The sequence below is a fragment of the Cryptomeria japonica genome, chromosome 4 (genome assembly GCF_030272615.1).
Source record: "Cryptomeria japonica chromosome 4, Sugi_1.0, whole genome shotgun sequence".
NCBI lineage: Eukaryota > Viridiplantae > Streptophyta > Pinopsida > Cupressales > Cupressaceae > Cryptomeria > Cryptomeria japonica.
Window position 1 is genome coordinate 49,112,318 of NC_081408.1, and position 288,358 is coordinate 49,400,675.

A 288,358-nucleotide genomic window follows, 5' to 3' on the forward strand; every position below is an offset into this window, starting at 1 on the left:
TACTTTCGTCTTTCTCCTATCCATTTCTACCTCAATGGTTTAGTCATCTATTTGTCCATTCCTTTTCTTTCTATACATTAGGGAAACCAAATACATCTTTTTTCTAATCTAAAAATTTCAAAAAAATAAAAAATAAAAATCTCAAAAACTAAAAATTAAAAAATCTACAAAATCAAGAACAAAATTGAAAATCAAAGCATGACAACATGGACCATCCATCAAATCATATCTACAATAGGAAAACTCTCAAAGTCTGCAATCAAAGTGATCACATGTCTATTTAATCAATTCATCACTCAAAATCTATCAACATCAACATGTCTTATACAGGGATACGTACACTCGAAACCAGACAGATTGGTCTTACACGGGGTACTCACTCTTTGAATCTAGACATTCTTATCAATCATCAAACAAATCAAAACAATGACATAGATTAGTATGACTGCTGGATTTTGTTCTGGGTAGTCTTATCTTTATCAATTGATGGAAGGACATGTTTCATCTCTCAAAAATAAAAAAAAGCATAAAACAGTGAAAATCAGGAAAGACAAAAATTAAAATATGGAAAAAATGCAATAAATTTAGATGGTGAAAACCTGGAAACAAATGCTATCTAAAAAGTGAGTTCCTCCATCTATGAGATCGCTTTGCGCACCTATCCACTCCATCCTATCGCATCTATCGCTTCCATATATCTTAGCTTATCCATTCCATCTTTCACATCCATTGCTCTGAACCATTAGTAGAAAATATGTAGCTTACCAACAATTATCAAGCTTTGACATACTTGTCGTAGTCACTATCTTAGATTTTATCAGAATCTATTAATCTGCATTTGTATCCCGCCATGGTCTAGATCTTGATCAATTCATACATCCATAATAAATTTTTGTTTCCGCTGGGGGAAAAATCCTAATTCCTTTTTGCTAAGGTGATCTTTTGAATCTTTGAAAATCCAAAACATTCAAAAAACCTAGAAAAACAAAAACACCTAGGGTTTTGAAACAGATAATGAGCAACAAAGCAACAAAAATCAGTGCATTTCATCAACAACTGAATCATGAAACTCAGAAACCGAAGAATCAACCAGAAAGTAATACAAGATTATCAAAGATCATTCATTAAGATGATTATATCAGTTAATGACCATAAGAATGTGTGAATGACATACAAGATTCAATGTTTATATCTTGATTTTATTGTTAATCACGTACTCTGTGCAACTCAAGGATGTCCATGACTAGAGAAGCTATGAAGAGGCATGATTATTTTCTTTGATTGTTGTCTGTGGTTTATCTCTTACTACGATATGAACTTGTCTCAGGATATGATCGACAAAAGATCAAGGGGGACGTTCCAAGTCATACATGAAAGGAGAAAATCCTTGTCTGTTTTGCAAGCAATACTCAGGTCAACTTGATCCATTATATCAAGTTGCTTGTATTAACTTGCTATATCAAAATCCATGAAAGGAATACTCAGGTAATCTTGAATCATTATGTCAACTTGCTTGTATTTTCTTACAACATTTTAAAGCTCAATGATGAAATCAAGCACTATTATAAGATAACATATGAAGAATGGCAGTATCATTTTAGATCATTTTGGATTAGCTCATTATTCATCTGCATTATAAGCATTCATGGTTAGTTGCATTATAAGCATATCATTTCATTAACAACTCAATGGTCATAAATAAAGATTGAGTATACTTGGACAAACAAAAACAATTCGCATTTAACCATTGTAGGTACATTCATTTTTAGAATCATTTTAATCATCATCCATTTCATTTAGTTATATATACATCATTGCATTAGTTTGCATTCAGTTAAGTGCATTTTATTAATCATGTAGTGTATCATCATTATTATTTGCATTATCATTCCATTAACGATCATTTAGTTGCATCTTAACACTTAGATTCATAATCATTATAAACATTACATATAAAAATAAAAAACATTTCATGTAGATCATTTGCATTTACATCATCATAAATCATAAGCATTAAAGCAATCATTAATTTGCATTTCCATATAGATCATTGCATTTGCATCATTTACATATCATTAAATTTAGTAATCATTTTCATTTGCATCCAAGATCATCAAAGTTGAAAATCAACAAAAGCATTTATCATTGCATCATAATATAAGCATCATCATCATAAAAATAGGAGTAATATGCATATAGAACATCATCCATCTAATCATTGCATCCATATAATCAATGCATATAGATCATAAAATAGAGTAACATGCATAATAATGATCATCATCATATAAAGTCCATGTCTGCATATAAATCATCATAAAACAATAAAAGTCCAAGTATATAATGATATCACATCAAAAGTACAAAGTCCCATCAATACAAATCAAGTCAAGAATCATGACTGCCTCTCGAGCCCGTGGGTTGAACACCTGGAACACCTGCGACACCTGCACCAACATCATCATCTAATGAAATCATTCTTCAATTTAATATCTTCATCATTCATTCAAGTATCATCTATCATGTCTTATACAGGATGTATCTTTCCTGAAACCAGATGTTTTGATCATGTATCATGTCTTATATAGGATGTATCTTTCCTGAAACCAGACATTTTGATCATCTTTTGTCTTATATGGGATGCGTCCTTCCTGAAACCAGACTTGATCTAAAATCAAATCAAACTTATCAATCTAATTCATTAGATCAATTTGCAATCTATTGACTCATCTATCTTTCATATAACATTCTTCTTTTATCAAGAGATCATCCATGCATTTAATGCACAAACGATCTCTCGAGGGGGCATCATCATCAAATCAATATCCAAAAATCAGTATCTGGGGCACACAATCAAGATTTTTATCTCCATCAGGCGCATTATCAAGACTTGATTTAATCTATGAAATAATATTGTCTCGACATCATTTCAAAGAGGGGCAAAATGTATACACATAAAAATGGCTATGAGCAATTGAATAAATATTTTATATTTATTTAATAATTCTTCTTCTATTAAATAGTTGATTTAAAAAGATTAATTTATTTAATTCGTTTCGTGTCTTTCTATTAATTAATTTAATTGAAATATTTTATTAATTAATTCATCTATCATATTCTTCTAATTAATTAAATATCTAATATTTAATTATCCTTTTAACCAAGTTAATTAAATATCTAATATTTAATTATCTCCTCCAAACAATTAAATATCTAATATTTAATAGTTATTCTCCTATCCTATAGTCTCAAATATTAAATAATTTCTTCAATTATTTAATCTTTCTTATCCAACTCACCTTCCATCTCCACTTCATCTTCCCTTTGCCAACTCATCAAACATGTGGCTAAGAAAATTAATATTTCTTAAATATTAATTCATCATTTATCTTCAACTTCCAAAATTAATGAAAATTGTGTATGTACACATATTTCATAACCATTTCCTATATTCTTTCCAACACCCCCTACATCTTAGGAAGGACTTGAGTCCACTTGTCCTCTCATGCCTAAATCTTCTCTAACCATCCCTAGATTCTTTTAGTCAGCAACCCAGTCAAGGTGAGATGAGTGACACTTGTCTTCTCCTTCCCCCTTTCTCTCAACATTCACCCTTACTCATAGCCATTCAAATCTGCAGATCTGATCATGACCATTGATCTAAGCCACATCATCTAATCCTCTCAAGGTCTATAGAATCAAGAGCTTCAGTTGAGAGAGAGTTAGTCTTCAAGCTAATCATATGCATATGTGAGTTTTAATCTTGAAGAAAATAGCAAATAGTAATAGCATAATCATATAGTATTTTAGCATAATCATTTTTAGCATAATCATGTAGTATTGCATATCATAGTATCAGTTAACTACAAGTTATCGGTCCATTCTTCATATGCCATCTTGGAAGCCATCAGTGCATTGTCTGAGAGCACACCATCTGCAACCAGGAACAATGGATTAGGACACAATGAGACATAAGACATGAAGGTAATATTAGTATTTTATTTCATATGTATTTCGTGTAGTTTCATTGGTTGAGTTTGGATTTCGTGTAACATTTCCATTTGTATTTTGTGAAACTAACTTGTTGTAGGTAGCATTCCAAGGATGAAATTCAAGTCGACACAGGACCTATTATGACTCAAGACCCCTTAGTAGGACCTATTATGACATAATATAATCGATTATCATATAATAGGACCTATTATGTCATAATAGGTCCTATAATGTCATAAGACCCCTTAAGAGGACATGCCATGTCATAATAACTCCTATTATGTCATACGACCCCTTAAGAGGAAGTATTATGACAGTATATACCCCTTAGGAGAACCTATTGAAGGGTATTATGTCATAATAAGATTAATTATGACATAATAGGACATGACATAATACGTCATATTATGTCATCATAGATCCTATTATGACATCATAGGTCATATTATGTCATAAAAGCCCTTAAGAGGACCTGTTATGACTTTATACCCCTTAGTATGACTTGTTAAGGGGTATTATGTCATAACAAGACCTATTGTGACATAATGGGACCTATATTGTCATAATACGACCTATTATGTCATAATAGGTCTCATTGTGATATAATAGGTCCCTTTGTGTCATAATAGGTCCTTTTGTATCATAATAGGTCCTATTATGTCATAAGAGCCCTTAAGAGGACCTATTATGACATTATACCTCTTACTAGAACATATTATGACATAAGACCCCTTTGTAGGACCTATTATGATATAATAGGATCGATTATCACATAATAGGACCTATTATGTCATATAGGTCCTATAATGTCATATAGGTCCTATAATGTCATAAGACCCCTTAAGAGAACCTGTCATGTCATAATTGGTCCTATTATGTCATAAGACCCCTTAAGAGGACCTATTATAACATTATGCCCCTTAGTAGGACCTGTTAAAGGGTATTATGTCATTAAAGGACCAATTATGACATAATAGGATCTATGATGATGTAATAGGTCTTATTATGTCATCGTAGGTCCTATTATGACATCACAGGTCATATTATGTCATAAAACCCCTTAAGAGGACCTATTATGACTTTATACCCCTTAGTAAGACATGTTAAGGGGTATTATGTCATAATAGGACCTATTGCGACATAATAGGACCTATAATGTCATAATAGGTCCCATTGTGACATAATACGACGTATTATGTCATAATACGACCCATTATGTCATAAGACCCCTTAAGAGGACCTATTATGACATAAGACCCCTTAGTAGGACCTATTATGACATATGTAGAAAAAGATAAGTTGGTTGGAAGAGAGAGATGGTACATTTAGAGAGAGTTGAGGGGTATTATGTCATAACATGACCTATTGTGACATAATGGGACCTATAATATCATAATATGGCCTATTATATAATAATAGGTCCTATTGTGACATAATAGGTCCTATTGTGACATAAGACCCCTTAAGAGGACCTATTATGGCATTATACCTCTTACTAGGACCTATTATGACATAAAACCCCTTAGTAGGACCTATTATGACATAATAGAATCAATTATCACATAATAGGACCTATTATGTCATAATAGGCCCTATTACATCATAATACCCCTTAAGAGGACCTATTATGACATAATAGGATTGATTATCACATAATAGGACCTATTAAGTCATAATAAGTCCTATAATGTCATAAGACCCCTTAAGAGGACATGTCATGTCATAATAGGTCCTATTATGTCATAAGACCCCTTAAGAGGACTTATTATGACATTATACCCCTTAGTAGGACCTGTTAAAGGGTATTATGTCATAATAGGACTAATAATGATATACTAGGATCTATGATGATGTAATAGGTCCTATTATGTCATCATAGGTCCTATTATGACATCATAGGTCTGTTGGCATATGATGAAGCAGTGATAATGTATGTTGTCATTGATGTCAATAAGTGCTCAAACAGGTGAACCGGTATGAAGATCGGAAGCGGTTATGGTCAACCATGATGGAGTGGACCGGTGTCGGGATTCACTAAGTGTGACTACCAGATGGTAGTCTTGATTCAACTCCAGGGTTACCTGTTTGGCTTGTGCGGTGCAACCGATGATGTTTTGTGACCAGTTTGTTAAGGAATAAGGTAATGATCGAGATACCATGTCAGCTATGTGCACGCGAAGGATTTCTTTGTGGTTCTTGCACGTGAAGATTGAATGCATTGAATGCATTGAATGCCTACCTCGAGAATGCATGTTTTTCTTAGCGGTGTGTGAAGAGCGTGTGATGGGTTATTGACTTTCAGATGTAGTGAATATTGGACGATGCAAAATGTCTTGAGATCTATTTTAGATCATTTCATTATATGTAATGTGTTTGGAAAGTTAGGATTGGACCACTTGTAAGTGTAAACTTGAAATATTTAGGGTTTAGGGTTTATGCTACCGACCTAGTTGTTGTATATAAGGTTGATGAGTTTTTTTATTGCAGTTGTTGGAAAAAGTTGTATGTGTGTCCGCATGTTGGAGATTTGATACTTGCCAAACCAGAGTGAGGAATCTGCAAAGTGTGGTTGCAGAAGAGAGGAATTGAAAAGGATCTGCCTTAGCAAGAAGTGCTGTTATTAGATCGGTGTTTTACCTGTTGTCTTCTAACCATTTCAACAAAAGGTAAATCCCTTGATCGGGTAGCTTTAACATGTTTTTTTGTAAATCCTCTAACCAGGTGGCTCAAGGTTATTGAGTTATTTAAATCCTCTAGCGAGGGAACTCCTAATAGGGTTTCAACCTTTAACAGGGTATATAGCCATCCCTTAACCGGGTGATCCCTAACAGGATCGGTTCCTAACATGACCTTTATTGTAAAGTCTTTAACTGGACTAGGCTCCTAACATAGCAGACTTCAAAAGAGTTCACAAACAACTTGTGGGTATTCATTTCCACCATGGTTTTTCCCATTTGGGTTTCCATGTGAAAAATCTGTGTTATGGGTTGTGAGATTTTCATGTGATGATTTTGTGGTTTTGATTACATTAGAATATGCATGCATTGTTAAATGGTTATGGTATTATTGGTATAACTCATGCATGATTATATCAGTGAAGTAGTTACCAAGATTTGAGATCTATTGAATGTTGTTTGAAGGATTTTTGTTTAACTGGTATAACTATGGTTAAGTTCAGTGGTGAAGACAACCGGTCAGTTGTGTTTTGATATGACAAAGTCTTGAAGCATTTTTTTTTGTGTGTATTGATTCATCCCCCCCTCTTAGTACTAGTTAGGACCTTAGTAGTTCATTATTATTCATCAAGGTCATATTATGTCATAAAACCCCTTAAGAGGACATATTATGACTTTATACCCCTTACTAGGACTTGTTAAGGGGTATTATGTTATAATAGGACCTATTGTGACATAATAGGACCTATAATGTCATAATATGATCTATTATGTCCTAATAGGTCCCATTGTGACATAACATGTCCTATTATGACATAATATGACCTATTATGTCATAATACGACCTATTATGTCATAAGACCCCTTAAGAGGACCTATTATGACATTATACCTTTTACTAAGACCTATTATGACATAAGACCCCTTAGTAGGACCTATTATGACATATGTAGAGAAAGATAAGTTGGTTGGGAGAGAGAGATGACACATTTAGAAAGAGTTAAGGGGTATTATGTCACAACAAGACCTATTGTGACATAATAGGACCTATAATGTCATAATACAATTTATTATGTCATAATAGGTCACATTTTGACATAACAGGACCTATTGTGACATAACAGGACCTATTGTGACATAATAGGACCTATTGTGATATAATAGGTCCTATTATGTCATAATAGGTCCTATTGTGACATAATATGACCTATTATGTCATAAGACCCCTTAAGAGGACCTATTATGACATAAGACCCCTTAGTAGGATCTATTATGACATAATAAGATCAATTATCACATAATAGGACCTATTATGTCATAATAGGTCCTATAATGTCATAAGACCCCTTAAGAGGACCTATTATGACATTATACCCCTTAGTAGGACCTATTAAAGGGTATTGTGTCATAATAAGACTAATAATGACATAATAAGATCTATGATGAAGTAATAGGCTCTATTATGTCATCATAGGACCTACGATGACATAATAGGACCTATTATATCATAAAACCCCTTAAGAGGACCTATTATGACTTTCCCCTTACTAGGACTTGTTAAGGGGTATTATGTCATAATAGGACCTATTGTGACATAATAGGACCTATTGTGACATAATAGGACCTATAATGTCATAATGGGACCTATTATGACCTATTATGTCATAATAGGTCCTATTATAACATAATATGACCTATTATGTCATAATAGGTCCTATTTTAACATAATATGACCTATTATGACATAATAGGACCTGTTATGACATAATGGGACATGCTATATCATAATAGGTCCTATTATGTCATTATATGTCATAACATGTCCCATTATGTCATAATAGGTCCTATTATGTCATAATATGACCTGTGTCATAAGACCCTCTAAGAGGACCTATTAAGACATTATACCTCTTACTAGGACTTATTATGACATAAGACCCCTTAGTAGGACCTATTATGACATATGTAGAGAAAGATAAGTTGATTGGGAGAGAGAGATGCTATGTTAAGAGAGAGGTAGAGATGTATATATAGAGAAATATAGGTAGGTAGGGGGTAAGGGGAGGTGTATAGAGAGAGCGAAGATAGAGTAAAGAGTTAAGGATGTGTGAGAGAGGTAGAGACATAGTTTTAGATTTTGGGAGAGGGGACAAAGTGAGATAGAAAGGAAAAAAAAGATAGAGAAATGTGACTTATATATAGTTTTTATATTTCATGTATATATAGCTTGTATTTTTTATTAAAAAAATTAAAAAAAAAATTAAATTTAAAAAAAATTAAAAAATTAAAAAAAAAAAAAGAGATCTCATTTTGTTTTTGAAACGGGAACGGGATCCGGTTTTGTTTTTGAAACGGGATCTCGTTTCTTAGATCTAGGATCGAGATCCCAAAGCAAAACAGGATCCCGTTTCAAATTTTGGCTCGAGATCTCGTTTCATTTCTCATGCGCTCCATGAGATTTTCCATTTTTGTCCAAGTGTAAAACTTCCACACTAAGTGGACACAACTTTGTGCACTTACCCTTAACTTGAGCTTAAAATATTCTAGAAAGGTTACTCCTAACAGGGTAGAGCTCCTAACAGAGCTAAGGCAAATTCCCTTCACCGGGTTACTCCTAACAGGGTCTTCTCTTAACCGGGCATATTGTAAAGCTCCTAACTGGGCTAGGCCTTTAACCAAGCGCATTCCAAAAGAGTGCAAATATTTTGTGGGTGCTAATTCCGACCGTGGTTTTTCCCATTTGGGTTTCCACATGAAAAATCTCTGTGTTCATGTGATGGATGGATTGTTGTTGTGCATTTGATATCTTTACTTTATTGACATAATGATGAACACTTGAATGAATGGTTTGATAAATCAGTTTAGTAGATTGGTTTGAGTAGTTACTGATACTGGTTTTTGAAGTATTGTAGATTTATGTTATTACCAATTCACCTCCCCTCTCAGTAATAACTGGATCCTCATAATAATAATTGGTATCAGAGAATTAGGTCCTCTTTGTGTAGAAGCTTAACCTCTTGAGGTAAAGATCCAAGATGATGAAGAAGGAGGGTCGTAAGTTCACAAAGGATAACTATAGAATATGGAGTTAAAGAATGAAGATATACATCAAAGGAATGGGGGCATAGTTCTAGTTGCATGTTAAAAATAAGTATGCAACTCCTACCGGTACTTTGACTCTCGATTAGCTTAAGGAGAAACATGCGAATGTTCAAGCATTGGAAGCATTGTAAGTACACTTTCTGGTTCTAAGTGTATTTATGTTCATGGTCTTGAAACTACTTATGAAGTTTGGGAAAAGTTGAAGTTAATTTATGGTGGAGATGAGCATGTACAAAAAGCTAAAGAAGAAAGCCTAAGAGGCAAGTTTGATGACTTGAAGATGATGGAAGGTGAAAACATCACCCAGTATAGATAGAGAAAAAAAGTAGTTGGAGGAATCGAAAGTACTGATGGAACCATGATAGAAGACATAGTGGTAAGTAAAATTCTTATAACCTTACTGCCTACTTATGCTATTAGAGTATCTGCTATCCAAGAATTGAGATCAGTCAACAAAGATAAAATTACAATTGATTCTTTGATAGGAAAGCTTACTGCTTTTGAATTGAATAGCTTTGACAATAGTGTACCTAAAGAAGAATATTCTTTCAAAGCATTAGTATCTAATGCACCAGTAAGAAAAGGAAAGGATGTGTATAGGTCAAGTCATCATGGAAGTGGTAATGAAGGAGTGGATGATGAACATAACTTGATGGAATTTGAGGATTATTGGCAAAGAGACTTCCTAGAGGCACCAATAAGTACAAAGGAAAGCCTCCTCTTAAGTGCTTCTCTTGTAATAAAATAGGACATATTGCTGCTAATTGTCCTAACAATGATTAGAAAGAAAAGTTCACAAATCTCAAGGGAAAAGGTAAGAAACAATGTTATGTTGAAGTAGATGAAGGTGTTACCGATGAGGAATCAGAGGATGAAGATAATGAGGAAATTGTTTTTGTAGGAGTTAAGGAAGATCTCTCTGACAAGAAATTTTTTGTCTCATATTGACAACATTGATGAGTGGGTCATTGATAGTGGTTGCTCACATGACATGACCGATGACAAGAACAAGTTCATCTCACTTGAAGAATTTGATGGTGGAGTAGTGAGATTTGGCAAAAATACACCATGCTTGGTAAAAGGTAAAGGTTCAATTTCTTTAAATGGAAAAAGTAATGTTGATGATGTGTATTGGGTTGAAGGATTGAAGCATAACTTGTTGAGTGTTGGTTAGCTAAATGATAAAGGTTATCATCTTGAGTTCAAGAGTGGAGTGTGCAGGATTTTAGAAATCAAAGGAGAACTGATTGCTACTGATAAACAAACAAAATGTAACTTATTCCATTTGAACACTAATGTTAACAGTTGTTTGGTTACAAAAGTTGAGGATAGTTGGTTATGGCATTGAAGGTCTTGTCATGTGAATTTTGATAATTTGGTTAAGGTCAACAAGTCAAATATGGTTAGAGGTATGCCACAACTAGTTAAACCAGACAATGTGATTTGTAAAGAATGTTAGTTGGGTAATATGACTACTTCCTCTTTTAAAAGAAAATCATTTTCTTCTGATAATATTTTAGATTTGCTGCACACTGATTTATGTGGTCCTATGAGGACTAGAAGTTTTCAAGGTGATAAGTATTTTATGATATTTACTGATGATCATTCAAGAATGATGTGGGTTACATTTTTGAACGAGAAGTCTGAATCTTTCAGCAAGTTTAAGGCATTCAAAGCCTTAGTGGAGAAGGAAACTGGTAAGAACCTAAAGTGTCTGAGATTTGAATAGGGTGGAGAATTCACATCAGCTGAATTTATGAAATACTGTGATGATAATGGAATCAAGAGACAACTATCTGCACCAAGGACACCACAATAGAATGGGATTGTAGAAAGGAGGAACCAGACCATAGTTGAAGCAACAAGAACAATGTTGATAGAAGGAGATGTACCTAAAATGTTTTGGAGAGAATCAATCAACACTATAGTATATACAATGAACCGGGTATTGGTCAAGAAAGGTAATGATAAGGCTCTTTATGAATTATGGTATGGTCATACTCCTAATGTTAGTTATTTCAAAGTCTTTGGCAGTAGGTGTTACATAAAGAGAGATGAGTATACAGGTAAGTTTGATCCTAAAAGTGATGAAGGAACTTTCCTTGGCTACTCAACTAAGATCAAAGAATTCAAGTGCTTTAACAAAAGAACCAAGAAGATTGTGGAAAGTGTTAATGTAAAAGTTGATGAGTATTCTGATAAATCTGATGATACCAACAAGTCTGATGTAGTAGATGAAAAAAAGATAGTGATCATTGAATCAGAAATTCACAATGATACTGAGAAAAATAGTGTGGATGATACTGCTCAACTGGTGGATGAACAAGAAGAAGTGGTGGAAGAAGAGACTTCTATACTGGAACTGGTCATACCTAGATATGAAAAGTTGAATCACTCTGCAGATCAGATAATTGGAGACAAGAATGCTGGAGTATAAACAAGAAGAAAGATCAGAGAAAGTGCTTGTCTGATTTCCACAATGGAACATAAGACAGTGAGGGAATCTCTAAAGGATGATGATTGGGTAAAGGCTATGGAAGAGGAACTTGATCAAATAGAGAAGAACAACACTTGGTCAATTGTCCGTAGACTAGTTGATAAGAATGTGATTGGTGCTAAGTGGGTGTTTAGAAACAAGTTGAATGAAGATGGTGAAGTGTTTAGGAACAAGGCTAGACTATTTTGCAAAGGATATGCAAAAGAAGAAGGTGAAGATTACAGAGAAACCTTTGCACTGGTTGTTAGACTTGAAGGAGTTAGGATGCTACTTGCATTTGCAGAATTTAAAGGATTCAAGGTTTTCCAGATGGATGTAAAATTTACATTTTTGAATGGAATTTTAGAAGAAGAGGTTTACATTGAACAACCAGATGGGTTTGCATTGACTGAAGACAAGGATACAATATGCAAAGTGCATAAAGCTTTATATGGGTTAAATTAAGCTCCAAGGGCATGGTTTGAAAGACTCCATTCACACCTGATAAAGATATGATTTCAGATAACTAGTGAGGACAACACCATTTACTTGAAGACAAAAGGAGACAAGATATTGATTGCAAAAGTGTTTGTAGATGATATCATATTTGGAGGAGATGATGACATGTGTTTAAATTTTGCAGAAGAAATGAAAAAGGAATTTGAAATGTCTCTGATAGGTGAAATCAAGTTGTTCATTGGCTTACAGGTACAACAAATGAAAGGAGTAATATTGAGCTGTCAGTCTAAATATGTGAAGGAGGTATTGAAAACCTTTGGAATGGAAGACTGCAAACTGGTTGGAACCCCTATGGTGACTGGTTGCAAATTATCAAAGGAAGATGATTCAGATCTAGTGGATGAATCTGAGTATAGATCTATGATTGGAAAATTACACTATGTTGTTCATAGTAGACCATACATTGCTCATGTAGTTAGTATAGTGGCTAGATTTGAGAAAAGTCCTAAAGAGACTCATTTGGTGGCAGTGAAGAGAATTTTTTGGTATCTTAGAGGAACTATTGATTATGGATTATGGTATCCATACAAAGGAAACTTCTCTTTGAAGGTGTTCACATATGCTGATTGGGAAGGTAATATAGATAACCGGAAGAGAACAACAAGTGGTGCACTCTTTCTAGGAGGAAGATTGGTATCTTGGACCAGTAAGAAACAAAGTTGTATTTCTAAGTCTACAACAAAAGCATAGTATGTGGCTGCATCTATGAACTATACTCAAGCTATATGGATGAGGCATGTATTGGAAGGATTTAAGGAGACTATGACAGAACCAATGGTCATATATTGTGATAATACAAGTGCAATAAACATTTCAAAGAGCTTGGTATTGCATGCTAGAACAAAGAATATTGAACTGAAGTATCATTTTCTAAGAGAGAGAGTGTAAGAAAAGCAAGTCAGGATGGATCATGTGTCAAGCAAGGAGCAGTTGGCTTATATCTTTACTAAGCCATTGCCTAAGGCTACCTTTGAATATCTTAGAGGAAAGCTAGGGGTTATACCCCTACCAAAGGTCAACTAAGATGCTGTTGAAGAATCAATCCAGTGGACTAATTAAAGACATTTCACTATGGATTGATGAGAAGAGGGCTACTCCTTAAAGGGAGCAACAAAGATGAAGAAAACATAGCAACAAAAGATGAATTTGACACTTTGCACCTTTGGCATTGTTGTCAAAGGGAGAGAAGAATAATGATAGTGGGAGAAGTAAAGAAAATAAGGAGAAGTAAAGAAAAGAAGGAGAAGAAAAGCAAAGAAGGAGAAGATCAGTGAAGAATATAAAGAGAAGAACAAGTACAACAGTCATAACAGAAACTCTAATAGTTATGTTTGGTGAGATTTTCTATTTTGCATGATGAGCTTTTGGTGTTGCTATCTTGGTGTTTCCATCAATGCCAAAGGAGGAGATTATTGTCATATTTCATGGCATAACTGATGGAGATGATTATAAGATGAGTTGTTGGCATAACTGATGATGAGAAGATGACCGGTAAAGTATATATGATGTCAAGATGGAGATTGTTGGCTTTATGATGATGCTATGTTGTCTGATGACTTTATTTGTGTTGTCATTGATGGAAACCATGTTTTTTGAGTCATCTAAGTCATCTAGACCTATCGGTATAGCCTAACCGGTAGTGGAACTAGTGGAACTAGTTGACAACAAGGTTAACAGGTAAATAGGAACAAAGCGATGATCAAAATCTACTGGTATGGATGATCGGTGAAAAGTTAGGTGTTGCGGTTTGGAAAATATGTTTATGACATTGGCATGAGTCTATGATTGGAACCACATCATTAGTTTTGATGTATTGAGTGAGTTATGATTGATTGTCATGAAATCTGTGAAGAAGAATGAATACCAGTGACAAATCTTTGACCAGTAATGATTTATGGTTTGGTGGTGGATATTATCATGTTCATAAATTAGTGATCACGTGTCAAATCTGTGTGTAATGATAAGATGATGTTTGAGCACATACAAGGATTGAATTTCTTGGGAAACAATGAAGTGCTTAGTAGAATGTGACAAGGGTTTGATTGCTTATCAAATCGATGTGCGGTGATCATTCAATGGTGGAAATTGTCTAGAAATTTATTGTAATGATATGAGATGTAATCTTGTTGATGTAATTAGTGCTTGTAGCTGCCCTAATTGTAAAATGTATTTAGGGCTAGTTTGAGAAGGGTTTTAGTGTCGGTGGTTTTGAGAAGAGTGTGTTGCCGATCCATATTGAAGTGTCTGCATGTGTGTAGCAGAGTTGGGCTAAAAAGGATCTATACTAGCAAGCAAGGAAGTGCTGTGATCATATCATCTGCCCTGTTGTTTCTTAACAGTTGCAACAGATTGAAATCCCTTAACCGAGTATACTTTAACAAGTCTTATTTTTAAATCCTTTCACCGGGTGGCTTATTAACTTGAGTTTAAAATACCCTAGTGAAGGTTAACAGATTTGTCTCCTTCTTGAAATTTGAACTATTATCTTCTTAAAGCAAAATATGACTCCGTTTTACCGTTTAGAAAGAAACAAATATACCAACAGTTGGCAGAATTAATGAAAATTCAACCTTTGCATTAGAGGGAAGCTGCTCGTATGATTTACAATGAATTTATTATACAATTGATATGCTAACACTTTTAACTAGAAAGCATTGAAAGGCTCCATCATTTATCCATCAACACAAATAAACACCTTCAAAACTGCAACATAGGAAAACGTCTCAAAGAATATTCAAAGGAGAGTTCACAGACTTTGATTTAACATACTTGCTGTATAAATTCAAAACAAAATAGGGACTCAGCAAAAACTAATGGCTCGATCGATACTCTCTCATGCCTCACAGGGCAAGGGGGATCAAGCAAATCAATTCAATGCGAGTTGTCCAACAATCAATAATAAACATGAGTTGAGAAGAAATACAGAGATAACTGATCACCAAGTTATATTGTGCCCATAACTACTTAAGAAAGGTTACAAATCTCAGAACACACAGATTCAAAGATAACACAACATTTCATTGATAGCCAATCATTGTATCATCCAAACAATTCATATCAGAAACCGAAATTTTATCTGCTGCTCCCAAAATCACAGTTTTTGGAACCCATACAAAGACAAGCTCTTTAGCTTAAATAGCCACCAGGCCATAGTTTTTACATGATCAAATAACATTTACTTTCACCCAGGTGAAAGAAACCATTTAAAGCAACGTAAAAGAAAACTAAATTAACAGCCACTAAAAGGCTGACATTTCATTTTTGGATCAGCTAGGCTTCCACTGTGGCAGAGGAGGTTATGGGCTTGTCCTGCTTTGCCACAGAACCACGCCATTCAAGGTGCGATGCTGAGAAGTTTAAGATGACTTGGAAATAGGGCAGACCAATGTGCAGGATCCTCTGCTTCCACACTTCTTTGTCCATATTTACCTGTGTAAATTTCACCTTGTGAACCTCTAAATGGTCCGAATAGACAATGAGCATTGATTCAATCCTTGCCGCTTTTGAAAAGTCATCAGTGGTCAAGGATTTTGTTGTCTAAATGAATTGGATCCTTTCTTGAAAAACCTTCGTCATGTCTGCAGCTTCTTCGATTACCTTGGCGCCCTCCTTCATGAGTTGAATATCAATACACTTGAGGTCCTTCTGCATCGTGTCAATCAAGTTAGTCAATCCTTTGAGAAGCTTGGTGGATTCTTCATGGCCTTGCTTGATGATCGAATTGCGCCATTCCACATTTTTCTTTGACATGTACATCACATTGTCATCCAAGTTCTCCACCGGTTTCTTAGCTAGAAATTTCATCACTCCATACTTCTGAACACCATTCATCTATGCGAGGACTGCTACCCACTTAATCCTTTCTTTTTCCTAGTCGGCCATTTCTAGTTCAAGCTCTTTACTCATGGTTTCAACATCCTTATAAAATTTAAACAGATTACTAATATAATCTGACCCTTGTGGTATTATTAGGTCCAACCATTTATTAAACATCTTCATCACTACCTTGTTCCTTTGAACCTGATCTAGCATTTTCTAGTTTGATGGTGATTTAGGGTCAAATGACACTGGTATCTGCGATAATGGTTGGGGGTCTGGGTTGTGGATAGCATTGATGTACCCAGCCATCTATGTGACAACTTATTTCAGTTCTCTTTTATCCTTTTCATCTTTTTAAGTCCTTGAAATTATCCTCTTCGTGGAGGATTCTAGATGCTTAACATCTACAACCCTTGAAGCAACCCCCAAATCTATCTTCTCCATAGTGAAATCCTCCTCTGTAGCCTTGTTTGCATCTCTTCCAGGAATGGGTTTGGCAACTTTGGCTGTCCAGTGACCTGTTGTGTTATCCACATCAAGCATTGCTTGTGTTTTGAGTTTTTTTGGCTTTGATGTCTTTCCCAAACATCTACTAACCATGTCCTCAATTGGAATTGTGACCGGCACCACACTCCTCTTTTTTCCAATGGCGGCTTCCAACCATCTTGGTGTGATTACAGGTTCCTTAGGTGGCGGAGTGGTCCATGCATCTGGTGAAGTAACAATTACCAAGGTATTCATGTGATCATGTTGAATTTACACTTCTTTATTTCTGTCCATTTCTTGCATCCCGGGCTCGCTTTGATCCTGAGCATCCATTGTTTGTTCAAGATCTTCACTGGGGTCCAAGTCTATAATGACCTGTTTCAGGACAGGCTCCCTACTCTTCTTTTTGCTTCTGGATCAAGTTACTCGAGCAGCTGTAAGACTGGATGGTGACCTTTTTGACCTTCTTGGTTGAATTTTCTCTACAACAGGTTTTGAGACACCTGCAACATCAGCAAATTCATTAGTGGCAGAAACAAGAGATTGAACCACAATGTGTCAATCAATTCTTGATTCATGTGAGGAAATGTGGGGTCCCTCCTTGAACTTCTGATTCCTCAACCATCTCTCTGTTCTCCTGACAACATTGAAGGTTCTTGTTTGGATACTGTCATCTTCCTTTTTGTTCCAGTCAATTTCTGGAATCAATTTTCCTTCAATTTCGGTATCAAACTCAGGATCCAAAACATCCCTCTCTGTATCTTCTGATACGCCAGATATATTAATTGGGAGCCTCATGGTAGTTATCTGCTGCAAAGTGAATCTGGACCACAGTCTCTTTCTCACTTCATACTCATCCTTGTAGTTCTCCCAATAATCCTCTATTTGAGGGTCATGGCAAAAATGACTATCTATATTAAGGTTCTCCCTTGCATAACCCTTGCAGTCAAATTTTTTCCTTGCCACATATGGCTGCAGGTTCATCCTTTTGAACTCTAGTTCCAGGTTCAAGGCATCTGATACAAACTTGCAACTCTAATATCCGAGTTCAATGAGAGATACCATGTCGGACTCGCCCTTTGCTCCTAATCTTTTATTTATGTAGGCCAACTGCCTGCTCACTTTTATAAGCATGTAGCTATCAAAAGCGTACTTGGGTAGTTTGAATGGTTCGCCTTCAAAGCCACCTACCCGCATGTAAGTAAACCGAGGAAATTGAATAAAGAAACTTCCATATATACTCACAAATTCCATAGCTTCAACCGAGATTCTCCTGTTTGCATCACCCTGAAGCTCAAAGGTAAGTCTCCCCGTGAAGACTCCATTCCACCTATCAATCTGCTCAATATGTCTTTGTTGTTGAAATAAAGGGTAAAACCTGTAAACCCTCATTCCATCAATCCAGGGTTCATTAGGTAGTCCAGGCCAATGCCTTGTGCAAGATAAAATGTAGAAAAGGTAGGAAGACATGTAAAACCCTATCATCCCCACAAAATTGCTCAATCCTTTGTGAAGTCTCTCTGCAATTACTTGATACCAATCCAGAAATCTGTCACTAGATAGAATCTCTTGGATGAAAAAATACATCCAATCCTCGCAATAGAAGGAATGTGAATTCCCCTTTACTCTGTTCAAAAGTATAACAATGTCCCGCACCTTTGTGATGAAGTTCTCTCTAGTCAGGGGCTTGGGTAACCATGATCCTCCTTTCTGAATCTTCAAGAGCCAATTTCTAGCAACTACACTCATGTACTTGCTCTTCTTTTCGGATAAATAGGCGTACGAACTCCCAATAGTTCAGTCCTCATACTAATCCTTATGCGAAATCCCCATTGCCGCCATCACCATTTCTCTATTAATACTGACCAACTCCTCACCATCGCTGGTTCTGATACATCTATTCTCAGAGTCATATCTATTCATGCATGCCAACACTAAATTTGGGCACGGTGCGACGAGCGGGAATGCAACAGCTTCCACAAGACCACTCTTAACTATCTTTTCCATTAATGAACCGGTCTGAGGGTTCTTGGTTCTTTCCAAGAAATCTCCTAAATCTACATGAACTAAGGAGGTGTCTTCCAATTCTGGCAAAATACTCACTAGACATGAGGTTTGACCAAGCTTCGACAGTATTGGCCTCATATTAACTATCTACGCCCTTAACCAAGAAATTTTAACAACAAGACATTATCCTACCCCAACAATTTAGAGATTTCCCTTTTCTATACTGATAAAAACCTCAGAAGTCAAAGAAACACAACTTAGGAGAAATCAACTGAACTTACCCATTAACACCATGAAAATTGGAAATTCTTTCGGAGAACAGAGCTGGTTTTACCTTCGACGCCTCCAATTTACTGAAGTATGGCAGCTGTGACCTTCTTCAATATGGAAATAAATTCATACACATTTCCTTCAATAAGACAGATACATATCTTTAGAGTTACACACGCTTCAACATGATTTACCCAAGCATGTGAAGTAATGGTGAAATGACACAAACTGACACCTTCTTAATTATCCATCACTTCTGCACAAGTAATTTGATGTTCTCATGATTACTTTCCGCATTTAGAATTTTAAATTGCTGAATAAGGGAATATTCCTTCTTGTCACACTATTTTTATTTCCACCAAAAAGCTTTAGAGTTAGTTTTGGAATGAACCCATGAACCTTGAACCGTTTGACAAAAAGGTTCATCGGTTCAAGTTCACTTAAGAAATATAACAGTGAGTGGGCAACACACAAAACAACACTAGGAACAAGTGACAAAAGAAAAGGACTATTAAACATGAACCTTGAACCTTTTAAACCGCTTGAAATTTTGTTCAAGGTTCAAGGTCGCATATCAACTCAAAACATAAGGACTCACGCTCGTCATATAATGATACATTGCCGCGACTCATCAAAAGGCATTTTGAACTTTGAACCTTTAACCGCTTGAAATTTGGTTCAACGGATTCAAAACTTCAATGACCACAAACAAAAGCGCACTTGTTCACACGACAAAAAAGACCAAAAATGACTGTTTTAAAATGCGCTTTGAACCTTGAACCATTCAAACTTTTTTTTTAAGAGTTCAACGGTTCAAGTACGAGGAGAACAAATGACACGACGGAGGTAAAGGCACAAAAGGCAACCCGTGAATTTGAATATTTAAAAGGGAAAAAATAATAAATTACGGATGGACTAACATCTAGCAAGGTTACTCGTAATAGGGTAGATCTCCTAACAAATTTGAGGCAAAATCCCTTCATCGGGTGACTCCTAACAAGGTCTGCTCTTAACCGAGCATATTGTAAAGCTCCTAACTGGGCTAGGCCTTTAACTGGGCGCATTCCAAAAGAGTGCAAATATTTTGTGGGTGCTAATTCCCACCGTGGTTTTTCCCATTTGGGTTTCCACGTGAAGTATCTTTGTGTTCATGTGGTGGATGGATTTTTGTTGTGCAATTGATATCTTTACTTTATTAGCATAATGATGAACACTTGAATAAATGGTTTGATAAATCAGTTTAACAGATTGGTTTGAGTAGTTACCAATACTGGTTTCTGAAGTATTGTAGATTTATGTTATTATTGATTCACCCCCCCTCTCAGTAATAATCGGATCCTCATAATAACAAGAACTGCATGCTCACATCACCTCTAGAAACCCAACAAAGGGTAAAAAACCAACACAAGATGCTAACCACCAACTTATGCCACAACACAACTGATAAGGTGAACAACTAAGCCTATCTAGTAAGAGGCAAACACATGCCATCTCCAAAACTTGCCATTGGGATAGGACACGCTCAGACCTATGAGACTAGGTGGATTCGATGTCCGGTACCTACAATCCTGCATCCACCACTAAACACAATACAATGTATATATACGATACATATACATCATAAATGATCAGGCAAGTGATAAAGAATCACAACGTCATATCATGCTTGTAATGAGTGGTATGCCATTGTCTCTAATCACAAATGCACTAGAAGACAATCATGTTCACCGTAGCATCAAATCAATCAACATGATCATAGAATAGGGTTAGCATGACCAAACTATTATCAAAATCCCATAAGAAATACGATCCATATGTTGGCAACAAAACAATAGGAAAATTGATAGGGGGATGAATCAATTTTCACCAAAATCAACCAAATTAGTCTTAACTTCAAATTTGATTATGAACGACAATGATAGAAATAATGACCACATCAACAACACACATAACACACAAATTTTTGACATAGAAAACCTAGTTAAGGGAAAACCAACGGTGGGAACCTACCCACTATAAGATGATACTCTGTAGTAGTATGTGCAAATATTACAATGGGGAACGTACATGCATTCAGGAACACTACCTAGAGCTCACTGCTCAAAACAACAAAGGGCTGCAACCCTGGGAAGGCTCACTACCTTACAAAGATTGAACAACAATCTATATTACATGAACTGAAAGAATAACATCTCCAAATGTCCAATTACAGTTCTGGTTAAGTACACTGTCTGCACAACAACACTTCTCTACTCTTCGACACTTTTTAATGATAGATTTTCTTGTTCACACATACAATACTCTCTCAAATCATAAAAACAACCGCAAACACACAAATTACATAATTACAATTCCTATTTATACAAATCATCAACCTTGACCTCAAGGTCAACTCAACACATAAGCCCTAATTACAAAATTACATCACACAATACACAAATCTATAATAAAACCAATACGATGTTGGCAAGGACATAGCATGGACCCAAATCAAATCCTCGAACATGCAACACCACCAAATAATTTATCAAGATCATCCGCAACATGCTACACCACCTAATATGTAGTATAACACAAAGAATACCACCAGACCAATAAAATTTTGAATAACGTGCAACACGATCAATGTGGACCACCAAAACACATAAGACACGATTAAAGAACATCAACAAGCAACATGAATTCCACCGCAATCACCGCAATAACTTGGATAATAAAAATCATCATTATCATCATCATCGAAGCTCAAGAACACCAATTGACAAACTCAAAGATATGCTTGCGAATTTCTAAAGAATGAACCATATGATCAAAGGACACACATGAACGTCCCAAGCGCTCTCCAAAATATGCAACACAATATAACATCAATCTGGAGCGAACCAATCCAGAAATCATAACTTTGCAACACTGAATACCTTAAAACCAGTCCACATACCAAACCACACAACTTGACCCAATCACCTCATAGCATCATGAAAATAATACTGAATCAACTAGAGATAAGTATCTCAAAACCCAATAAACCAGATCAACACATCTGCAACATATCACCCAAACCAACTCTCCACAACAAACCAATTCTCTGTAACATAGGAATATGTTAACATCAATGACAATACATTCCAACAACTCTAATATCCAACACCATCATGAATAATGAGCACATATAAACAATCAAATATAGATCCATAATCAATATAGTCTAAAAATGTATCAATAATTTATATAAATCATCAAGTACCATATGTCTTTTGTAGTGTCTAACATCATCAATAAGAATAAAAAACATAAATAAAATCATAAGTATTGATTAAAATACCTCCAATAAGTCTAACTAGGTCTATCATAATGCCAAAATAAGAGATGAATCATGGAGGGGTACTACATAAATTATCTATATCAAAAGAATCTTTATTTAGGAATGGGTTGAGTAGCAAAGAAGTTGACAACAATGATAGATGAAAAATGGGTGGTTCTCAATAGGAAGGCACTAGGAGTACTAAGATTTGTGTCTGGCATCATTAATGGATTTCAATATTGAAAAATAAACAACAACATTGGGTATGATGTCAATATTAGACAAACTGTATGAGAAACCCTTGACCTATATTAAGGTATTTCTTACGAAACGTTTATTAATATGAAGATGCCTGAAGGTGGGTCTGTTGCTGATCTTTTGAATGAGTTTAACACAGTCACTTGTTAACTATGTTCTATTATAGTAACCTTTGATGATGAGGTTAGGTCTCTCTTGATTTTGTGCTCATTACCACAAAGTTGGAAAATCTTGGTCATGGTTGTAAGTATTATGTCTTTGGTTCAAATACATTAAAATTTGATTATGTTGGTGTTATCCTTAATGATAAAATGAGATAAAAAAGCACATGTGAGACTTCAGGTAATGCTTTGAGTGTTGAGAATAGGGGTAGACGGAGGGAAAGAGGAAAGAGCCCAACAAACTATGGAAATTCTAGGAAAGGCAAATCCAAATCTAGGGCAAGGCGAGAGTGCTAACATTGTGGGAAGAAAGGACATATAAAGAAATATTGTTGGCCTCGAAAGGGAAAACAAGGGGATGGACAACAATAAAATAATAAGGAAGCAAATGGAGCAGGTGATGTGTTACAAGATGCTTTGATTCTTTCCTTAGATAATATTACTGATTCTTGGGTGTTAGATTTAGGGGATTCATTTCATGCCACACCTCATAAGAAATATTTTTTAGTTTATGTTTAAGGTGATTTTGGACTGGTTTATCTAGGTGATGATGAACTGATAGGGAGTAGTGCAAGGGGGTTGCCCAATAGGCTTGTATGTTTTCTAAGTGATAGGTCCTTACTAGTTTCAAGGTGTAGACACAAAAATAAGAGTGCAAGAGGTTTATAAACAACCTAGCAACTCTCCTTGAACCACCTCCCTAAATCCAACTCTTCTTGTTTGCTCAAGGGCTTCAACTCCATAGTTGTTGGCTTAGTACTCTAACACCTTACTCACTCAATTGGAATTCATTCCTCTGTCTTGAACTATTCTTTGACTTCACAAGGTCTTCTTTTATTTGTTTACAATTTGATGTTAATTTTTGCTCCCAATGGGTGACTTTAGCCTTCTACGTTTAGGGGTGTAGAGGTCCTTCACAAGTGCTACAACTAAGTTTTGGAGTCTACCACACCAAAAGTGTAAAATGAATGTAAGGCCAACTTTTTCCAACTAGTATTGATGATTTTTATTCTTTACAACTTCCCTTTATGCACCCGATTTGACAAAAATCCAAGTTTTAGGCCTAAAACGGGCTACAAGGAATTAGCCCTCCTTTTGGGGTTTTGTGCTCACCCTGCTCCAACGATAGACTTCCAGACTGAAAGGAATTCATATATGGATACCCTTTTGGGATTTCTAGAATATTTTCTAAGTTTTAGGGTCCCTTAAGCCTTCTCCATGACTGTCCCAAAAATGGGTGCAAAAAGGAGGGTTTGGAAGGGTTTTGGTGGCAAATATGGACTAACAAGTTTAAGACCCTCAATATGAACCATGCAAACTTGGTTCTAACATGTTACATGCTAGTTAAACCACAAAAATACAGTTTTACACCTTTCCAAGGTTAGGGAACAAGATTTACAAAAATTGCTCATGAGGGGTATGCAACAATGACAACTTTTCCATTCTTGCTGTCTACAAACACATCAGTTACATGAGTACCCAAATAAATTCAAATAATTTGAACTCATCTATCATTAGGAACAAAGAGAATCACATTAAACCTACACAAAAGCCATTAGGAAATTACAAACAAAGAGTTGTTCACTGTCAAGGAAATTATGACTGCATTTTTTGCCTTCTCACTGTCTTTCACTTTGGACCTGCACTTTACACTGTTAAAACTCTTTCCCAAAGGTCTGGTTTGTACTCTTTAACAATAATCTACCTTTGGTTTCTTTTTGACCTTCATACCTTCCATTTTGAAGAGGATAATTTCATGTACAACTTCAACAAAAATGTAAAAATCAGTCATAGTTGATTGTGACAGCTAGCTGGGCATTACAATTTTGCCTCAAGGATCATTAATTGATCTTGGAAACCTCAAACCCATGGAAAAGACCAAAACCACTCCTTGTTCTTGTTTGAAAGTAATTAGAATGAGGTACAAGGCTTAACAAACTCCAATGCATAGTGGAGAGTAAGCAAGAGAAAGGAAATTAACTCCAAAACAGTGACTCATTGTCTTTTACATCTTTTTCACAAACTAAAAATGAAATCATCCTCATTATGGCTTAGAAAGCCTCTTTGAATTTACATTCAAATTTAAACATCAAAACAGGTCTGATAATCAGATGAGTGCATTTGCTATGGAAGAGCAAAGCATCAAACTTCTTCAAAGACCCTAGCCTAATGGCACACTTGCCTAGGGCTCCATGGCCACAAAACTCCTTACACCTGCACTTTTGAAATCAAAACAAGTATGTACATATCTTACAAGTTGACCAACTTGTTCTTGGGAATCCATGAGCATTTAGGGCCTCAAGAAGCCAAGTTGGTCAAGCATCCTTGCCAATTTCCTAGACAAGGCAGTGAAACTGTCAAAATTAAATATTTTTGCACAAAACTCAAAACTTAATGAAATTAAATGCCACCAAAGGGAAAAGCTTCAAGAAACATAAGAGTACTGAAAAATGAAAAAGCAGTATGGCCACGTACAACAGGTGTACGGACTACTGCTCAAATGGAGTCAAAACATAGTGAAACACAAGGTAAAAATGGTGTAAACTTGCAAAGTGCTTGATAATTCCGAATGATCAACCCTTACAATGGCTAAAACAAGAGATTAAATACCTCTCCAAGTCAGTTATCCTCCTATATGGACAAGTACATGTCCAAGAGCACACAAATTTGACATTTTCATGTCTAAAATGACAACTATTGATGCCTAGATGATGCAAGGTTGGTCTCAAAAACCACCAATCATCTTAGAACATTAATCACACCTAAAAACCAAGCAAAAAACATGCCTAAACACTTTTAAAAAAAAAAACACATTAAAAACTCACTTTTGACAACAATTTGCTAGGCAACTCCCAAACTGGCAACTTTGAGCAAAAAGAAGAAAACAGGAAACCAAGACCACACAATGAGTTCAAAACTCATCCAAACAACCTAGAACAACTTCAAAAACATCTTGGACAACTTTCCAACTTAAAACTAATAAAAACCAAAACTACTATCAAACCTGTGATGAAAATGAGGCCTAGGTGCTCCTGCACCATGAACCATGCAAAATTGTTGGAAAGGGCAAGATACAGATAAATTCCTAAATGGAAATCAATGGTTGTTGAAAGAGGTGAGACATGTTCTTGATTTGAGAAGAAATTTGATTTCAGCAAGACAACTCGGAAGTAAAGGTTTCATAGTCACATTTAGAGACAACTCATAGAAGGTTACTAAAGTCTCTTTGATAATAGACAAAGGGAAAAAGGTAGGTACATTGTGAGAAGGGGATGAAGATTCTCTAGCTAAACAAATAATTATCTATTCTATGTTCATTTTAAAATGCCAAACGAAAGATTCCTATGATAAGCGTATATTAATAATTATTTGTTAAGGTAGGTAAATTATTCTATTTCCCTATCTTCCATAAGAACAAATACTACTTTATGACACAATAGGCTTGGGAACATGAGTGAGAAGGGGATGAATATTATCCATTCCAAAAATTTATTACCAAGTTTGAAACAAGTTGTGTTGGATTTCTTTGAAAAGTATGTTAATGGAAAACAAAAGAGTAAAAATTCAAGGGTTGGGAAGGAAAAGAAGAGTGAAAATTTAGAGCTTGTGTATTTAGATGTACGAGGGCTAGCTCAGGTACCATCTCTTGGTGTCTCTTATTATTATGTGACTTTTATTGATGAGAATGAGACATGAAATAAGTTGAACTGTCTCAGATCAGATAATGAAGGTGAATTTTGCAACAAAGAGTTTGATAGTAATGTTCATACCATGGGATTCATAGACAAAAGACAATTCTAGGAATACCACAAGAAAATGGTGTGTCTGGAAGGATGAACAAAACAATCATGGGGCGTGAAAGAAGTACAAGATTGCATGCAGGATTGCCATTACAGTTTTGGGTAGATGCCATGGATACTTCTATTTACATAATAAACAAAGGGGCTTCAAGTTCTTTAGATGACCTGACATTCTAGAGGAGGCATGGAATAGTAAAAAGGAAAATTATTCATTTCTAAGAACTTTTGGTTGTGAAGCACTTGTCTTTATTGACATAAAAAATAGAACAAAGCTTGAGGCAAAATCCATGAAGTATGATTTTATTGGATATGGAGTTAATGATTTTGCTTATCATTTATGGGACTATGAAAATAAAAAAAATCATTAGGAGTAGAGATGTTATATTAAATGAGAAGGTCATGTGTAAAGATAGGTTGTAGGGAAAGAAACAAGAAAAGGAAAACACAAAATACATGGTGCTTGATGGGATCCTAAAAAATATACTACCATCAACTCCAAAAAATATTGAGCAACTAGAACAACAACAGGTATCTCAAACTCCTGCAAGAAGATCTAAGTTAGGATAAGTTGACCCCTTGAACGATACTCTCCCTCATTATATTATGTATTATTGACTAATTTTGGTGAACCATAAAATTATGTAGAAGTAATGTAGGTTGAAACCAAAAAGAAGTGTGAGAAAGAAATGAAATAAGAGATGGACTCTTTGATGCAAAACCAAACTTGGGACTTGGTTGAATTTCTTGAAGGTAAAATATCATTGCCATACACATGAGTTTATAGGCTAAAGGAAGAACATGGGGGCACGAAAATATATAAGGCCAAAATTTTGGTAAAAGGTTTTGCATAGAAAAAAGGTATTTATTTTGATGAAATATTTTCTTCCTTTGTTAGGATGACTTCAATTAAAACTATTTTACGTCTTGTGGCTACAAAAGACTTGCATCTTGAATAAATAGATGTGAAGACAGCTTTTGTCCATAGATATTTGGAGGAAGATATTTATATGAAATAACCATAGGGACATGAGGTCAAAAGTAAGGAGGACTTAGTGTGTAGGTTTAAAAAAATATTGCATGGCTTAAAGCAAGCACCTCAACAATGGTGTTTAAAATTTGATAGTTTTATGGATGAACAAGGCTACAATAGATGTCATTTTGATCATTGCATTTATTTTAAGAGATTGAATAATGGTAGCTATATCATCTTATTATTATATGTTGATGACATGCTTGTTTCAAGATGAAATATGCAACATATAAATGAGCTTAAGCGTAAATCAACAATGATATTTAAATTTGATAGTTTTATGACTTAACAAGGTTACAATAGATGTCATTTTGATCATTGTGTTTATTTTAAGAAATTGGATAATGGTAGCTATATCATCTTGTTATTATATGTTGATGACATGATTGTTGCTAGATCAAATGTGCAACATATAAATGAGATTAAGAAGAAATTAGCCTAGTCATTTGCTATGAAGGATTTGGGTGCAACAAAACAAATCATTGTGATGAGAATAGCTAGAGACAGGAAAAGTCACACATTAGAATTGTCTCAAAGTGATTACATAGAAAAGGTTTTGAAAAGATTTCAGATGAAGGTTACAAAATCAGTTAGTACACCTTTTCCCAATCATTTTAGATTGACTAAGGGGATGCATCCTAAGACACAAGAAGATATGGAATACATGTTCAGGGTTACATACTCTTGAACAATTGGAAACTTAATGTATGCCATGGTGTGTACAAGGCTAGATATTACACATGCAATGGAAGTTGTGAGAAGGTATATGAACAATCCTGGAAAAGAGCATTAGAATGTAGTAAAGTGGATTCTCAGGTATTTGAAAGGTGCTACTACATATTTGTTATGTTTTGGAGGTTCCAATTCTACTCTTTAGGGATATGTTGACTTAGATCTAGCAAGAGATATTGATAGAAAGAGGAGCACAATAGGGTATGCATTTACTATAGGTGGAACAACAGTTAGTTGGATTTTACAGTTGCAAAAGGTTGTTGCACTCTCTACCATAGAAGAAAAATATGTTGTTTCTACAGAGGCTAGCAAGGAGATGATTTGGTTAGAATGGTTTATGGATGAATATGGAAAGAAACATGAGAACAAAATGTTATATAATGATAGTCAAAGTGCCATTCATCTTGCAAAGAACTCAACCCTTCACTCTAAGATAAAACACATACAAGTCAGGTACCATTTCATACGCTCTATGTTAGAGGATGGAAAGTTGAAGTTGGAGAAGATACACACTAGCAAGAATATTACAAATATGTTGACCAAGGTAGTAACTTGAGAGAAATAGACTTCCTGATCAATTTCTATTGGCCTTCAAGCATGATATCAATGGAGATAAGAAACAAGACAAGTCTAGGTGTACCACTCCAGTGGAAGCTATAGATGCAATAATATTCATAAGGACCAGTATTTAAGCATGAGATTGCTTGGTATGGAGCCTAAGCAGTTTCCAAGTGGGAGATTATTTGGTATGGAGCCCGATCAGTCTCAAAGTTATAGATTGTTGGTATGTGGAGATTGATCATGATGTTGGGCTTAAATTTTGATAACTTTGTCAACCGAGATTCCCCCCTAATTATTTAATGGGGAAGTGTATGGGGGCCATAGTCCCTCCTACGGGGCTCGAGGGGATCATACCATAGATGGGGGTGCTGGGGGTAATGCCCCTAGCTGGGAGTTTCATGGGTAGCGCCTGCAAAGCCAAAAATTGTCCATTATTTCATAAAAGAGCCAGTTGGGGTTTTGGTATGTAAGTCGACCTTTGTAAACTATCGTAAAAAAGATTATAAATAAGTGGATGTGTAATGTAAAATATCATATTATAATTTTCTCTTTGTTGGATAATAGAAAAGAAGTGGATGTCTATTTCTTTGGTGGATGTAGCCCACAATGGGTGAACCATGTTAAATATCCGTGTTATTGTGTTTTGTTATTTTGCCTTTCTTATTCTACATTGTATTTAATATTGCTTATTTCTTTGGTCTACCTTAAAACCCTAACAAAAGAAACAAGGTGAAGGGTTGGTTCAAGCATTAGTCTAGATTTCAACCTATGTTTGTCGATGGGATAGTGTTCACTAATTGGAAGTTACTTATCTATATGGTGTTTAAAGTATTCCCTTAGAGTACTTGTAAAGCTTCGGTAATACCTATAAGACATTATTTATTTTGGTGCATCGCTATTGGGGAGAAAATGCTTACTTTTACCACCATATGTTGAGATAAAATCTACTTTGGGATAGTATTTCAAGGTATGGGGTGTAAGGTAAAACATGACCTTACATTCCATAGCTATCCAAATTATATAGTAGATGGTATTAATGGGACATATATGTTGACCATAATTTTAGTTAAGGTGGAGAACAAAGTGGTCATTGTGATTCCACAAGGATAACACACCCACACAAATAATGTTAGGAAATGTTCTCATGTTCTTGGTGTGTTTTAGTGGAAAACACAAATAATAGAGGTTTTGGATTGTAAGGGACTATCCCATCAGGCAAATATTGTTGGTGTTTCCACCTAACCCAAGAATCCTTTCTATAAACATACTTGCACACATGAAAGAAACAACACAATAGAATACTATTCCACCAAAGAAGAAAATGTATTGAGGTGAGGGATGTTAAAATAAACATTTTAACCTTGATTGTAAAGGAAAGATCTGAGGAGAAGAGAGCACAAGATATTGACAAATGTCTCAATCTTAGAGAAGAGTAGGTAGAGTCAACAACTACTCATCTAGCCAATTAAGTGCTAGTTACATAAATTAAACTTAAGTAAATGTAAATAGTCAAACTATTTACTCCAACACCCCCGTTAAGTGCAACTTAGGGAGGAAAACTATACAATATGAGATGCATTATGGATATTAGAAAAAAAGACATGTTAGGTACCCATGTACAACTACAATGCAATGCAATATCTCACAAGTGGACAAAAGGAGAAAAACCCCATGGGATAAAACTTCTCTTTAAAAGGGAAAAGATGAAGGACTAAGAAACCTCCAATATAATGTTCCAAAATAAGAAAATGAAGAACATCATTGAAACATGAAGAAGCTTTAGACAAATATCAAAGAAGACTGACATGGTCCTATAACTGATGAACCTCCTCTAAAAATGATGATGATCAGGATTAAGAAGATAACAATCCAAACAAGTACCCCAAATAACACTACTCAACCAATGATTAGATGGAAAAAATTACAATAACATGTATCAATCCAATTGAAAATACATATGGTAGATGAATATACTCAAGTGATCTCACCATCACTACTCAACCAATGAAGTTGCATTAGTGATCTCATCATGACTACTCAATCAATAAAGTTGAAAATACCAATGCAATAGTCTAAAGAACCAAGATCAACTGAAGGAAGAAGATTGCCTCCACAAAATATGAATGAAAGAGTGTCTCAACTTACTCAAAGAAACCAAGGAAGCATTAGAACATATAGTATAATTCCCCCATAATACTGACTAGGGAGAGGCTAGGATAGATCCACTAAAAATTGTGTCACCAAGCAATGCATGAAGGAAATGATCCAATGTTTGAAGTGACCAATGTAGTACTTGAAACTAAATAAAGGGTGTGCACCAAGACTACACACACATGGTACAATAATAACTATCATTCATTGTTGTCATGGAGGAATTCTCACTTGACAAAGATATGATAAACAAATAACAAAGGAACTACACAACTCACCATGGTACTTTATAATAGAGTGCAAGTACAATAATATGACACAATGTTTGTGCAAAATCCCAAAATACATGAACAAGATGTGGCACTTTATCTCAAATCTATCTATAAATGAAGTTCTTACAGGATGTTCAAATAATCCACAAGGAAAAAAAATCTATATATACATATGAAGCAACCTAAAATATGCCAAACCATGCAACCAAAATTTTTCCAAATGCATAAAAAACCAATCAATTAACTAGAGTGTCAAAAATAAAAAATCTTTAATTAATTATACCTATGATAAAATCTAAAAAATGTGCATGGATATCTAACAAAATTGATTTGAAAGACCTTTCCAAAACTAAAAGAATTGTGAGAAATGGAGAAACTGGTTAATAAATATGAGCTTAGGAGCCAAAAATGCACTTCTAAACTTGTCAGGCTACAAAATGTGTCAACAACAAGAACTGAAAACTACCTCCACCATTGGAAATTAGATGAAACCTCCTTTTTGATGATATATCAATTGGAAAAAAATGATGTCATACGCCCAAGTAATGGCTAGATGAAAAAAATACCAATTAAGGCCTAAAGGTGAACAAAAATGGCCCAAACCTTCATTAGCACCTAGGGGAAAGGGTTTGGTCATAATGTGACCATTAGCTCAACTAGTAAAAAAAAAAAGCCCATTGGAGTGACATTGAAGGAAAAGGAAGTGATAGGGTGATGGGGTGGTAGAGTTCGATGGGGCTCCATGTGCTACCCCTTATATAACCACAAATCATCTCATCCGTAAGTGCCAATTCAAAACCTTGAGAACACAAGAGAGAGAAAGACTCCAGTCACATGAGCATGTGCTCACAATGCAAGGTCAGGTGAACATGCTATATAAATAACCAAAATACACTCAAGATAATAGATGTGGGTTGAAAGTCCCTTGGTGCTCAACCCAAAGCTATGACTGCAGGCCCACCAACTTATCCTCTTCGCACAAAAAAGGCCTAAATGGGAAAATATTTTACATCAAGACTGATAGCATGTTGGTGTTTCTACCCAACATAGGATTCCAATATGCAAACACACTTGCACACATGAGAGAAGCAACATGATATAATACTAATTATGATCATAGCCTATAGAAAAGATATCTAATGACTATGATCTTAATGAAAAATTTTGTGTCACTCATGGCAAGATCTCACTATAGGACTTGCTTCAGATTGCTCTAGTCTATCAGAGTATGCTTTAGGAAACTCATCAGAATATTTTGTTGCCTTCTTCCACTATGCCTGTGGATGTGAATGTGCTGATGGATCATATTCTTGCAGATATGTCAAATATTACATTGTATCTACATGAACTCCCACCTCTAAAAGTAAGAAATATAGAAACTTCATTGATGATAATTGTTTATGTTAATGGTGTTGTTATTAGGTGGACTCCTATTGATGTTGGTTCAACACTCAATGTTTGTAGTTTAGACTTATTACCTAAAATCAAGGTGGACTAAAAATATCTTACCACATCTTCCTTGTGTTTTTGTGATCTCAATAATACGGGTAAAAATGGTTTGGGTATTGTTATTTTTCCTTTAAAGATTGGAACAATTACTATTCCAACCCTCATGTATGTGACATCGAGATCTTTACCTTATAATCTTCTTTTAGGTAGGCCCTGGCTGCATGCCTTGGGAGTAGTTTCATGTACTCTTCATGGTTCTTTTAAGTTTGTTGCTAACAATTGGGTGGTTACATTCAAGGTTGATCATGATACTATGCACTTATGTTAAATGACAATAGTTGGTCAAGCTTCAGTTACATCTTCCTTTCAAAACTATATTCCATCATTACCTTTTCATGTGTTGACTTCTGCTTCTATGGTATGCCCTAAAAAAGATGCCTTGAAGAAGGAGGTTACCCCCAAAGAAGATTCACCTAACAAATAGTATCCTCCTAAAGAGGATCCTTTGCAGGTAGTTCCTTATAAAATAGAGAGTCCTAAGTCTACCTTTGCCCATCCAGCTTCTACTTCATCTCCAGTTAAATTGTCTTCTCCATCTAAAGTGAATATATGTTTGGGTGATTACTAGGTGTTACCCCATTATTTTGTCGATAGTTAAAGTCTTTGTCTTGAGAAAAATAAAGTGTCACTAATGTTTCCTCCCCTATTCGGCTTGATCCATCCTTGGATATGTACCTTTTTCCTTACTATTCACCTTTTTTTGTCCCAATGAACCCTTATGTTGAACCTGTGTCTTGGTTCAAGGTTCAAGGTTCAACCGGTGCCTTTGTGTGTGTCGTGGCTTTGTTTTGTGTTTAAGCGGGTGAGCATCAATGTGTTAAGTCAGCTTTGAAATTGAACCTTTGAACCATTCTTAAAGCAGTTCAAGGTTCAACGTTCAAGGTCCTCCTTTATGTTTGTCTAAAGTCTTCGCTCGTTCCCAGTTTAGTTGTGTTGAGCTGCAAGGTGGTAGTCCTTTTGTTCTCTCATGTTGAACTTGAACTGTTGAACTTCTTGTTAAATGGTTCACAGTTCAAAAGTTCATTTCAAGTTGGCTTTGAGTACATTAATAAAGCAAAGGTGGCACGACAAAAAGAATATTCTGAGCATATCGTGTTTTAAAATTCTAATTATGGAAAGAAATCATGAAAAATCAAGCCGTTTGTGTGGAGTTGATATGTAATAAAGAAAGTTGTCAGAATCCCATCAAATCATGGGTTATCTCACATGCTTGAATGAATGGTTATGAGGCATGCGTAGGTATTATTCATTTTTTCTGCCTCTTGATATGTAAGTTCTAAAATTGTCAGTAGCTATTATTGTTGGAGAAGCAAAGCGTGCCAAAGGTAATTTTAGCTCCATACTTTTGAGGGTTACACAGATTTGAAGGTAGCAATAGGTGAGTTTTGATAATTTCTTCTCTACTGTGTTACTAGCTCAGAAAGTTAGTATAGTCTTAGTATTTTTTTTGGAAAGAGATAGAAACCCCGAGGCTAACTCAATGATGGAGAGAATTGTTAAAAGTGGCTTGATTGAAGCTGCTGCATTCCCAACTGCCGCCCCTTGCCCAAAATTGGTGATATCATGTATGAACATGTACGATGCCAACAACTGGTGCATTAGGACCAACAATGGTGAATTGTGAGTAAAATTCAACAGGGAAACAGTGATGGCCACAATTGGAATTCCTCATAAGGAGCTGTATGAAAATTGGTCCATTGGTACTTCATACACATTCTTCTCTAAGAAGAAAAGAACCTACAAGAGTGTCATTGCCAGGAATTGACTCCTAAAAGTTCAGAAAGGGGGTTCTCGATTACCCAAACCTCTTACAAGAGAATATTTCATAAAGGAGGTGCAGGATATTGTGATTTTGTTAAACAAACTCAAAGGGAATTCACATGCTTTCTACTGGGAGGATTAGATGTATTTTTACATTCAGGTATTGTTGGCCGGTGAAAAATATCTTGACTAGGCACAGGTTATTGCTGAAAGACTTCATGAGGGTTTGAGTAATTTTGTTGGAATGTCTAGTTTTTACATGTCTTCATATCTATTTTATATTCTGGCTTGTACCAGAGAGTGGCAAGGGTTACATCATGAGCCTTCGGTGGATGGCATGAAGGTTTACGATTATTATCCACACTTACAACAAAAGAGATATGCCAAAAATGTTACAAGATGGAATGATGTTTTCACAGACATACTTGTATTTGAACTGCAGGGAGACACAAACAAAAGAATGCCATTCGAAGCCATGGAGCTAGTCAATATATATGAAAGCTATTTTATTCAATTTCCTAGATTTACCTACATTAGAGTAGGGGGCTTTGAAGGTGAACCATTCAAATCGCCCAGGTGTGCCCTCGATAGCTATATACTTATTGAAGTTTGCAGACAACTTGCCTACATTGATAAAATGTTAGGGGCGAAGAGTAAATCTGGATTAGCTTTTCCAATTGAACTTGGATATTATAGTTGCAAATCTATTTCTATGTTTTGAACCTAGAATTAGAGTTCAAGAAACTGAATTTATAGCCCTACATTGCCTGACGTAAGTTTGATAGTAGAGGCTATGTTGTGGAACATTTAAATGTTCATGCAAATTTATTTCATGAATCCCAATTATAAGACTATTGAGAAAATTGCTGCGATAAATTTGAAGTTAGAAGGAGATTGTGGTCAAGGTTCACTTTGCAGCAGATTGTTACAATGAAATTGTCAATAAATGTGGCAGGAATGCAAGAAGAAGAGGGGGAAGATGTCTTAGACCTTGAATTTAATGTAAAGGTTCAAGGGCAACCCATCCCTGAAATTGATTGGGACAGAAGAGAAGAAGAAAGTATCCAGGCCGAGTCCTTCAATGTTATAAGGATAACGAAGAAGTGGTTGAGGGACCGCAAATTTAGCAAGGAGCCAATCATTACTTCTAAAGAGATAACAATTGGTCCACTTCATGCTGCAACACAAATTCCCATTTCCTCCTCTAATGCAATTGTTGATATTGTAGGTGCCACAAGGCTGAAAGTTGGAAAAGTTCAAACCAAGAGGTCAAAGAAATCCCCATTGAGTTCCTCAGCGGTTCGAGTCACCTATTCTAGGAGCAAAAAGAGAAACAAGGAACCAATAACAAACCGGATTGTTGTGGACCTAGATTCAAGTGAGAAAACCCAGGTGGCCATGGATGAGAAAGTGTTAAATAATCCTTCACTTAAGGATGTAGATACAAAGAAAGAATCTAAAGAAAATATAGACCCAATGAGCACCATGACTATTGTTGATCTACTTGATTACTAGACACCTCCTCCCAAAGAAACTTCTAGTGTTTCTCGATGGCTTGGAGCTTCAATTGGAAAGAAACACAGTGTGGTTCCTATTACCATTCCCATGGAAGATATGGTTAGTAAGTATCTTGGAAAAATATCCAAACCCAAAAAGCTTAAAACAAAGGCTATGATGGAGGCCGATGATGACACATGGTACTGTGTAGAAGAAGTGGCAAATCCTATCTTAGATAAAGACCCAAAAAATGCCACTGAAAAAGATTTTGTTTTTGAGAAAATTGACCTTGGAGTTGCTTTAAGAGCTATGGATGCCAAACATTTGGAATCCTCCACCAAAAGAATGCTATCCAGAACCTGGAAGGACGAGAAGGACAAGCGGGAATTGAAACAGGTTGTTAAATAAATGACATAATATATCAATGCCATACATCACCCGAGTCCTCAGCCTCTATTGCAGATGTCATTTTCTTTTGATCCAAAATCACCTATAAACCATAAGCTATTGGATCAAGTTCAAAGAAGCCGTATTATAGCTGAGTTTTTTGATGAATGGCTTAACTCCATAGTGCAACAAGGCACATATTACATTGCTAGCTTAATCAAGGTGTATGAGAATGCTATAGCCATGAGTAAAGAGTTGGAGTTAGAAGCTACAACATGGGGTAAATAAATAAATAAATGGGTAGCAGTTTTAGCACAAATGAATGATGTACAAAAAATTGGAATCATGAAATTTCTTGTCGAGAATCCTGTGGATAAATTGGATGATAATGTACTACATATATCAAATAAAAATGTTGAATGGATAAATTCAATCATCAAATAGGGTCATGAAGAATCCATCAAATTATTAAAAGCATTGAAAGAGCTCATCAATACGATGCAAAGATATTTGAAATGCATCTATATACAACTCCTGAAAGATGATGGACAAACAATCGAGCATACAAAAGACATGGTCAAAACTTTTAAGGAGAGAGTGCAGCTCGTTAAAGAAATAATGTCTCTAACTACGGATGCCTTCTCCAAGGTGGCTAGGATCAAGTCAATGTTAGCAGTTTGCTTAGATCATCTGGAAGCACATAAAATAAAAGTCATGCAAGTAAACATGTATAAAGAAGTCCAGAAATAACACAGTCTGCATATTGGGCTCCCACATTATTAGGTCATCCTCAACTTCTCAATGAAACACTTAGAGTGGCGGAATGTATGTGGCATTGCGACAAAATAGGATAAACCAACCGTTTCCTCTACCACATTGGAATCTTGATCGGGTTATCAATGAGCTGTCATTCTATCTGTGGCTCTTGGCCATTGAAGTTTTATTTAGTTTTAAACAAGACAGTTTCTTTAACTCTAGGATAGAGTTAAAAAAAAAGAACTCTGGTTATTCAAAAAACTATGAGCCTGGAGGCTATTTATGTAAGTAAGCAAGCTTTTATGTGGGTCAGATTTTTTTTGAATTTGACTAGCAAACTTAGTTTTCTTTTGGAATTTTCAGTGAATACATTTTATCTATGAATAAAATGATATATGTTTGTTTGCAGAATATTTTACTTCTTTGATTATCCGCTTATTATAAGTCTGTGAATTCATTCGATAAATGAAATAAGCTCTTTGTTGTTTGTTTGGATGATTCTGATCCCCCTTGTCTTTTGAGGTATGAGTGAGTCTCGATTAGAATTCATAATACATTGAGCACACTCTGTAAAGTTAGTTTTATAAGAGTGAAACACTTGAAGTTCAAGTCCGTAGGCTTAACATTATGAATAAAGATTTCGTAGCATTCATATTGTGTTGACAAATGGATGTGAAAAGCCTTTCTCACTTTTTGGTTAAAAGTGCATTTCTTTGTGATTACTTTGCATAAAAATTCATTGAATATCATATGGGGAGCTGCACCCTTATGTAGAGGGTAAACCAATAACCGGTTCACCCAATTGTTGGTTTCTTTTTCTTTTCAACAGGGGTATGCATGAGTCATTATAAAAATAAATAGAGAAAGGAAAATCTATTAACCAACACTAGGGAACTTTGGACTTCATTGATTTTGATATCAATGAGTACAAGGTAAACCTTGTCCACTTAAATATTCCTAAGATCCCATTTGACCTAGCTATAAATTATGACTATACATCCATACAATCGGGCCATACTTATCACACCGATCATCTCTTCTAAACCAATCCCCTGACCTATACAAAACTGTATTATATTGATGGGCCATGGTATGCTCTTATTTCTAAATATGGCTATAGAGGTAGGGGTTGTGGACCTGATAAGAAAGGTATTCGGGTTCTTGTAGAGCCTAAAGTTCATCACCATAATATTGGGCTCGAATACCACAACACATCCTGCAAGGCAAAACCATGGTTGAATGTTAATATGATTTATATCAAACCTCTCCCATTTAAGCTTGTTCATCATAAGTATATGGATATCAGTACTAATTCCAACAAAGTTCTTTTGGGTGTTTTCTCTTTGGAGGAAGTTCTAGAAGAATTCTTGGGTGTTTATTATGGTTTGACTTGTTATCAGATGTCATTAAATGTCGATTCCCATATTGTTTGAATAATGAAGCATATTTTGGTGAGTTATTTATGAGTACCAATAAGGAGGAATATTTATCTTATGATGGTGAGAACACATCTATACCTCATCTATAATACTGTAGTCCTCTTCTTAAAAGGGATACTATTGACGTTATCATGGATCCTAAATATTTTGAGAAGGTAATTAAGATTGGAAAATGCCTTTCCTTGGAATGATCTAAATCACATTTTGGTCTCTTGCATTATTATTTTGATATCTTTGCTTGGTTACATGAGGATATGAATATTATTAATGAGTCTATAGTGGTTCACAATATCATTTTATACCTATATAGAGCCTGTTAAGAAAACTATTTGTAAGATGAATCCTAAGGTAGCTTTATTAGTCGGGACTGAGATAGAGAAGCTATTGAAAGTTGGATTTATTCATCCTATTGACTATTCATCTTGGATATTGAACATCGTTGGTATTAGTAAACCCGATGACCACATTTGTGTTTGAATTGATTTTCATGTTATTGATAAGGCTTGTCTTAAAGATGATATTTTACTTCCTAATATGGACATGATTGTTGATTCAACTGCAAGCTATGCCTTACTTTCCTTTATGGATGGCTTCTTGGGTTACAATCAAATTGTTATTAAAATGAAAGATTGGTATAAGATGACCTTTACAACCTGTTGGGGTACTTTTTGTATGTAGTCATTGTTTGGGTTGAAGAATATTGGAGCAACCTATAAACATGAAATGACTCTTATCTTTTATGACTTTATTTATAAGATTCTAGAATATTATGTCGATGGCATCTTGGAGAAATCCATAACTTGTGAACATCATGTTAAGAATCTTCTTCTTAACTTCGAAAGGCTTCAAATCTATTAAATAATATTGAATTCTCTAAGTCTGTCATTAATATTGATTTTGAAAAAATATTAGGATTTATTGTCTCTCATCATGGAATTAAAGTTGATACAAATAAGATCCATGCAATCATTACCATGCATCCACCTAAGAACATCTCACAACTTCGTAGTTTACAAGGCAAGATTTAGGTGATTCATATATTTGTATCTCAATTGGCTAATTGTACCCTTTGAATTACACATCTATTGAAGAAAGATATGTATTTCAAATGGGATAATGAGTATAAAAAGGATTTTGAGTCTATCAAGAGCTATTTGGTCAATCCCTCTATCTTAATACCGACTATTTGAGATAAACACTTTCTCCTTTATATATCAACATCATCTAATGCTTTGTATTCCTTGTTGTTTTAGTATGATGACAATGGTAGATAAAGATTTGTTTATTACATTAGTCATATTCAAGTTATGAAGTGTGATACTCTGTGATCGAAAAGTAGTGCCTAGCTCTCATGTTTACATTATAGGAGTTATGACACTATCTTCTTCATGCAAAAACTTGGATGATTATTAAGAATGATCTCCTTAAAAATCTCTTTTCTAGAGTTCATCTCTTTGGAAGATTAGTGAAATGGGTGCTGTTTCTTTCTAAGTTTGACCTTAAATTCATAACTCATAATTCAATAAGGGTCAAGCTGTTGATGGTTTACTGGTGAAATCTCCCTCACCTAAGTCATTTTCTACCTTAGATTTGTTCTTGAATGAGACTTTGTTTATGATCAATTGTGAACCTATATGGGAAACATACCTCGATGGGTCAAGATATCAAATTGGTTTCAGAGTTGGTATAGTTTTGATTTCACCTAAAGGAAAATCAATGCCTCTCTCCTTTAAAATTGAATTTCATTGTACAAACAACATCACTGAGTTTGAGCCAATGTTTTTTGCACTCATCAACAGTTTGTTGATGACACTATCATCATGGGATATTCATCAGTCAAGGAGGCTGATGCCTTCAAAACAACTCTCAACTCCTATGCTCTGGCAACTGGTCAGCAAGTTAATTGGGACAAATCAGCTATGTACTTTATCAATACTCTAGTCATAAGACAACAAAAAATTGCCAATATTATTGGATGCAAAGTGGAATCGCTGCCTTCCACCTACCTGGGTCTTCCTTTAGGGTTGGATCCCCCAAATTCCTTTTGGAATATGATCATTGAAAAAATTAATAAGAGACTAGCATGATGGAAAGGCTCAATGTTATCTCAGGCTGGGAAAATGCAGCTCCTCCAAGCTACCCTTCAAAATCTCCCTGTTTATGCCCTTAGTCTATTTGGTATTCTGGCTAAAATTGCTGAAGCTATAGAAAGAATTCAAAAGAGATTCTTGTGGTCAGGAGTGGAAGAAAAGAAGAGAATACCTCTAATTTCCTGGGACAAGGTGTGTAGACCAAAGAACAAAGGAGGGTTGGGGATTAAAATTATAAAAACTTTTAACAAAGCTCTTCTTGCCAAGCAGTTATGGAGAGCTTATGACACTAAGAAAGACTGGAACCAAATTTGGTTTGACAAATACATTAAGAATCAGACTATCCAAGGAATCCTTAATTCTGAAGATGTCCCAGCTGGATCCTTCATCTGGGATAGTGTTACCAAATCCATAAAAGTTGCAAAAGCTGGAGCTAGATGGGTCCTTGGAAAAGGTGACAGAATAAGGTTTTGGGAAGACCCCTGGATGAAGAATGAAGCCCTATTTGATCAAAACAATAGTCAAATTATTGAAGAATGTAAAAGGAGGTTTGGGCTGATGGTATGTGACTATTGGAAGGAGAATAATTGGGTTAAACTTGAGGACATACATCCTGGTTTTTCCTCTCTCCAGAAAGAGTTGCTGTCCTTTTCCCCTAACAAAAACTATGATGATGTTTTCCTCTAGAAAAGTGATCCTAAAGGTGAATTCACAGTTGCTTCTGCCTATAAAAACACTTTCTCTCAAACCACCAATCTAATTTGGAGCAAAGTCTGGAACAAAATCTTGATCCCTAAAGTCAACATTTTCTTTTGGCTTGCTTCTCATAATAGTACCCTTACTCTTTATAATTTAATCCGAAGGGGCTTGCAATTCCCTAATAGATGTGAGCTCTGTTAGAAGGAGGGGGAATCAGTTGATCACCTATTTTTTCATTGTTCCTTCACAAGGGAAATCTGGTGCAAAATGTGGGAAAAATGGAAAATTAACTGGGTCATGAAAAAAAGCATTAAGGATATCATATGGCAATGGAATTTTCCTACCAAATGTCAAATCATTAAGAACTTGTGGTCTTTGACCCTCCCCATGATATGCTGGGGCATTTGGAAAGAAAGGAATAACAGGATATTTAGGGAAGATAAGTGTAATACTCAGGTAGTCTTTGAAAAAATATGCAGGGCTATAAAGGAGAACATCAACATCCCTCACAAGAATAATCAGCAATGGGCTATTATTGATATGAATGATATGGAAAAAGACATTCTTGCTGAATGGAACCTAATTCATAAGATCTACAGATCAGACAAGAAGAAGAAGAGAGATAACATTATTTGGAGGTTTCCTTGTTATGACTGGATAAAGGTTAATTTTGATGGGGCTGCTAAAGGGAACCCTGGAAAGGCTGGTGGAGGTGGAGTTATCAGAAATGCTCAAGGAATTTGTATTACTGCTTTTGCTTCCCCTTTTGGAACCCAAAATAACCATGTGGCTAAAGCTATGGCCATGCTAAAGAGCCTCCAGTTAGCTTAGGAATTCAAATTTAAAAGAATCTGGCTTGAAGGGGACTCTTTAAATATTATACAATCCCTTAAAGGTATTGTAGCATCCTAAAATTGTGACACTTGCAATTTCGACCGCATTTGGGTCTTCACGATGGCGACGCAACACTGAACCTGAATGGAGACCCCGAAACTTGTCCATGACATCAAAAACTGCATTTTTCAGCACCCTGGCCTGATCCTCCTTGCACCCTGCTGTCCCTGGAGGTGGGACCATGGTGCCCAGTGCCCTGGTCCCCCAGGACCATGGCGCCCAGCGCCCTGGTCCCTGGCCCTATTTTGGGCCCAGTCTCCTATGGGGCTTCGGGTCTTTAAGTTTGCAAATTGGAAAATAATCTTTCCTGGTCGGCCCAAGGTCGGAAAAATCAGTCTTTCAACCCTAATTGACAAGTATATAAACTACATTTCCTCTCCCATTTTGGAAGATGGAAAAAAGGCGGAAACGATATTCAAGCATTCAAGCATTCAAGCATTCCTTCAAGCAATTGATCATTCTAAGTCTCCATTCAAGGCTAAGTGTTGCATTCAAGACAAGGATTCAACCATTGAAGAGGAGATCACATACCACATACAACATACAACATACAACAACATTTACACCTTCGCATGTAAGAATACAAACATTCTTACAACAAGGTATCAAGTACTTGTTTACATTACAAACATTTACATTTACAACATTCTCATTTCTTGGTTAATTCCAAAATCGGGGTTTGACCTAAGGGCAAACCCCTAATCCCTAACCCCCCAATCGTCTCCGCTTTTCTGTGTGTAGGTTGCAGGTATGCGGTTGTAATTGAAGATCTGGAATCCTTGTGCAGAGACAAACAGATCCCCCTTCATTTCGCGGATTTTTCGAAGGACCGTGTGCACGCCGGGCGCCATCGTCCCGTCAAATTTTGCTCAACTTTGCAGGACAACGCCGTCTCGATATTTTACTGCTAATTCCAGGTCCGCAGCTTCATCCTATATTCCTATCTCTGTTTATAAGCGAATCTTTCTTGCTTCTACATACATTCCTAGTTCAATCTTCTATCTACAATCTTTACAAAAGAGGGTATCCTTGATGTCTCAACCCTTGAAACTCATTTAGAATCCAATCTTGCATTGTGTGGGATTGGATCTTGTGGGCTTCAACCCCTCTTTTGAATGTAAAGTCCCTCCTAAGTGAAAACCGTCAATCCTAGTGACCCCCTTTCTCCTTGGAGTGGGGGAGAACACCTAGGGTTCGATTTTCCGCTTTACATTTTGGTGAACCCAACGTGAACATCCTTTCTGATTATTCATGGTTAGATCTAAAAATTGGATGCTTTGATTACATTTCCATGTTTGATCTTTTGCAAATTTTAGAGGTTAATTGCATAAAAACCCTAAATTTTCTTTTTTGTAATTGAGCTTGTGAAATGTTTAATTGTTAATGCTTGTTTCAGATCTATCCTTCTATTACAAATTATCAAATCATATCTGTGCTTTAATTTTGAAAATTAAGTGGTTAAGTGTCAAAACCCTAATTTTTAAAACCCTCTTGATTCAACCTTTGACTGATAATTTCACTGATCAAAACACCTCCAAATCGGCTGTAACTTTGGATTCCGCAACAAAATCATACTATCTTTCATCCCTGAAAATTTGGAAAAAAGTTGCGAGGACCGTGTGCACCCCGAGCGCCATTGTCCCCGACATTTTTTCCAAAATTTCGGGAGCTAGATCTTATTGTATTTTTCTGCTAAAATCCAGAATTTTGGCTGATTTCATCAATTACAACACTTTCAAAATTAAAGTCAAAGTTGGTCTAGTGATTGCTTGGATTAAGGCTCCTAATCATTCAAAAATTGTTAAAACTGAAATTCATGTCAAAATTGTGTTTCTTACTGTCCTAAATCTGAAAAGTGTGTTGGCATTCATTCGAAATTTCAGTGCTTTACTCAAATTTTTGCAATTTGTGACTTTTGAAATTAGATGTTTAATTACAACAACCTTGATTTCCACTTTCAAAATTGAATTTTGTGTGAAATTGAGTCAATTTTTAAATTTCAAAACCTGCATTGCTTTTAGTATTCCCTCTAAAATCATAAAATTCAAAATTTCAGTTTCCCTCTCTTTTTCAAAATTCAAATTTTGCATTTTTCGACAATCTTGGTAGGGTTCAATTTTGAGATTGCAACTTTAATTTGGCCTATCTACAGATCGTAAAATCACTCAATTTTTTCAAGTTAGCTTTAAAATCATCATAACTTTCATCCCTGAAAATTTTGAAAAAAGTTGCGAGGACCGTGTGCACTCCGTTCGCCACGGTCCTGGACATTTTTTCCAAAATTTCGGGAGATTGTCCTGATTGCATTTAACAGCTTAAATCTAGGAGATTGGCTGATTTTACTGAAATTTGCTACCTCTAAAATTCAAAATTTTCTCTCTTTCCCTAGTGCATGAGTTTTACAACAATAAGCCCTACTTACACTATTCCCGTTAGACGAAGCCTTAGAATTAAGTCTTTCCAATGTTTAATTACTGAGGAGATGGAACCTAATTTGAATGGCCTTTTTAACAAGGACATGGGTAATTCCTCTTATCCTCTTAATGATGAAGAAGCTCTCCATGTGGTTTCTGAAGAACAACTTTCGAAATTGGATAACCAATTTGACGATTTTCGACAATGGATGTCTCAAGAATACCCTGATAGTCAAGCTCTTCCTTTAATTGAGGGTCTAAAACGTATGCTTCAAAGTGATAAGAATGGAATTGATATTTTGCGTGGTATTGCACACATTGTGGATTCAAATGTGATGCCTATGAAGAGTTGTGCTGAAACTTTGGGTTATACACAACCTCCTACTCAAGACAATCATTCTATTCCTTTGACAACTTCTATTGCTAGTATACCTACTTTTACATCAAACATAATGACTACTTCAATACAAGACATTCCACCTATGATCACCGGTCATGGGGGCAATCCCTCTTCTTCAATTAACCCTCTTCCTTCATTCAATCCGACTTCTTCATTCATTCCTTCAATAAGTGTTCCTATTACATCTCCGCAAATGAACCTGGCGCAAGGGGGCAATTCATTTAATCATTCCATTCCTCCTTGTAGTGTTCCTCCTTTCCAATCATCTCCTATGACTAACTATCATAGTGTCCCGCCACCTTACTCTCCACCTTCTTTCAATAACATAACACCTCCATCACAATCTAACTCTTTGACTGAAGCGACCATTAACAATCTTGCACGAACTGTCTCTTCCTTACAGCAACAAATTGCCTCTATGAATCAATCTAAGTTTAGTGTGCCCACATTTGATGTTGCGAGCCCACTTTCTCTTGACATTGTTCGAGCTATTCCCCCTAAACATATTGAAATTCCGCATTTGGAGCTTTATAATGGTAAGGGTGATCCTCTAACACATGTTAAGACTTTTCAAACAATATGTACTGATTTTGCTTATGACCAAAGGTTGCTTGCAAAACTGTTTACTAGAACATTAAGAGACAAATCCCTACAATGGTATTGCTCGTTGCCTTCCTATTTTATTACTTCTTTCGAACAACTTGCAAATGCTTTCATTCAACAATTTCAAAACAATATAAGTCCTAAAGTTACTTTGATTGATTTAATGCATTGTAAACAAGGTGTTAAAGAAAAAGTGACTGATTTCATTGGTAGATATAAGCATTTGTATGCTCAAATTTCTTTTCCAGTGCCTGACAATGATATTCAAAGAATCTTTATTTCTAATTTACAAAAAGATATTAGAGAAAAACTTCTGTTTTCTGAGTTTACTTCTTTCCAACAGTTGTGTGCAACTCTTCACAATTATCAACTGACTGTGAGTCAAATGGAACAATCACATCCTATGGCTCCGAGTGATAAGGGTGATAGTAGTCAACAACCATTTGGGAAGTTTAAACCAAACAGAGAGTCCATTAAATTCAATGAAAACATCATCAACAACAATGTGAATGCAGCATCAGGTGTGCCTCCTATTTCTAAGTTTTTCAAGAAAGAAAGAAAGTTTACTCCTTTGAATGAATCATTGCATAGTATTATGAATAAGTTATTGGAACAAAATGTGCTTACTCTTCCTCCTATAAGGCAAATAGATCCTACAAAGATTAATTCACCCTATTTTGATAACAAATCTTTTTGTCAATTTCATCGTCAACCTGGGTATGATATTGAAAAATGTTTTGCTTTAAAGGGTAAAATTCAAGATTTGATTGATAATAATACTATCTCTGTTTCTGGTGTGAATGATAAAGGCAATACATCTGTAGCTCCTCCTAACCAAAATCTTCAGATTTTTACTGATCCATTACCTTCTCATACCTCTAATGCGATCGATACTAATGATTCCTCTGTCTCACTTGATGATCTTGTGTCTATGACTCCGAATGTGATTAACTTTGTAGAGCAACAGAAAATCCCTAAAGAACCTTCCATCACCTTTGATTCCAGTGAAACTATCAGGGCACCTGATGGTCCTTTATATATAGTTGCAAAAGTCAAGAATACACCTTGCCGTGGAGTGCTTATTGATCCTTCTTGCATGGTTAATATTATTACTGAAGAATTTTTTTTTACTTTGCAATTGAATCAAGTGATCTATGACGAAACAAATGTGGTTGTGAAATTATTTGATGCATTTTCTTCTCCTGCAATTGGTTCTATTACATTACCTATTGAGGTCCATAACAAATCCCTTGATGTGAGCTTTGCTATTATTCCTTCATCCGAACAATTTCGTGTGAAGCTAGGCTATCCTTGGCTATCTTCCATGAAAGCTATTGCTTCTCCTATTCACAAGTGCTTGGAATTTCCCCATAATGGTGAAGTTGTTACTGTCAATCATAGTCTCTTTAAACTAGCTGAAAGAACTTCTAGCATTCCTATTGATTACTTTTGGCCTAAACAATTCCAATCTCTTCCACCGCGAAGTGATCATCTTTCCAAATCTTATCAAAAGTGGAAAAAAGATATGATCCTATCTCTAAGTGAACCTAGAACACCCAAACTTGATATTCCTATCATTCTTGAGAAGGAAGTTCTTCCTTTGAAAGATAAAACTAATGTCTTTCCTCAAGAAGATTCCCAACCCATCCCTATGGATGTGACTATGTCTATGCCTAATAAACTTTCTAAAAGTAGACCTATACCTCCTCGTCATGATGAACTTGGTCTCCTTCCTAAACCAAATATTCTTCCTTTATATGGAGCAGTTCCTCCTCCTTCTTTTTATAGAGAGAAGAGACCTTCTTCTTCTCCTATTATCCAACCTAAGAAACCACAACCCAAACACCCAAGTGATAAGGATGAGACCATTCCTCCTCCTCAATCTTCTCAACTTCCTACTAAGACTAGACGAAACCATTCTACACGTGAACGCCGATGAAAGCGTCGTCTTAGAGCTCAGGCAGCTGCTTCTCAAACTTTGCAATCCCCAAAAACACCTTCAGCTAGCATTATTCCATTTTCTCCTCAGCCAAAAATTGAGCCAAAATCTCCTAAACATAAGATGCATGATGGTCTTGATCCTGTGTGAGTTAAAGATCCTATTTTTATAAATCTTGATGATGATATAGATGAAAATGTTACTTCTCTTGCTTCTGATAGTGAATACGAACTTATTGATGTTGATAACCATTTATCTAACGAATTTTCTAAAGCACTTATCCTAGCTCCTCGACAAGAACAACGTGGCTTGGAACATGAACATAGCCCTTGTTTGGATCTTGTGATAGCTCCATCTGCTGTGTTGGATGTTCCTCCTCTAGCGTGTTCCCTACCTTCCTGAAACATTGATCAGCAAGATCGGGGGGTAGATGACATGCTAGACTAGTTTCATTAGCATAGTAGACTCTCTCCTCCTCTCTTTTGTTAATTCTTCTATGTGTTATTCTCATTCTTCTATTTGTTGTCCTTAGTGTTGTCTACTTGAGGACAATGCAAAGCATTGAGATCTCTTTTGGTCTCTCTCATGTTGACTCAAAAGACACATGTGTTCCCGTCTTCTAGGTGACCTTCCTTGATTGGGGAATGAAGAACAATTATGCATACATACATATGATATACATGAATAATCATACAGCATACTGACCCCAAGGAAAGCGAAAGTCACCTTGTGCTTTGTGTTTTGTGTCTATTATCCTTGGGCTTATCTCACACTTGGGGGCTAAATCCTTGTGATAACGTGCTCCTTTTCCTTCTCATTTCCTATATGTATCACTACCTTAAAGCAATCACCCCCGTTGAGGCGTGTGCGAACGCTTTAACATAGGGGGGCATACACCCCGTCTATCCCTTCAGGATACTTGAAAATTTCTTGGCGAACTTAGCTTTGCCTTGAAAATTTTTGGTATTTCTCTTGCATGACTCATAGTGAGGGAACCTTACTACTGACAGTCATGGTTCTCCCTCGTGATCTTCCCTTTTACTTTGTCAATCGAAGTCGTAAGATCCTTAGTCCACTGGGGGCTTGGTGTATCTTGCCTCCTTGACGTAGTGAAAGTCTTTCAATATTGTTTCCTTGTACTTTACCAGAAGTATGAGCGTACGCTTATACTCCCGCTAAAGTGGGGGCTAAATGTAGCATCCTAAAATTGTGACACTTGCAATTTCAATCGCATTTGGGTCTTCACGATGGCGACGCAACACTGAACCTGAATGGAGACCCCGAAACTTGTCCATGACATCAAAAACTGCATTTTTCAGCACCCTGGCCTGATCCTCCTTGCACCCTGCTGTCCCTGGAGGTGGGACCATGGCACCCAGCGCCCTGGTCCCCCAGGACCATGGGGCCTAGTGCCCTGGTCCCCCAGGACCATGGCGCCCAACGCCCTGGTCCCTGGCCCTATTTTGGGCTCGGTCTCCTATGGGGCTTCGGGTCTTTAAGTTTGCAAATTGGAAAATAATCTTTCCTGGTCGGCCCAAGGTCAAAAAAATCAGTCTTTCAACCCTAATTGACAAGTATATAAACTACATTTCCTCTCCCATTTTGGAAGATGGAAAAAAGTCGGAAACGATATTCAAGCATTCAAGCATTCCTTCAAGCAATTGATCATTCTAAGTCTCCATTCAAGGCTAAGTGTTGCATTCAAGACAAGGATTCAACCATTGAAGAGGAGATCACATACCACATACAACATACAACATACAACAACATTTACACCTTCGCATGTAAGAATACAAACATTCTTACAACAAGGTATCAAGTACTTGTTTACATTACAAACATTTACATTTACAACATTCTCATTTCTTGGTTAATTCCAAAACCGGGGTTTGACCTAAGGGCGAACCCCTAATCCCTAACCCCCCAATCGTCTCCGCTTTTCTGTGTGTAGGTTGCAGGTACGCGGCTGTAATTGAAGATCTGAAATCCTTGTGCAGAGACGAACAGATCCCCCTTCGTTTCGCGGATTTTTCGGAGGACCGTGTGCACGCCGGGCGCCATCGTCCCGTCAACTTTTGCTCAAATTTGCAGGACAGCGCCATCTCGATATTTTACTGCTAATTCCAGGTCCACAGCTTCATCCTATATTCCTATCTCCGTTTATAAGCGAATCTTTCTTGCTTCTACATACATTCCTAGTTCAATCTTCTATCTACAATCTTTACAAAAGAGGGTATCCTTGATGTCTCAACCCTTGAAACTCATTTAGAATCCAATCTTGCATTGTGTGGGATTGGATCTTGTGGGCTTCAACCCCTCTTTTGAATGTATCCCTCCTAAGTGAAAACCGTCAATCCTAGTGACCCCCTTTCTCCTTGGAGTGGGGGAGAACACCTAGGGTTCGATTTTGCGCTTTACAGGTATTAACTCAGTTTCCTGGAATATTGCCAATATTATTAAAAGTGCTAGAGCTATCCTAAATAACTTTGTTAGCATTATTATAACCCACACATGTAGAGAGGGCAACAAGGTAGTGGATATCCTTGCCAATGAAGGGGTTAAATTGGAGAAGGGCGTTAAATATTGTTAGTTGTGTTTAGAGTCGCCATATTAATTCAAGGGTTCCCCTTTAAAAACCACACCTATCTTATTCGAGGTCTCCCCTTCATCATCTAAGTGTCTATCGTCCTTTGAAGAAATTTGGTCAAGTTCGCAAGCTTCCACGGTAATTCCTCCCCTCCCTTTTGAATCGCTTCGAATCATTTCGAACCTCGGTTCGAAGTAGTTCAAAGTGGTTCGACCAAATTTTTCATACTAATACTCTTTCTTTGGCAGGAAGTATCTTTTATCGCGGCAGTCTTCTTTGAAATACTTTGAACCATTTTGAAGCTCGGTTTAAGCCTATTCAAAGTGGTTTTTGGCAAGTATTGACGGCGGGAGTTTATTTTTGGAGTACGATGCACCGCCTTTCTCTCAAAGCAATCAATGGTCCCGTCAGCATGTCAAATCAAAAGATTTTATTTCTTTTTCAAGGAAAAGGGCATCATTGTTATGAGTGTGAGTAGACCTTCATTTTATGAATTAGTATATGGGATTGGAGCTCAAGTATCTTTACCCCTGGAGTTATCAGCTGCTAAATTGCAATCGGTCATCAAAGATAAATTCTTTAAAAATTCATTGGAGAAGAGAGTCATGTATCTGCACAAGTTAGAAAATGAGAGGAGCAAATTAGTTGATCACATCACAGAGCACCAGATGAATGTGAAGCGCATCTTTGACAGGAAAGCTCGACCAAGAAATTTCCTTAAGAATGATGAAGTACTCCTGTGGGATAAGAGGAAAGAACCAAAAGGACCTCACGGAAAATTTGAATCTATTTGGAAATGTCCGTTCTTTATTTCAGAAGTTGTTGGTCCTAACACTTTCCGTTTGAGATACCCAGATGGAACAATTCTGCCTTTTACATATAATGGGCAGGATTTGAAGCTGGTCAAATTCTAAGTTTTGATGTCCCCTGCTGTGTACATAGTATTTTGTTGTGTCTAGTTTTCTCGTTCTTGTTGTTTTCTTTCCTATCTGCTGTGTTGATTCCTATCTCCTGTTTTTGAGTACTTTGTGTATTCTGCATACACAGTCCCCAGTCAGAGCCCCTGTTAGTTGTGTTTAGAGTCGCCATATTAATTCAAGGGTTCCCCTTTAAAAACCACACCTATCTTATTCGAGGTCTCCCCTTCATCATCTAAGTGTCTATCGTCCTTTGAAGAAATTTGGTCAAGTTCGCAAGCTTCCACGGTCATTCCTCCCCTCCCTTTTGAATCGCTTCGAATCATTTCGAACCTCGGTTCAAAGTAGTTCAAAGTGGTTCGACCAAATTTTTCATACTAATACTCTTTCTTTGGCAGGAAGTATCTTTTATCGCGACAGTCTTCTTTGAAATACTTTGAACCATTTTGAAGCTCGGTTTAAGCCTATTCAAAGTGGTTTTTGGCAAGTATTGACGGCGGGAGTTTATTTTTGGAGTACGATGCGCTGCCTTTCTCTCAAAGCAATCAATGGTCCCGTCAGCATGTCAAATCAAAAGATTTTATTTCTTTTTCAAGGAAAAGGGCATCATTGTTATGAGTGTGAGTAGACCTTCATTTTATGAATGACTGGATATCACATGAAATCAATTATTATTAACTCATGCGAAAGGGTAAATCATTAATCGAGACATTTATGCATCGATGCCTCGAGCATGTCAATCCTGATGTGAGGTGATGAACTATCATTATCCGATCTTCCCATGTATAAAGTTCCCCTGTGATAAATTTTCATTCAGTTGCCTGGTAAGTTATCCAAAAAACAAAGAAAAAGGATAAAGGAGAGGAGGTATGATTTCGGAGAGAAGGAGCAGTTAGGGAAGCTAGAGGAGATTATTTGCTTTTCAATGGAAAACAGGTGAGAGTTTAGCAACCTTTGTTCTGTTCTGCAAAACTGTTATTTTCAAAGGTTTGTCTGAAAGAGGTCTTGCTTGTTTAAGTTGAGAATGAAGTCGGTTATGCATTTTCTCGGTAATGTTTCTAGCCTTGAATGTAAAAGACCAGTGATTTGTGATATCAATTTAGAAGGGGTAAATGTGGAAAGTCTTCAGGCAAATTTTCTTGCGAATACGGAAGAGGTTAAGGGATGTATGGAAATATTAACGAGCGGGTTAATTGAAGCTGCTGCGTTTGCCCCCGCCTTCGTAAACCCTGAACTCCTACAACTTTGCATTGACCATTATGATGTAAGAAGCAAGAGCATAGTAAGAAAAAATGGTAATGTCATACTTCCTGTCTCCAGGGAAACCATTTCTTCTGTTTTGAAATTAACAGCAGTACCTTTGCCGCTTTCTCACCCATTCAAGCTGAAGCTGAGTATCGGGAAAACCCTAGTGTGTACCGAAACACCCTTGCCAAGAAATGGACCAAGGTTAACTATGGAGGTGGGTCTGGACTCCCGAAGGTCATTACTAGAAGCCACATGAAACCCCACATACACGACCTGGTGGTATTATTACACAGGGTGAAAGGTTCAGCTGATGTATGTTTGTTCGAAGAATGGATGTATAGGTACATTGAAATTATCTTAAAAGGTGAACAATGGATGGATTGGGCGGAGATTATTGCCACTTCCCTGAGAAGCCAGCTCAAATGCGCCAAAGAGTCTAGAGAAGATTTTCATATGGCCTCATATTTGACTTATTGTATTGCCTGCACATGTGATCTCGCCGCTCTTCCGCATGAGGTATGGAATGAGGAAATGACCATCTTCCAATATTGTCCGTTGTTGCAAAAAGATAGAGTTCTGGAAGATTTCCGTAAGGTGCATGATATATTGTTTGAAAACATTTATTTGGCTCTAGAAGGTGTTCAGATGCCATGACTCTCTTCTGAATCGCTGAGGCTGGTTCAACATTATGGAAGTTCTTTTATTCAGTTTCCTAGGTTCACATATTTGAGAGTCGGAGGGTTTGAGGAAGAACCTGTGAGGTTGCCTCGATATGCCCTTGATTGTTTCATTTTAGCCGAATTGTGCAGGCAACTTTCTACTGTCATTAAGGATAATCTCCCTCAGGAGAAATGGGAGACGACTTTCCCTATTAAGCTGCACTCTTTGGTCTGTAATAACATGAATGACGCTTCCATCATTGGAAGCAATTTGCTGGGATTCAATCTTGGTTTCTACCGCAGCAGGAGAAACTTCGATAGTAAAGGATATGTAGCTCTGACCCTTGGCCTTGAAATCAACTCATCAGTTGCTCCGCAGCTAGAAGATGTATGGGAAGACTATGAAAATGAAGAAGAAGTCTTGAAAAGGGATCATTCTAGACTCACCTTGCAGCAAATTAGCTCTTTCAAATTGAAGTTCAAAACACATGGAATCGTCGAAGATGGTTCATTTTTAGTTGAACCCGGATGGGAAGGATCAAACGAAGCAAAATTCTTGATTGTTGATTGGAGCAAGGAGGAAGATGACGATATTAATTTGAGAGCCAAATCCATATTAACTTATACGGATGATTGGCTGCAAAGGAAAAGAAATGGAAACATCAATGAGTCTTCTCCTAAGGTGATTTCTCTCTCGGAACCGCTTCAATCTGACATTCCACTTTCTCATGTTGCAGGTGATACATTGGCCTCAGATAAGAAAATAAAGTTTCCTTCCCAAGTCACGGCTCCTAGGATGAGATCCCATTCCAGGAACAAAGCTTTGAAGCAGCCTAGTTCCCAGAAGCAGAAAATGACATCACCAGAGCGGGATTCAAGTGATAAGTCCCCTTTTCAAGATGAAGCAGACGATGAAGTCCAATTCATTGAAACACCAAGACAGATCAGCCCAATTTTTTGACTCCGATTAAAGATACTCAGATGATATCAACCACTCCCACTGTTCCTTTATGGTTGTCAAATTCAATCAATAAGAAACGGAGTTTACAACCAGTGGCCTCGCCAGTAAAAGATATTGTCACTAGGTATGCGGCTAGAGGATCTAAAGCAAAGAAAATGAAAACGGATGCTTGTCTCACTAAAGATCCAGTGACGGGAAAAATCATAGCGGAGGTGGCTACTTATAAACAGAAAAGGGAATCAGGGGAAATTGATGAGGAAGGATTCAAAGTCACTTCTATTGAACTAGGTACCCTTAATAGGAGTACTGGTAATAATTTCTTTAAATTTTCTGCTGATCACATGCTCACTCAATCAGAAAAAGATTCTAAAGAGAAGAAAGAATTGAAAGCAATGGTGGTGACGATGGCCACATACATCAATTTGCTGATTAATTTAGGGCCTAACCCAATAATCCAGCTGCCTCAGCCATTCGATCCAAATTCCGCTGAAAGCCAGCAATTGATGAAACAGATGCAGAGGGGAAAATTGCTGTCTGACGCTGTGGTTAGTTGGGTAAATAGCATATTAGAGCAAGGGAATAAGTTTATTTCCGAAATTACTAGTATCTATTCCGAGGGTGAAGCATTGCTCGGGGAGATTCAAACTTTGATACCAGTATGGGAGACAGAATTGTCACGGTGCCAAACCATAGTTTCCCGGGTAACTGAGGTTGAAAAGTTTGGAGTTCTCAAATTCTTAGGTGAAAACCCCATGAAAGTCGTGGACCCGTGCACATTATTTATCCTGAAAAGTAATATGAGCTGGAAGGAGTCCATCTACAAAGAAGCCATCAAAGAGGTCCAAGGCGTCAAGAATCAAATCACAGACATGCATAAGGAACTGGTTAAAGACATGAAGATTGTCAACCCCACAGGCATCTTACAATTGGATGAAGGTAGCATGGACATTGAAGTGTTAACCAAAAGTTTCACCGAAGCAGTTGAACAGATTAGAGATAAAGAAACGCCCAAGGTCGATGATTTCACTTTGTTGGCAGGTATAGAATCCATGTTGCGCCTCAATGAGAAGCTGATGCCATGTCAGAGCCTAAAGATGAAGGAGTACAGGTGGCAGAAGGATGCATGTAGAGCCCGGCTGATGAGTTTAAAGAACCCGCACTCACAGGCCACGCAGGAATTCATGTCTACTTTCCAGAGCTGGAAGCTGGTACGAAAAACCGTTGGAAATGAGGAGGAAGCCGGCGAATATAGTGGGAACTGAATCGTCACCCGCTGGCGTTCTATCTTTTTGATAACTGCTTTCTAGTTTCATAACGGTTTCTTGTATTAACCCGATAGGGCTGGGTTTTAAGGGAGGCCCTTCGGGATTTTAAAAATGACTATAAATGCTGGGGCATAAAACGGTCTTGGGGGATTAGCAATAGAGGAGAAAAGAATAGAAAGTTAAATATAGTTTTAAGATAGATTTTTCTGAAGTACAGTGATCAAGGATAGTATATGCATGTTTTAGCTTCCAAAGACTTTGTGCATTGAAGTTGGATATACATATACGAAAAATTTTGAGTTATGCTTTGAAACTTTGCATTCTGAGTGTTGAATTATTATCACTTTGTGGAGATAATTCGGCGATTCGAAATTTCCTTAATGCTGTTGGTTAGTCGTAAGTTCATCTATTTCCTATTTTGATATATGTTGAAAATCTAGCAGAAAATCCATTCTTTGAGATAGATTTTGTTGATTATATGTATGCGAATCTTTTCATTTGCGATCTGTATTTTGTAATTACCTCACTACCTAAGAGTAGTTGAGAGAACCTTATGCACTTTCAGGAAAAAGTGTAATTATAAAAGTTGAATTCATTGTAAATCAGATAAGGGAGCTGTACCTGTAGAAAAATTCAGAGAGGAAGTTAAAGTAAAATTAATACTTTCTCAACTGTAGTGAATGATTCTGTTCTCTTCATAACATTGGGCATAGAGTAAATTAAAAAAAATTAAGTAAGAGGACAATCTGTTCACCAACAGATTTTTGGCGACTCTGCTGGGAAAATCGAGTCCTTTTGAAGGAACCTTAATTTTTAAATGTAATGTATAACCATGGTTCTTCAACATAATGAGGTCTTTCCTGTATTACAACCCAATCTTCGATTTGAAGATACTCAAGAAGACATAATTTCAGACTTAGCGGAAACTGCTTGGCGAGAACGTAGAAGTGGTGAACACTATCAGGAAATATTAGTGGTTCTGGAAATAGAGGAAGAAAGAGCCGATTTCTTGAGAGGAGTGCCGGAAGTTCAGGAGGCTGCTGTTGTAAATAGACTAGCCCAGGCACCCGCAAGACCTTGAACGCACCAGTAGTTTAGAAACTGGCTACTCGTAGATACACAAGAGGGGAAAGAAAAAAGGGAATTCTTGATGAGAACTTTGAGCCCTTGAAAAACCTAAAACTCTTGCCAGATTTTACCGACCCTAAAAAGAAGCAGATTAAATCCCAAAGCAGGCCTAGCTCACCACCAAAGCCTTCTCCCTTCTCACCTCTGGTTCAATCCTTGCTTCCATTGAGTGCCCTTGTTCCAGCCTATATATCAATTCCACCTTTGCAAGTTGTACCACCCAACATGGCTGCTAATCAACCTTGGGGACAGAACATAGGTCCACTGAATTTAGGCGTGAACCCTGCACCACTTCCTAAAGGAGCTACTGAAGTTTTACCCAAGTTTAGTGGAGATGGCAAGGTCTCAACAGATGACCACTTAAGCACTTTTCATTCTTCCTGTGCTGTTATAAGCGTCCCTACACAGGAGGTTGCTGTGAGATTGTTTGTGCGAACCTTGACTAATGCTGCTGCTGATTGGTTCAATCATTTGCCCCATCTTTCTATTACTAGTTGGGATGATATGAAAAATGCCTTTGAAAATAGATTTAAAACCCCTGAAAATGAATGTTCTCTATTTTCCCAACTCAGTCAAATGAAGAAAGATATGCATGAACCTATGAGAGAGTTTGTGGCCAAATTCAATAGATTGGTTCAAAGAATTCCCACGGCGTCAAGACCTAGTGAAGAAAATCAGAAATCATTTTTTATTAATGCTGTTCCAGCAGATATAAGTTTTCATCTTATTAAAGATGCTTGTGCTGATTTAGGCGCTGCTCAGAGGTTGGCTATTCAACTGGAGGATGCATTCATTAATGCCGGTAAGTGGAAAAGAGAGGTACATACTCCCGGGACCGTTTCATCTGCTACACCCACAGACCCAGTCTTACAAAAGCTGATGAATGACATAGCAATGATGAAGAGGCAACAGAATAAAACACATAATCAGTATCCTTCCCCTTATCAAGACATTCAAAGACGACAGCAGTCTCAAAATTTTGGGAGAACTCCCCTATTAACTGCTCCTCAGCCGAGACTACAAATCGAAGAAGCCCCTAAAGAAACAATGTGTTCTTTCCACATGACTTCGGATCATGATGAACGAGAATGTCCTGACTGGCTAAATTGTATTTAGCTAGCAAAGAGTTCTCTTATGGCAGAAGCGATGATTGAAAAAAAAGATGTAGAAAAAGATGAGTTTGGTAGTTACTTCCTAGAATATGAATCTGATTCAGAGAGAGGAGGTGATGTTTTTACAACACTTCAAGAACCTGCCTGCACAGTCATGACTAGAGGCCAACGGAATCAAAAATTCTATCCTGGAAACACCCCAAATGTATCAAATTCTAAAGGTAAGGAGCATGTTCAGACTGATACTATGGAACCTAAGATTTTGTTCAGGGCTGAAACGAAAGCTAGTGCCTCAGCTTTTGACATTGTGGAATTCTGTAAAACCTCTTCTATATCCATTTCACCAGCTGAATATTTAAAGCTTAATCCTAAGGAGTTAGACAAGTTGGTTCAATACGTGAAGGGAAGTTCAGTCACTAGTGCACATGTTACAGATAATGTTTCTGAGGATGTAAGAGCTGCTGATGAACCCACTTTTGTATCCGAGAGATGTTCAAAGAACATTGAAGCTACTGCTAATTCTGTTAAAAAAGAAATGGACGAGAAAAAGCCCAATCCATTTTATATATCTTTGTTATTAAACGGTCAAAGGCTTAGTAACTGTATTATTGATTCCGGAGCATCAGATAATATTATGCCTCAGCCAGTTGCAAAAGCCCTTGGTTTGGAGCTCACAAAAACTTTTGGGTGTTGCTATGCTATGGATGGGAAGCAGGTACCCCTGGTTGGCCAAGTGAAAGATGTACAAGCTGTCCTTTACGCTTGCCCTGAAAAGAGAGTGAAGCTTACTATTCTGGTAGCTGACATTCCAGCTAGCTATGGGATGCTACTTAGCAGAACTTTCTGCAAGGATATAGGTGGAGAAATTAAAATGGACTGGTCCGAAGCATATATTCCTGTAGGAAAGAAGAAAATAAAGTTAGAACCTGAGCCGAAAAACAAATATACTGTGGTACCTTCTGATAATCCCAAAGCACAGATATTATATGAGGAGTGTCAATTCAGGAATTACATCATCTTACCCGAGAAGTCATGTGAAGAGAACACGGTAAGTGCTGAAGAAACCTTGTGGACTTTAGAATTTGATGGAAGTTGCTCGAACTCAGGCTCAGGTGCTGGTGTAGTACTCATATCACCTTCCGGGGAAATTTTCCCTTTCTCTTTTAAGCTGGATTTCCATAATACAAATAATATAGCAGAATACGAGGCGTTACTTCTAGGTCTACAAGAAGCAAATGGAAAAGGGATAAGGCAGTTAAAAGCAAAAGGGGATGCTGAACTCATTGTTAAGCAGGTGAGAAAACAATTCTCTGTAAAAAATGAGCGACTGAGGCATTATAGAAATCTGGTTTGGGATGAAATTGAGTCATTTGAAGCTTTTTCTATTGAATTCGTCCCTCGTGCTCAAAATACCAAAGCTGATTCTTTAGCTGTCTCTGCATCTTTATTATTACCCCATCCTGAATTCAAAAACAATACTTACAGGATTGAGGTGTTATACAGACCAAGAGTCCCAGATAATATTAATCATTGGCAGGTCTTTAATGATGATGAACAATTAAAAGAATTCATGGCATGCGCAGGAGATTTCGCTGAAATCCTTTTCGAAGGATCTGAACGTGGGGGCAAGCCAATCGGTGAAGAACCAACGGAAACAGGGGAAGTGATCCAACTTCAAGGAAACAGAATTCCCAAAGGCCTGGTTTCTTTGGAACATCTTTTTGGTAGAAAGGATGACAGTACTTTAAAGAAAGATGCTGGTTCTAATGAAAGTAAAGAGGAACATGACAAGATCAACATTGGAAGTGAAGAGGATCCTAAGCTGATCTCTATAGGCAAAACTTGTTCTGCAAGGGAAAAGAGGAACTTATCTGAGCTTTTAATCCAATATCAAGATGTTTTTGCATGGGGTTATGGTGACTTAAAAAATTTCAGAAATGGTGAATTCGTGCATCACATACCATTGAAACCAGGGGCCACCACCTTCAGACAAAAACTTAGAAATTACAACCCCAAAGTTTCAGAAGCCATTTTTAGAGAGGTAGAAAAGATGTTGAAGGCCCGTATAATTTACCCAATACATAATTCAACATGGGTGGCAAATATTGTTCCAGTAAGGAAAAAGAACGGTGAAATAAGGATTTGTGTAGACTTTAGGAATCTGAATCAAGCAAGCCTCAAAGATAACTATGCGCTTCCTGCTATGGATCATGTCTTGCAGTCAGTAGCTGGATCCGAAGTAATGTCGATGCTGGATGGTTACTCAGGATATAATCAGATTAGTGTCGTCCCAGAAGATCAACACAAAACAGCCTTCATCACTCCCTAGGGTACTTTTGCTTACAACCGAATGCCTTTTGGTCTAATTAATGCTGGAGCTACTTTTCAGCGAGCGATGAATTCCTCTTTCAAAGACCTGCGAGATAAGATAATTGTTATATATCTTGATGATTTAATTGTCTATTCTAAAAGAAGGAAACATCATTTGAGGGACTTAGAGAAGGTGCTGGAAAGATGTAGACAACATGGTATATCTTTGAATCCGAAGAAGTCTATTTTCTTCGTTGAAGAAGGTAAATTGCTCGGGCATATTGTTTCTAAAGAAGGTGTAAAAATCGATCCAGAGAGGGTGAAAGCAATACAGAAGCTGGTTCTGCCTACAAATAGAAGTGATTTGAAATCTTTCTTTGGTCAGATCAATTTCCTGAGAAGTTTTGTACCCGAATTTTTTGAAAAGGTGAGATACATGTTGGACATGATGAGCGAGAAACATCCTTTCAGATGGTGAGAAGAGGGTAAGAAAGCTTTTGAAGATATCAAAACAGCTATCGCAAGTGCTCCAATGCTAGTAAGCCCTAATTTTGAGAAAGACTTCATTATTTATTGTTACGCTTCTGAGCATTCTCTATCTAGTATTTTAACCCAACCCAATGATGAAGGAAAAGAAGCTCCAATCGCCTTCATGAGTGTTCCATTGAAGAAGCATGAATTAAATTATAGTCCAACAGAAAAACATGCCTTTGCTGTAGTAAGGGAATTGAAACAATTCAGGTATTACATACTGCACTCTCATTCTGTTGTATTTGTGCCTGGGACCGCAGTCAAAAGCATCTTGACTCAGCAAGAAGTAGGAATGAATAAACGAGCGACTTGGGTAGCTAAAGTGCAAGAATATGATTTAACAATCAAACCTACTTCTCTGGTAAGGGGGCGTGGTTTGTGCAAAATGATAGCTGAGAATAGAGATGTGTCTCCCGGTAAATCCGATGAAGCTCATACGGTTTTACTGGTCAGTCTAACAGATCCTTGGTTCTCTGACATTGCATATTTTCTTTCATACGGTGAATGCCCATCAAACATGAATTATAAAGATAAACGGAATCTCAGGCTGAAAGCTGCCAAATATGTAATTTCAGATGGTGTTCTATATAAGAGGGGAATCGATGGAACATTTTTAAGATGCGTGGATGCAGAGAAACAAGAAAAATTGTTAAAAGCGTACCATTCTGAGGCTTGCGGAGGACACTTTTCATCCACTGTTACTGCCTTTAAAATTCTCAGGAATTGTTTTTACTGGCCAGGTATGTTCAAAGATGCTTATAAATTTGTGAAAAACTGTGAGAAATGTCAACTTTTTACTGGACGTCCTCAATTAGCAGCATTACCTCTCAGACCTGTAGTAATTGATGAACCATTTCAACAATGGGGCATCGACTTTATTGGACCTATAAATCCTCCATCAAGCGCTGGACATATCTACATTCTAACAGCGACATATTATTTCACTAAATGGGTGGAGGAAATTCCAACGAAGAAATCTAACTCTCAAGTGGTATGTGAATTTCTGATGGAGCAAATTTTTGTTAGATTTGGTGTACCTCAGAAAGTGGTTTCAGATAATGCCACTTATTTCTCATCAGAGGAAATATCACTTTTCTGTTACGAGCACAGTGTGTCATTGGCACATTCATCAGGTTATTTCCCACAGGGAAATGGGCAGGCAGAGTCCAGCAATAAGAATCTAGTGGCCATCATAAAAAAATTGGTATCTGACAATTCCCGAGATTGGCACAAAAGGCTCTATGAAGCATTGTGGGCAGACCGGATCACACCAAAAAGAGCTATTGGGATGGCTCCATTTGAATTAGTATATGGGATTGGAGCTCAAGTATCTTTACCCCTGGAGTTATCAGCTGCTAAATTGCAATCGGTCATCAAAGATCAATTCTTTAAAAATTCATTGGAGAAGAGAGTCATGTATCTGCACAAGTTAGAAAATGAGAGGAGCAAATTAGTTGATCACATCACAGAGCACCAGATGAATGTGAAGCGCATCTTTGACAGGAAAGCTCGACCAAGAAATTTCCTTAAGAACGATGAAGTACTCCTGTGGGATAAGAGGAAAGAACCAAAAGGATCTCACGGAAAATTTGAATCTCTTTGGAAATGTCCGTTCTTTATTTCAGAAGTTGTTGGTCCTAACACTTTCCGTTTGAGATACCCAGATGGAACAATTCTGCCTTTTACATATAATGGGCAGGATTTGAAGCTGGTCAAATTCTAAGTTTTGATGTCCCCTGCTGTGTACATAGTATTTTGTTGTGTCTAGTTTTCTCGTTCTTGTTGTTTTCTTTCCTGTCTGCTGTGTTGAGTCCTATCTCCTATTTCTGAGTACTCTGTGTATTCCGCATACACAGTCCCCAGTCAGAGCCCCTGTTAGTTGTGTTTAGAGTCACCATATTAATTCAAGGGTTCCCCTTTAAAAACCACACCTATCTTATTCGAGGTCTCCCCTTCATCATCTAAGTGTCTATCGTCCTTTGAAGAAATTTGGTCAAGTTCGCAAGCTTCCACGGTCATTCCTCCCCTCCCTTTTGAATCGCTTCGAATCATTTCGAACCTCGGTTCGAAGTAGTTCAAAGTGGTTCGACCAAATTTTTCATACTAATACTCTTTCTTTGGCAGGAAGTATCTTTTATCGCGACAGTCTTCTTTGAAATACTTTGAACCATTTTGAAGCTCGGTTTAAGCCTATTCAAAGTGGTTTTTGGCAAGTATTGACGGCGGGAGTTTATTTTTGGAGTACGATGCGCCGCCTTTCTCTCAAAGCAATCAATGGTCCCGTCAGCATGTCAAATCAAAAGATTTTATTTCTTTTTCAAGGAAAAGGGCATCATTGTTATGAGTGTGAGTAGACCTTCGTTTTATGAATGACTGGATATCACATGAAATCAATTATTATTAACTCATGCGAAAGTGTAAATCATTAATCGAGACATTTATGCATCGACGCCTCGAGCATGTCAATCCTAATGTGAGGTGATGAACTATCATTATCCGATCTTCCCATGTATAAAGTTCCCTTGTGATAAATTTTCATTCAGTTGCCTGGTAAGTTATGCAAAAAACAAAGAAAAAGGATAAAGGAGAGGAGGTTTGATTTCGGAGAGAAGGAGCAGTTAGGGAAGCTAGAGGAGATTATTTGCTTTTCAATGGAAAACAGGTGAGAGTTTAGCAACCTTTGTTCTGTTCTGCAAAACTGTTATTTTCAAAGGTTTGTCTGAAAGAGGTCTTGCTTGTTTAAGTTGAGAATGAAGTCGGTTATGCATTTTCTTGGTAATGTTTCTAGCCTTGAATGTAAAAGACCAGTGATTTGTGATATCAATTTAGAAGGGGTAAATGTGGAAAGTCTTCAAGCAAATTTTCTTGCGAATACGGAAGAGGTTAAGGGATGTATGGAAATATTAACGAGCGGGTTAATTGAAGCTGCTGTGTTTCCCCCCGCCTTCGTAAACCCTGAACTCCAACAACTTTGCATTGACCATTATGATGTAAGAAGCAAGAGCATAGTAAGCAAAAATGGTAATGTCATACTTCCTGTCTCCAGGGAAACCATTTCTTCTGTTTTGAAATTAACAGCAAGTACCTTTGCCGCTTTCTCACCCATTCAAGCTGAAGCTGAGTATCGGGAAAACCCTAGTGTGTACTGAAACACCCTTGCCAGGAAATGGACCAAGGTTAACTATGGAGGTGGGTCTAGACTCCCGAAGGTCATTACTAGAAGCCACATGAAACCCCACATACACGACCTGGTGGTATTATTACACAGGGTGAAAGGTTCAGCTGATGTATGTTTGTTCGAAGAATGGATGTATAGGTACATTGAAATTATCTTAAAAGGTGAACAATGGATGGATTGGGCGGAGATTATTGCCACTTCCCTGAGAAGCCAGCTCAAACGCGCCAAAGAGTCTAGAGAAGATTTTCATATGGCCTCATATTTGACTTATTGTATTGCCTGCACATGTGATCTCGCCGCTCTTCCGCATGAGGTATGGAATGAGGAAATGACCATCTTCCAATATTGTCCGTTGTTGCAAAAAGATAGAGTTCTGGAGGATTTCCGTAAGGTGCATGATATATTGTTTGAAAATATTTATTTGGCTCTAGAAGGTGTTCAGATGCCACGAATCTCTTCTGAATCGCTGAGGCTGGTTCAACATTATGGAAGTTCTTTTATTCAGTTTCCTAGGTTCACATATTTGAGAGTCGGAGGGTTTGAGGAAGAACCTGTGAGGTTGCCTCGATATGCCCTTGATTGTTTCATTTTAGCCGAATTGTGCAGCAGGCAACTTTCTGCTGTCATTAAGGATAATCTCCCTCAGGAGAAATGGGAGACGGCTTTCCCTATTAAGCTGCACTCTTTGGTCTGTAATAACATGAATGACGCTTCCATCATCGGAAGCAATTTGCTGGGATTCAATCTTGGTTTCTACCGCAGCAGGAGAAACTTCGATAGTAAAGGATATGCAGCTCTGACCCTCGGCCTTGAAATCAACTCATCAGTTGCTCCTCAGATAGAAGATCTATGGGAAGACTGTGAAAATGAAGAAGAAGTCTTGAAAAGGGATCATTCTAGACTCACCTTGTAGCAAAATAGCTCTTTCAAATTGAAGTTCAAAACACAGGTAATCGTCGAAGATGGTTCATTTTTAGTTGAACCCGGATGGGAAGGATCAAACGAAGCAAAATTCTTGACAGTTGATTGGAGCAAGGAGGAAGATGACGATATTAATTTGAGAGCCAAATCCATATTAACTTATACGGATGACTAGTTGCAAAGGAAAAGAAATGGAAACATCAATGAGTCTTCTCCTAAGGTGATTTCTCTCTCGGAACCGCTTCAATCTGACATTCCACTTTCTCATGTTGCAGGTGATACATTGGCCTCAGATAAGAAAATAAAGTTTCCTTCCCAAATCATGGCTCCTAGGACGAGATCCCATTCCAGGAACAAAGCTTTGAAGTAGCCTAGTTCCCAGAAGCAGAAAATGACATCACCAGAGCGGGATTCAAGTGATAAGTCCCGTTTTCAAGATGAAGCAGACGATGAAGTCCAATTCATTGAAACACCAAAGACAGATCAGCCCAATTTCTTGACTCCGATTAAAGATACTCAGATGATATCAACCACTCCCACTGTTCCTTTATGGTTGTCAAATTCAATCAATAAGAAACGGAGTTTACAACCAGTGGCCTCGCCAGTAAAAGATATTGTCACTAGGTATGCGGCTAGAGGATCTAAAGCAAAGAAAATGAAAACGGATGCTTGTCTCACTAAAGATCCAGTGACGGGGAAAATCATAGCGGAGGTGGCTACTTATAAACAGAAAAGGGAATCAGGGGAAATTGATGAGGAAGGATTCAAAGTCACTTCTATTGAACTAGGTACCCTTAATAGGAGTACTGGTAATAATTTCTTTAAATTTTCTGCTGATCACATGCTCACTCAATCAGAAAAAGATTCTAAAGAGAAGAAAGAATTGAAAGCAATGGTGGTGACGATGGCCACATACATCAATTCGCTGATTAATTTAGGGCCTAACCCAATAATCCAGCTGCCTCAGCCATTCGATCCAAATTCCGCCGAAAGCCAGCAATTGATGAAACAGATGTAGAGGGGAAAATTGCTGTCTGACGCTGTGGTTAGTTGGGTAAATAGCATATTAGAGCAAGGGAATAAGTTTATTTCCGAAATTACTAGTATCTATTCCGAGGGTGAAGCATTGCTCGGGGAGATTCAAACTTTGATACCAGTATGGGAGATAGAATTGTCACGGTGCCAAACCATAGTTTCCCGGGTAACTGAGGTTGAAAAGTTTGGAGTTCTCAAATTCTTAGGTGAAAACCCCATGAAAGCCGTGGACCCGTGCACATTATTTATCCTGAAAAGTAATATGAGCTGGAAGGAGTCCATCTACAAAGAAGCCATCAAAGAGGTCCAAGGCGTCAAGAATCAAATCACAGACATGCATAAGGAACTGGTTAAAGACATGAAGATTGTCAACCCCACAGGCATCTTACAATTGGATGAAGGTAGCATGGACATTGAAGTGTTAACCAAAAGTTTCACCGAAGCAGTTGAACAGATTAGAGATAAAGAAACACCCAAGGTCGATGATTTCACTTCGTTGGCAGGTATAGAATCCATGTTGCGCCTCAATGAGAAGCTGATGCCATGTCAGAGCCTAAAGATGAAGGAGTACAGGTGGCAGAAGGATGCATGTAGAGCCCGGCTGATGAGTTTAAAGAACCCGCACTCACAGGCCACGCAGGAATTCATGTCTACTTTCCAGAGCTGGAAGCTGGTACGACAAACCGTCGGAAACGAGGAGGAAGCCGACGAATACAGTGGGAACTGAATCGTCACCCACTGGCGTTCTATCTTTTTGATAACTGCTTTCTAGTTTCATAACGGTTTCTTGTATTAACCCGATAGGGCTGGGTTTTAAGGGAGGCCCTTCAGGATTTTAAAAACAACTATAAATGCTGGGGCATAAAACGGTCTTGGGGGATTAGCAATAGAGGAGAAAAGAATAGCAAGTTAAATATAGTTTTAAGATAGATTTTTCTGAAGTACAGTGATCAAGGATAGTATATGCATGTTTTAGCTTCCAAAGATTTTGTGCATTGAAGTTGGATATACATATATGAAAAATTTCAAGTTATGCTTTGAAACTTTGCGTTCTGAGTGTTGAATTATTATCACTTTGTGGAGATAATTCGGCGATTCGAAATTTCCTTAATGCTGTTGGTTAGTCGTAAGTTCATCTATTTCCTGTTTTGATATATGTTGAAAATCTAGCAGAAAATCCATTCTTTGAGATAGATTTTGTTGATTATATGTATGTGAATCTTTTCATTTGCGATCTGTATTTTGTAATTACCTCACTACCTAAGAGTAGTTGAGAGAACCTTATGCACTTTCAGGAAAAAGTGTAATTATAAAAGTTGAATTCATTGTAAATCAGATAAGGGAGCTGTACCTGTAGAAAAATTCAGAGAGGAAGTTAAAGTAAAATTAATACTTTCTCAACTGTAGTGAATGATTCTGTTCTCTTCATAACATTGGGCATAGAGTAAATTAAAAGAAATTAAGTAAGAGGACAATCTGTTCACCAACAAATATATAGGGGAAAATCACATCAAGTTGGAAATTAAGGAACAATTATACTTTGATCACCTTAACAGATCAAGCTAATATCATGATTGATTTTTGGGGAACGAGTACCAATGACAGATTTTGGGGACGGATGAACTGCCAGATGATGAGTGTTTCTCAGCATCATAACCAAGATCATAACTGTGTGAAAGGTAATTGTAATAATAGCCGAGTTCGTATGAACATGAGTAGCAATCTCAAAATTGTGAAAGACTCTTTACAAGGGGAAACCAGAAATTCAGAGCTTTACCTGTGGGCTAAGACTTGTAACAGAGGATATCGTTACCTGGAAAGTAGAATGGGAGGCAACCTTAATAGGAATGAACCTTTAGGTTGTGAGCACTGGAAGAGCAAAAGAAAGGTGTGGAGAAGGCTCCATAGACACCGTTTCACTGATTATATGGAGAAGCTCCATGGTAGTAGAAACTCTGTGTCTCACGGGTTCGCTAAAAGCTGGAGCAATAACAGGGCTACCCTGTTTGGGGAAATCTGGCAAATCGATGAAAATTTGAACTCGGAGGTCACGAGACTCAAGATGGAGGGGACAAAATTCTATAGGGATAGAAAGTATGCCACTGAGGCCTTAAAAAATTTCCTAAAGATGGAGGACGAGAAGGGAAACCTGGCGAAGAAGGACAACATATCATACTACACCTCCCAACAGGTAAAACCTTTCTGGCAAAAAGTTCTTAGGGCTTTAATGGAATATTTAACTGTGGATGGCAGGTTTACAAAAATTTACAACTATCATTTCGCCATCCTGAACCACTTCCGCCATGGGGCTAAAATATCTTTGCCCTTCTATTTAGCTTCTTCTCTAAACAAGAGCCTGGCCAACCATGTTAAAAAGCCCAGCTCCTACCCTCTTGCGCACCAGGGGCTCATTCTGCTGATTTATGAATATATTAAGGATAAGACTAGGGCTACTAAGGATGCCCCTTTAATCATCAATGCTCAGATTTCTGAGAAATGCATAGACTCTAATTGGACTGGGGAGCCTAGCACCCCTACCCATAAAAAAAGGAAGGTTGAAATCATGCAGGAAGAAAAGGATGTGCTTGCTGATGAAGAAGAGGGAAATAAGAAGGAAACTATTTCTGAAATGGAGATTAACAAGGAGGAGAATTATGGGGAAGGAGAGGAAGGGGGCAATTCTGAGAATCGTCAACCCAACCTTGAAGGCTCAGAAACTGAGAAAGAGGCTTTGAAGCCTAAGGAAGGTGAAAACCCTAATGTGGAGGAGACGGAACAGAGCAAGGATTCTGCGGATACCATTCTGGATACCGCCTACAATTGCACCCTTGAATTCTTCAATTTTCAGAAGTGGGTGGTGGAAAACATTACCAGCATGTAGGGTAAACAAAGGGAGCTGGAAGTTAAGATCATCACGCTGATCAACATGTCTGACTCTGGGAAACAGCACGAGGAGACGAAGAATAGTGAAGCGGAGAAGGAAATGGAAATGAAAGAATGGCTAGAGAAAGATTTGATAAAAGGTGACCTAAAACATTTGGAGGACGTCATTAAATTAATGAAGGAACAAGTGGAGGAGGATAAGGACAATGTCAATGCCCAGATGGCCCGAAATGAGAAAGCCTTGAAAAGCCTTATGAACCACAGCCTCTAGGTTCTTAAAGTCTCCTCCCAGAGTATGAATGCACTGGTGAATCATCTGGAAAAGAAAAACCAGGAGAAGAACCTGGTAGTTATTGAATATGCTCCTACTTCCAGCCTAAGCCACCAGACCCCTAGGCGCAGAACCAGGCAGACTACGATGGAGAAGGAAATGAAGATGAAAGAAAGTCGGATTGCTCAGGAAAATACTGACTTGAGGGAAGCGGCCAAGGCAATGATGCTCTTGGTGCAGAATGCAGAAGAAACCATGAAGAATGTCTAAATTTATTTTTATGCTGGACTTGGAGCCAATTTCTTGCTGGCCTCTTGCTATCCTTTTCTCTGTTGCTGGTTTTTTTGCTGGTCTTTTGCAGCTGTTGTGTTTTGTTTCTTTCCTAAATATCTTTTGTATGTAACTAGGTTTCGGGTCCCTTAAAACCTGTTTTTAATTAATCAAAAACATCACTGAGTTTGAATCCCTTATCACTGGTTTACATGTTGTGGTTTCTTTTAAAGTTATACTTATTTACATTCACGGTGACTCTATGCTCATTTTAAATTAGATCACAAGAACATATCATACTAATTAGTCTAAGCTATCTCAGTATAAGGATCTCACTTTGAATTATTAGTCATTTCTATTCTTACACTATTGATAATATATCCAAGAGAGAGAATTGTCATGCGGATGTGAAGGCAAGCACAACCTTCCTTGCATGCCCTAACTATAGTGCATATGAATATCTTTGTGGTGCATGTTGTTCGCTTTCCTTCTATCTTTGACAAGCCTAAACTTGATAGCCATATGTGTGATCATATAGACTTGGAGGAATGGTTTTCTCATATCTATAACTATCTGAAGTCTATAATTTTACTTGACGATGCTAGTAAAAATACTCATGCTTGGATTTAAAAGCTTTCAACTCACTATATTATCCCATCTAATATTCTTTATTTTAGGTATTATGATGGTCTTCTTCTTTGTCTTTGATGTCTAACAAAAGACGGATACCCCTTGCCCTTCAAGAAGCTCATTCAAGATTTGGGTGCATATATTTTGCTGGTAAATCTTTGGTTCATAAATTGATTCATATGGGAATTTACTGAAAAATGATGGAATAAGATTCCTTTGCTTTTTCAATAAGTGTCCTCAATGTTAACAACATAGCAATCCCATTCGAGCTCCCACACAGGAACTCCAAATGCAAGCTTCTCCTTGTTTATTTCAAACTTGGGGACTAGATATTATTGGAAATATATCTCCCCCTTCTTCTAAAGGACACGCGTCTACCATAGCATCTACTGATTACTTTAAAAAGTGGGTCAAAGCCATTATGATAAGATCCACTATGACTAAAGAAATTTGTAGATTTATTTAAAAAAATATAACTTCTCACTTTGGATTGTTTTTTGCCATTGTCTTTGATAATGATAATTTATTTGAGAGCATGGAGGTGAAGCAATTTATCGAAAAAATTCATATCTAACATCAAATTTTTACGCTGTACTATCTTGAATCCAATGGTTAGGGTAAAGCTTCAAATGATACCATTGAGTAGATCTTTTGTAATATGGTTATTAAGGATAGTAAGGATTAACATACTTAGTTAACTTATGCATGCTGTTTCTATGACACTTGTATCCATATGGCTACTAGAACTACACCTTATAGCCTTGCGTACAGTGCCATTGCTGTCATGACTCTATAGCTATAAAAACTTCTTTATGGGTTTCTCTTAAGGGGTTAATTAATGATGACATCTATTGTAATCACCATTTTAATCAGGTTGAGTTTCTTTACAAGTGCCAACTAAAGTCTCTTCAAAATTTTCAAGCCTATAAAAAATATTTATCGAAACTGTATAATCAAAATGTTTTCTCTTGTACTTCTAAAATGGGTGAGCTTGTTCTTTATTTAAGAATTAGATGTAATTAATCCTTTTATTGTATACATTAAGCCATTCAGAAGACTCATTTTGATTTTTGTCACGCTAAACCGCACCGCTGGCGAGAACTTTATGTTCCTATTTAAATGCAACGACATTGTTTGTTATAGGGGAGGGGAAGCACAAGAGAGAAGGCACTACCACATCAGGAGAAGACTACAATGATTTTGTTTAAGCCAAGCTACTAAGAAATAATTAAGGGCCTGAGTAGATAGCTGGACATTTCTTAAAGGAAGGGACTCCGTGTGCAAACGAATGCCAAGAAAAGAAGGGGTTACTTCTCAGGAGGATAGGATCAGAAGCTCATTGTTTGGGGTTCAATGTAGGTAGGTAGAGGTAACTGAATGCAAGGATTATCACAAGTGGGTAGAAGGTTAATTTGGACTTAAATCCCTTTGATGCGCCCCTCTATACACTAAAGTCTTGAGGTGTTGGCTTGTTATATCTGCAACAATGTACACTTACCATTGCATCGATGAAACTTTTATGATCTCCGTCCGTAGGTATGAGGCTCCCTTGCCCTACCTAGGCTAATACGAGTATGTTAGGGTTTTTTTCAAGTGGGTACTTACCTTCCTTCCTTTTGTAGGGAGGGGGAAGATAAGTATGAGGGGCTTGGACTAGCCATAAGGATGTATGGTGAGACACCGATTGAAGTCAAGACCACTTTTTATTTGATTCATTCACAGAAAACATGCATGGATAATGAGACTTGTGTCAAAGGTCCTTACCTAAGGGCCTTGTGTCATCCTTAGGGTCTTCTTGACTAAATGATTTACTTTAGTGGAGTTCTTTGGTGGGTGATGAGGTAAATTGCCTACTGACAAGCTTTGAGGGGAAGCCTAAATATAGGGCAATATTAGGGAGAACCCAAAGTATTATATATGAATAATCAGAGACCCTGGTTGGCCAACCCATTTGTTTTGATTGGGATAGAGATGTTTCAAAAAGAGAGATACTAGTAAACCACCTCTATGGAATAACTGATCTAATTGTGGATATAGGGAATTAATACTGATTGGCTAACCAATACTTATTTTCTACCCACACTTATTTCCCCTACCTATGGATCTATCTATCTTTCAATCCATTTGTTGGCCCTAATATGAGTTTAAGACCAACCAATATTGTGTCTCCCTTATTGGTCCTTATACTTATTGGTCATAAAGGTTTTATTCATACTATTTCTTACTATGCCTGCCTCTATTGCACCTGTTTATGTGAATCCCCACTGAGTTGTTGCAGACGATCAAGCTGCTCATAGGGGCTATTGTAGGCCCAACTGTTACTATTGATGCTTTTGATTTCAATTTTGTTAGTTCCAACCTCTATATTGACTTCACCACCCCTATCGAACAAGGGATTTACTAGAGAGTAGAGAGTAGAGAGTGCATACCCTACCTAAACTGAACTAGGCAAGGCATGCTGTAGTTCTAGGATTGGAATAATCAGTATTGTGAGAAAGAGGTTTTATGCCCTAAGATTTATTGGAGGTTGGGTTGGGTTCAATAGCACTTGTTAAAGAAACTGGGCCATAGCCCATTTCTTATTAATAAGCAAAAGCAGTAGTTTCTATTCCTAATCCAGATAGAGCAACATAAGCAACGAATCAAGATGGAGTTCTAGCTTCCTAGCCAACAAATCCACTCATAACATTAGAAACAGGGGTATCTGCTAGAGAAGATTAAGTAGAGGTAGATGTGGCTGTAGAAGAGCACTATTTATGCTATCAAAATTACTAAATTAGCTTCACCTGGGATCGTAACTATGTCCTATCCTTCTCTCTACACCCGGTGGAGCATAAATTGGTTTTTACCAGGTCCCCTACTATTTTAAGGGCACTAGGTGCTTGCTTTGTTGTTGGTAGGGTCCGATTCACTTGATTTGGAATGGGAATAGGCCCTAGAGGTGATGTGATGGTTGTTGAAATGACAGGTATGTTGTTGATTTGAAAATTGTTAGGGGTGCTAGGTTATGGTGGTGGATTTGGAATTGAAGAAAGGGTAGCTACTAGAGAAGTAGCACTTGTATAGTTAGGACCAATAGTAACATCAACTTATCCACCACCTTTTGGTGATTCAGATCTTCTAGCATCGGTTGATCCAATCGCCCCGGGCAGTCGAGCCATCAACATCACTAGTTAGAGTAGCACTAGTAGACTCTGGTTGTCATTCTTGCTATGATGCTATTGATTCTATGGTTATCTCCAAGCTGCCTACCCAAGTTTTCTCACATCCCTACCTATTCTATTCATAACATATCGAGATCAAGACCCATATCTAGCAACCGTAGGAGAAGCAAAGGTCACACTTTATCGTCTTTGTACCTACCACTTTAGAGGCGGCTTTGCTGCACCACTTTATAGGCTATCCACCACTATCTTACCTAGAATCCCTTATAGTTTACCTCGAATTTGAAGGTATACCAGTTTGGATACTAGCCATGTCTAAGCCTTTGTCTTATTTGCATCTGGCTCAATTTATTGGTTATGGGTAAATAATAAGGTAAGTGACCTGGTAAAGAACCAGAATTGTTGCCTCCCCTATGTATATGGGTTTGAGTATGCCTGGTACCAATATGGGATAGTGACCTGGCCGAACATTTGTACCTTTGCACAAAATACTAATATAATAATTGCAACTACTATTGCTAGTATTGGTGCTTCAATGGATTCTATGGGAGATACTTGAATTGAATAGTCCACATATGAATCCGAACGAAGGTAAGCTGGGGACTGATCAAGGAAAGTTGGAGGCTATTGTCCTTGAAAATAAAGGAATGCTGTTGGCAACAACAATGAAGGAAAATTAAGAGGGGGGGTTGAATCAGTTATCACCGGATTAAACTATTTAAGCACAATCTTAGATCTAAACAATTGCATCAAGAAAAAAGATAAAAACAATAACAACAACACACATAACACCAAGATTTTTGACGTGGAAAACCCGATCAAAGGAAAAATCATGGTGGGAACCTACCCACAATGAGATGATACTCTATAGTAGTATATGTAAATATTACAATGGGGAATGCACATGCATTCAAGCACATTGCCTAGAGCTCACTGCTCAAATTACAATGACCCAAAAGGATACAACCCTCAGGGAAGGTTCACTACCTTATAAAGATATTAAGACTACAATCTGGATTACATGAACTGCAAAGATAACACATGCTAATGCTTGATGACAGTTTTAGTTAAGCTCATTTGTCTTCCTTGCAACACTCTCTACTGAATACATCACACCAAAAGATAAATTCACTTATTCACACATACATCTCTCTCTAATAATGCAGACTTAACATCGACACCCAAATTACATGAATATAACACCTATTTATACAAATCATTAACATTGACTACAAGGTCGACCAAACCCTCAACACCTTATTATAAAATTTCATCATATAATACATAAATCAACCGTGAGACCAATACAATGTCATAAACAACATAGCATGGACCCAAATAAACTCCTCAAATGTGCACCACCATTGGAAATCTCACCAAGATCAACCGCAACATGTTACACCACCAAACATACTGCATAACACAAAGAATATCACCAGACTCATAAGATCTTCAATTACATGCACAATGATCAATGTAGACTACCGAAATAAATAGGATATGATTAGAAAACACCAAGAAGAATGCTAGAATCATCTGCAATAGCTGCACCAATACCACTTAATCAAATCTTCATCAATCAACATTGTAACACTCAAGAACACTTATCAACAACAAATCAAACATGAAAGATAGCTTGCAGAGCATCAAAATCATGAACCATTTGAAATAAAGATACACATGAAAATTCCAAATATTCTCCCAAATCTGTAACCAAAGATATAATCATACCGAAGCACAATTGATCAAACACCAGAACACTACAACACTGAACATTGAAAACCAATCTGATTTAGGAGCACCGGTCTAGTTCTTACCAGTTGGAAAGTCTTTAGTGGAATTGATTGAGATCATGTAATTTCTTCATGTGTGAGTGTTTAGCATTATGGTTTTGGGTTTATCCCCTTGTGTTTATGGTCTTTACTGTGTTCGAGTTTCATATCATTTGGCCTTTTTTTTGGTAAGATGTGGATTTCAGTATTGTCTCGGATGTTATGTTCTTACCGGTTAGCCTGACTGTATGTTGAGTGAAGATGATTTTGGGTTGCAGTTGATCTCCATGAATTTCAGATTGTTAGAGGTGTTTCTTTGGGCCTTGGCCGGTAATCATGGAGGTCTGCACATCGCTTTATGTTTTGGATTTGTTCTTAGTGATTTGAGCTGATAGGTTTGTTAGGTCATGGAGACAACTGAGAGGGGGGGGGGGTGAATAAGTTGTCAACTAAATTCAAACCAAAAAAAATTAACCAACTTAATGCTTAATACCGGTAAATGGGTTAATTATGCCGGTAGACAGTGTTAATAGTTAATTCCTATACCGGTAAAGATTAATGCATGAAACATAAACACAAAGTCATCCACAACACATAACACCAAGATTTGTACGTGGAAACCCTGTAAAGGGAAAAACCATGGTGGGAAACCTTACCCACAATCAGATGATACTACTGTAGATAGTAAGTGTACATAAATGGGGTCTGCACATGCAGAAAGGCCAACAGCCTAGGGCTCACTGCTCAATCACAAAATGGGAGTCACACTGACTACAGTTGGATGGTTAAATCTAATAAGAATGTACTGCACAAAATAGCATCTTCATATGCTAGATTCAGTACCAGTGTAATGCTGATATGCTTCCACAAAAACCTAGCTTCACCTTCAAATGATGTCTTCATGTATAAATCTGCTTAATCTCGCATATACCTTCACATAATTCTTTTTCACATTCCACATTCGATCTTACAAATAAGATCTTACATTTATACCATAACCTAAGACCAATTTTAGTAGGTCGGCTCTACAAGATATTACAATAAAAGCATTTTACAAACAATATAATATCTGATGCAATAACTGATTAAACATGTCGGCTTAATGCATTTACAACAATAATTAATCATCTCCATAGCATACCATGTTGATCTGGAAAAGATAAACCTACCGGTGTAACCCTAGGTAACCCTGGACCTATTTGTTGGTAAAAGCAAATATGCAAATATGAATATACCAATGAACAAAAATCTAGGACAAGATGTCCAAATGATGTCTTTGACATTACCAAGTGTCTTCTATATAATTCTGAGTGCCGGTGATCATTATATCCTGCCGGTGAACCATATACCAGTAACTGTGCAATAGTTACTTGCTTGCCGATGAATGTTGCTGGATCTCCAAAGTGCTAGTGTTTTAGTAGGTGTTGACATCAATGACAAAACCATACCAAAATACCAACAATCTCCCCCTTTGGTATTGATTGCAACACAAGATGGAAAAACCATCAAAGTGCCAAAACAGAAATGCCAAATACCAAAAACCAACAATCTCTCCTAAACAAAAATCTCTCCCCCTGGGAGCAATATGTGTTATCCAAAGTTTTTCAATACCAATCTCTCATTAAAAGATAATGTGTTTTTCCATAGATATCTCTCCCCCTTTGACATCAAATGCCAAAGTAAAAAATACCAATCAATTCAATATACCAACTACTCCCCCTGAGAAGTAGCTTCCTCATCAAAGACCAGAGTAAAAGTTTTGTCTTTTAATTCTGCCGGTTGATGACAATCATCAACTATCTAAGTCACTACCGATGGTGGTATGACTCCAAGCTGATCTCTGAGATATTAAAAAGTCTCCTTAGGCAAAGGTTTTGTGAAAATATCTGCAAGCTATTCTTTAGTATTCACATAAACCAGTTTTATCTCTTTTTCTTCAACTTTTTCCCTTAGAAAATTCAGTTTGATAGAAACATGTTTTGTTTTAGAATGTAATACTAGATTCTTAGATATATCAATTGCTGTAGTGTTATCACAATATATAGTAATAGGTTCCTTACATTTTACCTTTATGTCTTTCAACATTTGCTTAAGCCATAGTACCTATGTACAGTTAGTTGCTGCTGCAACATATTTTGATTTTGCTGTTGATAAAGATGTACAACTCTGTTTCTTACTCAACCAAGAAACTAATCTTTTTCCAAGAAAGAATGCTCCGTCGGTGGTTCTTTTTCTATCATCCACATCTCTTGCCCAATTTGCATTTGTGTATGCACATAGATCAAAATTTTCATCTCTAGGATACCATAATCCAAGATTTGCAGTGCCTTGTAAGTACCGGAAAATCCTTTTTACTACTGATTCATGATTTTGTCTAGGATTACTTTGAAATCTTGAAACAATACATACTGCATTCATAATATCAGGTCTGGTTTGTGTCAAATACAGTAAACCTCCTATCATAGATTTGTATCTAGTTGGATTAACATGTGTAGATTCATCCCTTTGAGATAATTTGTCATTTGTAGTCATAGGTGTGCTTACCGGTTTAGAGTTCTCCATCCCAAATTTCTTTAGTAACTCGTTCAAGTATTTGGATTGACTCAAGAATATACCTTTGTCAGTTTGTGAAATCTGCAATCCTAAAAAGAATTTTATTTCTCCAATCACAGACATTTCAAATTCTTGCTACATTTTAATAGAAAATTCTTTACATAATCCATCTTCTCCTCCAAAGATTATATCATCAACAAATACTTCTATAATCAAGATGTCATCATTAGTTATTTTGTAATATAAATTGCTGTCTGCATTTCCTTTAGTAAAACCAATATTTAAAAGATACTTATCCAATCTTGCATACCAAGCTCTTGGGGCTTGTTTCAGTCCATACATAGCTTTTCTTAACCTGCAAACCATATCATTGTCATCTGTCAAAGAAAATCTATCAGGTTGTTCAATATAGACTTCCTCTTCAAGATCTCCATTCAAAAATGCACATTTAATATCCATTTGATAAATTTTGTAGTTCTTGTGAGCTGCAAAAGCCAAGAATAATCTGACTGCCTCAATTCTAGCTATCGGTGCAAAGGTTTCATTGTAATCAACTCCTTCTTTCTGAGAATATCCCTTACATACTAGTCTTGCTTTATTTCTGACAACCTTACCATCTTCATTAAGTTTGTTTCTAAATACCCATTTGGTTCCAATTACATTTTTATCTTTAGGCCGGGGAACTAATGTCCAAGTATTATTTTTCTCAATTTGTTCTAATTCTTCTTCCATATTTTTAATCCAAAATTTATCTTCACATGCCTCATTAATAGATGATGGTTCAATTTGAGAAATAAGACACACCTCTTCATTTGCCAATCTTCCTCTTGTCATAACTCCTTTAAATTTGTTTCCAATTATCTGATCTTCAGAATGATTCAATCTTACATACCATGGTGTCTTAGTTTGCTGTTGTTCTTCAATTAATATGGAATCCTCAGATGGTACCGGGGTAACTGGATCTTCATTCTGTACCGGTGGATTTAGTGTAGGTTCATTTGTCACAATTTCTGTTGCCAGTTCAGAGTCTATATACCTTGAAGTTCCTCTGAATTGTTCATCAATCTTTACATTTGTACTCTCAACAATTTTATGCAATCTCTTGTTAAAACATCTATATACCTTTCTCTTAGATGAATAACCAAGAAATATTCCTTCATCACTTCTAGGATCAAATTTGCCAATATACCTCTTCTAATATAACATTTACTTCCAAAAATTCTGAAATACTTAAGAGTAGGAGTATTACCAAACCATAGTTCATGAGGGGTCTTACTAGTTTCACCTTTGATGTGAACTTTGTTGAATGTATAGACCGCTGTGCTGACTGCTTCTCTCCAATATACATGTGGTAAATTTGCTTCAGATAACATACTTCTTTCTGCATCCAAGATAGTTCTATTTTTCCTTTCAACAACTCCATTCTGCTGTGGTGTCCGAGGTGTTGATAGCTGTCTTCTGATTCCATTCACTTCACAAAATGTAGTAAAGTCCTTAGATGTGAATTCACCTCCTTGATCTGATCTTAAACATTTGATTTTCTTACCAGTTTCATTTTCAACCATTGCTTTGAACAGTTTGAACTTTCCAAGTGCTTTTGATTTTTCTCTAAGAAAAGTAACCCAGCACATTCTAGAATAATTATCAATATTTACCATGAAATATCTATCACCTTGTAAGCTTTTAGTTCTAGCTGGACCACATAAATAAGTGTGAATCAAATCAAGAGCATTATTAGATTTTTCTGGAATACTTTTGAAACTAGCTCTAACTTGTTTTCCAAATTGACATTCCTTACATATTGTATTCTGAGGTTTGACAATTTTAGGTAGATCTCTAACTGCCTTAGAAGTACTGATCTTTACCATGCCATCAAAGTTTACATGACAGAGTCTCTTATGCCATAACCAACTTTCATCTATATGTGCAATCAAGCATGTCTTTTCACTGTTATTCAAATGAAAGATATTGCCTCTAGTTTGATTACCAGTTGCAATTTCTAAACCAGTTCTATTCATGATTTTGCATTTTCCATTTTTAAATTGTAACTGAAATCCTTTCTCAACCAATTGACCAACACTTAAAAGATTATGCTTTAATCCTTCAACATAGTAGACATTGTCAGTGTTATGCTTACGATCAAGAGATATTGTACCCTTACCTTTGATTGAACAGGCTTTGTCATCTCCAAATCTTACTAAACCTCCATTGTATTCTTGAAAGTTCAAGAATTTACCTTTGTCTCCTATCATATGATGTGAACATCCTGAGTCAATGATCCATTCATCCTTTGCTTCAACTTTAGCTGCTAGGGCTTGTTCTACCGGTTGAGCAGTAGGTGTCGGTTGATCTTCTGTTATAGCAACAAAAACCCATCCATTGTCTATTAGATCCTCATCAGAATCATTAGTCACACCTTCATCAACAATGTAACAATATTTGTCTCTATTCTTCTTAAATCTATATCTCTGATATTTAGGATTAGGCTTGTATGTTCTTCTAGCTTCTTCTCTTAGTCTAGCATGTCTACCAGGGAATCTCGAAGCCATATGACCAATCTTATTGCAGTTAAAACATTTAAAGGGTGCTTTACCTTCATACTTACTTCCAACTGGACCTTTAGGCATTTTTCTTGCAAATAGTGCCTCAAGTTCTTCAAGTTCTTCATTCTCCTTCCTGGTTTCTTCAAGTTCTCTTGCATAAAAGGCTTTCCAATCTGATTTGTCAAATGATGGAGTAGATGATGTTGATGCTTTAAAGGCCAAATCTGTCTTTATAGTAACAATAGGACCAAATTCCTCAACTTCAAAAGTTGAAAGTTTTCCAATGAATGTATCCCTAGATACTGATGTATTAGGCTTTGTTCTCAACTCATTTATAGCAGTAACCTTCATTTTATATGCCGGTGGAAATCCTCTTAAAATTTTTGAAACAATTTCATCCTCACTTAAGGTTCCTCCACAACATTTAATACCCAAAACAATTTGATTTACTCTTTCCATAAAAGAAGAAATCCTTTCATCTTCTTCCATTTTCAGATGTTCATACCTGACTCGGAAGCTTTCAAGTTTTGCAATTTTTACTATGGAATCTCCTTCATTCAATATTTCCAAATGATCCCAAATATTTTTAGCAGTAGACCTATCTGATAATCCCATGATTTGTTGATCTGATAAAGAACTCAAAAGTGCTTCTCTTGCTTTGCAATCATTTTCCTCATCTTTAGCCAAGGTAGTTGGACTGGGCTGACCAGCTACAACAGCAGTGTAACCTTTCTTTGTAACTTCCCAGATGTCTTTACCAATGCAATTCAGATGTGTCTCCATTCCGATCTTCCATATGCCATAGTTGGTTCCATCAAGTTTAGGACTATCCTTCCTGAAATAATTAGTAGACATTGGATCTCCTCAAGTTGTTAAACTTCTGCAAAAGAGGACTAAGCTCTGATACCAATTGTTAGGTCCCAGAGACAACTGAGAGGGGGGGGGGGGGTTGAATCAGTTGTCAACTAAATTAAAACCAAAAACAACTTAACCAACTTAATGCTTAATATCGGTAAACCAGTTAAGTATGCTGGTAGATAGTGTTAATAGTTAATTCCTATACCGGTAAAGATTAATGCATGAAACATAAACACAAAGTCATCCACAACACATAACACCAATATTTGTACGTGGAAACCCTATAAAGGGAAAAACCACGGTGGGAAACCTTACCCACAATCAGACGATACTACTGCAGATAGTAAGTGTACATAAATGGGGTCTGCACATGTAGAAAGGCCAATAGCCTAGAGCTCACTGCTCAATCACAAAATGGGAGTCACACTGACTACAGTTGGATGGTTAAATCCAATAAGAATGTACTGCACAAAATAGCATCTTCATATGCTGGATTCAGTACTGGTGTAATGCTGATATGCTTCCACAAAAACCTAGCTTCACCTTCAAATGATGTCTTCATGTATAGCTCTGCTTAATCTTGCATATACCTTCACATAATTCTTTTTCGCATTCCACATTCGATCTTACAAATAAGATCTTACATTTATACCATAACCTAAGACCAATTTTAGTAGGTTGTCTCTTCAAGATATTACAATAAAATCATTTTACAAACAATATAATATCTGATGCAATAACTGATTAAACATGTCGGCTTAATGCATTTACAACAATAATTAATCATCTCCATAGCATTCCATGCTGATCTGGAAAAGATAAACCTACCGGTGTAACCCTAGGTAACCCTGGACCTAGTTGCCGGTAAAAGCAAATATGTAAATATGAATATACCAATGAACAAAACTCCAGGACAAGATGTCCAAATGATGTCTTCGACATTACCAAGTGTCTTCTATATAATTCTGAGTGCCGGTGATCATTATATCCTTCTGGTGAACCATATACCAGTAACTGTGCAATAGTTACTTGCTTGCCGGTGAATGCTGCTGGATCTCCAAAGTGCTAGTGTTTTAGTAGTTGTTGACATCAATGACAAAACCATACCAAAATACCAACAAGGTTATCGTTGCATGTTTCATGAACCGGTTGGTCTTTGGGCCAACTTGATTAAGTTGTAATTATTTGTGGGTGGTATATATATGGAGGTTTGCAAATCATTTGGACAAATAGAAGTTAGAAGATTGAAGACAGAGCTTTGAGATTGAGCGAAGATGTAGAACCTTTGAGATTCTGATGCGGTAGGACTGAGGCCGGAAGGCTGAGGTCCGAGTTAGGGTAGAAATGGTAGATTGTTCCTGGAAGTTGATTTGATATGAGGATGATCTGCGGATCTTGTAATTGTATTATAAGAATTGTTTGTATCTTGGACTAGGTTCCAACATGTGGCATGTGTAATCCTTTAGATTGTAATAAGATTCATTCACATTGTTTACCAGTTATGTGTTTTGTGTTGTTACCGGTTGTTCTTTCTACTATTTATGGCACCTTGTTATTGGTTACCGGTATGTTTTGCATGGTTTATGTTTTAAGCTACAAGGTTGGGCTATCCTTCATTGGATCTCCCTGCCTTGACTGCATCACAATCTCCATACCAGAATCAATACTCGATTCAAATCACCACATAGCATCATGAAGATAATAAAGAATTAAGTATCTCTAGTTGATTCATCATTGCAAATAGATAAACCAACCAGATCAACTTACTACAACACCAAAACAGAGGAATATGCTGACATCAATGACAACAACATATCCTAGCAACAACAATATCCAACAATATCCCCCTTTGGTATTGATGAAAACATAGAATGTGAAAAAAAATCAGTACAAAGGAATAAATCAACACCAACTAACTCCAACAATCTCCCCCTAATATCATGCAAACAAAACTCCAAAGATAAGGCAATTTTTCACATGCTTCTCTCCCCCTTTGACAACAATGCCAAAGATAAAATACAAATAATGTATTTCTCCTTCTAAGAAGGATGATCTCTCCTCCTTAGGATAAACTCATATACTTAACCATACACTGAATACCCGAGATGAGTAGCAACACCAACTCATCAACCCGGATAAGAAGATAAGACTCTGAAGTCCACTGGATTGATGCATCTCGATGCACTTAGTTCTCATCAGGAGGGGAAGAGACCCCTAACTTGTCTCTCAAATAGACAAATCCATCTACAGGCAAAGGCTTAGTGAAAATTGTTAGATAGTTCAAATAACTGAAAGACAACTAAAGGGGGGGGGGGGGGGGTGAATCAGTTGTCTCAGATTACCAAAACATTTAGAAATTGAAACTTTAGTACTAGAACCCAAAACATTAATACCAGAATGCTTAATCCAAATACCAGAATATCAGTTAAACCAATTAAGCATAAATAATAATCACATATTAAATACCATCCACATGACACCAATATTTATACGTGGAAAACCTGGTAAAGGGAAAAACCACGGTGGGAAGCCTACCCATAGTTAGATAATACTTCTGCAGTATGTGAATTACAATCGAGGGCCCTACACTTGTAGGAAGGACAACAACCTAAAGCACACTGCTTATCACAAAAGGAGTCTCAATGACTACATAGAAATCTAGACTACAATCCGGAGAAGTGTTTGAACTGCAAAGATAACATCTCCTATGCCTAAGTATAGTTCCAGTTAATCTCTATACTAAAGGACTAAATCCTCTTACATAAACCCAATTTGATCTCCAATGATCAACCAAATCATCTGCCTGAATGATATTACATTATTCACACATTACATATCTATATCCCATTCCTATATCCTTATCCTATCCCATCATGATCTAAAATGATATCTTAGATCATATATATACAAACCCTCAACCATAAATAATCAGGTCGACCACCAGACAATAAACCAATTACATAATTATAAAACATATCGGCCTCAGACCAAACAAATAATATCCAACACATAAGACATCTCAGAAACACATTGAGAGGTCCAATCCACACATTATATTAAGCCGGTCCATAACCTAGATCAATCGGGACCCAATATAGGTCCACACACTAAAGAAATGATCTCCATCCTCCAAGTCTTGAACATGATCACCATCAACATCTTGAATCTCTACCAGAAGCTGCATCAACACTACTTATGCTTATCATCAAAGATCTTCATCAAAAGCTCTACCGGTGAAACCCTCGCTGGAACCACAAACCAAGCTTCCAAGCAAACATGATAGAATTTGATCACCAGACCAAAACCAACTTGTTGAATATGACCATGAGTATCATGAATAATCCAATTCCATAACCAAACCATATCGGATCATGCTGAATCTATCCCAACCAAAACCTACTTAACCTACCGAGACCAGAAGGGTGCCGATAAATCATCCAAACGGCTATTGTTGGCATCAATGATAAAAAGTCAATGCAACACATAATAAATTCCTCCAAATAGCCAACAATATCCCCATTTGACATTGATGGCAACATTAGATGTGGAAAACATCTAAGTATCAAGAAATGCCAAACAAGTCTCCCCCAATGGAAGACAATCAACAATCTCCTGCATAAATATATAGAAATGAAGTTCTGAAACAAAGACCAAACACCTCCAGTTAATGATATTTTTGTAAAGCTTTGAATTACACATATATCTCCCCCTAATATATACAACTCCTTAATATTTTCTTTTTAACATCAATATCTCTCCCCCTTTGACATCAATGCCAGAAATCTGACAAAAATATCAAAGCAAAAAAAACAAAAAACCATTGAATCACAAAGTTGACTACTCCTCCTGAGCAGTAGCATCCCCACATCAGTGTCAGAAAGAAAAATATCTTTGATAATGCATACTAGATTTTTGCCAAAAAGAATCAATTAGTTTTCTTCCGAAGGGGTAGAAACCCCTAGCCTATCTCTCAGGTACTCAAATGGTTCTTTAGGCAAAGGTTTACTGAAAATATCCACAATTTTCTCTTTAGTGTTCACATCAACCAGTCTAACTTTATTTTCTTCCACCTTCTCCTTCAAAAAGTTATACTTAATAGATATGTGCTGTGTTTTAGAGTGAAATACTAGATTCTTTGATATGTCAATAGTAGCAGAATTATCACAGTGAATAACTACCCGTCCAGTGCAATGCACTTTGACATCCTTCAACATTTGCTTCATCCATAAAACCTGTGTACAGTTAGTAGCAACAACTACATATTCAGCTTCCACAGTAGATAAAGAAGTACATGATTGTTTCTTGCTGATCCATGAGGCCAACTTCTTTCCAAGAAAAAAAGCTCCACCAAAAGTACTTTTCTGGTCATCAACATCTCCAGCCCAATCAGTATCTGTATATGCACATAACTTTGAGTCATCATTCGTAGGGTACCACAAACCATATTTTGATGTACCTTGAAAGTATCTAAAAATATTTTTTACCACACTCTCATGATTTTCTCTAGGATCACTCTAAAATCTAGATGCAATACAAACAACATTCATTATGTTAGGCCTAGTCGGAGTCAAATAAAGCAGACCTCCAATCATAGATTTGTATCTTGTAGGATTTACTAGTGCAGAAACATCTTTTCTTGTCAATTTCTCATTTGTAATTATAGGAGTACTTATCGGTTTAGAATCTCCCATACCAAATTTATTCAACAATTCCCTACCATACTTAGTTTGACAGATGAAAATACCTTTGTCAGCTTGAGTAATCTGCAAACCTAAGAAAAATTTCATTTCCCTGATCATAAACATTTCAAATTCTTTCTCCATATTTTTAGAAAATTCCATGCACAACTTATCTTCACCTCCAAAAATAATGTCATCAACAAATACTTTAATAATTAGTATATCATCATCAGTGATCTTATACTATAAATTACTGTCAGCATTACCCTTAGTAAAACCAAGCTTCAAAAGATATTTATCTAACCTGGCATACCAAGCTCTAGGTGCTTGTTTCAATCCATATAAAGATTTCCTTAACTTGCAAACCATGTCTATATCATCTAATAGTGAAAAACCATCACGTTGCCCAATATAAACTTCCCCATCAAGATCCCCATTCAAAAAAGCACACTTAAAATCCATCTGATAAACCTTGTAGTTTTTATGGGCAACATAGGCAAGAAATAATCTTACAGCTTCAATCCTATCTACACGTGCAAAAGTCTAACCATAATCAATTCCTTCCTTCTGAGAATATGATGAATACTAAGAGGGGGGGGGGTGAATTAGTATACCCAAAAACTTTAACAAACACTTAAGCAATTTTACTACAGTCCGATATAGTCCTTTAGACAATAAATTGGTTAATACACAAACAAGCCAAATAGAAAATAAACCATTCACCCACAATAACACAATCACCATAACACAAGATATTTTGACGTGGAAACCCAAATGGGAAAAACCACAGTGGGGATGAATACCCACAATCTTATTTGTGAACTCTTTTGAAGTCCGCTCTGTTAGGAGCCTAGTCCGGTAAAAGACTTTACAATAAGGTTATGTTAGAAACTGATCTTGTTAGGGATCACCCGGTTAAGGGATGGCTATATGCCCTTTTAAAGGTTGAAACCCTATTAAGAGTTACCTCACTAGAGGATTTAAATAACTCAATGAACTTGAGCCATCTGGTTAGAGGATTTACAACAAAGCCTGTTAAAGCTACCCGGTCAAGCGATTTACCTTCTGTTGAAATGGTAAGAAGACAATAGGTAAAACACTTAGATTTGATAACAACACTTCTTGCTAAGGCAGATCCTTTTCAGTTCCTCTCTTCTGCAATCACACTCTGCAGATTCCTCACTATGGTTTGGCAAGTATCAAATCTCAAACACACGGACATAAACGCAACTTTTTCCAACTTCTACAATAAAAAAATTCATCGACCATATAGACAACAATTAGATCGATAGCATAAACCATAAACCCTAAACATTTTAGGTTTACAATTACAAGTGGTCCAATCTTGACCGTCAAATACATTACATAGAATAAAATGATCTTAAAACAAATCTCAAGTCATTCTGCATCGTCCAGTCTTCACCGCATCTGGAAAACAGTAATCCATCACGCGCCGTTCACACACTGCTAAGAAAAATGCACATTCTCGAGGTAGACTTTCAATGCATTTGATCTTCACGCGCAAGATCCTCAAAGAAATTCTTCACATGCACACAGCTGATGTGGCATCTAGATCCTTATCCTTGTTCTTAACTAACTTATCACAAGACATCATTGGTTGCTCTGGACAAGCTAAACCGGAAACCCTAGAGCTGAATAGAGACTACCAACCGATAGTCATACTTAGTGAACATCGACACCGGTCCACTCCATCCCGGTTGACCATAACTACTTCCAATCTTCATACCGGTGCATATCAGTTCACTTGGTTGAGCACTTATTGACATCAATGTCAACATACATTATCACCACTTCATCATATGCCAACAATCTCCCCCTTTGGCATTGATGGCAATATTCAGTGTATCAGTGCTCAGTATCTGCACCATTCTAAACTGGCTAGTGTGCACTTTTCTCAATCACTTATCACACATATATCTTCTCCCCCATATATCTTCATCATCATATATCTTCTCCCCCTTTGACAACAATGCCAAAGTGGAGGCACAAGCTTCTGGTCTCCACTATGCTACTCCCCCTATGGAGTAGCATCCTTCAACACATCAATCCTATAAGATCTGACATGGTAGTACCTAACTGATGTGGAGCACACAACTTTAATTTACTTCATTAAGGGGCATAACCCCTAATTCACCTCTCAAATGGGTAAATGTAGTCTTCAGTAAGGGCTTAGTGAACATGTCTTCTAGCTGCTCCTTACTAGAAACATGTTCTAATACAACCTCTTTATTCTGAACCTTTTCTCTCAAGAAATGATACTTGAGCTCAATATGCTTGGTCCTAGCATGCAATACTGGATTTTTGTAAATATTTATTACACTAGTATTATCACAGAAAATACTCACCAGTTCAGATATAGTCACTTTGAAGCCATTCGGTACATGCTTCATCCAGATTGCCTGAGTGTAGTTCATAAATGCTGCCACATACTTTGCTTAAGATATAGACTAGGAAATACAACTCTGCTTCTTTCTCGTCCACGAGACTAGTCTTTCACCAAGGAAGAACGCTCCACCGGTTGTGCTCTTCCGGTCGTCCACATTACCTGATAACTCAATGATGAATGAACAGTACCAAACCGGTACTGAGAGGGGGGGTGAATCGGTACAGGCAAAAACACACTCTTAAACCGATTTGTTAGCAGACACTGTGCACTGACAGACAAACAGTAACACCGGTCCTTAAACAGAGTACAACCGGCAAACCCCAGAGTAACTGAGACAAGCATAAACCAGTTGACCCTTATCTTCTCATAGAATCTAACACTTCATTTCCATTTCACCCTAATGCATGAATAGGTAATCTACCATCAAAGATATACATATAAGCAACTAGATCAACATGATTCACTGCTTGACAGAAAACAACATAGCATCACATGAAGAAGAAATCACACATGACACACATATTTTTCACGTGGAAACCCAACTAGGAAAAACCACGGTGGGGATGAATACCCACAAGCTTGTTTTTAAACTCTTTAGAAGTCTACTTTGTTAGGAGCCTTGTCCAGTTAAAGATTGATACAATAGGTTTTGTTAGGAACTGATCCTGTTAGGGATCACTCGGTTAAGGGATGGCTAGAATACCCGATTAAGGGTTAAACCCTGTTAAAGGTTACCTTGTTAGAGGATTTCAAGAACTCAATGGTTTTGAGTCACCCTGTTAAAGGATTTACAACAAGCCGGTTAAAGCTATCCTGTTAAGGGATTTCTCAATTGTTGAAGTGGGTAGAGATCAACGGGTATTACAATGATCTAGTAACAACACTCAATGCCAATGCAGATCCTCTTAAGCTCCTCTTCACCTTTTGCACTTACACTCTGTAGGTATCACTTCTCTCCTTTGGTCTGGCAAGAATCACGTATCTCTTCTCTTGGATACACACACAGAACTTTTGCCAACAACCCTAGAAAGAATCACAACATCGACCTTATAGGAAAATAGATAGGTCGGTAGCATAAACCCTAAACCCTAAACTTGTTAGGTTAAGGAATTCAAATGGTTCAATCCTGACCGTTGAGCACACTGCATTAATCTCCATCGTTCGTTTTCCACCGATTTCATGGCGACTGATAACCCATCACACGTTATCATCGTTTACAAACTTTTCACATTCCCGAGGTAGATAGGAACAATCTCCTTCATGCAAGATCCTTCACACACACAAGGCATACGTGGCAACATGATCTATTCTTCATTATCATGCTGACTCATCACACAAAGTCACCGGTTGAGCCACATAGGCTTGAAGCACTTCAACCGGAAACCCTAAAGTTGAGACTACCAACCGGTAGTCATACAACGCTTCCATGTGCCGATTCCCATAACCATATGCCGGTTCACTTTGAACAAGCACACCGCTTCACTTTGGCACAAATGCCGGTTCACAGTGTTATATCGGTTCTCCTCTTCATCATATTGACATCAATGACAACACACAATGTGATTATGTCCTCATACCGGTTCACATAATGCCAATAATCTCCCCCTTTGGCATTGATGGCAATATACAAAGATATCTCTCCGCTTCACATCTTCTCCCCATTTTCTGCAGATATCTTCTCCACTTCATGTCTTCTCCCCCTTTGACAACAATGCCAAAGTGGAGGCACAAGCTTCCCTTTTCCATTATGCTGCTCCCCCTGAGGAGTAGCATCCTTCAACACATCAATCCAAAATAAATTTGACTATGCAATACCTGACTGATGTTGAGCATATGCTTTTAGTTTACCTTCTGAAGGGGAAACACCCCTAATTCACCTCTTAAGTACATAAATGTGGCCTTCGGGAGAGGCTTGGTGAATATGTCTGCTAACTACTCCTTACTGGAAACATGTTCCAGTGTAATCTCTTTGTTCTGAACCTTTTCCCTAAAGAAATGATACTTAAGCTCAAAGTGCTTGGTTCTAGAATGTAAAACCGAATTCTTGGAGATATTAATTGCACTAGTATTGTCACAAAATATACTTATCAGTTCAGATACAAGAACTTTGAAGCCATTTAATACATGCTTCATCCAAATTGTCTGAGTGTAGTTCATGAAAGCTACAACATACTCTGCTTCTTCTGTAGACTGAGAGATACAACTCTGCTTCTTACTCATCCATGGGACTAGTCTACCACCAAGAAAGAATGCACCACCGGTTGTGCTTTTCCAGTCATCTACATTACCTGCCCAATCATCACTATGTATACTTTCAAGTTGAAATCCTTGCTATATGGATACCAGAATCCATAGTCAACAATTCCCTTCAGATACCTAAGAATCCGCTTGACTGTAACCAAGTGGGATTCTCTTGGGCTTTTCTGGAACCTTGCAGTAATTCCTACTACATGTGCAATGTTTGGTATTCTATACACTACATAGTGCAACTTACCAATCATCGATTGGTATTCCTTCTCATCAACCAATGCTGAGTCATCCTCTTTGGATAGTTTACAACTGGTCACCATTGGAGTACCAACCGGTTTTCTATCTTCCATGCCAAAGGTCTTCAACATCTCTTTGACATACTTGGATTGAGTGATAAATATTCCATCTTTCATCTGCTGGATCTGCAGTCCAATGAAGAACTTAATCTCCCCTATGAGTGACATCTCAAACTCTTTCTTCATCTCATCTGCAAACTCATGACTCATCTTGTCATCTCCACCAAAGATACTGTCATCAATAAATACCTCACAGATCAAGATCTGATCTCCATTAGACTTCAAGTAGATATTTCTATCTTCACCTATTCTCTCAAATCCAATCTTCACAAGATGGGAATGCAGACATTCACACCATGCTCTAGGTGCCTACTTTAGACCATATAAGGCTTTATGTAGCCTACATACCATGTCACTGTCTTCAGATAGGGAAAACCTATCTGGTTTCTCTATATACACCTCCTCTTCAAGTACACCATTTAGGAATGTAGATTTTACATCCATTTGATATACTTTGAACCCTTTAAAAGCTGCATATGCAAGAAGCATACGAACTCCTTCCAATCTGGCTACAAGAGAAAAGGTTTCTCCATAGTCTTCTCCTTCTTCTTGGGCATATCCTTTGCACACCAATTTGGCTTTGTTCCTAATCATTGTGCCATCCTCATTCAGCTTATTTCTGAAGACCCATTTGGTACCAATGACATTTTTATGCTCCGGTCTAGGTACCAAAGACCATGTACCATTTTTCTCTGTCTGGTCAAGTTCCTCTTCCATTGCCTTGATCCAGTTTTCATCTTTATGTGCCTCTTTGAATGATTTAGGCTCAAATTCAGAGATCATACATGAGTTTTCTCTGACCTTTCTTCTTGTAAGGATTCCTGCATCCTTATCTCCTATGATCTTCTTAGGATCATGATTCAGCTTGACATACCGAGGAATGGTCTTGATAGATTCCTCTTGCTTTTCTTCTTCATCCTCATCTCCATCAGTATCAGCATCTACATCTACCGGTGTAGGAACACTATTACTAGTACTCGGTTTACTGACAACCGGTTCATTTATCGCTTGCTCACAGCCGGTTTCCTCAGTTTTCTCAGAGGTCTCATCAACTCTTACATTGATGCTTTCCATGATTCTCTGAGTCCTATTGTTGAAACACTTGAGAGCTTTTCTCTTGGTGGAATACCCTAGGAATATTCCCTCATCACATTTAGCATCAAATTTGCTCTGGTGTTCACTCCTCTTAATGTAACATTTGCTACCAAACACTCTAAAGTATCTAACCACAGGTGTCTTACCGGTCCAATACTCATAAGGAGTTTTATCCTTACCTTTCTTCATGAGTAACCGGTTCATTGTGTAGACTGCAGTGCTCACCGCTTCCCTCCAAAAGGTGTGAGCTACCTTTCCTTGAATCAACATGGTTCTAGCTACTTCAACCATAGTCTAGTTATTCCTCTCTGCTAGGCCATTCTACTGTGGAGTCCGGGGGGCAGACAGTTGCCTCTTGATGCCATGTTCTTCACAGTACTTGTTGAATTCACCGAAAGTGAATTCCCCTCCTTGATCAGTTCTCAGGCACTTGATCCTTTTACCACTTTCCTTCTCCACTAATGCTCTAAAAGCTTTGAACTTTACAAAAGCTTCAAATTTATCTTTAAAGAATGTGACCCACATCATTCTTGAGCAGTCATCAGTGAGAATCATGAAGTAGCTATCACCCTGCACACTCCTAGTTTTCATAGGACCACACAAATCAATATGCACAAGATCAAGCAGATTGTCAGTAGTGAATGATTTACCTTTAAAGGTTGAGGAAGACATTTTCCCCAATTGACACTCTCTGCACAAGGTATTATTCGGTTTTCTTAGCATCGACAACCCTCTAACTACTTTGATCTTACTAGCCTTCACAATGTTATCAAAGTTTACATGGCAGAGTCTCCTATGCCATATCCAGCTATCATCAAATTTATCCATAAGACATGTACTCATATTTGCATTCAGCTAAAATAGATTACCTTTGGTCTGCATGCCGGTGGCCACCAATTCACCATTCTTTCCTTTGATTCTACACACTCCATTCTTGAATTCCAGAGTGAGACCACTATCATTCAGCTGGGCAACACTTAGAAGGTTGTGTTTGAGACCATCAACCCAGTACACATTGTCAGCACTACTCTTTCCATTCAGAGAGATGGACCCTCTGCCTTTGACCATGCATGGTGCATCATTGCCAAAGTGAACCACACCACCATCATACTCTTCCAAGGATATAAACTTGCTCCGGTCACCAGTCATATGGTGAGAACAACCATTGTCGATAATCCACTCATTGGAATTATCAAACTGGGAGACAAGAGCCTTCTTGTCTGACACATCTTCCTTGATAGCAACAAACACAATATCTTCATTTTCTTCATCCTCTGATTCCTCATCTATGACACCTTTATCAACTACCACAAAACAATTTCTCCGGTTTCCTCCTTTGAATTTCTTTAACCTTTCTAGTTTTTCCTTGTTGTCACCATTGGGACAGTTTACAACAATATGTCCTATCAAGTTACAAGAAAAGCATTTCAAAGGAAGCTTACCTCTGCATTTGCCGGTTCCTTTAGGAAGTTTCTTGGCAAGGAGAGCTTCAAATGCCCTCAGAATCTCCTCATCATCAATTTCTCTGCTCTGTCTTGGTTCACCACTAGTGCTAGCTTCTTTTTCTTTTCTGAATGGTACAACAGAAGCTTTAAAAGCTGATTTAGTCTTTTGAACACTGCCATCAAAACTATTTAGCTCATAGGCTGTCAACTTTACAATGATGGAGTCTAGGGATACCTTAGTCTTGTCTATTGATCTCAGCTCCTGAATAGCATCAACCCTATTTGCATAGACCGACAATAGGGATCTCAGGACTTTGCTTACCACAGTGGAATCTTCCATTTTACCACTTGCAGTCTTGATATCTCCAACAACGGTTTTGATTCTTATTCCATACTGTTGAATGGTCTCACCTTCAACCATCCGCATGTCTTCAAACTTCCTTCTAGGGCTTTCTTCCTTAGCTTGTTTTACATACTCATCACCGCCATAGATATTTTCAAGAGTATCCCATACCTCTTTGGGATTTACCTTATCTTGGACATCAATAAACTCAATGTCAGATAAACTACTAATTAGGGCTTCCATGACTTGCCCATTCTCCTGCATCTCTCTCTTTTGGTCATTGGTGAGAGTACCAGTAGGGGCAACATAGGCATTCTCAACATAGATCCAGTGTTGAGCACCCATGCTTCTGATGTATATCTTCATTCTGTCTTTCCATATACTGAAATTTTCTCTATTAAACTTTGGACCTTCCCTCTTCATCATTAGACTGGGATCTTTACCTCAAGTGGTTAAGTTTATAACATAGAGGACCTGGAGGATGCTCTGATACCAATTGATAACTCAATGATGAATGAACAGTACCAAACTAGTATTGAGAGGGGGGGTGAATCAGTACAGGAAAAAACACACTCTTAAACCGATTTTTCAGCAGACACTGTGCATTGACAGACAAATAGTAACACCGGTCCTTAAACAAAGTACAACTGGCAAAACCCAGAATAACTAAGACAAGCATAAACCAATTGACCCTTATCTTCTCATATAATCTAACACTTCATTTCCATTTCACCCTAATGCATGAACATGTAATCTACCATCAAAGATATACATATAAGCAACTAGACCAACATGATTCACTGCTTGATAGAAAACAACATAGCATCACATGAAGAAGACATCACACATGACACACATATTTTTCACGTGGAAACCCAACTAGGAAAAACCACGGTGGGGATGAATACCCACAAGCTTGTTTTTGAACTCTTTAGAAGTCCGCTCTGTTAGGAGCCTTGTCCGGTTAAAGACCAATACAATAGGTTCTATTAGGAACTGATCTTGTTAGGGATCACCCGGTTAAGGGAGGGCTAGAATACCCAGTTAAGGGTTAAACCCTGTTAAAGGTTACCTTGTTAGAGGATTTCAAGAACTCAATGGTTTTGAGTCACCCTGTTAAAGGATTTACAACAAGCCAGTTAAAGCTACCCTGTTAAGGGATTTTTCAATTGTTGAAGTGGTTAGAGATCAACAAGTATTACAATGATCTGGTAACAACACTCAATGCCAATGTAGATCCTCTTAAGCTCCTCTTCACCTTCTGCACTTACACTCTGCAGGTATCACTTCTCTCCTTTGGTCTGGCAAGAATCACGTATCTCTTCTCTTGGATACACACACAGAACTTTTGCCAACAACCCTAGAAAGAATCACAACATCGACCTTATAGGAAAATAGATAGGTCGGTAGCATAAACCCTAAACCCTAAACCTATTAGGCTAAGGAATTCAAATGGTTCAATCCTGACCGTTGAGCATACTGCATTAATCTCCGTCGTTCGTTTTCCACCGATTTCATGGCGGCTGATAACCCATCACACGTTATCACTGTTTATAGACTTTGCACATTCCCGAGGTAGATAGGAACAATCTCCTTCATGCAAGATCCTTCATGCACATAAGGCATATGTGGCAACATGATCTATTCTTCGTTATCATGCTGACTCATCACACAAAGTCACCAGTTGAGCCACACAGGCTTGAAACACTTCAACCAGAAACCCTAAAGTTGAGACTACCAACCGGTAGTCATACAACGCTTCCATGTGCCGGTTCCCATAACCATATGCCGGTTCACTTTGAACAAGCACACCGCTTCACTTTGGCACAAATGCCGATTCACAGTGTTATATCGGTTCTCTTATCTTCATCATATTGACATCAATGACAACACACAATGTGATTATGTCCTCATACCGGTTCACATAATGCCAACAATTACCTACCCAATTTGCATCTTTTAACACTTTGAGATCAAAGTCATCATTGTATGGATACCACAATCCATAATCAATTGTCCCTTTCAGATATCTAAGAATCCTCTTTACCACTACCAAGTGGGATTCTCTTGGACTTTCTAAAAATGGGCCACTATGCCCACTGCATGAGCAATATCCGGTCTGTTGTGCACCACATAGTGCAACTTACTGATCATTAACCGGTACTCCTTCTCATCCACCAACACTATATCATCCTCCTTTGTTAGTGTTCCAACCAGTTTGCTCTCCTCCATGCCAAAGGTCTTCAATACCTCTTTGATATACTTGGATTGGGTAATGAAGATACCCTCTTTCATCTGTTGTCTCCTTCTCTTCTTTCTCCTTCTCCACTTTCTCTTTCTTCGCTTTCTCTTTCTCTTTCTCTTCTTTTTCCTTCTCTACTTTCTCTTTCTTTGCTTTGGTACTTCAATAGGATTAACCCTCTCAGAGTAGGTACCGGTCCTCTTATTCTTTGGATCAAGCGATGAACCAAGTAGGGTAGAGGCATACCCAATGAGTATATCGTTCACCACTTCATAGCCCATAGGCTTAATTGCTTCCATTATGAAATGATCCACTTTGATCATGAAACAAATATCATCTTCATACTTCTTAACTAGGTCACCTGCTATCCTTGTTCTCTGGTTCATCTTCAATCTGAACTCATCAAAATACCTGTTAAGAGTCTTCGGATAAGTATATCTCACTACTTGCAGACTCTCCTTGATTTGTCATGTAATCGGTAGGTCACTTGACCATTGAACATCACCAGCTCCCAAAAAATACCCTTGAAAGTAGAAAAACAACTCGACAGGCAATTGACCAAACTTGAACCTTAGTGCCTTGTCCACTTTGATAGATTTCAGATTCTCCATGAGTTGTTTTTGCATGCAGGTACACAATTTGTACGCTGCATCTTCCTTGATCATTCAATAAGTGGCATTCACCACAACTGTAGGAACATAATTCGTCCTGCTAGCATAAAATACTCTATACCCGATCACCATGCATGCATACTTTACCAAGTCATCTCTTATGGTGTTGACAGTCATTGCCCGCTTGCCGCTGACAGACCTAGTGAGCTCTATCACTTTGGCTTTTGTGATCTTACAAAGAACATGTTGTCTTCAAAATCTGATTTCCTTTAACATCCTTAGAATAATATGGTTAAACTCGGTGCAGAAGAGACATTAAAGGTAAGGAAATTCTCAAGACAACATATGAAAAGGTTTGATTGAACCTTCTACACTTCGGACTTACTCAAAGCTTAGGTGGGTATACCTTTGTGAATTGAATTCACACTTTCAAACATAAACCCACAGCAAACCAATCCAGAAAACCAGTGGATCTATTCACCTTGAAATCAACTGAAAATAAAGAATGGAAACTATAATTAAATTCAAAATTTCGATCAACAAAACATGCAATAAACAACTTCAATCAATACCAGTGCCTTATCCAAGGTCACAGAGTCATCTAAACTCAGATAATACTCCTCAAACAAAACATCTTTATATGTCCCATTGGCTTGGTTCCTATTAATCCTTGTGTATGCCTGACACCTACAAGAATTTATGCATTCCAAATTAAGCTATGATCATCAAAATTCAAAGTCTCTTCCAAAGAGTTTACTGGTATGAGTGATCCCCGCATCTTTAATTTCCCTCCTAAAGAGAAAAGCTAACGAACACTTCTACTAAAATTGCTTTGCAATTCCATTCAAACAGAACAACCCTGGATTATTCAGAATGAAAACAGTAAACAAATTTGTAAACAAACTTGAAGACAACACAAAGCTTTACTCAAAACCGATGGTCTGTATATTGATATTTAGTTCAAGAAATATTACAAGAAATTTTGGGTATTCTCCATTAGACTTAGAAAAGCTCAGATAAATTTCTGTAGCGTTTTCTTACAATTTTTTGCGATCTCCCTTCCTCTAGTCCTGGTATCCATTTATAACAACATGGATGCACAAAGCTTCGGACTTCTCGAGGAGAGTTTGTTACAATCATTTCTTTCAAAATAAAGAGGTTACAAGCTTTTCGCAAAAACAGTTACAAGCTCTTTTCGGCCTCTGCAGTTTCCTCAACAGGCTGTTCGATTGCAACCTCTTCTATCTTTTCAGGGGTGCTCTCCAACTGTTTCGGATCATGGGTGGCATATTTAATTGTCCACTCATCATATACCTCTTCTGTCGGCCATGAGAAATTAATCACTTTATCCTTGGTCTTAGTCAACCTTTTCCAAGAATTTCTCATTTTATTGACTTCTGAATTGAGAAAGCCATAATGTGACTTAATTTTCTCTATCTCTTGTATTGTCAAAACAAAGAAAGAAGCATCGTCTAGATCAATAATTCCTTTAACTCTTGCTGACAATTTATCTTCTATCTCCTTAAGCCACATTTGTTTATCTTTTAATTGATCTGGGCTAGCAAAAACTCCTGGGAGCAACTCAAAAACTTGATCAGTTTACTCCTTCTTGCACAAATTAACAGAATTGGATTTGATGATGGGATTGGCCCTTGCCTCATCACAGGATACACACATAAACTCTAAATCTTTCTCCCTAGGCCTCCATTTGTCAAAATAGGTGTCAAAATGGCCTTGTCTCTCCTGAGCTCATTCCATATATCCATAATTTTACCTACATTGTTGTAGAGAAATGAGGCATTTATTGTATCTGCAAAACTAGAAATTGTAGCTCTTACTCTCTCCTCATACTTCTTTGCATATAAGGCCTGAGCCTGTTTCAAGTTTTCCAATTCTTGAGGAGTAATTTCAATCATTTGAGAGCTGGAGGGTGCTGGAGATGGTGGAAACTCAATGATAGGGCTAGTAGGTGGAGGTCTTGCAGGAGAAGAGGAAATCATCAGTGTTGAAGACTCACCTTGATGGTATTGTCCAGTCAACTGGCTCTGTAGCTTGGCAATGATGCTATCCTTACCTCTGACCTCCTCCTTGGCATTGTTATAGGCCTTCAAAACTGTTTCCAACTTAACTTGGAGGGCCTCTTTCTCTTTGGCTTCCTTCTCTGCTACTACAACACTAAATTTTGCAGTTTCTAACATAGTGCTAGCAGCCTCCACTACCCTTGTACTCTGCACTCTCTTCACCATCATTCCACCAAGGTAACTTGACCCTGGGGTGTCTTTGCTTTTCTTACTCTCATTTCTCTTGAGAGACCACATGACGAGTGCAACATTGTCCTTATTGAAAGTAATCCCCTCCATGGGTTTAGTCTCTTTTCTCACTGCATCTAGTACCAGGGCATCTGCTATATCCCATTTGGGTAAGATAAGCACTCCAGCTTGTGCTACCATATCTCTTCCCTACTCAGGGGTGATGGTTTTGAATTATTCCATCATCTCTTGCTTTACTTCCTCTTCCACTAGGGCTGGATCTTTATTGGGCTGCTCAGCCTTTCTCGTTTCACATCTAGCATTATATTTATCTATGTGCTGTTTCCATATAAACTGCATAAATGCTTCTGATGTGACAAAATTGTTATCAGCTAAAAAGGCACTACTTGCCTATTTTATCTCAACATCCCACTCCTGACCTTTGATTTCAGTGGTAGTGATATCCATTTCAGCAGCAATGGGTTCTTCTGGCATTCCTTCCTCCACTTCATCATAAGTGTATGCAATTTCCCCTAGACTACCTAACTGTAGGAGTTGCTCAGTTGCTTCTTGCTCATTTCCTATATGGATAGGGGATTGGGATGAGAAATACAAAGGTGTATCTGATTGCACTTCTTCCCCCACCCTTTGCTTCTTTGGGCTTTCTTGGATGTCAATGACATCTTGTATCTTCCTCTTTCCTTTGGAGGTAGAGGGCTCCCCCGTTGTAGGCATCAACACACTATAACTGGATTTCTTATGCAGTGTGTAATCACCAGGAGGGATTGCCTTGCTGGAAGCTGACCTACTTAGGATCATTCTTGCCTTCTTAGGGTTACTCTTGATTACAGCTTCCCTCTTCTCCTTCAGTATCTGCATCACATCTTCAAAGCAAACAATCAAAAACTTTATTTTCTCTTCCAGTGGGAAAAAGCTAGACAATGGGTCATAGATGGCATCAAACTGATGCACAAAATCCAAGGCTTTCTTATAAGCCACCCACTTCTCTTTCCTTAGCTCCTTCTCATCTAGATCAGACTCATTTCTGATGAGGTCTTCAGGAAACTGGAATTGATGAGGCCTACCTCTGCATGCTACCTTCTTCCTAAACATACCATTGAAGAAGTCTTCTGGATTAGCACACCTGGACACTGCAGTGGACAAATGATAAGGCTTGAGGAAATCCTCAAAGCAATTCCAGCCTCCCTTTGTTATTACAAATTGGTGAGCTATGGTAGCTTCAGGGAAAATAGTCCCTTTACCCCTGCCTATCAACTCTGCCTCTTGTAAGCCACCAATTTGTCTAAGGATCTCTACGATTCCTACTTTAAGAGGGGCCTGGTAAGGTAGCAAAAATGGGGTGCCTCTGAAACCAAACACTCTGAAAACTGTGGAGACTGGATACAAGTAAATGTCACCCCAGTTATGAACAATTTTTATGTTCTCTGCGAATTCTTTTGGTCTTATGAATTCCAAAAGAACTTTGGGGATTCTTGGGTTCTCAGAGCAGAGGAGAGTCCTTATCTTGGATGCAAAATATTTATCAAACTTCAAAAAACCGGCATCCTCTCTATCCCATGACAACACAGTACTCCATAATTGTACCAACATTTTTTCTCCTTCTTTCTCCTTAACAAGGTCCAGTCCACTGGCAAGGTAATCACCACCTTTGAAGAGAAAAAGATGCATCAGGAGTGAGTACCATCCAAAAGGCCTATCCACCCTTCCATTCTTGATTCCTATTAACCCTCCATGGATAGCATCAACAATAAAAGAGGCATAATCAAATGTAATTGCAAGAGAAGGATTCAAAATCTGAGCAATCATTAACAAGTAATGATTCAGCATATTTGCTTCAGCATCTTCTCCCAAAACTTGGCAAAGTGCCCAATACATTCCTTTGGCCCTCAGGGTGAACATACTTAATGAAAAGGGCTCTTGTGTGTTGGGTCCAACAACTATTAACCCTCCTATTTTCACAAAAAACTCCTTGAGAGGCCCATTCCTGATATGACTCCTCTGTACACCGTAAATTTGGGCTAATGATGTGAAATTTATAGGTTCTAGAAAATTGGTGAACTCATTAAGCCCAAATACTGTCTTGAACTCTTCAGCATTAATCTCAACAAGGGTTTTCCCATTTACATCCCGAATGCTTCTTGTGATTGGATCATAGTTGAGCGCAATTTGGGTCAGCAAATCTGTGTCCATAAATACCCCTGGGACTACTAATTTCCCGACATCTAATTCCCAGATACTGTTTTGTGGGGCAGGAGAATTTCTCATTCCGAATCCAACTTTAAACAACCCCAACCCAGACAATCCAACCTGTGGGTCTCTCAACCAGTTACCCTTGTCATATAATCCTTCTCCTATCTTTAAATGGGGAGCCTTGGGCAGTAACTCTTTTGCCTTTGATGCCTGATTAGTTGACAACATCAACTGTTCTAAAAAATCATCACAGACACTCCTTTCTGAATAGTTAACTTTGCCAGAAAATTCTCTTTTAGGAGCTATTTTGAAAACGTAAGAAATGAATACCACTTTTAAACAATTCTGTGATGAATCAATTATCTTATCTAGAACACTACGCAGAAATTGCTACATAAGAATACGAGAGAACCTGTTCTTTGCTTGAAGGAATTTGCTCTGCAACTGAATCGACTTGCTTTGTACTTGAAGAAAATAACTCTGCATCTGCTCTTCTGCAAAATCCTTCAAAAGATATCTTCACCCGGTTGATAGGAAATCAAATATTGTACTTAGGGCCTTAACTACAACATTGATTCCGCATGCTTCGGCCGTCCCTTCAAAATTGAATTCATACGAGAATTCGTATTTTTCGCTCCAACGGGTCACAATGTTCCTGCAAGTGTTTCATTTTGCTCTTTCACAACTTCGCGAAGCATAACTATCGGGTAACTTAGTCCTGCGAAAGAGCACCGACCGTCCGATCAAAAGAAACTTGATCGAACGTTAGATTAACTAACAACTTTGGCTCCGCGTCGGGTCCCGCTTCTCTATTGGCTATATGATACCACGTGGCGCCTAGCCATTGGCCTTGAAATTTCCTTCGCATTCGACTTAACTCTGGCCGTGTGTCTTTCCTTTATACTGCTGGTTCCACCTTGGCGGGCCCACACTTTCTTCTTAGACCATGTGTCATCATGATATGTGGACGACTCTCATGCACTCTCGCTATTTCACGGGGTATAAAGAACGAGCATCTTACCCTTGCGAAATAGCGCGGGCCATCGGATCATCTCTTAAGTTGATCGGCTTTTAATCATCTGAAAAGGCTTTCGGGAGGGGTGGGCCCATTGACTCACTGTGAACACCTGGTGTCTAGTCACCTTCAGAGCTGACTTGTCACTTTTTATACGCTGAGAGAAAACCACGGGGCCCCAACAAATTCTTAATAGTTGTATCCTCCAGGGCCACCATCATGACACGTGGACGACTCTCATGCACTCTTTCTATTTCGCGGGGTATAAAGAACGAGCATCTTAGCCTTGCGAAATAGTGCGGGCCGTCGGATCGTCTCTTAAGTTGATCGACTTTTAATCATCTAAAAAGGCTTTCGAGAGGGGTGGGTCCGCTGACTCACTATGAACACCTGATGTCCAGTCACCTTCAGAGCTAACTTGTCACTTTTTTATACACTGAGAGAAAGCCACTGGGCTCCATTAAATTATTGATAGCTGTACCCGCCAAGTCATCTCCTATTTGCGACCTGACTCACCTCTGGGGCCTGCCTTTTAGCCTTTAATCCTGACCCCGCTGACTGTTGTGACTTCTGCCGCGTGCCACCATTTTACTCGCTATCATCAACTAGTTGGACCGTCTATGTGGCATGCCATGTCATTTTTGCAACTTCGCTGGTTTTAAATTACGCGCAACTTTGCCTAGCGAAATAACATGAGCCATTGATCCACCCGCGAGATGCGCACTAGTTACTGGGCCCGACAACTTTAGGAGAAAAACATATAAGGCATAAGTTTTTTGATTAATTAACATAACCGCCTAGGTAAACAACAAGGGGGAACACTTCCTACGACCCCATGACCTATTACTTAAGTGAATAAAGTAACAAAAGATTAGAAACCAGAGGGTTTAAAATGAACACAAGAGGATCTAAAATCAAAAACCCTTAAACCCTTGAGGTCTAGAACAAAGCCGAAGCATTTGAAACTGCATCCTATTTAAAAATCAACAAACCATAGCCAATCATGGGAAAAGAAAAGCCCATTTTTAACCAGTGATAACAGAACATGGACTTCTCCAATATTGTAGAAACTGGCCACGACATGGATTGCCTCCAGTGTGATATCATGGGTTCACTCAAGATATATCTTGTCACCATGAACCCTACTAAGAATAATTCTTATATGATCTTCTGTGAATTCCTCAAGAAAATATACTGCATTGTGGAAATTATTCTTCTCGATCATGCTGTACTCTAGTTTAATCTTCTTATCTTTTCCATAGAACAAACTCAACTGGGAGTGAATCACTAGAGACCCTAGGTCTTCCAGTTTGCAATCAATGTAACCAGATATATCCCCTTCGACAATTAATCTGACAGGAATTTGAGATAGGGCATTGTATTTCAACTTCTTCCTTTTCACTCCGAACTAGGGTTCACCGATGACGAGCACAACACACTTCTCCAAAATATTTCTTTACCACTCTGACCTCCACTATGAATAATTTAAAATAACTATTGGGTCTTGCACAAGATTTTTTTCTGGATTTCTTCGAATGCAAGATTGATCGCTTTTGTTTCTCTGCTCAAGTTAGAAAAATGCTTCTTAAAAAATAGGTAAGTAAAAATGACTGCAAGAATTGTCTTTATACATGCTCCTACCTACCATAATAAATGCATCACCATTAGGGTACAAACCCTAATTTTACCTTTTACCACTTCATTTCTTCTGTCAGTTGACAGGTAACTAATACTAATAAAATCACTTTATTGATACACTCCAGGGATCCAAAACATTGTTACCGATATGTTCCTCCTTAAGATTTTCAAAGCTCAATTTGCTTATTCAGGGGTCTCCACACTAGGTGTGGAAACTAGTACATCTTGTGGCTTCTCTTCAGACTTCTTTTTCCAAGTTTTATTCATATCTGCCTGAACGGTTTCAACATCGACCTTTCCTTTTCTTTCTGGGTCAATGGGTTTATCTTCCGATGGATTCTTTCTTAGTCTGCATGCTCTGGCAAGATGTCCTAGTTTGTTATAGTAATAGCATACCATACTAGGTGCTCTCCATGATTCGGTGTTCACATTTCCATTCTTTCTCCTACATGTTGCAACAGTGTGACCGCTACCACGATAGATCACACAGGTTTCTCTCCAACTGTTTGTCGCTCCATAACCATTTGACCAGTGGTCATAGGTTCTATACCGGTTTGGGTTCCGGTTCATAATTGGTTCTTGGACAACTCCTTTTGATCTCAGTGCATAACCTCCAAGGTTGTTCATAACCAATCTGCACTCAAAAGATCTATGCCCAAACTTGTTGCATGCATAACAATGACCATTAAATCTACCAGTTCTAGCCTTGTGGTCATACACATTGTTTTGTATGTAAGGGAAATTATTATAGGTCTTGCTAATACATACATTGGCAGCATGTCCTTCCTTATGACAGTTAAAGCATACAGGTTTGAACTTTGACTTACCTTTGCTTTTGCTACTTTTCTTAGGTACCGATTTCTCTTTTGGTGCATCCATCTTGGTTCTAGAGGATTCACCTTCCTCATATGTAGAGAAACCAAGTCGAGTGGTATCCTTAGATGGCTTCATTGATTCCAGCTTTTGGTCCAATTTTGTTGCGCTCCGGTTGAACTTTGCAAGTATCTCCAACGTCTCAACAAGTTCTTTGGAAAGAGCTTCATTGGTCTTCATTAGGATTTCATTCTGAGAAATGGCTGCATTGAGTTCTGCTTGCATTTCTTCTTTCTCTTCCTTACCCTTTTGCAGATAAGCGGTAATGGTACCAATTTCTTGATTCAACTTAAAGATCTAGTGCTCCTTGTCCTTCACTAGATCCTCAACTTTTCTTTGGTTCTCCAGTTCCTGACTCATCCTAATGGCCAGTCCTTCTATATCCCTCCTCAGGTTAGTTTTGGACTCATTTAGTTTCTCCACTTCTTTGACTAGGGCATCCATGTCTGCTTCATCAGAAGAACTGTTTTGAGTAATTTCGAGCATTTGCTCAACAAGTTCTCTTCTTTTGGCTAAAGAGGCTTTATACTTGACCTTAAGTTCATCATAGGCTCTCTCAGATTCAGCTAGATGGTGAGTGAGTTCCCTCATGCTATATTCCCCCATATCTCCTTTCAAGTGGTTAGACTTAAAGAAAGGTTGACTTTGATACCAATTGATGAATACTAACAGGGGGGTGAATTAGTATACCCAAAAACTTTAACAAACACTTAAGCAATTTTACTGCAGACTGGTATAGTCCTTTAGACAACAAACTGGTTAATACATAAACAAGCCAAATAGCAAATAAATCATTCACCCACAATAACACAATCACCAAAACACAAGATATTTTGACGTGGAAACCCAAATGGGAAAAACCACGATGGGGATGAATACCCACAAGCTTGTTTGTGAACTCTTTTGAAGTCCGCTTTGTTAGGAGCCTAGTCCGGTTAAAGAATTTATAATAAGGTTCTGTTAGGAACCGATCCTATTAGGGATCACTCGATTAAGGGATGGCTATATACCCTGTTAAAGGTTGAAACCCCATTAAGAGTTACCTTGCTAGAGGATTTAAATAAATCAATGAACTTGAGCCACCTGGTTAGAGGATTTACAACAAAGCTTGTTAAAGCTACCTGGCCAAGGGATTTACCTTTTGTTGAAATGGTTAGAAGACAACAGGTAAAACACTCTGATATGATAACAACACTTCTTGCTAAGGCAGATCCTTTTCAGTTCCTCTCTTTTGCAATCACACTCTGCAAATTCCTCACTCTGGTTTGGCAAGTATCAAATCTCCAACAAGCGGACATAAACACAACTTTTGCCAACTTCTATAATAAAAAAACTCATCGACCTTATAGGCAACAATTAGGTTGGTAGCATAAACCCTAAACCGTAAACATTTTAGGTTTACAATTACATGCGGTCCAATCCTGACCGTCAAATACATTACATAGAATAAAATGATCTTAAAATAGATCCCAAGTTATTCTGCATCGTCCAGTCTTCACCGCATCTTAAAAATAGTAACCCATCACATGCTCTTCACACACCGCTAAGAAAAATGCACATTCCCGAGGTAGACTTTCAATGCATTCGATCTTCACATGAAATATCCTCAAATAAATTCTTCACATGCACACAACTAACGTGGCATCTAGATTCTTATCCTTGTTCTTAAGTAACTCATCACAAGACATCATTGGTTTCACCGCACAAGCCAAACCGGAAATCCTAGAGTTGAACAGAGACTACCAACCGATAGTCATACTTAGGGAGCCCCGACACTGGTCCACTCCATCCCGGTTGACCATAACCACTTCCAATCTTCATACCGGTGCATACCGGTTCACCTGCTTGAGCACTTATTGACATCAATGACAACATACATTATCACCACTTCATCATATGCCAACAAAATATCCTTTAGAAACCAATCTAGCCTTATTCCTTACCACTTGACTATCCTTATTCAATTTGTTCCTAAAAACCCATTTAGTTCCAATAACATTCTTACTTTTAGGCCGAGGAACCAAAGTCCATGTCTTATTTTTTCTCAATCTAATCTAATTATTCTTCCATAGCTTTCAACCCAAATTCATCTTTACATGCCTCAATTACTGATACCGGTTCAACTTGTGAAATTAAACATACCTCATTAGTTGCCAGTCTTCTTCTTGTCATCACTCCATTGTTCTTATCCCCAATGATCTAATCTTCTAAATGATTCAATCTCACATATCTAGTATTCCTCTGACTCTCTGTCCCTCTTACCGGTTCTTCAGTTACTATAGAATTTTCTGATACTGCAGGAGTAACTGGTTTATCACTCTGTTTTGGTAAAGGTGCTACCAGTTCAAATATAATCAATTTCACCACCAGTTCCTTCTCATAAACTCTAACTTGACCTTTATTCAACTCATCCATGTTGACATTAACACTCTCCACAATTCTTTGTAATCTTGTTATAACATATATATGCCTTGCTTTCATTAGAATAACCAAGAAATACGCCTTCATGACATCTAGGATCAAATTTTTAATGATATCATCTCTCCTGATATAACATTTACTAACAAAGATTCTGAAATACTTAACTGTAGGTCTATTGCCAAACCATAATTCATAAGGTGTCTTACTAGTTTCTCCTTTGATATGTACTCTGTTGAATGTATAAACTGCTGTTCTCACTGCTTCTCTCCAGTAGATATGAGGTAGACTAGCTTCCATTATCATTTTTCTAGTAGCATCCAAGATAGTTCTGTTCTTCTTTTCCACAACTCCATTCTACTGAGGTGTCTGGGGAGCAGAAAATTGTCTCCTTATACCATGCTTCTCACAGAAGTTATTAAACTCACCGGATGTGAATTCTCCACCATGATCTAACCTCAAACATTTAATCTTAAATCCTGTCTCAATTTACACTTTAGCCTTAAAGATTTTAAACTTTTCAAATGCTTCAGATTTTTCCTTTAGAAAAGTAACCCACATATTCTAGAATAATCATCAATGATTAGCATGAAATATCTATCACCTTGAAATTTTTTAAATCTAGCAGGGCCACACAAATCAGTATGAATAAGATCAATAGCATTATTAAATTTATCATGTATACTCCTAAAAGAGGTTCTGATCTATTTACCCATTTGACATTGTTTACATACCAGATTATGGTGCTTCACAATCTTAGGTATATCTCTATCTGCCTTAGTTGAACCGATCTTCGCAATGCAATCAAAATTTACATGACACAACCCCTTATGCCATAGCCAACTCTCATCAATTTGTGCAATCAAACATGTCTTCTCACCAAAATTCAAATGAAATATATTACCTTTTGTCTGTGTACTAGTTGCAATTTCCAAACCTGATCTGTTAATGATTTTGCATTTTCCATCCTTGAACTATAATTGAAATCCCTTATCTACCAATTGTCCTATACTCAAAAGATTATACCTCAAACCGTCAACATAATAAACATTGTTAGTATTGTTCTTACCATCCAATGATATAGTTCCTTTTCCTTTGATCATACATGCTTTGTCATCTCCAAATCTAACCAGACTGCCATCATATTCTTGCAAATATAAAAACTTCCCTTTATCTCCAATCATATGATGTGAACAACCATTATCAATTACCCATTCATCCTTGTCTTCAATTTCAGCAGCAAGTTCCTTCTCTTTAGGTACATTCTCTTCCAGTGCCAGAACATCTTCCTTGATAGCCAAGAACACCCATTCCTTTCCATTGCTGGAACCACTAGTAGAGTCTTCTGCCAGTTCATCATCAGAATTGTAATGCCTTCCTCATCCGCTATGTAGCATGATTTTTTTTCTGTTTTTCCTATACTTATACTTGTTCTAATATCCAGGGTTAGGCTTAGATGCAAAATGACCAATCTTATTACATGAAAAACATTTAAAGGCACTTTCCTTCATACTTACTTCCTACCGGTCCTTTAGGTACTCTTCTAGCAAATAGTGCTTCAAGTTGCTCAAACTCATCATCTTCTCTCTTCATATCATCCAATTCCTTTTCATATAAAGCTTTCCATTCTTGCTTACCGGTTGCTGATGCAGATGCATGAAAAGAAGGTTCAATCTTCACAACTCCAGAGGGTCCAAATTCTTCAAGCTCAAAAGCAGATAATTTCCCAACCAAGGTATCTCTATTGACAAATGTATTAGCCATTATTCTCAACTCATTAATAACAATAGCCTTCATCTTATAAGCCGGTGGTAGGGCTCTTAGAACTTTAGAAATAATTTCATCTTCACTTAGAGTTCCACCACAACATTGAATTCCCATAACAATCTCATTTGCCCTTTCCATGAATGTAATAATCCTTTCATCTTCTTCCATCTTCAGGTTTTCATATCTCACCCAGCAAGCATCAAGTTTAGAAATCTTCACTGTAGGGTCACCTTCATTAAGAGTCTCCAACTTATCCCGGATAGCCTTTCCAGATGATTTGTTAGTTAATCCCATTATTTTCTGATCAGAAAGTGCACACAAGAGGGCTTCTCTTACTCTACAATCATTCTCAAGCTCCTTATCCAAGTTTTCTGGAGGAGGATTTCTAGATGCTGGATTATGAGGTGTAACACCATTCTGTGTGATCTCCCAAATCTCCTTGCCAAGACATCTAAGATGAGTCTCCATCTGAATCTTCCATACTATGTAATTTGTCCCATCAAGCCTAGGAATATCTCTCTGAAAGATAGCTCCAGATGAACTTGAGCTATTAGCTGCCATAAGATCTTCCTCAAGAGGTTAAGCTTTCTAGAGAGAGGGCTAAAGCTCTGATACCAATTCTTAGATAGTTCAAATAACTAGAAGATAACTGAGAGGGGGGGGGGGGGTACTAGAACATTTAGCAATCAAAACTTTAATACCAGAACCCAAAACATTAATACTAGAGTGCTTAATACAAATACCATTATAGTAGTTAAACCAATTAAGCATAAACAATAATCACATAATAAATACCATCCACATGAAACCAAGATTTTTACGTGGAAATCCCAGTAAAGGGAAAAACCACGGTGGGAAGCCTACCCATAGTCAGATAATACTTTTGTAGTAAGTATGTGAATTACAATTGAGGGGCCTGCACTTGTAGGAAGGCCAATAACCTAGAAAAAATTGATCATCACAAAAGGAGTCTCACTAACTACATAGAAATCTAGACTACAATCCAGAGAAGTGTTTGAACTACAAAGATAACATCTCCTATGCATGAGTACAGTTCCAATTAAGCTCTATACCAGAGGACTAAATCCTCTTACATAAACCCAATTGGATCTCTAATGATCAACCAAATCCTTTGCCTGAATGATATTACATTATTTGCACATTACATATCCATATCCCATTCCTATATCCTTATCCTATCCCATCATGATCTACAATTAGATCTTACATCATATATATACAAACCCTCAACCATAAACAATCAGGTCATCCACCAGACAATAAAACAATTACATAATTATAAAACATGTCGGCCTTAGACCAAACAAATAATATCCAACATATAAGACATCCCAGAGACACATGAAGAGGTCCAATCCACATGTTATATTAAGCCAGTCCATAACCTAGATTAACCGGGACCCAATATAGGTCCACACGCTAAAGCAATGATCTCTATCCACCAAGTCTCAAACATGATCACCAACAACATCGTGAATCTCCACCAGAAGCTGCACCAACACCACTTATGCACATCATCAAAGATCTTCATCAAAGGCTCTATCGGTGAAACCCTCGCCGGAACCACAAGCCAAGCTTCTAAGAAAACATGATAGCATCCGATCACCAAACCAAAGCCAACTTACTGAATATGAATATGAGTATCATGAATAAGACAATTCCATAACCAAACCATGCATGATCATACCGAATCATAGTAGATCATGCCGGATCTAAACCAACTAGAAACTACTCAACCTACCAAGACCAGAAGGGTGCCGGTAAAACATCTAAACACCTAGTGTTGGCATCAATGACAAAACATCAATGCAACACATAATGGATTCCTCCAAATGGCCAACAAAAATATTTGAAATATGATCCTTTGTAGATACATACTCCAATTTTACTTTCTCATCACTGTCTTTCTCCCTCAAAAAATGATACTTAATTGATATATGATTTGTTTTAGAGTGCAGTACTCTCTTGGAAATATTAATAGCACTTGAATTATCACATTAAATAATAGTCAACTCATCATATACAAGCCTAAATTCTTTCAATATCTTCTTCATCCAAACTACCTGAGTACAGTTTCTAGCAACAACAATGTATTTAGCTTCAATAGTAGATACAAATATAGCATCTTGTTTCTTACTTGCCCATGAAACCAACTTCTTCCCCCAAAAGAAAACTGCACCGATAGTCCTCTTCCAGTTATCTACATCACCTACCCAACCAACATCAGTATAAGCACATAACATGAAATCATCATTCTTTGGATACCACAAACCATAATCAATAGTTCCCTTCAAGTATTTGAAAATCCTCTTCACAACATTGACATGACTCTTTAGGATCAACTTGAAATATGACACAAAGACAAACAACATGTATAATATTTGGTCTAGTCTGAGTCAGGTACAACAATCCACCAACCATAGATCTATACAAGGTCTGATTAACTTTATGAGATTCATCTTGATTTGATAGTTTGCATCCTATCATAGACATCTCAAATTCCTTTTGCATATCATCAAAAAACTTCATACTCAAGTCATTATCTCTTCAAAAAATAATGTCATCCATAAATACTTCAACAATGAAAATGTTATCTTTATCAACCTTAAAGTATAAGTTATTGTCAATAGTACCTTTACAAAATCCCAACTTCATCAAATACTTATCTAATCTATCATACCAGGCTCTAGGGGTTTGCTTCAGTTCATACAGTGCTTTCTTCATTTTGCATACCATATCTCCATTATCTGATAATGAAAATACTTCCAGTTTCTCAATGTAGACTTCCTCTTCCAAATTTCTATTAAAAAGGTTGTCTTGACATACATATGATACACCTTAAAATTCTTGTAAGAAGCATATGCAAGCAACAATCTAACAACTTCAATTCTAGATACCAAAGCAAAAGTCTCCTCATAATCAATACCTTCCATTTGTGAGCATATTTACACACCAATATTTCTTTGTTTCTCACCACTTCATCAGTTACATTTAGTTTATTCCAGAACATCCATTTAGTGCCAATCACATTCTTTTCTTTAGGTCTTATAACAATTTACCATGTGTTATTCTTCTCAATCTGATTCAACTTTTCCTCCATAGCTTTTATCCAATTTTCATCCTTACATGCTTTAGCAACATCTTTAGGTTCAATCTTGGAAATCAGGCATCTCTTCAACAACAATCCCTCTCCTAGTCATCACACCTTTGATTTTATTACCAATAATTTGATTCTCCGAGTGAGTCAATTTTACATCCCTTGGAGTCTTCTAGTTATTCTGATTCTCTAGCTTTTAAACTTCTTCACCGACAACATCAATATTAGAGAGAATATCTTGATCATCAATCTCATAACCACATTCTCTGATCTGCTTCCCATGACATTAATCAACCTTCATATTTGCACTTTCCACTATCATTTTCAACCTCTTATTGTAACACCGATAGGCCTTTGTCTTAGTAGAATATCCCAAGAAGATTCCTTCATCACATCTTGCATCAGGCTTCCCTATATCCTCATCTCTCATGAAATAACATTTACTTCAAAAAACTCTGAAATATCTACCTGTAGGAACATGATCAAATCATAACTCATAAGGAGTCTTGCCAGAATCACCTTTTATATGCACCTGAATTGAATGTGTAAACAATAGTGCTAACAACTTCTCTCTAAAAGGTTTGTGCTACATTTCCTTCAATCATCATAGTTCTAGCAACATCCAAAATTGTTGTGTTCTTCCTTTCAAGAACTCCATTCCGCTAAGGGGTTATAGGAGCAGATAACTATCTTCTAATTCCATTCATCTCACAAAATTAATCAAACTCACCGGATGTAAATTCTCCTCCTCTATCACATCTCAGACACTTCGACTTCAATCTTGTCTCAGTCTCCACCTTAGCTTTGAATATCTTGAATTTCTCTAGTGATTTTGATTTCTCCCTTAGAAAGGTAACCCACATGATTTTAGAGTAGTCATCAATCAACAACATGAAATACTTGTCACCTTGCATGCTTCTCACTATTGTAGGACCACACAAGTTAGTATGCATAAAATCTAACAATCCATTATATGTATACAACTTAATCTTAAAAGAAGTTCTTGTTTTCTTTGCCAACTGGGACTCTTTACATACCGGATTAGAAGGCTTCACAATATTAGGAAAATCTCTAATAGATTGAGTAGAACTTATCCTTATCATGCAGTCAAAATTAACATGACACATCCTTCTATGCCACAACCAACTTTCATCAATCTGAGCAATCAAACAATTTTTCTCACCGACATTCAAGTGAAAGATATTACCTTTAGTCTTAGTCTTTGATGCAATCTCTTTACCAAAGGCATTTAAAATCTTGTATTTACCATTCTTGAATTGAAATCATATCACTTGTCAACCATCTGTCCAACACTCAAAATATTATGCTTCAATCCTTCAGCATATAAGACATCATTAGTATTATTCTTACCATCAAAAGAGATAGAACCTCTACCACGAATCACACAAGCTTTATCATATCCAAATCTTACTATACCACCATCATACCTTTCCATATTCATAAATTTTCTTTTATCACTTGTCATATGATGTGAACAACTGCTGTCAATTACCCATTCATCTTTCTCTTCAATCTTAGCAGCCAAAGCTTTCTCCTCAACAATGCAGCTTGTATGATTCATTAGTACCATATCATCTTCCTTGATAGCAATAAATACAAATTCATCTTCTAAATTCCCATTCTTAGATTCCTCATTTTTCACTCCTTCATCAACAACATAATAACATCTGTTCTAATATCTATACTTTCAGTTAGGCTTATAAGGATTATCATACTTATCATGCTTCTCATATCTATCATGATTTTCATACCTAGACATTCTTTTAGAATTCCTAGAAGCAAAATGTCCTATCTTATTGCAAGAGAAATATTTCAAAGGTAACTTTCCATCATACTTACCAGCTCCCTTAGGCAATCTCTGAGCAATAAGTGCATTAAGCTCATCCTATTCTTTCTCACGTTCTTCCATCTCTCTCATTTCTCTTTCATAATTTGAAGCCGTAGATGAACTCTCTCCCGGTTCATAATTTAGCTTCCCGAGCACAAAGACTTTAAATGCATTCTGAGATTTACCATGTGATTCTCCAAGTTCACTCAAGTCAAATGCAACTAGCTTACCAACCAACATGTCTCTTGACATAATAATCACACTTTAGATCTCATCAATAGTAGCAACTTAAGCTTTGTAAGAAGAAGGCAAGGATCTCAACACCTTAGCAACAATCTTATCTTCCTCAAGAGTTCCACCGACACATCTGATGTTCATAACAAGTTCATTCACTTTATCCATAAAGGATGTTATGTTCTCATCTTCTCCCATCTTCAATGTCTCATGCTTTCCTTTTAAACTCTATAACTTAGCAACTTTAACTTGTGCATCTCCTTCATACAAGGTCTCTAACTTTTTCTAGATCTCAAGTGCAGTCTGAAGACCCATCACATTAGTCATCTCTAAATCATTCAAAGCACTCAATAATGTTTCCTTAGCTCTTATGTTATGTTCAACATCATTCTGAGGAACATTGTAGACATTCTTTGTAATCTTCCAATAATCTTCTCCAATACACTTCAAATGAACTTCCATCTGGTCCTTCCATATAATATAATTATTTTCATCAAATATAGGACTCTCCTTCTTGAACACATAGGTTTCCATCTCAGATCTCCTCAAGCGGTCAAGATTCTTCCAGAGGATATAGCTTTGATACCACTTGTTGGCAACAACAATGAAGGAAAAATGAGGGGGGGTGGGTGAATCAATTTTCACTGGATTTAAAAATTTAAGCACAATCTCAGATATAAACAACTACAACAAGAAGAAAGATAAAAATAATAATGACAAAACACATAACACCAATATTTTTTATGTGGAAAACCCGTTCAAGGTATAAACCATAGTGGGAACCTACCCACAATGAGATGATACTCTACAGTAGTATGTGTAAATATTACAAAGGGGAATGCAATGCATTTAGGCACATTTCCTAGAGCTCATTGCTCAAAATACAATGACCCAGAAAGCTACAACCCTTAGGGAAGGTTCACTACCATACAAATATATTTGGACTGCAATCTAGATTACATTAATTGCAAAGATAGCATTTGCTAATGCTTGATAAGAATTCCGATTAAGCTCAGTTGTGTATCCCGTAACACTCTCTACTCAATACACCACATCGAAAGATATATCTCTTATTCACACATACACCTCTCTCTAATAATGAAAACTCAACATTGATACCCAAATTACATGAATATAACACCTATTTATACAAATCATCAACCTTGACTACAAGGTTGGCCCAATCCTCAACACCTAATTACAAAATTACATTATATGATACATAAATCAACCAGAGAACTAATAAAATGTCATAAACAACATAGCATGGACCCAAAACAACTCCTTGAATGCTTACCAGCACCAAAAATATCACCAAGATCAACTGCAACATGTTACACCATGAAAAAATATCGCATAACACAAAGAATATCACCGGACCCATAAGATCTCCATTTACATGCACAATGATAAATTCAAACCACCAAACAAATAGGACATGATTAGGAAACACCAACAAGCATATTAGAATAATCCACAATAGCTACACCAACACCACTTAATCAAATCTTTATCGATCAACACACTAACACTCAAGAACACTTATCAACATTAAATTGGAAATGAAAGATAGCTTGCAGAGCATCAAAATCATGAACTATATGAAATGAAGATACACAAGAACATCCCAAACATTCTCCAAAATCCGCAACCAATGATATAATCATATTGGAGCATAATAGATCAAACACCAAAATACTGCAACATTGAACACTGAAAACCAGTCTCCATACCGAAATCCTCAACTCGATCAAATCACCACATAGCATCATGAAGCCAATAAAGAATGAAGTATCTCTAGTTGATTCAAAATAGAAAATAGATAAACCAACCAGTTCAACTAACTGCAACACTAAAATACTGGAATATGTTGACATCAATGACAACAACATACCCTAGCAACAACAATATCCAATAAATGCTACTAGGTCTTGATCTGTAACTTGAATGCGCTTTGCATCCATATCTGTAAATAAGAATAGGTCAACTAGTGCCATATAATTTGGGGGCCTACCCTAGTTGCTGACTCATATGGATTTCCCCTTGCTGCCCCTACTTTTGTGTCTGTTAGATCTACAGATGCAACTAAAGGATCAAAAAATGAGCAAATGGAAACTCAAGTTGTAAGGTATGTTGGGGGAGACGACGACGCTAGTGAGACTCGATCAATTGGTGTTTCTCCCACTACCTTAGCTGTCTCTGATGAACCCTAGAGGATTGCAAATTGTATATGCCTCCAACTTTGCCTTTCCTTATTAGCCCGTGGCCTCTAACTTTGTTTGTTTCACCTTGGTCTATATATCTCCCTATGATGAGTCTGCTCCTACCTTCAAAACATATTGTCCAAGGCTTGATAATCACATTCTCCATTACTTTGGTACAAAAATTGGTGAGTATGTTTAAATGAATCCTATGGGTGGTGCTTAAGCCTCCACTGTTGATGGTTGGGATGCTTAGCAAGGCTTTGAAGAAACTCCAATCAGGTCCTTAGTCTCAATATCAATATTGAACAAGCCTTCACACTTAAACAAATGGATTCACTAGATTTGGAACTAGTAGACATACCATTGGGTGATGTGATTCTATTTTCATTGATTAAACTATGCTACCATTAGTGGCGAGGTGATGCTTCAAGTGATGGTTAAACTAGCATGAGATCTATATCTATCATAAGCGGTGTTCCAACATTAACTACAACCCCACCCAACTGAAACTAAATTGAACTGAACACTCCTTCTTGGAGAGAGAATCCTACTTACTGCTTGAGCTCAACTCGATATTAAATTGATCCCAACTCCTTCTACCCGTCCTTCACCCACGATGTGGGATGGAGACCCCCAATTCAGGATGGCCCATGATAGATTATTATGTTAGCTCCCTGTTGCCCCCATATTTGGCATACCTTTAAAATTTTAACTTCAAATTGGTCTCAATATTGAATGAGGATCCAATAGGTGTTTATGCATAAGCAATGAGCATGTGATCCAAGGTCATTACTAGTCAAAATATGAAAAATAGAAGAATTTTGAAAATTTGCACAAATTGAGGGAAATCAGTTGATAGTCAGGATCTAAGTGTCATTTTGTATCACGTGGCCAACTTTCACTTGAACCCAATTCATACTTTGTCATATTTTAAACCTTCAATTTTTGGTGTCTATTGACTAGAAATGATTAAAATACCTCATTTTAGGATTCTTTATAAGGATTAAATGGTTTTGTTGGCTTGTTTCCCTATCATAAATACGTGTTTCAAATTTAAGGACTTAACTCCTTACTGTTTGGAAGATATGGTCATTTTTCTCAAGCCTGTGCATTAAATTTAAAATATTTAAATTATTTTTCAAATAAATAATTTAATATTTTAGATTATTTTAATATTGTGGCCTTTTGAGGGAAAAAGTTATCTAGAATGTCTTTTTCATCTCTCCTTTATTCTTCACCATGGTTGATGAGTCAAGGTCATAATGTTTAAAAGAGAAAATGGTTAAAGATGCTCCATTTTCAAGCATTTTTAACCCATAATCATAACCTATGCAAAAAAGGTTAGAAATGCTCCATTTTGGAGCATTCTTAACCCATATTTCTAACCTATCACAACAAAAGGTTAGGAATGCTCCAAAATGGAGCATCTCTAACCTCATTTCCTAACCTTGAGGGCCCACTTTTTGTTAAGAAGGTTAGAAATGCTCCGTTCTGGAGCATTCTTAACCTCTTCCATAAGAATTTTAAAAAAAAGGGAGGACGAAGAAGCTTCAAACACCAGGTTATGAATGTTCATCAGATGTATTGAAAAGAAAGTAGTGGTTTTGACCAAATTTTGGAAATTTCCAAGTGATTGCAGTTGGTAAAAATGAAATCTTCTGCAACCTTTGGCTACATCATCCCAATTTGAACAAATGAGAGCCTTGATATATATATATATATATATGAATGCAATATGTGCATCATGGTAAACATTATTCCAATCATGGGAGGAGGGCGATGAATGATGCAAGTGTTTGACATAATGGCATGATTACCACAGGTAAATCATGGTTAAAATATTGCAGAATATGGAAGTTTAGACACGACAACCATAGCATTATACCGTCTTTTCCCGATAATCAAAAGTGAAAGTCTCTAAACCTGCCATGACATCCATCAAATGCACAAAAGATAGGGTGATTTCATCTAAAGTTGAGTTGCAGCTACCATGAATGTCTTTAATGCTGAGCGTGGAGCTTGAATGACCAATGAAATGCTTGACAGAATGCCTTAAAGAAATGTGGTTTAGTGCAATGATCACAGGATATTCCCAAAACTAATCACGACATTCATCAAACCACTAACTATCCATTTGCTATGGTAGATATGACATTCACGGTATTCATCAAACTGCAGAGAATAGAGGAATTTAGTTAGATGTTGTAGTTGCAACGACTCTGGTAGATATGACTATAAAATCACGGGAAGCATACGCATTGCACGTGACATTTGAGAGAATGCTCGTAGAATCATGAAGAATGGAAAATATCGTGGAAGCATCAACATTGCACGTGAACTGTTTGATTCAACATTGCACGATAATTGTTTGATACAATGCAAGTGCAATCGACAGATGTAAGGCCGAATTCCACAAGCCTTTCTCTCCCTGAACAACTGATGGTCGAGCTAACCTGAGCTTAGAAACAACAAGTGAATGAATGCCATGAAATATATGTAATGTGGAAATCTTAGACAAGGCAAGTGAACCATTTGAAAGAATGTTTCAAAGAGATGTCATCTCATGTAATGCAACGATTAGAGGATAAGCGTAGTACTCTAGAAAACAATGCAAATACTCATTTTTGTTGGAGTGAGTATAAACTTGAAGGTGTAGTATATATCACATTCCCTTCCTTTCATATTGGAGATTTCAGTGTCAATGATAGCTCATATGAACAATGCAATATCAAGAATGAGAATGGGCTCTTCTCTGACCATCTCGAGGATGATGATGATCAACCGACTCTTGTTCACAAAGGATCTCTCTACAAATTCCTTCATGTTACGTAGTGATCAGACTTGGAAACCCAGATCAAGAATTTATCCAAACAAAACAAGGAATAACCCATTATATTTGTGGGTCATTCTATAGGAGGTATTATAGAGACCCTAGCTACGATCTGCTTTCTGGATAAGAGGCTGAAAAATATCTATCCTTTATGCATTACATTTGGCTCTCCTTTGGTGGGAAATGCTGCTCTTAGAGAATCAATTGGTTACCATGATTGGTCTAAAATATTTTCTCATGTTGTTTGAAAACATTATGTTGTTCCTCACATGCTCCTTGCACTATTTGAATCGGTTGCAGCACATTTGAATTCGATAATGAGCAATGTTTCAAATCCTCAAGAAAATTGCAGAAAACTTCTTGACAATTTCAAGTGCCATGGAGAGTCTAGCCCATATAAACCCTTTGGTACTAATATGTTATGTTCAACCTACAAAGTAGCTTGTATCAAGGACAGTCAACCTACCTCAGAGATGCTAATTTTAACTTTGCAAAGCATGGAAGAAAATGATATTGCTGGTGCATTGATTTCAGAGTACACAACTTATGGTGATATGTTGGAGCATGTTATTGAAAGAGGATACTCAAGAACTTTTAAAATTGTCTTAGAATCTTCCATTGAGATGGGACTAGAACTGCAATTAAAATCCTTTGTTGACATGGGAATAACACTGCAATAGTTGATACTTTGAGATAATTAAAAATGCACATGAAACAAATGAAGATGGAGGCCACCTCGACAAAATTGACAACAAATTATTTCTTCAATTTAATGGGTTTGGAATTCTTTTTGTAAAAAGTGACTTATGTCACTTATTGTAACCAAAGGTTAGAAAGTTCACTTCTTTAGTGCATAAAAGTGTAAGTTATCAACTCCTTGAAATTTATGCAGAAAAGAGTTAGTTATTAACCTAGGATTGAAGTTGGTTATAAGGTATTTATCCTACAAACCCTATAAATACAAGACTATTTGTAATGTAAAGGGAGACTTTTTACAGAGGGGAAAACTCTGCTGGAATTCTAGGAGAAACTTGTAATGACATTTTGATTTGCACTATGTATAGAAAGGATTTTGGACTTGTATATTTCCAAAAGGATAATGAATAATACGTCTTAGTTCGTGTGTTCTAAATGTATTCATGTGTTATCATTGCTGATTTCTCGTATGTCAAATTGGTAGTCTTTTTATGCATATGTGATTTGTACAATTGATGTGATGATGCACAAGCAACCTTTGGTATGTCAATTTGAATGTGTTGAAGTATCTTATCTCTCTGTATGTTGAGATTTGTCATTCTTCTTTATCGTCATCTCATGGCTAAGCATATTACCTTATAAACTCCCCTTTTAATTTGTTGCTAGTGTTGAGAAATCTCAGTTGATAGTCGTATGTCTATTGTTGGGGTTTCTATCTTTATTTCTTTTTAGTTTTATGTTTTCTCCTTTATGTACTTTCAAGTTAAAAGTACACAAAAATATTAAATACCCCTATCATACGAGGGAGATGCCCCTCTCAAACACAAAGGAAGATTGTGGTTTCACTCCAATCTCTTGAACTGTTGAAACATTCATCACTGCTCATTGGGCAAACAGGGTCAGTTTCAAATAAACAACCGCAGTGACAAATCTATTTACCAACACTCCCATGCGACCTTCCTTTCGAAAGTAGGATAGGATCCCAGGCTTAGGCCAATCCAACTTCTTGAGTTTATGACTTTGATGGAGGGATGAAAATTAATATCACCCGACTAATCGCCCATAGAATAGTAGGGCAACTCGTCGAGAAAGGTTGTCAACTCGGTTTAGTTTATTTAGCATGTTTTGTGAGAAGTTTGATAATTTAAACCCACCCCCTTCATCTAGCTAAATCATTCCTTCTGGGGGTCCCATATTAGCGATAGATATTAGTAGGAGCCCAACAGGAGGAGCCCAACCGGGGGTGAAGGCAATTTAGTCCCTTCCTTTAGAAAGTAGGAGCCCGTGTAGCCATAGTAGTTGTTGTTAACTTGTTACTCCCTTCCTCCCATCCGATTGTCCCATCCGAGGGTCTAGATTACGTAGATGAGTGCATCCTATCTCTCCCTTTAGTTTCAATCTCGGTACAATGGAATCTATACGTAACATGCCTACTTTGGAAAAGCTGCTTTGTAAATTTATCCAACCTTAAGTTATGAACTGATTAATGAACTATAAACTATTTTGTCGCTCTTCCCAATTAATTTGTGGGTGTTGCCACTTTTTTGTAAACCAATCTAACCTTAAGTTATGAGATGATTAATGAACTATAGCTATTTTGTAAATTAATCTAACCTTATCTTAGAAAGTTGATTAATTAACTTTAAACTATTGTACATTTATATTCGCCACTATTTTGCTTCTTTTTGGACAAGGTTATTAATCCAACAAATTGAAAACACCGCCCATCACTACTATTCTAAAGGGGCAATTTCTAGTGGGCATGTTATGTATAGAATCAATTATGCCCCCCACCCAACTCCCCATATTTTTGTAGGGCCCTTCTCGGACCATTGATAATTTCATTCTAATAGCCTTCGTTTTGCTTCTTTTTGGACAAGGTTATTAATCCAACAAATTGAGAACACCGTCCATCACTACTATTCTAAAGGGGAAATTTCTAGTGGGCATGTTACGTATAGAATCAATTATGCCCCCCACCCAACTCCCCATATTTTTGTAGGGCCCTTCTCGGACCATTGATAAATTTCATTCTAATAAGGGCAATTCACTTAGTTGATAAATGGATAGATCCCCAGGGAAACTCTAGTGCTTCGGGGTCCTATTTGGAGTTAAGAAGGACTAATGTCTAGGTAGATGTTGTTAGGGAGTTATAACTCTTGGGAATAAGTGTAATTAAATATATAAAGGAAAGGAGAAGATAGTGGTGAGGTGATAAAGACATTTTGATGGAAATGATTGACCTTTGTTTTGATGCATTAGAGAGATTTGGTAATGAGTAGTCAAACTTAAGTGTTATAGTTAGTTCAATACCAATCCCATGCCTTATGAGCTATTACGTTCTAGTGAGTTCAAATCCATTGCCTTATGAGTTTGGTAGGGCTCAACTACCATGAGTGGTAGGGATCATTGGCAGTGATAGGGCTCTGCTAAGCCAAGTATTCATAGGAAAGGTATCAGCTACTATTCTAGTCTTCTTCACCGAGTTTAGGAGGGGTGATGCATTGTTTGGTGGCTCCATTTGGTTATTGCTCGAATCGAATTGCTTTTAGTTCCACCGATAATCTTCCCTTTCGTACTTGTGCATGTTTATATTACTTAGGAACAATACAACTCGAAAGTACATTAAATAGTTATTAACCGATTGAATTGGTCAAGTTGAGAGTGATGTGAATCAAAGGGGATGAGAGTCCCAACCCTTCCATGTCTCTTTATGAGCAAGAGAGTCTCAACCCAAGCTTATCAGCCTGGTCTTGTCGAGAAATGGTTCACACTCTTACCTTAGGGCAATAATTTACTTGCTTAACACCTTGGTGGAGTCACTTTATATCAGTACTAGCTAAAAGTCGAGATGAGAAATCATGTCATCTTGACCCAATAAGATCGAGATTATTTTTACTTTATATCACATCATAAAGGAACAAGGGGGATCTCAATCTACTTATTCTTTTCCCCGTTTCATTATCTCTGGAAGATCATAAAAAACCACAAGGTGCATCATAATAGTACCTGTACCCTTGATCTGCATCATATTTTGAAAAAAGTATAAATACATATATAATCTTAACCCTTTCCTGAGGTAAGGTATCGACCTAATGCTCTTACAATTCTCTTACTTCTTCTTTCTCCTTTAGGCCAAAACTTTACTTAATTGGTGGAGGCACTTCAGTCCCAACCAAAAGAAGGGAAGCAAAGTGAAGCAAGGAGTTCAAGGTCTTATCAAGGGGGTAAGTGCACCAAGATGGTGAACAAAGTGGGGTATAAGTGGCCACTTTATTTATTTATTTATTTTTTTTATTTTTTATTTTTTTATTATTTATTATTTATTATTTTTTAATTTAATTTAATTTAATTTTTTTTCTGAAAATGGGTAAACCTGAACTTCAAAGAGATATTTGAAGGTCATGCACTAAAAACTAGGAGTTGAGAAAAGAATAAGAATTGTAGTGCTCTGAATCTAGTTTCTAAACTACTAACTGTTTTAAAAGTTGGATAAGATTAAGAGGGTCAAACCTTTCATGCATAAAAAAACAGTTCCTGATTTTTTCAGAAAAATATAACATAGCTGTTTTCGTGCGCTGCACAAAATATATAGTTAGATTTACTAGTTTGCAAAACCCTTTAGTAGGATGATAGGTAAGAGTGAGATCTATAAGTTGTGTATTTGTTTGTAGTTTTCTGATGAGTATTTTTTTTTATGATTTTTTGAAGTGACTGCATCCTGAAAATTTGGTACTTGTTCGTGTGCTGGACATAACTTGTATCAAAATAATTGAAAATGAAAACTTCTTTTGTTAAAAGTGTATAAAATCTAGTGTAGAACAATAATATGTAATTTATTTTGAATTTGATCAAGTATATCAAAAGTTATTTAAAAAATACCAAAAAAAAAAAGTTATTTAAAAAATGGTAGACATATGTCTGTGAGGACTGTCAAGGCACTGGTAAAGAAAATTAAAATTTACTATGCTAATGTTGTCCAAAAATAGAAAAAATTATATGGTCAGAAAACGGAGAAGACGTGTGAGATTATGGTGGTAATTTTAGAGATACCCACTTGATCATTTGTAAACCTGATGATGACAAAGTCAAGAAATCATGTTAGAAGATGAAAAAACGTGTAAAAGGACAAAAATGGGGGGAAAATGGGCTTGCAAGCCTTAGGGTCATTTTCCAACCCTCTTACCAAGCCAAAACCCGTACGGGTTTTGAAAAACAAAAAGTACTATTGACAGTTCTTCATAACCTGCACGGGTTTTAAAAAACAAAAAGTAATTCACAGTTCTTCATAACCTGCATGGGTTTTGAAAAACAAAAAGTACTATTCATAGTTCTTCATAACCCACACGGGTTTTGAAAACCAAAAAGTACTATTCATAGTTCTACATAACCTGTACGGGTTATGTAGAACTAAAACCATTATTTTGTGTTTCACAAAACCCGTACGGGTTATGAAGACATAATAATGTATGCTTGTAAACTTAGCATTTACTACACATTTAAAAGGCGCTCTTCTCTTCCTATCCCCTATTCTCTCTCTTACCCTCTCTCTCTCTCTCTCTCTCTCTCTCCCTGCTCTTTCTTTCCCTATCTCTCCCTCTCTTCCTATCCCCTTCTCTCTCTATCTCTAACTCTCTCTCTATCTCCCTCTCCTTATCCTATTCTATCCCTCTCTTCCTACTCCCTACTCTCTCTCTCTCTCTCTCTCTTAATCCTATTCTCGCCCTCTCTCTCTCTCTAAATATCTACCTCTCCCCATCTCCTTTTCCAAATCTCCCTCCCTCCTCCTCTCCTTATCCTAATCTCTCTCTCCCTCTCTCTCTCTCTCCCCCTCTCCTTTTCCCAATCTCCCTTTCTCTCCCTCTCCTTTTCCTAATCTCCCTCTGTCTCTCTCTCCCTCTATCTCCCTTCTCTTTCTTTCCCTATCTCTCCCTCTCTTCCTATCCCCTTCTCTCTTCGTCCCCCTCTCCTTATCCTATTCTATCCCTCTCTTCCTAATCCCTACTCTCTCTCTCTTCCTCTCCCTCTCTTAATCCTATTCTCACCCTTCCCCCCCTCTCTCTCTCTCTCCTTTTCCCAATCTCCCTCTCTCTCCCTCTCCCTCTCCCTCTCCCCATCTCCTTTTCCCAGTCTCCCTTTCTCTCTCTCCCTCCATCCCCCTCTCCTTATCCTATTCTCTCTCTCTCTCTCTCTCTCTCTCTCTCTCTCTCTCTCTCTCTCTCTCTCTCTCTCTCTCTCTCTCTCTTCCTATCCCTATATCTCTCCCTCTCTTCCTATCCCTATATCTCTCCCTCTCTTTCTAGCCCCTTCTCTCTCTCTCTCTCTCCCCCTCTCCTTTTCCCAATCTCCCTCCCTCTCTCTCTCTCTCTACTTCCTATTTGGTTCCTAGTTCTATATAACCCGTACGGGTTATGCAGAACTAAGACAACAACTTATAGTTTTTCATAACCCATGGGTTTCTAAAAAGTATAATGTTCCTCAAAACCCATACGGGTTTTGAGAAACTTTTCATTTTTTATTATAAAATATAATGTTCCTCAAAACCAATACGGGTTTTGAGGAACTTTTGATTTTTTACTATAAAATATAATGTTCCTCAAAACCAGTACGGGTTTTGAGGAACTTTTGAATTTTTACTATAAAATATAATGTTCCTCAAAACCCGTACGGGTTTGGAGGATCTTTTGATTTTTTATTGAGGAACTTTTTCTTTTTGCTAGGCTTGCACGTTTTTGAATTTCTAGAATACGCATGGGTTATGAAAAATTTCTTTTTTTTTTTGCATGTGGCCACTTTTCTGTTCACCATCTTGGTGCACTTACCCAAGGCCAAGAAAAGGCATTTTGATTGTTCCTCTAGAGGTTGAGCTAAGTACGAAGTAGAAGGCTAAATGCAAGATAGAAGCATGATCGTCGAAACCTCTCAATGGAAGGTAATGAGTGGTAGGGCTCAACCAAGGATGGTTATCTTAAAGGTTAAATCAAACTCAAAATAGATGGCTCACTCAAATATAGAATGGTTAACTCAAAAGAGTTATTATAAGAATGAGAAGGCCAAACAATACTGGGCATATCTCTTAATGACTAATAGGTCTAGGCTAGCTAGTCAATATTATAGGAAGAAGATCGATATAGCTAATTATGAGACCGAGAATGTGTAGGTAGGAAGGCGTACGAAATTGAGTGAGCTAAGTATCTTGGTGGAGTAACTTATGTCCCAACCAAACCTATCACATTACCTCTCAATGGATTGTAGAAGCATGGTCATTGAAATAGTCATCCCACATAACACCCTCATAGTTGTCATAACACCCTCATAGTATCGGTCAAATACTGGGCATAGCGCTTACAGGTCTAAGATGGATAGTCAATATCAATATCGAAGTGACTATAGGAAGATATCAAAGTGATAGGCTGGGTAGTCAATATCATGGTTAATTGGTACATGATTTGAAGTCAGTGGGGTTGGTTAGGTACTTTCAACCTTACCATATCTCATACTTAAATCTCTATCTTCAATGTTCACATACTTTAGCCAACCTTTTACCTTGTCCGATGGATCCAAACTACCAATCCCAACGGGGGGATGGGATGAGTAGTTATTGTTGAGTTCAGACAACAACACCAACAAATTATATATGGGTCTGACAAATTATATATGGGTTTGGCCCAACCTTGAGTTCCCAAGCCCTTACCCCTAGCCCTACTCTTGCTCCCATTGGAGATAGATGTCTAGCCTCTACCCCTACTAGTATCACTAGCCCCCATGACTTGCACTAGCAACTTGTCCATTATAAGAAAATATAGTGAGAGATCAAGATGAAAATCCGGATTCTAAGTGGTAGACCCTTTGATAGCCAGCACCTTGAAAAATGGGATCCTTTCCAATACTAGTACTTCTTCTTTTTTGGTTCGATACCTGCCTGCCATCACTAGCAAAAGAAAAACCAACTAAGGCTACATTAGCTGAGAGAATGGTTTCATGATAAAACCAAGGTGGGCAACACATATCACTAAATGATCGATTCTTGTAGTGCCTTCTTGACCACTCTTTGTTCTAGCATTGTTACGGACATGGAACAAAGCGTGTGGCTCGAACATAGGATCTATTAAATAAATATACCAGTAGTAGGGGAGGGATAGACTATGAGATCCAAATGAAAAGGCAATTCCAAGCATTACACCCTACCTATTTGCTGATCCAACTTTAGATGCTACCTCCTTTATTTATATCTGTGTATGCATCTTATTGATTAGGATTAGAAATTAGTCGTATTTCATTTGGACTCCTTCCCCACACCAACGATTGAACAATTCGATAGTGCCTCAATCAACTCGAAGATAGTTTATCTCCCATTTGATTGTCCCAAAATCTTGTCCTCCCATATGGTGTTGACCCATCTGAACTTCTCTTTTGTTGAGAAATGTGGGTGCCATCCTTGGTGGGCTAGTTGGAAATAACCTTCGATGGCCAGATGCTCGAACCTAAGGGAAGGATTAACCAATGAGATATGTTTCTCATCCAGTTGAAGAATGTTAACTTGGATGGGTGGAAGAGAAGAGGAGGTGAATGGATGGAACCCATAGTCCAACAACAAGTATTACTTGTTGAAAGGCCTTTAGTAATGGGAGAAAACAACTAATTATAGGATAGTCCATAGGGATTTCAGTGTGAGAACTCCAATCTAGTCGTGATGCAAACAATAGTTGAAGCTTTCCTAGTGAAGGATGGATTTGAGCTGAGCCCATTACTAATAACCCTTTGGTATGAGATGAGATTGTTTTATGGAGTTGGTGCTGCTAGAAAAAGATGGACTTTCAAACTAGTTGAATTTTTGTTTCCCTCATGGAGTTACTTCCTTCTCATCCTTTCCTTCCTCCGGTTTCCTATTGTCCACCTAGGGTTTATCTCTTCTAATTAGAACAGGTTATGTTTACACTTTATGGCGCTTAACTTACAAGTGCCATAAAGTGTAAAAATAACCCATTCTAAGCGCCACAACCGACAACTCTTCCTTTCCAAGAAAGAAAATATTGTTTGTTTGTTCTAGTTGTAAGGCTAGTTAATTCAATAATTAATTTCCATCCTTTCCTTGTTCCTTCTGTCCTTTTCCATCTATAGTGCTTGTCCGTCTTTCATTCCATCAATATTCCTGTCCTTCCATCCTTTCATCGATCATTTACTTCGTTCAATCCTTGGTTTGATTTGTCTTCCTGTCCTTCCATTCCACGTAAGAGGCAAAGGCATAGGTGGAAGACATGGGCCTAGTTGGAGTTTCAGAACCATAACCTGTGGACCTCTTTAAGTTCCAATGCTAGTAGTTTCTCCAGTATATCCGCCAGAGAGATTTCATCCTAGCCATTAGATCCAATTCTAGTTCCATCCGTTCAAGAATAAGAAGCATTACCATGAATAGAGGCATCAAAGGAAGTGCTCCTTTGCAATTAATTAATAATCATTCAAGACTGCTCCATGCCCCAATAATCTAGGTGGATCTTGAGTTTAAACAAAAGATTGTTACGAGTTCTAAACCCATAACCTTCACTTTCCAAGTTGAGCCACTCACCGTTATGCCATGCAGATGGCATATTACTTAATTTGGAGTCGATTAGAGTTATTGTTTAATCACCGAATTTCATGGTAAAAGTGAAAAGGCAAGAGTTGAACCCCCAACTACCGGGCTCTCAAATTGATAGAGCACCGTTACACCACCAGTGATGGTTTCTACATTTACTGGGCCATTTCTATTTACAATAATTTATGTCCCATATATGCATATACAAACAAAATGAGCCCCAACATAGTATAAGAGCAAAAACATTGGGTAAAACAAATAACAAAAACCCATACATATAATTCAAACAAATAAGCAAAAAAAAGCTCATATTTGTTATGAATTAAATGTAATTTTTTTATTGGTTAAAGACCATATTGGCCTGAGAATGGTATATAAGGAGGAGTTGGTATGCTCTCTTGGTAAGAGAATTGAGAGAAATCTCTTGGTGAGGGTTTTTGGAAAACACTTGTTTGATCTCATTCTTTGTAAAAACTCTTGGAGAGTTTATTTTCTCTTAGTAAAGGGTTTGGAGTGAGAGTTAATGGATAGTTGCAATTTTATTTGCTTAGCATTGTGAATGTGATAGATGGACTAGGCAAGGTGCTAGAAAGTTCTTGTCAAGACAATGTGGAAGTGGGAAGAGACTGATGGTAACAATCTTCCTTGGAAATAGATTGTGACTCAGAGAAAGACCATGGTGATGTAAGAACATTTTCTTCATAGTAATGGCATCGATCACACGTGTTTGCAGATCTAGAGATGTAGCCAAAGTCTGATGAACTCCGTTATCAACTATTTTCTCTCTCTTTTCTGGATGCATGTTTTTGACAACTTATTTGCTCAATTCACAAGCAATGTTAGTTATGATCTTTAATTTAAATCTGTATCCTTATGAATCTAACCATTATTAAGTGATTCATAGTAAGGAGTTTACAGATCACCCGATCCAAATCCAACCATTGCCCTAGCCCCTACAATTCTATGGGCACTAGTGAGGATAAAGGTATAGTCAATTCAAGATTTAGATAAAGTTATAGTTTAAGTTGATCAAGTAGTTTACCCACCATCATTAGTCAAGGTAACAGGAGAGGTCAAAGCAGTAGTTCAAGATTGAGTTTACCCGCTTACTATTCAAGCATATTCAGATGTAGCAGATTCCGTTCTATATCCCATTATAAACCCATAAATACCATCAATGGAAGCACTCACATCAGTTGAATTATCCATTGAAGATACACCCATTTCAACACCATTGGCAGGGCTAGCCACATATCTAGTAGTAGGGGCATGGGATAAGGTAGTTTCCCCCATTTACCTAGAACCAATGAATGACCCCACAAAATCACTAGCAATGGAGCTAGAGCATTCTTGCCTAGATACACACCCATAAGTTGGGATTCATTCCCTTTAGAATAGTAGGGATGAATCAACCAAATCAAATGGTTCGAGTAAGGTAATCAGTAGTGCGTATTACTTTATACAAAATATGCAGTATGGATAGGCACTTTGACTAAATAATAAGAAAATCTAATGGGAAAACAAGGTAAAGGTAAGCAAGTAGGTAGTAGGGCACCAAATAGGAAAGTAGGGAAGTTCTCGAAAAGGAACAAGAAAAGATTAGTTAAAGGTAGGACATGGATATGAAGCAGTCATAAAAAAAGGAAAAGGACGCAATGGAGAACAATAGACATCAAAGCAAGGATGCAAATTTTGGCCAGGTTAAGAGATGATATCTTGGAACCTATTCTATTGGGTATCAGTAATAGATAAAAAATTAGGTTTTAGGTCGGTCGAAGGTTCTTACCCATAAGGTCATCCCAACATGGGTTGAGCAGAAATTGAAGTGACCACCCATTACAAGAAGTAGCGCTCGGAACCAAGAGCTATGTCACCACAACATAAGACATATAAAGGATTTTGACCTCAGTCAATACTAGAGATTCCACACATAGATTTCCCTAGTGCTTCTCAGATAGGATGGGAATGATGATGATTTCGGCCAACAAAGGTAGCATCAGAAGTAGATGCAACACCCTTAGTGATTGATCCACAATCAAAGGTAGCAGAGTTCACGAGAGGACAAATAGAGCCTATCCAAAAATTAACTGAACCCACAATTTCAAGGATACATGTTGGGCCCTTTCCTTGAACTAGTTTATTTGATTTGATTTGGAGACCCTACATGAGATGTATAATAGTAGTAATGGTCTATTCATTTCATGTTTCCCATAGCAGGCTATAGTCGAGTAAGCCACCGTGTTGTCCCTTAGGTCCTAGATAAAATATATATAGTGGCCAAAACAAGCACTCTTGAGCTTACCTATAAATCCTAACACTGAGCTTAGGTCGATGCAAAAAGGAAGAAAGTTGTTTAACTCTTCACTTATATATCGCTCAAGGCTGCATTGGCAGCATAAAACTCCCCTACTTATTGGCTCCTATGGCTTATTCCCCTCTCCATCTAAAGGGTTAACCCCCCTCATATAGTAGTTCTATGTACGTTCCTAAGTGAGTATTTTAAAGTCCATTGATTGCACTTATTAAATAGGTGATTTATAAAGAGATCACATGGTTAGTTAGACAATACAGATAACAAGTAAACACACTTACCAACTGCAATTGTTTCTTCAACTGCTGGCTCATTCACGACTTGTTTTGGGTCAATTAAATATGGATCCGAAACTAGACCTACCTTTGCATTTGTGGGTGATGCCTCTACTAGTGCTTTTGTTTTTTTTTCAGTTTGTAAATGGGTACAACTAGAGCATGGGTGGGTAGAGATCACTGGGATCTACTTCTTGAACAAAAAGGGAACATAACAATTTCCATTGGAGTTTGTATCTAAAACTGGCTATTGAATTAGATACATATTTGCTTTTACTAGTCCATCAATTGGTACTCACATTTTTTCGTATGCTACCTTCACTATGGTTGGTGCTACTTCCATTGCTTCAACAAGCTCAACCACTCACACAAATAGTTGAGAAGATTAGCTGGTAAGTGGCTAGGATGGGTTGATATGCAGTGGCCTGGGTTTCACGTCTTTTATGTATGTGGAAAACCACCCTTTTATGGTGTTCGGTTATCAGATACCGGTCTGTGGTGGGGAGTATCTTTATACCTATTTGCCTATTCCTTTGCCTAATGGTTCACTGCCTGATGGTTCATTGTCAGAGGTATTTCCTATGGATATTTACTCCCACCCACAACCACCTTATGCTTCCTACCATATGCATGAGATGATTTTATGGTTACCCCATTTACTTCACAGTGATTGACCTCACTATTTATGATGACATAGAATGTGGAATCAATGAATGATCGTACTATATAATCCCACCCAAACCCATACATATGACTATGATGGGAAAATTGCTTGTTTAGAGAAATATGGTTGTGCTTATTCTTCAATTGGATCTTCTCTCATTGCTCAACTTATTATTATTACCTAAAGATGCTCTTGCCTTGACTAAATTAATAATTGTTCAAGGCTGCTTTTGCTGGTGGTTTATAAACTCTCTGTGCCCATGCGTTATTAATTAGAGCTCTGGTGCTCCTGCCAATAATTAGTATGAAAGGTAGGCTAGCATAAATGTAAGGACCCATATCCAGTGGTTAGATTGTTAGAGATTGGGTTCGAGAGCAACGACACAACTCCACTAGGAACAAAGGAAGTGGGGTGGGGTTACTACTTGGACTTTTGAGTGAGTCTTTATCTCAGTCAATAAAGACTAATGGATTTGGAGCCAAGCGAAGGGAATATGAGATAGGTAAGGATGCTAGAAACTAAGGTAATGGCTCTCCAATGGGCACTACAACAAATGCTTCAACTGATGCTTCAATAAAATCAATAACTGGCTTTGATGCTTACCAAATTTGCTTATGTGGGATCTCTGTTTGCATCTAGATCTTCATATGGAGTAGAAATAAGTGACTTTATAATAGGAAAGGATACTACAGACTATTTAACTAGAAGAGATGCTACTAGAAATGAAAAATGGAACTACAAGTTATGGTTGTGTATCTCGATTTGCGCTGGATCTGTCTCTCAATCTGTACCTAGAAGAGATGCTGCGAGTAATGCTTAAAGTAAAAGAATGAACTGCTTCCATCCAATGGCATGATGATGGTTTGATCGATCTAAATAAATAGGTTGTAGCTTAAAATAGGTCATGTTGTGAAATGACTAGATTTTTCTACTAGGTGACCAGAAGTTTGATCAGATAATTCTGTCTTTAGGTAAATAATAAGTATATTGGGGTGGGAATAAATAGTAAGGTACAAACCTGAATTAAGGCTGGAATGGACCATAGCTAGATTGATGATGCATCAAGGGACCAATAGTCAAATGGGTTCACACACATTGGTCGACAAGACGCAAATGGGAAGTGCCTCCACCCACACCTCCCAACCATACAACCTTGTATAAAGAAAAATGCTGCTTAAAGAGGTAGGCCTGAATGAGGGGGAAGTCTCACCATGAAGTGAATAGGGAAATTCCAATCAATTACTGGAGCTCCAATAGGATTGCACATCTCAACGTTTCTCATGGAGAGCAACAGTAGCGCCAAGTATGAAGAAATCACTCAAAAATTGATTGGGTGCGACATACACAACAACCAATCATGATCTATAAGTTATTAATGATCATAAAGTTAAAGAAACAAGGTCAATGATCCATAACTACAAAATATGGCCTTGGATTCAAATTGAGAAACAAAACAAGTTGTGAATGAGCCAACGGTTGAAGAAACAATTGTAGTTGGTAAATATGTTTACCTATTATCTATATTGCCTAACTAACCCTATGTTCTCTTTATAAATCACCTTTGAGTAAGTGCACCAAAATGGTGTGCAAAAAGGGGGTATTAAGTGGACACTTTTTTCTTTCTTTCTGAAATCAGGTAAACCTGAACTTGGAGGAGAAAGTTGAGACTTATCCACTCAAGATATAAAGATAATCAAAGAACAAAGATTGTAGTACTTTGAATCTAGTTTTCAAACTATACATTTTTTTCAAAATTGGATAAGATTAAGGGGGTCAAATACTTCATGCATGAAAAACAGATCCTGATTTTTTTTCTGAAAAACATAACATATTGTCTGACGTGCACATCATAAGATTTATAGTTAGATTTATTATTTTGACAAATCCTTTGTTAGAAACATAGTTAAGAGTGAGAACTAGAAGTTTTGTATTTTTTTGTAATTTTTTGTTGAGTATTTTTTTTTAAATGATTTTTCGAATCAAGCACATCCTGAAAAATCAGGTACCTGTTCGTGCATGAAGCATAACTTGCACCAAAACAATAAAAAATGCAATTTTTAAAATTTTTTTTTAAATAATCAAGTGCACTACAATAATATATATATTTTTTAAAATTTGGATTATTAGATCAAAAGTTATTAAAAAAATGGTACACACATGTCTCTGAGAACTATGGAGACTCTGGTAAGATAAATTCAAGAATAATATTTTATTGTTGTTCAAATTTAAAAACAATTATATGGTTAGAAAGCTCAAAAGATGGGTGAAAATATGGTGGCAATTTTAAAAATACCCACTTGATGAAGTGTAAACTTGATGACTACAAAGTCAAGAAAACAAGTTGATAAAACAAAACACATGAAAAAGGAGGGAAATGGAGGGAAATCAAACTTTCGACCCACAACTTTGTCATCTAAGCCTATTCGCAAGGCTAAATAAACTAAAGTGCGCATAAGGTATTTTGAATATGAAACGTGTATGGGATTTTAATAAACAAAACCGCATATGGGGTATTTTGAATATGAAGCGCATACGAGGTTTTAATAAACAAAATGACGTACAGGGTTTTAAGAAGACAAACCGCGTATGGGGTTCAAATTAATAAAGTTAGATTAGTTATATGGAATTGTATGCAATTGATTTAACATTCCATTAGGTTTTTCAATAGGATATATATATATATATATATATATATATATATATATATATATATATATATATATATATATATATATATATATATATATATATATATATATATATATATATATATATATATATATATAACATTTAAGTATAAGCGACATTTCTCTTTTTCTTTTATCTTTCTTATACTTTAAGTTATATGGGTAAGTGCACAAAGATGGTGGTCAAAAAGGGGGGTATAAGTGGACACTTTTTTTCTGAAATCAGGTGAACTTGAACTTGGAGGCAAAATTTGAAAGTCACCCACTCAAGATATGAAGATAATCAAAGAACAAATATTGTAGTACTGTGAATCTAGTTTACAAACTACTAAACTTTTTCAAAATTGGATAAGATTAAGGGGGTCAAATCCTTTGTACACGAAAAAATAGACCCTGATTATTTTCTGAAAACATAACATAGTGTCTGACGTGCGCTTCAAAAAAGTCATAGTTAGATTTAGTATTTTGACAAATTCTTTGGCAGAAAGATATTTAAGAGTGAGCACTAGAAGATGTGTATTTTTTTGTAATTTTTTGTTGAGTTATTTTTTAAAATGTTTTTTCAAATCGAGCACATCCTGAAAATTAGGTACCTGTTCGTGTGCGAAGCATAAGTTGAACTAAACAAATCGAAAATATAAATTTTTTAAATGTTTTTGTAAAGAATCAAGTGCACTACAATAATATATAAAGTTTTTTAAATTTGGATAAGTATATCAAAAGTTATTAAAAAAATGGTGCACCTATGTCTGTGAGAACTATGGAGACACTGGTAAAAGAAATTCAATAATAATATGTTATTGTTGTTCAAATTTTAAAAAAATTATATGGTTAGAAAGCTCAGAAGATGGATGAAAATATGGTGGCAATCATAGAAATACCAACTTGATGAAGTGTAAACCTGATGATGACAAAGTCGATAAACCAAGTTGATAAAATAAAACAAGTCAAAAATGAGAGAAATGGAGGGAAATCAAATTTCCAAACCATAGCTTTGTCATCCTAAACAGTCAAAAGCACATACGGGGTACTTATGGTATAAAAAGCACGTACAAGGTACTTATGGTGTAAGAAGCATGTATGTGCTCTTTTTACTATAAACAACGCGCACGCGCTATTTTTACTATAAACAACGCGCACGCGCTTTACTATAAATAGCGCGTACACATTAAGTTTGTTTAAATTCTGGGTGTGTGTATAATATGATATTGTATATATAATATGTGTATATACATATAATATATAATATTTATATATATATATATATATGTATATAATAATATATAATATATTAAGTATATATATACACATATAAGTGTATTGTCTCCCCTTCTCAAGCACATACAAGGTCTCTCTCTCTCTCTCTCTCTCTCTCTCTCTCTCCCTCTCTCCCTTTCTCCCTTCCTCCATACCCCATCCCTCTCTCTCTCCCTCCCTCTCCCCTTCTCTCTTCCTCTATACCCCATCCCTCCCTCTCCCCCCTTCTCCCTTCATCCATACACCATCCCTCTCTCTTCCCCTCTCCCCTTATCCCTTCCTCCATACCCCATCCATCTTTCTCTTCTTCTCTCCCTCCCTCCCTCCATACCCCACTGCAATTGTGTCTGCAATTCTATAGAAGTAAGTGAATTTATTTATTGTCTATAATTGATTTTTATCATGTATGCTCTCTTAAGAAAATTGACTAATGGATTTGTGTGTGTATATTGAATAGGAGGAATAGGGTTTTAAATTGAACCACAGGTGCATTACCGTGACAAACAAGGAAACCTGCAGCAATATTCTTCTCAAATGTGTTTTTAATGAGCAGAGAAAATGTGGAAAATAGTGTCAACAAAGCAACATGATGAGTCAGAGTACCTGCAATATGTTTTTCAGAAGGAAACAACCAGTAGGAAGAGAAAGAGGGAGAGTAACACAAATGATTTCCTAGAGAATGATAGTGGTGGGTATGTGAGAGTTCCCATGTTGTTACCCAATGCTTGTCACCTACATAAATTAAAGTTTGTTGTATGCATGGAAGTGGTAGTATATGATGATCATCACTTGTCAAAAGGCTTGGAGTGGTACATACCCATGAAAGAAATCAAGTGTGTAATTCCTATAGTCACAATCAAGATCAGTCCTATAACCTTGCAAATTTAATAGCAACATATGTTTTAGAACTTAGGCAGTAATCTTAGGGTTAGGTCAAGCTCTTACACTTTATTTTTAGTGAAGCCTTGTTATTTGTTCCCTTGGAGTATCTCTTATGCTGACAATGGTATAACTTAGCTATATCAAAACTAAACTATTGATGTTCTAATGTATGATGTTCTATTCATAACTTTAAATTTAATATATCATTTTATTAGCCCACCATATAACCCCTTAGGTGTCATTAGAGGTCATATTGTTTCCGAAGAGGTCATATGGTGTCCTGTGACCCCTTAGGACACCATATGACCCCTTAAGACACCATATGACCCATAACAACACCATATGGTGTCCTAAGGGGTCATAGAATGCCATATGACCCCTCGGGACACCAATGACCCATAACAACACAATATGGTGTTCTAAAGGGTCATATGGTGTTCTATGACCCCTTAGGACACTATTTGGTGTCTTTATAGGTCCTATGGTGTGCTAAGGGATAATATAGTGTCATATGACTCGTTAGGACACCCTATGACCCCTTAGATATTGTTTGGGGTCATATTGTGTTCTAAGGGTCATATTGTGTCTTGGATTCGATCTATCTTCCTCTCCCTCCCCCCTCCTTCTTATCTCCCTCTCTCCCTCCCTCTCTCTCTCTCTCCCCTTCTCCCTTCCTCCATACCCCATCCCTCTTTCTCTTCTTCTCTCCCTCCCTCCCTTCATACCCCACTACAACTATGTTTGCACTTCTATAGATGTAAGTAAATTTATTTCTTGTTTGTAACTTCCTCTTTGATTTTTATCATGTATGCTCTCCTAAGAAAATTGACTGATGGATTTGTGCGTGTATATTGAATAGGAGGAATAGGGTTTGAATTTGAACCATGGGTGCATTACTGTGACAAACAAGGAAACCTGCAACAATATTCTTCTCGAATGTGTTTTTAATGAGGAGAGCAGATATGGAAAATAGTGTCAACAAAGAAACATGATGAGTTAGAGTACCTGCAATATGTTTTTCAGAAGGAAACAACCGGTAGGAAGAGAAAGAGGGAGAGTAACAGAGATGATGTTTTGGAGAATGATAGTGGTGGGTATACGAGAGATCCCATGTTGTTACACAATGCCTGTCACCTAAACAAATTAAAGTTTGTTGTATTCATGGCAGTGGTAGTATATGATGATCATCACTTGTCAAAAGCCTTTGAATGGTACATACCCATGAAAGAAATCAAGTGTGTAATTCCTATAGTCACAATCAAGATCAGTCCTATAATCTTGCAAATTTAATAGCATCATATGTTTTAAAGCTTAGGCAATACTCTTAGGGTTAGGTCAAGCTCTTACACTTGCTCTTTAGCGAAGCCTCATTGTTTGTTCGCTTGGAGTCTCTCTTATGCTGACAATGGTCTAATTTAGCTATATCAAAACTAAACTACTAATTTTATATTATATGATGTTCTATTCATAACTTTAAATAATATATCATTTTATTAGCCCACCATATGACCCCTTATGTGTCATTAGAGGTCATATGGTGTCTTGTGACCCCTTAGGACACCTTATGACCCCTTAAGACACCATACGACCCATAACAACACCATATGGTGTCCTAAGGGGCCATAGGATTCCATATGACCCCTTGAGACACCATACGACCCATAACAACACCATATGGTGTTCTAAAGGGTCATATGGTGTTATGTGACCCCTTAGGACACTATTTCATGTTGTTATAGGTCCTATAGTGTGCTAAGGGATAATATAGTGTTATATGAACCCTTAGATGTTGTTAGGGGTCATATTGTGTTCTAAGGGTCATATTGTGTTATGGTCTCTCTCTCTTCCTCTCCCTCTCCCCTCCTTCTCTCCCTCTCTCCTCTCTCTCTCCCTCCCTCCCTCTACCTCTCCCTCCACCCCCCCTCTCTCCCTCTCTCCCTCTCCCTCTCTCCCTCTCTACCTCCCACTCCCTCTCCCCTCTCTCTCTCTCCCTCTCCCTCCTTCCCTCCTCTCTCCCTCCCCCTACTCCCCCTCTCTCTCTCCCTCTCTCTCTCTCTACCTCTCCCTCTCCCTTCCTCCATACCCCTTCTTCTCTCCCTCCCTGCCCCCTCTTCTCTCCCTCTCCCTCCCTCCCTCCCTCCCTCCCTCTCTCTCTCTCTCTCTCTCTCTCTCTCTCTCTCTCTCTCTCTCTCTCTCCCTCTACCTCTACCTCTACCTCCTTCCCCCCTCTCTCTCTCTCTCCCTCTCCCTCTCACCTCTCCCTCCTTCCCTCCTTCTCTCTCCCTCCCTCCTACTCTCCCTCTCCCTTCCTCCATACCCCTTCTTCTCTCCCTCCCTCCCTCCCCCCCTCTTCTCTTCCTCTCCCCTCCTTCTCTCTCCCTCCCCTCTTTGTCTGTCTTTGTCTCTATCTCTGTCTTTGTCTCTCTCCCTCTCCCTCTCTCTCTCTCTCTCTCCCTCTCTTTCTCTCTCTCTCCCTCTCTCTCTCTCTCTCTCTCTCTCTCTCTCTCTCTCTCTCTCTCTCTCCTCTCCTTCCCTCCTTCTCTCTCCCTCCCCCCTACTCTCCCTCTCCCTTCCTCCATACCCCTTCTTCTCTCCCTCCCTCCCTCCCCCCTCTTCTCTTCCTCCCCCCCTCCTTCTCTCTCCCTCCCCTCTTTGTCTGTCTTTGTCTTTGTCTCTGTCTCTATCTCTGTCTTTGTCTCTCTCCCTCTCCCTCTCCCTCTCTCTTTCTCTCTCTCTCTCCCTCTCTCTCTCTCTCTCTCTCTCTCTCTCTCTCTCTCTCTCTCTCCCCCTTTCTCCCTCTCCCTCTCCCTCCTTCTCTGTCCCTCCCCCTACTCTCTCTCTCTCTCTCTCTCTCTCTCTCTCTCTCTCTCTCTCTCTCTCTCTCTCTCTCTCTCTCTCTCTCTCTCTCTCTCCCTCTCTCCCTCCCTCTACTTCTCTCCCTCTCTCTACCTTCCCTCCCCCCCTCTCTCTCTCCCTCTCTCTCCTTCCCTCTCTCTCTCTCTTCCTCTCCCTCCTCCCCTCCTTCTTCTCTCCCTCTCCCTTCCTCCATACCCCTTCTTCTCTCCCTCCCTCCCTTCTGCCCCCCTCCTATCTCCCTCCCCCCTCCTCTCTCTCTCTCTCTCTCTCTCTCTCTCTCTCTCTCTCTCTCTCCTCTCTCTCTCTCTCATCTCTCTCTCTCTCTCTCTCTCCCTCCCTCCCTCCCTTCCTTTTCATTCACATTTTTCTACTACCAATAGCGTGTACGGGGTACTGAACCTATTAGTTCAGTGCCCTGCCATAAACTTTTTTAAGGCGTAGGAGTGCGTACATGGTACTTATTACTTGTAAGCTCATACAGGGTACTGAGCCCATTATTCGCTACCCTACGATAACTTTTTTTAGGCTTAGGAGTGCGTATGTGCTACTTATTAGTACATAATGGAAAAAAAAATACCGTTGGGCTTGCCAACATTTTATGGACTAACAACGCGCATGTGATTATTAATGTAGCGTGTACGTAGTACATAGACATAGTTTTAGTTGCCTAAGAGCCTCAACGGCCTCAAAATAAGTTTTTTAGGTCATTGAAGGCCCCACTGGAACTATGTCTATACTTCTATCACTGTTTTATACATAGAAGTAAGTGAATATTTTGTTTTTGCATGATTTCAAATGATTGAATTGTTGTTATTATTAGTTTTGTCAATAGTATTGTGATTGTTTAATAGTTTGATTCCAAAAAATAGTGATAAGATGCATATTTATGGTTATTTGTTTGTTTATGAACTTTTGTTTACATATATATGTAATATGATTCTATTTAGGACAACCGATATCAAGCATGGGAAAGAACAAGCGAGGAATGATGGAACAATGATAGGTTGAAAAGGAAAGACAAAGGCAACGTATGAAGAAATTACGTGACATAAGAACAATGGGAGAAGAAGGTATGCCATCCTCAACATCTCAATTTTATTTACCATATGAACATAATGCACCTAATGCAATTGAAGAAGAGATATTTGATTTACCGTATGAACCTAATGCAATTGAAGGATACCACATTGAATACTCAATTAAATGATGAACATACACCTTCTCTATTTGATGAATTGAATGTACATAATGCAACGATGTTAACACCTCCTAGAATCATTCATAGGAAACCAAAGTATCTAATTAACATTGATGAGAATATATTGAAGCCAATGCCCAATAAAATGAATGAACGAACTTGTAGGAGAATGGTTAAAAGAATATGGCAAACCTATTTTGAAAACTTAAATCAAACCACAAGATGTCAATTAATTGTTCAAATGATTAAAAATTTGAATTTTAGAGAGACAATGAAAACTATAGGCCTAAGATCATCTAAAAATAACAGTGAAAGAACTATTGTGAGAAATCTATTTGATGCATATCAAGATATTGGTTCAAAATCACATACTAAAGATTCTAATTCTACTCGACGTGTCATTACATCAACCATAATGAGCAAGAAAATAAAAAAAGATTGTTTGATAAGCAAAACAAGTAAGTCATTAAACGTTAGTAGAACAACATTAAGTAAAGCATTAAAGAGATGGGAAAAAATAGAGGAACCTAATAATAATTCTCTTTGGGCATTCTCGGGTAGACTACCACACAAAGACAAGGTTGTTGTTGATGAACTAAGAACATTAATTGAAAATTTTTGGCATGAAAACACAAGAGTTTTGCCCAACCAAAGAGATGTTTTTAGAAGGCGAATGGGGTCTACAAATCGTGAGCCACATGCCAAACACTATTTGGATAATGACTCAAAGTAATTTTTATGAAAGATTCCTTCAAAAGTTTCCTCATAAGAATTTCTCAAAGATTTTTTGAAATGGAAAAACCTTTTTATATTAAGATTAATCATGTATGCACCACGTGTTGTTGTAGGATACATATTGAATTTTCCATGCACTATGATATTTTTCATCATATTTGTTCTACTTTGCACACTAACGATGTTTTGTAGGAATGCAATATACAAGAACCTCCTAAGTCGGTAAGAGAATTTATTTCAAGTGTGCTATGTAATAGACATGATGGTTGCATTTATTATAAGATACCTTGTTTGGAAGGTTCTTGTGTTATATGTGGTGGTTTGAAACATTTACCAAGATGCGCACATTTGGAGAGCACACATGAAATTGATACGAAACTAGTTTCTTTCGAAAAATAAAAGACAATCACATATGGAGTTAAAGATGGAAAAGATTTGAAGAGATGTGAGCTAGTGAAAAATGATATATGTGTAGTTGAATTTATGAAAATTTTTCAAGAGAAACTAGTTTATGAGTACATAATGCATAAACATAGAGCTCAATGGTTAGATGAGCAATTCAAGTTATGTAAGGACACATTTCCTCTTGGCACCATTGTCTCTATCGTTGATTCGCTGAAAATTATACACTACAACCTTAAAATGAAGTGCAATGTATGTATTATCACTCTACATAAGTTTCTATTTTTGTACACATAGCATTCATGCATGCAGATGATAGAACAGAGGATGATAGAAAGGTTGTAAGAGAGTATCACTTCTACATAAGTGATGATTGTACTCATTCATCAGAGTTTGTACAAGGATGCCTTAAATTTTTCTATGATAGTTTACGGGAAAGGAACATACGATACAACCGACACTTAATATGGTCAGATAATTGTACTGCACAATTCAAGAATGCAAGGATGTTTTATTGGTTGACAAGGATGCATATGACAAGTGGTGTACAACATTTTTGGAATTTCACTGAGGTTGGACATGGTAAGGGAGAGCATGATGGTGCAGGAGCATGTGTGAAAAGAGCCCTAGCTAGAGAAGGATTGAAGTACGAAGGTGGTGTTGAGTTGATAGATGCAGAAACAATTGCGCGATGGTGTAACTCTATGATGGCTCCAGGTAATCCAAGTACGTCAATGGTTCATAGATATTTTTGGTTGATCACTAAATCTAACATTGAAAACTATCTAGATTGTTGTATAGTTGCAGGATCAAGTGACATGCACTCATTTATGAGTTCAAATTCAAGTTCATTGGTAATTTATACGAGACAAATGGTATGTTTTTTCTCTTCATGCATGTATTGTTTGTGGGAAGAATGTGAATCACAAGAGTGGGTTGACAAATGGTCTTGTAGACCGTTGGTTCCCATTGATTCATATCAAATTCCCAAAGCACTACAATTGAGCTAGATGGAGACATAAATGGATTTTGACCATGTATCCGACCTAGTGGATTCAGGTGATTTTTTGAGTTAATTTTTTTGCAAGTTTTCTTTTTGGTTCATTTTATTGTACATCATACTTTATTTTTGGTATTAATTAACACTTTATAAAATGCAGGTCATGTGTATGCAGTTGTTGTAGAAGAGAACAATGAAGAAGGAATGAATTACTATTTGTGTCATTATGTTGAGCCAAAAAGAAAATTGACAACCACAATCATTGACGGAGAGGGTATTGAGTACCCAATAGGGTCTGTTGTCGTGATAGGAACATGTCTTTAGAGATACCCGATCAAGAATTCTGATGTTTGGTTGTTTGAGGACTTTGAAATACATTGACATATTCTTCATTTCTCTAACCTTGTTGTTGCAAAAAATATTCATTTGATGAAGTATCATGGTAGACCTCATAACAAGATTTTATGGAAAGTTTGTGAATCTGACCACGAGGCAATACTTGACACAATACGGGTTAGAGCCGATCCTGAAGGCTCACTTGATTGATTCTATGGTTCAGAGTAGAATGATTTTGAGAATTTTCTATAAATCATCGACGAATTGTTCTATATTCATTTTTTGTATATATAAATGCCCATGAGCTGATTTTTACATGTTTAGGGGCATAATTTTGTATATTTAAATGGCAATGAGCCGATTTGTACATATGTACATGCCAAATTTTGTATATTAAAATGGTGATGAGCTGAATCACACATATTGTAATGCCAAATTTTGTATAAAATCTCATTGGATGATTTGCAAGACATTTTTTTGTATAATCAAATAGCCAAGAGCTGATTTGACCATATTTAGAGGCAAATTTTTGAATAATATGTGACAATGTTTTGTGACTATTTTGTGTGTCAACATTTTTTGACTATGTTTTGGGTATATGTGATGTGATAAGGTCAATCACGAGCATTCTTGATTCTTGTATAATCATGAAAATTATTTGAGTCATTATCGGGTCATAGGGGTCATAGATTGAGACTAGATACAATTTGAGCAAAAAATGCCATTGTTGTAAAAAAAATGTCAAAAAAGTTGTCAAGCAACTTTTGCATTGCATCGATAGGGTATGACTCTCGACGTTTCGATGCTTTGGGATGTATGACAGGGGATGCCTAGCCTCACGACGAACCAAATAAATTCTAGCCAATCTTGCAACTTTGCATTGCATGCAACTGACTGTTTTTGCAACAGGTGAAAAAATACTACCAATTGAAAATGGTTCCAAGTCATCAAAAACTAAGATAGGATATTGTAGAAGAGCCTCACATAACCCCAAAGGTTCAAACAGATTGACCATATGTGTCCTGGATTGGAAGAAACAGTCCATCAAATTTTGACAATTTTTTGGACTCAGGGCACTTGAGAGATCACCCCGGTACGGTATGAATCTCGATGTTCTGGCACTTTGGCATGCACGAGAGGAGCATGCATAGTGTAAACCTTCCCACCTGGGCATTCTCGTGACTTCGGATTGTGCACACAATGAACCGAATCAATTCTAGCCAATCCTGCAACTGACAGTTTTTGCAGCAGGCGAAAAAATGCTACCAATTGAAAATGGCCCCAAGTCATCAAAAACTAAGATAGGCCATTGTAGAGGAGCCTCACATGACCCCACAAGTTCAAACAGATTGACCATATGTGTCCTGGATTGGAAGAAATAGTCTGTCAAATTTTGACAATTTTTTGGACTCATGACACTTGAGAGATCGCCCTGGTACGATATGACTCTCGACGTTCTGATGCTTTGGGATGCATGATAGGGGTATGCCTAGTGTAAACCTACCCATCTAGATGCACTCATGATGTAGATTTGTGCACACAATGAACCCAATCAATTCTAGCCAATCTTGCAACTTTGCATTGCATGCAACTAATAGTTTTTGTAGCAGGAAAAAAAATGCTACCAATTGAAAATGTCTCCAAGTCATCAAAAATAGAGATAGGCCATTATAGAGGAGCCTCATGAAACCCCATGGGTTCAAATGGATCGACCATATGTCTCATGTATTGGAAGAAACAGTCTGTCAAATTTTGACATTTTTTTGGACTCATGGCACTTGAGAGATCGCCCTAGTACGATATGACTCTCAACGTTCTGGCACTTTGGGATGCATGAAAGGGGAATTCTTATTGTAAACCTACCCACCTGGATGCACTCGTGATGTCAGTTTATGCAAATGATGATCCGAATCAATTATAGCCAATCCTGCCACTTTGCATTGCATGTAACTAACAGTTTTTGGAGCAGGCAAAAAAATGCTACCAATTGAAAATGGCTTTGAGTCATAAAAAATTGAGATAGGCCATTGTAGAGGAGTCTCACATGACCCATAGGTTCAAACGAATCAACCATATGTGTCCTAGATTTGAAGAAATAGTCCATCAAATTTTGATAATTTTTTGGACTAAGGGCACTTGAGAGATCACACCGGTATGGTATGACTCTCGACATTCCGACACTTTGGGATGCATGATAGGGGCATTCCTAGTGTAAAATCGCCCACTCGGATGTGCTCATGATGTTGGTTTGTGCACATGACGAACATAGATTGACCATTGCGAGCATGAGGGTGCTCTTGCACCAAACACATATTGTTGTTTATATTCATATTGTCCATTTTTGTTGTTCATATTCATATTGTTGATTACATATGCAAATATTAATTCAAATTTATAAAAGGGCAGCCACCAAATACAACAAATACATAATAATGAACTGAATACAAGGAGTTTTGTAGGGTTAATTCAACATTTTAGAAATTTAGTCAAATCATATTCCACAATTAAAATGTTTTATATCATATATTTTTGTTGTTTATATTCATATTGTTGATTAAATAGGCAAATGATCAATTAAATTTATAAAAGGACAACCACAAAATATAATGAATACAAAATAATGAACTCAGTACACATTTATTGGATCAAATATCGATATTTATATATATATATATATAAAAGGCATGTCTACCAAGTCAATACAAGTATTACAAAAATGTGGCATATGCCATGTCCAAATCGATATACAATAAAAATGTAGAATATATCTACGTGTATTGGTCATTCTATGACCAAAACTAACACTATATGATCCTAAACTTGTGGTGGATCATCAAAATCAAGCCTCTTCGATGCACTACGCGGCTCTGTAGATGGCTGTAAAACCACAATTCAAATGACAAGTTAGAATTCTTTTGTAGAAAATAGTTCACAATTAACAACATAATTATGCATTTAACTATAATTCCTTTGCAATTGAAATGTAGATTACCTCATCGACTGATCTAGGAGCTAATGTTTTCGCTCTCCTCTCCTTGTCACTTTTAGGAGTTTTCTTGAAGACATACTTAAGTTGATCCACGTTATGGTCGTACCATGAAGGGGTCTACTGTAGATTAAATGTACAATTAATACAATGTAATAACATAAATATATCAAAAACACTTAAAAGCTATAATATAGAGAACAATGACGTACCTGTGCCTGAGATGCTTCCCCAATGGACTGAGGATGGCTCACCATCAATGGATAAACTATCGCTATTACCTATACAAAAAATGTTCAAAGATTAAATACAATTAATATAATGATAAGTATTGTAGGTTAAAAACAATTAATGTAATATATCAAACAAAAGTGTATCGGATCCGAAGATGCTTCTCCTGTGCGTGGAGGAGGGTTCGCCATTGATGAAATAGGTATGGATATTTCTTGTATGAAAAAATTATAAGATTATAATATATCACAAGTTCACATGTACACGTGCATATAATCATGAAATCAAGAAAATAAAGTAGAGATACATACCTCCACCCTCTCTTGATCGATGGGCGAATCAGGTGCATTCAACAAATCCACATAGCTCAATGGCCGTTGTACATGTAAAATAGACAAAAAAAAAAATCAATCTACAAACCCCAACTAATACTTGATTTCAACATTTTCAAACAATTGTACAACCATAAATATGTTCAATTACCTTCTTCCCATGTTTTGGCGTCTTCAAGGAATTCTTTTTCTTAGGACAAGCCCTAGACGCGGAGGGGGTACCCTAAAAAAACAAAACTAACATGAGATATTAGTACAAATAATATATTAAACAGAATTTGTCAAAGGGGTTGATCTTAACTAGTTAAAACACTGGGTTCTCACTGTGGAGACCCAAGTTCAATTCCCAATAGGGACATCTGAAGTGGAATTCTAAGTTGTGACTCTTGGCCTTCCATAGGATAGGAAAGGTCTTGGGGTTAATCTAATCAAACATAATAATAATAATAATTCAAAGATATGTAATGGGGATGGGGCCCCCTACTGTGTCCCCACTGATTCATAGCTCTAGTCAAAAGCTATTCAGGCTTCGGCCAATTATTGATAAAAAATAAATAAAAATATTAAACATAATTTTAAAAATCTAAAATGAAATGACTTGCATATTCCATCAAAACAATACATAAAAGGGGTTGTACAAAATATGATACCGTATAGCCTTGTAGGCCAAAATCGATCGCTAAGAGCGTGATGTCATCAATCTAGGACATTTGGTCCCTTGTCAACACCTACAAACCAAACATTGGACCAGGTATTAAAGATAGTTAGTATATCTTGTATATTTTTGAATTCAAAGTGTACTATTCTATTTTAACATGTTACAAAATTTATACCTCAGGCATTGAAGTTGCAGCTGTAGTAACTAGGGGAGGAGTATGGGATACCATTGCTACATCCTGAAATGCATATTATTTGTCTCAATTTAAATCAATGTATAAATGAAAATTCATTTATGTAATTACAAATTTAAAGTGACTGATAAATAAAATGCTATGAATTCAAATCAACACACCTGTGTCTGTCACTCATCGGCAAACACCATGTCCATCAACTCATCTGTCAGTGCAAAATCCTCAGCCATGCGGGACTGACATCTACTCCCACAAATCGTGCATGGATGAGATGTGGACCCATCTTCACCGGCTGCATTATCTATCCCCTAGCATATCCCTGAGCAACTGACACACATATGCCGGATGGGCTCTCTGTCGCCACCTGGAGCAACTAATGGCTCATCATTCAATACAATAGGGTGTTCTAATGACATCCCATGCTGGATGATGGCACTAGTCAATGCTGTGGCCGCTTGAAGAGTCTGTAGCTCCATCAACTCGTTCAGATCTATTGGGACAACATGATGCACCTTGGGATTGGATGCTAGGGGGCGGCAACTCCTTGGGTAATCGTCTACGGGCTCTAGGTCTATCTTGGGTAGAGCCACCACCTCTACCATGGAATTCTCTCATGTCAAAATAGTTTGGGCTCACATTGAGCACAAACTCACAATATACTTTTCTCAAAAAATATAATGGTACCTCATAATTATTTCAAGGTGGATCATCAAAGACCATCCACCACCTTTGCCAAAAAAGAATCTTCATTTACACTATTGGGAATCATAAAAATTTAGATCATTTTGAGAGGCCCATTTCAAGTTTTTGCATGTGCACTTCCTCTTGGCATGTTTCTGGCAGTTTTTGATTTTTTGCCTTATCGGCAAAACCTACCCCGATCGGCAGGACTCACCCCAATGAGGTTGCTGGAGTGTAGAGCGGACCAGACTAAGTCATTGGATATCGGGGGGAGAGGTTTCACATTACATCAATGTCTTGATGAGAAAGCATGGGCGCTAAGTGGTTGTATCGGGTATCTACAGGCAAGGTTTTCCCCTACATCGATGACCCGATTGAAAAGTGGATAGACCGGAGTAAAGCCATCGGGTATAGGGTTTGGCGGTTTCATGTTATCTTGACCACCTAATGACAAAGTGTAGGATGAGGAGGTAAACACCGGTGATATCGGCCATCGGAATAGTGCACTGTAAGGCTACCCAATGACTCAATGGAAAATCAACAAGCAGAGAATGATGGCATCGACCATCGGGCTAACTTGTTTCGAGGTGTCCCGATGACCCAAAGGAAGAAATAGTTGTCCCACATTGGCCGTGGGGAGGATAATTTCTGTATTTAAAAGAAAGGCCGCATACATGATATGTATCAAAAGCTTACAGGCTTTTTGACAAGGAGCATTTTAGCGTCGGTGGGTCCCCCGCATGCGCACATGTCTCAAAGTGGCCCAATTTTGCAGCAAAAGGGGAAATTAATAGGTGAGCAGGTTTGAGCCAATTGAATGATCATTTCTATACTACAAGATAGAGATGCTCTACTATGAATCACCACGACTTGGTGACAAACCACTAGCGGTGAACTATGGTCAGCAGTTGATGTAGGCGGTTAAGGCAAATGGTTAAGAAAGGCTTCATTCTGGCGGCTAGCCCAAGCCGTGCTGAGGTGCCAGGAGAGGGATCCATGAGGCAATCCAAAGGTGACACATGGAGGGGATTGCATGACAGATGGAAATACTCAGAGGGTTTTTCAAGCCAATGAATCGATGTGAGTTATCAGGTATCGGCCGAAAGTTGTTCTTGATACTGTGATGACTCGATGTGAGTTATCAGGTATCGAGGGGAATGGATTTATGTTATCCTGCAAACCCGATAGGAAAGTTCTTGTAAAGTTGAGAGTCATCAGCCATAGGAAGGAAACCTTCAGTGTTATCCCGAGGACCTGATGGACAGGCCCAGGTGAGGTAAAGGCCAAACATGTCAAGAGAGATCTGACGGTTGGATGGATAATCAACGGCTATCGCCAAGTCACGATGGGAAGTTGCTCAATGGCTAAGCGATGTGACTTGGCGACTAATCGGTGGGACCCAAAAAAAGAGAAGTTTGGAGGAAATAACAAACAAGCAAGTCCGAGGGAGATCAATGGTGGTCGTTGATCCGCTATGCGGAGATGCACGATGAATAATCATCGCGGATCAATGACAAAGTGAAAAGACAAAGAGAGACAAGGAAGCAGTGGGTCCGACCGTGCTCAGGTGGAAGAATAGGTGGAGTCCAGAGGGACTCATGGCCAATCTATATGAAGACATGTGGCAGAGATCTACACGAGAGTTTCAAAGGTTTAAAATATAGTTTCTCACTGTGGTGAAAGTGCAGAAAATTAAATGACCGACTTGCAGAAAGATTGGTGGTTGAGGGATTTATTTTTGCTCGATATATAATTGTTATATATCATTGGAAATATCTCAATTTGAGGAATCCATTCCTGCAGTCAAGTGCAACCGATGATAAATATTTTTGGGGCAACTACCTCGGGATCTCAAAATTTATGTTTCAGTTAGAGAGATTGGATTTTCTGCAGGCCAAGTATGTGAGCGGTTAATGCTGAAAAAGGGGGTAGTTGCCTTTGTCAGAGAACAAAATCTAATTGTGCTCCCTATTCCTATTTATTCGAAGTCTTCACATTTTGTAAGGGTTCCAGATTTTTGCGAGCAGGGCTCCATAATCTTGGTTTCCATTCCTATGAGTCTTTTCCAGAGTTTTGTATAGTAGTTTTCCTTCATTCAAGTAATAGAGTATCTTCTTGCTGTATAATGTTTTTTTTGTTACAGATCACATATATGTAAGGCATATATACACTTTATTGGATTGTCTCTAGTCCTTTTCTTGTTTTCACCAAATTCAGTCTTCAAGGGAGTTTGGGTTTGTCCTCTCAGAGTGGGAGTGTAATGGCTGTTCTTAGGTACTCTTCAAGGAAGAGTTTACATTATATGAGAAATCATTTTGGATTTGGGATAATGTCTGGATATGTATGATCCTCTATTTGAGTTTAGAATTTATTAATGTCAGGAATTAATATAGGGATATCTTTCTAAATAAATTGGATTTGCAATAGAGGTTTCCATTTATAGTGTTGATGTATGACTCTATGCCCTTGGATAAGGCACTGGTCTTGCAAATTCTGCGGGTTCTGAGATATTTTAAAATCAAAGATCTATTTACTTTTAAGTTTGTAGGTTTAGTTTGTCACACTAATCTCATGCTCCAATCTTGTTGAGATGTCAATGTAGATCTAGCCCATCTATAGTAACCTCCTTGTTGTTGAGCCCTTGTGAGATCTATATGCTTTCAGTTGATGTTGTTATGTGTGTAATGGGTCTGATTAGATGCATCAAAGCTATACCCGCCTAGGTTTTGTAGAGCCTAAAGAGTAGAAGGATTTTATCCTTGTTATGTTGTCAAAGCCCTGAAGTTCTTCATTGTATGAAGTTGGCTATTTCATAGATAGGTTGCATGTGAGCTTGGTTTTCTCTTTTTTGAGACCAACAAAATGGCCACTCCACTGGGGATTAACAATGTTCTGTAATTGCATTTTCAGTAAGGTTGGAGAAGTTGTATTCACCTTGATGATTGCAGACAAACCCATGAGTCTGGCCAAAATTCATTTGGGGAAGAGTCTTAGAAGTTTACAAGTCTGAAAGTCATTTTCAGATTTGAAAGTATATATATCCTGGATGGTTTTGTTGCTGAGAAATTAAAAACAAATTATGTGACTCTGCTGTGTGGTGTGATGCAGAAATCTGAAAGTTTTTCAGAGTGAAGATCAGTTGTTGAAATTTTATTCCTCTTCAGGGAGGTGGCGACCTTGTATGAACGAACCTAAGGTTTGGAGGTGTTCTCCAAATTTTCAGTCAGAAGTGAAGTGAATAGGAGAAACAAATACACCCAGGTACTCCTCAAAAATTTTATGAGATAACTTTGTTCCTTATAAGGTGAAGCAAGTCACGAGGAGAAGGAATGTTGGTTTTAAGGTTACATACTTCTTGTTTTGAAAAGTTTCAATCAAAAATATTGGAGAATTATGTCAGATTTTGAAGTTAATGAACTGCATATGTTTTGAAAAGAGAGTAAAACAGTAGGATGCATGGTCATGGTAATTGTTTAGTAGATGTTTCAAATATGATGGATCTAGATGCGCTTCCTAGATCTGAAATGTCTTTGTCAAATTTGAATGACATTGATAGGGAGATTGAAATACATTTTCAAAAGATACAAGATAGGTGCATCTTGTTTTTAAGAAGGAAAGTAGGGAAGAGAAAGGTTGAATCAAGATATGTTTTTTATGAAAGATTTATTGCTGCATTAAATGAGATTCTAGTTGATGTTAGACCCCATGAGTCAGTTTGGATTGAATTATTTTTAGAGCTTGATGAGCCTAACTCAATTAATTGGTCTACAAACTTGAGGGAAGAAAGTATTGCCAGTATTAAAGAGTGGATAGATGAGATTGAAATGAATAGATCTAAAAATGCACATAATATTGAATATAGTGATGGAGATGAATCAGTGAGTGGAGATGTTTCATATGATGTTGAATGTGACTCTTTTTCTCAGCATAACAGTGCAAATGTGTATTCAGAGAAAGAAGAAAATTGTGAGAACATACGTTGTTGTTCTAAAATCTATGAGCTTGTTGAGGTTTCAGATCTGAATAATATAGATCACCTTGCTGTTATGCTCAATCCACAAAGTGTTTGCAACCATGGTTATGAAACCATGTTGCAACATATAGAAACACTTTATGATCAAAATGATAAAGGTTGTTGGTGTAAATAATTATTCATCTTGGCTATTATTACACCTTACTTAAGTTTACTTAGGAAATGCATTTCATAGTAGTTTGGGTATGAGACACTTGGGTGTTTGTACCACATTGGGATAGTGTGTGTAGGAGAATTTCCACCTTTTGTGGACTTATCTTGTTGTTACATTCCACATTCAATGGGTGATCTACCTCATGTAGAATATTATATTGTTTCTCGTACCTACCCACACCTATTTCCTACCTACCCTTGTTTCTTATTGAGCCACATGTCATGTTTGTGTGCTCACATATCCATATAGTCTTGCCTATATATAGTTTATTCCTATCATCTATTTCATTCTTTCTTATTTGTGCTTTCCATTGCCTCTTGATCTTGGAAAAATCTCACATGGTATCAGAGCCATTAGAGTGTCATTGGTTTGCGAATTGAGAAAAAATTGATGCTATTTGGGGTTGTGTATTTATGAGCTTTCTATTGCAGGTTATTATTGAAGCTTGATGGGTCAAATATGAGGTTACCATTGGATTGAGGAGGTCCAAGAAAGTCAATTTTTCAATTTGTTTCATCCAAATTGGACTTCAAAGGCCAAATCTAGAGACATTTGAAGTTTGAAGTTGCGGCAAAAATTTTCCAGAAATTATAATTTTGTAGGAAATTGTCAAATAATGATATCTTACTACTCTGGACTCCTTTTTTCGAGCAATTTTTTTTTGTTTTGGGGTAGAATTTCGTGATTTGTACAGTGGTCTAGGATTTTTATGTTTTTCGGATACAAGTTTTTTGGAAATCATGAAATCCCAATTTTTAAAACTTTGGAGGCTTCATTTGGGCTCACATGGATGTTAGGATTAATGATAGTCCCAAAGATACTGAGAGGGGGGGTGAATTAGTATCTTACTGACTAACATAATATTTAACCTTATTAATTATTTTGCATTCTAAAACAATGTATCGGTAAATAATAATTAATGCAGTAAACAGAAACAATAAAGACAACATAGAAAACACACCATAACACAAGATGTTTAACAAGGAAACCCGGTGTGGGAAAAACCTCGGTGGGATTTGTGACCCACAATATTCACTCACTGGCCAATGAATAAATATTACTTACAATGAGGGGCCTGCACATGCAGGAAGAACAACTACCTAGAGCTCACTACTCAATCTACAAAATAGAAGTCTCACTGACTTACAAAATGGATTATGAGAATCCAATACAATGTACTGCTTCAAATCAGCATCAACTATGCCAGGTTCAGTACTGGTTTAAGCTCATACTACAACCATAAACCTAATACAAAATCTACCTTAATTATTCACTCATTCCTATTCCATCTCATATCTCACAAAATGAGTTACAAGATCTCATACATATATGAGTCTATTACAATATGCCATGTCGGTTTTAAGTATAATAAACAAAAGTTTATTCCTATCGGTAGGGGTGCCGGTATACGTTGTTGCCACTACCGGTGAAGTGTTTGCCAGTGCTGGTGGTTTACCAAATGAATTCCATAAGGTTTCCTGAAGGTTTCCATCAATGAAAACACCATCAATTCTCATTATAGTGTATAAAGCCAACAATCTCCCCCTTTGGCATTGATGGAAACACTCATGAGAAAAATAAAAAAACTGTTCCAAAAAGTTAAGTCCAAAAATTTACCAAAAAGATGTGCTCCCTTTGAGCAGATGATCTCCTCTGAATACCCATTTTTCTCTGTTCACTACTCCTCCTTTGACATCAATGACAAAGGTTGTAAAAAATTGTCAAACGAGTGCAAAATTTCACCTTAAGGTTTGTAACCGGTTATTTACAATCTGAAATATATCAGCCAAAACCAAATTTAAAATCTGCATGAATCTGTTGCTATCCTTCATGGTTCCCTCATTTCATTGGATCATGCTGGTGAGATTATGCATATTCTCTTCTGGTGATCTTTCCCCTTGAATTAATGCCTTAGAGATCTCATTTCTCAAAGAGATAAGTTTATCCAATTTAGGACTAAGTTTATTCTAAAGCTCTCTGGCATTTGCCTTGATCCTTTCTTTTTCCTTCTCAAATTTCTCCAACTTTTCTTCAAATCCTGCTATTTCTTGCTCAATAAATGATATAGGTTCGGATGAACCAATAATGTTATCAGCTATATCATCAATTTCCTTCTGTACTCTGCTTATTTCTTTTTCAATGTCCTGGGTCAATAGATGTGGCTTGCATGTTTCTATGTACAATTCCTTATACTCCAAAATTGTTGTATTCAGTGTTGGTAAAAGTGTGTTGATATGTTCAGTGCACTTCTTTATTGTGTCCACAAAGAATTTTTCCTTTTCTTTTTCCATTTTCTCTTTGAATGTATCCTCATTCACCTTATCAACTGTTATTACATTTCCAACAATAAATTTAAACAAAGTGTCCAACCATCCTAAAGAATCCTTTATATGATCTATATTACATTTTGGTGCAATCATCTTAAGAATAGGTATGGTATCATCAATTGCTTTATAAGCCAATGCATTATAGTCAGTTATCTTCTTAAAAGAGTCCAGGAGTACTTCTCTCACATTGGTAGGCCCGAATTCACTTAAAGAAGTACTAGATGTCTGACCAACTACCTTGATTACCTCAGTGCTTCCAAAATTAGTTATCAATTTGCTTGTATCAACCTCTGGTGGATCAGTCTGAGTTTGTGTTTCAACCTGTAGTGGTTTGGGTTTCTTAGTGATTATCGGTTTCTCTGCCTCAATGTGTACCCATGCCTCTACCAGTTTCTTTGTTGGTTTCTCTATGTTATCAGCTACTCGTATCTCTATCTCTATGTTTGTAGGTTTCTCAGTGCCAACATCTATACTATTAGTATTCATTCCACTGTCCAAAGGTTGCTCTGTATGCTCTATTTTCTCTATTTGTATTTCAATCTCAACATTTTCTGGCGGTTGTTCAACAATGTTTCCACTGCCAACAATATCATTCTGTACCTCTGTGCTATCCTTGTCCATAACAATGTTCACTTCCTGAGTATCAACATTCATGGTGAATAGAATTTTTGATTCAGGGTTAGTGTCATCATGTGTTATGTCCACATTTACAGTAGCCAGTGTATCATCAGTATGTACCAGTGTAGTATCCAAGGGTGGTGGTAAATTGTCAATTCTTTTGATGTTTGGTATTTCACCAACTTTACCTTTCCCTTTGTCCTTGTCCTTCTGATATAATTTGAAAGTTTTCTTAGGTCGGTTTAATTCTTCCTGTTTTTCCTTTTCTACAAAAAAGATATGCCATTTATCACCCGTTTCCTTTGCAATTTCATTTACTCTACCAACCATTAAGCTCACTTGCTGGTGACCGCTAGCAAAAACTGATTTGTTAGCTTCACAAACCAATTCATCAATCTCCTCTTTAGAGTTAATTGGATGTACAACTAAAAGTTTTTCAACCTTAAGTTTCTTTTCCAACTCCATTACTGCAATCCTTTTTGCATCTAACCTTCTATATAGATCATTTGGTAAGTCATCTAGCACTTCAATTAACACTTTCTTGTATATGTCCAGATGTAGAATAATACTGTTTTCAACACTTTACTTTTCTGAATCAGTGAATGTGTTATACAATTTGCTCACATTTGCCAAGTTACTGTCATCAGCGATTTCATTCAGCAAATTATCCAAAGGTGGTATAACCTGTTTCTGTTTCTTGTTGGGTGTTAACTTCTTTTCCGGTTGTCTTACCACTTGTTACTTCTTTCTTAGAGTGCTTGTTTTCTTGGGTGAAGGAGAGGGTACCGGTGAGGATTTTCTCTTCCTATCAATTCTCTTAAATTTAGCAAGTATCTCATTGTCAGATGTACCAATCGGTGACATATGTGCCTCCAATTACAATCCTTCCAGTTCACTTTCCTTTATTCCAGTAAGGTTCATAATATTTTCTTTTATTTCCTTTACCTATTTTGATGCATTCCTTATGTACTTTTCTCTTTTCTTTATTTATTTCATTGTTTGTACACCACTCTCAATTGTTTCTGCACTACAAAAAACTTCTTCTATTGGTTCTCTAGGTGCTTCTAACAGGGCTTTAGCATAAGTCTCAATAATATTCACATCAGCCTCATACCACATTTCAGTTACCCATATAGTTCTAGGAAGTACTGCTTCCATCCATATTTCATCTTTCTTAATCACAAAATAGATTTCCTTATCATATTTATCTACTATACTCTGTGGTAGTCTCTCTCTATTTTTCATTTTGGCTTGGAAAGCTTTGAATATTCAGTTATATTGTTTTCCCTAGCAGTACCCATGCCGGTGAAAGCTTCTTGCAATTGTTTGCCTACCAGTATGTCATATCCAAAATCTTTCTGTCCAATACCAGGAATTTGTTTTGAGAAATACAACATAAGGCATACCAAAAGATTACCAAAACTAAATGTCCCTTTCTTTTCACCTTTTATCTTTTTCAAGTTATCTACTAGTTAATCCTTCAGCCATTCACACACATCTATTTTTGCATTATTATTTACCATATCATAAGAACTTTTAATGCAAAGACTTGAAACTGAATTAAGTCGGTTTGCATGTGTAGTCTTGTAACCTAAAATCATACTTATGAATCTCACATTTATATCCTTAATGCCATTTACTCTCAGAGATCTACTATCAGATGTTGCTTCCGTTAAGGTCATGATTGTGTTGTTAGGTACATTCTTTATCTTGTCTAGTCTGCTGCCAGTTTAGGGTAAACCTGTCACTTCCCTAATTGCTTGCTGGGTGAATTTGTAGACTGAATCTAACCAAATAAACTCTCCATGTGCCCTACTTAGGACAATTCTCACTACTTCCTTTGGAAATTCAGGGATGCTCAAGATTTCCACAAAACCTAAAGTCTCAATAATCTTGTGCTTGGGTTTGACATTTCCATTTTCATTACAAATTATGATTTTAAACATCTCTAACACTTCCTTAGAACCTAATTATTCAATATTGCAGTGAATATAAATACTAGGGTCTTCAACATAAGCTATACCTTTAGGAATTTTTGAAAATGCTCCTATGGAATCATCTTGCTTAGCTATCTCGGGAATAATCTTGAAAACGGGCCTAGGGCATTTTATAATTTCCACAACAGTAGGGTTTGCAATAAATTCGGGAGTAGAAGAGGAAGCCATTTGAAAAATACCTTAAGCTTCTTGATAATGTTTGAGTGCTTGAAAGAAATTGCTTCACTTCATCGCCTTGAATGCCTTCGCTTAGATTTCGTGCTCTTTGCTAGTTTGAATGCTCGGTGAATCAAAAATGAAGGTAAACCGATGATTTATAATGAAATTTATTTTATCAACCACAATAAATTCTCGTCAGTTATGTGAAACTTAACATATCTTTCGGTAAAGAAGAAATCTATCTTCTCACCATCAACCAAGGGTAATCTACATTATATTCAACTTGCTGCAATACCCCCAAAGGGTTACTTCTCAGTTGGACGAAGAATTTCCTGTCGGTGGAGTAATATTCTATTTTATAGGTGAAAAAATAGTCTCATCAACATTCTAATCTTTTTTTCTAATCCATTGTCTTGAAAATTCTTCCTTTACCTCATCTACCTTCTCTTTGCCTTTCAAATTGGGTCCTTTATTATTTGTCAGTGAATTCTTACTTCTACAAAATTTTGCAATATGTCCAATCTTGTTGCAAGCATAACAAGTCACATTATTCTTCTGAATATCCTTTCCATATCCTATGCCAGTTTATGTTCTGCATTGATTAGATAAGTGCCCAAATCTTCCACAAACATAACATCTCACATTCATTCCGCAGTTTTCTGAATTATGACCAGCTTTGTTGCATTTGGAACATTGACCGGTGGGTGCATTAATGTTCTGATTGTTTCTAGATCTACACTGATTTTCTCTATGACCATACTTGTTATAGTTAAAGCATTTCCCATTAAATTTGTAAGCATTAGGTTGTCTTACCGGTTTACTGTGATCATGATTGTTTGCAGTACGAAAACTTTCTCCAACTTCAAATCCAAGTCCATTAGTATCTCCATTAGGTTTCTAAATTTTCAGCATATCATCAATTTATTTTGAACTTTTCTTGAATTTCTGTTTGTGTTGATTTGCAGTAGCCAACTCATTTTCTAGAAATCCCATTTGTCTCATAAGTTCAGTTTTATCATGTTGCATGTGAATCAGATCTATCTTTAACATATCATTTTCATGACCGAGTCTTAGATTTTCATTTCCTGCATCATTGAGTCTCCTCTTCAAGTCATCTTCCTTCTTATTCTTGTCTTCAATGTCTTTACAAAATCTCATAGTCATATCTTTGCATTTCATTCCTCATAGTCATGTTTTCTTGCCTCAATTTGTTCACAAGCTCATTAAGAGTTTAATTTTCATCATTATCATTCTGCATCTTCTCATGAAGTTCTTTTCTTTTATTTCTAGCAATAGTAAGATTCTCCTGAAGTCCTTGAATGAATTCCTGTTAGTCCTTCGATCATCTTCAAGTTTGATATTCTTCAACTTCTCTGAATCACAGTCTACAAGAGCACCTTCCAATTTCTTTCTTAAGTTCTCGATCTGTACCGGTGTCAGAATCTTCCTCAAGCTATTAGGATTTTGAAAATAGAGAACCAGGCTCTGATACCAATTGTTAGGATTAATGATAGTCCCAAAGATACTGAGAGGGGGGGGGTGAATCAGTATCTTACCGGTTAACAAAATATTTAACCTTATTAAGTATTTTGCATTCCAAAGCAGTGTACTGGTAAATAAAAATTAATGTAGTAAATAGGAACAATAAAGACAGCATAGAAAACACACCATAACACAAGATGTTTAACGAGGAAACCCGGTGTGGGAAAAACCTCGATGGGATTTGTGACCCACAATATTCACTCACTTGCCAATGAATAAATATTACTTACAATGAGGGGCCTGCACATGCAGGAAGGCCAACTTCCTAGAGCTCACTGCTCAATCTACAAAATAGAAGTCTCATTGACTTACAAATTGGATTATGAGAATCCAATACAATGTATTGCTTCAAATCAACATCAACTTGCCAGGTTCAGTACCGGTTTAAGCTCATACTATAACCATAAACCTTATAGAAAATCTACCTTAATTATTCGCTCATTCCTATTCCATCTTATATCTCACAAAATGAGTTACAAGATCTCATACATATATGAGTCTATTACAATATGCCATGTGGGCTTTAAATATAATAAACAAAATTTTATTCTTATTGGCTGGGGTGTCGGTATGCATTGTTGTCGGTGCCGGTTCCTACCAGTGGTTTACCAGATGAATGCCATAAGGTTTCCTAAAGGTTTCCATCAATGAAAACAACATCGATTCTCATTAGAGTGTATAATGCCAATAATCTCCCCCTTTGGTATTGATGGCAACACTCATGAGAAAAATCAAAAAACTGTTCCAAAAAGTGAAGTCCAAAAACTTACCAAAAAGATGTGCTCCCCCTGAGCAGATGATCTCCTCTGAATAGCCATTTTTCTCTATCCACTACTCCCCCTTTGACATCAATGAGAAAGGCTATCAAAAATTGTCAAACAAGTGCAAAATTTCACCTTAAGGTTTGCAACCGGTTTGTTACAATCTGAAATATATCAGCCAAAACCAAATTTAAACTCTACATGAATCTGTTGCTATCCTTCATGGTTGCCTCAGTTCATTGGATTGTGCTGGTGAGATGATGCATATGCTCTTCCGATGATCTATCCCCTTGAATTAATACGTTAGATATCTCATTTCTTAGAGAGATAAAGTTATCCAATTTAGGACTAAGTTTATACTTAAGCTCTCTGGTATTTGCCTTGATCCTTGTTTTTTCCTTCTCAAATTTCTCTAGCTTTTATTCAAATCCTGCTATTTCTTGCTCAATAATTGATATAGGTTCGGATGAACCAATAATGTTATCAGCTATATCATCAATTTTCTTCTGTACTCTGCTTATTTCTTTTTCAACGTCCCAGGTCAATAGATGTGGCTTGCATGTTTCTCTGTATAGCTCCTTATACTCCAAAATTGTTGTATTCAGTGCTGGTAAAAGTGTGTTGATATGTTCAATGCACTTCTTTATTGTGTCCTCAAATAATTTTTCCTTTTCTTTTTCCATTTTCTCTTTGAATTTATCCCCATTTACCTTATCAACTGTTATTACATTTCCAGCAATAAATTTAGACAATGTATCCAACTGTCCTAAAGAATCCTTTATATGATCTATATTACATTTTGGTGCAATCATCTTAAGAATAGGTATTGTATCATCAATTTCTTTATAATAGAATGCATTACAATTAGTTATCTTCTCAATAGAGTCCAGGAGTACTTCTGTCACATTGGTAGGCCTAAATTCACTCAAAGAAGTACCGGATGTCTGACCATTTGCCTTGATTACCTCAGTGCTTCCAAAATTAGTTATCAATTTTCTTGTATCAACCTCTGGTGTATTAGTCTGAGTTTGTGTTTCAACCTGTAGCGGTTTGGGTTTCTCAGTGATTATCGGTTTCTCTGCCTCAATGTGTACCTGTGCCTCTGTCGGTTTCTCTGTTGGTTTCTCTATGTTGTCAGCTGTTGGTATCTCTGTCTCTATCTCTATAGTTTTCTCAGTGCCAACATCTATACTGTCAGTATTCATTCCACTGTCCAAAGGTTGCTCTGTATGCTCTGTTTACTCTGTTTGCCCTGTTTGTATTTCAATCTCAACATTTTCTGTCGGTTGCTCAACAATGTTTCCACTGCCAGCAATATCATTCTGTACCTCTGTGTTGTCCTTGTCCAGAACAATGTTCACTTCCTGAGTATCAACATTCATGGTGAATATAATTTCTGATGTAGGGTTAGTGTCATCATGTGTTATGTCCACATTTTTAGTATCCGGTGTATCATTAGTATGTACCGGTGTAGTATCCAAGGGTGGTGGTAAGTTGTCAGTTATTTTGATGTTTGGTATTCCACCAACTTTACCTTTCCCTTTGTCCTTGTCCTTCTGATATACTTTGAATGTTTTCTTAGGTCGGTTTAATTCTTCCTATTTTTCCTTTTCTACAAAAAAGATATCCCATTTATCAACCGTTTCCTCTGCAATTTCATTTACTCTACCAACCATTAAGCTCACTTGCCGGTGACCACTAGCAAAAATTGATCTATTTTAATTCATCAATCTCATCTTTAGAGTTAACTGGATGTACAGCTAGAAGTTTTTCAACCTTAAGTTTCTTTTCCAAGTCCATTACTGCAATCCTTTTTGCATCTAACCTTCTATATAGATCATTTGGTAAGTCATTTACCACTTCAATTAACACTTTCTTGTATATGTCCAGATGTAGAATAATACTATTTTCAACACTTTTCTTTTCTAAATTAGTGAATGTGTTATACAATTTGCTCACATTTGCCAAGTTACCATCATCAGTGATTTCATTCAGTAAATTATCCAAAGGTGGTATAACCTATTTTTGTTTCTTGTTGGGTGTTAAATTCTTTGCCGGTTGTCTTATTACTTGATGCTTCTTTCTCAGAGTTCTTATTTTCTTGGGTGAAGGAGAGGGTACCGGTGAGGGTTTTCTCTTCCTATCAACTCTCTTAAATTCAACAGGTATCTCACTGTTAGATGATGTACCAACTGGTGAAATACGTGCCTCTAGTTGCCATCCTTCCAGTTCACTTTCCTTTATTCCAGTAAGGTTCATAATATTTTCTTTTATTTCCTTTACCTTTTTTGATGCACTCCTTATGTACTTTTCTCTTTTCTTTCTTTGTTTCATTGTTTGTACACCACTCTCAATTGTTTCTGCACTACAAAAAACTTCTTATGTTGGTTCTTTAGGTGCTTCTAATAGGGATTTAGCATAAGTGTCAATAATATTCACATCAACCTCATAGCCCATTTCAGTTACCCATACAGTTCTAGGAAGAACTAATTCCATCCATATCTCATCTTTCTTAATCACAAAACAAATTTCCTTATCATATTTATCTACTATACTCTATGGTAGTCTCTCTCTGGTTTTCATTTTGGCTTGGAAAGCTTTAAAATATTCAGTTAAGATGTTTTCCCTAGCAGTACCCATGCCAGTGAAAGCTTCTCGCAATTGTTTGCCTACCGGTATGTCATATCCAAAATCATTCTATCCAATACTGGGAATTTGTTTTGAGAAATACAACATAAGGCATACCAAAAGATTACCAAAATGAAATGTCCCTTTCTTTTCATCATTTATCTTTTTCAAGTTATCTACTAGTTCATCCTTCAGCCATTCACATACATCTATTTTTGCATTATTATTTACCATATCATAAGAACTTTTAATGCAAAGACTTGAAATTGAATTAAGTCTGATTGCATGTGTAATCTTGTATCTTAAAATCATACTTATGAATCTCACATTGATATCCTTGATGTCATTTACTCTCAGAGATCTACTATCAGATTTTGCTCCGGTTCAGGTCATGACTGTGTTGTTAGGTACCTTCTTTGTCTTATCTGGTGTGCTGCTAGTTGAGGGCAAACCTATCACTGCCCTAATTGCTTGCCGGGTGAATTTGCAGACTGAATGTAACCAAATAAATTCTCCATGTGCCCTACTAAGGACAATTCTCACTACTTCCTTTGGAAATTCAGGGATGTTCAAGATTTCCACAAAACCTAAAGTCTTAATAATCTTGTGCTCGGGTTTGACATTTCCATTTTCATCACAAATTAAGGTTTTAAACATCTTTAACACTTCCTTAGAACCTAATGCTTCAATATTGCAGTGAATATAAATACTAGGGTCTTGAACATAAGCTACACCTTTAGGAATTTTTGAAAATGCACCTATGGAATCATCTTGCTTAGCTATCTCGGGAATAATTTTGAAAACGGGCCTAGGGCATTTTATAATTTCCACAACAGTAGGGTTTGCAATAAATTCGGGAGTAGAAGAGGAAGCCATTTGAAAAATACCTTAAGCTTCTTGATAATGTTTGAGTTCTTGAAATAAATTGCTTCACTTCTTCGCCTTGAATGCCTTCGCTCAGATTTCGTGCTCTCTACTAGTTTGAATGCTCGGTGAATCAAAAATGAAGGAAAACTGATGATTATAATAAAATTTCTTTTATCAACCACAATAAATGCTCGCCGGTTAAGTGAAACTTAACATATTTGCCGGTAAAGAAGAAATCTATCTTCTCACCATCAACCAAGGGTAATTTGCATTATATTCAACTTGCTACAATACCCCCAAAGGGTTACTTCTTAGTTGGATGAATAATTTCCTGTCGGTGGAGTAATATTTTGTTTTATAGGTGAAAAAACAGTCTCCTCAACATTCAGATCTTTTTTTCTAATCCATTGTCTTGAAAATTCTTCCTTTATCTCATCTACCTTCTCTTTACCTTTCAAATTGGGTCCTTTATTATTTGTCGGTGAAGTCTTACTTATACAAAATTTTGCAATATGTCCAATCTTGTTGGAAGCATAACAAGTCACATTATTCTTTTGAATAACCTTTCCATATCCTATGCCGGTTTGTGTTCTGCATTGATTAGATAAGTGGCCAAATCTTCCACAAACATAACATCTCACATTCATTCCGCAGTTTTCTGAATTATGACCAACTTTGTTGTATTTGGAACATTGACCGATGGGTGCATTAATGTTTTGATTGTTTCTAGATCTACACTGATTTTCTCTATGACCATACTTGTTATAGTTAAAGCATTTCCCATTAAATTTGTAAGCATTAGGTTGTCTTACCGGTTTCTCATTAAATTTGTAAGCATTAGGTTGTCTTACTGGTTTACCGTGATCATGATTGTTTGTAGTACTAGAACTTTCTCCAACTTCAAATCCAAGTCCATTAGTATCTCCATTAGGTTTCTGACTTTTCAGCATATCATCAAGTTCTTCTGAACTTTTCTTGAATTTCTCTTTTTGTTGGTTTGCAGTAGCCAACTCATTTTCTAGAAATCCCATTTGTCTCATAATTTTAGTTTTATCATGTTGCATGTGAATCAGATCTATCTTTAACATATGATTTTCATGACCGAGTCTTAGATTTTCATTTCCAACATCATTGACTCTCCTAGTCAAGTCATCTTTATTCTTCTTCCTGTCTTCAATGTCTTTAAAAAATCTCATAGTCATATCTTGCATTTCATTCCTCATAGTCATGTTTTCTTGCCCCAATTTTTTCACAAGCTCATTAAGAGTTTTTTTTTCATCATTATCATTCTGCATCTTCTCATGAAGTTCTTTTCTTTTATTTCTAGCAATAGTAAGATTCTCCTGAAGTCCTTGAATGAATTCTCGTGCAGTCCTTAGATCATCTTCAATTTTGATATTTTTCAACTTCTCTGAATCATAGTCTACAAGAGCTCCTTCCAATTGCTTTCTTAAGTTCTCCATCTGTACTGGTGTCAGAATCTTCCTCAAGCTATTAGGCTTTTGAAAATAGAGGACCAGGCTCTAATACCAATTGTTAGGATTAATGATAGTCCCAAATATACTGAGAGGTGGGGGGGGGGGGGGGGTGAATCAGTATCTTACCGTTTAACAAAATATTTAACCTTATTAAGTATTTTGAATTCCAAAACAGTGTACCGGTAAATAAGAATTAATGTAGTAAATAGAAACAATAAAGACAACATAGAAAACACACCATAACACAAGACGTTTAATGAGGAAACCCAGTGTGGGAAAAACCTCGGTGGGATTTGTGACCCACAATATTCACTCACTAGCCAATGAATAAATATTACTTACAATGAGGGGCCTGCACATGCAGGCAGGCCAACTGCCTAGAGCTCATTGCTCAATCTACAAAATAGAAGTCTCACTGACTTACAAATTGGATTATGAGAATCCAATACAATGTACTGCTTCAAATCAGCATCAACTATGCTAGGTTCAATACTGGTTTAAGCTCATACTATAACCATAAACCTTATACAAAATTTGCCTTAATTATTCGCTCATTCCTATTCCATCTGATATCTCACAAAATGAGTTACAAGATCTCATACATATATGAGTCTATTACAATATGCCATGTGGGCTTTAAATATAATAAATAAAAGTTTATTCCTATCGGCTGGGGTGTCGGTATGCATTGTTGCTGCTGCCGGTGAAGTGTCTGTCAGTGCCGGTGCTTGCCGATGGTTTACCAGATGAATGCCATAAGGTTGTGTGAAGTTTGCCATCAATGACAACACCATCAATTGTCATTAGAGTGTATAACTCCAACAATGGATTCCTTTTCACGTGCCATTTTTTTTGAGAGTGCATAATTTTTTGTCTACTTTCATAATCTGCCATTAGTTTAAAGTGATTTTAAGTAGAAATTGTACTTTCAGTATTTGGTCATTTTTTGGCCTATTTGGTACTTGTATTTTTCTTGGATCTCAGTTTAGATCACTAGCAGTATTTGTTGAATTATCTTATATCTCATTTTGAGAAGTTGTAAATTGAAATCAGAAGTCCACTTTGCCTTGTTTTGCAAGTGGCCCATTGTATATGCACTAAGTATAAAGTGCCAAATCACCATTTTGGGGGGGTGTCTTGTGTGATTGTGCCTCTCTCTATCTTGTTTTTTTTCATTTTGGTGCTATGGATTCTCCTAAATTTCCACTTTTAACTCCTCATAATTATGCATCATGGAAGATTAAGGCATGGAGTAAAGTAATGGAAAAAGGACTCATTCATTATGTAACTAGAACTATTACAACACCACCTGATCCTAAGGCTGATGCTAATTCTCAACTTAAATGGCTCACTAAAAATGCTATGGCAATTGGAACTCTTTGAAAGCATGTATCAGATGACCTCATTTTTCACATTGATAAGTGTACCACAATTAAAGAGGCTTAGGATATTTTTAAGAAATTGTATGATCAAGTTGATGAGATTAAGGGATACAAGCTTGATAGTGAACTCACAACTTTGAATCCCAAGGATTTTGATACAATCCAGGATTATGTCATAAAAGCTAATGAGCTAAGAGAAAAGCTAAAGGATTGTGGAATTGACAAAAAGGATGCTCAATTGGTTTACAACTTGTTGGACAAGTTTCCTTCAGAGTATGCAGCCTTTGTATCTAGCTTTCACACCCATAGGTTAGCTCAAGGTTCCTCATACACTTCTCCCTCATTTGATTCATTCATGGAGATGTTGATACTTGAGCAATATAAGTTGACCAAGATTGGGATTCCCAAATCTTCAAAGTCACAAGCTTTGGTGGCTAACAAAGGGAATCAAAGCAATCAAGGAAAAGGCAAGAATCAAAAGCAACCTAAGTCAAAACCACAACAAGATGGAGCACAATATTCTTGTCCACAACAAGGTGATTCACCATTCTCACCTAAGAGGAAAGCATATAAGGACAATCTTTTTTTTTGGATATTGCAAGAAGTCAGGACATGATGAACATCATTGTTGTAAGAAGGACATTGATGAGTTGAAGAATCTTCTTGAGAAGAACAAAATCAACCTACCTTCTAGAATGTCTACATTGGCTTCTTCTTCCAAGGATAAAGGAAAGGATCACTCTTTTGGGATAGATAAAGGAAAGGGACAAGCTCTTTGTGCTACTACAAGTTATGATTTAGGGAGATGGCTTCTAGATTCAGGGGCTTCTCATCATATGGCATCTTCATAGTCTATGTTTTCTACATTTGATCCTTGCCACATGCCACAGATTTTGATGGGAAATCATACATACATGGATGTGATTGGGAAAGGATCTATTTCCATTGGGGATAACTCCTTCAATGATGTGTTGTGTGTACCCCACTTGACAAACAATTTTCTTTCCATCTATCAAATCACACATGGGGCAACTAGGAAAACTATGGAGTTCACACCTAATTTAGTTATCATTAGAGACTTGGAGAGTGGAGCTATCATTGCAACTATGGTGGTTGATCATGAATCTCAGTTATACTCTTTTTCACATTTTGGTCCTATTGATGAGGTTGATTTTTGCTATGTTGATGATTCAGATTTTGAGGAGGACTTTGGGCATTTGAACTTGGGGATTCTCACATGTGACCCCATTCTAGAGCCTTGCATATCATCTCCTTCTATTGATATCACACCACCTATTGCACCTGATGATGTAGCTAGTGCGACAGTTTTTCCTTCTTGTGATTTAGTGCAACATGATATTTCATGTCTTCCAGCTTTTGTTTCATGGGATGCCTACTTGACAAACATTGCAAGTTTGTTTGTGGAGTCCTACATTGCAGATTTGGGAGACATCATTGATTACATTGATCTTCTCTTTGATGAAGATGATCCTTCTTTGATTTTTACGAGGGATCGCATTCTCTACATGATCAATCTTTAGAGGTTGACATGATTGTGGATACTTTTGTCCAGCAGTTAGAGGAGGTCTCTTTATTTTTTGAGGAGAAATGTGAGTCTTTGGATATTATTCTACATTTTTCTCCACTAGATCTTGGAGTGCCTTTTTCAGCAGTGTGGCACAGTTTAGCACCTTTGGAGGGGGTAACTTTCAGCATCAACATGGGGACACTTGAGCAGTTTTTAGAGATTCCTTTCATCATTAGTATTTTTGCTTCATTGTCCCTTCATTATTGGGGAGACTTCATGGATCCACCTTTGGTTTTGTTTCTTCCTAAGGGGAGGAAAGTGGTTTAATGTTCATGAAGCAGTTTCTTCATTCATCATCGAGCTTCTATCATTGGTGCAAATTGCACATTGAGGGGGGGCTTCCTAGTCTCTCTTCTTCTTCTCTCATAAGGAGGGGACTTTTTCCTCACATGGGTTTTTGTTGTTCACATACATCTATGAGAGTGCTTTGTATCTAGTTTTCATCTCTCTTTCGGGGGAAGGTTTTTTCCATTGGGTTTTTCTCTTTTTCCCCGCTTTGTGAGAGATTTCATTGCATTGGTTTGCATGCATTTGCATTTGTACATGGGTACCTAACATGGCCTAGTAGTCGGGACCCATCTTGCATTGCTTAGTTACATTGTAGACTTAAGTGCATTCCCCTAAGTTGCACTTAAGGGGGGGTGTTGGTGTAAATGATTATTCATCTTGGATATTATTACACCTTCCTTAAGTTTACTTAGGAAATGCATTTCATAGTAGTTTGGGTATGAGACACTTGGGTGTTTGTGCCACATTGGGATAGTTTGTGTAGGAGAATTTCCACCTTTTATGGACTTATCTTGTTGTTACATTCCACATTCAGTGGGTGATCCACCTCACGTGGAATATTATATTGTTTCTCCTACCTACCCACACCTATTTCCTACCTACCCTTGTTTCTTATTGAGCCACATGTCATGTTTGTGTGCTCACATATCCATATAGCCTTGCCTATATAAGTGGGCTCATATTCATTGTATGTAACGCTTGATGATCTAGTTGATCAATATTTTCATCTTGACAGAATATAATTTATTCCTATCATCTATTTTGTTCTCTCTTATTTGTGCTTTCCATTGCCTCTTGATCTTGGCAAAATCTCACAAAGGTCATGATGTAGATGCAAGTTTTTGTAATGATAAAACAAATGTGTATGAAGACATGAGCACTGCAGATTTAATGCACACATCAGATTGGGACAATGTTTACAACACAGAAGATGAAGCCAAGGAAAATCAAAATTAAGGAGAAGGTTCACTAAGTAGTGAACAAATCTCAGAACTCTTAGCTGCTGATCTTAAGAGGTATACATCCAGAAATGTTCCCAATCTATCATACCCAATCAGTATATGTTTTGATATTGATGATGTTCTTGAAGGTGTGAGGTATGATACATATGATATTTCTTTCCCTACATTTGATTTGAATAATGGACAAGATGAAAATCCATATAAGGTTAATAAATGTGATAATGTGGATTCATATGTTGATATGAAATAAGAATTTGATATGCATTGTGTGGATCTTGGTGCTAAAGAGAAAGGCGAATTTGAAGTGATTTTCCCAGATTTGCAATTGGTGAATGAACCTTTGACAAGTGATGAAACATTTTCATGTTTGCAAGAGGCTGATAGAAATTGTGATTAGCATATTGAAGTGCAGTCATTTTATATAGAAATGTTTCTCTTTAGTTTGCAAGCCAGTATTATGGATGTGTGTTTTCCATTTATGCAAACTAGCAATCAACATGTGTCCGATGTTCCTATCTTTCAGAGGGAGTTGGATTAGTTTTTTGTTCAGCAGGGAATTAATTGTAAAGAATATGACAGTTATATGTCACATAGTGATCAACACTTTCAGCATTTGTTTGATTTCCAATTGTTTTGTGATTACCAGTACGTTGATTTTTCTCTATATGAGCTGATGAGAAGTTGCAGGGTTTGTGATCAGGTAGATGTAAATGAAATCCTCAACTTACCCTTGATTCATGGAAATCAGAATCATGTATTTGACAGGGGTAAGAATTGACTTCAACTTTGATAGCCTGGGGCCATATGAAAATAAATTCTATTGTATAGTCACTTTTCTTTCAGTTGTGTGGTTTTCAATAAGAAGCCCTACTGTTGGGTCGAAATAAGGAACCCCTATTTTGGAAAGTGAAGCTCATTAAAGAATTTAAAAGAAGAGATGTGATCTTTTTTTGGGTGGTCTGCTCTACCAATGTTTCTGGATTCTTGTGTTGATCTTGCAATCAACCATCCCTAGTCAGAGCCACTGTTGGGACTCATAAAAATTTAGATCATTTTGGGAGGCCCATTTCAAGTTTTGCATGTGCACTTCCTCTTGGCATGTTTGTGGTAGTTTTTGATTTTTTGCCTTATCGGCAAGACTTACCCCGATCGGCAAGACTTACCCCGATGAGGTCGCTGGAGTGTAGAGTGGACCAGACTAAGTCATCGGATATCGGTGGGAGCAGTTTCACATTACCTCGATGTACCGATGAGCAAGCATGGGCGCTAAGTGGTTGTATTAGGTATTGACAAGAAAGGTTTTCTCCTATGTCGATGACCCGATTGAAAAGTGGATGGACCAGAGTAAAGCCATTGGGTATCGGGTTAGGCAATTTCATATTATCCCAGCCACCCAATGACAAAGTGTAGGATGAGGAGGTAAACACTAGTGATATTGGCCATCGAAATAGCGCTTTGTAAGGCTACCTGATGACCCGATGGAAAATCAACAAGTGGAGAATGATGGTATTGACCATCGGGCTAACTTGTTTGGAGATGTCCTGATGACTCGAAGGAAGAAACATTTGTCCCACATTGGCCACAGGGAGGAGCATTTTTGTATTTAAAAGAAAGGTCACATACAGGATATGTATCAAAAGCTTACGAGCTTTTTGACAAGGAGCAATTTAGCATTGGTGGGCCCCCCGCATGCGCACACGTCTCAAAGCGGCCTAGTTTTGCAGCAAAAGGGGAAACTTACAGGTGAGTAGGTTTGAGCCAATCGAACGATTATCGCTATACCGCAAGACGAAGGTGCTCAACTGTTAATCACCGCGACTTGGCGACAAACCACTAGCGGTGAACTATGGTTGACAATTGATGCAAGTGGTTAAGGCAGATGGTTAGGAAAGGCTTCATTCCGACAGTTAGTCCAGGCCATGATGAGGTGTTAGGAGAGGGATCCATGAGGCAATCCAAAGGTGACACATGGTAGGGATTGCATGATGGATGGAAAAACTCAAAGGTTTTTTCAAGCCGATGACTCGATGTGAGTTATCGGGTATTGGCCAAAAGTTGTTCTTGATACCCTGATGACCCGATGTGAGTTATTGGGGGGAATGGATTTATGTTATCCCGCAGACCCGATAGGAAAGTGATCACAAAGTTGAGAGTCATCGACTATCAAAAGGAAAGGTTCAGTGTTATCCCGAGGACCCGATGGATGGGCCCAGGTGAGGTAAAGGCCGAACATGTCAAGAGAGATCTAACAGTTGGATGGATAATCAACGGTTGTCGCCAAGTCACGATGGGAAGTTGCTCGATGGCTAAGCGATTCGACTTGGTGACTAAACGGTGAGACCTGATGAAAGAGAAGTTTGGAGGAAATAAAGAACAAGAAAGGCCGAGGGAGATTGACGGTGGTCACTGATCCGCTATGCAGAGATGCATGATGAATAATCATTGCGGATCAGCGACAAAGGGAAAAGACAAAGAGAGACAAGGAGGCAGTGGGTCCGTCCATGCTCAGGTGGCAAGCCAGGTGGAGTCCAGAGGGACTCATGGCCAATCCAGATGAAGACACGTGGTGAAGATCTACATGGGAGTTTCAAAGGTTTAAAATATAGTTTCTCACTGTGGTGAAATGGCAGAAAATTAAATGACCGACCTGTAGAAAGATTGGTGGTTGAGGGATTTATTTTTGCCTGATATATAAGTGCTATATATCGTTGGAAATCTCTCGATCCGAGGAATTCATTCCTGCAGTAAAGTGCAACCCACAACAAATATATTTGGGACAGTTACCTCGGGATCTCAGAATTTATGTTTCAGTTAGAGAGATTGGATTTTTTGCAGGCCAAGTATGTGAGCAGTTAATGTTGAAAAAGGGGGTGTTTGCCTTTGTTAGAGAATGAAATCTGATTGTGCTCCCTTTTCCTATTTATTTGAAGTCTTCACATTTTGTGAGGGTTCCATATTTTTGCAAGCAGGGCCCCATAATCTTGGTTTCCATTCCTCTAATTCTTTTCCAGAGTTCTGTATAGCAGTTTTCCTTCATTCAAGTAATAGAGTATCTTCTTGTTGTATTATGTTTTTTTTTGTTGCAGATCACATATATGTAAGGCATATATACAGTTTATTGGATTGTCTCTAGTCCTTCTCTTGTTTTCAACAAATTCAGTCTTCAAGGGAGTTTGGGTTTGTCCTCTCAGAGTGGGAGTGTAATGACCGTTCTTAGGTACTCTTCAAGGAAGAATTTAAATTATATGAGAAATCATTTTAGATTTGGGATAATGTCTGGATATGTATGATCCTCTATTTGAGTTTAGAATGTATTAATGTCAGGCAATAATATAGGGATATCTTTCAAAATAAATTGGATTTGCAATAGAGGTTTCCATTTACAGTTTTGATGTATGGCTCGATGCCTTTGGATAAGGCATTGGTCTTGCAGATTCTGGGGGTTCTGAGATATTTTAAAATCAAAGATCCATTTACTTTTATGTTTGTAGGTTTAGTTTGTCACACTAATCTCATGCTCTAATCTTGTTGAGATGTCAATGTAGATCTAGCCCATCTGCACTAACGTCCTTGTTGTTGAGCCCTTGTGAGATCTATCTGCTTTCAATTGATATTGTTATGTGTGTAATGGGTCTGATTAGATGCATCAAAGGTATACCTGCCTAGGTTTTGGAGAGCCTGAAGAGTAGAAGGTTTTTATCCTTGTTATGTTGTCGAAGCCCTGAAGTTGGCTATTTCATAGATAGGTTGCAGGTGAACTTGGTTTGCTCATTTTTGAGACCAACAAAATGGCCACTTCACTGGGGATTAACAATGTCTTGTAATTGCATTTTCAGTAAGGTTGGAGAAGTTGCATTCACCTTGTTGATTTCAGGAAAATCCATGAGTCTCACCAAAATTCATTTGGGGAAGAGTCTTAGAAGTTTACAAGTCTGAAAGTGGTTTTTCAGATTTGAAAGTATATATATCTGGGATGGTTTTGTTGCTGAGAAATTAAAAAAAAATTATGTGACTCTATTGTGTGGTGTGACCCAGAAATCTAAAATTGTTTCTGAGTGAAGATCAGTTGTTGAAATTTTATTCCTCTTCAGGGAGGTGGTGACTCTGTATGAACAAACCTGAGGTTTGGAGGTGTTCTCCAAATTTTCAGTCAGAAGTGAAGTGAACAGCAACAACAAATACACCCAGGTATTCCTCAAAATTTTTATGAGATAACTTTGTTCCTTATGATAGCCCATCGACATAGAATTGACGACACCTATCCATAAAGTTTCCCCATTTGGTAATTTGTGTGGAAACAACTATGGGACCACTAGCTAATGTTTCAAGGCTAGTGGAGAGGGATTGATGATGCCCAAGTTCAGATGTTTTCAATTTAACAATCAGTCTATTGATTTTAGACATATTTTGTCCTAACAGATTAATTAATTGCTCTTGTGTTTCAGGTGTGCTGTCAAAAGGAGGAATTGGGGGTGTATCTTGTGGGTTTTCAGGAGGTGCATTTGGTTGTTCTTGTTGTGGATTAGAAGAACCTGGTTTTTGAAACAAAAAATGAAAAAACCTAATCAAAATTAATGAAATTAAATTCAAAATGTAAAACAAATTGAACAAACGGGAAAGAAAGATAAAAATAAACAAAAACTAACCTTGATCCATAGTGTCTGGAGGAGAAATCTAGCACCCCGTTCATGGTTTAGGAGAGAAAATGAAGAAAAAACAAACTAGAAACGCGCTATTCACGGGAAAATAAGACCCAGTTTTTTTTTTTAAACTTTTTTTGATAGCACCGCATACATGGTTCTTTTGGGATTAGTAGTGTGTACGCGCTCATTTTCCTATAAGTAGTGCGTACATGCTCATTTTCCTAGAGGTAGCGCGTACGCGCGACTTCCCCTAAAAGTAGTGCATACGCACTACCTTCTTTAGGCTCGGGAACACCATGTTGGCATTCTACACTCTTATGAGAATAATGGTGTTGTCATTGATGGAAACCATCTGGAAACCTTCTGGAATTCATCTAGTAAAGCCACCGGTAGGCACCGATACCAGCATAGGCATCTACATTCACTGGCAGACACTTCACCGACAACGGCAACAATGCATACCGACACCCCAGCCGACAGGGAATAAACTTTTGTTTATTGTATTTAATTGTAATTATCTTTTGTAAAGCTAACAAGGCATATTGTAAAAGACTCATATATATGTAGGAGATCTTATAGGTCATTTAAGAAGTTGTGAGTTATGTATAAGGTGATATAAGTGACAACAAAGGTTTTGGTTATAGAATGAGCTTAAACCAGTACTGAACTTGGCATAGTTGATGCTACTTTGAAGCAGTACATTGTATTGGATTTCATAATCCACTTCTGTAGTCAGTGTGACTCATATTGAGAAGTGAACTCTAAGCAATTGGCCTTTCTACATGTGCACTCCCCTCATTATAAGTAATATTTATTCATTGGCCAGTGAGTGAATATTGTGGGTCACAAATTCCGTCAAGGTTTTTCCCACACCGGGTTTCCTCGTTAAACATCTTGTGTTATGGTGTGTTTTCTATGCTGTCTTTATTGTTCCCGTTTATTGCATTAATTCTTATTTACCAGTACACTGTTTTGGAATGCAAAGTTCTTAATAAGGTTAAATATTCTGTAAACTGGTTAGATATTGATTCAACCCCCCTCTCAGTATCTTTGGGATTATCATTAATCCTAACAATTGGTATCAGAGCATGGTCCTCTATTTTCAAAAGCCTAACAACTTGAGGAAGATTTTGACACAGGTACAGATGGAGAACTTAAGAAAACAATTGGAAGGAGCTCTTGTAGACTATGATGCAGAAAAGTTGAAGAATATCAAACTTGAAGATGATCTAAGGACTACACAGAAATTCATTCAAGGAATTCAGGAGAATCTTACTATAGCTAGAAATAAAAGAAAAGAACCTCATGAGAAGATGCAGAATGACAATGATGAAAAGGAAAATCTTAATGAACTTGTGAACAAGTTGAGACAAGAAAAAAATACTATGAGAAATGAAATGCAAGATATGACTATGAGGTTTTGTAAAGACATTGAAGACATGAAGAAGAATGAAGATGACTTGACTAGGAGACTCAATGGTGCTGAAAATGAAAATCTAAGACTCAGTCATGAAAATGATATATTGAAGACAAATCTGATTCACATGCAACATGATAAAACTGAACTTATGAGACAAAAGGGAATTTTGGAAAATGAGTTGGCTACTGCAAATCAACAGAAAGAGAAATTCAAGAAAAGCTCAGAGGAATTTGATAACATGTTGAAAAGTCAGAAACCTAATGGAGATACAAATGGACTTGGATTTGAAGTTGGAGAAAGTTCCAGTACTGCAAACAATCATGATCATAGTAAACTGGTAAGACAACCTAGTGCTTATAAATTTAATGGGAAATGCTTTAACTGTAACAAGTATGGTCATAGAGAAAATCAGTGTAGATTTAGAAATAATCAAAACATCAATGCACCCACTGGTCAATGTTCCAAATGCAACAAAGTTGGTCATAATTCAGAAAACTACAAAATGAATGTGAAATGTTATGTTTGTGGAAGATCTGGGCACTTATCTAATCAATGCAGAACACAAACCGATAGAGGATATGGAAAGGCTATTCTGAAGAATAATGTGGCTTGTTATGCTTGTAACAAAATTGGACATATTGCAAAATTTTGTAGAAGCAAGGCTTCACCGACAAATAATAAGGGGCCCAGTTTGAAAGGAAAAGAAAAAGTAGATGAGGTAAAGCAAGAATTTTCAAAACAATGGATTAGGAAGACAAATCCGAATGTTGATGAGACTATTTCTTCACCAGTAGAACAGAGTATTACTACATCGGTAGGAGATTCTTCATCCAACTGAGAAGTAACCCTTTGGGGGTCTTGCAACAAGTTGAATATCATGTAGATTACCCTCGGTTGATGGTAAGAAGATAGATTTATTCTCTACCGGCCGATGTGTTAAGTTTTCACTTAACTGGTGAGCATTTTATGTAGTTGTTGAAGGAAAAGTCATTATAAATCATCAGTTTTCCCTCATTTTTGATTCATCGAGCATTCAAATTAGCAGAGAGCATGAAATCTGAGAGAAGGCATTCAAGGAAAATGTGTGAAGCGATTTATTTCAAGCATTTAGATATTATCAGACAGCTAAAGGTATTTTTCAAATGGCTTCTTCTTCTGCTCAAAAATTCATATCAAACCCTACTATCGTGGAAAACGTAAAATGCCCTAGGCCCGTGTTCAAAATTATTCCCAAAGTAGTTAAGCAAGATGATTCCATAGGTGCATTTTCAAACATTCCTAAAGGTGTAGCTTATGCTGAAGACCCTAGGATATATATTCACTTCAACATTGAGGAATTAGGTTCTGAAGAGTTGTTAAAAATGTTTAGAATCATAATTTGTGATGAAAATGGTACTATTAAACACGAGCACAAGATTGTGGAGACTTTAGGTTTTGTTGAAATATTGAACATCCCTGCATTTCTAGAAGAAGTAGTGAGAATTGTCCTAATTAGGGCACATGGAGAATTTCTTTGGTTAGACTTTGTCTGCAAACTCACCCGACAAGCAATTAGGGCAGTAACAGGTTTACCCTCAACTGGCAGCAGACCAGACAAAACAAAGAAGGTTCCTAACAACAAAGTCATGACCCTAACCGGAGAAACATCTGATAGTAGATCTCTAAGAGTAAATGACATCAAGGACATCAATGTGAGATTCATAAGTATGATTTTAGGTTACAAGACTACACATGCAAACAGACTTAATTCAATTTCTAGTCTTTGCATTAATAGTGCTTATGAAATGGTGAACAACAATGCAAAAATAGATGTGTGTGAATGGCTAAAGCATGAACTCATAGATAACTTGAAGAAGATTAAAGGTGATAAGAAAGGAACATTTCGCTTTGGTAATCTCTTAGTATGCTTAATGTTGTATTTCACAAAAGGAATGTTGGCATTTTTGATGATTATGTTGTGATTGTCATTGATGGACACACACTTGCATTGAGATCACTTTTATATGTATGAGTTATGCTCAACTGACAATTGTTCCCAACCGGTATGATGCATTATAGTCCTTAGACTATTGGTGTTTTACAGAAACTGTTTACCGATCTGAAGCGGTATGTTGACCCCAAGCAATTCGAGGATCTCAAGCGGTACAAAGGATCAAAGCGGCAGAACACATATTTCCTAGTCTTCATTTTTGTCAAACCAGCAACCGGTATTTTGTATGAACCGGTAATACTCTGTGATGAGTTACCAACCGGCATTTTGTGATGAGTTACCATCCACTGATTGTTTGACGATGCCGACACTTTAACGGTGCTTTTTGTGTCATGTTACAAAATATGTCTAGATGCATTGAACCTAGGAAATTGTAATGTAATCCTATTAGACCGATATGAAATCAGATTCCTTTATAAGGACATCATGTCTAGGGTTTTAGGTTGTTGCTAGGGTTTAAGGTGGTTGATGAGCTAGAGAGTGTGAATGTGTCAAAGACTGAAGTAATGCTGGAATGCATTAGGATCAAGCTATCAAGGATCTAACCAAGGAATCTGTGCTATTTGCTAGATCACTCACTTGTTGATTACTCACATCTTCGACAAGTCTGAAGCCCTTAACCAGGTAGGCCCAAAAGCCTTTTGTAAATCCTCTAGCAAGGTGGTTCACATCTATGGATCTAAAATCCTCTAGCAAGGTAGTCCTTAACCGGACTTATCTCCTAACAGAGATTGAGATTCCTAATAGGATCTGTTCTAGTAAAGAACATTGTATGACCTTAATCGGTCTGACCTTAAGCGGTCTGGTTCCTATTCTGCAGATAGTTACTTGTGAGTTCCATCTCATCGTGGTTTTTCCCATTTGGGTTTCCACGTCAAAATCTCTTGTGTTATGGTGTTTGTGCTTCTATGGGTAAATACATTATTTGCTATTTGGTTTGCATGTGTGATAACCGATTTGTCTGCTAAACTATTTTATCGGTTTACTGTTAGTCTAGTAAAGTGTTTAAGTACACTGATTTTTGGCATACTAATTCACCCCCCCTCTTAGTATTCATCAATTGGTATCAGAGCCTACCTTTCTATAAGTCTAACCACTTGGAAAGAGATATGGGGGAATATACTATGAGGGAACTTACTCATTGGCTCACTCAGTCTGAGCAAGCCTATGATGATCTTATGGTCAAATATAAGGCCTCTCAAGCAAAAAGGAGAGAACATGCTAAAAAAATGATGGAGCTATCTGAAAATAGTTCCTCTGATGAAGCGGACATGGAAGCCCTGATTCAAGAAGTAGAAAAGCTAAATGAATCCAATTCCAACCTGAGAAAAGAATTGGAAGGACTGACTATTCGAATGTGCCAAGAGCTTGAGAACTGGAGGAAAGTTGAAGATCTGGTAAAAGACAAAGATCATGAAATCTCCAAGCTGAAGCAAGAGATCAGTGCCCTAACTACTCAATTCCATGTGAGCAAAGTGGAAAAGGAAGACATGCAAGGAGAACTGAACATAGTCATCTCTGAGAATGTAAACCTGATGGAAACAAATGCTGCTATTTCCAAAGAACTCTCTGAGTCAAAGGAAATACTTGCTAAGTTCAACAAAAGTACTGTTAAACTAGAGCAAAAGATTGAATCTGCCAAACCTGCCAAGAACACCGATGGACTTGGTTATTCTGGTCATGAGGAAGGTCAGACCTCTGGTACAAATGCTGGAACATCGAAGAAACAATCGACATCAAAGGATAAAGGTAAGCAAAAGTTTAAACCTGTTTTCTTTAACTGTCTTAAGGAAGGACATACTGCCAATGTGTGTAGGAGCAAAGCCTACAATATTTTTCCTTACTTTATAAACAATGTACCTAGATCCAATAAGTTCAATGGTAATTGTTATGCATGCAACAAGTTTGGGCATAGAGCATCTGAATGCAGGTTTGTTATGAACAACACTGGAAGATATCCTCGAAGGACTCAAGGAGTTGGTCACGGAACCTTTTGTGAACCAGAATCACAACCGATTTAATGCCTTTAATCATCAGTCAGGAAGCGGTGGGTATCAAGCGGCAACTGGATGGAGAGAAAACTGTTTGATCTATCATTGTCATGGTCACACTACTGCAACATGCACAAGGAAGAATGGTAACATGAATAATGGACCTTGGAGAGCACCTAGAATGGTCTGCTATCATTGCAACAAACTGGGTGACATTGCCAGATTCTGTAGAACAAGAAAGAACATATCGGATGACATACCGGTCACTCCAGAAGGAAAGATTGATATTGACACTATTCAAGTAGACATGAACAAAACCTGGAAGAAGAAACTAGCAACGTTGCAAGAAGAACCGGTTTTTGCACCTAGTGTGGAAATCATGGAACTGACAAACTAAGCATCTGAAAAGCTTAAGGGGAGAAAATGGTGAAATGTTTCGAACCCTCAATTTATACCGGTAAAAGACCTTAACTGGTATGTGATACCTGTCATTTGGCATAAGACCGGAAACGGTAACAGGCAAATTAGGGTTTACGCCCTAATGATGGAGCATTTATTATGGTAGGTGAGGAATATGTTTAAAAGGAATTTTCAAATCATGTCTCACTATCATTTTTTGAGTGAAGAAGTTTTTCAAGTGTAGAGAGAAGAAAAAGTGACTTGTGTTGCGATTCAAAGAAATCTCGAAACCCTAAAGAAGATTCAGAAGCAAATATCAAATGGTCAAGAGAAGAACTCAAAGCGGTGATTCAGCAATCGACAAAGTGTGAGACGAAGTGGAATTAGAAAGCCCTAAATTCTCGATTTCTGAAAGGTATTTCTTGATTTTTTCTATTTTATCATGGCTTCCACATCTCATGATAGTTCTAGTGCAACTGTTGATTCTATGGACTTCATAGAATGAAAGTCAAAATATAATGCCTTGTCTCAAGTACCAGCTGGTGTGATAGTGGAAGAAGGCATTTCTGATTATATAGATTGTAAAATTGAAGACCTAGGGTCTCTCAGAATCCATTCTCAGCTAGGTCTATTTTGTGGGAAGGATAAAATGATCAAACCAGAGTATAGCATCTTGGAGAAGAAGAAAATTCACAATGCGGTTTGCTTCCTAGAGGATTTCACAGATGACCACATTTGAATCATTCTAAGTAGAGTTCATGGTGACAAGATGTATCTTGAGAGAACACATGATATCACACCGCAAACTATTCAGGCCATCACCAGTTTCTGTAATATAGGGGAAGTGCCAGCCCTAAGGAAGGTCAGCAAGATTGAAATGTCCAAGCTCATTGTTCAGTGAGTGACTCACATGGCATGACCATCAACTCAATCAAGGATGATCTGGTCAAGTATGCCTACATGGTGATAGGCTACTAGACATTCTCTGCTAGGAGAATTAATTTTGTCTCTGCTGCAGCAGTAAATGCCGCTTACAGGATGATCAAGGAGGATGCATCATTTGATCTGTGCACCTGTATGCAAAGACAACTTATGTTGAATCTTAAGTCGATCAAACAAGACAATGCACCGAGATTCAAGTTCGGACAACTACTGGTTGGGTTGTTCTTTTACTTCCAAGGCTACTTTCCAGGAGTAGGTGGTATTCAGTGGTCTGTCGATCAACCGGTAACAAAACAAATCAAGGAGAGCCTACAAGCAGTTGGAACCGTCTATCCGAAAGTGCTAAACAAATAATTTGATGAGTTCAGATGTAAGATGAGTCAAAGGATAAAAATATTTGGTGATTTGGTCAAAAAGTATGAGGAAGACATCTGCTTCACCATCAAAGTGGATGAATGCATAATGGAGGCTGTTGAGCCCAGACAGGAAGAAGTAGAGCCTATGGGCTATGAGGTAATGTATGATATGCTGGACGGGTATGCTTCTACCCTAATCGCCTCACCCCTTGATCCTAAGGCAAAGAGAACCAGCACCTATTTGGAAAGGGTTGCACTGGTTGTAGAACCCTCTAAAAAGAAAGGAAAGGCAGTGCCTTTGGCATTGACACCGGTTACTGCAGCCAGTCCCAAAGTGACCAAGAGGTCACCAGTTAAGAAGAAACTAGAAGTGGCACCTGTAAAAGTCTTCGAGAGGAAGCGGAAGACAAAAAAAAATTCACCTGACTTAGAAGAAATTGTGTCAGAAGAACCACCTAAGAAGAAGACTAGGCAAACAAAGAAAAAGACAAAGAATGAACTGACATCATCTGCACCGGTAAATATTGACATTTCTTCCTACAAACCTTTGACACATTGTCAAAGAACTATCAAAAATATTAGGAGAAAGTTATTGAATGACTTATTAGATCATTTTGATGATTTCAATGATGAAGAAAAGGAAGAAGTTGAGCAGGAAATTATTAAGTATTTGTGTGCTAATTACTGGTCGCCTTCAAAAATTAGATCTGAGACATCGGATTCTTTGTTTAAGCCTTTAGAAAATAAATGGCACATTAACATAGAGAAGGAACAAGAAATAAGGGAGAAAGTTTTTGCCCAACACTTTCCTGACCTGTCCAATTCTGAGCTTTTTGAAGTCATCAATCAAAATAAAGGACTCTTCTTCATTAGAAGGAGAAGACTCTGGTTATTAGAAGGGAAAATTGATGATGTCGAAAAGGACACCCATCTGCATATGACAACTGCTATACATACGCACAAACTACTTCAAGCCAACAAGAAGGCTGAGCAAGAACCGACAATAACAAAACTGGATGAAATGTTTGATAATGAAGGAAACCCGGTTACTGAACCTATAGACACTATTGATGTCGATGCTTTGGATGTAGAGGATGTTGCTCAGGGTGCACCATCAGAAGCAACAGGACAGGAGAAGCAGGCAGAACAGGTAGAAAAGCAAAACGAAGCAGAGGACAAAAAGGAGGAAGCAAAGAAGTAAGTGGAGAAGAAGAAAGCAGAGGAGGATAAAGAAGAGGAGAAGAGAAAGGAAGTGGAGAAGGAGAAAAAGAAGGATGAAGAGGAGAAGAGGAAAAAGGAAGAGGAGAAGAAGAAAAAGGAAGAGGAGAAGAAGAAGAAGGATGAAGAGGAGAAGAGGAAAATGGAAGAGGAGAAGAAGAAGAAGGATGAAGAGGAGAAGAGAAAGAAGGAAGAGGAAAATAAGAAGGATGAAGAGGAGAAGAGGAAGAAGGAAGAGGAGAAGAAGAAGAATGAAGAAGAAAAGAAGCGGAAAGATGAAGAAAATAAAAAGGAAGAGGAGAAGAAGCAGTAGGAAGAGGAGCAGAAGAAAAAGGATGAAGAAGAAGAGAAGCAGAGGAAAGAAGAGAAAAGGAAAATAGAAGAAGAGGAAAAGAAAAAGACAGAAGAGGAAAAGTTAAGAGCTACAGAGAAAGAAGAAGCAGCAAAAAGCACTCAGATGGAGACTCCAAAGGCAACTGGTAGTCAAGCCAAACCGGCTGACCTCACCAATCCTATTGACCTCCAGTCTGCAAACAAAATGGAGCTACTACAGAGCATTAAGGTTGCTCAAGAATGCCTTGAAATGATAAGGAGGAAGAAGGAGCAAGATGTGATCCAAGCTACGGTGGACACTTTTACCAGTTTGTTACCCGACACAAACCTCCCCAATACTGATTCATCACTGGCACGATTGAAGCTCCTATGCATCATAGTGGATGATCAGGTGTAGAGCCTAGAAGAGGTAGTAGAGGCAAATGCTAAGAAAGAGCATCAAAAATCTCTCAACATTGCCCTGGTGAAGAAGCTAAATGAGCTTTGGCCCAATCTGCAAAAAGCTCAAAAAGACATAAGGAATGCTCTGGATGAGGGGAATCTACTATTGAGTAAGATTTGCCAACCCCATCTCTTCTGTGATGGTGTGCTTGTATAGAAGCAAAAGCTACAAACTAACTTGCAATTATACATGAGCACCTTCAAGCCACCATATGACTCTTTTACAGCTTATGGGCAAACCGTTCACCAGTTTCATATCCAGTTTGCCAAAATAGAGTTGGAAATCAGCAATCAGACTTGAGATTTGTAGGAACTACAACTGGTTCTACTCCCACGCCTGCAAATACTTCAGAAATGTTATCTCAATCTGGATGCCTTAACGGTGACTCAAGAGATGAGCGCAATTGACACCATGGAAGAACAGGTCTCCCAGATGCAGACAGAGAAAGAAGTGGCTACCTCTCTACTTGAGTCCTGGTCCTTATCTATGAAACAATTTTTGCAGGACTTTAAATTAGATTTTTGACAAGTTTTATTCTTTATTGTTATAAACTCTTATTCTTTTAATACTAATGAAATAGGGGTTGGTCTGCAATATTATTTTTGTCATTGTTGGCAAAGGGGGAGAAGTATAAATTTTGAATATTTTGATGTATACTTTCATGTTATTTATGTTCATAAGTAGTATAAATTGTATTTTCTACAAAAGGGATAGTGTATATGCTTAGGGGGAGTAATATTGATTATGGCATATTTTTGTTGTAAAACACTTAGATGTCAAAATTTTTCTAAGTGTTGCCATCAATGCCAAAGGGGGAGATTGTTGACATTTTTGATGATTATGTTGTGATTGTCATTGATGGACACACACTTGCATTGAGATCACTTTTATATGTATGAGTTATGCTCAACCGACAATTGTTCCCAAATGGTATGATGCATTATAGTCCTTAGACTATTGGTGTTTTGCAGAAAGTGTTTACCAATCTGAAGCGGTATGTTGACCCCAAGTGGTTCAAGGATCTCAAGCGGTACGGAGGATCAAAGCGGCAGAACACATATTTCCCAGTCTTTATTTTTGTCAAACTAGCAACCAGTATTTTGTATGAACCAGTAATACTCTGTGATGAGTTACCAACCGACATTTTGTGATGAGTTACCATCCACCGATTGTTTGACAGTGCCGACACTTTAATGGTGCTTTTTGTGTCGTGTTACAGAATATGTCTAGATGCATTGAACCTAGGAAATTGTAATGTAATCCTATTGGACCGACATGAAATCGGATTCCTTTATAAGGACATTATGTCTAGGGTTTTAGGTTGTTGCTAGGGTTTAAGGTAGTTGATGAGTTAGAGAGTGTGAATGTGTAGAAGACTGAAGTAATGCTGGAATGCATTAGGATTGAGCTATCAAGGATCTAACCATGAAATCTATGCTATTTGCTAGATCACTCACTTGTTGATTACTCACATCTTCGACAAGTCTGAAGCCCTTAACCGGGTAGGCCCAAAAGCCTTTTGTAAATCCTCTAACAAGGTGGTTCACATCTGTGGATCTAAAATCCTCTAGCAAGGTAGTCCTTAACCAGACTTATCTCCTAACAGAGATTGAGATTCCTAACAGGATCTGTTCTGGTAAAGAACATTGTATGACCTTAACCGGTCTGACCTTAACCAGTCTGGTTCCTATTCTGTAGATAGTTACTTGTGAGTTCCATCTCACCGTGGTTTTTCCCATTTGGGTTTCCATGTCAAAATCTCTTGTGTTATGGTGTTTTTTCTTCTATGGGTAAATACATTATTTGCTATTTGGTTTGCATGTGTGATAACCGGTTTGTCTGCTAAACTATTTTACTGGTTTACTGTTAGTCTAGTAAAGTGTTTAAGTACATTGATTTCTCGCATACTAATTCACCCCCCCTCTTAGTATTCATCAAGAAATACCCGGTATAGGACATAAAGACTTTGGATATGACATAATGGTAGGAAAAAAATTATAGGAAGCTTTCACCGGCATGGGTATTGCTAAGGACAACAATATAATTGAATATTTCAAAGCATTCCTAGCCAAAATGAAAACTAGAGAAAGACTATGATAGAGTGTAGTGTATAAATATGATAAAGAAATCTATTTTGTAATCAAGAAGGATGAAACATGGATGGAAGCTATATTACCTAAGACTGTATGGGTAACATAAATGGGTTATGAGGTAGATCTCAACATAATTGAGACTTATGCAAAAGCTTTGTTAGATGCACCTAGAGAACCAACAAAAGAAGTTTTTGGTAGTGCTGAAACAATTGAAAGTAATGTGAGAACAATGAAGCAAAGTAAGAAAAGAGAGAAATACATAAGAGATGCTTCTAAGAAGGTGAATGAAATCAAAGAAAATGTTATGAACATTACTGGTATATCAGCTAGTGAGCTAGAAGGACTGCAACCAGAGGCACACATTTTACCGGTTGGCACATCCTCTGATAGTGAGATACCAACTGAATTAAAAAGAGTTGAAAGGAAGAGAAAACCTTCACCAGTACCCTCTCCTCCACCCAAAAGAACAAGGATTTTAAGGAAGAAACAACATGCAGTAAGGCAACTGGCAAAGAAACTAACTCCCAAGAAGAAACAGAAACTGGTTATACCACCATTGGATAATTTGCTAAATGAAATAACTGATGATGGTAATTTGGCTAATGTGAGCAAATTGTATAACACATGCAAGGATCCAGAAAAAGAAAGCATTGAAAATAGTATAATCTTACATCTGGATATATATAAGAAAGTTTTAATTGAAGTTGTGGATGACTTGCTAATGAAATATATAGGAGATTAGATGCAAAGAGGATTGCAATAATGGAATTGGACAAGAAACTTAAAGTTGAAAAACTTCTAGTTGTACATCCGGTTAACTCAAAAGAAGAGATTGATGACCTGATTTGTGAAGCTAATAGATCCATTTTTGCTAGTGGTCACCGACAAGTGAGTTTGATGGTAGGTAGAATAAATGAGATTACAGAGGAGGTTGTTGATAAATGGGATATCTTTTTTATGGAAAAAGAAAAACAAGAAGAATTGAACAGGTTGAAGAAAAAATTCAAAGTTTATTAGAAGGATAAGGACAAAGGAAAAGGTAAAATTGGTGGAATACCAAACATCAGAATAACTAACAATTTGCCACCACCCTTGGACACTGCACTGGTACATACTGATGATCTACTGGTTACTGAAAGTGAAGGTATCACACATAATGACACCAATCCTGATTCTGAAATTCTATTCACCATGAATGTAGATACTCAGGAAGTGAACATTGTTGTGGATAAGGACAATACAGAGGTTAAGGATAACATTGCTGATAGTGAAAATGTTGCTAAAAAGCTGACAAAGACTGTTGAGGTTGAAATCCAAATAGAGAAAACTGAGCAAACTAAGCAACCATTGGATACTAGAATGAATACTGATAGTATAGATGCTAACACATAGAAACCGATAGAGGTAGAGGTACATATTGAGGTAGTAAAACGGATAATCACTAAGAAACCCAAACCTTTACTGGTTGAAATGAAAACTCAGACTGATCCACCAGAGGATAATACAAGAAAAATGGTTACAAATGTTGGAAGCATAGAGGTAATCAAGGTAGTTGGTCAGACATCCGGTACTTCATCAAGTGAATTTAGGCCTACTAATGTGACAGAGGTACTCCTGGACTCTATCAAGAAGATAACTAACTGTAATGCATTGGATTACAAAGAAATTAATGACACAATACCAATTCTTAAATTGATTGCACCGAAATGTAATACAGATCATGTAAAGGATTCTTTAGGTAAGTTGGACACATTGTCCAAATTTATTACTGACATTTATTAACAGTTGATAAGGTGAATGAGGACACATTCAAAGAGAAAGTTGAAAAGGAAAGGATAAATTCTTTGAGGACAGAATAAAGAAGTGCACAAAACACATAAACACACTTTTACCGACACTGAATACCACAATTTTGGAATATAAGGAGCTATACATAGAAACATGCAAACCACATCTATTGACAAATGACATAGAAAAGGAAATAAGCAGAGTACAGAAGGAGATAGATGACATAGATGATAACATAATTGGTTCATCCGAACCTATATTAGTTATTGAGTAGGAAATAGCAGGTTTTGAGGAAAAGTTGGAGAAATTTGAGAAAGAGAAGGCAAGGATTAAGGCTAATGCCAACTTAAATATAAACTTGGTCCTAAATTGGACAACCTTATCTCTATGAGGAATGAGATCTCTAAGGCATTACTTCAAGGAGAAAGATCACCGAAAGAGAATATGCATCATCTCATCGGCACAATCCAACAGATTGAGGAAACCTTAAATGACAACAATAGATTCATGCAGAGTTTAAATTTGATTTTGGCTGATATATTTCAGATTGTAACCAACCGGTTACAAACTTTGAGGTGAATTTTTTGCACTTGTTTGACAATTTTTGACAACCTTTGTCATTGACATCAAAGGGGGAGTAGTGGACAGAGAAAAATGTTTAATCAGAGGAGATCATCTGCTCAGGGGGAGCACATATTTTTGGTAACTTTTTGGACTTCACTTTTTGGAAACAGTTTTTGGGTTTTTCTCATGAGTGTTGCCATCAATGCCAAAGGGGGAGATTGTTGGCATTCTACACTCTTATGAGAATAATGGTGTTGTCATTGATGGCAACCATTTGGCAACCTTCTGGCATTCATCTGGTAAAGCCACTGGTAGGCATCGACACTGACATAGACATCTACATTCACCGACAAACACTTCACCGACAACGGCAACAATGCATACTGACACCCTAGCCAACAGGGAATAAACTTTTGTTTATTGTATTTAATTGTAATTATCTTTTGTAAAGCTGACAAGGCATATTGTAATAGATTCATATATATGTATGAGATCTTATAGGTCATTTAAGGAGTTGTGAGTTATGTATAAGGTGATATAAGTGACAACGAAGGTTTTGGTTATAGAATGAGCTTAAACCGGTACTGAACTTGGCATAGTTGATGCTACTTTGAAGTAGTACATTGTATTGGATTTCATAATCCACTTTTGTAGTTAGTGTGACTCTTATTGAGTAGTGAGCTCTAGGCAGTTGGCCTTCATGCATGTGCAGGACCCTCATTGTAAGTAATATTTATTAATTGGCCAGTGAGTGAATATTGTGGGTCACAAATCCCACTGAGGTTTTTCCCACACCGGGTTTCCTTGTTAAACATCTTGTGTTATGGTGTGTTTTCTATGATGTCTTTATTGTTCCTATTTACTGCATTAATTCTTATTTACCAGTACACTATTTTGGAATGCAAAGTTATTAATAAGGTTAAATATTCTGTAAACCGGTTAGATATTGATTCACCCCCCCTCTCAGTATCTTTGGGATTATCATTAATCCTAACACACCAAACCTAAGTGCGCAAGCGGTCATTTCAAATTTTAGAACCGCGTACACACTGCTTGTTTTTCCATGTTTTTTTTGGGTGGTGTCCACTTTTCTGACCACCATCTTTGTGCACATATCCATATTTTATGTATATATTGTTAGGAGGTTTGAGAGTGGTTTCACATCTCTAGGAGTCATAATACAGATTCTAGATTTTAAGAGATCCTATAATTTTTCAAACAATCAAGTTTCAGTAATCAATAGGCTTGTATCATCACTCACTTGCTATCTCTCTATCTCATGCTATTTGTCTCCCCTAAGCTCTAGACCTATCTATTTTCCTATCTCTCTCATCCTCTCTTCACCTCTCTCTATCTCACTCTCTCCTCTCTCCTCTCTCCCCAAGCTTTAGATATTATAATTTCTCAAACATAATCAAATTTCAATAATCACTAAGCTCTTATTATCTAAATAATCTACCTATCTTTTTGCACTCCCCCTTTAAAATATTTACCTAAATACCTAGATAGAGAGAGATAGATAGAGGTGAAAAGAGGAGAGAAAGATATAGATAGGTTAGATACATAGAAGTGGAGGTGATATTGAGAGAGAGAGAGAGAGAGAGAGAGAGAGAGAGAGAGAGAGAGAGAGAGAGAGAGAGAAGGATGTAGAGAGTTAGGAGAGTTAAAAGCAGCAAGGGATGAAAAGAGTGGTAGGTAGAGAGAAGGAGAGGGATTTTTAAGAGTGTGAGATAAAGGAAAATAGATAGGGAAGGAAGGAGGGATGAAATAAGAAAGACAAAAGTAGAGAGCCCTACCTTCCTCCCTACCTCTTTGTCACTTGAGATCTCTCTCCCCCCCTCTCCCTTACTCAACCCCTCCCTTCCTCCATCTCTCTCACTTAAAATATCTCTCTCAACCCATCCCTTCCTCCCTCCATTTCTCTCACATGGGCTCTCTCTATCTCTAGTCTCTTCTTCTCTTTCCATCAACCTCTCTCTCTCTCAACCCTTTCCTTCCTCCAATCCTCTCTCTTACCTGGGCTCTTTCTCTAGTGTCATACTCATTTTACATCCCTTCATCCCTCTCACTTACTCTCTCTCTCTCTCTCTCTTAGGTTATACTTGAGAGGGAGAGAGGGAGAGAGAAGAGAGATTATGGAGGGAGAGATACTTGAAAGAGAAAGAAAGAGTGTTAGAGGGAAAGAGAGAGAGACTTGAGAGAGAAAGAAAAAGGGAGAGAGGGAAAGAATGTGAAACATAGACACTTGAGAGAGGGGAAGGGAAATAATGGGAAGGAGATAGGGAGAGGGAAGGGAGAGGATGGAGGAGGGAGAGAGGGAAAGATGAAGACATTAGGAAAGCGAGACACCTAAGAGAGAGGGGGGAAAGAGAGATAGAGGGAGAGAAGGGTAGAGAGGGAAATAATGGGAGGGAGAGGGAAGATATAGGATGGGGGATGGAGAGGGAAATAGGGAAAAGAGAGAGAGAGAGAGAGAGAGAGAGAGAGAGAGAGAGAGAGAGAGAGAGAGAGAGAGAGAGAGAGAGAGAGAGAGAGAGAGAGAGAGATAAATGGACACCATATGACCTCTTAGGACTCCATATGGTGTTGTTATGGGTCGTATGGTGTCATAAGAGGTCATATGGTTCTCTATGACCCCTTAGGATACCATTTGGTATCGTTATATGGTGTCCTTATGGGTTATATGGTGTCCTAAGGGGTCATATGGTGTTCTATGACCCCTTAAGGGACCATGTGACCCCTTAGGACACCATATGGTGTTGTTATGGGTCGTATGGTGTTTAAGGGTTCATATGGTGTCCTATGACCCCTTCAAACACCATATGACCCCTTATGTATCATTAGGGTCATATGGTCTCCTACGACTCCTTAGAACACCATTTGACCCCTTATGACTCTATATGGTGCCATTATGGGTTGTATGGTGTCCTAAGAGGTCATATGGTGTTATATGACCCCTTAGGACACCATTTGGTGTTGTTATGGGTTGTATGGTGTCCTAAGGGGTCATATGGTATCCCATGACCCCTTAGGACTCCATATGACCCCTTAGGTGTTGTTATGGGTCATATGGTGTCCTAAGGGGTCATATGGTGTTCTGTTACACCTTAGGACAACATATGACCCCTTAGGACTCTATATGGTGTCCTAAGGGGTCATATGGTGTCCTATGATCCCTTAGGCCACCATATGACCCCTTAGGTGTTGTTAGCAGTTATATTGTTTCCTAAAAGGTCATATAGTGTCCTATGACCCCTTAGGACACCATACGACCTATAACAACACCATATGGTGTCCCAAGGGGTCATAGTATGCCATATGACTCCTTAGGACACCATATGACCCATAGCAACACCATATGGTCTCCTAAGGGGTCATATAATATTATATGACCCCTTAGAACATTATTTGGTGTCATTTTGGGTCCTATGGTGTGCTAAGGGATCATATTGTGTCTTATGGTCCCTTCAGACAACATATGACCCCTTAAGCGTCGTTAGGGGTCATATTGTGTCCTAAGGGTCATATGGTGTCCTATGATCCCTTATGACACCATATGACCCTTTAGGACATCATATGGTTTTGTTATGTGTCATATGGTATCCTATAAACCCTAGGACACCATATGACCCCTTAGGACACCATATGGTGTTGTTAGGGGTCTTATGGTGTCCTAAGGGGTCATATGGTCTCCTACGATCCCTTAGGACACCATATGGTGTCGTTAGGGGTCTTATGGTGTCCTAAGGGGTCATATGGTCTCCTACGGCCCCTTAGGACACCAAATGACCCCTTAGGACTCCATATGGTGTCATTATGGGTTGTATGGTATCCTAAGAGGTCATATGGTTATCTATGACACCTTAAGACACCATTTTGTGTCATAATGGGTCGTATCGGGTGCTAAGGGGTCATATGGTATCCTATGACCCCTTATGTATTGTTATGGGTCATATGGTGTCCTATGACCCCTTAGGACACCATATGACCCCTTAGGACACATGCATGGATCCCTAGGATACCATATGACCCCTAAGAATACCATATAACCCTAGAGATAGATGGAGGGAGGGTGGGAGAGGGAGGGAATGGGAGAGAGATACACCTGAGAGAGAGAGAGAGAGAGAGAGAGAGAGAGAGAGAGAGAGAGAGAGAGAGAGAGAGAGAGAGAGAGAGAGAGGAGTGGGGGAGATAAAGAGAGATCTAAGAGGTGGATGGAGGGATTGAGAGAGAAAGAGAGACCTAAGAGGTGGAGGGAGGGAAGGTGATATAGAGACCTTAGAGGTAGAGAGTTTTTTAGTGGCGATTCTTCGCCAATTGGTGAATTTCATGCGAATTGTCTGGGGCAAAATCATGGTCAAATCGCCTAGAATTTTGGGGTTAACAGTGCACTATAGAATCTGGCTTCGCCATTGACCACACATCGCCGATGTGCATGCCTGTAATATTCACCTAAAATCACTCGAACATGGGTATTAGATCACCTTCATTATTTTCCAGCAATAGTAAAATGACCACGTACCCAGGACCTAATTCGCCAATGGTAAATTAAATGTTCATTGCACACGTCGGCCAAATTCGCCAATATCAATTAAAACATTATAAGCATTCGAGGACCCATTGGGCCATTTCGCCCTGCTTAAATTAAATTTTCATTGCATGCCCGTGCAATTCACCAAAAATGCAATTAAATTAAACGTTTATTGGCAATTGTGACACCTGGGCCCCGCGCAATTCGCCAAAAATGCAATCATGGATTGCTATAAATACACTCTTTCTTACAATTTGTTCATGTCTAATTAGTAAATTGGGAGCTCTCGAGTCTCAATTCACATTCCACAAATTGAGTTGGAAAGTCGAAGTTCATTCACATTGTAGAGCGGAGGGCCAGAGTTACAATCCCGCAACACAGGCCCATGCATTCCTGATTCCTGATTCAGAGAATTGAGAAGGCATAAAGGTGAGTAATCATTTCTTCATACTTGATAGTATTAGTTTTAACTTTTAATTCATAGTGAGAGGTCAAGACTCAAGATGTCATAGTCAAACATGGGTGAGACTCCTCAGGGTGGTGAAGGGATTGAGATGTCACAAAAGGGTGAGACTAAGACTCCTCAGGGTGGTGAAGGGATTGAGATGTCAGAAAAGGGTAAGACTCCTCAGGGCAGTGAAACTGAAGGGATTGAGAGGCCATCAAAATGCCCAAAACTTAAACTTAAACGCAAAGTTTCTAGTCCATCAACTTCTGTAGTTGCAGAAGCCATTCACAGTAGCTCACCACCACCACAAGGTGGGATTGTCATTGAGTTAAATGCATCAAATGAGGATGGCAATACCGACATGGCAGAAGATGTTGTAAGGGATACACACAATGAGGTAATTCACTCGGATGCAAATGCTAGTACTGAAGATGATGTCGATAGGAAGAAAAGAAAAAGGAAAGTAAAACTGGGGCAAGAGTGGGAGATGACAAGGAGTTTTAAGATTGATTGGGTAGAAAAGTACCCATTCATTGAACCGGTCCCAAACAATGAAGAAGAACCAATAGAATGCAAGTGTAAGATTTGTAGCTGGAAAACAAAAATAGAGAAGAAGATGCAGCTTAAGCTTGACACCATAGAAAAGCATATTGGTAAGGTTTATGAAAAATAGATCATAGACGGAAAGGAAACACGAGTAGTAAGATGGAAATCAAAGGAAGAATGTCTTCATGTTAAGTATACCATGGAATATGAAGAGCATAACCACAATGACAAAATGGTAATAGTGGATTTGGAAATACAATCAAGGCTGGGCTTGAACATGCAGCGAAAGATGCAAACCTGGCAAAGACTGTTCAGATGAGTGTTATTTTTCATATTATGTCGAGAGGGCGTCCTATGAAAGATTTCCTAGAATTTAGTAATTTATTATCTTTTTTGAATGTTCCTCACTATCCTATGTCACATTGGTCAATAAATGCTGGATGGGAAATGGCAAACTGTCTCATTGAGGTGGAAAAGAAAAATTTACAAGAGAGTGTAAAAGAGTCAAATTTCATTTCATTATCCATAGATGAAGTTATTGCGGTAGATAACACTGCTTGGGTTTGTATGCATGTGTATACTATAAAAGAACATGTCCGCTGAGCTCATCTACTCTATGTTTGTAAAATGAGGGGCAATTCAACAACAGAAAATTTATATTTGGAAGTTAAGAAAGCTTTGAATGAAATTGCTGGTATGGATGACTTGACAATTGCCAAGAAGTTGGTGTGTGTTGGAGCTGATGGGGCTGCAATAATGCAAGGTCAAAGGACTGGTCTTTGCGCAAGATTACAAACTAGTATTGTACCATACATGGTTGGCATTCATTGCATGGCCCATCGAATGAATTTAGCATATAGAATTGTAAGCAATTTCCCTACAGTGTCAAAAGTTGAAGATCTGGTCCACGAGATCCACTCATACTTCTGCCGAAGTCCTAAACATTTTGCAGAATTTTAGATTTTTGCTGAGGGAGTAATAGGAGGAAACAAGCTTCTCAGGGACATTGAGACCAGATGGATCTCCTTGCATGGACCAGCGGAATGAGTTCTAACAGAATATCAATCCTTGATCGGTCTAATGTATGAGCAACGCCTCACAGTAGACAAAGCTCCTGATCTCTTACATAAGTTAAGTGATATAGAGACTCTATTAACTTTAGCTAGTCTTCTCCCCATGCTGGATTCAATGAACAAACTTGTTAAGAAAGCCCAAGATAGAACTATGTATATCAATGAGTATAGCACTCTACATAAAATGACATGCTTGAGCCTGGATGGTCTATATTCAGATGTAACAGGGCGAAGCCCAAATTTTTTTAGGTGGCAGATAATTACAGTTTTGAATCATGTTGAAATTTTTTTACATTTCAATACCAAAAATGAGCTATGTGTATTTGTAAAAGGATTTTAGATACCAATGCACCAATCTAAGATGGGCAAGCGAGGCAGAGTACTACTAGTTAAAAAGGAAGATTTTGACAGGATTGTTAAATCTGTTAGTGATAATTTGAAGTCTATTGCATATGAACTTTCAACTGAGATTCGTGAAAGATTCCCTCGAGAAGAAATACTTGAAGCCATGGGTTGTGTGTATCCTCAATTTTGGCATTCAATTGGAGATAATCCAAATGACGCAAAGATGTATCATAAAAAACTAGAGGAATTGATATTGACATTTTCAAAAGATACATATTGCAATGGACAACCAATAGAAGTAATTTTAAATTTAGATCATCTTGGAAAACAATGCAAACAGTTTGCATTGGTTATGAAACAACAGTTGGTTAACTTGGACAATCCATTTGAACCTGGATAATTCACAAGGCTTTGGAAAAGGATAGATCAAAGTGAAGCATTGCGTATTGCAATACCAGAATATTTGAAACTTGTTGATTTATGTCAAACAATAATATTGGGGTCGGTGGAAGATGAGAGAGTTTTCAGTGCATTAGGGCTTTTAAAATCAAAGATCAGAAACAAATTAGACAAGAATTTGGAAACTTGCTTGATGTTGTTTGTAACCCAGTATAATGTTAGAGATTTTCCATATGATAGGGCACTGGCAATCTGGAATTCCATGCGTGAAAGACGAGGGGTGTGCAACACTTTAAAAGCTGGTGGTGTTACTACTAGTGCTAGTGCTGAGACAAATGAATATGATGGATCGCAAACTTAGAGTCAGCATGAAGACGAAGACATTTTTGAATACCCGACTCAGAATGAAGATGAACCTATTAGTACTAGTCAATTTCCGGATCTTGAGTCCATTTGGGATATAGAAGCCTCGGACAGTCGGACTGAGTCACTGAAGTGAATTAGAAGTCAATTTATAGGTATTTATAATTATACTATAGTTCTTGAGTCATATTACAATTTCAATTTGCAAAATTGCAATACTATAGTTGTCATTGATGATTTTTGATATTGTATTCCTTCAATTTGCGAATCAGAAGTAGAACGAATACTTATTTCATATTTTAAATTGTGAATTTGAATTATTACTAAACAATTGAATTATTAGTAAATTGGTATTTGGTTCCACATTATGTTGAACATGAAATGCAACAATTTGTGTCACAAGATCCATAAAATTATTCATACTGCATAACCATGACTGCTAGAACCTTTCTACTGTTCTACAGTAAATGCTTAAAATGATGTTCATGGCGAATAGGGTTTTGTGTTTTTTTTTTTTTGTCTTAGTTGTCTAGTAAACCAAAGTTGTCATGCATTGAAAATTTGAGTTGTCCTCTATTTATTTGTCCGTGTCATTGTCAAGTGTGGTCAAACCGGTTGGTCAGACATGTTTAATGTTTCATCTCTAACTCGCAAATAAATTTCATGTTTAACAATTTAAGTGGCGAGTTAGCGAGTGTTGGACCTGTTGGTTTGGGTTTAAATCGCGAGGTCTCTTATTTTTTGAGCATTAGAATTTTATGTTAGCGAGGTGGAGATTGTTAATGAAATTGCTTTGGTCACGAGTTTGCGACTGGGTGTGATTTTATGTTGTCGCATGGTCGTGAGGTGTTCGTGGTTAAGTCATTTTAATTTGCGATCATGTGATGTAGTTTGTATCGCAACTTAGTTGGTTTCGTCGCTTGCTTGCAGGTTTTGAAGTTGTTTAGCATTTTAAGTTGCGATCTGGCGACAGGTAAGTTTTGGTCTGATTTTGTGGTCATCGCATGCTCGCCGGTTTGTAAGTCTTAAGTCAAAAAGTGTTGCGAGCATGCGATGGCAGTTAAGTGCCTTGTTGTCGCGGGATCGCAAGGGTTTAAGTCAAGTTAAGTTTCGAGTTGCGAGCTTGCGATGAAATAAGTTATTTTGTTAGATTTGTAGTGGTCGCCAGCTCGCAGGTAAAGAAAGAATATTACAAATAATGTTGCGAGGTTGCGACTGAAGGGCTTGATGAAGATCAACGGTTGTCGCTCACTCGTGAGATTCTTTGAGGATTCGTAAAAGGGGTTGCGAGCTTGCGATTAAGAGGATTTGGTAGCATTGTCGCTAACTCGTCAGTTCCTTTCCTAATTGTTATAACCAGTTGAGAGTGTGCGATTAAAGATGGGGGATTGACACGTGGACTTGTTTGTCGAGTTCTATAAAAGTTTTGAATGGCAATTGCAATCAAATGCCACAGTAGCTAGTTCATGCAAGTGTGGCAATTAATGAGACTTGAGAGAAGTGACGGCTTGCATGATCTAGCCAAGATTTTGACATTTATACAATTGCATTAATGACGATGCCCATCCCCAAATACCATTTTATGTTGCGAGGTTGCGATTGGATGTGATTTTATGTTATCACAAGGTCGCGAGGTGTTCGTGGTTAGGTCATTTTAATTTGCAATCATGCGATGGGGTTAAGTCGCTTGCTCACAGGTTTTGAAGTTGTTTAGTTTTGGTCTGATTTTGTGGTCATCGCATGCTTGCGGGTTTGTAAGTCTTAAGTCAAAAAGTGTTGCGAGCATGCGATGGTGGTTTAGTGTCTTCTTATCGCGGGATCGCAAGGGTTTAAGTCAAGTTAAGTTTCTAGTTGCGAGCTTGCGATGACATAAGTTGTTTTGTTAGATCAATGACTGTCACTCACTCGCGAGATTCTTTGAGGATTCGTAAAAGGGGTTGCGAGATTGTAATTAAGAGAATTTGGCAGCATTGTTGCTAACTCGCTAACACATGGACTTGTTTGCCAGGTTCTGTAAAATTTTTGAATGCCAATCGCCAATCAAATATAAGGGCATGAATTCAAATTTCGCTCGAGTACTTTAGTTTGAAGTTTGAATTAATGCCACAGACTGTAGCTACTAGCTAGTTCATGCAAGTGTGGCAATTAATGAGACTTGAGAGAAGTGACGGTGCCCAAATAGTAAATACCATAAATTGCATGATCGAGCCGAGGTTTTGTATAATTGCATTAATGCATTCTATCTTCGAGGTAATCCAGTGAATTGAGCTCTACAACAACGTTGGAGAATTCGAAGTGTTGGGTGTGAGAACTCAGAAAATTTCAGAAAATTGGTTAAGTTTTTCTCTCGCGGCTAAAATGAGCCAGGCAACAAGTGCTACTAGAGGTTCCAAGCCCAAGCCCAAGCCCCAAGGCCAAGGCCACGACAAGTGGAGCAGGAGAACCTGGAGGTTCCAAGGCCAATGCCACTAAGGAAATGATGGTTAAGAAATACAAAGAGGAATTTGTAGATTTGATGCCAGGGACTTTCGTTGTTTTGAATACAAATCATTTGGCATGGAGAGATTTATTTAGCCAATGCAGAAACCCTACCATGCCTAATATGACTGGTTATGCTCTGTTTAAGTATTTCTAGAATAATAGGGTTAAGGGTGTCTCAAAGTCAAACCCTTGGGATTTAAATATGGCAAAGTTAATTGTGCTAGGTGTGTATGTTGATGTGAATTTGATCAAAGAGTTGGCCAAACGCTATTGCCCAGTATCTAGGGTAATCAGAAGAAATAACTAGTTTGCCCTAGTTTCAATTAATAGAGCTAGCTTTGTTGAAGCTTTCCAGATTACTGGTTCTGCATGTACAGATATAGATTTGGAGTGGATTGCAGAGGATTATGACAAATACAAAGGTGTTCTCAAGAAGCATGCAATCCCGAGATACATGCCTAGGGTGGATAGGAAGCCGGTTATAATTCTAGAGAGTATCAAACCACCATTTGACATCACAACTTTCCACCATTATATGCATTGTGCAATTTATGGATTATGCAGAGTGTTGGGTTTTGATGGAGATTCAATAGTGTCAGCTGAATTACTGATGATGGCCATGGACATTCAACACCTAGATGTTAACAAAGATTATGATTATGTGGGCTATGTGGTTGAACACATTCATAATGCTCTAGTTGAAATTCAGAGTGGTGCACCCAGCCCTACATTCAAGCATTATTCATTGCTGATGCATTTAATCTTGTTCTATAATGTTGAGTTCTTGGATAAAGAATTGGAGCTTTTCAAAGAAGAACTTGGTGTCTTAATGCCAATACAAAGATGGACCCAGGTTTGGGACAGTAGTTCTCCCCATTCTTCTTTCCTTTTCTTTGAAAATTGGATTGTTTCACCAATTATGGAAATGCTAGGAATAATTAGGGAATGATTGTCAATTGATGTTAGGAGAGTTTTGAGACCTTACCAGTTTGTTCCAAACTGGTCTATTTCACATAACTGGGGGGACTTTTATTTTTTTGATAACTTTTCTGTGATCAGAGTCTATGGGTGTCCTCAGCCTCCCCATATTTTACCAAAGTTTGTTCCAATTAGGATTGCTTTTATGGAGTTTATCTGGCAATTGACCCTAGTTGAAAAAGAATACCTTGATAAACACAGGAAGGGTTCTTTTCTTCCTAGGCTTTGGGTTGTGTCTAATTTTACCATTGGTAGGAGTTGCTTTGATGAAGTAAAAAATTTCCTTAAACAGTATAGGCTGGTTAATGCTGTGTCTAGATTCTGTGATCCGAAACAATTTATTAAAATTGCAATGCCAAAAATGACACCTTGGGCCACAATAAAGGACCATGAACCATTGGATGATGAAGATGTGGTTAGAAATTTGCTGAGAAAAGATGAAGTACAAGAAAGGAGAAGAAAATGGAAAAATTTGATGAGAGTTGAAGCAGAATTGAAGGCTGCTGACCCTAGTTTCTCAGGTTTTTGCCCTGATAGCCCGTACCTGGAGAGGATTAACAAAATGTTGAGTTTATATGAAACTCTGATGGAACAAATGCCTCCAATTCTAGATTCTGAAGTGGTTGCTCAGCAGCAAGACCCCCAAGATGTACATTCTTCATATGGCAAGAGGCCACTTAGTGTGTGTGCTCATGCTGATGATGTAGAGAGTGGGGATGAAGTTCAATCTACCCTAGCTGCAAAGAAACAAAAAACCAGTGAGGTCAGTACAATTGTGAGGAGAGACCCTGCTAGAGCAATTGTTATAGAACAAGGACAATACTTTCATCAAATAAGGACACATCTCAGAGAAGCAGGGCAGAATGAAGAACAGGGAGAAACAAACGAAGCCCTTGCTCAAGGCTTTGATGAGCGTGTGATGTTGTCAAATGAATTCATGAAAGATGATGACTTTATTAAGTCAGATGAATTTAAAAGTTTTTTGTCAAGATTGAAACAAAAACAATTAAGAAAAAATCTGATCGTAGAGGAAGCAAATGAAGAAAAGAAATAGGAGATCATCGAGGCACTGTAGCAATATGATCCTGACAGGGAGCATGACAGGGAGCAAATATCTGTGGAACATGCAAGACAATTGATTAAGATGTCTGACTGGGATATCCAGTCTACTTTTATTATTGATCAGATTAGGAAGCAAGAGGACCCAATGTTCAAAACTAAATTTGAAATTGGAGATGTAATAAGAGGATCAGGATTTAATCCTAAGTCAAAGATACTTGCTACTTGGTCTTTGGCCCCTTCCACTCAAAAGACCCATCTTCTAAATATCCAAGTAGAAAAGAAAGCTGACAGAATGATCTGGAACTTGCAAAACATAACTAACACGGAGATTGCCTCTTTTTTGACTCAAGTTTCTTTCATGAATTTATCAAAAATAGAGGATTTGTCAAGAAGATACACAGAAACATATACCCAATTGATTACATTGAATAAAAAATATGAAGAGACACTGATGAAGAAGGGCGCTCTGGAGGAAGAGTTAGTGGATTTGAAAGACAAAATTGCAAATGAGCCCCCTCCAATACAAATTATAGAACAAGTACAAGAAATACCAGCTGATGTGACAGCAAAAATGGAGGAATACACAGGGAAAATTGAGAAGCTTGAAAAGGAACAAAATGTCAAGGCTATCTCTGTTGTGTCAGGAATTCTGAAACACAGGATTAATGTATTGAAAGGAAAATTGATGGTAGTGCATGATTTGCACATTTCTTTGACAGAGGCAAGTAAAACATCCCCAGAGGCTGTTGCTTTTCTTGGACCTTTGTTCAATGTTTGGTTCAGAAGAAGCAGATTAATGGATAAGCTAGATACTGCAATGATGTATAGTGACGAGTTCCCTCCCAAGATTAGTGACACCAAAGACATGGTGGAGGTAATGAATGCAGCTTATGCATTTTTCACAGGGAAGGATGTGCTTATAAATGAAAAATTGCAGACATTTGGGGAAGGTTATAGTAAATTGGTGCCTTCAATTTATGGTAGTAATGGACAGTTGAAATTAGTTTCTGATTGGACCAGCGAATTTGATTTGATTCTGGAGCAAGAAGAAATAATCAAGCATGTAAATGAATAGGTTGATGCTGATTTCCTTAACGGTCTGCTTGATTCACTGTTCAAGGTTGAGGTTGACCATGCAAAATTTATTGTTGAGTCCAGGGCAGTTACAGATGCCAGATGGACAGATTCAGTTGCAAAGTTGGAAGAGGTAAAGGCATTCAGTTGGCCAACAGACAAAGAGGTGGACAGGTGGCAAGCCATGCTAAAGCCAAAGGCAAAGAAGAAATCTCAGGTTGAGGTTGCTAACCAAGATTACTCACAGTAATCTTTTTATTTTCAATCGGTAGAGAGGGATGGCCAGTTGGCCACTTTTATTGATGTTGAACTTGAAAACTCTTATATAGTTATAAATTTATAATAGCTCAACTGTTCAAGAATTTGATAAGTGCATAGTTGAAAACTTGAATTGCATTATGAATTTACTTTCTAATATCATTATGAATATAATATCAATATCATTTGCAGTTTGAGATCTTCACATAATTGTCTTTGTGTTGAATTTATGTTTTCACTGTGAATTGAATGGTCAAGGGTTTTTCCGTTTACATATGAATCTGGGTTGTGTATGTAATGGCATTATTCATTATTGAAGTTTATTATCAGGTTGTCTTGAATTGTAAGTTTAAAGTGACTCTAGAGTCTATGCCCTAGGATAAGGCACTGGTCTGTTGTCTTGATGTTTTACTAATTATGTTGTATAATGTATTCCTATCTATTGTGGTGTTTAATAGTAATACTTTCATTCTTAATACTTTTGAGTCTTATGATTTTATATGCTATGGATGTTTATGTAATATATGTTGTATAATGTAATATATGTTGTATTCCTATCTATTGTGGTGTTTAATAGTTTTACTAATTATGTTGTATAATGTATTCCTATCTATTGTGGTGATTAATAGTAATACTTTCATTCTTAATACTCTTGAGTCTTATGATTTTATATGCTATGGATGTTTATGTAATATATATGGAGGTGTTCTATGACTGTCTATAATCCACCCACCAATTACAATGAGGTGAATCCTTAATATGTATTATGATTCCAGACTAACAGAAAATTTAAATGAAAAATTACATACACCATAACAATGCAACAAATGAAAAAAGTTAAATCTCATGATTCTAATCATTTGAAAGAGATACAATCATACACAATAAATTTAATAATTTATATATAACTCCTTCAAGAACCTGCACAAAGCTTGACACTAAATGCTTTTCATTTGCTATATAAATGACTATAAAGTATACAACTTGCTCCTGTCACCTAGAGTCTAGAATGAAGAATCACTACTGGAACTAGAAAAGGAACCCCAATGACTATACAACTTGCAAAATTGCTTGAGCCATGCCATTATCACCCCGATGCCTTTAGATGGAATGTGAGATGTTACGTTCTATCCAACATATCATTTCCAAATAGAGGAGGAAGCCTTCATGCCCAAGAACAAAGAAAATGGAAAGATGAGCTCGAGCCTTCATGCCCACGATCAAGGAAAGTGGAAAGAGGAGCTTTAGGGTAAATGTAATATGTTGGGGAGGGGTTGCAGCTTCCATGTCATCACAAAGATGACTGGCTGCCACTCCCCACCCAAACAAATCCTTCTTTCATTCCTCTGCGGGCTCCTTCTTCAAACTCCTTGCCATCTTGTGGCAGAGTAGAAGCAGAGGATGTGCCATGCATGGCCTTTCTTGATAAGAAAAGGGTTTCACACCCCCTCTAGCAATCCTTCTCACTTTCACAACCCCTCTGACAATAAACAAACTCACATAGCAGAAAACAAAAAAACACCCATCCGGTATCACAGAGCACACAACAAGTGCAACTCCATGCACGATCCTGCTCAAACATCATCTTCCTTTCTGAGGAAAAAAACCACTCTCAGAAAATCAAAAAGGTTTATTTTCTCTTCTACCAATTAAGTCACCACTCCATTGTATTTATAACATTTTCACACTTCATTTGGTGATGCTCATTCTACATTCACGTGAAAAATTATCATTTTGGTGGTTTCCAACATGACTGTAGACTCTAGAAGTCATCATCATGCCTATCAAATCCTTAATCCACTGTATCTTGCTAAGGCTCATCTATTGTGAATGATTTTGTTCTGATTTTATTCCTCCTTGATTGGACAAATTCTGCTTCAAAATCCTTGACAACAAGCAACCTGAGCTCTTATTTCTCAGAGAAATCTGTGATCTCCCATCTCTAACTCAGAAGCTATCAAATCCTTTTATGCCTCTAAAACCATCGTCCTCGCTTGTCTAATCAACCTCGACTCGAGAAATCTTCAAACTAGTCCCTCAAGAATGAGTCAGCATCCAAGCCTTATGGTTATCGCTAGCTCGCGAGGTAAAATGTCTGAAGACGTGATCAAGCCACGAGCTAGCGACCAGATAGTTTGTGGTTAAGTTTTATGGTTATCGCTAGCTCACAAGGTAAAATGTCTGAAGACGTGATCAAGCTGTGAGCTGGCGACAAGTTGGTTTGGGTTTACATCGCGAGGTCTCAGGCTTTTTGGGTGTTAGTGTTTTATGTTACCGAGCTTAGCAAATAAAACAATATAGATTGTTAGTGAAATTGCTTTGGTCACGAGGTCTCGAGTTGGTCTGATGTCATACATTATAGCCGCGAGAGTTAGCGAGTAACTCATTTCATACAGTTGTCGCTAGCTCTCATGTTTGTTTAATGTTAGCATTTTTAGGTCACGAGCTAGCGACTAGACAATTTGTGGTTAGGTTTAATGGTTATCGCCAGCTCGTAAAGTTAAATGTCTGAAGACTTGATCAAGCCGCGAGCTTGTGAGTGAATTGCTAGCGGTTAAGAGATAAACAGTTTTATGTTGGCGCGTACGCGACAAGGGTTAAAGTTACCACTATCTCTAAGTCGCTGCGGTGATGAGGACTTAACATTTTGTGGTTGAGAATTAGCGAGTGGCAGTTCAGTTTCCCTCAGTCGCTAGATCTCGAGGTTACGAAGGCTTAGCATTTTTCAGCTTGCGAGTTGGAGATAGAGAGAGTTGTAAGGGCTTGTCGCTAGGTCGCGAGATGCCCTAATGGGTAGTCTTCCAGGCAGAGAGATGACAACTGTGTGCCACGTGTTTTAACGACTTAAAGTTAATATCTTGAAATCGCCAATATTTTTATTTTTATGGTTTGAAAATAGCTTGAAATCGCCAATATTTTTATTTTTATGGTTTGAAAATAGGTTGAAATCGCCAATATTTTTTTTTAATGGTTTGAAAATAGGTTGAAATCGCCAATGCAAATATTTTTTTAAAAACATTACAATTCGCCCATGCAAATATTTTTGGGGTTTTAAAAACATTACAATTCACCAATGGAGATTTTTTTTTTCTCCATAAACGGCAAAAATTCGCTCGTAAAATTAAAATTTTCCTCGGGAATTATACAACTTTCACCAGGTTTTTACACCTTGTCCAAGGGGGGGGTTTCTTAAAGTTTTCCCTACTTAGAGGTAGAGCGAGGGAAGGTAAGAGAGAGAGAAAGAGAGGGTGAGAGATAGAGAGAGTCTGAGTGAGAGTGAGGAAGGGATGGAAGGAGAGTAAAAGAGACTAGAGAGAGAGGTGTGAAGAGAGGGATAGAGTGAGAAACAAAGGTAATGAGATAGAGAGAGAGGGAGGGGGAGGAGAGAGGGAGAGAATGAGAGAGAGATACACTTGAGAGAAGGGGAGAGTGAGATAGAGAGATAGAGGATGAGAGGGAGAGACTTCAGAGAGAGATATAGACTTAAGTGAAAAAGAGAAAGGGAGGGGGGGAGGTAGGGAGAGAGTGGGAAAGAGATACACTTGACAGAGGAAGAGAGTGAGATAGAGAGATAGAGGCGGAGAGGGAGAGAGACTTAAGAGAGAAATAAAGGGAGAGAAAGAGAGTGAAAGAGAGTAAGGGAGAGATAGAAAGAATGAAAGAGAGAGACACTTTATAGAAGAGGAGATAGAGATAGATAGATAAAGGTTGATAGCTAGAGAATTGATAGAGAGGAGAGAATTGAGAGAAAGAGAAATGGAGCAAGAGGGGGAGAGAGAAATAGTTATAGGGAAAGAAATACTTGATAGAGGAAGAGAAAGGGAGGGGGATTGAGAGGGAGATAATAGGAGAGAGACACCGAAGATAGGGGAGAGAGTGAGAGATAGAGATATTTGAGAGAGGGAGAGAAAGAGAGGGATACACGAAAGAGATAAAGAGGGTGAGGGAGATGAGAAAGAGAAGGAAGAAATTAGAGAGGGAAAGGCCTAAGAGACAAAAGGTATGGGTTAAGGAAGAGAGAGGGGGAATTTAGGGAAGAGACGAGAGAGAGAATGATGATTACTGAAATTTGACTGTTTGAAATATATAAGAATACTCGAAAAGATATAATTTGCCTTATAACTCTAAGAGATCTGGAACCACTTTCAAACATCCTGATAATATATACATAAAATATAAATTAAAGTATAAGTGGAAATATAAAAGACAAAGAAAAATTCCACTTATACTTAGATGTTATAATTTATGTATATATCCTGTTGAAAAACCTAATGGAATACTAAATGAATTGCATACAAGTCCATATTACTAATTTAAATTTTATTGACAGACAAACACGTACATGGTTTACAAACTAAAACTGTGTATGGGGTTTTAGTTTCTAAATCGTGTATGGTGTTTTATTTTCTAAACCGTGTACGTGGTTAGTATACTAAAACACCGTATGCAGTTTAGGTTCAATTAGGCTCAACAAAATGAGCCTAAACGTATACGGGTTTTTTAAATTTGAAATACCTGGTGCGTGTTTTGTGTTTTTTCGTTTTTTTTATGGGGTGTGTCCATGTTTTTGCACACCATCTTGGTCCACACACCCCTCTATAATAAGTGCAACCAATGGCCTTTAAAATAATGACTTTGGATCTATATACAAAACTACTATGTGAGGGGGGTTAACCCTTTGGATGAAGAGGGGAATAAGCCATAGGAGCCAAGAATAAGTAGGGGAGGGGAAAATTTAGTCCTAATTGGTTATGTCCTGATATAGTCACTTCTATTTATGGTTCTAGTGCTTATGGTCTATTTGAGATGGATGGTACACTTTTAAAGGAACTTGTAAATGCCATGCGCTTGCGTCAGTACTAGTGATAGAAGTATCCTATGTGTCATGCACATGATACTTAAAGCATTAAGTTGATTATCATGCTATGAAATTCCTTCATCAACACATTTATTCATTTCATCTGTTATGATGTATACATGTGTATGGTTAATTTATTTAATTAAAATTTAGACACATATATATTTTTCATTTCTATGAATGTTATTTAGGTCTCATAGATTACTTCAATTATGTTAGTTCATTTCTCATTTAGTTTATTAATCGTTTAGCATGTTCTTTTATTTATTTCTAATAAAGCAAACATCATTTAGCATTTATCTACACCATCATATCATATTATATCATCATAGTATTTAATTCAGCTTGTGTATAACATATGTGAAATTAAATCATGATAGTATCTTGTCTAACCATACATCATATAAACACCCATAACATATTTCAAATCAAATGGATACATCCATAAAGATACAAGTGATGACCAAATCAAAATATCACATGTACACACACACACATGATGATGTAGAGTATTCTTTTATATATATATATAAGAATACTCTACATCATTAGATATAAAGTCAATGTCTATGTATAAAAATGTATATAAAAAGTCTTATTACCCTCCCAACATGTGGGTCCTAGAGCTTGCAAGTTCTAGAGGATCCCAATCTAAGTGTGGTGGCCACCTAATTGAGATGAAATGCAATCGAGCAATTGAGGAACTTTGAGTACAGTGTTCCCTTAACTCTCCCCTCATCTCTACTATGGTCTCCCTCTGGGAGGCTATGTACTCTATCTACATTGCTAGCTCATCCATGAGAGCATACTCTCACTACCTCACTACTGTTAGATAATTCATCAATTGATGCACTTGAGGGTGATCAAGATCACTTACGATTCCACTCTATGAAACATTAATGTACCTCTAGAGATCACTAACTTGGGTTTTCAAGGAGTCACTTTCCCTCTCGACACTCTCTTACTGTGTTACTTCCTGGTCTCTCTTTGAGAGGATGGTCTGAATCTCCATGAGAGCTTGGTCTCTTTGGACCATCATAGTGCTCAACTGTTCACTCTACACCATATTGACTTGAGTCTCCTCATAAGATGTCTAAAGCTGTGCTACAAGATCAAATTGCTAAGCATGCCACTTAGATGATTGATAAGGCTGATAAGCATCGAGGACCGAACCCCATGTACAATATTTAATAAAATTGGTGTATGAACCCAAGCCACTTTGCTATGTGCATTGCACACATAGAGAAAGAGATCAAATTTAGGATCTATATCATAAGAATAGTACAAAAACTCCATGTCAAAGCAATATATCTACATCATGCTCAAAATCACAAATATACCTAGATTAGCCATCTACCAATCAGGGTCGGCTAATGTAGCCTTGCTATGTCCTATGGCACCACTGGGGGAACTCTGGTACGAGGTACCTATGGTGGCGACTCCACCAAAGGAATCAGAACATGGACTTTTGATGGTGAGACACCTATGACGATTGATACTACCACTAGGGACAACACCCTCCTCCTTTGATGAGTCTATCTCTTTATCTTGTCCTCTTTCTCATCTCCACTTTCTTATTGTGGATCTTGTGACCCCCCTCTCCATTTGAGGCTTGTGCACTATTTTCCCCTCTAGGGTATATAGTTGGAAGGATGAGCACTATACTAGTAGCTAAGCACCAATATATAAACCTATTTGTGACATCAATGCCATCAATGTTTAGTGATAGAGGGATGTGATCATCATCACTGCCACTATTATTATTATCTATAGTAAATCCATGGTAGGGCATGGTCTATCTTGAGGCCTTGTGGCACTCCTAGCCAATTTAATGTATGTTGGAGGTGCCATGTGTTGGACATGTACCTGTTTGAACTGGTACATGCAATGCTTCTAGTAGTATAGAACCACTATGCATGCATGACGACCAACAAGAACGTGATCACTACATGTAGGGAAGCTGCCTACAATTTGTGCTCCATGTGGGCATAACTTGATACCATTGTTAAAATACATCATTGATGCACAAACAATAAAAAATAAGTCCAAAAAAGTAATTCCTTTATCCTCCACTCTTGCCACTCTAGAGGATATGTGTGTTCTCATGGATCATCTCTATCTTTATCCACTTGAACACTAGCCGGTATGGTGCATGTAATGTGCTCCAAAATCTGGACCTGAAGTAGGGTACATTTTGTGATGTTATAGAACTCATAATGTACATATCACTCGAGATCATGGTAGAGATGCACAAGTAGGCTCATACCTCAGGCGAACACCACCCCTTTGTCCTCCATCCTCCTGATGTATCAAATGAGGCCTATGTGTAAGTGGGAGCCTCTCTTATCTACTACCACTCTTAGGGTAATTGTGGTGATTATTACTTGTCGCATCAGGGGTGTAGCAACTCTCCCATACTCCAATCACCATAGTGCTATGTGGCTCGTGGTGACTAGTGAATGAGCTTGCTTGTGTAGTCTGATTAGCCATCTCACACATCCTACATCAATATAGCCTCATCAACTAATATTGTCTCTTAGAATTGTATGTTGATGCATAAAATGTAATACACGTTGACTAGGGTGATAGTAATCTCCCCCGTTGATAGATGGAATGACACGTATTGCTGACCCTATTGGCCTATGGCTCTTTGAGTTGGCATTGATGTCAACCAATGTTCTGATTGCTCAACTTTGTGATTCTATTTCTTTCCCGCTCTCTAAATCTGACTTTTTGAAACATGATTTATGTAGTAGCCCACCCTTAGTGTGCAACCTAATTTTTTACTTCTTTCCAATTTCAATAAACAAACATCAAATCAAACAATTCACAATTGCATATTCTTGACCATGGAATTTGAACATGATTCTAAAGTTTTAATCAATGTAAAAGGTTTAGGAATAATGGATGATAACTGAGGCTATTTCTTAACTTTGAACCTGTAGTGTCCTAAAATTGCGACACTTGCAATTTCGACTGCATTTCGGTCTTCACGATGGCGACGCAACACGCAACCTGAATGGAGACCCCGAAACTGGCTCACGACACCAAAAACTGCATTTTTTAAGTACCCTGGCCTGAACCTCCTTGCACCCTGCTGTCCCGAGAGGTGGGACCAGAGCACCCAGCGCCCTGGTCCCTCAGGACCAGGGCGCCCAGTGCCCTGGTCCCCAGGACCATGGCGCCCAGCGCCCTGGTCCTTGGGTCCTATTTTGGGCCCGGTCTCCTAAGGGGTCTCGGGTCTTTTTGTTTGCAATTTGGAAATTAACTTTCCTGGTCGGCCTAAGGTTGGGAAAATCGGTCTATCAGCCCTAATTGACAAGTATATAAACTACATTTTCCTCTTTCATTCGACATGATGGAAAAAGCGTGGAAATTATAGTCAAGCATTCAAGCATCCAAGCATTCCTTCAAGCAATTGATCATTTCAAGTCTCCATTCAAGGCTAAGTGTTGCATTCAAGACAAGGATTCAACCATTGAAGAGGAGATCACATACTACATGTTACATACAACATACAACATACAACATCTAAACCTTTGCACATAAGGATACAAACATCCTTAGAACAAGGTATTAGTACTTGTTTTACAGTCATTTACATTTACAGCTCTTGCTCATTTCTTGGTTAATTCCAAAACTGGGGTTTGACCTAAAGGCAAACCCCTAATCCCTAACCCCCCAATCGTCTTCGCTTTTCTGTGTGTAGGTTGCAGGTACGCGGCTGAAATTGAAGATCTGGAATCCTTGTGCAGAGACGAACAGATCCCCCTTCGTTTCGCGGATTTTTCGGAGGACCGTGGCGCCGGGCGCCATCGTCCTGACAACTTTTGCTCAAATTTGCAGGACAGCGCCGTATCGACATTTTACTGCTAATTCCAGGTCCGCAGCTTCATCCTATAATCCGAACTCATTTTATAAGCAAATCTTTATCACTTTCTATGCATGCTTAGCTTAATTCTTCTATCAACATTCTTTACAAAAGAGGGTAGCCTTGCTGTCTTAACCCTTGAAACACATTTAGCATCCAATCTTGCATTGCGTGGGATTGGATCTTGTGGGTTTCAACCCCTCTTTTGAAAGTAAAGTCTCTCCCCTAAGTGAAAACCATCGAATCCTAGCGAACCTCCCTTCTCTCTCCTCGGAGTTGGAAGAGGGGAGAACAACTAGGGTTCGATCGCGATTTTCCACTTTACAGAACCATATTTAAATATTCTAAGATAAAAATCAGAGGCTTGCATTCATCTCTCATTCTCAGTATAGTTTATATCAGTTTCCAAACACACTTATAAAAAATCTTTGTCTAATATGAACTTAGTTTTCAAACTTGGAATTGAGGAAACTACACTCTGCCAAGGTGCAATAATTAAAAACAAATACCTTTTAGGCTTCAGACTTAACAGACCACGTCTAGACATCTGTAAAGCGGAAAATCGAACCCTAGGTGTTCTCTCCCACTCCAAGGAGAAAGGGGGTCACTAGGATTGACGGTTTTCACTTAGGAGGGACTTTACATTCAAAAGAGGGGTTGAAACTCACAAGATCCAATCCCACACAATGCAAGACTGGATTCTAAATGAGTTTCAAGGGTTGAGACATCAAGGATACCCTCTTTTGTAAAGAATGTAGATAGAAATATGGAACTAGGAATGCATGTAAAGTAAGAAAGATTCGCTTATAAACAGAGATAGGGATACGAGATGAAGCTGCGGACCTGGAATTAGCAGTAAAATGTTGAGATGATGCTGTTCTGCAAATTCGGGTGAAAGTTGACAGGACGATGGCGCCCGGCATGCACACGGTCCTCCGAAAAATCCGTGAAACGAAGGGGGATCTGTTCGTCTCTGCACAAGGATTCCAGATCTTCAATTACAGCCGCGTACCTGCAACCTACACATAGAAAAGAGAGGACGATTGGGGGGTTAGGGATTAGGGGTTTGCCTTTAGGTCAAACCCCGGTTTTGGAATTAACCAAGAAATGAGAATGCTGTAAATGTAAATGTTTGTAATGTAAACAAGTACTGATACCTTGTTGTAAGAATGTTTGTATTCTTACATGCGAAGGTGTAATGAATGTTGTATTTTGTATGTTGTAAGTGATCTCCTCTTCAATGGTTGAATCCTTGTCTTGAATGCAACACTTAGGCTTGAATGGAGACTTAGAATGCTCAATTGCTTGAAGGAATGCTTGAATGCTTGAATGTTTGAATGTTTGAATATCGCTTCCACCTCTTACTCTTACTTATTTCCTTCCTCTTTTGAGAGGGGAAATGTAGTTTATATACTTGTCAATTAGGGCTGATAGACTGATTTTTCCGACCTTGGGCCGACCAGGAAACAATATTTTCCAATTTGCAAACTTAAAGACCCGATGCCCAAAAGAGACCGGGCCCAAAAATAGGGCTAGGGACCAGGGCGCTGGGCGCCCTAGTCCTGAAGGACCAGGGCGCTGGGCGCCATGGTCCCACCTCCCGGGACAACAGGGTGCAAGGAGGATCAGGCCAGGGTGCTCAAAAATGCAGTTTTTAGTGTCGTAAACAGGTTTCGGGGTCTCCATTCAGGTTCAACGTTGCGCCGCCATCGTGAAGACCCAAATGCAGTCAAAATTGCAAGTGTCACAATTTTAGGACGCTACATTTAGCCCCCACTTTAGCGGGAGTATAAGCGTACGCCCATACTTCCGGTAAAGTACAAGGAAACAACATTGAAAAACTTTCACCACGTCAAGAAGGCAAGATATACCAAGCCCCCAGTGGACTAAGGATCTTACAGCTTCGATTGACAAAGTAAAAGGGAAGATCACGAGGGAGAACCATGACTGTCAGTAGTAAGGTTCCCTCACTATGAGTCATGCAAGAAAGACATCAAAATTTTTCAAGGCAAAGCTAAATTTGTCAAGAAATTTTCAAGTATCTTGAAGAGATATGAACAGGGTGTATGCCCCCCTACGTTAAAGCGATCGCACATGCCTTATCGGGGGTGATTGCTTTAAGGTAGTGATACATATAGGAAATGAGAAGGAAAGGAGCACGTTATCACAAGGATTTAGCCCCCAAGTGTGAGATAAGCCCAAGGATAATAGACACAAAACACAAAGCACAAGGTGACTTCGCTTTCCTTGGGGTCAGTATGCTGTATGATAATTCATGTATATCATATGTATGTATGCATAATTGTTCTTCATTCCCCAATCAAGGAAGGTCACCTAGAAGAAGGGAACACATGTGTCTTTTGAGTCAACATGAGAGAGACCAAAAGAGATCGCAATGCTTTGCATCATCCTCAAGTAGACAACACTAAGGACAACAAATAGAAGAATGAGAATAACAAATAGAAGAAGTAACAAAAGAGAGGAGGAAAGAGTCTGCTATGCTAATGAACTAGTCTAGCACGTCATCTACCCCTCGATCTTGCTGATCAATATTTCGGGAAGGTAGGGAACATGCTAGAGGAGGAACATCCAACACAGTAGATGGAGCTATCACGAGATCCAAACAAGGGCTATGTTCATGTTCCAAGCCACGTTGTTCTTGTCTAGGAGCTAGGATAAGTGCTTTAGAAAATTTGTTAGATAAATGGTTATCAACATCAACATATTCATATTCACTATCAGAATGAAAAGAAGTAACATTTTCATCATGAATAACATTTTCATCTATATCATCATCAAGATTTAAAAAAATAGGATCTTTAACTCGCACAGGATCAAGACCATCATGCATCTTATGTTTAGGAGATTTTGGCTCAATTTCCGGCTGAGGAGAAAATGGAATAATGCTAGCTGAAGGTGTTTTTGGGGATTGCAAAGTTTGAGAAGCAGCTGCTTGAGCTCTAAGACGACGCTTTCGTCGGCGTTCATGTGCAGAACGATTTCATCTAGTCTTAGTAGGAAGTTGAGAAGATTGAGGAGGAGGAATGTTCTCATCCTTATCACTTGGGTGTTTGGGTTGTGGTCTCTTAGGTTGGATAATAGGAGAAGAAGAAGGTCTCTTCTCTCTATAAAAAGAAGGAGGAGGAACTGCTCCATATAAAGTAAGAGTATTTGGTTTAGGAAGGAGACCAAGTCCATCATGACGAGGAGGTATAGGTCTACCTTTAGAAAATTTATTAGGCATAGACATAGTCACATCCATAGGGATGGGTTGGGAATCTTCTTGAGGAAAGACATTAGTTTTATCTTTCAAAGGAAGAACTTCCTTCTCAAGAACGATAGGAATGTCAAGTTGGGTGTTCTAGGTTCACTTAGAGATAGGATCATATCTTTTTTCCACTTTTGATAAGATTTGAAAAGATGATCACTTCGCGGTGGAAGAGATTGGAATTGTTTAGGCTAGAAGTAATCAATAGGAACGCTAGAAGTTCTTTCAGCTGGTTTAAAGAGACTATGATTGACAGTAACAACTTCACCATTATGGGGAAATTTCAAACACTTGTGAATAGGAGAAGCAATAGCTTTCATGGAAGACAGCCAAGGATAGCCTAGCTTCACACGAAATTGTTCGGACGATGGAATAATAGAAAAGTTCACATCAAGGGATTTGTTATGGACCTCAACAGGTAGTGTAATAGAACCAATTGCAGGAGAAGAAAATGCATCAAATAGTTTCACAATCACATTTGTTTTGTCATAGATCACTTGATTCAATTGCAAAGTAAAAAGAAATTCTTCAGTAATGATATTAACCATGCAAGAAGGATCAATAAGCACTCCACGGCAAGGTGTATTCTTGACTTTTGCAACTATATATAAAGGACCATCAGCTGCCCTGATAGTTTTACTAGAATCAAAGGTGATGGAAGGTTCTTTAGGGATTTTTTGTTGCTCTACAAAGTTAATCACATTCGGAGTCATAGACACAAGATCATCAGGTGAGACAGAGGAATCAGTAGTATCAATCGCATTAGAGGTATGAGAAGGTAACAGATCAGTAAAAATCTGAAGATTTTGGTTAGGAGGAGCTACAGATGTATTGCCTTTATCATTCACACCAGAAACAGAGATAGTATTATTATCAATCAAATCTTGAATTTTACCCTTTAAAGCAAAACATTTTTCAGTATCATGCCCAGGTTGACGATGAAATTGACAAAAAGATTTGTTATCAAAATAGGGTGAATTAATCTTTGTAGCATCTATTTGCCTTATAGGAGGAAGAGTAAGCACATTTTGTTCCAATAACTTATTCATAATACTATGCAATGATTCATTCAAAGGAGTAAACTTTCTTTCTCTCTTGAAAAACTTAGAAATAGGAGGCACACCTGATGCTGCATTCACATTGTTGTTGATGATGTTTTCATTGAATTTAATGGACTCTCTGTTCGGTTTAAACTTCCCAAATGGTTGTTGACTACTATCACCTTTATCACTCGGAGCCATAGGATTTGCTTGTTCCATTTGACTCACAGTCAGTTGATAATTGTGAAGAGTTGCACACAACTGTTGGAAAGAAGTAAACTCAGAAAACAGAAGTTTTTCTCTAATATCTTTTTGTAAATTAGAAATAAAGATTCTTTGAATATCATTGTCAGGCACTGGAAAAGAAATTTGAGCATACAAATGCTTATATCTACCAATGAAATCAGTCACTTTTTCTTTAACACCTTGTTTACAATGCATTAAATCAATCAAAGTAACTTTAGGACTTATATTGTTTTGAAATTGTTGAATAAAAGCATTTGCCAGTTGTTCGAAAGAAGTAATAGAATAAGAAGGCAACGAGCAATACCATTGTAGGGCTTTATCTCTTAATGTTCTAGTAAATAGTTTTGCAAGCAACCTTTGGTCATAAGCAAAATCAGTACATATTGTTTGAAAGGTCTTAACATGTGTTAGAGGATCACCTTTACCATTGTAAAGCTCCAATTGTGGGATTTCAACATGCTTAGGGGGAATAGCTCGAACAATGTCAAGAGAAAGTGGGCTCGCAACATCAAATGTGGGCACACTAAACTTAGATTGATTCATAGAGGCAATTTGTTGCTGTAAAGAAGAGACAGTTTGTGCAAGATTGTTAATGGATGCTTCAGTCAAAGAATTCATATTAGACGTGTTAGATTGAGATGGAGGTATTATGTTATTGAAAGAAGGTATTGATTGAGAGTAAGGTGGCGGGACACTATGATAGTTAGTCATAGGAGATGATTGGAAAGGAGGAACACTACAAGGAGGAATGGAATGATTAAATGAATTGCCCCCTTGCGCCAGGTTCATTTATGGAGATATAACAGGGACACTCATTGAAGGAATGAATGAAGAAGTCGGATTGAATGAAGGAAGAGGGTTGATTGAAGAAGAAGGATTGCCCCCATGACTGGTGATCATAGGTGGAATGTCTTGTATTGAAGTAGTCATTATGTTTGATGTAAAAGTAGGTATACTGGCAATAGAAGTTGTCAAAGGGATAGAATGATTGACTTGAGTAGGAGGTTGTGTATAACCCAAAGTTTCAGCACAACTCTTCATAGGCATCACATTTGAATCCACAATGTGTGCAATACTACGCAAAATATCAATTCCATTCTTATCATTTTGAACCATACGTTTTAGACCCTCAATTAAGGGAAGAGCTTGACTATCGGGGTATTCTTGAGACATCCATTGTCAAAAATCGTCAAATTGGTTATCCAATTTCGAAAGTTGTTCTACAGAAACCTCATGGAGAGCTTCTTCATCATTAGAGGAATTACCTGTGTCCTCGTTAAAAAGGCCATTCAAATTAGGTTCCATCTCCTCAGTAATTAAACCTTGGAAAGACTTAATTCTAAGGCTTCGTCTAACGGGAATAGTGTAAGTAGGGCTTATTGTTGTAAAACTCATGCACTAGGGAGAGAGAAGATTTTGAATTTTAGAAGTAGCAAATTTCAATAAAATCAACCAATCTCCTAGATTTAAGTTGTTAAATACAATCGAGACAATCTCCCAAAATTTCGGAAAAAATATCCGGGACCGTGGCGAACGGAGTGCACACGGTCCTCGCAACTTTTTTCGAAATTTTTAGGGATGAAAGTTATGATGATTTTAGAGCTAATCTGAAAAAATTGAGTGATTTTACAATCTGTAGATAGGCCAAATTAAAGTTGCAATCTCAAAATTGAACCCTACCAAGATTGTTGAAAAATACAAAATTTGAATTTTGAAAAAGAGAGGGAAACTGAAATTTTGAATTTTATGATTTTAGAGGGAATACTAAAAGCAATGCAGGTTTTGAAATTTAAAAATTGACTCAATTTCATGTAAAATTCAATTTTGAAAGTGGAAATCAAGGTTGTTGCAATTAAACATTTAATTTCAAAAGTCACAAACTGCAAAAATTTGAATAAAGCACTGAAATTTCGAATGAATACCAACACACTTTTCAGATTTAGGATAGTAAGAAACACAATTTTGACAAGAATTTTAATTTCAACAATTTTTGAATGATTAGAAGCCTTAATCCAAGCAATCCCTAGATCAACTTTGACTTTAATTTTGAAGGTGTTAGAATTGATGAAGTCAGCCAAAATTTTGGATTTTAGCAGAAAAATACAGTAAGATCTAGCTCCCGAAATTTCGGAAAAAATGTCGGGGACAATGGCGCTCGGGGTGCACACGGTCCTCGCAACTTTTTTCCAAATTTTTAGGGATAAGAGATATTATGATTTTGTTGCGGAATCCAAAGTTACAGCCGATTTGGAGGTGTTTTGATCAGTGAAATCATCAGTCAAAGGCTGAATCAAGAGGGTTTTAAAAATTAGGGTTTTGACATTTAACCACTTAATTTTCAAAAATGAAGCACAAATATGATTTGACAATTTACAGTAGAAGGGTAGATCTGAAACAAGCATTAACAATTAAACATTTCACAAGCTCAATTACTAAACAGAAAATTTTAGGGTTTTTTATGCAATTAACCTCTAAAATTTGCAAAAGATCAAACATGAAAATGTAATTAATGAAGCAAATTTTTCAGATCTAACCATGAATAATTAGAATTAGGATGTTCACGTCGAGTTCACCAAAATGTAAAGCAGAAAATCGAACCCTAGGTGTTCTCCCCCACTCCAAGGAGAAAGGGGGTCACTAGGATTGACGGTTTTCACTTAGGAGGGACTTTACATTCAAAAGAGGGGTTGAAACTCACTAGATCCAATCCCACACAATGCAAGACTGGATTCTAAATGAGTTTCAAGGGTTGAGACATCAAGGATACCCTCTTTTGTAAAGAATGTAGATAGAAATATGGAACTAGGAATGCATGTAAAGTAAGAAAGATTCGCTTATAAACAGAGATAGGGATACGAGATGAAGTTGCGGACCTGGAATTAGCAGTAAAATGTCGAGATGATGCTGTTCTGCAAATTCGGGTGAAAGTTGACGGGACGATGGCGCCCGGCATGCACACGGTCCTCCGAAAAATCCGCGAAACGAAGGGGGATCTGTTCGTCTCTGCACAAGGATTCCAGATCTTCAATTACAGCCGCGTACCTGCAACCTACACATAGAAAAGAGAGGACGATTGGGGGGTTAGGGATTAGGGGTTTGCCTTTAGGTCAAACCCCGGTTTTGGAATTAACCAAGAAATGAGAATGCTGTAAATGTAAATGTTTGTAATGTAAACAAGTACTGATACCTTGTTGTAAGAATGTTTGTATTCTTACATGCGAAGGTGTAATGAATGTTGTATTTTGTATGTTGTAAGTGATCTCCTCTTCAATGGTTGAATCCTTGTCTTGAATACAACACTTAGGCTTGAATGGAGACTTAGAATGCTCAATTGCTTGAAGGAATGCTTGAATGCTTGAATGTTTGAATGTTTGAATATCGCTTCCGCCTCTTGCTCTTACTTATTTCCTTCCTCTTTTGAGAGGGGAAATGTAGTTTATATACTTGTCAATTAGGGCTGATAGACTGATTTTTCCGACCTTGGGCCGACCAGGAAACAATATTTTCCAATTTGCAAACTTAAAGACCCGATGCCCAAAAGAGACCAGGCCCAAAAATAGGGCCAGGGACCAGGGCGCTGGGCGCCATGGTCCCACCTCCCGGGATAGCAGGGTGCAAGGAGGATCAGGCCAGGGTGCTCAAAAATGCAGTTTTTAGTGTCGTAAACAAGTTTCAGGGTCTCCATTCAGGTTCAATGTTGCACCGCCATCGTGAAGACCCAAATGCAGTCGAAATTGCAAGTGTCGCAATTTTAGGATGCTACAACATCAAAAAGGAGATGACTCTAAGGAATCTACAATGGTCCAAGAGAATGGATGGTTTCAGCTGTATACGGTGAATTTGGAAGATTAAATTATTGTAAAACCAACAAAGATCCAACCACATAAACCCTAGTTCTACGATCAAGAATCCGCCATACACGAATGAAGAACCTAAAACATGCAAATCAGAAGAAAATAGAAAGATTATACCATTCACATGCTTGGTAGGGTTAGACCCAAAGTTACGTGAGGCGTCACACTTTATATAGTTAATTTTACCTTTTTTCCTTCAATTTTTTTGTGTGTATTGATAACTTGAAACTTTAGTGCAAAAATATATTTTTAACTATATATATATATTCTTAATAATTTTGAAAAGTTGTGTGTACTGAAATATAACTCTTTCCATTTGATGTCACATTTTTTCTTAATTATTTATCCAAATTAGAAGAGAATTATATCGTCTTGACATAAACTCTTTTCTCTAGTACATTTATTTTTAATTTTTATTTAAAATAAATTTAAGTATTTTTCCTTTACAAAATAATCAACCTTATGTTTTAGTGTTGATGACCTACTTTCAATAAAAATAAAATATAAAATATAAAAACTAATTAAAATATTAAAAGATATATATTTTAGAAAACTCGTTTATGCATCTATAAAAGGGTATTTTTACATTTCAATTTTTTTTTTTTTAATAAAAGTAGGAGTTGTTGAAACATCGAATTTTAAAAATAAAATAAAATTGGTGGTTAGACCCAAAGTGGTATAAAATATATATTTAGTAGACAATTCTAATTGGAAAATTGTGGCCCATATATAAGATAGCTATAAAGAATCCCTATAGACCAAATGTTTGACCAAAGTGATTTTTAATTAGAATTACTTAAATTCACTTGTGCTGATAAGTTGACTGGAAACATGACAAAGTTTTGTGCTTTAAGTTGGCCTGAAACATGACAAAGTTTTGTGCTTTTGCCCCATTGCTAAAAATTGAAAGTTCAGACAAATTGCGTGAAATCATTCCAAAAAATGTCGTTCATCTCTATTAATCCATCTGAACCCACTTGTGCATCAAATTACCCCCAAAATAACACCAATTGCACTACAAGAGAATCATGAAAAATGGGGACATTACAATTTAGCATCTCTTTTCCGAAGTCTAATTGCTCTTGCATGCCTTCTATTTTCTATTTGCTCAGTGACTTTCTCTAGATGGTGATCTCATTAATGTTGATCACTTGAAGGGTCTTTTAAACATTTGGTGACCGGTCCTACATTATCTTGTGCACGTGTGTTCTTCATCTTTTATCTTTGTGTCTTGTTAAGAATCTCATTGACATGTGATTATCTCTTCGATGAGCTTTACTACCTCTTCCTCACGAATCGTTATCACTTGAGCTTGCATTGAGTTTTGAACTAAAGTACATCCAACAGTCAGCATGGACCCAAGGCAGAGTGACTTGTCCAAATTTTAAAGCCTTCGAGTGAACGATAACCGTTCGATTTGAAGGGCTTTATATGCAATTTCTTTCTCTCATCGATGAATCCATAGGACTCATTCAGAATCTCATTGATACCAGTGTGTCACTCCGATGGTGTTCATTTCACCATGCTCAAGATAGTCTCCAAAGGATCAATGAGGCCCAAACAGACTCTCATCAACGTAAGTCTCTTCGATGATCTTCATTTATTTGTGTTCACGTCTATCATCTAAGGATTGGTGGGACTCAAGATGACTTCCATCGATAGATGATTATCTCCTCGATGAACCTTTCTTTATTAATCTCAATGTTCTTCATTGAAGGATTGATATGACCCAGAATATGTCCCAATGATGTTGTTATGCCTCTTTGACATGCTGTGTTCTCTTTCGATAGTCAAAGTGGGGGCATTAGAATTTGATCTCAACCGTTCATTCCATGGCTCTATTTCATACTATCGACGATCCACGATTAATATAGTGAAACAAATAACCATATGAAATTCATTCTAGGTTTGTTACAAATGGAGAGATACATAATGTTAGTAACCATCGACATAAGGAAATTATGTGTGTAGAGTACTTAATTAGTCTTTGTCTTCGAATGAGAAAATATTGAAAATGCAGATGAGTGGACATAGAGGTTATTGATGAATATTGAATCTGAATTTAATCCTTGGTCAAATGATATTGTTCATGCATTGGTGAATGCAGGTATGGTAATGTGAACAAAAATTTCTACAGAGATGTAAGTATGTTGTTAATTGTAGAATGCAGCAATATGAATATAGTTGAATATGTTATGAGATAGTGGGGCTTGCAAAATGTGTGAAGATAAAAAAAAATATGATAAAGACAAAGATCAAGTTACATACGTTATAAAGAAGGTGACATTGTGGTTTAACTTTTTAGGTGATTGAGTTTTTGTTCTATTGAAATTGAAATTAGGTGGGTTTCTAAGGTCGCTTTGGGTTTGTGATCAGTAGGGGTTGGTGCCCTTAAATGTGAGACGAGTGAAGTCTTTGTAATCAATTATATTCAATTTGTAAAGTTGGATTAGGACAGTAGTTCCTAGCAACATTTCTCACTGTGGTTTTTCCCTTTTAGAGTTTTCCACGTATACTCTTGTTTTTTTTTTTCTTGTTTGCTTTCTAATCTTATGGTTGGCGTTGTTATTTCTTTTATTATTTAATATTGTTAAAATAATCATAATCTACACGTTTAAAATTGGTATCGTTGATTCACCCCCCCTCTTAGTGGTTATGTGTGTTTCAACAATTGGTATAAGAGCCCTAGGTTTCCTAATTATCTTGGGTAGGTCTTGCTAGTCAAGAAGGAGTTTCACAAAAAAAAAGCACCCATATTTGATGGTACAAACTATTCTTTTTGGAATATTAGAATGCAAGCGTATTTAGCATCATTAGGATTTGATGTTTGGATGTCTATTGTAAATGGATACTCTATTCCTCAACAACCTCTTATTGATTAGGTAGAAAAGAGTGATTATAAAAAGAATGCAAAGGCAAAGAATTCTATTCTTTGTGGGTTGTCAAACATAAAATTTGTTAAAGTTATGTATTGTGCAATTGCTAAAGATGCGTGGGATAAATTATGCACTATCTATGAGGGAGATGCTAAAGTGAAACACGAAAAAGTGTAGATCTATGTGTTGCAAATGGGATGTTGGTGATTGGTTGTCATTTATGTCAACATAATGGTTGTCAGTGATGTCAACACATGGATTTGGTGTTGGTAATTCAATAGTTGTGTTTTGATAATTGTTGGTGCTTCAGAAGATGTGTCATAGTTGATATTCATCATGGATTGATTGAGTTAACAGTGATCTAGATTTCTCTGTCTATCAAATATGGTGTTGATCGATTGTATTCATGTGTATCTTGGTTTCATTCCTATTTTTGAGATATTGGGTAGTGCATTTTGGGTTTGTATTAAGTCCAGAATTCGAAGATGAGTAACAATATTGGAGTAGCATGTGAGTCTTATTTTGGGTCCAAAATTGGTAATGGATGTAACATAGTGATATGACTAATGATATTGTTGGATTTTGCCAAGAGGTCAATGAAATGTACAAGATAGAGACACAATATAGGACAAGAATAAACTATATTCTCATCAATAGAAAATGATCAACTGGATTGTTACATACAATGTAGATGAGCCTGCTTATATAGGCAAGGCTAGGGATATGTATGAGCACACAAATATGACATGTGGCTCAATAAGAAACAAGGGTAGGTAGGAAATAGGTGTGGGTAGGTAGGAGAAATAATATAATATTCCACATGAGGTGGATCACCCACCGAAGGTGGAATTATCACTCCACAATAAGTGGATATGATAGTGTAATAACAAGATCAACACCATAAGAGGTGGAATTTCTCCTACACACACTATCCCAATGTGGCACAAACACCCAAGTGTCTCATATCCAAACTACTATGAAATGCATTATCCTAAGTAAACTTAAGTAAGTGTAATAATATCCATGATGAATAATTATTTACACCAACACCCCCCCTTAAGTGCAACTTAGGGGAATGCACTTAAGTCTACAATGCAACTAAGCAATGCAAGATGGGTCCCGGCTACGAGGCCATGTTAGGTACCCATGAACAAATGCAAATGCATGCAAACCAATGCAATGAAATCTCTCACAAAGTGGGGAAAGAGAGAAAAACCCAATGGGAAAAAACCCTCCCCCAAAAAAGAGATGAAAGCTATACAAGAGAACTCTCAAAGAAGTATGTGAGGAACAAAACCCCATGTGAGGAAAAGGTCCCCCCCATATGAGAGAAGAAGAGAAGTCAAACTGTGATCCTCCCTCAATGAAGAATCTGCACCAATGATAGAAGCTCGATGTATGAAGAAACTGCTCCACGAACGTCGAACAACATTCCTCCCCTTAGGAAGAAACAAAACCAAAGGTGTATCCATGAAGTCTCCCCAATCATGAAGGGAAGTTGTATGAAGAAAACTCATGATGAAAGGAATCTCTGAAAACTGCTCAAGTGTCCCCATGTTGATGCTAAAAGATACCCCCTCCAAAGGTGGTAAACTGTGCCACACTGCTGAAAAAGGCACTCCAAGATCTAGTGGAGATGGATGTAGAACAATGTCCAAAGACTCATGTGTCTCCTCAAAGAATAAAGAGACCTCCTCCAACTGCTGTACATAAGTATCCACAATCATGTCATCCTCGAAAGAATGATCATGTAGAGAATGAACAAAAGGGTCAGAGTGTGCCCTCGCAACAATCGAAGAAGGATCATCTTCATCAAAGAGAAGATGTATGTCATCAATGAAGTCTCCCAAATCTGCAATGTAGGATTCCACAAACAAACCTGCAATGTCTGTCAAGTAATCATCCCATGAATCTGAAGCTGGAAGACAATGAATATCCTGCTGCACTAAATCACATGAAGGCAAAACTGTCGCACTATCTGCATCATCAGGTGCAATAGGTGATGTGATATCAATATGAGGAAATGAAATACAAGACTCAAGAACGGGGTTACATGTGAGAATCCCCATGTTCAAGTGTCCAAAGTTCTCCTCAAAATCTGAATCATCACAAGAAGTGTGATCATAATGTGTAGAATCATCAAATGTGAAATCATCATCATCAACAAAATCTGAAAAGGAGTATAACCGAGATGCATGATCAACCACCCCAGTTGCAATGATAGCTCTAGTCTCCATGTCTCTAATGAAAACTGAGTCAGGTGTGAACTCCACAACTCTCTTAGTTGCACCATGTGTGATTTGATAGATAGAAAGGAGATTGTTTGTCAAGTGGGGTACACACAACACATCATTGAAGGAGTTATCCCCAATGTCAATAGATCCTTTCCCAATCACATCCATGTATGTATGATTGCCCATCAAAATTTGTGGCATGGTGCAAGGCTCAAATGTAGAGAACATAGACTGTGAAGATGCCATATGATGAGAAGCCCCTGAATCTAGAAGCCATCTCTCTGAATCATGACTGATAGTAGCACATAGAGCTTTTCCTTTTCTTGTTCCAAAAGAGTGAGTCTTCCCACTTGTAGAAGCCATGAAAGCTTGCCCTTTTCCTTTTGAATGTGAGGAAGTGGAAGTTGATGAATCATCCTTCTTGTAGACTTTAGGCAAATCAATATTATGCTTTTTGATGATATGTGTGAGTTCATCAATCTTCTTAGTATGGCAACGATGCTCCTCATGACCAATCTTTTTACAATAAACACAAGTAGGTCTCTCCCTCTTTGGTGAATTATCTCTCTTGGAAGAGAATGAATCTCCTTGTTTTGGAGAAGATGGTGCTTTTTCTTTAGGCTTTGATTGCCATTTCTTCTTGTTTGAGTTGTCCTTTCCTTGATTTCCTTTGTTCCCTTGATTTGCCACTAATGCTTGAGACTTAGAAGAAGCCTTAAGAATTCCCATGCTTATCAACTTAGTTTGTTCCATCATCAACATTTCATTGAAAACATCAAATGTAGGCATTTTGTAGCTTGAACCCATTGTCATCCTATGAGTTTGGAAACTAGAAACAAATGCTGCATATTCTTGTGGAAGCTTGCCTATCAAGTTGAATATCAATTGAGTATCCTTCTTATCAATGCCACAATCTTTGAGTTGTGCCCTCAACTCATTTGCCTTAGTGACATAATCTTGTATAGTATCAAAATTCTTGGGATCTAACATGGTGAGATCACTATCAATTTGATATCCCCTAATCTCATCAACTTGACCATACAAGTCTTGAAACTTTTGCCAAGCATCCTTGATTAGAGTACACTTCTCAATATGAAAAATGAGATCATTTGATACATACTTTCTTAAGGTACCAATTGCCATGATATTTTTAGTGAGCCAATCTAAGTGACCAACTGGATCAGCCTTAGGATTAGCTGGAGAAACAATAGTTCCATCAATGTAATGAGTGAGTCCTTTTTCCATAAGTTTACTCCATGCATCAATTTTCCAAGTAGCATAATTATGTGGAGTTAAGAGAGGAAACTTAGAAGAACCCATAGCAGCAAAAAGGAAGGAACACAAGAGCACAAAAACACAAGAGACACCCCCCAAATTCAATCAATCAAAGTACCCCCCCAAAAGTGATGATTTTGGCACTTTATACTTAGTGCGATTACAATGAGCCACTTGCAAAACAAGGCAAAGTGGACTTATGATGCAAATTTTACAACTTCTCAAATGAGATGCAAGAGACTTCAATCAATAGTGCAATGAATCTAACTGAGATTCAAGCAAATATACAAGTACCAAGAGAGCCAAAAATGGCCTAAATTTGAAAGTACAATTTCTACTTACAATGACATCAATCTGATAGCATCATGTGAAAGTAGACAAAAAAATACGCACTTTCAAAAAAAATGACACCTAAAAAGGAGGTCGTATGACCCCAAACGAAGCCTCTGAAGTTGCAAAAACTGGGATTACTCAGGGACAATCACCAAAAACTGCATTTTATGAAAAATACGTGCACCAAAAATAAAAAATTATTTCACCACTACGGAGAGCACGAAATTATAGCCCATTTCAAAAAAAATTGCACCAAAAAAGGAGCAAAAATGAGCAAGTTATGGGCATTTGAAGTTGAACTGCAAAATCAAAAATGCAAATGAGAGGGGGTCCAAAAATTTTCAAACCCTGCTGATGTGGCACTGATGTCAGCAATTCATTGGGTTAAATTTGATGATCGTATGACCGTCGCAAAAACTTCGCACTCTACTGACTGGATGTCCGTACTGTACGGACGGATGACGCGACAGGCTGATTGTGTATTCTGTACCGTACGGAAAGATGACTGGGCGAGTCACGTGGCGTCTGCATGGCAGCTGTACGGATGACTGCATGGTGCACTGACTGTGCAAACCGTACTGTGGACGTGGCAGATGACGTGTCTCCGTACGGATATGACGTGTGAGGGTTTTACCGCGGGCCAGTGGCCGCCTGCCACGTGGCGGGCGCGGATTCCTCCGGTCTGTGTCCGCGTGGCGGGGGAGCTGGCCGAGCTGAGAGTCTTTGGCCGGCGGAGGCAGTGGAGTGGAGCTATGCGGGAGGAGATGCAGGGCGGCGCTGTGAGGGCCGCTGACGGTGGTCGGAGGAGACCGCCGGAAGGGACTGCGGCCGAGCGGAGGTAGCGGGAGGGGCCGTTGGTGGGTCGTTCTGCGGCGGCATGCGGGGACCTCGAGATGGTTGCGTCGGCGTCGGCGTCGTATAGTGCACAGAGCAGGTACGTGGCCTGCAAAAAGTGGTACACCTGCGACCTGCAGGTCACGGGGGGGGGGTTTGCGGACCCCCCAAAAAAAAACAATTTTTTTTTTGATTTTTTCTCCTTTTTTTTGATTTCGGATTTTCAAATTTTTTTTTTTTTTTGATTTTTGATTTTTTTGAAAAAAAAATATTTTCAGAAATGAAAAAAATTTTCCGAAAAAAATAATTATTTTTTGAAAATCCGTACGAATATGGCAAAAATGAAGAAAAAATTTTTCTCACCAAAATAGGCCAACTTTATAACCAAAATTCATGGAAATGGCCTTCTGGACGCAATGGCGGGGTTGGATCTGGTCTAGGATGCCTCCAAAAGATGCTGCTCCTCAGATCTGCCTCTTGACGTCGTAATAATGCCTCTTCAAGACGAATCAATGAAGCCCCAATGGCTCTGATACCATGTTGGATTTTGCCAAGATCAAGAGGTCAATGAAATGTACAAGATAGAGACACAATATAGGACAAGAATAAATTGTATTCTCATCAATAGAAAATGACCAACTGGATTGTTACATACAATGTAGATGAGCCTGCTTATATAGGCAAGGCTAGGGATATGTATGAGCACACAAATATGACATGTGGCTCAATAAGAAACAAGGGTAGGTAGGAAATAGGTGTGGGTAGGTAGGAGAAATAATATAATATTCCACATGAGGTGGATCACCCACCGAAGGTGGAATTATCACTCCACAATAAGTTGATATGATAGTGTAATAACAAGATCAACACCATAAGAGGTGGAATTTCTCCTACACACACTATCCCAATGTGGCACAAACACCCAAGTGTCTCATATCCAAACTACTATGAAACGCATTATCCTAAGTAAACTTAAGTAAGTGTAATAATATCCATGATGAATAATTATTTACACCAACAGATATGTGTTGTGGTATGGTCTGTTTCTCATTCCTTCCCACCACCTGAATGTTTAGTGTTGACCTATTTTATATCTTTATCTTGGCCTACCTAGAAGATTATGTTTCTCAGTGACAATATATATATGAGGACGATATGAATGAGTTAGTATGGTATTATGTGGAAGATATGCAATATGATTCATATTGATGTGAGAAGTGTGTGATTTATATTGAGGCACTGAAAGCAGTCCAGTTTTGTAGTTTGTGTTATAGTGGTGGATTCTTCTTTTCTTTTTTTCTTTCTTTGGCAATGGGCCTCTTTTTGGGCAGTAAGTCCTCCTACTGTGAGGATTCTGGAAGTGAGCCACCCTTTGTAAAAATGACCTTAACCAGTGTTTTATATTGAGAACTAACATTCTTCATGGTTTTCCCCTTCTTGGGTTTTCCATGTCATATCTGGTGTTTATTGTGTGATCTATTGTATCCTTATGTTTTCATGATATATTCATTTTTATTAATTCTATTGGTTACTCTAGATGTGTAAAGGAATAAAAGTAATTGATTTAAGTTGTTAATTGATTCACCCCCCCTCCCTTTCAGTTGCTCAGATATTCAACAATTTCTATCAAAAATTTGGCTTCTTAGAGAAGAGCCTAACCACTTGAGGTAGATCCTCATCCGATGGCACATAAACTCACTATTCCTATCTTTTGAGGATCCAACTAAGGCTATTGAAAAGTGAATATAAGAGGTTACCTGATCTTCTTGGGATAAAACACTAGGAAAGTAGTGGAAACTAAGTATGTACAATTGATAAATGGTCTTAGACTCCTGATGAGATTCAAGCTTATGAAGAGAATGAAAAGGTAAGGTATGCTATCTTTAGTGCTTTATCTAATACTAAATTGGCAAAGGTTATTTCATTATATATCACTTATGAGGTATGGGAAAAGTTGAGAGACATCTATGAAGGAAATGACAAAGTCAAACTATCAAAGAAGCTAACAACTAAGTGCAAATATGAGAACTTAAAAATGGAAGAAGGAGAAGACATTGTTAGACACAATGTACCAGTGAGAGGGGGAGGGGGTGAATAAGTGGTTCTCAAATCTTTTCCTTTTTACTAATCCTATGTGAGCATAGATCTACCCAAATGCAAACTGACTAGTTAGTGGGAAGACCAACACAAATGCAATCACACAAGGGACATCACATAATATTAGCATATACGAGGAAAACCCAAGATGGGAAAAACCTCGGCGAGAAATGCTGTTGGAGACTACTGCTCCAATCTAGCCTCACAATGAAAACACAGTTACAAAGCTTAAGGCACCAACCCAAGGAGAACCAACCCCTGACTTTAGTACACCAACCCAAGGAGCACCAACCAATGACTTTAGGGCACTAACCCAAGGAGCACCAACCCCTGCACCGAGCTATAACTCAATGTTCACAATATAAATATTAAATACATAAGTAGTTATCTTGTTGCAAGTGAATCTTGTAACCTTATCAAATGTCTCACTCTGTCGGTGAGATATATTTTCTGCTACACCAACTCACTCTTCTGTTGCTCTCTCCTGCTGCTTAACTGCCAATGAACTCTACCAATACACTTATCCTCTTCTTCTACTCTGCTAGATCTCCATCTCACTCTCTTCTCTTCACCGATATAACAATGAGCTAGTTCTTTGTCTTCCTTCTCTATAGCCTCCTTCACTTCTGCTCTATCGATATGGACACTATGGGTTCTTCTCTCTTACTGGTTGAATGCTTCAATCAGGTTCTCCCTCACTCTCACTCACTTCTTAGATGCTTGTCAAGCACTAGGCTAATTTTCTCTACCTACATAAGTATCACACTTTGTAGTAGCACCAATATTCTTTTATTACAACAACACCATACAATGTCTTTTTCCTTTATCTTTATAGACTGGTTTCCCACCAAAGAACCATTTTAAAAATCAGGCGGTTAGGGTTTCTTCACCACCCTCGAGGCAAAACCAAATCCAATCAGATCTTATCTGATTTGATCTTTCAGACAACCTGTCTGCACAAATCTGCTATTTACGTACCTCCTGGATCACGCCTTCTATCTTTGGTGATCTACTTTTTATCCTAACATCAGATCTCTTGGTCAAAACAAACAAGATCCATTGTGTTGTTTCCTTCATTTCCTTGATCTCCTCAATCACCCTTAGCTGGCTCGTAGTTGTCCTTCAGACCTTGAGCTACAAACCCCTGCAACAATTTACAACATGTCCCATGATTTGTGGGACCTTTTATCACAGTCAATCAACTCTACACCTACTCCGTCGATGTACATTCCATCTTTACTTGATGTAGGTTCGCCGCCTCATGCACGTTTTCCATTTCATCCTTTCTTGGCATCATTATCGGTATCCACCTCATCATACTATTCTATTGGTTCATGCCTAGTCATCGAACATTCAAACAATCGGTTCCATCTACCGATAAGCAAACCCTATTGGCATATGACACCTTGCCAGTTGTCCTTCTTGTCATGACCTTTCTTAATCTGCAGGTGTAACCATCAAACTGGTCTTCAGACATGACAGATCTATGCATGCACATTCCCATCAAGTATCTGCACCTTGTCCATATTAACGATGGACTTACATATCGGTTACCACTCTTGATGACACCATGTCATCAACCTTCACAAAAATCCATCTTTAATAAGGTCAATCCATTTCTGGCTGCATCTTCTTAGCCTCACCTTTTCCTTGATCAATTCTGTTCATTCATCTACTAGTTTGTCAAGGTGATAAACACTTCTCACTTCCTCTAAACTGGTATCTCAACATGCCTTCTTTGTCGGTCTTGATCTCATGTACTTAAGGCATTCCCTTAATTCACCGGTGGATCCGATGTGAGCCTTCAAGTACTTGCCTTTACCTTTTCACACTTATGTACACAATGTATAATAAGAGATAATCTCCACTTACCGGTGGAGTGACACCTTACCTTCTGCATCCTACAATGCTCTTCATGTGACTTCCTTGTTTGTGCAAATCTTTTCAAACAGGCATATGTGATATGAAGTGAGCATATTCATTGTTAGTCATTGCTTCTCATGATGACTACAACTTCATCCAGTGAGAGTCCCACTGTTCTACAGCCTCATAGTATATTGGTGGCTTGTTCATTCTTCTCCTCTAGTGTTGATGTGATTTAGGTAATATTCCATCTCTTCATAACAAAAAACTGCTCAAACACTCCTCTATCTCATCACACAAGTCAGGCACTAACTTGTGTACTGATGACTCCACTGGCCACTTGTTCTTGCCTTCTCGGTTTACCGGTTTTCTGCAACACAAGGTGATATCAGAGATATCACATCCTGTACTCCTTCATAGTAGTGTTGCACATCCATCTCTACTACCAGTGGTCATGTTATACTGGTTGACATCAATGACAACACAATGCCAACAGACATAACTAGCTTTTTTTAGAAGGTTGATAATAGTATAGTAAATGAAATCAAAGAACTTGGTGGCACCTTGACAGATGAATATAGAATTGACAAGATTTTGGTGTCCCTAATAGAAAGCTACAATGAAAGATTTCTTCTATTGAATAAACCTATGATCCGAAAGAGTTTAATAGAGAGAAACTTTATAGTACTTTGTCTACATTTGAAATAAGGAAGTTTGAAAAAAGACAAAGATAAATACGAGTCTACCTTTAAAGCCTCTGAGGAAGATTTGGAAGATGAAAGTTCAAATGGGATGGAGGAAAACTTTGTGAGAAAACTTAAGAAAGGCACCAACAAATACAAAGGTATGTTACCTCTTAAATGCTTTAGATGTGGGAAGATTGGTCATATTGCTACTAGGTGTTTGGAAAAATATTCATGACAAAATAATAGAGAAGGTAAAGAAAAATTTAATAAGAGAGCATATGATGTCAAAGATGATGTTGGTATTTCAGATGATGAATCGAATTATAAAGATGGTGATTGTTTGTTATTGGTAGAAATAGATGTACCTAAGACTGATATTCCTAAGACTGTTGCAATTACTTTACATGCTAGAAGAGATAGAAATGAATGGTTGATTGATAATGGATGTTCAAATCATATAACTGGTGATAAAAGTAAGTTTGTGAAACTTGAAAAGTATGATGGTGGTTTTGTTAGGTTCAGAGATGACCAGACAACACAAATCGTAGTAATTGGTTCTATTTATTTTGATGGAAAGATTAATACTAACAATGTTTACTATATGAAGTATATACATCATAATATTTTTAGTGTTGGATATATGTGCGAAAATGGTTATAATGTTGTTTTTCAAGATGATGGTTATGGGATCCAGAATTGTTATTGCAATAGAGAAAAGAACTGGTGGAAACATGTATCTTCTAGAAGGAGCTACAAAGAATTGTTTGTTATCTTAGATCAATAATAGCCGACTCTAGCATCGAAGGATGCACCATATCAATTTTAATAACTTGGTAAAGATTATTTCATCAAGTGCCATAAGAGATTTGCCAAGGATAACCAAACTAGATAACAACATTTGCAGATAATGTCAAGTTGGAAAGCAGGCGTAAGGAACATATAGAGGAAAAAAATACTCATGCACTAGATTGTTGGATTTGGTGCACACAGACCTATGCGGTCCTACCAGAATAAGGACTATACAAGGTGAGAATTATTTCAAGCTATTGATTGATGGTTAGTCTAGAATGTCATGGGTTGCATTTTTAAGAGAAAAGTCAGAAGCATTAGAAAAATTCAAGATATTCAAGGCTAAAGTTGAGAATGAGGTTGACAAAAAGATTAAGTGTTTGAGGTCTTACAGAGGAGGAAGATTTACTTCTGATGGTTTGACAAATTTTGTGAGAAACATGGTATTAGAAGACAATTATCCACCCCTAGAACACCTCAGTAGAATGGTGTAGTGGAAAGGATGAATCAAACTATTCAAGAGGCAACAAGAACAATGATCATAGGAGAAAATCTCTTGGAAGTCTATTGGAGAGAAGAAATTCATACTATAGTCTACACTCCTAACATAATTCTATTTCAAAAAAGAAATGGGAAGACATCATATGAGCTATGACATGGTAGAACTCCGACAATGAAATATTTCAAGGTATTTGGAAGCAAGTGCCATATCCATAGAGATGAAGATAATCTCAGAAAATTTGATAGTAGAGCAGATGAAGGTATATTCCTAGGATATTATACAAGGAGCAAGGCATACCGGTGTTACAACAAAAGGATAAACAAGATTGTTGAAAGTGTGGATGTGAAGGTTTATGAAGACATTTCTAAGGAGTTTGAAAAATTGGTAGGATATGATTCTAATGAAACGTTTGATAGAAAAAGGGAAGAGAAAATTAGAGAAGGAGAAGAACATAAAGACACTTAGGAAGCTTTGACATCTACATCTAAGACCCCAAGATGTGTTCAAAAGAATCATTCAGTTGACCAGATTATTGGATATAAGAACAAAGTAATTATCATGAGAAGCAAAGCAACTCAAGAGCAAGTTATGTTATGCTTACTTTCAAAGATTGAACTGAAAATAGTAGAAGAAGCTTGCAATGATCAGAATTGGATTAAGCCAATGAAAGAAGAACTAGATTAGATTGAGAAGAATCAAACATAGGAATTAGTTCACATACCGATAGATAAGAATGTGATTGGAACAAAATGGGTATTCTAGAACAAGCTGGATGAAGATGGAAGGGTTGTAAGAAATAAATGAAAGTTGATTTGCAAAGTTTATACATAGATTGAAAGTATTGATTATGAGGAGACATATGCCAGGTGGTTGCTCGAATGGAGGCAATCATTATGTTTCTTTATTTTGTAGCTTTTAAGGATTTCAAGTTTTATTAGATGGATGTGAAATCAAAATTTTTGAATGGAAAGTTGAAAGAGGAAGTTTACATTGAAAAAGTAGAGGGATTTAAGTTGAAAGATGATCCGAACATTGTTTGTAGATTGAAGAAGGTCCTGTATGGATTGAAAAAAGATCCTAAACATTGGTATGGAAAGCTAGATAAATACTTGATTAATCAAGGTTTTCAAAAAGGATCGACTGACAACAATCTATACTTTAAAATTAATTTAGGTAGAAATTTAATTGTTGTAGTTTATGTTGATGACATAGTATTTGGAGGAAATGAAGGCATGTGCAGAAAGTTTGTTGATGAGATGTAGAAGGAATTTGAGATGTCCATGATCAGTGAGTTAAAATTCTTTCTTGGTTTGCAAGTAAATCGGAATGACAAAGGAATTTTCATTTCTTAATCTAAATACATTGAGGAATTGTTGAAGAAATTTGGGTTGGATAACTACAAATCGATGTTTACACCTATGACAACTGGATGAAAATTGAAAAAAGATGATGAGTCCTTAAAGATGATGCAAGTCAATACAGATCAATGATTGGAGAATTTTATATTTGACTGCTACCAAACAAGATATCATGTATGCAGTTTGTTTGGCGGCTAGATTTCAGAAATAACCAAAAAAATCACATGTTGTGGCAATAAAAATAATTTTTAGGCATCCAAAGGGACCAAAAGAGTTTGGTTTGTGGTATCCTCAAAATTTAGATTTCACTTTGACAACTTATATTGATACATAGATTGGGCCAAAACTTTTGATGACAAGAAAAATATAAGTGGTGGAGCATTATTTCTTGGCTCCCGATTGGTTGCTTGGTCTAGTAAGAAGTAGGATTTTGTGTCCATATCTACAACTGCAACATATATTGTAGCATCTTCATGTTGCACATAGATACTATGGATGAAGTAGACTTTGAAGGATATTGGTGTAACATTCAATGAACCCATCTATATTATGTGTGCCAACACTAGTGCAATAAACATTTTGACGAATCTGGTACAACATTCTTGAACAAATCACATATCTATTCGATATCACTTCTTGAGGAAAAAGGTGTTGGATAATGAAGTAAAGATTGAGTATGTACCTACAAAAGACTAGATTGCATATATCTTTATGAAGGAATTGTGTAAAGATACTTTTGAGTATCGCTGAAAGAAGTTAGGCTTGTTACCCCTTCCTCATTTGAACTGATGTACATTTGCTTGTGCATTGGTGTAGTGAATAGCTTACATATTTTTATTTGGACTAGTGCTTGGGTGCTTCCTCTTAGGGGGAACAAGAGTGAGATTCATAGGGGGATATTTTCTTGCCTTTGTCATTGTTGTCAAAGAGGGAGATATGTGCAAAACTACAAAGGTGATGATCTGGTGATGCAAATTTTTTGTTGTTTATTGTTGATGGATGTTTTCATCAATGATAAAGAGCGAGATTGATGTTGTTTTTGTAATCTAAGAACACTGAGAGGGGGGGGGTGAATCAGTGTTCTACCAGAATGATCAATTTTAACCTTATTAAAATATGCATTCACCAACCGATACATATAGAATTGAAAGAAGTAAAGCAACCAATAAGCCAATCACACAAATGAATACCATAACACACAACATTATATGTTGAAAACCTCAAAGAGGAAAAACCATGGTGGGATTGGTGACCCACAATATCAATCCATTGGCCATATGAAAAGATATTACAAAATATAGGGGCCTGCACTTGAAGGAAGGCTTACAGCCTAGAGCACACTGCTCAATCACAAAAGGAGCCTCACTGACTACATACAAATCCAAACTACAATCCAGAGAAATGGTTGAGCTGCAAAGATAACATCTTCTATGCCTGAATACAGTTCCAGTTAATCTTTGTCTGTTCCGGTTTGAAACCTTAAACCCTTATTGGAATACCCCTTACATAAAATTCGCATTACAAAATATTGTCATATTCTCCTATCTGTCCATAACCTTACATCCTACATATCCTTCCATACATTTCATTTTTTAAAATGATCTAACTAATTGACCTATATACCCCTTTACAATTCATCATGCCTTATGTCGGCTTACAAAGATAATTACTATATGAACATACATGTTGACTCAATAACATAAATAAGTGAATATCAAAAATAATTTATGATGCCGGATCTCTCTCATGATGTCGGCCTCCAATACCGATAACCTAAATATGAATCATGTCGGCCTGCAATGCCGATAACCTAATAATTCCTTCCAACCTACTAGTGTTGGTGTCGGTGTCGGTACTGGTGAAGTGTCTACTGGTACAAAACTAAACCAAAATATGAGGCCGGAACATGTTGCAATGTTTCCATCAATGACAACATATTGAAACCAACCAATTGAGTATCAATTTCCAACAATCTCCCCCTTTGGCATTGATGGCAACACTCATGTAAAAAATGATTATGGTTTCCATTTGTCGGTTTCATCTTGAGCCTGCTCCCCCCAACTTGAATATCCATCTAAACAAAATACTCCATATCTCCTAAATATTTTTCACCTATACTCCCCCTTTGACATCAATTCCATCAAAAACTCCAAAAATAAAATATAAAAAACCAGGATGAATAATAAAAGACTGTACAATGAGTGTCCCAAAATACCTTACCGAAGCTGAATATATATGAAAATTTTCAGATAGGCCTCCTCCAAAAGCTCTAGATAGGTATCCCAACCAGATTTGAAAGTGCTGGAAACAGATACAAGTCCATTTAGCATATGGGAAAATGACTCTTTCTCATTTAGCTATGTCGGTGTGGGCCTACCAACCATATCTATACACTCCTTCTTATGTACATTTAATGAATCCAACCGGGGACTCACCAATTCTCTAAGACCTTGAGCTCTCCTTATGATTTAATCTTTTTTCCCTCTCAAGAGCTAAAAATTGGGCTTCCAAAACCAAAATATGACCATCTATAGATGTAGTTAAAGAGTTTAATCCAACAAAAGAATTAACTATACCAATCTTCTCCTGAATATCTTTAATCCTTTTATCTGTCTCAGGTTTAAGTAAACCTATATTACAACATGCTCTATAAATATTAGTACATTGCCTTAAATAATTATCTATCAACTTCAACTTATCATTGATCTCCTTCCTCTCAGACTCAATCATTTGATCAAATGTAGCTCTTTTTACCTATGTAAACCTTTCCAGTGCTTGTCGGTTTGATATCTACTACAAAGACTGAAAATCCTTTGAAATGTGCTCTATTATTATTATTATCTTAAGCTTGCTGGATGGGCTTGCTTCTTTGTCAAATTTGCACTTCCGGACAAGTCTATGCAAAACAGTTATAGATTGACTGTCATAAAAAATCTATATGAAATGACTAAACCGTCATAAAAAATCCATATGACAGGTAGGGGTGGCCGTCAAATTCTAGGCCTGATACATGGTGAATGCTAATTTGGTAGATGGTGGAACTGAAAGATCTCTTCAACATCACTTTCCACCAGAAATAGAACATGGGACCTTCTTTAAAAGAGACTGAGTATTAGGCCTAATTGTAGTCACTACTATATTTATGTTCATGGGACTACCATCTTCCTTCAATTTATTTTTAAGGAAGCCCCCCTGCATGGACCCCAGCCTTAGTGACTTTAGATGATGCTCTAATAGGCCCAAGGTAGATGTTGCAAGAACTGATACCCAAGGTAGTTGTTGTAAGATATGATGTAGAGAGGCCATTTGAAATTGATACATGTTTCAAGTTTATGTCAAACAAACAAGAAGCAAATTATGGGAAAACAAATAAAGTATAATTGTTCAAATAGAGAGAACATTTTTTAAGGATGTTCCTTTTAGCACAGTAATTCATGAAAAATGTTGTAGTTTTGTGCAATCTTGCATGAATATAAAAATATTATTTCAAAATATAGAAATCCATCAAATAAATGTGCAATGGTAAAGCCAATAGTAATATATTTTAAAAGTTTTGTATTCTTAAATATAATATAATTTTTTTATTTTCTTTCAAATTGTCAACCCATTATAATAATTTATTGAAATAAAAAAAAAGGAGAATAAACAACCCTCCTGCAAAGTGTTGTGCAACAATGCTTTCACTTTGTAATAATAAAAAAGTTTTTTGCCCATGAAAATATTGTCATATTCTAAACTTAATAGTTCTTGCAAAATGAGCTTTAGTCTAAATTAATTTCTAATTAATAGTTAACATTTAACATCATTACAATATAAAGATCTTAAAATTAATAGTAAAAAGATAATGTCAATTTTCAAACAATAAAAGATATATTTTATCTTAGAAAATAGCAAAGAAGCTCTAATGACACATGAAGTTTGAAAACCAAATACATCATTACAATATAAAGATGTTAAAATTAATAGTAAAAAATAATATTGTGTCAATTTCCATATAATAAAAGATATATTTTATCTTAGAAAATAGCAAAGAAGCTCTAATGACACATGTAGTTTGAAAACCAAATTGAGAATACAAAATTTAGTTAATTTCAAATATAAATATTTAATCTAAATTTAAATATTTGACAAGTGGCACATGACATCCTAAGGTGGTGGGGCAATTTCTAGCCCCAACCCTTTTCGCCCAATTAAATATACAAGCCTACAAAGTAGGAGCCTCTAAGGGAAGCATACTAGTAGTAATGGAAAAATGTCCCAATAGTTATGCACAAATGTTCTAGTAGTGGTTCACAAATGGGTAGTACCCTTCCCCTATTTTTCAAGAAAAGACTTCAAATGATCCCATAGTAGAATTATTTTTTGTCACGGGATTCTTAAAAAATAGAAGCTTAAGTCCCTCCATTGGAGTGCACCCTAAAAGTAATTAAAGACTTTATTTAATTATTAACTTAACATTGAATAATTGTCAAATTTATATAATTTTTGTAAAAGCATTCTCTATTAAAATCTATCCACTACTACTTAATTATAATTATTAATATTAATTGATAAAATAGAATAAAATATATAGACTTTAAGATTACAAGTATATAACTATTTTAAATACTTATATATATATATATAAAGAATAAGAAATGTGATTTTGAATTATTCTATTTTCTTTAAATATATTTTTTACGTAATAAGTAAATCTTATTTACAATAGAATCATTTTAAAATCATTATTTTTATTATTACTTATAAAAATGCATAATGATTCCAACATTAACAATAACACAAGTAATTATTTACATATTTAGTGATAAAAATGTGTAATGATCCATAACACCAAATTTTATCCATTTTTTTTTTTAAATAATAAAATTTAAAAAATTACAATAAAAGTGGACGTTATAATTAATGTTAAACAATTATATAAAAACAGACAACGTAATTATTTACCATTTCAACTGTACAATTTTTTTTCCAAACTTTAATAATAATAAAAATAAAAAATAATATGATCCAAGGGGTTGAGCTTAATTGGTTAAAACACCGGTTCTCACTGTGAAGACCCAAATTCAATTCTCAATAGGGATATTTACTATCACAAATAAATTAAAATATTTCAATAATTTAAAAAATAAGTCGAGTTGGAATGAAACCACTGTTAATGAGGATGCAGAGAGAAAGTGGTGGGAGGACAACATTTCGAAGGAAAGAAACCCAAAAACCTCTTAAGGAGGTGCACACAAGCCTTCACTAGCCAGATGGGCAAGGACCTCGTGGAACCCAATCATTGATTGGCTTCGATACAAAGCCACTAGGAGACGGATTAATTTTCCAGACAACCGTATCACATTTTCCGGATAACAATTTCAAGATTTCTTTTTATTTTTAGCTCTCTCTTGATGTATTCAAGATTTCTATTTATTGAAGTAAATCTCTGATTTTTGATCAGCCAATCCTTGATTATGTGATAAGAAGTTTTATATGCAATCTGAATGAATAAAGATCATAAGTAGTTTGAATAAACAAAGATATTATGTGTTTCTTGCTTGTCAATCGATATCAGAGCCAAGTAGATCATCTGTGCGTTAAATATCTTCAAAGGAGATCGTCTTATGTTTATTGCTGCTCCAAATTGAGTTCAAGGATTGTTGGAAATAGTGATGGATGGTTTATGTAGCCACCCAAATATAAGGTATTCGCTTGTTTAGCAATCAGAAAGCTGCCAAAAAGAAAGATGCAACCCGGGAAAGGGTTTTTGTAGTCATCATGCATGTTTAATCAACTCTTTGGGACTCAACCCCGAATGGTCATTGAAGTGCACCCAACTGTCAAAGAGTTTGGAACTGAGAAAGATTGCTATATTTGCCAGAGAATCTAGAGAGGAGGATGATAAAATTAGCATATCGTTGTGTTTCAACTTCAAGATGAAGCTATCACTGCTAGAAGAAAGAGAGAGCTGCAGTTCATATATTGCACAGATTAAAGAAAAGTTGATAGTCATAAAGTAAGGTTTGTCACAGTTTGGTCAAAAGAAGTAGTAATTGTCAATGTTTATTAGACGATCACACCAGCTGTAAAGGCACCGCCTATGTAGTTGGTCTAAAGAAAAGAAAAATTTTCAAAGATTTTGAAGATCACACTAGTCTTTGAAACAAAGATATCCCAGTCATGAAAATATTGCCACTTGAAAGTTGTAGATTATTTAGGCATTGATTTGGAGAAGCCAACCGCTAAAAAAGCCGAGTAGGAGGAAATATATGAAGGTAGTCATTAGGCAAGAGAAACCTACTATCAATACCGGTGTACCTTCGAAGTCAATGAAGTCAAACCTACTATCAATGTAGAAGTTACTTCGAAAAAAGGTTCAGTTGAAGAGAAGAACAAATTCAAAGAGATTCACAGATTCATAGTTGATTCATAGTTTCAAATTCAAATCAATGATATCTTATAGTTTCTTTTAGCAAAAGTTGGTATGTTCCCAATTGAGGCCTCAACTATCATTCGGTTGTTATGCTACTTATAAAAGATTGAAAATATGGATAAGCACGATTGAACCAAATTGATTGTTAAGAGGAGCTAAGCCCTAGGAAGAAGATGTGGAAGAAACAAAACAACAAGTGGATGAACAAGTGGGACATTAAAAAGTGGGTAGTATAAATATTCATGAATGCCATGTGGACAAAACAATTAGGCAAGGGAAAAGCATACTATATCAAGGAATTTAACCATACTTGGGAACATGATAAAAAAACTTATTTGAGTTCTACGATCAACAAAAAGGCCAAATTTTAATTTGCTAAATTGAGGACCGTTCTCATCATTTAAGATGTGAAATTGGTAGGTGGAAGGTGCTGAAAGAAGAGTGGGAAGAGAGGATGTGCATTATTTGCAGAAAGAGAGAGGTAGAAATAGAATGACATTTCATCGAGTGTGTAGAATATGAGGATCTTCGCAGTCAGTTTGAGGAGTTAAAGATGGACAGTTTGAGTGAACTTTTTGAAGAGACAAAGCTTCACAAAATAGCAAGTTTCTTATTCTAGAATCATAACATAAGAAACAACATGGGATAATTTTGGTTCTTGGTCCCTTAGGCCGTTGGGTCTCGTGGACATCATTAAAGTTCCTTCATTCATTCATTCATAGTCCAACAAAATAAAAATATTTCTCAAGCAATGACATAATCCAATTGGTATGAAGAGAGGTTGATGAGATCATAAGATGTTTAAAAGATAGATGGTGTACTGCCATGGTTGAAGTTGCAGGAAGATCCTAGATCTTAATAGGTTGACTTGCATGAAGAACATGTATACAAAGTCATCGAAGGAAGTAATATCTTAGCCTTAGAAAAGGTTTGAAGGAGTTGGAAGCCAGACATTTTCAGTTGAAATATAGATCACGGTCATAGAGAAACCCAAGGACCTGTTAATAGATTTGTTATTGTGTTAATACACAATAATATCTCCACAAAGGACTTACCAACTATAATGGTAGTGGTGTTGGCAATTGACACTCATTGGATTCATTTTGTTGTCATTGATGGTAATAAGATTTGATGGGAGTCATATACCGGCATTAGGAGGCATTCACTGGTAGACACCGACATTAGAGCATCCAGGGTTACAACCGGCACTGACACCGAGATCCAACACTTCAGAGAAGCCAACATCGGAAAGATTTATTTAGAAAATCATTTTTTAATTATTGTATAAGGCCGACACTGTATACCTGTTTATATTGTAAGTTGACATAAGGCATATTGTTTGTAATGGGTATATAGGTTAGTGTGTTAGGTCATTATCAGATATCATCAATCATTATGTGAGGATAAAATATGTGGATCATAATAGAATAGGATTGTGGAATGCAAAGATCATTTTTTATGCAAATATTGTATCATGCAATGATTTGTAAAGGTTTTGTAAGACATTCTTGGAGGGAAGGTGATACCGATAGTAGTGTTCAGGGTTTATGAATTGGTACAGAGCAGAGCTATAACCGGAACTCTTTTTGGCATAACAGATGCATTTTGTGAGTTCATTTTCATTGTTTTCCTTTAGCAGAAGCATGTAGTCAGTGAGACTCTTTAGTGATGAGCAATGTGCTCTAGGCAATGTGCCTTTCTGCATGTGCAGGACCCCTCTTTATGTAATATCTTTCATATGGCCAGCGAATTGATATTGTGGCTCACAAATCCCTCCGCGGTTTTTCCTCTTTGAGGTTTTCCATGTATAAATTATGTGTGTTATGGTATTCATTCATGTGGATGGTTTATTTGCTTCAAGTTATATGTTCATTTGTTTACCAGTTTATATGTGTATGGTATAAAGGCAAAAAATATTCATTTACTGGCAGAACACTGATTCACCCCCCCTCCCCCCCCTCTCAGTGTTCTTGGATCCCAACAATTGGTATCAGAGCTTGGTACTTCAAAGGAAGTTTAGCAGCTTGAGGAAGATCCTGAAACCAGAATCTTTAGGCATGGCTATGGAGAAATAACTTGAGATGGCTCTTCAAGATTATGATGCTGAAAGGATGAAGTACTTGAAGCTACAAGATGAACTGAATTCTACAAATGAATTCATTCTTGTCCTACAAGAAAGGTTATCATCAGCTCAAGATAGAAGGAAGGAACTTTTGCAAAAACAAGATGATGATAATGCTCTCAAGGAACTATGTCAGAAGTTGAGTCAAGCAAACATGCTCATGAGAAATGAAATGCAAGACTTGACTATGAGGATGTCTAAGGATATTGAGGACAAAAAGAAGAAAGAAGAAAATTTTGCTACATCTTTGAAGAACAAATCTGAGGAATGTGACAGATTGGCTCATGAGAATGATATGCTGAAAACTAGTTTGGTGCAATCCCAGAATAATGAACAAGAACTTGAAAGACGAGTAATATCTTTGAGAGATGATCTGAATACTCCAAGTGAGTACAAAGAAAAGTTTAGGATTAGTGCTGCACAATTGGATGCATTATTGAAAAGACAAAGGCAAAGTGATGATTCTAGAGGACTTGAATTTGTACAAGGTGAAAGATCCAGTACTGCAGATCATACGACTAGTGTGCAGAACTCATTAGAACAAAGGAAACTGGTAAGGCAATCTAATGATTATAAATTCAATGGTAGATGTTTTGTTTGCAATAAATTTGGGCATATGGCTAAACAATGTAGAAATAGAGTAAATCAAAACTACAATCCTGTTCCCAGTCAATGCACAAATTGTAAGAAATATGGTCATATGTCAGAAGACTGCATAATGAATGTTAAATGTCATGCATGTGGAAAGTTTAGACATTTGGCTAATCATTGTAGGTCAAGGAATGATACCGGATATATCAAATAAATTCAGAAGAACAATGTTACGTGTTATGCATGAAACAAAATAGATCATACTGCTAAGTACTATAGAAGCAATACTCAACTGGTTAGCAATAATCAAGAAAATGAGAAAGGAAAGAAGAAGGTAGATGAAATACAACAAGATCACACCAAGAGATGGGTTAGAAAATTTGAAGGACCAAGTAGAGATGCAACAACACCAGTAACTCCACCGGTAGAACATGGCATTCCTCCACCGATAGGAAATTCCACTGGTAACTGAGGTATAAGCCTTAAAGGTTGGCAAACTCATTGTAAATCTTGCATATTCCCCCAGAGGAGATCTAAGGAGATCTAGAAGAGACCTGGAGAGTTGTGTTCTTCATTGATGAAGGTTCATCCGACACAAGATAGTGAAACCTACATCTGGTAGGGTAGTTCACGAAGCATTTATGACAGAGAAAGATGAGAGTTTTTTCGCTGATAAAAGGGGAAAGTGGATTCATTTTCACTCACCCAGCATTCAAGAATTCAAAGAGAAGAAAAGGTAAAGTTCAGGCAAATTAAGAGCGAGAAAAAGGTATTCTGAAAGGATTTCAAGTAGAAGTACTCAATCTTCCAACCGACGTTCACTTTTAGGTATTCATTGAAATGGCATCTGGATCTTCAGCTCCTACTTTCATTGCAAATCCCACCATTGTCGAGGTTAAGGATAGGTTGAGACCCATCTTTAAGGTGGTTCCCCTGATAGTTAAGAAGGAAGACTCTACAGGAGCATTTTCTAGGGTTCTTGACGACATGATGTATGTTGAAGATGTAAGGGCATACATTCACTACACCTTTGAGAGGAGATCAAAAGCAAGTATCAATCCATGATACTGGGCAGCTCTAGAACCATCAAGCCGGAATACAAGGCCATTGAGGATCTAGGGTTAACCGGTATCCTATACATACCGGAATTCAAGGATGAGATCATTAGATAGGTTTTGAGAAGGGTTCACAACAAGTTTATCTAGCTGGATCAACCTTACATGATCACCAAGGAGGCTATTCAAGTAGTCACCAGATTACCCAAGGTCGATCAAGAACCTGGCAAGAAGATCTCTAACACAGAGGTTGAGAAACTCACCAGTGCAACTCATGACAACAGATTAATGAGGATCAACACAATCACCGACATTGATCTGAAATTTGCAAGCATGATAATAGGTTATAAGGTAACTCAATATAGCCGATTGAATTCTATTGCTAGTTCTTGCATTCATGCTACATATCAGATGTTGAGGAATGATGCAAAATATAATTTATGTGAATGGTTGAAGAATGAATTGATATTAAATCTTGGAAAGATCGAGGGAGTTAAGAAATGAACTTTTAGATATGAAAATCTCATTGCTTATCTGATGCTTTACTTCATGAATGAGCTACCTAGTCTAGGAAAGAAGTGTTGGGTTCATGACACACCAGTAGGTATGCAGATCAAGGAAGCAATCATCGGTCTTGGTATCAATAGAGATGAGAAACTTTGGGGTTATTTCAAAAAATTTCAAGAAAACATGAGGCAGAGGGAGATATTATCAAAGAACATTGTGGAGAAATACTCCATTAATATCTGTTTCATGGTGAAGACTGATGAATTCCTCATGGCAGCAGTTGAACCAAGGACCATTTGGGTCACAGAGCTTGGATATGAGGTGGATGATAACATTCTGGACCTCTATGCAAAAATGCTACTAGAAGCCCCTTTGGATGACAAGACCAAACAATTTGGCACAATAGAAGAGAAGGCCCTTGAAATCAAAACTGGTTTCAATAGGAAGAGAAGGGAGAATAAATAGAAAATATGTCTACTTTTGTGCAAAATGACATTCACATAATAGATATTAAAATGGGTTCTGTATCTAAATTGGCAAGAGAACTGATAATGGCTAGTACTATAGAAGTAAAGAATCCCGAAGCTTACATATCTACCATCACTTTTGATTTTGATCTAGAGGACAATGAACCTCTAGCTTTCAGAAGGGTATAGAGAAAGAAAGTAGATCAGCCACCAATAAACCAGAAGAAGGTGGAGCCATGGATGAAACTTGTTAGAAAGGTAACAAAATCTACTGCACCCCCACCTCTGGCAAGGAAGCCTACACAAAAGAGAACACCATTTACATCTACTCCGGTAACCCCCAACAAAAGAAGAAGAGTGATGATACTGAGTCCAGTAAGGCCAAAATGCCTTGTGCTGAATTAATTGATGAAATTACAAAGGATGGAATATTGAAAAATGTATCTATGTATTATGAGAGTTTAGAAGAAAATGAGTAGAATGAGATAGAAGAGGTAATTTTGTTACATATAGATATTTATAAGAAAGCCTTAGTAGAAATTTTGAAGGAAATACCTCTATCATTATACAATAAACTAGATTCTAGGTCACTTGATGCAGTCAAGAGGGATAGGGAGATCAAAGAGGTAGAAATTTTGACTTTATGTGGTGCTATTAGTAATGAGGAAATGAAGAGATGTATTGATGTTGCTAATAGGACAATATTTATTAGCAAACCTCGACAGATAAGTGTAATGATGGGCAGAGTTAATGAGGTGATAAATGAGACCAGTGAAGGTTGGAAAAATTCTTCCAGATGAATCCAGACTTTCTTACATCTCATGAAGATTTTGTTAAGTCAACAACTTCCACCATTCCAGATAAATCAAAAGGGAAAGGTATTTTGGGAAGTTCTGAATCAATTTTGAGTATACCGATAGAAAATAAGGGTGTATAGACACTACTGGCTAAGAAGAGTGTACAGTCCATACCGGCGGAAACCATTTTTGAGTGAGGAAATGTATAGGATGGTGGGAATATTGTGGATAATACTCCACCAACAGTAAGTGATACTGCACCAAGTGGCAAAGCCACCAGTGTAAAGGAGGTTAAGGTAAAAGTAAAGGGGAACTGATACTACACTGACAATAGACATTGATTCCCCGACAAAGATTTTGGCAATTGACACTTCTCAAGTTGAGAAGAAATCAACAATTGAGATGAGTCCCACTGAATTAATGATGGTAGCCACTCAAAAGGTACTAAAGGAAGGATAAATAGATAAGGGAATAATTGATCAATCCATTATAATTTTGCATAGATTAATACCTGATTGCATGATTGAGAATGAAGCAAGCCCTTCCAACAGGCTCAAAACCCTAACATAGCACATATCTAACAATTTTCAATCACTGCAGCAAATATCAGACCGATAGGCATTAGAAAGATTAACTAAAGCTAAAAGAGAAGCCTTTAATCAAATCATTGTAACAGAGAAGAATAAAATTGAAGATAAACTCATTCTTATTGAGAATTGTTTAAAATAGTGTACAAATATTTACAGGGTCTGTTGTAACATAGAAATTCTTACAACAAATGTAGATAGCAAATTGAAGGAGTTGCGTGATAAGATAACTAACATTGCAAATTCTTTTGATGAATCGAGCTCTCTAACAACATCTGTTAATGGTCAAATTTTGTCTCTGGAGAATCAAATTTTTACTTTGGAAAAGGAGAAAGATAAGATCATTTGGAGAGTAAGAAGTCTTAGAGGAGTTGTGAGTCCAAGATTGGATTCATTGGATGTACATAAGAGAGAGTGTATGGATATGATCGCTAAACCCACACCAATAGAAGTATCAGAAAAGGAAAAAATGGTACACTTACTAAGTGGACTAGTATCCATTTCTAAAACTTCCAAAACCGGTTGGGATACATACCTACAGTTGCTGGATAAGGCTTACCCAAAAATTTAGAAGTTAGTCAAGCTCTGATAAAATAAACAGTATTTATTCATTCTTTTGTTCTAAATTCTTTCAATTCTTTCACCGGTCTTTGACATTGATGCCAAAGGGGGAGTGTATATATGTGAAAAATATCAGAAATGAACATATGGGAAGGATATCAGAATATCAGAAGGAGTGTATTGCTCAAGGGGAGCATATTTCAGTTGAACCAACAGGGAATCCATTTTTCACATGAGTGTTGCCATCAATGCCAAAGGGGGAGATTGTTGGAAATTGACACTCATTGGATTCATTTTATTGCCATTGATGGCAACAATATTTGATGGGATTCATATATCGACATTAGGAGGCATTCACCGGCAAACACCGACATTGGAGCATCCAAGGTTATAACCGACACCGACATCCAACACTCCAGAGAAGCCGACCTCAAGAAAGATTTATTTAGAAAATTATTTTATAATTATTGTATAAGGCCGACATTGTATACCTGTTTGTATTGTACACTGACATAAGACATATTGTTTGTAATGGGTATATAGGTCAGTGTGTTAAGTCATTATGAGATATCATCAATCATTATGTGAGGATAGAACATGTGGATCATAACACTATAGGATTGTGGAATGCGATGATCATTTGTATGTGAATGTTGTATCATGCAATGATCTATAAAGGTTTTGTAAGACATTATTGGAGGGAAAGTGATATTGGTAGTAGTGTTTAGGCTTTATGAACTGGTACAGAGCAGAGCTATAACCAGAACTCTTTTTGGCATAGCAGACGCATTTTGTGAGTTCATTTTCATTGCTTTCCTTCAACAGAAGCTTCTAGTCAGTGAGACTCTTTAGTGATGAGCAGTGTGCCTTCTTGCATATGCAAGCCTCCTCTTTATGTAATATCTTTCATATGGCCAATGAATTGATATTGTGGGTCACAAATCCCATCGTGGTTTTTCCTCTTTGAATTTTTCCATGTATAAATTCTGTGTGTTATGGTGTTCATTCATGTGGATGGTTTATTTGCTTCAAGTTATATGTTCATTTGTTTGCCGGTTTATATGTGTATGGTATAAAGGCATAAAATCTTCATTTACCAGTAGAACACTGATTCATCCCCCCCTCTAATTGTTCTTGGATCCCAACAAGTGACTCAATAATTCTTAGAAATTTATACTTTCTTTTAGAAATACTTTAAAAGGATAAAAGAGGGTAGCAAACGATTTGCTTAAAAATGCTAAGTAACACAATAGTCAATTAAATTATTGGAAATTCAAGTTACATGTTACATTAGCTTGCCTCTATGCACAAGCACTCCAAGTCATGTAGGAGTAAATGCAACCTAAGCAAACTATAGCAAGCTACCTCCATGATGAAAGGTTTGTGCAAACATTGGGATCTCCACTCCAAGTTGTCGCTGACATTGCAACAACAACATCTAGTAGAAATTAATGTGATAGGCAATTTTAAATTTGAAAATTCGAGGGAGAAATTGATGAGGACAGTAGAAAATCAATCAGTTTGTTGAAGTTAGTTTTGAGTGCAGTAGAAGGAATGTTTTTTTGTTCTCTAAGCGATTCAGAGTTGATAGTAGTATTGATTGTTTCAAGTGTGTGCAACTTGAAGTGAACAGTTAGTTAGTGAGCTAAGTGTAGCTCTAGGTCTTCTAGTTTTTGGGAGTAGCTCTAGAATGTTGAGAGCATTGTAAACAATTTGTATTCAGTTATTTTTTTGAGTTTTTAGTTAATTTGTAATTTGTCTTTTTCAAAATTAATAGAAAGCAACTAAGATTATTGCATGTCTTCAAGTTGTGTGTATGTCTCCATTTTATTTTCTTCCCCTATTGCCATTGATTGACAATTGAATTGCAATCTTAGATTTATTTAAACATTTGAGTTTCTTAGATTTAGCATATTACATGGTACCAGAGCTTAGTATTTGCCCTTTCTAGGAATCATAGTTTATTTACATAAATGAATAAAAACCAAGATAAAGAGGAACAACAAAACCGTGAAACCAACAAAAATAAGTATAAGAAAAAACATTTTATATACACATCAGTTGCATTGTAGACCTAAAATTGACCCAAGGTATGTGTTGTTGTAAGTGGATGTGGATTATATTTCACCATAGCTAAAAGTGATAGTTTTTGGTGCACATCTTTTGGATTTTTTACTTATTTTTAATTAAGTTGAAACAATTGAAGCATCACTTGACTTGCCAGTCTATACTATTTAGATTGTATTTTGTTCTTCAACTTAATCATCGCAAGAATTTGATTCTTTAGTAGAGGTCAAGGATGTAAATAAAGGGATCTAGTTTGAATAAATGTTTCACCCTTTTTAATCATTCTTTTATATAAGTCACAAAATTATTGATCTTAATATAAAAATCATTTATACTCCAAGAAATTGGTCATTTTTTTCCTTTTCATTGTCAATTTGATAAGTTAGTGTTAGTAGATTTTGTATCATAGTAAATAAATTAAACATGCTATAATACTCATAGGTTTTCAATATTAAATCACAGGTTTTTAGTTGCAATGTCACTCTACAAGAGTTCTTTACTAACTAACCTTTTTTCATGAACATTTAACCAGTATTGATTCCAATGAAGGGACTCTACTTCATATATATACTAGTTGAAGTTGTGCTTGCTATAAATCAAACTTAAAGCTAACATAACTATCCACTAAACAAACACTGTTATATAATTCTTCAAAGACAAGTTCTCTCCATTGTTTATTTTGTCTAGTCAGACCCTATCCAATAATTAATTGACTAAAAAATGTGTTGTCACAATTTCAATATATAGTTTAAATTTTTTTTTTTAAGGTTAATTATTATTTTGAATTCCCTAGTCAATTGGGTTAGGAAGATCAACCTTCCTAACAATCCATGAAGATGCCATGTGCATTATTAAAGATCATTTGAAAAGGATCTTGGTTGAGAGGTCAGTATATCTGAGAATTGCTATGAATAATGAGGCTAAATTCATGGCAGCCCTGATCAGCTTGGAATGTGGTTGTGACCTAAACATTCCCTTTACAAAGTGCACTTGGAAGGTGATTCTCTGATTGTATCAATGTAATTAGGCAAAAGTGGATACGACCGACAAAAATTAAAGAAATGGATACGACTGATGTGGGATGTGATGGGGTGATTTGAAAGCTTTAAAATATCACATGTATACAAGGAAGACAACATGGAAGTCGATGAACTGGCCAACCGGGCCATGGTCATCCCCTAAATTGGTGTGGATGTGGCAATGTGTAGATGGGGCTTGAGATGTGAAGATATGATAGGTACATTGCCAGATTCACTATCTCCACTCTGGGTAATTATTGTGGACATGCGACAGCTACATGAGGCCAATGATGTGTTTTAGGAAAATCGGTAAGCTGTATGTTTTTGTTTGACCTAGATGACGATAGTGTGACTTGGGAATGGGCACTGAAAGGATGACAATATTTATGATTTGTGAGTTTGAGGTATGATTTACTTCATGGTATCCATCTGGGTTTAATTTGCCATCATTTCTAAGGACTACAAGATATCATTACAATTCATGTTTTAGCTTTTAAATAGATTTACGGCTCTACAAGATTCTACATTTTGCTCTGCCTGACGATTGTGGTGCTAGGTGGGTGTGTGCAATGGATACCTTTCTCCGGGAGGTCTTTGAGAAGAGGATTAAATGTGTGATCAGGTCGACCCAGGAATATTTACAGACAAGTTACAGATCAATGCACTGTTGGTATGCAGCTGTAGCAACAGCAGTTGACAGAAACAAGGGGCTCCATTTTCAGCATCATTTTCTGAGCACTAAAATGAGCAAGAGCTCTATGTAATGGAGCATATTATTGTATGATTTTATTTGGGAGAATATGAAGATTATTATCTGCCGTTAATCTTTGTGTTATTTTATTTGTATGATTTGTTTTTGTTTTCTAGTATGGTATATGCATTCTTCTCTGCCTTTCTGTCCATCAGGTTTGACAATTTGTTGTTATTTCTTTTTATTTTGTTTTCTTTATTGCCTGGTCATGTTGCTTAACATTTTTTAAAGCACTACTGAAACTTTGATTTCATGAAATCCACCCTCAAAACTCAAAACCTCTTAGTCAATTATCCTGACGAAAAATTATATAAGTTAAAATTTTCTATGTTCGCTTTAACTATCGATTGATAACTAGTCAAAGAAACTGACTCATTCATTCATTCTCAAACAACCCCTTAATAACTAGTCAAAGAAAGTGATTGCCCAATAGAAAGTACTAATATATAAAATTCTCAAAAGAAGACAATCACAATCCATGAAAAATACTTTCCTTGATGAAATATTGATTCAATGGAAGAAATACAAATTATCAAAAGAGGAAAACCACAAATATTTTCTTTGCTCACATACACAACTGCATTCACAATTACTTTCCAGGATGTTTCGGACACAAATGAAATTAAACTCTAGTAGTAGATCTTATAACTGCCTTAATATATCTAATAACTGAGATCAGATTGAGGTTTGTTTCTGCTGCTTGCCATCCTTAACAACTGATTGAACTTATCTGCGATATATTGATCTGCTGTCTACACACAGATGAGAACTATGCACCAAGAAAAGGATACTACTGTATTAATCTGCTGTATACCAACATCATTGCTAAGGGCGTAGAGAAAATCTTAAGGGCATGGGGAAAGTTGTGGCATCGTCTGGGTTGTGGCCAACGAAAATAGCTTTCAGCTGCTGGAGCATCAACTTGATTTGCTTTTATTCTTCAGCAGTAAATGCAGATTTCATCCAAAGACTAGCCCTGGATCCACCACTGCAACTCATGACATGATCTTTTTCATAAAAGAGTTCACCAAAAGTTCCAGATTTTGAATTCAGTCTGCAAAAAAAAGCCACTTTCCATTGATAAGAAGGCTCGTCGAACTCACAAAAAACAAGGAATCCTCTGCCAAAGGGTGGAATCCATAATGCCGCTATACTGTCTTTGTTCTCTGCCAGCTCCTTCAGATTGTCAGGAGCCAATGTTGTAAACCTATTTTCCCAAGAAGATGTAGGGAAAAGGACCCAGTAGTTGTGCACCCTAACTTTGCGCTTCTCAAAATCCTACTCTGAAATTTCAAATCACTCCGATTTCAGGGCCACATCATCAAATATGATGCCACATCAGCACGCTTTTTGCCAAGGTGTCCAAAACAACCCCCAAAAAAAGTGAGACCAATAGGCGTGCAAAAGAGACCCCAATAGTTGTGCAGCGGATGTGGCATCACCTGATTGGTTACTTTTTACAATATTAGTACATTTCTTAACAACTATTGGTACATTTCCTAACAACTGTTGGTACATTTCCTAACAACTGTTGGTACATTTCGTAACAAAAAATGATATTTTTTTGTTTCAAACAATAGGTTTTATTTGTTTAATTTTTGGAACAAAAGGTATCGACAACCCTCACAACAATTGGAACATGCTCAACTACTGGGTCCTTTCCCCTAATAGATCTGTATATCATAATCTCCAAATTGGTAGTCACTCCAATCACCTGATAGGTCTTGGTTGTTGAGTCTGTTGGAAGTAATCCCAACTACCCTGTCTGTATTGTGTCCTCCATATCATCCGTAGACTGAAGCAAATCCCTCTGCATTAAAGACAAAGATCAAAGCAAATCTTCATTAGATTCAAATGGACTTCTTTCCCATTTCCCTGTCACATCAGCGTCTCACACATTTTGTGGACAGTATGAAATATAATTTTATATTGCTATTCTAGATCCTTGTATACTTCTTCATGCATACCCCTTTCGGTGTATTCAAGAAACTTCTAAAGACCCGATTAAAAAGGATTTTGTAATCATTTTGATGAATGAGAAATATGGATTGATAATTTGTCTTTCTTGTATTCTGCCCTGTTTTGTGGCTCCTCTATTTTATTTTTGCTGCCCTTTTTTCTGATGGAAACAGAGGAGGAAATAGACAGAAAAACAGAGTAAGGAGAAAACAAAGCAGCACACAAGGAAGACAAGTTTTTATTTATCAAACCATATTTTCATTCTTCCTTCATTCCTCAAAATGATTACAAAATGCCTCTTTTAATGGAGGTCTTACCTCAAAATGATTACAAAATGCCTCTTTTAATGGAGGTCTTAGATGTTTCTATAATGGGCATGAGGTAGCTGGAAACTTCCAAAATTTTTGCATATAAAATAATGTTTGAAGACTATAGATGGTACGGTGGACAGGTTGGAGTAGATGTTGAAAACAAATCCAAATCCTGCTAATTCTCACTTGTGCATACAGAGCATGTGGATGGGGGTAGGTGAGATTAGACTCCAACACTCCCCCTTAATCTCAACTACCAATATTCTATCCATTCTTTTGTTCTTTCCAGCTTTCTTCAACTATCTTCCCTTTTTGTCTGCGATCTCTTCTTTGGTTTTCTTACTAACTGGTTGTTGCTACAACTACTGCATTTTTCAGCATTCACAATGTCTTCTCTTTAACTAATATCCTCCTCTGATTTTCTGATTTCTTTCATCAACTTCTCTTTCTTTCTTGTGGTCCAGTTTTCTTCAACTGTTGTTGTAGTCTCTCGATCTCTTTGGTTTGAAGTCTTCAAAAAATCATACAATCAGTAGTTGCCTTGCTAGACAATGGTTTCTTTTGGCTGAAAACATTTTTAATCCCTTTTGGACATTCAAAGATTTCATTACTTCTATTGTTCTTCACATATGAACATTTGTACAATCTTTTGAACATACCAGTGAGCTTTTGCCAATTAGGTCCATAGGTCCATCCATAATCCATTTTTATACAACATGGTATTGATTCTTTCTTCAAACACATTTTTTCAGAATGATTTCTCAAACCACAAATTTTACATGGATGCAAATCCCAACACATCTCTTTTCTATGTCCTTCTCTATTTCAATGAGAACATTGGGTTTCTTTCTTTCTTTGAATTGATTTGTTTAAATATATATCACGTTGAACATCATTTTCACCTTTGCTATATCCAAGGCCTTCATACTTTGGCCTCATTATAGGCTCAATAGGCTCTCTAATTCCTTGTTCTTGTTTTCCCAATCCTTGACCTTTATAACCCATTTTCTTCATGATTTTTAAACCAATATTCTTTTGAAACCATCCTTTGTTATCAATATCACAACTTGCAATATTTACCAACATATTGTCATCTTCTTTCTTACATTCTTTATCACAAACAATTTCAGCTAAATCACTTTCACCAAATGATGAACACAAATCTTTTGTATCACATGAAGCATTACTAACTAGTGGTTTTAACTTCAAACATTCATTCTCTTGTTTCAGATTTAAAATTTCCCTTTTTTGTAAATTGTTTTCGTCTTCTAATCTTTTTGACATTTCTTCCAAATCATCAAACTTCCTTTTGACATCATCAAATAATTGTAATTTATCTTCTAATTCCTTATTTTTTTCTTTAACTTCATTCAATTCTTTTTCAAGATTATAATTTTCATCTAACAGTTCACATTTTTCCATTTGCTTCTCTTTTAAAAGCATTATCATTTCTAAAATTTTCTTTTTACATTCCTTCAATTCTTTTTCCAAATCATTTGTTTTCTCTTTCTTTACTCTATCCACTTTACCCATTGAAACAAAAAAAATTAAACTTACCTTACCCTGACACTTGACTGTGTTTTTGCTACTACAACTCTATACACCTTCACAATCTTTGGCCAACAACCTTTTTAAACACCTTCATCTTCTCTTTCTATTGACAAAACTTCAAACAACAAACTCATCCCAGACTATTATTAAACTAATTTATTTTGAAAAACTTGCATATATACCTGGATACAGATCCTTCTTCACACTTGGTAGACCACAACTTTACAACTGCTCTCTTTATGCTTGTACTAGCAATATCACCATTTTCCATGCTGCAACTTCTATCTGAGTCATTCTCCTTTACAATCTGCACCTCCTTCCACAATCATCTTCCCTTCTTATTTTGTCTAACAACAATGACATTTACATATGATCTGCTCTTAAAACTAGCAACTCCAACTCTCTTCTAACAACCTCTTTTGGCAGCGATATAACCTTCTCCTTCAAACAGATGTTTCCACTGTTGACTAGCTATGATCTCCTCGCTATGATCTCCTCACTAAGAAACTTCAAAACTTTCTTCAACACATTTCTTCTACCATCAATGCCAAGAGGTTGGATGTTGCAGTCTCCATGGACTTCTTTCTAAGTGGTGTATGGTCATTTACTACAGCTTCAACAATTTTATCTTCTTGCTATCACTTTGACTTATGTGTCTACTTATCAATGACCAAAAAGGAAATATCAAAATAGCAGTCTCCTTTCATTTGGCAGTGACTCTACCTCTTTGTATCTCGCATTCTATTTCAACACCTCTTCAATAGATTTCTATCTTCCAATGACTGTGCACATTGTTGTCTTGAGCCACTACCAGAGGTCTCTATTCAGTCAATAACCTTTTCTACAACTTTTGCCCTGATCTCCCTGCTCTGATACCACTGATGGAAACAGGGGAGGAAATAGACACAAAAACAGAGTAAGGAGAAAACAAAGCAACACACAAGGAAGACAAGTTTTTATTTATCAAACCATATTTTCATTCTTCCTTCATTCCTCAAAATGATTACAAAATGCCTCTTTTAATGGAGGTCTTAGATGTTTCTAGAATGGGCAGGAGGTAGTTGGAAACTTCCATAATTTTTGCATATAAAATAATGTTTGAAGACTATAGATGGTATGGTGGACAGGTTGGAGTAGATGTTGAAAACAAATCCAAATCCTACTAATTCTGTAAACACTTGTGCATACGGAGCATGTGGATGGGGGTAGGTGAGATTAGACTCCAACAGAGTCAACAATAAGATCAATGAAAGATATCTTTGTCTTTATGATTGCATTAGGTAGCTGTCGAATTTGGATTGTTAATGGATTGACAACTTGAAGCAGTCCTTCAGTCTTATGCTGGTAAAGTAGAAGACCCCCACATGCAGCTTTAAGAAGCCAAGACGAAGAATCAAACTTCTTTTTCTGAACTCTCCATTGAGATTAAAGATCTCAACCCCACCTTGATGGTCATGTTGGTGTTGGAAATAAGCCACACCCGGACTGAAGATGGACTGGTCCAAGAGGGGCCAATAGCTTAGTGGTAGAGCACTCCAGCAGTGTATGGAAGGTCCTAGGTGGTCCATGTCTCAACATGGTATTAGAGCTAGGAGCCCCAACCACATGAGAGTTGGAAATAAGCCACACCCGGACTGACAATGGACTGGTCCAAGAGGGGCTAGTAGCTCAGTGGTAGAGCACTCCAGTAGTGTATGGAAGGTCCTAGGTTCAAGTCTACAAACACTACGAGTTTGAAAAACATTAGAAAGAGGTTCTAGGTCCAAGAGGGGCTGGTAGCTCAGTGGTAGAGCACTCCAGCGGTGTATAGAAGGTCCTAGGTTGGAGTCTACAAACATGTTCGAGTCTACAAACACTACGAGCTTGAAAAACATTAGAAAGAGGTTCTGGTAGAAGTTGAAATTTATTCCCTTGTCTTCAAATAAAAGTTTCTTTGTAGCTTTAAGCTCTGATACCTAGGTAGCGACAACCCAAAAAGTAACCAAATCACACAATTTTCTTTTTTAAATCTCATCAAGCATAAGATTCATGATACTAAGCAACACATGTTAAGGGTAGAAAACAATTAAATTGCCATAACTTATAATTCTTAATTACATCATAATCATTAATAGAGTTAAACAACTAGCAATACCTAAAAGCTTACCATATGATTTCTATAAAGTAATGAAGGATTCTCATCCATAACTTTCTCTCAATCACTTGAGTTTCAATGTAAACCATCCATAGAGGATTAGTCCCTATCCACCCCTCCAAGAATATTTTGTGGTTGTTGATATGGAGAAAGAGAGATATTGATTCAGTTCACCTCCTAGTGACCAAATACCTAAGGTGTGGACTACCTCAAGGCTCAAATACATAAGACATGTCATTCCACACTATGAGATCATTTGGGTTGTTATCTATCCATTCCCATTTGAGATTCTCCTTTCCTTGCAGTCTATAAAACAACTAAGAAACAAACACATCCATCACCACAAGCAATTGGCCCCTAGGCCCACATGCTCCTAGTCAAATTTTTCCTATTACCCAAGATCAACACGGATATTCCCTCACTTGCATGAAAGTGGCAATATCCATCTACTAAGAGTACGCCTAATAGTCTATGAACACAAAGGGCTCCTTGAATACAATCAATCTTGAGTGAATAAGCTTATCTTGAGAAGGTCATGGGATTTATCCTTCAATGATTACCTTAAATAGAGAGGAAAATTCTATATCTTAGAGGAATACCATCCTCCACCTATTCCCTCATAGGGTCCTAACACTATCCGTTGCCATAAAACTCAACATAATTTGGCTTTAAGTAGTTTCCCAACTAGCCTCTTCCATGGCTCAATTAATATTTCTAGAGTTGTCACATTATGGAAGTTTCAATGGGATGTTTATACAAGATATTATGCTAATTTCCATCCAATAGTAGGCTCCACGATTGTCTAATGAAATCTAATGAGGCTGATAATTTGCGGGATTGTTACTACCCCACACTTGGGTTAAAACTAAAATTAGTTATTCCAACTCTAATTTGAGCATTAGTTGGTTAGCTAGGATGCTTGGTTTGAGCCGTAGAGAGGACTTACTTGTCCTTTGAAGCAACCAAGTGAACATAAATTTAACTATTTTCATTTACTCAGTTTTACATATACCTTTAAACTCCTCTCAATTTCCACTTAATTTCATAATTCCCACATAATGTAGTGACCATTCCAATTTAATCCTTTCCTCAAATTTTCTATTCATTTTAGGGTTTAACCTTCCAAACAAGTAGTTAAAAATTCATAGTTTATGGCTTCACAACAAAAGCTAAATTGTTTATTCCTTTGTCTTCTTAAATGAACTCCCAAGTGATTAAATAGGGCTGCTATAATTAATATTATGGTTTTCAACAATTTAAGGGTTCATTTTAAGTTGCTATGAATACTCTAGATATGGCTATACTTCATGAGTTCTAACATGGAGAGACAAAACTCATTGTAAAGTTCTAAATCTTACGAAATGTAATTTATAATTTATGAGGAAACTAGTTACTAGTTTTCTTCAGCCTACTATGAGCATAAAATGACTAATTGGTCAAAGTGTGGATAACGTCAATAATTTGTCTAGTCCTTTCTTCTTTCAACACAAATGGAGATAGTTTTCTTGGTTACGCACTTATATTAGTCATTAAATATTTGCATAGGATCTTACCATAACAAGTTGAAACTATTCAAGTAAGAAACATATTGATAAAATAGGCATCTAAAGTTGTAGATAGAAAACAAAGGATAATATGTAAATATTAACTTAGACATTAGCTTCTAAAATGAGTTGGAAGATAAATTTGATCCTAGAAGATAGAGAGCAAAATATATTCTATTATTTTATTTATTTTTCTTTATTTATTTATTATTTCCACATTAGCTATTTGACACTTATGACAAATAATATGAGTATTTTCTAGATTAACAAGGTTTTTTTAACTTGAAGTAATGAATGATCATAATTCCTAACGAACATTTACAAAGTGCAGCAAACAATATGAGCATTTTTTAAATTAGTAATGTTTTCTAACTTGAAGCATTGAATTATAAAGGTTTAAGATGCTAAAATGTAAGGCCTACTTGGAATGATCCTTTAAATTTGCTTCTCCTCAAGAAGAATTTGGTCCTTACTCTCATACCCTAGATTTAATTCATTGAATTTTGAAAACCCTCATCTAGCTTCCAGATGTCTTCTTCTCCTTTTTATTCCTCTCTTATTTTTCCACATAATTCCATCAATAAAAACCCCCCAAATCCCATTTATGGAGAATGTGCCGAATAGAGAAGAAGACCATTTTTTTTTTTCTAAACTACAAAAATGTTGCTCTTTTATGACATCACCATGCCCCTCCAGGAATGGTTTTCACTCTCCCACCATTCTTGGCACCATTACCATTTAGCATAGGCTATCTACCAACCATAGGTGTAGATAGCCATTAAATTAATCTCTCTTGTAGGTCGACTCCTCCTACTTCTTTTATGCCTACACATTTTATTTTTTGTATGTTTTGTTGATTTGTTTTCCATTTATTTTCCTCGATGAGATAGGTAAATAATTTTATTTTCCTTATTTTATTTCTTATGTCTTCCTTTCATTCATAATATTTTGACTTCATTTCTTTAAATATGTTTTACTTATTTATTTTACGATTGTATGCATTAGTCTTATTATTATTGCTATTTTATTATTTATTTATGCTCATTTTATCTCATATATATATTGTAGACACCTAAAATTGTCCAGTCTAATTAAATAAATATCTTATTTATTTAATTATCTTAGCTTAATTCTTCTATTAATTAAATAAATCTTTATTTATTTAATTAATTCATTTATCCTCTTCTAGCCTTATTTCTCATTTAAATAAATACATTTATTTATTTAAATTATCCTTTTCCTAAATTAAATAAATATTCTTATTTATTTAATTATCCTACTTCTTCTATTAATTAAATAAATCTTTATTTATTTAATTAATTCATTAGCCTTTTCTACCCATGACACATGTCATTCATCTCTTAATTCATACACTACCTACCCCTTTCATTATTTTATTATTTCTTTTACCTACCCTCTAATCATAGCCGACCTCCTTTTACACCTCTCAATCTTATCCCTCCATTTCACATAATGTCTTCTATATAAGGAGATGCTTCCTTCATTATCAAACCCTAATGACCTAATGAATCAATTTATGCAATTGACTACGCTATGATCCTACTGGCAACCACATTCTGTTCTTTGTTGAGCTCTTGTGCATATAAAATCTGAGAGCAAATATATCAAGCAAGATCAATGGAGATAGGAAGAATGGAGATCAAAACCCTATTGGACATGTGATGGTATAATCTTTGTCATTTCATTTGATTTACATTGTCTTAGGTAATCTTCATATGTTATGGTGGATCTTTGTTGATTGTTAGGCTAGGGTTTTGTGGTTGAATTCATTTAGCCTTTCAATATTGTTATTATTGTTATCCATTTTCGCCATATACATATATAATTGATATATTTGTTGTTGACTTACACATAAACTAATTGACTCATTTAATTATTTAGCAAATTTATTATTCAATGCTTTTATCTAGTAAAGCCCAAGTTTAATATCAATGTCCCCCCACCTCCCAGTCTAACAGAATGGATAACACTCATGACTAAATAGATGACTAGAGCCTTAGGGTAAGACAAACCCTACATGGATAAGACTTACTGACAAGGTAAATATTCTATCATGGTACTACCAACAATCTATCTCTCATCACTCACTTTGCACCTTGAGTACCCGCAATCACCTATCAATCTCACACTACTCCAAAAATTCATCAATTTGGGTTAGTGATAAAAAATTAAAGTTCTTAACCACCACACATGCACACACATGAGTTAACTTAATCATGAATTCACCCCTAGTCCAAAGTACCATAGGGTTAGGGGTCAGGCAAGAATCTAAATATGTTTTCCTTATTAAAGATCTCCTCTTATTTTGGAGGTTGATATCTTTATGTAAGTATATCTTCCTCGTTGCATCCCTCAATAGGATCCATTTACACTTATTACAAGATATCTCTTTTATAGGTATCTTTACCTTTCTCATAAGATTTATGCTTCTTTATCTTGGAGTTATGTACAACATTGTTTCCTAACGTATATATCCTTGGTGATGAAGGCATGTATCCTATTTTTTCATCTTTTCCTTAATACATCAACATAGGGATATGTTGATATCTTATGGAGGGCATACATGTGACTTCTTTTAACATATGTTCAATTCAAGTTGCATATTTCCTCACATACATTGCCTTTCTTGGTTATCCTTTTTTAATTCAAGTTTGTATATTTCCTTACAAATAATGTGTTTTGTTTGGTTGTCCTTATGTCTTAAACAAGATGTGCATACTAGAAAACAAACCAAAGGCTTAGACAAGATGTTTCATTCCCAAAACCAAACATTTTATTTTACATGTCTTATACAGGTTGCATACTTGGAACTAGGTCAAAGTCTTGTAAAAGATGTTTAACTCCTAAAACTAGATGATATTTAGCATGATGATTTGACTATCATAATATAACTTTCTTGACATTTCAACTCTCCCTTTTGGATAGGTTTAGTAGAATAACGATTTTCTAGACCTTTCAACCTTTCCCTTAGCAATTTTTTGGGGTGACTTGAATAGCATAAAACAAATTTCTAGACCTTTAGACTTCCTTTTCTCTCTTTCTAGGATGATTGGATCTGGTATAACATAACTTGCTACTTGATTCTTACTTCCTATGTGGATCACACAAGATACTACAACTTGTTGTCCCATGAGAATCTTTGTCTCCATGGATGACCTAGCATAACCCAACTTACTAGCATATGGAATCCATGTTCACTCTTTCTTTTTCCTCCCATGGATAACCTAGAATAACATAGCTTGGTAGCCCATGTAATTCATGCTTTCCTTTTTCTCTCCCCCATGAATCTATGGGTATAACATACCTTTCTAGTTCTTGGATCATGGTTCATCACTTGATGCATCCTATTGCTCATTCCATGCAACCACTTGTGCTCTTGCAATAGCATTCTAAGAATGATATTAATGGTTGAGATATTTTGACTATCAATGTCTCTTCAACTAGTTGACTTGGAGCCTTTGTTTTCCACTTACTAACCCCTTTTGTGTTTTTTTGCACATCCTTTGCGTGTCTTTTGAATTTGAATTTGTTTATCTTTTGATATGTTTTGTGTGTATTTGCATATATTATTGTATGAGTTAATATCCTAGGCTTGGGGGCTTGTTTCCTCTAATTTATTGATGTCTTACCTATTTGTGATCTTTCTCCTAGTTACTCATGTATATCTATCTCTCCTTCTGTTATTGTACCACAAGTATGTGCATAGGATTATACTCTCGCTAAATTGGAGGCTAAATGTAACATCATAAATTGTAACCCTACATATTGTACACCACCTTTTGTGTCCCTACATTAGTGTGTCCTATCTTATCTCTTTCCTAGGTCCATTTTTTAGCTTTTCACCTCACATTTAATGTCACTTGTCTACACAAAGGATTGAACCTATTCCTAACCCTAATATCCAAGTGGTTTATCCTATTTTTGGTGGATCATAATGTGCCAAAGTGTCCCGATCCCTAGACCATGGTTCTTAGGCATCCCAATCCTCCTTAAATAGAACCTAATTTAAATAGGTTAGTGCACTTCCCCTCTCAAACTTGATTTTGGTTTTTGTTGTCTCAATTTTACCATTGGAGGTCAACCTAATCAATTAATTACCTTGGGAACCCTATATAAGAGCATTACTCTTATTCATTTTTATATAGAAATCTAAGAATTCCTAGCATAATTTTGATCATCACAAACATTATTCATTAAGCATTCTCAAGCATTCAAGGAAACATTTCATCCCACCATATCCTTCAAGGATCAAAGAGAAACAAATATACATAAATATTCATGCAAGAATATGTGTTGGATTAATTCATTCATGTTAATGTTATGTAAAGTCATGTTATTTTATCAGCACTTGTGACCACATCTAAAGAGAATTGTATCATCATCCATCGTTAATTACAATAGATATGAGGTATATCATTTATCATTTACTTTAGTATTACATGTACAATTTTGATTAAATTTAAGGGTTAATTTCAAACCTAGGGTTTTACATAGTCTAACCCTTATCAAAAGAATCATTTACCTTCTTTCTATGTGTAGGTGATAAATCCAAGAGCCACAAATGGAGATTTCAATAGAGAAGATAACGACGATTAAATTTGACTTTTGAAGAGGTGAAAATCACAGGACCAAGAGTAAAACCACCATGGTCATGGGAATTTCCAATGAGCTTCTAGGAAGATATTTTGAGTGACATCTTGGTTCTAAGATATTTTCCTCTCATGGATAATCTAGAATAACATAGCTTGGTAGCCCATGTAATTCGTACTTTCCTTTTTCTCTCACCAATTAATCTATGAGTATAACATACCTTTCTAGTTCTTGGATCATGGTTCATCACTTGATGCATCCTCTTGCTCATTCCATGTGACCACTTGTGCTCTTGCAATAGAATTCTAAGAATGATATTAATGGTTGAGATATTTTGACTATCGATGTCTTTTCAACTAGTTGACTTGGAGCCTTTGTTTTTCACTTACTAACCCCTTTTGTGGTTTTTTGCATGTCTTTTGTGTGTTTTTCTTTTGAATTTTTTTATCTTTTGATATGTTTTGTGAGTATTTGCATATTATTGTATTAGTTAAGAGCCTAGGCTTGGGGGCTTGTTCCCTCTAATTTATTGATGTCTTACCTATTTGTGATCTTTCTTCTAGTTACTCATGTATAGCTATCTCTCCTTCTTCTATTGTATCACAAGTATGTGCATAGGATTATACTCCCGCTAAGTTGAAGGCTAAATGAAGCATCATAAATTTTAACCCTACATATTTTACACCACCTTTTGTGTCCCTACATTATTGTGTCCAATCTTAGCTCTTTCCTAGGTCCAATTTTTAGCTTTTCACATCACATTGAATGTTATTTGTCTGCACAAAGAATTGAACCTATGGCTTGGAATGTGCACCCTAATATCTAGGTGGTTTGTCCTATTTTTGGTGGACCATAATGCCCCAAGTGTCCTGATCCCCAGACCATGGTTCTTGGGCATCCCGATCCTCCTTAAATTGAACCTAATTTAAATGGGTTAGTGCACTTCCCCTCCCAAACTTGATTTTGGTTCTTTTTGTCTCAATTTTACCATTGGAGGTCAACCTAATCAATTAATTTTCTTGGGAACCCTATATAAGAGCATTATTCTTATTCATTTTTGTATAGCAATCTAAGCATTCCTAGCATAATTTTGATCATCACAAACATTCTTCATTAAGCATTCTCAAGCATTCAAGGAAATATTTCATCCCACCATATCCTTCAAGGATAATGGAGCAACAAATATACATAAATATTCATGCAAGTATATGTGTTGGATTAATTCATTCATGTTCATGTTATGTCAAGTCATTTTATTTTATCAACACTTCTTATCACATCTAAAGAGAATTGTATCATCATCCATCATTAATTACAAAAGATCTGAGGTATATCATTCATCATTTACTTTAGTATTACATGTATAATTTTGATTAAATTTAAGGGTTAATTTCAAACCTAGGGTTTTACATAGTCTAACCCTTCTTTCTATGTGTAGGTGATAAATCCAAGAGCCACAAATGGAGATTTCAGCAAAGAAGATAAAGGCGATTAGATTTGACTTTTGTAGAGGTGAAAACCAAAGGACCAAGAGGAAAACCACCATGGTCATGGTAATTTCCAATGAGTTTCTAGGAAGAGATTTAGAGTGACATCCTGGTTCTAAAAGATTCAAGTTTGTCTATGTTGGTTGAAAATAACTTAGAGATGACTCATAAATACCCAATACAAGAGAGCCAAACAAGATCTCAAAGTTGGAGAGATTTCTATTGAATTATGAATTTTACTTAAAATTTTAGAAAATCTACAACTCCCTCTTATTCTCTAATTTGGTTCTTTTTGAGGTGTTCTTTTCACGAGAGACAAAAAATAGTTAGATCTTTTAGCCGGAAATCTCTAAGGAAGGAAGAAAAATGAATTCAACAGAAACATAATCAAACATAATACAAAGATCCTTGCCTAAAATATTAAGATTCATAAAGATACAACATAATTGTTTCATTCATTCAAAGATAAATTTTCATAGTAATGGGTTCATACAAATATTATTTTTCATTCAATAGATAAAATAAATATTGCCCAAATGCATAATATTTAACATAAGAAGAATAACTTAATTCATCCATCATAATGCAAAGTTATTGATATATGAAATGTATTTAGATTTCTTTTATAAAATATCTATCAAAAGAAATATCTAGAAGTGAGCCACCCACCCCCTCCCAAATAAATTTCATTTATTTTTTCTTCCTATGTAACATAAATAGTCTATAATTTGTAACCACCTTTTTAAAAATATGGTCTTTGAAGGTGATCGCTTCAACAAAGAAACTAAATAGTTACTAAAAATAAAAATAAAAATGGCGTATAGGAGCCTGATTTTATCACCTTTAACTAGTCACAAATCTAGAGGGCGAGAACTATCAATTGACATGTGGTGCAAGGTTCCTTTTTGTCAAGAGTGTTAACTTGAGATGGGTATCATGCTTATTAGTCTTTTCTTCTTCTTCTTCCAACACAAAGATAACTCTCGGGTATTATGCATAATGCCTTTAACATACCCAAGCCAAGGTAATCGATTCAAAAAGGATGTCCTCCTGTGGGTCTTCAACCAATATTGGGTTGGTTTGGATTACAAGAGTGACACCTTCCCTTGGGAGAACCATCTTGTACTCTATTGACTTGGAAGTGCGTTGGGTTGTTTCACCTCAGGTGTGGCATTCTTGGCTACAACAATTTATCTCTATATGAGCAGGTTGTGAACTTTGGCATGCATCTCCTCTCACTCTAGAAAGGAAGTCATCTTTTTGTATTCAGTGCAATTTGCCTTTTCCCTCCACACGAATCAATTCAATTGAGCAACGATATCTTCCTTCTCCCTTTTAATCTAATTTAAATCAAGTTGGACTATAGGAAGTTAACTAATCTTCACAAGGAAGCACCATGTTGTCTCAAAGTGGGAGAATAATCCATATTGAATGCTGACCCAAGGAATTTTGAAACAAAAATAATTGAAATTCTTGAGTTCCTACTTCCCAAATAAACACACCATTCTACCAACGTGTTGTTTTTCTAGATAATCCTTAAAAAAAGGATGATTTGTAAAATTTTCCACCTTTCACATACGTATAAAGCTATCGGCTCCTTAAATTTTAGAAGTGATAAATAATATAATTGTTCTTCAAAAATCATGTCAACAACTTTACATGCTTTTGCCACCTAATCCATCATTAAGGAGACACACCCCTTATATCTTTGAGTAAATTACATCTCAAAAAATGGGAAATTCCATGTAATCAGGAGGCTACAAAGGGTTCTTGATCCTTTCTCATGAAGATCAAAGAATCACAAACCAAGGCGATAACAATGTAGGTGACACTTGAGACCCCTTTAATTTGGTTGGGCAATCAACAAATTTTGGAATCACCTTAAGGTGACTAGCACAGAGAATTAAGATTTTGAGGGTAATTGATTAGTTAGGGATTTTTAGAACTTTAGAACCAATGTCAAGTTTGGGAATGTTTTGACCATCTAAATCTGATGACTTCGGAGCTATTTATTAACAATGACACCATTTTCACAAGGAAGTTCGACAAACCAGTGACTTTTACCACTTTAGGACAAATCGGTGACTTTTAGCACTTTAGGACAAAGAAAATAAATTTTGTGGAGGAATAATAGGTGACAATCATGAGATGTTTGTGAGCTTAGTTGAAAATTTTTTCTTATAATTTTAGCCTTTGAGTTCTTGACACATGTCACGTCGTTTATCCCTTCCGTTCATATTGGGTCCCTACATTACACCACCTATCACACTTATTTCAAAATTATTTTATGCAATCATAAATCAAGATAAAAAAGAAACAAATATTTACATCCTACATACATTTACCCATCCTTAGGACCCCATATCATTCCACTTCTTGTACTTAGCCCATTGATCTTAGAAGCAACCTGTATGGAAATGATAAAATGAATAAAATAAAAATCCACATCTACCCAAGCATCACTATGTCCCATAAAAAATACACTCTTAAAAAGAGTGAAAATTGATCCAAAATAAAAAATAAATATCCAAAAGGCCAAAAAGTCCCATGAAGAAAAAAATAAAAGAAAAACAATGTGGATTCCCAAACTACTCAAAGAAGATATGCATATCAAACTAAAATTTAAACTAGCATTCAAACTTTCCAATCTAAAAGCTTCGTCCATTCCTAAGTCATCTACTCCATCAAAAAATACTCGATCATCTCCTTCATCCATTTTGGGTCCCCATGTCAAAAAATGCATCTACATTTGTGCATTTAAATATCCAACTTCAAAATACACTTCTCCACAACTCTACCACCCCTCAAGACATGTGTTAATGTTGATCTTGTCAATATTTCCATCCACCTATCCAAAAGTATTCCACCATCCAAAATTATCCCAAATTACCCTTCTTTATGTAATCTACTGCATTAATATTAATCCCTCAACATCACCCCATCCAATCCATCCTCACTTTCAAATTCACAATCCACCTCTTCACAACTCCATCGACCCTCAAGGTGTGTGCAAATATTGATCTTTCCAATAATTTCATCTACTTATTCATACATTTTTAATCCCATTCATCATCTTCCTTTACTCTAATCATTTTAATAAATCCTTATCTCTCCATTTTTGTATCCATTCTATCCACTTTACCACCACTCTCCCAATATCTTTGAGAATACTTCTAATTTTCATTCTCTATTATAGCACAATTTTCAATGCTCATGCACACAATCCTTAAGCAATCCATATATTTTGGTCCACCTTCCTAATATAATTTTTGTTCTTACCATTAAAAACACAATCCTAGGGGTATGCATTTTTCTTATCGTTAACTTTTATATTCTCATCATCATCATACAATTAAGTGGTTTTCAAATTGACTTGGAGCATAGTCCTTTTTTTCAGATTTTTGTGTACACTTTCTTGTTCCTCGTGTATATGTTATCATTCTCTTAATCTATCATTGCCTGTACATATTATTTTCACAATAACATCATGGTATTATATATTATGTTGTTATAAGATATATGTTTGCATTTAACCTTTTTGAGCATGTACTTGCCACATTGTCACCCTAGTTCCTTATACATTGGTGCATACTATCAAGTACAATATCAAATCTGGATTAATTATACCATTGTAGCATGATGATAATCCATTTTCCCTGTCCATCTATAACCTAAATGTGTTATTCAAACCCACGTCCTATTAAGGGGACATTGCTAACTCCTATCCTTTAAATAATTGGAGCATCATGCCATTAGTTATTATTCCTTTTCCCACCCATTACATTTTTCTTCTTCTTTAAAATAGTGTCAATTAACTTAGTCACAACATCATCTCAATGGGTGGAAAAATGTAGACACCTAAAATTGTCCATGCATAGCTACACCTAATTTTATCCTATCCTAAGTTATTAATTAAATAAGTTGTCTTTATTTATTTAATTAATGTACATATCCATCATTTATTTTATCCTATCATAGCCACTAATTAAATAAATATTTCTTATTCATTTATTTAATTACATCCTTTGCCCCATTCTAACCTTATATTTAATTAAATAAATATTTATTATTTATTTAATTATTTTTTAATCACTTGACCCTATTGACTAACTAACTATATTATTTATTTAATAAATTTTAAAATTCACCTTTAACTCTTTATGCTTATCCATTAAATAATTTATCTCACTATCCTCATCCATTAAATCCTAGCTTTAATCTGGTTCACATGGATCACAATCCAGATTTTCCATTGTGTCACAAATGTCTCTTTAACATGTCTAACTAAGATTTGTCTGGATTCTTGAAACCTACATATTTCCCAAAAAACAAACTAACTTTTCATCCCATTTATTCATTTTTGGAAGCCTCTTAATCCTAGCCATTAACATAAGATTATTTCCCTAATACATCACCTAATCATATCTCTTTTCCATCCTGTACCATTTTTTACTTAACATAAGATTATTTCCCTAATACATCACCTAATCATATCTCTTTTCCATCCTGTACCATTTTTTACTTGACTATTATTAAAGCTTTCACTATAAGTATAAAATAACTATTAATAAATTTTTTTCCTCGGTAAATAACTATTAATGATTTTATATATCATATAAAATTAAATTAATTTGTACTCTTAATAAAATCTTAAGCATTATTGAAACTATGATAAATAAAACCAATCACTATCATACGGTTTAATTTAGGATAGGATTTAATAAGAGTTAGAGTGAGTAGATTAAATTTGAATTAAGATTAGGGTTAGGGTTAAGATTGAGGATTGCATAGAGTTTAGGCTAGGGTTAGAACCTTGAAATTTTAAAGTGTGGCCCAATACTTACTTAATGATGTCCAATAACTATGCACTACAATCATTCCAAAAATGGTTACTATTTATGCACAAATATTGTAGTAGTTTTTCTCTATAGGTACCAATAAAGCTACACAACTTCTAGAGTTAAAGTCTAAAAATTCTAACTATCGGGGATAAGGTGGATGACTATTGGTAAATGTAAAATTTATTAATGGGTTTTTAATTATTATCTTTTCGGTTTCTTTAAAAATAGCAATTGGAAGGTTGGGTGAACAAGGAGCAAGGATAATGGGAACATGGGTAGTAACTCATAACTCATGCTATTCCCTTATCTTAAGATTCAATTAGGATTAGAAATTAATAAGAGTTACAGTGAGTTAGATTAAAGTTGAATTAAGATTAGGGTTAGGGTTAAGAGTTAAGAATGGGGAATATATAAATTTAAGGTTAGGGTTAGACTCTTGACATTTAATTATATTATGTTTTAACGACTTTGCAGAAAACCCAGAAAGAAAAATGCAAATGCCACAAAGGAGAAGACAAGGAAATTGTTTTCAGCTTCTTCCAGAAGAAATCACAATTGAGATCTTGTCCAGGTTGCCTTTTTCTAATGTTTTAAAGGCTCGGAGTGTTTGTCATTCATGGCAAAACATTGTTTGCTCTTCTCCCCACTTTCACAAGCTGTGGGATGAGAAGAATAGTGAGCAGTGGCTTTTTATGGATGACCGTGATGGTGGAGTTCAGATCTTTAATCCCAGTGGACAGTCCAAAAAGAAGATGTTTGATTCTTCCTCTTGGCTTCTCAAAGCTGCAAGCGGTGGTCTTTTGCTTTACAAGCATAAAACTGAAGAACTGCTTCAAGTTGTCAATCCATTAACAATGGAAGCTCGACAGCTACCTGATCCGAGGATAACACTAGTCGCAGTTGATCTTGTTGTTGACTCAACAACCAAGACTTATGAGGTGATTGTTTTTGGAAGCGGTACCAATCTAACTGCGGATCTTTCGATATTCAGATCTATTACATCTTCTTGGGAAATTAAAGTTGTGGAAATTGTACCTAGATTTTTTAATGATTTTTCTCCCTACAAAACAGTGGGCAACCAAACAGTTTACTGCTTTCCATTGCAGGGGCAAGATCTACCTTCTTACAATCTATGTGGAGAAATTGTTCATGCAAATGAAAAATATGGCGAAGGATTGAAAGGATTTGTAATGGGAACAAATGTTAAAGTAGCAATATTTAAACCACCCATTGGGAGGAGTTTTGAAATAATATTTGAATTGGATGAGGCTTCTTCTCAATGGCGATTGGTGTCTGTCTGCAGATGGAACCTAGATGACCCATTACCCTTTGGTGAACTCCTTTGTGAAAAAGATTTTGTCTTTAGTTGCCTCAGTGCATCCAAGGACTGTATTTGGATAATACCTGCATTTAGTGATAAAGATGTATACCAAACCATGTTGATGCTGGAGGAGGACACAGATATTTTCAAGAGCCACGGAAAAGATTTAAGCGTAACTTTCCCCATGCCCTTAAAATTTTCACAATGCCCCTGAGGCATGCTTTTAATTGGCTTTAGCTTTAATCTGGACATGCTTTAAGTTTTTGAGATGCAGTGATAGACATGGAATTTTTTATTGTAATGAATAAATTTTATTGTAATCCTTAAGATCTATAGTTCCTTTGCTATAAATATGATTGTAAAAGCATTATTTTTTTTTATAACTATGTAATTAGGTCCAGAGGCGCATACAGGGATAAACCAAACAAAACAAACGAAAATAGGGTTGTTCTTAGATATTTTAGTTCAGTAGTGAAAGATTAATTCCGGGTTTGAGTAGAGTTTGAAAACAAGGTTTTTTTTGTCTTTTCCAGCGCATGGAATGAATCGGGAGGTAAAAAATTAAAGATATAGATTTGGGATGACAGTTGAATTTTACAGTAAGTTTTATGAAAAATAAGATAATTTAATTCAGGTTAAACCTAATACGAACACCAAATAATTATATCAATTATAAAATTCTGTGGTACTAATATCTTACAGTACACAGATGTGGCAATACGAACACCAAATTGGTTTTAATTTTTCTTTTTTTTTTCAGAATTAATAAGCAAAATATTATTCCTTTAATGTGTTAATTCATTACCTCCTCTATATTGATTCAGTCTGTGATTTTCTGCTGGAGTATAATGAACACCATTTGGAATATTACAAGGAATTCTTATATGCAGGCTTTCTTAGAGACAATTATAAGTTAATGAAGAATTCTTCAAGTCAAACTTTAGCCAATTTCTTATGTTTAATATGAGAACTGCATTTGATTTAAGAGAAGTAGGACATATCTGCTGTTCTATTTTAATTCTTGCATTTCATTATCCTTTCAACATGGACCTAATTTATATATATATTTTCTATTAAAAAAAACCAGATTTCTATCAAGCTTGGTTATATATAGGAACACCAAATTGGTTTTAAGCTTTAAAGTTATTTTTTTTCAGAATTGATAAGCAACATATTATTTCTTGAACATGTTACTTCATTACCTCCTCTGTATGTGATTCATTCTGTAGTTATATGCTGGAATATAATGAACACCGTTGGGAATATTACAAGGAATCCTTACATGCAGGGTTTCTTAGAGACAGTTATAAGTTAATGAAGAATTCTGAAGTCAAACTTGAGCCAACTCCATATGTTTAATATGAGAACTCTATTTAATTTGATTTGAGAGGGGTGGGAGAAATCTGCTGTTACTATTTAATTTGTAACTACTAGGAATGTTCTTCCCTTTTGTCTCTGCTGTCCAACTCAGTTTCCCATTTAAAATTTGAATTCAAAACCACCTACCCCAATTTAATTCACTGGCAAAAGAGCTGTTTCTCCTGGTGCACGTCGGGAGCAAGTGGGAGCGAGCAATCCCAATGTCTGCAGGCAATCCAGGTTACATTAACTGTTAGCTATTCCTGACCGGGTAGTTCTGTCTACAAGATGGCAGGGAGGCAGGTTCACACAATATAATTTTTCAACACCAATAATAAACTAAATTGAAAGCCTTTCATCTTTTCTGGAACCAGAGGATTATCTAGAACATGCAATGCTGTGTCTACATCATAATTATGGGCAGCTACATCCTCAATTTCATAGGATGTAGTTGCTTCTTGAGAAGATGTTCAGAGAAGCTTGTCATTCTTTTCAAGTATTTGATGGGACTCGGCGGTTTTTGGAGACTTTTCTCTTAGAGTATGCATTATCTCATCCAGATTCTCTAAAATTTTATGACCTTGCTCAAGCTTTATCCCAGTCAAATTTGATTTTAGAGCATGCATTATCTCATCCAGATTCTCTAGAATCTTATGACCTAGCTCAAGCTTTAGTCCAATCAAATTTGATGTAGAGAGGAGGCTATTTGAACTTGACGCATGGATAACGTTTCCTGCGAAACAATCAAGAAGCAATTTTTGTAAAAGTTTTTGACCTAGCTCAAGATGTAACCCATATAAATTTCCTGTTGTCTCCAGCTCATATTGAGTTGCTGCAATTGTAGAATATCAAACACAGACCAATCACAAATTGCGAACCAAAGAGTAAGCACACAAAAATCTCTTAACCTACACAAATAAAATCTTTTATTGATTCAATGGGATTACAACATTACATCTTGCCTTGTTAGAGTTATTTCTCTTGTCACAATCTTAACAAACTCAACAACAGGATGATCTCTACATAGAGAAAATGATCCCTAAAAATAGATTGAAAGTATTTAGATTGAAAGTAGACCTTTTTGGTCCATACATTTATCATTGATTTCATGCTTTTTGAAACTGGCAGATAAACCTGCATAACTGAGTCTGCTAACAGTTATTGAAATGCAATCTGAATCTAAACTAACAGTCTAAAAATAGAACTGAGCGTGGTAGTCAACGAATTGCAGCACCATGATACATGGTGAATGTCAATTTGGTAGATGGTGGAACTGGAAGATCTCTTCAACATCACTTTCCACAAGAAATAGAACATGGTACCTTCTTTAAAAGAGATTGAGTATCAGGCGATTCAGGCCTAATTGTAGTCACTACTATACTTACAATGGTATTAGTGACATTAGATGATGCTCTAATAGGCCCAAAGGCAGTTATTGTAAGATATGATGTAGAGAGGCCATTTGAGATCGATACATGTTTATGTCAAACAAACAAGAAGCAATTTATGGGAAAATAAATAAAGTATAATTGTCCAAATGGAGAGAACGTTTTTTAAGTAGGTTCCTTATAGCACAGTAATTCCTCCCACATGCATGAAAAATGTTGTAGTTTTGTGCAGTCTTGCATGAATATAAAAATATTATTTTAAAATATAGAATATGCAGCATGTATCTTCTGAGAGTTTGTGTTTTGCATAAATATGTATAGGATCTACTTTTATTTTTATCTCTCTTTTGATGTATTTAAGATTTCTATTTAGCGAGGTAAATCTCTGATTTTTGATCAGCTGATCCTTGATTATGTGATAAGAAGTTTTAAAAGCAATCTGAATGTATAAAGATCATAATTAGTCTGAATCAACAAAGATATTGTGTGTTTATTGCTGCAGCAATCAATTTCTATGTTTTTTAAATTGTCAATCGATATCAGAGCCAAGTAGATCATCTGTGCATTAAATATCATCAAAGGAGATCGTCTTCTGTTTGTCGCTGCTCCAAATTGAATTTAGGGATTGTTGGAAATAGTGATGGATGGTTTATGTAGCCACCCAAATTAAAGGTATTCGCTTGTTTAGTAATCAGAAATCACAAAGAAAGATGCAACCCAGGAAAGGGTTGCATTTTTAATCAATTCTTTGAGACTGAACTCCGCATGGTCATTGAAGTGCACCCAGTCAAAGAGTTTGCAACTGAGAAAGATTGCTATATTTGCCAGAGAAGTTAGAGAGGAGGATGATAGAATTAGCATATCGTTGTGTTTCAACTTCAAGATGAAGCTATTACTGCTAGAAGAAAGAGAGATTCGCAGTTCATATATCGCAGAGATTAAAGAAAACTTGACAGTCATAAAGTAAGGGTTGTCACAGTTTGGTCAAAAGAAGTAGTAATTGTCAATGTTTATTAGACGATCACACAAGCTGTAAAGCCACCGCCTATGTAGGTGGTCTAAAGGCAAGGAAAATTTGCAAAGATTTTGAAGATCACACCAGTCTTTGAAACAAAGATATCCCAGTCATAAAAATGTTGCCACTTGAAAGTTGCAGATTATTTAGGCATTGATTTGGAGAAGCCAGCCGCTGAAAAAGCTAAGTAGGAGGAAATATATACAGGTAGTCATTCGGCAAGAGAAACCTACAATCAATGCAGAAGTATTTTGAAGTCAACGAAGTCAAAGCTACTATAAATGTAGAAGTCACCTCGAAAAAAAAAGGTGCAGTTGAAGAGAAGAAGACTCAAAGAGATTCACAGTCTCAAAGTCAAATCAAGGATATCTTATGAGATTTCTTTTAGAAACGTTGGTATGTTTTCAATTGAGGCCGCAACTGTAATTCGGTTGTTATGTTACTTAAAAAAGATTGAAAATATGGATAAGTCTGATTGGCCCAAAATGATTGTTGAAGAGGAGCTAAGCCAAAGAGAGAAGACGTGGAAGAAACAAAACAACAAGTGGATGAACAAGTGAGACATATATCTACATGAATGTCCTGGCACTAAAGAGGAGATTAAAAAGTGGGTACTAGAAAAATTCAAGAATGCCATGTAGACAAAATAGTTAGATAAGAAAAAAACAAACTATATCAAGAGAAAGGCCAAATTTTTATTTGGTCAATTGAGAACTGGTTCTCATCATTTAATATGTGAAATTGGTAGGTGGAAGGTTCCCAAAGAAGAGTTGGAAGAGAGGATGCACATTTTTTGCAGCAAGAAAGAGGTGGAAAAACAATGGCATCTCATCAAGGAGTGTGTAGAATATGAGGATCTTCACAGTCAGTTTGAGGAGGAGTTAAAGATGGACAATTTGAGTGAATTTTTTGAAGAGACAAGGCTTCACAAAACAATGAGTTTCTTATTCTAGATTCATAACATAAGAAACAACATGGAAAGGAACTTGAACATGGGCTAATTTTGGTTATTGGTCCCTTAGACTGCTGGGTCTCGTGGACATCATTAAAATTCATTCATTCATTCATTCACAGTCTAGTAAAATAAAAAACATTTCTCAAGCAATGAGATAATCCAATTGATATGAAGAGAGGTTGATGAGATCATAAGATATTTTCAAGATAGAACGTGTGCTGCCATGGTTAAAGTTGCAGGAAGATCCTAGATCATAATAGGTTGACTTGCATGAAGAACATGGATACAAAGTCATCGAAGGAAGTCATATCCAAGACTTAGAAAAGGTTTAAGGGAGTTGGATGCCAAACATTTTCAATTGAAATATAGATCACGGTAGTAGGGAAACCCAAGAACCTGTTAATAGATTTGTTATTGTGTTAATAGAGTACTTACCAACTATAATGATATTGGCTCAATAATTCTTAGAAATTTATACTTTCTTTTAAAAGGATAAAAGAAGGTAGCAAACAATTTGCTTAAAAATGCTAAGTAACACAATCCTACAATAGTCAACTAAATTATTGGAAATTCAAGTTATGTGAGCTTGCCTTTATACACTATACTCCATATCATGTAGGAGTAAATGAAACCTAAGCAAACTGTGGCAAGATACATGCTGAAAGATTTGTGCAAACATTGGGATCTCCACTCCAAGTTACCCATGGCATTGCAGCAACAACATCTAGTAGAAATTAATGTGATAGGTAATTTTAAATTTGAAAATTCGAGGGGGAAATTGATGAGGACAATAGAAAATCAGTCAATTTGTTGAAGATTGTTTTGAATGTAGTAGAAGGAATGTTTTTGTTTTCTACGCGATTTAGAGTTGATAACAGTAGTGATTGTTTCAAGTGTGTGCAACACCAAGTGAGCAGTTAGTTAGTGACCTAAGTGTAGCTCAAGGTCTTCTAGTTTTTGGGAGTAGCTTTAGAATGTTGGGAACATTGTAAACAATTTGTATTTAGTTATTTTTTTGAGTTTTTAGTTTATTTGTAATTTATCTTTTTCAAAATTAATAGAATACAACTAAGAATGTTGCATGTCTTTCAATTGTGTGTATGTTTCCATTTTATTTTTTTCTGTTATTACCATTGATTGACAATTGAATTGCAATCTTAGATTTATTTGAACATTTGAGTTTCTTAGATTTAGAAATTTACATGGTATCAGAACTTTCTACGAATCTTAGTTTATTTACATAAATAAATAAAAAACAAGATAAAGAGGAACAACAAAAGTGTGAAACCAACAAAAATAAGTATAAGAAAAAATATTGTATATACACATCAGATGCATTGTTGTAGACCGAAATTGACCCAAGGTTGTAGCCATTGAAAATAGCTTTCTGCTGCTGGAGCATCAACCTGATTTGTTTTATTTCTTCAGCAGTAAATCCAGATTTCATCCAAAGACCAGCCTGGGATCCACCACTCCAACTCATGACATGATCTCTTTCATAAAGGAGTTCACCAAAACTTTCACATTTTGAATTTAATCTACAAAAACACGCCACTTTCCATTGATAAGAAGGCTCGTCGAACTCACAAAAAATTAGAAGTATCCTGCCATAGGGTGGAGTCCATATTGCCCCTATAATATCTTTGTCCTCCGCCAGATCTTTCAGATTGTAAGGAGCTAATGTTGTAAACCTTCTAGTTCTTATTGAGTTTTTAACCCTTTTGGTTTCCCAAGAAGATGTAGCAAATCTGTACATCAAAATCTCTAAATTAGAAGTCACACAAATCATCTGGTAACTCTTGACTGGTGAGTCAACAATAAGATCAATGAAAGATATCTTTTTCTTTAGATAAATGGATAATGGATAACCTTCTTCTCCTATGATCGCATTAGGCAGCTGTCGAACTTCCATTGTTAATGGATTGACAACTTGAAGCAGTCCTTCAGTCTTATGCTGGTAAAGCAAAAGACTCCCACATGCAGCTTTGAGAAGCCAAGGAAGAATCGAACATCTTCTTTTTGAACTCTCCACTCGGATTAAAGATCTCAACCCCACCATGACGGTCATCCATAAAAAGCCACTGTTCACTATTCTTCTCATCCCACGGCTTGTTAAAGTGGGGAGAAGAGAAAACGATGTTTCGTCATGAATTAAAAACACTCCGAGCTTGAAAAACATTAGGAAGAGGCAGCCTGGACAAAACTTCAATGGTGATTTCCTCGGGAAGAAGGCGAAAATAAGATCCTTGTCTTCTACTCTGACTTTCTTGTAGCATTTGCGTTTTTCTTTTTGGATTCTCTTCAAATAAAATTTTCTCACGAGTCTAACCCTAACCTTAGAGCTATGCAATCTTCAATCTTAACCCTAATTTTGATCTTTATTCAAATTTAATCTTACTCACGGTAACTCTTATCAAATCCTGATCCAAATTGAACCTTAAAAAATAGTGTTATTTATTTTATTCTTTTTGAGTTTCTTCAGATTAAAGTTTCTCTCTCTCAAATCACAATTTCATGGGATGTCAAGAGTCTGATCCTAACCTTATCTATATGCAATCCTTAATCTTAACCCTAACCTTAACTAAATTCAAATTTAATCTTTCTCATTGTAATTCTTATTTAATCCTAACCCAAATTGAACCTTAAGATAATATTATTCATTTTATTCATCTAAAGTGTCTATAAATTTGGAATTAGCATTATTAATAATTTTTTTAGTATGCATAAAAATGATATAAATGAAATATGCATAAAATATATATTAAATAAAACCAAATACATGCAAGCCACAATAAGATCAAATGAAGTATTGGTGTTGATAGATTGAAATTTTTGTATTCATAAAAATGATGTAAATTAAATATGCATAAAATATAGATTAAATAAAACCAATACATGCAAACCTCAATAAGATCAAATGAAGTATTTGCGTTGATAGATTGGATGTGATTGCTCAAGATTTCCGCAACTTCATGGCATGATCAAGATGATTAGATAATAAAATGAACAACATAACAATAACTAAAGATTAGTTCCCCCCTAAATGGGATGGGAGACCTCCTTAAAAAGAATTCTCAAATAGAGAACCAAAGATTAGGATTAAGAGATAAGATGAGACACTTGTACTATGATCTATATAAGCCAGATGAGAGACTAAGATTGAATAGACAAGAATAAAAATAAATTAAGCATTCGTGAAGCTAATTAAACAAATAAATAAATAAATAATTTTTTATTTAATAAGATAATAAAAATAATAATTATATTTTTTAATTAAGACTATTAGAAATTTATAAAATTAAGTTAAAAAATATATATCTATTTTTAATTAAGGGGAGAAGATAAAGGTAAAATAATTACATAAGTAATAAATATTTATTTAGTTAACAAAAATTGGAATGTGATTTAGTGGGTGGGTTAAAGTAGGCTAAAATTAGTGGGCTGTAGGCAAGGGAAAATTATAGATGTCTATGTAACGTCATTTCAGAGAAAATTAAAATATAGTGGGTGGGGATAATGTAGTGCCCCTCCCTGATTCATCTTATCTCTTAAATGCATTGGTAGACTTTATAGACTTAGTCTAGACTCTTTTATGATGTTTTGATGGATGATTATGGATCTATTTATATTTCGATGCTTATAGATGATGCTTGATATTTCATATTAATATATGATACATTATGGTTTATATGGATAATGATACATTCAGGACTTTTATATTATGATTGAACATATGTTGGATATTTGTGTACTCATTAAGTATTGTGGAGATTTATATCTGCCTATGATGAGATCATGTTATATGTTAATCCTACTTCATGCTTTATGAGATATGATGATATTATTAGGGATATTATGGTTGTGATGATTGTATTATTGTTGTATCCATGAAAAAGAGGATATTATACCACTCATTTATGAGCTAGGTATATGCTTTATGAGATATGATGATATTATTGTGGATGTTAAGGTTGTGGCAATTGTATTCATGAAAAATAAGATATTATACCACTCATTTATCAGCTAGGTGTGATGTCACAACTCTCTTTCACTTTGTTAATTATTTTATGTTATACGCAATGTATATGATGTTGATTTTTTATTAATAAGGAGGTTTGAGATTTTTGAGAGGTTCTTTTGGCTAAAAAATTATTGCATTTTGGAATTTGGTTGGAAAATATTGGAGTTTGGCCTTCCTTTTATTCTTCTACAATATCAATACTATCAAGTACAATATCAAATTTTGATTAATTATACCATTCTAGAATGATGATCATCCATTTTCCCTATCCATCTATAACCCACATGTGTTATTCAAACCCACGTCCTATTAAGGGGACATTGCTAAATCCTATCCTTCAAATAGTTGGGGCATTATGCCATTAGTCATTATTCCTTTCCTACCCGTTATGTTTTATTTTTCTTTAAAATAATGTCAATTAACTTAGTCACAACATAATCTCAATGGGAGGAAAATGTAGACAACTAAAATTGTCCATGCATAAATACAACTAATTTTATCCTATCCTAAGTCATTAATTAAATAAGTTGTCTTTATTTATTTAATTAATGTACATATCAATCATTTATTTTACCCTATCATAGCCACTTATTAAATAAATATTTGTTATTCATTTTTTTAATTACATCCTTTACCCCATTCCATCTTACCTTTAATTAAATAAATATTTATTATTTACTTAATTATTTTTTAATCACTTGATCCTATTGACAAACTAACTATATTATTTATTTAATTAATTTCAAAATTCATCTTTATCTCTTTATCCTTATCAATGAAATACTTTATCTCACTATCCTCATCCATTAAATCGTAGCTTTAATCTTGATTATATGAATCACTATCTAGATTTTCTATTGTGTCATAAGTGTCTCTTTGACATGTCTAACTAAGACTTGTCTAGATTCTTTAAATCTACACATTTCAAAAGAACAAACTAACTTTTCATCTCATTTATTCATTTAAAATTAAGCCTCTTAATCTTAGCCATTCACATAAGAATATTTCCCTAATGGAGCACCTAATCCTATCCCTTTTCCATCGTCTGACATTGACTACCTACAACTTTGAGCTTAACCCTAGACCATATTTAATCATATTTATCCCTTACCAAAGTATTTTAGCCCTTCATTTTGCCTCTTTGGAATTTAATAAAATAAAGGCAATTCATTCCATTTTTATAATCTCCTTCCATCATAAGGTTAGGTTGTCCAATAATTTGTATCTAATCATTTATTACCATGTCTCATCAAATCCTTATTCTATCAATTTGATTTCTCATTATGTTGTTCGATTCATAAGAAACCAAAAAATGCTATTGGATTCATAGGAAACGAAAAAACAAATGGATCTTGGATGCATTGTATTTCAACTCAATCCAATGATAAAGAAATATTTTCGGTGAAGGTATCATGTGTGTATTTTTGTATTGCATTTAGCTTTTATTTTATATATCTTCAATATTTACATCTATTCAAATATAATATAATACAATATAAATTTAATATTAGAATTAAAAATTATTATATAATTATAATTAAGTGGGATTAAGATGATAATTACAATATAATTTAATATTATATTATAATATTTAATAAATTATTTTTATTTTAAAATAATAAATGTGAGTTACATTAAAGGGGTTTTTCCATGTATTGTATAATTAATATAATATTATTAGGAATATATATTACTTACAAACTTATAATATTTTTTTGAAATTAGAAATAATTTTAATATAATATAAAATTAAATTAATTCATACTCTTAATAAAATCTTAAGCATTATTGGAACTATGATAAATAAAACCAATCACTATTATAGGGTTTGATTTAGGTTAAGATTTAATAAGAGTTAGAGTGAATAGATAAAATTTGAATTAAGATTAGGGTTAGGGTTAAGATTGAGGATTGCATAGAGTTTATGTTAGGGTTAGAATCTTGAAATTTTAAAGTGTGAAGGGCTTCGGCCCTAGCTCACCTGGTCGTGGATCGCAACTTAAGGCGTGGGTATGCTCCCCATGGTCTTGAGTTCGAGTCCCCGACTGTGTTAACTCAGTGTGTAGCCCAATACTTACTTAATGATGTCCAATAACTATGAACTACAACCATTTCAAAAATGGTTAGTATATATGCACAATTTTTCTAGTAGTTGTGCTCTACAAATACCAATAAAGTTGAACAACTTTTAGAGTTAGAGTCTAAAAATTCTAACTATCCAAGAAAAGGTGGATGACTATTGGTAAATGTAAAATTTATTAATAGGTTTTTAGTTATTATCTTTTTGGTTTCTGAAGGATAACAATTGAGAGGTTGGGTGAACAAGGAGTGAAGGGTAATTGAAACATGGGTAGTAACTCATAACTCATGCTATTCCCCTATCTTAAGATTCAATTTGGGTTAGAAATTAATAAGAGTTACAGTAAGTTAGATTAAAGTTGAATTACGATTAGGGTTAGGATTACCACTGAGGTATAGATAAATTTAAGATTAGGGTTAGATTCTTACATTTAATTAATGTTTTAACGACTTTGCAGAAAACCCAGATAGTTCAAAATTCAAATGCCACAAAGGAGAAGACAAATCTTCCAGAAGAAATCACAATTGAGATCTTATCCAGGTTGCCTCTTTCTAATGTTTTAAAGGCTCAGAGTGTTTGTCATTCATGGCAAAACATTGTTTGGTCTTCTCCCCACTTTCACAAGCTGCGGGATGAGAAGAATAGCGAGTAGTGGCTTTTTATGGATGACCGTGATGATGGAGTTCTGATCTTTAATCCCAGTGGACTGTTCAAAAAGAAGATGTTTGATTCTTCCTCTTGGCTTCTCAAAGCTGCAAGCGGTGGGCTTTTGCTTTATGAGCATAAAACTAAAGGACTGTTTCAAGTTGTCAATCTATTAACAATGGAAGTTCGACAACTACCTGATCCGAGGAGAAAACCAACCGCATTTGATCTTATTGTTGACTCAACAAACCAAGACTTATGAGGTGATTGTTTTTGGAGGAGGTACTAATCAAACTGTGGATCTTTCGATATTCAGATCTACTACATCTTCTTGGGAAATTAAAGTTGTGGAAGGAGGACCTAGATTTTTTAATGATTTTACTGCCTACAAAACGGTGGGCAGCCAAACAGTTTACTGCTTTCCATTGCAGGCGCAAGCTCTACCTTCTTATAATCTATGTGGAGAAATTTTTCATGCAAAGGAAAAATATGGCGAAGGATTGAAAGGATTTGTCATGGGAAAAAATGTTAAAGTAGCAGTATGTAAACCACCCATTGGGAGGAGTTTTCAGTCAATATTTGAATTGGATGAGGCTTCTTCTCAATGGCGAGTGGTTTCTGTCTGCAGATGGAACCTAGACAGATTAACCTTTGGTGAACTCCTTTGTGAAAAAGATTTTGTCTTCAGTCGACTCGGTTCATCCAAAGATTGTATTTGGATGATACCTACATTTAGTGATAAAGATCATGTATACCAAACCATGTTGATGCTGGAGGAAAACACAACCGTTTTCAAGAGTCGCGGACAAGATGTAAGCGCAACATTCTCCATGCCCTTTAAATGTTCTCAATGCCCCTGAGGCATACTTTTAATTGGCTTTAGCCTTAATCTGGACATGTTGTAAGTTTTTGAGATGCAGTGATAGACATGGAATTTTTTATTGTAATGAATAAATTTTATTACGATCCTTAAAAGAATATATAGTTCCTTTGCTATAAATATAACTGTCTTAAATTTATTTTTTGCACTATTGATAAGCAACATATTATTCCTATAATGTCTTACTTCATTACCTCCTCTATATTTGATTCAGTCTGTAATTTAGACAGTTATAAATAAATTAAGAATTGTCAAGTCAAATTTGATTTGATCTCTGAGAGAGGTTGGACAAATCCGCTGTTACTATTTAAATTCTTGCATTTCATTATCCTGTCAACATGGACCTAATTTGTAGCAATATATATTTTGGTTTTCCTAGTTGCTATTAAAAAATTGAAAATTTATCTGTTGCGCTACTTTTCTACTGAGTGCGTAGCATCATATTTTCCTACCATTTCTATGCTTTACCAAATCGTATGCATGCCTATTGACTATAAATTTCCCATGATCTCTTTTGTAGAAAAGATTTTCAATCCTTTTCAACAATCCAATTCACTCGAGGAATTTGTCTACTTGCATATTTTGTAAATATTTCTACTACAGACATTATAACTGCAACAACATCTAGGTTTTTTCACCTTGTTTCCTTCACCTTATCTAAAATCATAAAGGGTAGATTGGAAATCGTAGCATAATTAAATTGTTATTCTTATAGTTATATTGCAATTAAAGATTTAATTTTGTTTATAGATACTTGTTCTCTGTTATTTTGTGGGGATCATGCTCCAGATGAGCCACTGGAAACATTAACTGGTTTCTTTTATGAAGAAACCCAAGTATTCAAATTTATTTACTTCTCTTTCAAATCGTTTTTTTAATTACTTTTCGGTTGTAAAGTTTATTTCTAAAAATTTATGTGCATATAGTGTTAGAGTAAGTCAAACTGGTTGTCAAGAATTTTAGCTATAAACAATGACTGTAGATAAGTTGATGAAGAAGTTTCAGGTCAAACTTGAGCCAATTCCATATGTTTATAAGAACTGAAATTGAATTTGAGATTTGAGAGAAGTAGGACAAATCTGCCGTTCTGTTTAAATTCTTGCATTTCATTATCCTCTCAACATGGACCAAATTTACATATATACGTTCTGTTATTAAAAACTGGAAATCTATCTGGTTATAATCAGGCAATAGCAGCACCAAATTGCTTTTAAGCTTTAAATTTTTTATTTTTTTCAAAATTGATAAGCAACATACTTCATTACCTCCTCTGTATGTGATTCATTCATTCTGTAATTTTCTGCTGGAGTATAATAAACACCATTATGAATATTACGAGGAATCCTTACATGCAGGCTTTCTTAGAGACAATTATAAGTTAATGAAGAATTCTCAAGTCAAACTTGAGCTAACTCCATATCTTTAATATAAGAATTCTATTTGATTGGCTTTGAGAGGGGTGGGACAAATCTGCTGTTACTATTTAAATTCTTGCATTACATTATCCTGTCAACATGGGACCTAATTTGTAGCAATATGTATATTTTGGTTTTTTATAGTTGCTATTCAAAAAAATGAAAATTTATTTATTACCTTACTTTTCTACTGAATGCATGCCTATCGACTATAAATTTGCAATCCTTTTCAACAATCCATTTCACTTGAGCAATTTGTCTACTTTATTTACACTTGCATATTTTGTAAACATTTCTACTAGAGTCATTATAACTGCAACACAACTAGGTTTTTTCACATTGTTTCCTTCCATCTTTATCTAAAATCATAAAGGGTAGATTGGAAACTCGTAGCATAATTAATTTTTTATTCTTATAGTTATATTGCAGCTAAAGATTTGATTTTGTTTATAGATACTTGTTCTCTGTTGTTATTTTGTGGGGGTTCATGCTCCAGATGAGCCACTGGAAACTTTCACAAGATTCCTTATGAAGAAACCAAAGTATTCAAATTATTTCTTTCATTCCTTTTCTGTTGTAAAGTTCCTTTCTAACAATATATAATTATAGTGTTAGAGTAAGTCATACTAGTTGATCTTGTGTTACTAATATGTCAGAGTTTTTGTTATAAAAAACGATTCACTGTAGATCCGTCGTTCAAAACTAATTAGACTGATCCTAAGCCGCTTCCTGTGTGGAATACAAGAGAAAGTATACATACACTACCTTTCTCTTGTTCGGTCAGTGCCCTAAGATTTTAATACAGCCTATGTAATGCTTTTTTGTTTTAAGTCTACTACTTGGGGCTATATTTGAAGGGTCATGGGAGTTTCTTAGCTTCCAAAAAGTTTGGTTGGTGTCTAATTTCTACATTATGAATTTAATGCTTTTGTACGTGGAGCATTAAAGGTGATTGTATGAAATTCAGTTGAGTATCTGTTGTGTGCACCATACAATTGTACGTGTTATGAATACTTAATTATTGTGAGAGTTCTGATAGCGAGTTGTCATTTGGCCACTGAGGATTGTGCTGAAATTTTCATGTAAAAAAACATGCGTGACCAGTTTAATAACTGCATATATGTCACTTAATTAGAAGATCAAAAGATGAAAATATGCAAGTGTGAAGATTGCCAAGGAGAGGAGTACATAAAGAGTCATGCCACCAATTCTTGTTAGAGGTGATTGCAGACTTTGCTCATATTCCAAATGTTGTCTGCATATGGGATGCACAGGGGTGCAAGAAATGAACATGAGATGAGATGAGATCTTTTCTGCAAATTCATGGCAGCCAATAAAGAAATGGTTGTCAAGTATGGCTTGAAGTTGAAGTCCAATTTGTTTTAACATTGGTACAAATCCTTTAGCATTGTGCAAATAAAATTCAATATATTGTAATCTAAATGAAAATTTAGTGTAGTTTATTCATTAATAACATATTGATGAATCATGTGGTAGAAAACGTTTGGGCTAGTTACTCGTGTATCTTGGTAGATGGATCATTTTGTATATGATCTCAATAATACATTTTAATGTAGGTACAAAAGGGAAAGCATAAAAGTTTATAAATAAAGTCCAAAGTGCTTAATTTTTTTTTAAAATGTGTACATTAGTTTACATATGAAGGTTTGTGGGTTTGTGGTCAGTCAATTCGTGTGGTGGTTCATGGTGAACCAAAACCACTTCATCAGATGTTTTGGGGTGAGCTCGAACCACTCTAGAATAGTGTTGATTACAGATAAGCTACAAAATCTCAAGATGATTATACTGAGGAGAAGTGCCCATAGATCTCTTAGGAATCCCATCTCAATTTAGTTAAGGGGAGTGTTAGAATATGTCAAACTAAAATGATCATGTACTAAGTATGTGTCAAAGAGTCTTAGTTATAAACAATGACTAGCTATAGAGTTTTAGTTATAGACAATGACTAACTATAAAGTTTTAGTAATAGAGTTTTAATGCAGGTACAAAAGGAGAAGCATAAAAGTTTATAAATAAAGACGTGTTGACAATTTTCAGAAAATGTTTTCTTTAATTTACCTTGGAAGGTTCTCTATTGTCAAAAACCATTTGTATATGAGATTCATCGTCAACAAAATCCACTTGTTATTCTTTAAGGAAGAGTGTTAGAATAAGTCAAACTGAATTAATCATGTGTTACATGTGTCAAAGAGTTAGAGTTTTAGTTATAAACAATGACTAACTATAGATTTTTCTCTTAGATCTAAATAACTGCCAAAAGTCTAGCTACATATGAATCATGAATATGTTTTATTTTAGAAGTCTATTAGCTATGTTATAGGGAATATGGTTGAGCCTAAAATAGATATATATACTTGTAATTTGTTGTCAGGAGTCCTATTACATGTATTCAATAATCACTAAGTTTTATTTTACAAGTTGTAGCGTCGTAAATTGTACGCACTTGCTAGGGTGGTACAATTTCACACCTAGTTTAGCACCCGCCTTAGTGCATTTTACATTCTGCGTTGCATTTCTCCTTAAGCACTTAATTAATCAAATTAATTAGGTCTAAGGTCCTATTTCATCATCATAAAGTTGGGCCCTTTCACTAAAGCGCGCCCCTCGCATTTTATTCCTTCAATACATCACTCAATCAAAAACCCTAATTAAGTCCTATTTCGAACTTGGGGGCTTGGTTTCGGGGTCAAAACATCTCGAAATCACCTGTAACTTCGGGATTCTCTCTAAAATCATCATATCCGACGGCCCTGAAAATTTGGTGAAAAGTTGCCGGGACCGTGGCGCCCGGTGCACATGGTCCCGGACATTTTTCCCGAAATTTTGGGAGCACGATCCAATCATAAAATAAAGCTTAACCCCAAGAAATTGGCGGGATATTCAATCTCTAGGTCGGCCAAAATATGAATTTTCGATCTAGGGTTTCCTACATAAGAGCTCTCCTTCTTCATTTGAAGGGATCGGATTTTTGTTTCCAGGAACTTCATAGGCAGCGAAAGAGCAGAACTTTGAGGACTTCAACAACATTCAACATCATTCTATCAAGCATCTATCAAATTCATTCATCCACTTAGGGCTTGGAAGACATTGAAGAACAATAGGAGATTACCGACTGAAGATTGGCTTGTACTCCTCCCTTGAGGGTTGGGTATGATTTCGTATTGTTTTCATGTCTTTGCATAAGCTTTGATACATCATTTATTCATGCTTTAGATCACATTGCATCTTGATTTAGAGCATTTACATTATCATTTGCAAGCAATTAGGGTTTACTTTCTAGGTTGCTCTAGTTTGCTTTCTTGCATTTTGGACCTTGCACACACACTAGGTCTGCACACACAATACATTTTACAAAACAACTTGCCTATTCGTGGAGGTGGAAATCACCGAAGCGGGGGTTTGACTAAGGCAAAACCCTATATAGCCGCCCCTCCCCCTTTTCAGATATTATTGCAGGTTTCGGGATTCAGACGACGCCACGGGATACAGATCCGGAGAAAGAAGGTCGAGACAGCACTCTGTATCAAATTGCAGAGCAGAAGACTGGGACAGGGGCGCTGGGCGCCCTGGTCCTGCCAGGATAGGGGCGCTGGGCGCCCTGGTCCCTGGGACAGAGGCGCTGGGCGCCCTGGTCCTCCGGACAGATAGTTTGTAGACAGCTTTCCGACAGTGTTCTAGAGTGCAGAACAACAGTTTCCGGTGCAGTTTTCAGGACAGTGGCGCCCGCGCCCCCATCCTGAACATCTTCAGTCCGATTTTGACTCCGGGTACACATCTGCATTCTTATTTCATCCTTGTATTTACAGCTGTTCATTGTTTAATCTCAATTCTGCAATCTTGTTATTGGTTCATACTTGCATTTTGGGATTAGGGTTTGAACTTGCATTACTTGATCTTACAATTTCAACAAAGGAATAGAAATCCTAATAGATATCCCATGGCTCTCTCTTTCACCAAAAGAAGTAGCCAATTGTGCGATATCTCTAGGCTCTTTCGTATTCCATAATATGTGTCAAAAGGTAGGATTAGGGCATGATTAACCTAGTCTCGCTTTTTTCCCCCACACATTTTGGTGAACCCGACGTGAATCTATCATTGCTTCCTCTTGCATTACATTTGTTAGATCTAGATCTAGATTTAGTGTGTTTTCATTTCATTTTCATTAAAGAAAAAAAAAAGTGTGTTTCTTTGCATTGTGTGTTTAAATTTTATGCAATCTTTTCAAAATGTCAGATTTTTATTTGCAAAATGTTCATGCTTTTGATGATTATTATGAGTATAGCCAAGATGAATTAGATGAAGCTTTAGATGAGTTTTTAAACCCAAAAGATGCCAAACCTTCATTTTACCAAAAACTCATAAACCTTGTTACTATGCCATTTAGGTGTGATGAGAAAGATAAGTCGAATGATTCCTCTCAAGGATACATTCCTATCAACTCTTCCCCTGAATCTAGTAACATGGTTGTTTTCAATAATCCCCTCTATGAGGAGATGTCTCCTTTTGAATCAAAAGACAAACCTTTTAACCGATATGATCATGCTTTGTTGGATGATGCTCTTGATGACTTTGTGGCTTTATCGAAATCTTTAAACAAGAACAAGGCCTCTAAATTGGTTAACATGATAAACTTGAATGAACATAATAAGCCTCTCTTTGAAGTCCAAGGTGCTTATCCTTCTCCCACCTTTCAAGTTCTTAAGTCACCTCTCCTTACTGTCCAAGGAAGGTATGATCATGATTCCTTTCGTACCCCGAATAAACCAATCATCACCGTGCAAGGAAGAAAACCTATAAGTCCTTACAATTATGCTAAGCAAATAACTAGAGAAAGTTATCATGCGGTTGCCCATACCTATCATACCAGAAATAATAGGCAACCTAATCCTCCTCCTATTATTCCAGTCTCTCTTCCTAATCCTCAACCAATTCTTCCTCAAGCTCCCCGTATTTTGCAAGTTATGGGTAAGGAATATGATCTCATAGAACAACTTAAAGCTACCCCTGCTAAGATATCCCTTTGGGATTTGATTCAAACTTCTTCCGCTCATCATGGAATGTTACAAGATGCCTTGAAAGATTTGAATGTTCCTCCACCAAATACATCTAGTAATATAGCATCTTTTGTTAACTCTGTGATGAATCCTAAAGCTTAAATTGTGTTTACCCAAGATGAGTTGCCTACTAGTGAAATTCAACAACAATATGATCCCTTGATGATTGTGGTTATCATGAAAGACACTGCTATAAGACGAACACTAGTAGATAATGGCTCTGGCCTTAATGTGTGTAGCATTAATTTATTGCATAAGATGAATGTGGATACATCTCTTATTGAGCCTGATTCTCGTCCCATTCGTGGCTTTGACAATGTGGCTAAGACTTCATTAGGTATCATCACCTTACCTCTCACAGTGGGACCTGTTACTTTGCCTACTCCTATCCATGTTATGCCAGGAAATTTAACATATAACTTGTTATTAGGGAGGCCTTGGATTCACAGCATGCAAGCTGTCCCCTCTACATTGCATAGACAAGTTAAATTCGTTTATAACAATAAGACATACACTTTGATGGGTGATACTAATTTTCAAGCTTGTCTACAAACATCTACTTCCAAAGGGAGTTCTTCTAAGCCATCCTCGTCTAGTGATGACTCTTTAAACAAGAAACCTATCGATGAATCCTCGCTCTCCGATGATCGGAATTCTTTGGATGAGTCTGGAGTTCCTGAAGAGGATCCTTCTTGACTTGAAACTACACATAAAAAGAATTTTGATCCTGAGAAGG